This window comes from Neodiprion virginianus, chromosome 5 (assembly GCF_021901495.1).
Source record: "Neodiprion virginianus isolate iyNeoVirg1 chromosome 5, iyNeoVirg1.1, whole genome shotgun sequence".
NCBI lineage: Eukaryota > Metazoa > Arthropoda > Insecta > Hymenoptera > Diprionidae > Neodiprion > Neodiprion virginianus.
The window spans coordinates 28,632,080-28,920,437 of NC_060881.1; the positions used below are offsets into that span (position 1 = coordinate 28,632,080).

General features: G+C 40.3%; 5 protein-coding genes and 7 non-coding genes across 25 annotated transcripts in view; 6 read left to right on the forward strand and 6 right to left on the reverse strand.

Annotated features, from left to right (window-relative positions):
• Positions 1 to 8,652: 8,652 nt before the first annotated feature.
• LOC124305286 (protein stum) lies at positions 8,653 to 25,425 on the forward strand. Of its 3 annotated transcripts, none has more exons than XM_046764539.1 (10): positions 8,653 to 9,063; positions 12,522 to 12,853; positions 14,401 to 14,809; positions 16,109 to 17,335; positions 17,653 to 18,094; positions 22,274 to 22,549; positions 23,390 to 23,606; positions 23,993 to 24,119; positions 24,216 to 24,410; positions 24,722 to 25,425. In XM_046764539.1, exons 3-10 carry the CDS (start codon positions 14,455 to 14,457, stop codon positions 24,850 to 24,852), a joined length of 2,970 nt encoding a protein of 989 aa, XP_046620495.1. In that variant the 5' UTR covers positions 8,653 to 9,063; positions 12,522 to 12,853; positions 14,401 to 14,454; the 3' UTR covers positions 24,853 to 25,425. The 3 variants fall into 3 exon arrangements, with proteins under 3 accessions (XP_046620495.1, XP_046620494.1, XP_046620496.1); XM_046764538.1 differs by lacking the exon at positions 8,653 to 9,063 and adding an exon at positions 11,787 to 11,821; XM_046764540.1 differs by lacking the exon at positions 8,653 to 9,063 and adding an exon at positions 11,787 to 11,821 and having other exon boundaries at positions 14,427 to 14,809.
• A 1,574-nt stretch (positions 25,426 to 26,999) lies between these two features.
• On the forward strand, positions 27,000 to 30,110 carry LOC124304685 (uncharacterized). Of its 2 annotated transcripts, none has more exons than XM_046763216.1 (3): positions 27,000 to 27,156; positions 27,271 to 27,769; positions 27,865 to 30,110. In XM_046763216.1, exons 2-3 carry the CDS (start codon positions 27,452 to 27,454, stop codon positions 28,249 to 28,251), a joined length of 705 nt encoding a protein of 234 aa, XP_046619172.1. In that variant the 5' UTR covers positions 27,000 to 27,156; positions 27,271 to 27,451; the 3' UTR covers positions 28,252 to 30,110. The 2 variants fall into 2 exon arrangements, with proteins under 2 accessions (XP_046619172.1, XP_046619171.1); XM_046763215.1 differs by having other exon boundaries at positions 27,336 to 27,769.
• Positions 30,111 to 31,591: 1,481 nt separating this feature from the next.
• On the reverse strand, positions 31,592 to 162,259 carry LOC124304684 (neuronal PAS domain-containing protein 1). Of its 8 annotated transcripts, XR_006908251.1 has the most exons (11): positions 97,464 to 97,467; positions 93,887 to 93,890; positions 92,879 to 93,069; positions 59,306 to 59,424; positions 52,810 to 52,899; positions 43,497 to 43,706; positions 37,252 to 37,546; positions 36,983 to 37,124; positions 34,916 to 36,334; positions 33,301 to 33,755; positions 31,592 to 32,943 (listed from the first exon to the last, which is right to left on the reverse strand). XR_006908251.1 is itself a non-coding variant. In XM_046763213.1 (9 exons), the coding sequence occupies exons 1-9, from the start codon at positions 160,779 to 160,781 to the stop codon at positions 33,369 to 33,371; spliced, it is 2,832 nt and encodes a 943-aa protein (XP_046619169.1). In that variant the 5' UTR covers positions 160,782 to 162,255; the 3' UTR covers positions 31,592 to 33,368. The 8 variants fall into 8 exon arrangements, 3 of the variants coding, with proteins under 3 accessions (XP_046619169.1, XP_046619168.1, XP_046619170.1); XR_006908247.1 differs by lacking the exons at positions 93,887 to 93,890; positions 97,464 to 97,467 and adding an exon at positions 160,666 to 162,253; XR_006908249.1 differs by lacking the exons at positions 93,887 to 93,890; positions 97,464 to 97,467 and adding an exon at positions 160,666 to 162,252 and having other exon boundaries at positions 35,053 to 36,334.
• On the forward strand, positions 45,099 to 45,170 carry Trnam-cau (transfer RNA methionine (anticodon CAU)). Its single transcript has one exon. It is a non-coding gene; the product is annotated as a tRNA-Met (tRNA).
• Positions 162,260 to 201,776: 39,517 nt separating the features above from the next.
• Positions 201,777 to 201,848, reverse strand: Trnad-guc (transfer RNA aspartic acid (anticodon GUC)). The gene has a single exon. It is a non-coding gene; the product is annotated as a tRNA-Asp (tRNA).
• A 3,860-nt stretch (positions 201,849 to 205,708) lies between these two features.
• On the reverse strand, positions 205,709 to 205,780 carry Trnad-guc (transfer RNA aspartic acid (anticodon GUC)). Its single transcript has one exon. It is a non-coding gene; the product is annotated as a tRNA-Asp (tRNA).
• A 500-nt stretch (positions 205,781 to 206,280) lies between these two features.
• Trnad-guc (transfer RNA aspartic acid (anticodon GUC)) lies at positions 206,281 to 206,352 on the reverse strand. The gene has a single exon. It is a non-coding gene; the product is annotated as a tRNA-Asp (tRNA).
• A 496-nt stretch (positions 206,353 to 206,848) lies between these two features.
• On the reverse strand, positions 206,849 to 206,920 carry Trnad-guc (transfer RNA aspartic acid (anticodon GUC)). Its single transcript has one exon. It is a non-coding gene; the product is annotated as a tRNA-Asp (tRNA).
• A 511-nt stretch (positions 206,921 to 207,431) lies between these two features.
• On the forward strand, positions 207,432 to 207,532 carry Trnay-gua (transfer RNA tyrosine (anticodon GUA)). The gene is made up of 2 exons: positions 207,432 to 207,468; positions 207,497 to 207,532. It is a non-coding gene; the product is annotated as a tRNA-Tyr (tRNA).
• A 1,162-nt stretch (positions 207,533 to 208,694) lies between these two features.
• On the forward strand, positions 208,695 to 208,767 carry Trnaf-gaa (transfer RNA phenylalanine (anticodon GAA)). Its single transcript has one exon. It is a non-coding gene; the product is annotated as a tRNA-Phe (tRNA).
• Positions 208,768 to 209,319: 552 nt separating this feature from the next.
• On the reverse strand, positions 209,320 to 214,072 carry LOC124304440 (uncharacterized). Of its 2 annotated transcripts, XM_046762685.1 has the most exons (7): positions 213,114 to 214,072; positions 212,863 to 212,943; positions 211,705 to 212,302; positions 211,347 to 211,531; positions 210,495 to 210,620; positions 210,189 to 210,371; positions 209,320 to 209,664 (listed from the first exon to the last, which is right to left on the reverse strand). In XM_046762685.1, the coding sequence occupies exons 3-7, from the start codon at positions 211,847 to 211,849 to the stop codon at positions 209,425 to 209,427; spliced, it is 879 nt and encodes a 292-aa protein (XP_046618641.1). In that variant the 5' UTR covers positions 211,850 to 212,302; positions 212,863 to 212,943; positions 213,114 to 214,072; the 3' UTR covers positions 209,320 to 209,424. The 2 variants fall into 2 exon arrangements, with proteins under 2 accessions (XP_046618641.1, XP_046618639.1); XM_046762683.1 differs by lacking the exon at positions 213,114 to 214,072 and having other exon boundaries at positions 211,705 to 211,843; positions 212,863 to 213,095.
• Positions 214,073 to 224,011: 9,939 nt separating this feature from the next.
• Positions 224,012 to 288,358, forward strand: part of LOC124304632 (semaphorin-1A-like) — a 134,022-nt gene continuing 69,675 nt past the window's right edge. For 2 of the 3 annotated variants that reach the window (XM_046763111.1, XM_046763114.1), the window contains exons 1-2: positions 224,012 to 225,029; positions 261,915 to 262,206. In XM_046763111.1, the coding sequence (XP_046619067.1) occupies positions 262,110 to 262,206 (97 nt within the window). In that variant the 5' untranslated portion in view covers positions 224,012 to 225,029; positions 261,915 to 262,109. Of the gene's footprint in view, positions 225,030 to 256,972; positions 257,118 to 261,914; positions 262,207 to 288,358 lie in introns of all 3 variants that reach the window. The other variant, XM_046763112.1, reaches the window with a different exon arrangement.

Sequence of the window (288,358 nt, forward strand, 5' to 3'; positions counted from 1 at the left end):
TTTGCGAGACCGGAAATCATGGCGGAACCCGCAAAAGCCGCGCATATATACACGTTACAATATTATACCTATATAATACAACATATACATATAATAGTAATAACGACGTATTACGTAATAGTGATGATTTCTATTATTATTATTATTATTATTATTATTATTATTATTATTATCGCGCTCGGTGCGTATAAATATTTCGTACCTTGTACTTGGATGTCCACCGCAAAAAGTGAAAACAATATTATAATTAATATTATAATTCTTACTACTATTATTATTATTATTATCATTATTATTAATATTATTGAAAATGCGCGCGAGCGTTGCTGACTATTGTTTCACTTGGCAAGGATGGATACCTATACATATGCTATACATATACCTATAAGATATTTGTATGTAAATGAAAGATAAACAATAATAAAAAAAAAAAAAAATACAAACAATACATGTACAATGTGAATGTAAAACAAATAATCTCAAACACTCCTTGCGATGATTGAAGAAAAAATTTATAGGATTCGTGGAAAAGTTGTCGAAGTTTTCGCTATTTTTCTTCTTTTTTTTTTTTGTTTGTTAATGTATAAAACCAGCAAAAAAAAGGTAAACTGTTCAAAATTTCTATACGCAGTGCTTGTAATCGTTGATGTTTCGAATGAGGAAAATAATGGAAGTTAAATAAATAAAACTGTCCTTTATATAACGCGAGCATGTTTTACGCAATTTTCCATGCGTGATTTCCGTGAACAAAGTATCCGTTTCTGTGACGGTAGAGCGAGACTGCGAATGCGCATGCGCGGAGTGCAGAAAAGATCACTTTCCAGTCCCAGGAGTTGATGCGCATGCGCCGTCGCGAACTAATCTGTCATTACGCGACCCTAACCTCAATTTCGTGCTTAAACAAAGGAGGCGACGATCTTTTCGCCTCGCGTATTTGCAATATTCATCTTCGACTTAACGTACGTTTCGTATCGCAAACTTACGCTCGGGCCGAAAAAACCGAGTTTGCCTTCTTGTTAAAAAATAAACGGTACTGATTATGCCGGATAATCAGAACGAGGATACATTTGTAACGAGTGGATTGTTAATTATGGGTGATTAGCGAGGAAACGGCGGGGTTTCGTGCGGTGGAATAAATTGAGGATAGTATCGAATTGTGTGGTTATAAGAGGAATATCGGTTGATATCACACGGAATGCGGCAAGAAGCGAGGAGAGCCGAGGGCCGAGCCCATCGTACTCCAATCAGGCTAATGTTCCAATAATTCGGAGTCAGCAAACAGCCTTCGAAGGCGTAATGAATGGAGGAATGAATATGGCCTTGCCCTCTTAAGCAGCAGCTAAACCCTGAATCTACTCGTAACTGCGCGTATTTCTTTTATACTCTGCATAAAGTATGCAAAGTACCGATGGAACGGAATAATTCAAGAGGAGAAATGAAAAAGGCTGTCTCTGCCATTTTTGTTTTTTTAAAGTTTTTTAAAAAAAAAAAGAAAAAAGAAAATTGCTCTCTAAACCTTTTTCAATTCATCAGGTTTTTCAACTACCGTCGAACCCCACATTTTTTTTTTTTTTTTTAACAAAAATTATTTCTATATAACCATAAAAATTTCGAATTTGATCGGGACACGATTCGACCGAAATTTCGTAACAAGTTTCGTATTTGCACGCATTACTTTGCCACGTATGTTACAAGAACGTATTTCTGAATCACGAGTTTCAGCAGTGCGATGACTAGACTGTTTTTCTTGGCTTAAATTTGGTGAAAAATCGAGCCCCGTTTTCATTATGACGACGAAACTGTATAAACTTGTAATTTCCGGTACCTAAATTGCCCTTCGCACAGCTCAATAATATAGCTATACGTACAACGTATTTATATATCCAGTACCTTTACAAAATGATTAATATGTTGTACGATTTCGTTATTAATTGTAAGTGTATCCGTATATCTTGCAACTGACTAAGTTTAATACACGCATCAAAATTAATTGAAATAAAAAAAAAAAACATTTCCATGAATGAATAAATTCAAAACTTTCAATCGTATAACCACACGACTCATATTCTACACACCGAGAACAACAAGAAAGCAGACATTCCCACGTGATATGATAAAAAAAAGTTAATTTCACGCTCCTGCAAAATTTTCTTTAGAAATAGCTAAATGAATTAGTTATATTAAGCTTATTAAACGATTGAGAATATATTTAAAAAAAAATGTATATGTCATATCGTATAATAATGAGAGGCATATTCATTGCAGTAATACTACGGGTTAAAAGTTACACCAATTTGAGCTGTTATTTGAGTTGAATCTAAATACCCTTCTCATATTGAAATTACCTTGGATGAAGCGTTAATTACGTGGAAAAATACGTAAATCTTGACAAACGCGAAAAGTATGAAATTTTCTTTACGTTCATTTTAGGTGTGATAAAATTTTTTTTAAAATATCACATCATTCTATAGGTTATAACACGTAACATACATTTTTTTCACCGTACTTTACGAAGCGGTTTGGTAAATAATACACGAGAAAACTGCAATCTTCATTTTAAACAAGATCCTGATTTCAATAATCTGAAACGTTAGAATTTTCTGACATTTCGCGGAATTCGTCGTCACTTCGTAAATGATGGACGAAAATCAACGTCTGAGGCCAATTTCGACGCAGGATGTTTAACTCTACAACTTTTACGGAAAACAGCGCTAAAAATTACTCCGTGTTTTTTTTTTTTGGTTTTTTTTTTTCACCACCCTCACGATTTCCCGGATGTCCTTTTACCCCGAAAATTATTGCACAATATCTTCGTACGTAAAACAAAGATAAAAATCAGTTTCGCAGCCGCTTCTAAATTTTCGAAGCTCGCCGCTCGTGGTTTTCCACCCTTAAGGGTGAACGTGTTGAATAATTATACATTCTCTTGCCTCGTGTTATACCTATGTTGAACCCGAATGTAGGGATTATTCGCGCGGCGTCCGAGGACCTTATCATTTTGGCCTGAATCTAGTTTCGCGTGTTTTCTCCAAGCCGGGCATGAATTTCGCGCGATCCATCCTGCGAACCGAGTTTTAAACCCGAGTAGGGGGGGGGGGGGGGGGGGGGATGAAGGAGAAGGGGTGGAAACCACTAAACGGAACGTCGCGTCGCTAAATACTCACCTGTTTTCTATTTGCGTGTACGTGCGTGCCCTTTGCACATGAAATGATTCTTCCTAACCCGCACGCACTCAAAAATTCAACGGGGTCGCCTTTTAAACCCCCTCCAACAAACCCCGCTCAACTTCTTCAAATAACATCCCTTGAATATATTAGGTATATTATAATTAAACCGAGCTGTCCTACTTTAACCACTGGGAAATAATTTCTTAGTAAATGTTCGGCGCGGGCGTCGATTTTTATAATACTATTGTTTAGATAATTTGGGGCAGGGTTGAAATTTTGAATTTGAAAAGAAGCGAAAAAGTCTAATTTCGAATTTTTTGTGGCGTATCTTGAAATACGGAAATCAGACTTTTACGAAACAACAAAGGTTCAATTGTTCGGAAACACGACGGCTCAGAGTTGAAATGAAAAGTTCAGGGTTCAAATTACGAATTTGAAAAGTTTTGAAAGAGCCTAATTTCGAATTTTTTATTGCGGATCTCGAAGTATGGAAATCAAACATTCATAAAATAACAAAGTTTTAATTGGTCGGAAACACGATGGCTCAAAGTTGAAATGAAAAGCTCAGGGTTCAAATTCCGAATTTGAAAATATCCGAAAGAGCCGAATTGCGAATTTTTTGTGCCGAATCTTGAAGCGCGGAAACCAAACTCTGACGAAACATCCAAGTATTGAATGGTCCGAAACTCGACCCCCAAAGTTTCGAAAGGGCAAAATTCCGAAAAATCAAAGCTCCGAAAGTGCAAAAATGAGAAGATTTAAAAATCTGCAACATCGAAATTCCGGATCAGCGGAGATTTTTGAACTTTTGGCTTGCTGAAATTTCAACACTTTAATCTTTCTTCGTTTTGGAATTCCGACAATTTTATTCTCGGAATCCTGGTCATTCCCGATTTTTGGTTTTCCGGATTTCTTCACTACGCTGTGTGAGTGTATTTTAATTATCGAAGTCTTACTTTATCGAAACTTTATTTTTCGGGAATTTGCACCCTCGGAACGTTACTTTTTAAAACTTTGTTCTATCGCAACTTGATTTTTCCTACCAATTAAAACTTTGTTGTTTCGTAAAAGTTTGACATCCTTGCTTCAAGTTTCGTCACCAAATAACTCAGAATTAGGCGTCTCCAGAATTTCAACCTCGCCCCAAAATTTTGAAGAAAAAAATTGACGTCACTCACGTATGCTCGTTTCATTTTTAGGATATCAGTAACAGTTTTAATCGTCAATCTGTCGCGTCAAATTTCAAACGATTTCATCCAGAATCCGTAATTTTCACATTGCAATAGGTACAACATTTCCATCGGACAATTCTAAATTGCGATAAATTTTTAACGCTAATTTTAAAAATTCTCGTGAAAACAAAAAAACTCATCGCTGTCAACAGAAGTTATTATTCTTTATTCACCGTTATTCCCTGTCTAATAAAGGATCGAATCGACGTTGAACGGTAGCTTTTAAAATCACGAAGAAAAAAAGCAAAAAAAAAGCAAAAAAAAAACTCGAGCAGTGAGAATTTGAGCTCGGAAATTGGAAAACTAAAACGCGAAAAGTGTTGAAAGCACTTATACTTATGGCTGGCCGAATGAGATATTCTACGAGGATAAGGGGTGCAGGTGTAGGTCAAAGTCCTTCAGCGGTCACCCCAATTTTCGCAAAGCTCCGATCTGCACGCATCAAGGATACTATAGTGAATATTATTCGGGTACGTAAAGACGGCGAAAGTAAAACGATAGGATTGTAGTAACGTGAAAAAGATTTCGAGGTCATAAATGTCGGGAGAAAAGTTGAGAAGATCAGTTCAATTCGAAAATTTCGTCATTATCGATACGATTTTGACAAATCTGAGGAGATTGTTTGGACAAGAATCAACGTTTGCTATCAATTTTACTGTGAGAAAGTCGATCGTTCGGTACTTGGCCAATTATTACATTCGCAAGCTTTACGAATATCTCATTGAAAATACAAAGATCAAAGGTACCGGAATTATAAAATAAACGATTATATATCGACACTTTGTTCCAAATCGTTTCCAAATAGTTTTTAAAATCTATTAAATTCGTAAGCTAAAAATAATCGATCCATCGATTGATCGAGTCCAAAAAATAATCGAACACGACTCGATTGAATCGTTAAAAATTAGCCGATTGATCGAATACTTCGCAATTTTTTAAAACGTTGCATACGAAACAAAAATTTCGTAAATTTCACTATACAGTCTTAATCGCGGAAATTTTTTTTGACAATTAATAATTTCATTTAAAAATATTGTTCAATTTCAGATGAAAAAAATTCATTCGTCTTTCACTTATTGTATCAAACAGGTGCTTAGTAAGTAAAACAATGATAATAATTAATAATAATCCAATCGCGTAAATTGATATTTTATCGCATCGTTCATGGAAGTAAAAAGGAAAGATCGATTGCGGTGAAATACAATCGATTTCACTCGATAAATCGTGAAAAATTGATCAACCATTTCTGGTACATCTTACACTGCGTTTCTCGTCTTCTTTATTTCGCTTCTTCTGCTATAAAAACCGGACGCGAGTGTGAGAGAGGCAGAAAAAAAGGGGCGCGATCGGGGGCTGCAGATACGCAAACCGCCTTCTTTTCCGCGACCTACATCCCTTGTCCTCTTTCGAAGGACCTTCGTTATTTTCTCGCCCCTCGCTCCCCCCTCGCAACCAGTCGCCAATTATTTACGCAAACAGCCCGTTACCGCCGATTACTATATCGGATAGAAACCGTTAATAATTCAGCTTGATTCTCTCCCTTAAGGGGTTAGGTGGGTTTCAAAAGCTCAAAATAGGTACATTTTTATGAATTTTTTTTCATTCAATCAACAGAATATTTCATTCCATCAATTTAACACATAAAAGATACATATTTTATGAGTAGTTTGTGAAATTTTCGTTGAAAAATATTGAAAATTAAGGCGTGGACACGTCGTCTGCTATGAACCCTCAAAAAAAAGTTCTCTCGGCGTAGTCAGGATAACTCATGACAGATTCATCTGAAATGCAAAAACCAAAAATTTTCTGTTAGTAGATGTTTAAAACTCGTGCTTGGACGAAGGAAAAAAAAAAAAAACAAAAATTACATTTTTGGCGACGTTGAAAACAAAAAACCCTTATTTTGAGTAAAATTTTCACCCTTCATGGCCTTGAAAAATTACTCGGAATAGAAAAAAAAAAATTCCTTCGTTCAAGCACGAGATAATGTTATTTTGAAGAAGTGTGCAAAATTTGAAAGAGATCGGTTCATAAGTTTTCGAGAAATCGTGACTACCGATTTCAAAAATGTAGTTTCGAGAAAAACGCGATTGAAGATTTCCAGAATAGTAGCCAATAATCGTACTTACACCGTATAATGATGCAAACCCACGTTTTTTCCACGTGCCATCACCTGACACGGTAACATCTGTCGTATCTTCAACATTATTTTCATCACACGTTAATTTTTTTTTCTTGATTTGCAGCAGACAACCTCCATATACCTGCGTCACGCTTGGTTATAGCCTGATGGGTGAAACATCCAAAGGCTATATCTCTTAGAATATGACTCGGATCGTTTTAAAATTTTAAAGGAATATTCTCAACATATTCAATTATAAGATAGGCAAAAAAAAAAAAAAAATTCGATTTTTTGAAATTTTGAAACCCACCTAACCCCTTAATTCCTATTCCCGCAAAATTTCACCCCCTGATTTTACAAAAATTTACCAAATCGACTTTCTACTTCTCGTCATTTACTTTTGCTGTTTTCCCCGTGCTTTTCATCGCTAGCTTTGTGATTATTACGAACGAGGGGCGGCTGCGACGTCGGTAGATTCGGAAAAGCGGAAGCGCTCGGTTCGGGGAAAAAAGTTGCTTTTAAAAATAACCCAAGTTGCTTTAAATTAAGACTTTAAGGCTGCACGATGGCGCCGAGTGCCGCCGGGGAAGAAAGCTGCATGCTGCATAATATACTCGCATTTCAGTTCTTCGACGAACTCGCCGCGCTGCTTATCCTATGACGAAACGTTCGGGTGTACGAGCGAGCTGTAACCTGACTTCGAAATAAACCCTGATCTTTATCTCACCTACGCGATATATATCGGTGAGTGAATCAATCTTGTGTATATATATATATTAATATGCGAAATAGAGTCTCGGCTATACGGTCTACGCCGTTTCAAGACCTGTTTTACACTGAGAAAATTTTCACTTGGCACAGTAATTGGAAAAATTGAGTAGAACGAGTATCGTTGAAAAAAAAAACTGTTTAGATATCGTTGGAATTACGAAAAACGAGGTACCGCGTAACCGGAACTACAAATTTCTCTCGTTGTATAAAAATTTTGCTAACGATAGAAAAATTAGTTTAAAAGAAATTTCTTGGCAATTTTATTTTTTGTGTGATTTTATTAGGTTCCAAGTCTAGAAGTTCGTCTAACGTCATGTTTTATTACAATTTATACATCTCTGCGATAAAAAAAAAAAGAATAAAAAAAAAACTGAAACATTATTCATCCTGGGATTGGTTGAAATTTTTATGAAAGTTTTACATTCTTTGTCGGCGATAGGATCGAAAAATTAAAAGTGGAACAGTTTTTTTTCTTCTCTGCGGTAGCGACTCTTGTTCCGTAAAGTTAAAGAACCTCTCAACTGAAAATGAGACTGGCTTTATTTTAGTGAATACTGAGAAACAGATTATCGATGAGAATACGTGACTCTAATGATCAATTAATGACCGTGGGTTGTTTGAAAAAAAAATTTTGATCAGACGAAGTACGAAAGAAAAAAGACCAAGAAACATCGAATTGAAAAACGACAAACTAGCCCCGCACCTTACAATTAGTGATAATTTTCACATCCATAACCCTGTAGCGAAAAAATACAATGTCGCCGTTTGATTTGAAGTCGAAGAATCCTAATCGCCGATATTTCAAAAAAGGTAAGATTTCGCGGAGGGTGGTAGAAAAAAACTTGGGTAAAACCGTTTCAAGAACGTGTCGAGCTCTGCTTTTTAACGCGTGACAAAATCTTCACACCAAGTTCAAGAAAATATCTGCACGACAATCCCGAAGCTTGCAATATCGGGAGGCGTGCATAGAGGTTCGCGAATTGATCCCGAGGGTGGGTTTAATTAAGGTATGTGTTGTATCGTGGGCGCGGGGTTAAAGAGGGGTGGTTTTCAGAACTGGACACAAAAGGAAAGGAAATCACTCGACAATATCGCCTCTGTTATACCCGCTTCACTCACGGAGCGTGCAGAAGGTACGCGGCGCTGTCGGCGCGAAAGCTCACGGCTTTCTGGGTGCGGATGAAAAGGGGGAGAAAAGTTTTAACACGGGGTGAAACTCTCAGTAAGACCGGAGACCGCGGACCGAGAAGGCAGTCGCTCGATCATTCTGCCTTTACATTTTCCATCACCTTAGCGCGATCCTCGCCTCGTGAACGAGAGCTTATTTTCGAAAGATCTTTGATTTCCGTCCGCCACTGATCGAGTGACGTGCGAAAGCTTTTTCACGGGGTTGAAACGTCGTTTCGGAAACCGATCGCATGTATGCGATGCTTTCGGGCTTTGAACAGTTCGACTCCGGTGCAGTGAAATTGAAAGCTTTCGTCGCTCGGAGAACTTATTCTTCCAGCTTTCACTGTTTTTTAATTATTCATAACCACGTGATTACGTGGGAAATATTCACGGTACAGATAAAAGTCCAAACCGATTAGTGCAAGGTTAAATATCGTCGGTGTAAATCGTTCGATTATTGACACCGAGTGGTATTAAAATCTAAAATAAAATTGTCTGGACTTCTGTAGAATGTTTTCGGTGTTTGATTCAACACCGCGTTTCTAACAGCGTGCAATCTTCGTTACTTTTGCGATTGAAAGAAGCGAGATTTTTTTTACTGGTAATTATATTTGTACGATCATTTTTAGTATCGTTGTGTTTGAGTGTGGAAATGTTTTTTTATTTTTCATCCCTGGTTCGATGTGTTGTTCGTATGTGGGCAAAAGTGTCGACTGGTTTTGTTTTCGGATTATATGCGTGTGAAAGATATTACACTTTGCAATTCCTGCGGAACTTCGGTGTCGAAAATAATTTTTAACACCACGGGAATCGGACGTTCGATTTACAAATTGGATGATATTTGCTGTATAAATTATTAAAGAACGTACCCGTGAATTTGCAATTCTAAACAAAGAATCGGCTCGCAGTATTTATCGAGTGAATCAATTACTGGAAACGGAAGTGCCGACAGCATTTTCTGTTACATTCGTAACGTACTGAAAATAAAAGTGAAAACTGTAAAAAATTACACGTGGTTTGAGGTTACGGGTAATAAAAGAAGCCGTTAAATGTACTTATTAAGTAAGCATAATTTGTGAAAATTTGCATTAGACGTAGAAGTTATAACGCGTGTGTAAAAGTGGAGCAACTTTATCCCCGCGTGTGTTGCATTATAGCCGAGTGTGAAAAATGAATTTTTCCTTCTACGGCAGGCGTAACGTCTATACGAAGAAAAATGAAATTCAAATCCACGATAAGATCTGCGCGATCCAAGCTAGACACGAAATCCAGTATTTATAAATTGTAATACGCACAATTAGCGTGCGGCTGTAATTTATTCCAGCGATACAGAATTACAAAAGCAAAGGTGGTTTCGTAACGTATAGAAAATAGAAATCGCTGCAGGTACATCCAATTAGGCGATAATTAATGCATCGATTGCATATGCAATTTTCGTTGCGCCGTTTTTTCTTTCTCCTGAATAAACGTACGATTTGCACAATTGTTTGTAAACTGCAACGTGAAGACGATTCCAATAGTCTTAAAATAATGAAAAAAAAAAAAAAAGAAAACAGACGACATGTACAGGAATGCACCCAAAAGCATAGAGACTCCAGTCTGGGAATGACTGAGTGCCGAACAGCTGCACCGATTTTTTATAAAATTAGCTTAAACTTGACTTTAACACAGAAATGTAAACGCCACTTGGACGGAAATAGAGCCGACGATACTACGTCCGGTAAAACGAGGCGGAAATTCTTTCGCCTTTCTTATTTCTTTTCCAGTCCAAACGCATCGAGAAAAATCGATGCTTAATAACGACGGATGGAACGCGGATACGGAGTGAATTTCTAACGAATGCACGCTCCGTCGTCTGCTGAATTTCAATGCGCATGCTCTAAAATCTGAGAGCAACCGTTTACCAGTGTGACCAACCGTCCCTAACCTAAAAATTTTTCTACGTACGCGAATACGCGAGAACTGTGAAAATTTTTGAGGTTAGAGACAGTTGGTCACCCTGGTAAACATTTGCTCTCGAATTTCAGCGCACGCACATTAAATTTCAACAAACGACGGAACGTGCAGTAAGAATTTAAGAATTTACGTTTTCTATTATATAATTATTCAACGAAGAATTTCGACGAGGCTTTTACGCGATTCAAAAAACTTTCAACGAGTTACGAGCTTAAAGAAACTCACTAATTGCCAAATGTTTATCACGGCGATAAGGGGATAAATGCGATAATGCCAATTCCGTGTTTGCGCGTGTATTTACGGTATTATGACAGCTATCACGCAGGCACGTGTATAATTATTCTCTGGTTTTCACCTCCGATACGACACGCGCAAAGCCGCATGACTACGGCGTAACTTACAATTAGCATCCTCACAAAAATCGGACAAAAAACTAATCAGAAGAGCAATATCTCTAATTAATTTGATGCCCGGAATTTAAGCCGTTATCTCAGCGTGAAAAATCCAGCTGACAACCAATCTCAGATCTGATTCCGAGTCTACGTTTTCTTCTCAATCAAAGTATCGAATAAGTAAAATTTTCTCTATCGAATTTCTTGCGCAATGATTTCACCGCTTGACTCTGGTCTTTAACGATATATTTTTGTCTCAAAAACTGTAACCGATTTTTGTGAAAATTTATAGAAAATTTTTACTTACCAAATATTTTTCGGTGACTAATCAATGGCACCGGTATTACAGAAATAAGTGAAATGGCGTTTCGCGGATAAGCATTCCGCATTTTTGGTCTGCGAATAACGGACTCAGACGACTGTTCAATTATTCAATTCTCCGATTTCAATAAAATTATCATCGCTGTAAGGTCGAATGGAAAATGCCCAGAACCCTGTACTTTTTGCCAATAAATCACGCGAGTATCGCGAACGCGTGTAACGTGAATTTGCGATAAACTGACGTCTGTGAAACATACACGCGCTTTGGTAATAATTAAGAACCAAAATGCGGCCGTGAATATACGCAGAACTCCGCGACTATGATAATAATTACCAAATATAATAACGACAACGATAATGACAATGACGAATGACGAAACAAGCATTGCAATGAATTATTAATGAATAATCATTCCGCGTATACGCGCGCAGGATGAGTTTTGTGTTTGTACGTGTGTGTATAAAGAGCTGTGTAAGTGTATTCGGAGTATAACAGGCACTGGGTCCGAATCGTTGTGTGTACCTTAAGTTTTCGTGTCGAAGTTGTTTGTAGCGTTTGATACTTAATTGCGAATAAAAAGTCACGCGAGCTGCACGATTTCCTTGCAAATCTGTTCTAGCTGCTTATAATACTTATAATATAAGACGTCGTTGCAACAACGGTGTAAAACTTTACAAGATTACATATTTGTGCGTGTAAATATTAGAGTGGTTATTATTTCAGATTTTTTCAAATTTTTATTCGACCGCCCCGCAGATCAAATAAATGAAAATCTTCTTCAAACCGCAGATCTCGATTTTTGAAACTCTGAACTCTCGCGCAAGAGCTGTGAAGTTTCCCAATTAAAATACACACGTTTTTACTACAATTTTAGTATATATTTCCTCGCAGGAACAATCGTTTGCAAAAAAAAAACAAAAAAATCTGTCAATCTAAGAAATCATTTAGCATTTATTCTAATATTCGGTAAAAATATTAGCATTCCGTGTCAGCTGTAACGAATTAGAATTCATATTTTTTTACGAGTTTCATATCAGCGGACAATTGACGTAAAACATTGAATCGACGATGCTGATATTTTTATCAACCAGTAGCATCAATGCCGATTGATTTCTCACGCTTATAAGATTCTTCGTAAATAATTAGTCCTACGAAAATTGAGTAAAAATGTGTATACTTTGAACGAGAAACTTCATTAATTTTTCGAGAGTTTTTAGAATTAAAATATGCGTATCCCTTTTATTTCGAGGAGAATTATATTCATTTATTGAAAAATAATTTGGGGGTCGTGTCTCGATGGAATTTCGAAAAAGTTTTCAACAAAAACCACCCTCGTACACACGGCTCGATAGTTTCGCAACATTTGACACTTGGATCGACATTTTTTAGATTGTAAATGAAAAACGAACGAAAGAACGCACCTTTTTGAAAAAGACGCAAAATAAATAAGGTAGGAAGAAATTGAACCGTTAAACTTTCTCTCCACGCACGCGTGCAGGAAGAAGAAGCCTGGCCGAAGGGATAATGAGCTGGTCTTGGTCGGCGGAGTTATTACGGCCTATGAAGGCTGATCCGGAGGCACTCGAGCGTTCATCGTCGCGGCGGTCACCCCGGCTATGAGAGCGTGAATGTCATGCCTTGCGGATCTGTTCTTGTCAGCGTGACGTTGCCTGCAGAAGGATCAGCTCGACTCCTTCCGCGGAAGAGCTACACAGCCTTCGGTAAGTCTGCACCCTCCTCGAACCGCGTTGACGTGGAAATTTTCACAAGTTTTTTCAAATTTCGCATCTCACTAGCTCACGTCGAAATAATAATTTATCGGTTCTCGTCTTCTTTTTCATTTGAAACAAAGTCGGAGCAAATTATCGGCAGATTGTAAAAGGCACGAACATACGCAATATATCTGTATTGTGGAAATTGGAAAGGGTGAAATTCAGTTGGATATTGCACTTTTGCAATTGTAATTATCGTTCGTATGATAAACGGAAATGGAGAAATATGAATTAATTATTTTGAAATGCTGTATTTTTTTTTTTTTTTTTTACACATAGGAAAACATTGCAGGTTTTTTTCCACAAAAATTTTCCGTTGTAAGTATCGTATACGTAAAAGTACGTGAAATTGAAAAACCGATAAAAAAAACTATTGTTCGGGTTTATTTCTTTGACATATTTTTAGTGATAATTTAATCATCGTTCTTAAATGATTATCAATACCTTTTTTTTTGTAAGTTGTTGTATTCGTTTTCGACCACTTTAATAGCACCTCAATTTTTTAAATTATGCATAACAGCAATCACAATAAAATTGAAAGAGAAGAGAAAACGAGGTTTTCAAAATTCACCATTACAATACATACCTAGTCAATTTTTTCAAAAAATGATTACAATCTTTTCATCGATCTAAAATTCATAAAATCTATTATAACATACTGGATTGTTTTTCCTCAATTTTCGACGTTTAAAAAATATACTTTATTATTTTGTCACTTGATTAAGATGAGAGTTCGGTACAATTCAAAGTTATCTCATCTTTTAACGAATATTTCTGTCCGATAAATTTGGTCTATTCGTCAAAACTCCGAAATAGACTTTGATTAAAATTTGAACCCAATAAGTCGAGCGATTTGAAAGTTGCGAATATTTTTTCGAAATTTCTTCAAAACGTTCCTATTATACGTACAATCGCACGATGGATTATCTTACAATTGTAGAAGACTAAATTTTTTTCATCGAGGCACTTGCTACCATGAATTAAAAATTGTTGCAAGAATTCATGGATTCCAGTTTTCTAAGTAAAGTTTCTTTTCACCGCTATATTCGACGTGAACACCAAAATCCCTCGTCAATAATACAGGATATTTTCAAGTAAACTCTGCTATGTTGGGTTGCCTACCACTAAGGAGTAAAAACATCGGTAATACAAACCTACCGAGTTATCGGCAAGTAGCGCGTTTAAATCCCTCGAAATTGAGCCGGAACTGCCCGTGCTGCAAGGTTGTGTGGATTTGGCCAAGCCATTGTTCGTTTGTTTATAACCTATGCCGAAGCGGTTCGCAATCGCGTTCCGTATTAACGTTAAAGTGATTGTACGACTTGACTCGACAAAGGTAATAATGACTCGGTATGTCTGTTTTACCGATATTTTATCCCCTCATTGGTAGGCAATCCAACATACCGCGATGTTTACTTGACATCGCCCTGTAAAACCTCGATAAAATTTCCCCGGCAAATTTTCTTTCCTCGGCAATGTATTTCCTCCTTCGGTAGGTGAGACGGTTTTTCCTGGATACGAGAGGCGAGACGAGATAACAGCGGACAGCGATGAGGCGGACGGAAGGTGATGCCATGCGGGCCGCGCCACCCTTCCGGGTCCTCGGGGACGGGGGCGAAGTCTTCAGGGTAGCCTCACCGCCCCCGGCGCTGGCTCCGGAACCCTACAAGGTCGCGGTATCCTCGATGTCGACGAACAGAGCGCGCAGAAGGTCAAGCTTCGTCATAATCGCCGAGGCCAGACCAGCGACTCCGACCTCCAGGAGCCCTTCGCCCGGTCTCACATCCGGCAGAGCCTCGCCCTTCAGGGGGCGCGGATTTAAGGGCCCGTTACCCCACGCGCAGTCAAGACCGCAGACCCCGGAGGCCAAGGACACGCGGCGTCCTAGTCGGCCGGATCGGAGAAGTGCGTGCAATTCAATTTATCACACCCCTGACGGATTTAAAAATGCAAATTCGCGCCTTAATTACGCTCTAGACCTTGTGACATAAGCGTGTAAATTTTTTTTCTTTTTTCATTCAGTTTTCTGAACGCGCCAAAACCTTCCAGTGAATCGTTGAACTTTTCTCGATATTTTTTAGTAACGCAGCAGGGCTTCCACTCTGTCAGGAAACCTGAAAATCCTGAAATGATCAGGGAATTTAGTCGATTTTTTTTTTGAAAAACCGAAATTTCAGACTCAGGACCTTCTGGAATTGGCGTGTGATTGTTTTTTTTCTGTTTTCTGCTCCGTTTACTTATGAATTTTCTGAATGCATTGAAACTGTCTAGTAAATCGTGAATTTTTTTTTTCTCGCTATATTTTAGTAACTCAGCAGGGATGACACTCTATCTGAAAAACCTGGAAGGATCAGGAAATTTTCGTCATTCTGTTTTAGTGATTTATTTAAATCTAAATATTTTGGAGTGTATAATTTGAAACTTTTGACTAATTTTTTCTGGACGTTGTTGTACGTTTGAAAGAGACAAGACGTATTTGGAAAACTGTAATTTTAGAAGTGGAGTAAAAAATATTCGTTTGAAGCTTTTGACCAGAATACGTTAAAAAAATAAATAGACATTCTGTATAATTATGAGACTTACCGAAAGAGGTTCTTGTAAAACGGCCCAGGTTTTAGCTCCTCGAATTTTCCACGTCAACTGCATTGAGTCGTGAGTCAGAAAAGTTTCAACGAAGGTTCTAAGATTACGGCTGAATAACTGCAGACCACCAAAACCGCGAGTAGTAAAATTAGATATCGCATTAATTTGCGTTCCCTGCTTGCATGCCTCGCTGTTGTACGATACTCTGCTCGTTTTTTCTTTTGTCGAATTCCCGAGGTAGGTATATTAATACTCCGAAGAGACTCCGCGTACGGATTGATTCGGAAACAAGTTTTCACTACCGAAAAATAATTTCAATGCCAAATTCTCAGAATTTGTTTCGATAAAAGTTATAAAAAGAACAATGCGATGTAAGGATAATTGCTTTTATTAATGCTCAAGTAACGCAAACTGTAAAACAACTGGTTTCAAGTATCTTTTGGTATTTCAAGATGTCGGTAAAAACAGAATACTAAATCTTTGTTCGATTTCATCGTCAGTTGGTATTTTGAAAAAAATCATTTGGCCAGCTGGTTATCTTGATTCTTTAATTTAATCGTAAATACGTAAATCTGTCGTCGAATTTACGAACTCGATTAATTTCTGACTGCATATTTCTAGTGTCGGCATCGCAGCAAAATAGCCCGAAACGCAGCCTGATTCCGCAGCCTGCGCGACGCCGTTCCGTGTCGTTGACGAAGACGGAGAACGTTCGAGGGTCTCCGAAGTACGGACGCCGAGTTGGTGCGTCGATGACGGCAAAGAACTACTTGGAAGTGACGCCGGCGGCGGCGGGTCGACGAGGATCACTGAAGGTGCCGGGTCTCTCTCCGATCCAGGGAACGCCGACGAAGCCACCGGAGAGAAGGGGCCAGCAGAACGTCGGCGGGAAGAAACCATCCCCCGTAAAATCGCGGCGGAATTCGGTGGCGCCACCACCGGCCAAAAGTGGCGTCAAGGTAGCGCCAACGACGCGATCGAAGCCGCCGAGCAAACCGACGAAGAGTAAACCGCAACCGGATACTTCGCCGTCAAAGATTCCCGTGAAAAAGAACTCAATATCGGAAGCTAAGAGCCCGAAAAAGGCGCCTCAGATGTCCCAGACCTCGCGGCGTGGCTCGGTGGCCAAACTTGTAGTTACAAAGACCGCCGAAAGGGGGGATAAAACGTCGCGGGAAAAACCGGTGGAGCCAAAACAGGAGGCGGAAAAACCCCAGAAAAAGACTGAAAAGAAGGCGACTTCCGTAGCTGAAAACGCGTCAGGAAACACCGTTGGGAACGTGGAGGATTCTGTGCAACAGTCGGAGGCCAAGGCCGAAGAACCGAGCCTCGTTGAGCTGCTTAAACAGTCCTCGGGGGCCAGTGGAACCTCCAGCGTCGTAAACACGACAACGGTTACCGCTGCTCAGCCTCTCAAAATCGACGCGGCGGCGCTGCTCGACGGTGAGATCGGCAAGGCTTCGGAAAAGGAGTCTGAAGTGAAGCGGCGCAACCCAGATAGCGGGAAAAAAGCTCCTGCCGTTAGGCCCTCCGCCATAAGCGTTCCGCCCCCCACTTTGCCCCCGAAAATCAACGGGGCCCAGAAAACATCCGCTGCGACGACGAAGCCTGAAGTGGCGTCTGATTCTCCCATCCGAGAGCCAAAACATGAGACCCCAAAGAACCTGCATCAGGTTGTCGACAAGCCCAATGGTCACAATGCCGATGGGAATAAAACGCATAATGGACAGGCTGTGAATGCAAGTGGAAAAAATGCCAACGTGGAACACAGCGAGGTGACTTTGACGCCGGATATGAACCGTGGACGACATCCTATGGGCAGTGCTCAGAACCGCGTCATCGCTGATGGTAAGGTTTTTGTTCGTTGCAGAGCTGATTCGTTTTTGGCATTTGAAGAGAGTCTGTTTTATCGAACTTATACATGGTCTTCCAGCTAGTGCTTTACCTTAATCACACCCATAATCAATTTTCTAGTATATGATGTACCCCTTTTTGTTGGCTTCCTATGTTCCCGCATACGCGACAAAATCATCCCGTCACCTTGCCAACATCTTCACCAGAATTCCGATCATCTTCCACGAAGGACATCCTTAGCTGATGTTACTAATCTTAGCTACATCACCTTATAATGCAACTTCTAATGACTGTTAAAAAATTGCCAACAGTGAAAGGGACCAAGGAGAATGCTGACCCGACTGCGGAACCGCCTGCGGGAGAAGATCTCCACGCCGCGTCTAAAACCGGCAGTGTTAAGAGCTCGGACGAAAGTGTAAGAAGTTCGGCGCGGACAGTTAAGAGTGACGGTATAAGAGCAGCGATGGATGTGTCGGGGAGTGTAGGAAGTAACAGTTCAAGTGTGGTGATTAATCATCAGGGTAGTGCGATTAGACGATCGGAGGACATCCACGGAATGATGGGCAGTGCGGTGTCGCTCAGGTCGACCGCGGGTTTGTCGACTGGTTCAACGGACACTGGTGTAAGCGTTAACACGATACGCGGGGTGTCTTCCGCGAGGGAGAAACGTGGCATGCACATGGTAAAGCAGCCCCAAGGCATCGAGACTCTGAGCGGAAACGTGGTTCACCTGGAGCAGAACGGAGAACCCATGTAAGTTTGCTGTTGCCCCGTAAATTTATGCGCGGAACCTAAGGGCCTAGCCGGACCGGAAGTCGGGGTTCCTTAACCCCGGGACAGTGTCTGCCCACTAGGTACACACACTCAGGTGGGGAAAGCATTTCGCTTCCGAGGACGAGCGGGCAAGCTGCTTATCGATCCCTGACCAGATTTGCATCGACGCGGGGAGAGACAGAGAGAGAGAGAGAGAGTGGGGGGGATGAGGATGGGGTCGAGCCGGGGTGTCAAAGGGTTAATAAATTTGATCGCGAGATCGGTTGACCTCGGGATTATTCTTTTTACCTGTGATACATTAGCTGAGCGAAGGTCGTTGCTTTTGGAACGAATCGTTGCCGTCTTTAGCACACGCGGTCGCGAACGCTAATTAGAATCATCACTGTTTAGCTGGAACAGACTCGCGAATCTGCGATATATAAGTTACGAACAAGAAAGGGGAAAGGAAATTTTTTGGTAGAAGTATAAAACGTCTTTTCTTCAAATGCCGACAGGCCACAAACTTGGCTGTGATTTTTTCCAGGGCGAGGTTTCATGAATTTCCCCCCCCAGTATTGCCCACACATACACACAAACGCACGGATGTTATACACTAACACAATGTCGAGTGGAAATATCGTTATGCATAAGGAGCTGAAGTAATAAGTAGCGCGAATTAGCGCCTACCTTATCGCTCGATCTACCGTAGGGATCCCGATTGCTAATCTCCGAGAGACTTGCCTACCTTCAGAAAATGTATACCCTATACCTCGCACTTCTGGCTACCCGCCCTTCTGCATATACATACTTGACTATGTACTCGGTGTCGCAAAAATACTCTATGCCATGATTCTTCTTGGTCGTTTACCAAACCCAGTTGCTTATTTTTTGTCAACTTACGACTAAACAGTTCGGGTGTGTCGTACAGACTTGAATTTTTTACCTGATGTATAAAAAAAAACTTGATAAATACAATTTCGAAAAAGAGCGAACGCTTAGCCGGGAATTAAGTACCGTTGGAAATGAATAGTACGTAACAGACACTTGCGGACAGCGAGGGATCATGGCGTCCATAAATCTTCGCGTTTAGTCCACCTCGCGACTTTGAACCACGCTTTCTCGTCACCAACGTACAAGATATTCAAAACTGAGTTTTAGATCACTTCTTTAGTCCTGATAGAATGAAAAACCGCTCATAATGTCCCATTGAAAAACTTTTCCCAAACATTATTTGCAAATGAAAATTGCTGGCCAGTTTCATCTCGATACCATATCTGCATGTGTGTCGCAATCCACGCCATCTTAGCCTGAAAACCAAAATCTTGGAAAACATCACGATTATAAGTGGTCGAACTATTCCCTGTCCCTTGGATCTTGTAATACCAAAGTCTCGGTCAGTTCCGTGACCTCTGTTCGAACGACACCCTGTACACATCGGGTGTCACGCAGTCCCGCGAACTTAGTTGTGCCCGGCGATCACCTAGAGCCTCGCCACGTGAGTCGATGGTGTGTAAAAGTGTGTTATAGGCACCGAAGTGGATGGCGGTGAGGCACATAGCCGAAAATCGACGCAGTACGTAAGAGAGTGACCCAAGCAAAGTCGCGTGCGGCCAAGGTCGAATATCGCGCTGTATTTTACTGTGTCTTTGAAGGTGTGCCTGGCTTTCCTTCGGCCCGTCGCCTTCCTCCTCTGCAGCTTATGGTTGGCCCCCTGCAGCCTATCGCCATCCCAGAAGCCGCCCTGCCACGTCTGCGGTCCCGTTTTACCTCGGTATCAACATACATCATGTCCTCTCGACACAAACCACCCGCGACTGCGGAGGGTGGGCTTATTAACAATTCACTATAAATTTCACGCGTTGCTGATGTCGGTTAGCTGCGGATCCAACATGCATCCGTTACACACTGCAATTACCGTTAAATACGTTGTTAAAGCTGAAGGTGTTCGCGTTTAACCGGCCTCTCCAATACCCCTGTACATCCAGACCATGGACTGATGAATCGAAGTAAATTCTTGTGCCACGATTTTCACTCGTGATAGAAGATTCGAAATAATCTCAAGGTCCATGTCACCCAATTTTGTTCGCCCAATTGATTGAAGAAAACCTTTGTAGGCCCGCCGTAGAAAGTATCATGTGCGCGAACTTGGCCGTTGATAATCGCGAATCGATAGCGGTGTCAAGTTTAAACATCGGGTGACTTTATTGGTATTTAAAAAACTACGTTAAGGGGAGGTGACCGCCGTTCGTCGTCGCGGGAACGATAATTATCAAGCTGAAAAATCAATCCTCGCGTATTGCGTACTGTGCAAACATATCAACCACAGTCATTCGATTCATCGGAATTGCAAGGTGCAGCGAAGAATGAAGGGTGAAGGGTGAAGGGAGCGAGGATCGAATGGACGTTCCGTCATCGCGAGGGTGTAATTTTTGGCTTGCCTACTCATTCGCGGATTCTCGAGTGGTCAGCGTAGAGCGCAGCGAGTAGTATCGATTGCAAGACGTATGCAAGCAAGAAACCAAGCAAGGAAGGAGTTAGGCACCAGCGAGAAATCTTTGCGTGACTTAAACTTGGGAGGGAAAATGAGCCGGCAGGTTGCGCGCCCACCGACTGACCAACCGCTGACCACGGCGACCTGCAATCCCTGACTCGCAATCAATCCAAACTCGCTTATCGTCGCACTCGGACGAAACCGAGAGAGTCGAAATACGCGCTCAGATACTGATTTTTCTGCATTCGTACTATATTCCAACGTCATTTTTCGCGGCACGGCATGACGTAGCCGAACCTCCAAAGAGCAAAGACGCTTCTTTTAGAGACGGCGAAGGCGCGGGGCGGAGGAAAGGGGTGGAAAAATTAGGAGGATCATCGTCCTTTCGCCGCGCTGCATTAATATTCAGGAATTAAACTTGTTCGTCATGACTGCATGAATTACTTTTTAAAGAGTGTCGAAAATCGTCCGGCGATTTTAGCGGTCTGCGTCTGAGAAGAGGTAAATTTTTGACAATTTTTTACCTTGATCTTACTAATTCCTGCAATTTCACGCTTCTACAAATATCGTGCACAACGTTATCCATTATTACAGTACATCTTTTTCGTTTGCCAGACTAAATGCTGCGGAATAAATGTTTTTCTTTCAAATTACTCGCCGTTTTACCCAGATCACGATTTAAAAACAAAAATCTCTTCGACGCTTTTGTTCACAGTATTATGGATATGCGAAGACTGAATCAATCAGCCTTTACGTTGATAATTACACAACTTTATTCAAGATTTAAATATATTATAACTTACCCGCTGATTACCGTAATCGACGTATGATAACATGCTGCAATGCGCACGATTTAGCGCAGTGTAGCGTATACGCAACGCAAGACTGCATGAAATGAATTTTCAAATCCGCATTCTTTGTTTGAAAATAAGCTGTTACGCGTCGCGTAGGAAAATTATACAAGAATGCTCATACCCGGCCATTTTACGCTTTCGATTAGGAAAATATACCTACGTGCATATTTATTATACGCGACGTGGGCAAAACTGGGACGTAATAATTGGCGAAAGTGCAAAGTGTGCATAAGACGCGGACAATACGTGATGCGATATTATTTCATTCCCTCTATATTATTACACGCTTTCCCAAAATTATCTTCAATCAGTTTTTACTCGTTAGTCAACAGTCGTGATTTACACTGGGGGTGAAAAATATTGATCCGTCCGTTGAACGACGCTGCGTTACAGCATTATAATTTCCATGATATGTATACACATATTCAGAAACGTGTATTCCTGAAAGGTTTACATATATATACATAAAACCGTTGTAACAATCCCTATACCGCTAATCGTTATTATAACGACGACGAGGAAAATCAAATCAATAGGGAATTAGCTTGATGGTTGAAAGAAAATTGACTGCCAAGAATTTCAGGTGATCGTTCGCAACGTTGCTTTAACTTACACGATTTACACAAAATTTTCGAAAAATGCAAATAGTTTCAAAATGACGGTGATAAATTTTTCGCGGTAACACGCCGAGCCGCACAATCGATAAAAAAGGGTTGCAGGTGAATTGAGGAACGTGAACGGAAGTTCAGGGTGTCATGTATACGTCTGTATCGACGAGCACAACTCGAGGAGCTTAATAACGCTAACAGGTTTACAGACACGCCTTGCTTTCAGGCTGCCAGGTGCCAGGACATCAGATCCTCACAGAAAGGACCAGGATCAAGACTTGCGCGGTGTTCCCGACGAACCCGAGAGCCGTTTTAAAAGGATATTTGACCGCTGCTGCGGGTGCTGCAAGTGCAAGTGCAACTGTTTCGATCTTGGAAAAAGCATGAGGTGTCTCGCCTGCCGAAGAGGCTTCAAGCCTCAAATGAACCAACCCTCGATGTTCCCGGGGACCAATACCAACCCACCGACGGGCTGTTTGTCCAAGATGAAAGCTTCGAGCAGGTAAAATGCCCTTGTCTTCTTTTGTCTTTATTTGAACCTTACGCTGCACACCTCCTGGGTATAACACTTAGGGCGATCCTTGAAAAGGTCATTTTTGAATTTCTAATGTCTCACCCCCGTGATCGAATCCAGATAATTAAAAAAATAGTCTGTTCGAAACCAGTCTGAAGTCGACATTTTGAAATTCAAAATAACTGATTCAATATAGCAGTAGGTACCAAGTGATTTTTGGTATGTTTGTCCGCCATATTGGAGCGGCCATATTGAATTTCAAAATTTCGAGTTCAGATTCGTAATTAATAACCCAAGGAAATCCCCTAGATGAACTTTTATCGAAATCCGTTTGATAGATTTACTGTCTCCTTGAAAAGGGTTAAATGGAGAAATCAACCCTCTGACAGCACGAGTTTGAGTTGAGATAAAATTCTAAAAAAACATTAAGGAATTATTTTTTAATTATTTGTATTTCCTTATAAAAAAAAATGATTTTTTAGAAACGTACTGAATTTTGTATAGAATTTTATTGCATCTTTAATTAATAACTCAGAAAGGCTAGTTCGGACATGAACAATTTTAATTTTTTCAAAAACGTGGCTTCAGAATAGAATGTCTATCAAATTTCATCGAAATCGTACGAAAAGGTTCGAAACCATATCGTACAAAAAATTTTGAATCACGTCGATTCGAATAAATCGAATGCAGTTGAAGAACAAGGGATGATTTTTCAAATTTCAGAGCTTGGAACTATTCAAAGTGAACTCAAAATTAAAACGTGTAAGGTTGAACTGACACGGTTAATTTTTACTGCTGTCTACCTGAAAAATTTATACTCGTGTACAGGTGTTGCCGTCTGCCGAAATGGAAGGGATGTTCTCGAGGAAGTCGCGTCGCTCCTGCAGAGGATGCTGGCTGTTGCCCGCCGGAAAGAAGGTGCGGAGCAGTATTCAGGAGGCTCTGCAACCGCTGTTCCTGCAAGCGTCAAGACTCTACCCAACAGACGAGGAGCCTTCAGGCCAAGCAGAGCCTTACCAGCGTCACCGCCCCGGTTCTTCCGGAGGTAAACTTGGGGGATAAATTCGTCACGGAATTCGGTTGCGTTTATTAATCTGCGATTCCGATCCGCGTTTTGGTCACGCGTAACGACAGCTTGACCGGTCGCAACCCCGATTTTGACCTTTTCGCAAACCTCACCGAGACCTTTGATAAGAAATCTCGGAGTATGTATTTAAGTTGCGATCTCGTGAGATATAAAATTTTCGATAGTTTTCTGGTTCAACTCTTTAAAAAAAAAAATAACTTTCTGACTCCTGTTAAAAGACTTTTTCCATGATTATATCAGGGATTTTATCAAGGAATTGAAAACGAAGGGGAATAATTGGAAGTGAAAATAATCCGTTTACCAATTGAGAATTGTTGGAAAAATTAATCGAGGTATTTTTTCAGGAACCGAAGAGTAAGATACCGGAAGTGTTGGTCGAACACAACGCGATAATGCGAGGAGCGATTCCCTGTCTTCCAATACCATTGGCCTGGTTTTGCCTCGTGTGCAATGTTCTGATACCGGGAACAGGTGCGAATTACTGATCCCACGTTTCCGAATTTACAAAAACTACGACCACGTACGTGTCTGCGGAAATATCCAGATGAATCTTCTGGCTCATTTCAGGCACATTTTGGAGTGGATTGTTCAATCTGTGCGTGGGACAGCCGAGGTTCTCCACTGTGGCCAGTCCGAGAGCAAGATTCGGTGCATTCTTGGTGAATACGGTAGTCGGTGTGGGACAATTGTTCACTGTGTTATTCTGCCTCGTTGGATGGGGATGGAGCATCTGGTGGGGAGTCATGATGGTGCGATTGGCCAGTAAGTATCGAGCCTTGATCGATCATGTCGGGAACAATTGAGGAAACGGAATAAAAATGATGGTGGACCGTTCTTGTATCGACAGGAAGCGCGTGTAAAAGTGGGAAAAAATCATTCAAAGTCGATGAAATTTCATCGAGTGCTTTAATTCGAACGATATTCAAACTTGTGAGAAAAGCAGATCGGAGTTATCGTTCGAAATGCAGTTGATGTAGAAAACGAGCTTTTCCGATAAATTTACCGAGTTTTTCTACATGCATACTGTGGGTGAAACTGACGCGCATATTAATTGGCATTCGAATTTTCATCAGGAAAGTACAAGCGGTACCGAGATTCGGAAGCAGCTAACAACGACGTCGAAGCTCAGGGTGGTAACGACGTGTCGACGCTTCCTCCAGGAGTTCCAAGTCAGGCACTACGGGGTATAGAGAGGGCGCGTTGAATCGATATTTTGGTAGTAATATTTTTTACCGCCTGTAACAATTACTTCGTACTTTGTATCATAATAAACATAAAGAAACACATGTCAAACGAGTACATAAGCTGTATGCATTATTATTATGCTATGAAATTTGTTACTATTTCTTAGACATGTAACAATATAAATTACAAATGGAAGGATTTTCTCAAAATGACTATACAGTGGAAGCTACCTGGCCCCTGTCTGTAAAAAGTTTCTGGATTTGTTTTTTCTTTCGTTTTTTTAAAACTATTTTAGAAAATACATTAAGTTGTATACTGACCATGTATTTGTAAATATACCTGTGTAATCAGTGATACTCCATATATACATAATCCACATTCTGAATTAGCATGTCATGTAGTTATACATACGGAGACACATTTTTTTATACGTTTATTATACATAGTTATAATAATCACAATAACAGTAAGAATAAAAGTATTTCTGTAAACTAAAAGTATAATATACATATCCCATTGTTATACAGAAGCAATTGCAATTTACGATATATTGATTAAACTTTGCTTATGTAAGATATGAAAAATAAAAACATATACGGATATAAATGTACGAATTTGTAACGTCATTCATCAATCTGAACATACGTATTCACGATCATACATGTATTTTCTTTTAAATTTGTACATAATTTTCGCAACGTTTGGTCCGGGAAGGTTTGCATGTCACACAGATTCGAACGTCCGAAGATCTCCGAACGCAGCCGAAGGCGTTCGACGGCGTCTTGTGACCATTTGTGACCACCAGACGAGTGATGGCCAATCAGGAGTCATGATCGGGAGAATTCGGCGTCCGTCAAGCTATCAAGACGTGCGCGTTCCGCGGATGAGTCTAGTTAGTCAATATTCGAGGAGTTGTGATCGTTGTTGCGTTGCTGAAGATATACCTACAGTTTCAACGACGTTCTATACAAGTATGTAGATCTATTTCACCTCTCACTAATACTTTTATTCAATAAGCCAATTTAGAATTCATTCGCCATCAAGTTCAACTCCTATTATTTTCTGTGCTAATTGGTCTGGAAGTATCGGTTCCGACAGTCATCAAACCTCAGAAACAATTTTCTACGAATAACAATTTCACACTCAACAGTGTTTTCTTGAACGTTAAAGGCAGATCACTGATATCAATTTTAACTAATATTTCCCTTTGATACTAGTACTTTTTCCGACCTTCCATTCCCTGCGTAGAGTATTGTAAACTAAAAACCTTTTGTTCAAAAAAGTAAAGCTAAGCCCTTTGGATTCTTTCAGTCAAAATTTGGCTAATTTTCAAAAATAGCCGTATGAATTCTCTGTTATATACATATATAAATTTCTGAACAGAAACGAGATCCTTTGCCGTATGGAAATACTGATCAATACAGAAAAATGAATAATTTCATCACTGTTTTCCTCCGGGGTAAGATTGCTATCTTCGCTTCTTAATCATGTATTCACGACGGCCTAATCGATGAGAAAAATTCCTCGACTAATATGCCACTTAAAAAGTAGTACAAATACGAAAAATTGCGACAAGTTTGGGTTAAAAATGCGAAACCTTAAAATATTCTCTATCCTTGCACAATATGAAAACTAAAACGCATCCGGAAGAAGTTTTTGTTTTAAAAATCGTTGATATGTTGCATTCCAGCTTTCCGAAGTCGTTTTTGCAAACTATAAATTTTTGGCCATTCGGGGCGTCTCTTCGTCATTTTTGAGACGGCTTTCGTTTCGATTTTCTTCAATTGTGTTTCATATTGAGATTAACCGTGCTATGCGAGCTAGGACTTGATACTTTGCTGTTCTTTGCTATGAAAGAAAGCAGCACACTTGACTTGCGCACGCGTCCTTGAAACCTAACACACTCGGCGATTGCGATATTAGACGTATATTTCCCTGAATCGCAACAATGCGTTTCGTGCTTTTCGGCGATCATTGCCAAAGGCTGCCGCCGGTTTTCCGTCAACACATCAACACCGATTTTGAATTTTTTTATCGAGATCACGAGTAATTTTCAAGTGTGAAGTGTTACGCTCGAAGCGCTGCAAGCGGCTGCAGTTAATAGTTCGTTTTTACGGTCTTACCGTTCGAGCAAGGCTCGGCCGTCTCTCTCAGCTGTAATCAATGGCGAATAAGTTAAATGTAGATACATATTCCACCAAATTAAGTCACTCCGAACGCAAGTCAGCTGTTAACTTGGACGTAAATTAGAAGCCTGGTTAATCGAGATTTTGAGAAAATAAAAGGCTGATAGAGTAGCGTTATGCTATAAAAAGTACAGAAGGTAAGAACAGACGACGTTATTGCTCAATCCGAATGTTAGCATCATATTATTTTCACCCTTTTACGATATTCAACAATACATACGAGTTCTTGTTCAACTTCCTTACAATGACAGATAACAACACAACGTACCATTCGCGGATCTTTGATCCGATAATACCATCAACATATAACTTTTAGCACTGAACGAGCTCGCGGCAGTAAATTCGAATCGAATCAACGTAACAACGAAAAATTGAGGAGATCAAAATACTGTGACACATCAGATCAGCCTGTCGACAATTACTTGCCCAAACATGCCGAGAGTTGAAAGAGTCAATTGCGGCTCTAAGGTGAGACTTAAACTCGAGAAGAAAAAGTCTGCCTCTGTGGTCGAAAGTACCGATTCACATCCATCCTGCTCCGATGTAGTGCCTAAGACAGACGACTGCGTCATTCATGACGAAGACAACACCCTGTTCGAGAGGATCTACTCGGACTTGATAGTTCCAAAAATGCCAAACTGCTCGTGGGCCATTCACCGCAGCCCGCTGCCCAATAAAACCATCGTTGCCAGTGAGCTCACCGCCTGGACTGAGCATAACGTCGAAGTTGCGCCGCTGTACATCAAACAGGTAACTTGGGTGAACTCGAGGAGAAAGAAGCCACACGCATCAAGCTTGAAGAATCTTTCGTATCGTTCTATACAAATTTAATTATTCTGTTGCAGATCGTATTTGACCAGAAGTTGAATTTTGAAGTGTTTTTTGTGAACACTAAAATGGTCTTGAAGGACAAGCCGAGTGCTCCTCAAACTGTGGAAGAGTTTGAGCATATACTGGCTTATATTGACAATATTAAATTGTGTCCGGGAGGACCTGCAGTCACGGAATTCAGCAACGTTAGTATAGAATGCGCTTATAAAGACCCGACGGAAAGGTGGCGGCATAATTTGTGCTCCCTTGAAGCTGTCGGCGAATTGGTGTGCAAATCCTGCTTCTCGCTGCAGGAAATACTTCAGAGGCATGTACAACGAAACAAAGTGAACGGCAGATCTTTACCATATTCCAGAACGGAGAAGAGAAAAGTTCCGTACCGGAGAGCTAAGCGTATTTGAAAAATAAACTTGAAAAATTTGTCTTTCAACGCATCAGGCGGTATCGTTTTGTTGAATAGTGAGGTAACTTGCGTTACTGGAGTGCTACGGTGACTTACTGATTTATGGATTGTATCGTGTCACGATACGTCCAAACCTTTTGCAATTTGGATCTATATAAATTATATGCCAATAACTGGTCTTAGAGCCAAGAGAGGAACAAACTTGTTGCAAAAATTGTTTGCAAACCTTAAGTTTGAAATTAAAACATTCTATTCGTCATTAAGTCGAATCCAAAAATAGTAAATTATCGTTCAGTTTTCGTGGTATTTAGCTTTTCCGATTTTATTGTTTAGACAACACGGTTTTATCTTATTTCGCTCGAGTCGAAAAAATGCTGGGATAAAAGAGTAGATTTGAAAGGAACAGAAGTAAAATAAAACGTAATTTACCTACAAACTTTGGAATTGAACAATGTTATCCTATCAATTGGTCAAAATGCTCCTCTAATCAATAACTTTACGCAGAATCTTTGTACGTATGTAAAAAAAGTGTTTTTTTTTTTTTTAATTTTTTTATTATTTTTGTCAGCGATGTATTTTTGAAAAACGTACTGTTTAAAGAAAATTTTCGAATTGTTAACTACAGCGTGTAAGAACTACCTCAGTATAATCGTCGATAATTTTAGTTCTTAAATAATTTGTATATGTGCGTATGTGTATTTTATTTTTTCTTTTGATTAACGATGAGTTTGTTTGTTTTTTTTTTTTTTTTTTCAACTGTTGACGTCATAATAACCACGCATATAAATGTATATTATCAGATATAATGACGAACTATGATGCCACTATAAACTGAACAGTGAAATATTTTACTGTTTGATGATTTAATTCTTGAATAATTGTCCTCACCAAAATAATATCCCATATTCGACCTGGCCAAGGTTGAAAGCAAAAGAATAAGGAAAAATCATACGTGCATCGACATTGTTCTTACATTTCGAAGTAATTTTAAATCTGGAGATACTTTCAGTGATCAGTTAGGTAAAAGTATGAACGGTTGGAAACATCACCGATGTTATATATTCTATTATAATTTATTTTATATATAAACATTTGATACAATTTTAAATTTTATTCGTACAATTCAGTGTTTCAGCATTTATAGATAGTTAATTAGATTTGTATATAACTATAGATTTTTAAAAATTTTATTTAATATAGAACAAAATAGTTTTCCGAGTGATGATAAGACAGACGATCGGATCGAGTGACCAAGATTTATGTATTATTTTTGGCATGATGTACAGTAAATTTATTCTAATAATCATTCAACCTTTTCTCGTGTGCTGTCATGTACCAATTATTGCTTTAATAATTGCAGCTAAAAAGTTTGAAAGAATCGGATGTTGACTCAAGCTAAGTATTCATTTCCGAATCTTGTGCCGTGAATTTACAAGATGAAAAAACACGGAAAATCTTACGAAATTAGTATTTGATTTGAAGCGGTTTGAAAATTCATTGCACGAGTTAATTGTTCGAATTTCGTTTCTAAAAAAAAAAAAAAAAGGAAAAAAAAACAGAGAAAAAAACTGCGCGTTGACAGATTGCGGATTCAGTAACTGTATGTTATAAATTTGTCGTCGTGAATCTGATTGTTTTAATTAGGAAATGCATACATATACGTGTGTATGATGTGATCGTGTGTGTGAAAGGGAAATAGAAAGACAGAGGGAGAGAGAGAGAGAGAGAGAGAGGGAGAGAGAAGTACAGATAAATTTTGATCACTTACATAGTATTGTACTTAGAAGGTAACGATACAAAAACGTACGTCGTACTTCCGCTCGGATTATTTTTAAAAATAACTATTTTCAAACTATACCCCTATATAGTTAATATTTTCTTACTCCTTCGTCTTCTTCCTCTCCTTTTCCTTCAATTACTGGGTTGTCCTAGTTTAATTTACGTACGCAGTTGCGTATATATGATACCGTCGTGATAACTTCCGATGAAAAAAAAAAAAAAAAAAACTTGCAAAAATCTATCGCGTACATACAGGGATCCGATAATAACGAATTATTTTTTATTTCTCAAAGTAACTATCAATAAACTGAAATAAATAAAGGAAAAAACAAAGCTTTTCTCTAAAAATCAAACTATTCGAACGATGTTCGTTTTGTTTGCGTCGATATTCTTTTTCTTTTTTTTTTTTTTTTTCTCCTTTCACTCTTCAACAAGGTTGTTATCACGAAAGTTAAATTTTTTTGCACATACTACTAATTCGCATCATACGTGGACTAGACTTGATTACTTATCATTAATAGTAGGGTTCTTAATGCGATATTGCGATAACACAAGCGAATTAACTAAAGGTTCAACAGCAGACACAAACATCTACCGCCTTAACCTGCAATGCCAACAGTTTTCTCATTTCACCAGTGTTTCGTATGTTTAGTAATAAACGTGACAATTTTGATCGACTCCAGAAGATCAGGTCCTTTTATCCTTGCATAAAGATGGCGTCATGGGCCGCCAAGAATGCTGAAGTTTTATTTGCTTTTCACGATCGAGTTACTATTTCGAAATAGAAACTGTCGGTTTTATTCGAGTATGCAGGTGACGGATAAATACTACAAGTTGAAATTGTTGTCATATTAACAACTGGTAAGTCAAATTTACGGGCTAAAATCGTGAGACGGACCGTGGCTTGAATCATGGCGACCGTGCGAGGATTCTGCTATTGGTAATATAGTAATAAATTCTGGATAAGATTCAACGATTGCATTGCAGGTGAAAGCGTTACAAATTGCCTAAACTTATGGAAGGCTCATCTAGCTTTGCTAAACACCGATTATTTACGTGTACATAAATAGTGTATAAATTAATTAAGTACAAAAATTACAAACTTATTAACAAAATGTTGGCAAGACTGGGTTTCGGCCGAATTAACAGGCTAAATATTTTTAATTAATTTTTTCATCTCTTTTCGCGCCATTCATTTGTCCCCTTATTACGTTTCTCGGTACATAAGCAGTTGCGCCGATTATGTATAACGATTAAAGTATTGTGTGACGATAACGACTGCGGATAATTACATCTAGAATCATTCATTGCGAATTGAGAAAACGATAGTTTTCCTTATTTCCCTTTTACTTCAGTAGTCTGAATTCTTATATGAGTAATCGATTTTGCGGTTTATTTTCAATAGATACGTAAATACAATAATTATTATATTAAAAAAAAAAAAAAAAAAAACTGAATAAAAACTTGTAAATGAATAACCGAGGGAATCACCCCATAGTCCCCGCAGTATACAGCTCTAATTTTTTTTCTTTTCATTTTAGTTTTACTATGTACCAATTCAATTAATGTTCCAGGCGATTAATTATTATTGCTTGTATTAGTTTTATTTTTCATTTCCCTTTCTTTTTTTTTTTCTCTCTCTCTTTCTTTGCCGTAATTCTCGCTATATCATCCTGCAACCAAGTACGTCTCTGACGATTTTCGTGTCGAAATAATCATCTAACACTTATCACAGAATACGTATTTCATTTCGTAATTATACAAGCACGATATCTATTATTGATATTATTGTTATAATCATTATTTATTACCTATTTACTGCAGTATTATTTATTCATCTATTACCATTATTATAATTATTATTATCTTTATTTCTATTTTTTATTATTTATTATAATTATTATACAGAATCGTTGTACACTTTTGTGTATATTGGATATAATTATTTACGATATTAAATTTATATATAATATATAGTTTTCTTATTCTCTTACACGTACAGTATATGTATATAAATTATCATATATATATATATACCTATATATGTAGGTCAAATAGGAATTAATTCATGTTACGTTTCCAAACGTAATACAGATCTGTGTTGCGTTTATTTTGAGTTAGGTACAGTAAGTTTGTGCTTCTACTGGAATTCATGGCGGTTGTCTCAATTGGTTCGATCTGATTTTATCAATTTTGAATATCTGACGTCTGATTTACAATCTGCACGGCTTCCACCAAAGAAATTAAGAGGATAAAATCAATAATCCACGAGCCTGTTTCGGGGTGAATTAAAAATTTTCTTCCATTTCTACCTCATTTTTGTAGTGTAATTGAGTGGAATCGATCTCTTCTTTCAGATGACATACGTCGATACTCCAATAAGGCATGTTACGTATTCATGCATAACGATCAGTAAATGGGTATGTACAGAGTTAATTTATACCGACTGCGCGGTCTATCGGCTACTAAAATTTAATGCGCATGCGCTCGATCCGAGAGCGGCTCTAAGTCAAGGCAACTAACTCTCACAAATTTAGTCGACAGCGCGCAGCCATGTAAGTAACTTCAAAATTTTTGACAGCTAGAGACAGTTGGTCACCCTGGCAAACAGTCGTTCTCGGATTGTAGCTCGCATGCATTAAATTTTAGCAAACGACGGTCCATGCAGTCGTTAGGAATTCACTCTGTGTATGTGTATATTTATATTACAGGATATATCATACTATACATTATACACGTGTATAGAATTTATAATTCTCGATTAATTGAACTGATAATTTTTTCATCTTGTATGGTACAATTTGCGCACTTATAAATTCCATGATCGGTCGATTTAACAGACAGCCTGCAACGCAGGGCAATATAATACGGTGATAATTCGCCTGGAGAGGCCCTTACTTTCATACAAGTCCTGAAACAAATCGAAATTCAGGTGTTTAAGTTGACCATTTCTCAAAGTTACATTTTTCAACTAGTACTTCCGACGGCAGGTTATTTCGAGAAAATTTGTTAAAAAGTTATCATATAGATTGCTTGTAGATCGCATGCACCGATATTACCAACCATACCGCAAGTTTTTTTTGAAACCGCCTATCTACAGGCGTTGAGCGGCGAGTTTCGCAGAAAACAACCGGTAAAAATATATCCAAGTACTCGAGTAAAAAATATCCAATATTGATTACTTTCGATACGTACGAAGAAATCAAAATCAATCTAATTGTCATGGTTTTTCTTTTTCATCTGCCGTAGCAACACTCGACCGGCTTACCTTCATCGTTCTAGTCGCGAAGAATTGTCGACTACAACGAATAGATACGTTGGATCTTTTATCGATGGCTACTGGTTGAGCAGGGTGTTTGTCACCTCAGAGATGGACAGCAAAGGACTCCCGGTGTCCGGCTTTGGATCTGCGAGCCCACTATTGGGACCACACCGTGATGGTTGTGATGGGCCAGATGGTACGATACGCTGTTGCTGTTGCTGATGTTGGTGTTGCTGCTGTTGCTGATGGTTGTGATGCTGCTGCTGGTGGTGGTGGTGGTGGTGGTGCTGGTGCTGCGGCTGCTGTTGTTGATGGTGTTGCTGTTGCTGGTGCTGTTGCTGGTGTTGGTGGTGTTGCTGTTGCTGGTGCTGTTGCTGGTGTTGCCGTTGCCCGTTTCCATCGACAGTCTCGTCCCCATTACCCCGGCAATTCCTCCCCCCGACAACGATCCCGGTGACGTGCTGCAACCAAAATTAGGGTCCCCCTAGTCAGCTCGCTCCTCAACGTCGATTAAACCCACTTCCATTTTCTTTCTTTTTCTACAACCATGACCTTTCACGATTTGCCTCGTACAGGAATCTTATCAAATATCCTAGCTGGGGTAATTGCTCTGATATTTGGAAGTAAATTCGGCATAGGTACTTATAATAGGTTTTTTTTTTCTGAACTATTGTAGACAGATAACATCGCGATAGACAGATGGAATTTCATTTCATAAAAAAACGCCTTCGACAATATTACATCCAAGGAAAGACTTCCGAATAGAAAATTTCAGAGGCGTGTTGACAAATTTTTAGTAGAGATTTTTCTCGTGACTCAATCGCATGGCGGTAACTCACGACAATGAGCTGGTTAAAACTGTATCAACTGTCTTGTCGATGGCACTGACATAATGATTAACTAACAACACTGACTGTTTCGTTTCGATCTTTGCATTTTGAATATATTTGTGTTGACAGAAATTTTTTATCGCTTCTCGTTTTCAAGGAAATTGGATTTGAATGATGCGAAGAGTGCACGGTCTAAGCCATTTTTTGAATGTATGACTGTAAAAGAGCTGTCTGTAATGTTTGAAAGTAAAAATTTAAAAAGAATTGCCGTGTTTCTGAGACAGGAAGGAAGGAAGGAAGGATGGCGGAGGAGGCGGATCACAACAACCATAATGCATCAGCTAATCTCTGTCGACTCAATTATCATTTCGAACATTGCAAACTGTTTCGTACTATCGGCGAGAGCCAAGTTTCATTAAATCTTGTCGAACAACTTGTAAATGTGTTGTTCGGAATACGACAAAAACTTGTTATTCTCTTTCTACGTACGCTTCATCCAAATCCAATTTTCTCGAAAATGCGTCACGACACAAGGTGTCCGTAAAATCGAAGAAATCATCATCGTCATGATAAAGAAAATCTCGAACACAACAGTATCATAACGTTTCGTAATGTGTAGTTTTAACAATGATTAACGAAAACTCTGTTCGAATGCGAAAACGTCGTGCGATAACAAAAAAAAAAAGATAAGAAAAAAAAACGGAACCAAACAGGAAGAAGCAAAAGTATAAGAAGAAAAACGGCAAAACAACAAACGAAAAGAGGATCAGCCTGGGAATGGCGACACTCACTGGGGCGCACATTGCAGTGTCCCGTGCCTTTGCGGCGGTGCGGGGTGATTCTGGTGGTGCTGGTGGTGCTGGTGATGGTGATGGTGGTAAGGATAGTACTGGTAGTGGTGATGGTGGTGCTGGACTCCTTGCCATACCTCCGAACCGCCCTCGGAGTGACCGTGTCCCGAATGAGGGTGCGGGTATCCAGCAGGAGTGGCGTAATGGGCGGCAGTCACAGCGTACTGCTGATGGTGCTGCTGACCCTGATGCTGAGCCTGCTGCTGCTGCTGCTGCTGCTGCTGCTGTTGTTGCTGAGCCTTGCTCCTCGTCGGACTAGTCGATGAGGCGACACTGGTGGTTTGCCCGTTGGGCGAGTTCTGCTTCCACTTGCAATCACCGTTTACAGAGTTCATCTCCGCAAGCGATTTCAAGGGGTCGTTTGGGGTCGTCTGGGAATGTGATATCGGGGGACTGTAGGCGCCGTTGTTCCGTGGCGGTGACCTGGACGGTGGTGCACCCCACATGAGCACCGTCTGTCTGGGTGCCTCGCCGCCGTAAATTACGTCCGGCTTGACGTCCTCCATCTTCGGTGTAAGGACGCCTGTCCCAGCACTCGTCACCGGCGAACTGCCTGCCGAATTACTGGACGAAGCACCACCCTCCAGAGAGTGACGACTTCCCGGACCATGGACCACCGGCACCGTGGCCACCGGACTGGCCGCGTAGGGGGAACCAACGCTGCCCGGATGCCGAGCCTCGACGTACCCGTACTTCGGGGAGTCGGCCAGTTGTTGGCAGTAAAGCTTATCGTCCCCTTTGCCCGACGACGAACTCGTCAGTTGGTGGGGGTCGTAGGTGGGCAGCGAGACGTCGAGGAAACCGTTGTAGGCACCGGTTGTCGCGTGGTACTCGGGGTAGTAGGAACCCAACGGACGGTACTGGAAGAGGTTCTCCGTTGCCGTTAGGTAGCGGTTGTCCAGGGCACCAGCAGGGTACAAGGTCTGATGGTAGTTGCCCGTGTGTCCGATGTACGTCGTCAACGACGGATCGCTCGTCGCGGCGACCGCCGTCGGCGCGTATGCGGTTGGGTACATGTTGTTGAGGTTGCTGTATGCCGCGGCCACTGCCGCTGCCGCGCTCGTGTCAGCAGTCAGGTAATCGACAGATGCCACACTCGGCGTCGCTGGCGGTGATGAGGAGGACTGACTCGTCAACTTGGTTCTCTTCCCTCTGCATGTCGAGAGGAAATCTCGAAGCTGCGTCTTGTAGCGACGGTTCACTCGCTGTGGCGTCGGCTGAGCCGGGAGCGTTGGTGTTATTCCTGAACCCGTGAGGCTATCGCTGTCCGAAAAATAACTGTTCGTCAGACCCGCGTCCAGGTAGCTGACCTTGAAATCCATCGTTCGCTTGCCTAGCAGGTCTCGACCCTCTTCTTCCCTGATGACAAACAAATCACTTATATGTTAACATGTGACGCGACAATGCCAATCGGATGTCGAACAAACTCTTTTTGTCGATCTGAGTCTTGGGTTCAAGGCAGGAAACGGTAACTTCCGAAAAGATGATAGTGACACGTAGTTTATAGATTCTTTTTAACCACCGGAGTTCTTGGACAAGGTATGAGTCGATATCTTTTTCGGAAACCAAATCCGTATGTCGAACATGCTTCGAAGTTGCGCCAAACCACAAGTACTCTGACATAAAATTGTTAATATTATTTTAAGGTAGATATTATTATGATTGCCGGGTAATTTGATTCGGTTAGCAATGAGTCGTTGATCGGCCCTGATCGTAATTGACCGTACACAGGCAGTGGTAGTTACCTACGTAACTTTAATTCCCAGTATATATATATACCGAATATTCAATTTCACATCGCATAAGCCCGTGAAATTATTAACATCAAATTTATTCTATACGTTACACATGTGCGTATATTATACGTGAAACCCGTTGCGGGTATAAAAGAAAAAACCAAAGTTATAGCTCGTCTATCGTACAATTACACAGTACTGCAGGTATACCAGTTACCACCGAACGAAATGGCGTATTATGGTATTCATTTTATGGGAAATATATACTAACATTAATGGACGGTGTGTGCTGATTACGAAATCCGGCTTTGAGTTCTTGTAGACGAGCCTTGAACTCGTCTGAAGCCACTGCCAACCACCGTCCTTGGTCTGATACCTGTAGGCTATCATGCCGGATGCTCCAGTCTTTAGAACTGCACACAGAGGGAAGAAAGAAAGAGTCAAACCAATGGTCACAAGTATATGTACCATGAACCGATACCGTCGAATAGCGACTTTGTTTGAGGAAGTAAGGAACCAAGGATCGTATTTAGCACTTACGTTCTTGGTGCGCACTCGCCACGTAGGCGAGATCGTCGTAGTGCACAAGGTCGTAGCCACCCAGGTTCGCCAGCTCGGCGTCCGAGTAACCCAGCAGCATTTTACCCCGCTGATCCATGGAGACGAGGGCGAGGTCCAGTTTGTGCTTGCTCTTGAACATCACCTCCTTCTGTGGCACCTCGAGCAACGAGGGTGGACCGAAGGGGGTGCAGAGGGCGAACAGCGCCAAGGGCGGATCTTCCGTCTTCCGGTTTTGCCCGTGGAGGACCTTAACTCTACCCCTGATGTCGAGGCGCTGGAGGAAAAATGGCCGTTCAAAAATCGGTAAGAGATAAATATTGCACGTATTAAAAATCGAAGGTACACTTGGGACCACGAATCTGAGACGGCTAATTTTTTACACTAGACAGTTATGTTGGCAACACAGCGAAACCTACAGCGCCACAGTCGGCCGAACGTGAAACTAACTCAATCTCAATAAACATAACATAACCCATGAACGTCGAATCTAACCTTAGTATTGACGTGTCAATCCAACAAGTCATCATCGCCTCGGTATTCTAAAGTTAGATTCGACGGTCATGGGTTATGTTTTGTTTATTGAGATTGAACTAGTTTCGCGTTCGGCCGACTGGGGCGCTGCAGGTTTCTCTGTGTTGCCAACGTAACTGTCTAGTGTAAAAAATTAGCGGTCTCAGATTCATTGTCTCCAGGTGTACGTATAACGAATGTTTCCATTTCATCCGCCTCCACCACGAAGATCGGGTGAATCGATATTTAATTATTACATTATGCGTACGAGGGTAAATGCATGATCTTGTACGGCACGTGCGTTTCTGTTGGTACACATATTGTTGTACACCTGTATTAACATGTACGTTATTATACATGGCGAGTTAAGCTACGCGGGTTAAAACTACTTATCAAAGACTAACAGTGACTAATAGCCTCGAAAATGATATTTACGCTCTGCTGGTATAATACACGCGACCCCCCAAGACCTTTATTTATTACACGATGATTTACACACGCATTATTATCACCGATACACGAATATATGCCGTGTGTATTTGACGTATCGTAAATGTATATTATACAACCTACTGCACAAATATTAGAGTGGGTGTTCTAATCAGATTCAACAATGTGGAGAAAAAAAGAAATATTACCTCCACCCCCGTCATACGCGGTAAAATGTTTAATTTTGAGGGTTAAAATTGCGTCACCTTCGGCAAATTTATTCTCCCCCGTTCCTAAAAAATAACGATTGATTTTGTATAAAAACTAAGAAATTCTCTCCGAACGAAACTCGTTTCGAGTTTCGTTCGTTTTTTGGTTTCAAAGTGAAAGTGGTTATTGAAAATCGGAAAACTACGTGTTGAACCAGAATATATTTACCGTGAACCGAAATTACAAAAAAAAAATAAAAAATTTCCAAGCAGTAATTACTTTCAGTTTTTCTTTTTTATTATCAGCGTATATCACATATCCTTGAATATCATTTCAGTTTTGAATATATAATTTATTAAAATTGGGGGGTAGCCGTGTGAAACGAAGATGAATGAAGAAAATAAGCCTCGGTGTATCCCTGTAATTTTGCGATTTATTTATTTATTATTATTACGGTTTGCTTTTTTTTTTTTTGTTTTTTTTTTTATTCCTCGACTCTTTTGTTGCGATTTACATGAATTTTCTTTCATTCAAATCGCGTGTTTTTTACTCTGTAATTGGCGAATCGCGGGGTTACCACGTATAATGATAAAAATTTATACATACACAACAGCTCGAGTCGGACAGCGGGTTTGAGGCTTCGTTCGCCGACTCTGATACTGACTCATTTTAATGTTTATTATCGCGGTTGCGGTGTACACACAGTATTATCCCTATACGCGCGGGAAAAAGTTGCGCTCATTTGAATACTTATCGCCCGATTCGATCTTACGATATTACTGTATACATGTGTATAAGGCATGTCTACGTATTCGTATACCATACGTGTATGCATACGTATACAAGGATTGCCAAGAATTCATTATATCCGTACAACGTCTGATATACAAATTACAGTGAATACATTATCGGACCTTATAAATAATTATTAATGAATAATCGATAATGTATTTAAGGGATACAAAGTATAATCAATTATGCAATCAATTAAGAATCGAATCGATATTTTTTTTTCTTTTTCTTTTGTCTCCCTTTTCACATGTCATGATTTTTTAGGTTTACCGAATTATCGAATACATCGTTATTTGACACAATAAATATCCGGGCAACGATGTTGAGGTCGAAAGGAATTTTCATTTTTTATTTCAATAGAAAGAAAAATCGTTACAGTTATCCGCGTTTTTGCAAAAATATCGATGTATTATTTTTTTATCCTCGATTGTTTGCCGATTTTTATTTATTACTCTTTCCTTCACTTTTTGCAACGAAAATCCCGTCGTTTCGTGCAATGAAGTTGTTAATCACGAATCGCACCGTTCACATACGCCTGCGATGAGCTTTCAACGGCTTCGACGCCGAATTATTTTCGCTGGTCCTGCGCAGATGCAGGGATGCTGGGAACGGTATCGCATCTTCGCACCCCGCGATGTTACTCAAGGTTATATTCTACCTCACGGTTTAAACGAGCGTTACATTCGTACAAGCCGTAGCTTCTCTCTTTCGATATATAATACCGATACAGAATACGACGGACGGATATTTATACACGAGATATATCGCCAGCCTAGAATTACAAGCTCATTCGCAATGAATCACGAATCTCAAAACCATTCGTTTGCCGCTCGTCTTGTGCAATTTATTTCAATACCTCTATGTACGAACAATCAAGGATCTCAAATTCAGTTTGATACGAGTATCCTAATCGATAAATGAGTTTTTCCATCAATCCTTTTTTCGATTAATCGATTAATCGATGGTTTCGATTAATCCTTTTTTCGATTAATCGACGGTTTCGATTAATTTTTCTTCCGATTAATCGATCAATTGACGGTTTCGATTAATCTTTTTTCCGATTAATCGATCAATCGACAGTTTCGATTAATCTTTTTTTCCAATTAATCGATGAATCGACCGTTTCGATCAATTCATTTTCCGATTAATCCATCAATCGACGATTTCGATCAGTCGTTTTTACGATGAATTGATCGATCGAGTTTTTCGACTTATCGTTTTCCCGTATAATTCATCAATCGACGGTTTCGATTAATCGTTTTTACGATTAATCAATTAATCGAAGCTGCCTCATAAGAATTCTGTAGGTATAATAATAAAATAATAATTCAGAGAGGAGTATAGTTGAAAAATGTTAAACGAGTCGCGAGTTCTATACCGATTGATCCCCAGAATTATTACGAGACAACATTCGATCAAAAAAAAAAAAAACGATTGATCGATTAATCGCACATCACTGGTATTATACTAATCAGACGAAAGTTTTAGTCACTGGAATAAAATTGAAATTCAATATCAATGTTAAAAAATAGATTCTAAACAGAATTTTATCGTCATATTGAATCAGCTAATTAATTCCGATAAATTATGTAAAATCTCAAATCGATATTATTGATTATAAAAATCAGCTGATCCGGTACGGATAAACGATTTTAAACAATTCGCAAATCATTCGACGCATGATTGATCCATCTTTTTTTCTATCTTTTTCTTCACTGCACATGACGCCGTACTTTCTATCATATGAGGATAATAAATGCAGGATGAGGGGAAGAAGGGGGGGGGGGGGATATTTCCGGTGAGGGATATTCAAGGATCAGCGAATAGTTTGCGGCGGCAGTTTGAAGCCTCGGCGGTTTCTGACCAACACTGCCGTAAAGCTTTTACGATTACAGTTTCATTTTCATAAACGTCAAAGCGACCGCGTTTTTGCCGTGACCGCGGTATACTCAGCAAAATCTTTTTATCTCTGTCTCTCTTTCTCTCTCTCTCTCTCTCTCTCGCTTCCTTCCTTCCTTTTTCTCTTTTTCTCCACGTCTCCTTGGAGAGTGTGACTATAAGACGCCGACGTCGAACTTTTTTTTCTCTACTCTACTCTATTCTTCTCTTCTCTTCTCTTCTCTTCTCTTCTCATCTCTCTGCTCTTCTTGACTGTTTGCTGTAAGATAATTAGTGTTTTGCTTCTGGTCTCGACGCCCCTTATTTTCCCTTCCTGCCGCTCTTTTACTTCACCTCTTCAGGCCTGAATGTTCAATGTATAATCAACCAACCTACTGTGTGTGTGTGTGTGTGTATATATATATATTCTCCGATACTGCGCAGATTTTACTTGGTTGTAAGTTTTTCTCGGCATTTGATTTATCGTACCTCTATACGTGTATATACTATCTGTACTTTTTTTCGATACGGTATCTACGCAGCGAATGAAAATTTATTTTGTACGAAAAGTACTATCAATATTCCGTACAAGTTGTTCGGAGAAAAAATTCATTCACAACCCGTTTTTTTTTTTTCAATTTTCAGGATATATATTGTATAAAGATTACATTACGGATGTGAAATTAAAATGAACATTACAGAATTAATATATATTTTATCGAGTGTCTGTTTTTTTTTTTTTTTTTTGTCTCTTACAATTTATACAGTATTTTTAAAATCTTAACAGGATCATTTTATACTATGAGAAAATGTTTGAATCAGGAATCTTAATTCCATAAAAAAAAAATACATGCATTTTTCTCGCGTCCTTCAAACCATCGAATAATTATAATAATTTTATAGTTTTTTTTTTTCAATAATCTTCAATGACTCGTAGCAATGTTAAATTAGATTGTTTAATTGCGAATTGATATTTTCAGATCACGCAATTTGTGAAAATAACCGTTGAATCCCCGAGACCGTGATTTTTTTGTTTTTTTTCACTTCCATCAATTTTTTGTCCATCGTAAAACGAAAAATGTTATAAATAAACGCACTAAAATCACTAGATGTGAAAAAAGTTCATCTATACGTAAAAAATGTGTCGTAATGTTTTCTTTTTCCTCTTTACAATGTTCGCACAATTGCGATACGAATGCGTTTGAACATCTCGTCTATACGATGTAAAATGTAAAATATATCTATCGAACGAGATCGCGAGGCAGAGTTTTAGTTTCGAAATATCTCGTCCACGGGGATGAGATTTTAACGGCTGAATCGTGCGGAAAGAAACTTGAGGCGTAGGGAAAAAGCAATTACCTTAACGGTTTTACGGGATGTGTACGGGAGGGTGGAAGACACACGGGACTCTCTTCTTTAATGACAGTGAAATTATTAATTACTGTTTTGTATACCGACGGCACATCTCTCAGAGACGAACGTACCGTGGATAACCGGCCACAGGCTTTAATACCGCCGGGTGTTTCCTTTCAATTTACAAGGTCGATCGCGGCTCGAGATGAGATATGTCGAAAAGTCGGGAAAATCGTTGGTACGAGAAATCGATCGAGTCTATGATTAAAGAATTCAAATTTATGGCGATGTGATCGTTCGTAGATCAATTTTTCATCGATCGTCAGTCGACGGTCGCTTGATTTTTGTTTTTTTTTTCAGATAATCACATCACCTTTTCTTACCTTCTTCATCAAAATTATTCGCTCATTTCCTTCACTTTTGTAAAACTTTAACTTTTTTTCTAAAAAATCTTTGAGTTGAATAGTTGAATATTGAAAAAAAAAGAAAAAAAAAAGACGGAATGCCTTGAGCACTGGTGAATGCGAAGTTTAGGCGTTGAGCGTATGTATTCACATCGTTGTTAGTATCATTGTTATCATCTTCGCGAATCGATGAGCGAGTAAAAAAAAAGCTAATAGTAACGGTTTAAAAATTTACAAATCGCATATTTCACAGAATTTCCACGAAATAATAACAACGTTTGTAAGTATTGGTCACAGATCCCCGTTGAAATGAATTTGAACGTTTTTTTTTTCCAACTCTTGGAATTTAGTTTCCTTCGAAAATATTTAATTCCGAAACGGTAATCTTCGAGAATTGATGATCGAGGGAAAAAAATCACGAACATTAAGGTTTAAACTACTGATGACGGTTTAAAAATTTACAAATCGCATATTTCACAGAATTTCCGTGAAATAATAATAACATTGGCCAAAATTCCCCATTGAAATGAATTCCAACCATATTTTTCCGAGCCTTAAAATTTGGTTACTTTCGAAAATACTCGATTCTGAAAAGGTAATCCCCAGGTTTTTGGGGATTTTTGAACATTGATGGAGAGGGACGCTCACCAGGAAGCCGGAAGTGTTGTCCAGGAGGCACCGGAAGCGGACGGTAAAGCTGCGCTCGAGGAGATGTCCGTGCTGAGGCGCCAGAGCGTCGTTAAGCGGAAGACCGGCGCTTTCTGCGGGTAGGAAGGAGTTCCACATCAATTGCCTTTGGAGTTCCTCACGGTCCTCGCTGTGCACCAACTCGTACACGCTTTGGTGAACGATGTCGGACTGTGGAATTGAGCAGGTAAAGATATTTTTTTTGAGAAAACTGATAGACATAGAAAGAAGAAAAAAAAAAAAAACTGAAGCAACAAAAAAGTAAAAACAGACGATGTTTTATTTTATTTTACCCTTTACACCTCCCTGTGCAGTAAGTAAGGTGGTCCACTGTTGAGAATTTTTCGAAATTTGACCATGACAGTCTAGGCTGTTCGTCAATTTCCGACATATACTTGCCCCTCTTGGATTCGATGGAAAGTGACGAAAAAACGGTGTCTGAATTATTTCAGATTTTTAGGAGGATTGGAAAGGGTGTCGAAATAAATTTGACGAATGAAAAGCGTTTTGAAACCCTCCGTGCTGCATTTTTGATATTTTCTTTTTTCACTAGCGAGCAGTTTGCGGGAAGCAAGTATACCCTGTGTAACTTTTTAATGTGATGAGAACACTGTGAAATATAATTGTCTGCTGAATGTATCTCGTTTTTATTTATTTCATTTTTTTTTTTTGGATATTCCGGAAATTTTCCCTTTTTTTCTGACCGAGTTTCAATCTTTCACTTTTCGTCACCTTTGGCGATACATGAGAAAACTATCGGTTTCGGTCGGAAATCACTTTATCTAATTTGAACGAATCTTTGTGTTTTCGAACCTCTAGAATCCGAAAAATATATTTTACAGAAAATGTCGGTCTGTCGGTTTGTTCGACAAACTTTAGCGACGATCTTTCGTAAACGGCTAGATTAAAAAATTTGTAACTTGCAGGATTTCAGTGTAAATTGATAAGCGTGAAAAATTGCCACGTCCCGATTAATTAAAACTTCCGATTCCACCGGAAATAAAACGATTTTCAATGGTTTTTCCTCTTTATTACTTTTTCTGAAGAAGCAATTATGTTTTTTCCAGTTTATGTGTTGATTTTTTTTTCAAAACGTATGAATTTTTGGTTACTCCGACATTTTTTTCTCTACTTTTTCCTTAAAAACTTTATCATCCGGCTGCCAAGTCTTATCAGTTCCAGACTTTTCACTCTCCCGTTCCCTTTCCATTGCGATGAAATCTATCGCGAAAAAATTATCTTTCCGGCTTGTTCTTTTTTTTAGATTTCAAATTCGTTTCGGCACTCTTTCCAATCGAGCTAAAAATCTGACATAATTCAGGCAGAATATATGTCGGGCATTAACGACCACCCTAACGGAGCACCCTAAGTGAAAATTCGAAAATGTCCAAAATCAAAAGCACCCTAACATTTAATCGAAATTGAAATATTCGCCATTTGTTGCTGAAGGAATTTTTCACGCTATCCGATGTTGAGAAAATAATTGAACTTCTACACTGCGGGGAAAATGCAGTAAAAATTTTACGATTTGTCTGCAAAAATAAAAGCTCATGTCACAAGAAGAGCAGAGTGGCGCAGTGGAAGCGTGCTGGGCCCATAACCCAGAGGTCCGTGGATCGAAACCACGCTCTGCTATGTAAATTATTTTTTGCTGCCCGTTTTTGATCCTGTTTATGATCAAAATTGCCAACAATCAACTCGAGAAATAATTATCCGCAATTTTAAAGCTTTCAATTCTAGGTCGTAAACGTATTAGATCTCACTTATCATCCTTCGTTTGCGAGCAAGATTTCTTTTTGTTCAAATTCACGTATCATAAAATACATTTATTTTCTCTCTCGTCCAAACACTCAGCCCGCAAGTACTTAATTGCAACAAATTTTTCACTACACCGAAGTGAAATAACAATTCGCTCGAATCTACCTGACATATAAAATATATTTTTTTGCCTTACATACTGTTTAAAGTAATTATTGACCTTTGCGTCGTTCAGAAAAATATCCCGTCGTAGATAATAACAATTTTTTTTTAAAATACATTAAAAAATACAAGTCAAATCTTTTCCGATCGGTATTCTGTTTGATTAATTTATACGTTGCGATATTTATGAGAATGATCAATCCGTACAATCCATATTCACACCGAGAAATTAAATTCCTGTGTTCTTTATAAACATATTCTGTGCGTAAAACGCATATTACAAGTTACGCAGTGCTTAACGACAAAATTTGTATAATATATGTTTTATCAGCGATATTCTGTGGCCTGTAGGCGTACGTGATTACCGAGCTATAACCAATTGAGCAATTAAATTCACACCTATTACACACCTTCGACGGTGTCGGATAATATCTCTGGATCGGTTGTAACCTGTTCGTCTGTATACGTAATATTATCGCAAACATGTGTGCATCATACACGCGAGTCTCTTGGGCCAATTAGCTGTGTAATCTGGACCGAGGAGGAGAGCGAGCGAGATGATTGAACGGCGAATAATTGGAGCACGAATTAATAATGCGCGCGTTTAACCGCGTATAATGTGCGAAATGATTATTCCGTGCAACTTATTTAGTTGCCACATGTACGCGTTACTACGTACGTAAATTATTCGATTCTGTATCAGTAACGGAATCAAAGTGTCATCGTAACAAAAAAAAAAATCATTCAACATTGACGGATTAGATTGAGATTAATTGTCAACTCACTGAAAAATTCCAACTTTATTTTTTTCACCGTGAAAAATCATTATACACGGATCACATTTCTTCCATATCCTTTTTCTCCCGCAAGAAGAACAATTTTTCTGAACCGATTTGTTGAATATTGTATTCGACTCTGACTCAAGCGACTCTGAATGATTTTCATTCAAGTTTCAATAATGCTGAGCGGAATAAAAAAACAAAATTCACTAAAAACATGCCGACAATATAATCGTTGAATCGAATAAATTTCATCAATTCATTAAACCTTCGCTCTAGGCATTGCGTATCTGAAACAAAACGATCATCGAATTATAATTTATTATTCCGTGTGTACAAAAAAAAAAAAAACATAACAATCATCTCATCCTCGGTGTGATTTTTTCCCAAATTTATACCCGGGAGCGGATCCAACGAGTAAGATAAGCAGCTGACCGGTCGAATCTGTATATTATAATATAATAATAAGAAGGGTGGCGATCAGGGTGGCTCAAAGTCGCTTGTTATTGGCCGTATGAATGATAGCGTCCTTATAAATGCATAAAGGCCCCATAAAGCATCGGGAACGGGGGGGATGTGTATGGGAAAGAGCGATGAACGAAGCGCAGGGGGGAGAGGGGGCGGGTCGGGGGAGGGAAGGGGGAGGAATTGGGCCCCCTCGTGGGATCCCGGAGGGGCCGCACGTGATTCCATCCGGGCTTCATTCGCCCCCCCGCCGAGACTCGCGAGGATCCCCGGCGAGGTGGGTTTGTTTGTTCTTGTTTTAATTATACCCGATGCCCGAGGTCTCAAACAGAGCCGCGAGTCAGCCCCCCATCCCCTCCGATCCGTCGAACCACCCCGTTCGTTATATTACCCTGTATCCGTGAAACCTGCGAGACGGTCATTTGTCGGAAAACGCGTCCCACGGTGTCGTTGTTTTTTTTTTCTTTTTTTTTTTTCTCTTTCCTTACCTCTCTTTCCATCTATCGTGACCGACTCTCCGTATTATCTCTGTGAATTCTCCGACTGTGAGAGAAGGGGCATTTACACCCTTTAAGGTAATACCGACATACCTTATATCGAATCGACGCTTTACAACCGTGCGGTAAGGACCCCACGTATGGTCATTGTAATTATAGTAAAAAAGTCATTCGTTTTTTTTTTTTTTTTACGAAGATATTCGAGATACGCGGGGAGATCAACCAATTCATTCGAAGTCGGGATAACTTTTTGTTCGTTATTTTTATCACTTATAAGTAATACTCGCGTACTCGGTTAGTTCACTCGTTCGTTTCGTTCGAACGATCGATTGGCGTAGTTACTTGGCTGAATCTAACCTAACCTAACCACCCGTGTTGACTACTTTTTATTCATCGATACTAAATTTATCCTGAAATAATTTATTCGTCACAATTTAGATACCGTTGATAAAGAGAGTGTTTTCTTTTTCTTTTTTTTCTCCATCATACGAATTTATCCACTCATTCAAAGATATATCCGCTGAGTACTCCATTCAATCATTAATCCACTACTAATCTTAATTCGTCAATTCCTCGATTCATCAATATATACTGGACATAATTAACGTATTGATTCACTCGATAATCGTTTAATCGTATCATTTATACTCGATGATTGTGAGTCAATAATTAATCTACGTATCGTTAAAGTACACTCGGCGTAACGGTATCTGTCATTCCGGAAGAGATAACTCAAGTGACGCGTTCGATATTTAGGTTGGCACTACGTCGCGCTGTGTAGAGATCCGCTAACTCGAGTGTTGGCAAAATTTGAGGTTAGCGAACGAACTAAGCTCGTAGATAGCAGATCCCTACATTACCCAGCTATTGCCAACCCAAGTTGGCCGTGTCACTTCGGTTGCCTATTTCAGGGGTGACAGATACCGTGACGGTTGGTGTACTACGAGCAGATTTGTTTACAAAATCTCACCTCAACTCGTTACACCTTGTTCATTAATTTTTCGATGTGTAATAAACTAATAAATTGATATACATTCGTTCGTTCGTTCGTCCGTTTCAGGTACTTGTTTGGTTTGATTTCGGTGCAAGGTATTTTGAGGTTGATGGGGTTTGTGGCGAGGCAATTACACCGAGACGTGTAGAGATACCTACCTGAAAGACACCCTGTATACCGGTACTTGTATACCTATAAGGTTGTAAATCCCGACGGCACTATTCACGGATGGTTTTAAATATTGTCGGTGGAACGGTATATCAAACGACCCTAACGAATAGGTTATTTGTTATTCGTACGTTGTATATGAATAACTCGTCAATAATTCATCGACCTTTTCCTGTGTAGATATACGTACATTTATATCTACGCCATGCACGGTATATACGTATAAAGCCTGGCGCACGACCAAACTCATCGTCTATATACGCGTATTGAATGCGACGTGTAGTAGTATTAATGACGTTGATAAAAAAAAAGGAAAAAACGAAAAAAAAAAAAAAAGAACAATCGTGTTTCGTCGGTGTGAAAAACATTCGTAAATATGCCGCTTTTTTTTTTTTTTTTTTATTGTTAAAAAAATTTTTTAGTAACCTCTACACTACTATTCACTGCGAAGAGAAAAATTGGTGCACGACGAAGAAATATTGATTTAGAAGTTGTACCGGTTAATAATTTGTATAAAAAATACGTCTCGATAAATGAAGAAAAGAAGAAAAAGAAAAAAAAAAACAACAACAAAAATACATGGTAATTCCGTTTTCCGATCGACAATCGGCGAGGATTTCCGAGTTCGCCGAGAAGAAATTGCTCGATCGTTTGAATACGGGGTTATGTACCTAATACATTATGAAATATCGAAGGTGGCTTAAAGAATGGCAGAGGCGAGCCGCGGATGGGTTTACGATCATCTCTCGTCGTTAATTAAGAGGTTGTAATTATTTAGGTGATACGCTTGCGCACCCCCGTCGGCACCGCGCTCCATCTCTCGATCCTGTTAACTCTTCTTCATCTTGTTATATTTATCCGCCTCCTTCTCCTTTTATTCTTCTCATCCTTTTTCTCGCATATATCATATTATTAACTAGCGGGCCCGTTGCGACTCCGCCCGCGAATATTTTCGAATGCTTCTTGTGGCAAAACTGTCAGACTGCGTAGCCACGCATGCTCTCGCTTACGTTTTTGTCCGGCTCGTCGAGAGCCTGAAAACTCTTTGCAACGTAACTTTCCTCTATCTGTAAAACTTTAGGCATGCGGTGTTCGCATAAGTGTCCCTCATCCCCTTCCGCCCTGACTTTAAAATGTCGTCACATCTCCGAAACCGTGGATCTGGTTTTAACGAAGTATAGTTTAAAACATGGCCGGACTTCTTAGCTATCCGCAGAAAAAGAAAAAACAAAAATCATCGAAATCCGTTCGGTAGTTTTGGAATTATAAACGAATCGACGTACGGTACGCAGAAAAGAGAAGATATTCATCTTTCTCTTTGCGCTAAAATTTAGTAGGTATAGCGATTTTCATCGATGTTACATTTCATTCGCAAATCGCAATCCCGTGACGCGAAAAAAGTTGGCTAATTTTTATGCAAAGGTTTTTGTTGTTGTTTTTTTTTTTTTTTTTTTCGCACAACTGTTCTCAAATAAATCGCGTTTCAAATTCTGTAATTAGGCGAAGAGAAAAAAGCGTTTGGTAGCTTGTAAACTTTCTTACGTGCACACGTAGAAGATTAATTCGTTTCACTAACCATTGAATTTTTTTTTTTTTCAAGCCATCACCTGAAATTATAAATGATTTTTTTTTTTTTTTTTTTTTTCATGTACAGTCCATTATTTCAACAATACAACGACAATTGTATTCGTAATCGATCTTGCTATATTCGAACAGTACAGTCTGGTATAAAAACAAGCCTACTCCAGATAACAATCAAAATAGTTTGAACCCCATCTCAGGTGATTTTTATTTTCACCTTCCTTCCTCTTCACTGACATTTTTCTTGCAACCTTGTAGCGACATTTACTGTTACGATGATTATTATTACTGTTGTTATTATTATTATTATTGGTGAATAATTGATATTAATAGTACATAACTGCATTGCGGCGCATGGTATGGATATTATAGGTGTTGACGACACACGCCCGAGTGCAGATAGCGGGTTAAATGGCCCGAAGCTATGGCGAACAAGTTCGTTCGGCGTGATCAAAGCGAGATCACAAATTGAAACAAATCAGTCCTGTAATAATAATGAATTCGTACGGAGCATTAATAACTCGTGGCTCGCTCGACGTCGCGCCTTTCTCTGTGTTACACTCGCGTAGATACATAAAAATATATGTATATATAATATTTTATATATGTATGCGTATGCACACACCGGTTAGGCATATTTACACATGTGAACTTATGATCGTGACTAAGACGTGTAACGCGTGTATTACATCTTTCATACACGCTCGTATTATATACGCGTGCATCTAAATCACATCGTTTGTCTACTCGGTGTTCTATTCGAAAACCGTAACGATTCAGTGATGGAAATTTGATTTTCGCAAGAAGGAAGAAAATGATAAAAGCATCGGACGTGTAATTTTCAAATTTTCTACCACGTGCGACAAAAATTCCTGATAATCTGTGCAATTTTCTTCTTGTTAATTTAATATTCAAAAGTTTATCAGTACGAGAACATTTTATGAGAATTTCAATGAAAATTACTGGTCTTTAGGCGATTAAAATAAACTCAGTTAAATTGATTCGAAACTGCAAGCTCTATAAATTCTAATCCTTGTAAAATTGACGTTTTCTTTAATTTCTCTGCTTTTGAATAAATTTTTGAAATCATCATCTCGACACTGTTGAAACTGCCATTACAATTAACCCTGTCATCGTTTTTGAACAGAGATCACGATATGAATTGTTTGTTTTTTTTTTCGCGACTCAAAATCGGTATCAGTCTACTTTGTACACCTGGTATGGACAATAAAAAATACAAAATATGAGCGTGAACTGTAAGGCAGTACATATATAGGCATGCAGGAAGGTGTATATTGTCGTATTTACATTTATTTACATTTATTTATATACGTTATGCAGTGATCGAGTTCCCCCCGTTATTTCACTCCTTTTCTTGTACGTATATTCTTCCCCCTTACATCCCTCTCTCTCTCTCTCTCTCTCTCGTTATCTTTCTCTCAGTCTCTCGAAGCATGCTTTGAGCTCTCAATTACTGCGAAGAATTATGAAGCCAAGATGCCCGGAGCGTAAGAAAAGGGTCGTCGGTATGTTACCGTGCACGCGTACGTGTTATACCATACATGGACATGTTTATTTGTATAGCCACGTGTTATTTAAAGGTGCGTACCTGTGTCTATAATTCTATACATATAATACACACCGCGCGATTCCACTCGCGTCTTTATTAGCCTCTTTCCTCTCACCCTCACCCCCTTACTTCTCCCCATTTATTAATAGTTCAACCGATACGATCATTAGTCAATGGGGCACCATTAGTTCTCAATCCGCGTCGTTCACCCTTACCCCCTACACCATCCATCTAGATAACTTCTATTTCTTTGCAAACTTCAAGCAGACGTATCCCCGAGGTATTCAGTGCTAGGCGTAATAGTTTATAGACAAATACGCGCAAATTATCAGACCTTTGTCTTTTGCGACAGTCACTCATGCTTGACTGGACATTAATTATTCTCTCTTCACAGAAATCTGAGCGTAGTTTCTGGCAAGAGTGACATTTGGTGATGCCGAAATCTGATTCCAGACTGAGTATCGGTGGAAATAAATCTCGAAATGACAGAGTCAGTTCAGAGCCCGGTTCACCGTAACCGTGTCTCATTCGCAAAATAATTGTAGACGAGTAGAAAGGTTGAAAATTGAAAAAAGAATGGTGGAAAATCTGGGATAATACGCTCTATTCCTAACCCAAGGTAATCGAGGTGGTGTTACGGTTTATTACCATGTATTATCGCGACGAGCTGGAAAATGACTGGCTTCGTGTTCTCGCCTTTTGGAAGCTGTGTAGTCGTGCATCGTGTGCAGTGCGTAGGTACATCGACGTCACGGATACGTGCGTGGGTGTAACATATCAGAACGTGAAAGTCAGTCATTTGGATACACGTGTGTACACAACCTGCCAACGGGCGGCTCTGTAAACACGAATGTACGGAGGAGAGAGAGTGAGGGAGTAGCGTGACTCGGGCTCTTCGGCACGGCTGCAGGGATTTGCGTTTCTACTATGTAAACTTTGCTAAACGCGACCAACGAGCCGCCCTACAAACCGTGCACCGGCTTTCCGGCAGGATTTTAGACAATGCGCGTGTCTGGTGAGTGGGAACTAATTTTGATATGTTTATCTGTGAACGAGCCGCGCTGATTGGATTCGGTATTGTAGCCTGACGATCAAGGATCGATTAATTGATTTGTCGGAATCGTCGATAAATGGAAAGCTCGATCGGTAACCTGTCGATAAACGGAAAGCTCGATCGGTAACCCGTCGGTAATCAGAAAACTGCATCGGTAACCAATTGATCCTCTACCTTTGATTTGACAGTCCGATTTTTACTCGCGGATCATGAAAACGATTGATTTTCAACTCCTTTCAAACTCACCTGATGGAAGCCCAGGTAACTCTCGATACTGTGAGTTGCGAAGAAGACTTCACCGTCGCACGTGAGGATCAGCAGGAATCCGTTCAACGCCTGAAAGAGAGATCGATTAGTGACTGAATGATCAGTGCTGATCCTGAAAGATGTACAATATTTTTTCTCGGTCGATACTATCAGGAGAAAAAAGCATTCGTTGAAGCCAAGATTTTTCGTAGTAATTTTTTGCTCAAACCAATCAATCGGGTATTAATTGTTCATCTGCCATTTACAAAGCGACGCCGAATACTCAGGGGCTGGAAATATCCGCGTTCCAGTTTACGAATGGTTCGAATGTTATATCGACTCAAGGGGGTGGTGCAAGCGGAGGGAAGAAGTTGGAGCTGAGGCTCCCGAGGGTTGTGTAGCTCCGTTTAAGGCCAAATATATTATTTTGTTTTATTTCGGCGCAGTTCCGTGCCAGGCACAGCCACCCCGGCGAACCACCGCCGAGGGTATAAGAGGGTAGGTGGATACCCACAAACGCCCAACCTTCCGAAATACGACGGGGAACCTCGGCCGATACAGAGTTGGCTGTAAAAAAAAGTTTGATAACTTTTTGCCTCGGTGTGATATCGACGCAGAGTTTCTACGGAGGTTGGGTTGGCTTTACTTCCGAACGGAAATTGATGTCGAATGGCTGGAAAATTCGTTTAAGGTTAACCTCCAATTCGGGTTCTTTACCTTATTATTAATGCTATCAATAGAAATTGGTAATCCGAAGTCGAGTCTTCGACGGTCACTGCTAATGGGCCCGTTTGATTTGCTTTAGGGGTGGATGAGGAATCGATGAACAGCTGCAGCGATTCGCGTAGCTTCTGTGATTACTTCGAGTATCCAGCCAATTCGGACGAGGAAAAGGGCTGCAAGGATGGTTCTATTGTCGTTGGAAAGATTCTTCTTTCTTCAATAAATTCACTGATTTTCGTTTTTTTATGTTGGGCAATTAATGGGATCGCTGCTAGCTCGGATCGAGGCTCGTAAATCCGGTTTTACGCAGAAGCTAGCATGTGGGGAATCGTATCGTACAAGGGGATGTTTGGCAGTGGTAGGTATTGTTTTATAACTTGACTGGAAAGGCCATTTGTCTTTACTGCGCGTCGCCGGTGGCTGACGGTGTCCGTCACTTTTCTTGAAAAATGTTATCCCTGCTGGTCTGTATGCGTGTGTTTGGGGGCTGGATGGAATGGATATAAGTTACCCGTCTGTTTTACCGTTTCACGTGCGACTCGAGTGCCATGGCACTGCCGCCACTACGCGTTGTTTATACAGGCACACGAGGCAGACATACCTGTATTAGCATAAATCACGTATTCAGGGAATTTTAACGAGTTCCAGGTGGTATTAAAATAATAACAAAATAAGACGCCCGCGCCCTCGCCACACAGTCCCTATATAATAGGCACACTCCGTCGAGGAGAACACTTTTCACGGTAATGACCCGGCCTTTTTTACGCCGTTGCTTCAACCTGCACAGCGTAGTGCCACGGTGAAATATCCGAGTAATTACACCACACGGTTACTATTTTATCAAGATTCAAATGATCTACAGTATGGACTACTAGGCGCTACGGTAGCTGTTGGATACCTTGGTGTAGGTATGGTTTAACCCCTCGTTGACACCCCGGGTCATTTTGACCCGTACGAATGCACTTTTTCATAACTAAGAATTTGCGATAATTTTTTTTAAACCATTCAATTTTATACTTTCCAAATTTCAACTTTGCAGACATAGTAAAAAATGTTTAAAGTATAGTCCTAAATTTTTAAAGTAAAACCCGACTAATGGGTTCTAAATGTGCGGGTGGATGAAGCACCATCCGGGTCGAATTGACCCCATGTGTCAAAATCGTGGCCAGCAGTAAGTGTGTTCAAGAAGTGTTGACTGGCTTTTCCCATTGTTTCGATACACGATAGCCTAAACTGTAGTTTATAATATATACAGTCTGGGATTTGTCAATCTGAGAAAAATGATATGTTTATACTTTATAGTTGATCCGTGGGTCCTGAATGTAAGAAGATACCAGAGTTTTCGTTACGGCCACTTCGAAGGCGGATCACGTATTCCGGATCACTCTTCGTGTATCCTTGAACTAGCAATTAAGTGTTTAGCCTTCGATACGGGGATCCTCCCCGTCGAATCGCAGGTTGAATCGTGAACTCAATCCAGTCTCAAAGCCGGCCAGCACTCTGCAGTTAAGATAACTCGAGGAGAATTCCCCACCCGCCCAGTTTATCCAATGATCGAAACATCCATATCAACACGGGGTTGACACAAAATGGAATCCCAGGGATAGCGAGATCCGCATGCGCGGATGCTGCTCTCCCTTCATTGGTTATAACGCCTTGGAAGCGAGGGTGATGAGGAAGGAGGAGAGAATCAGGGGCGAGCTGAGGGAGTATAGTCAGCCATGGTTCGAGGCAGGGAAAGCGGGGAGAAGATATAGGTTTCGTCGATAGAGATCTGCGCGTAGAACGCGGACGGGGTGCACACACCCCTAAGCCCGGCTTGCTCCCCAACCTGAGCCGTTCACGACCCAATCCAAGAACCCGATTCCCCCGGGATACGACGTAATAGGATTTCACCTCGATATCTGATGCAGCTCGGAGCCGTGAATCCAACCCTCTGAATGTACCGGGCGTGTATAGGTGTATATTTCTACGTGGAGGGTGAAGCAGAAATGGCAACTTCCTTTCGCCATCGCCCTAGCTGGTTTCAACTTCGGGATACTTTCTGATCTGTACAACATTTTTCATCGTCACTATACTGCGGGATTTTATTTAGTTTCTTATCACTTGGATTTATAACTGATGGAAATATCCCACCGTATTAATCAAAAGCTTATGGGGAGGAAAAGAAATTGTTTGAAATATCTTGACTCGTGTTATTTTTACCAGTGATAGAAGATACAAAAGGGACTACTGCCCTGCTGTGTGATAGAAATGGATCTGCAAAAATTTTAAAAACGTAACTCAAGGTATCAACGTTGATATGAGATAAAGTTTTATCATCAAAACGATCAAAATGATTGAACTCTGGTGTTTTACATCAGATTATAATATTTTTGTGCTCATTTTGTTCGATAACCAGAAACCTACAAATTGACCATAAAATTATTAAAAAATCATACATTACAGAAAATTTATAACGTGCAAATGTAATTCTTGACAAACATCTGTTGTATCATGCTTAGAAAAATCTACATCTATTTACGCTGGAGATATCTACTTGTGAGGTTATTTTTCGGCAGATTTCTGAATATCTCAATGGCGAACAAAATATGCTAAAAGACATGCGGATTGAATCAAAGTAATCAGAGTTTAAGTATTTTTAGTGCTCAATTATGAAATCCTATTCTCAAATTGTTGGTATCTTGGCTTGCGTCATTCAAATTTGATCATAGTCATTTCGATCACATAGTACAGGGATGTTGTTTCATTCGCGTTGACCAACATTGGCACGAACGACATTGCTGTATGGTTTTTAAACGGTTGCTTTACTCTGTTTCCTAACTTTTCATTCAGACGGTACGGCCAATTCATACTTAAGATGAGTCGCGCTTTTACTTCGATCCCGTGTCATGCGTGTTTCTGCAACAACGTTGTAGGGGCAGGCCTAGGCGTAGCCGGTGGTCAGCGTTGAGTCTAGGTAAAGTGGGTCTCGCGTGCAGAACAGTCAAGTTTGTTTTCGCGTGTCTCAACAAAGCGCGAACTCCTGACGGGCTTTAACACCCCGCATTTGCACCGCCAGATCATACAACCGTCATTGCAACCCTCCTGGTATTTCATTCCGTAATTCGAATTTTGAATTTTCGTGACCACCTTCGCGTCCAAATGTCCCAAATCTCGCACACATTCAGCCATTTTGCAAAAAATATTATGTAGTTGCAATTCTGACCCCATCAAAAATACTCCTGTTTCCCCGAGTTACCGTTGCAGTATCCGTTGATTTTTCAGACGACACGTAATACCCGGCATTCTTCTATTTGCAGCAGAATTTTCGCTCTGTATTATTTTTTTTCCCCCATTTTCTTTCAGTAATTTCAAGACTATGGAAATCGTTCCCGGAACGAGTCACCGCAATGCTTTTGCGAATAACTGTTACACAATGTATTCCTGGAATTGGTACCCTTGTACTATACGCGAAAGTGAACCACAAAGTAACTTGCTGCTTGCAAATATACTTACAGTTCAGACATGTGATTCTTTGTTGAAGAAAATAGCCACGTTTCTTTTATGTGTACGCTAGACGCGTGCAATTTCCGCATGCGTAGTGCAGGCCGACGTTTAGACACCCATACGAACCCCTCGTTCTGTTCCAAGAACATGAAAGTTTTTTTATTTCAAAGATTCTACCCATTTCACCACTCAAATGACTCGAGCTACTTACAAGAGGGTCGAAAGTTTTTGTCAGTTTTCTTTTTTCTCTTTCATTCTCATCCTTTACTTCCGGTGGGTCATTACCTTCACTTTTATCCCGAATGAATCTTGACGGAGCTCGCTAATGATCTCGGTTTTCAAAATTGTACGATAACGGGGCTTCTCCTTTCATTTTCTCTGTGATTGTATTACAAGAAGAGGCAAAAACCCGGGCAAGCTTGTTTTCTGCGAGAAGACACAGAAGGCGGAAACGGGAGGGTCGGTGGGCTCAAGGAGTCCCCGATCAATACGGCAAGGACTAGCCGTGCCAGACGAAGGCGCGCGAACCTCGCCAGCTTGCCTAACCTGAACTGACTCGGGTCGACCCAATCCAATCCCATCCACCTTCTTCCCTCGTTCAGTTTATATTGCAGGCGCTGCACTCTGCGGCTCCATTGCTCTGGTCGCAGGACTGTGGATATTTTTTAACGAAATGAATTACACGAGTGTCTGCAAGCCGTTGGTCATAACTGAAAATTTAACCTACAATTCAGTCCAACTGATCGATACGTCCATTCGGTTCGTGCGATGGAAAGAAGAATGGAAAGGGAGGAAGCTGGGCATACCTGATGAAAATCGAACTTTGAATTCAAGTTCGAATTAACTGTCGCACGCGACCTTCGCACGAGGTCTTACTTGTTGCTGACGAGCCTCGCATGTCTTTGGACTCTCTAGCCTAGCGACTAAACGTAAATATGGCGGACACGCGTCAGCTGATCCATCGAGAGCCCCAGCTGCGGCACGCCAACGATAAATTATCGCGTCAAGTTGTATAATTGCAATTTTCAACTTGCACGATGTGAATAACGTGACTGATAACGGACTTTGAAACGTTTTTGAAAAGTCAACGCGGCCGATGTATCGGACTAACCTCTTTTGTCGATAATCAATTTCCGCCTTCCGTTTTTTACACGTACGAGGAAAACTTTATTCGAGTTTGTATAATTCAAGAGAAGCGCGTACAGGCTGAAACGTAAGAAGATGCCGGAGCGAAAGGCACGAAGGTAATGCTTTCTAGCGTGGAAACCGAACCTTATACTGGTTACGCAATAATCTTTCTCTCGAGCCGGCATTAATAACAATGAAAACCTTTACGACGCGGCCTTTGGAAGGAGGAAGAGGAGGGCGAGGAGGATGGGTGGATGCTCGGCTCTTACCTTCAGGACTCCGCGAGCTAATGGCTAAGGAACTCGGTAAAAAAGAAGCGTCAAAAAAATAAGTAAATAGATGAGCTTATTATAAAATCATTAGGGTCAGCCAAGCCCTTAAGGACGATTCACCAACGGCGTCAGACTTCAGGGATTGAAATCTATGAATTTTATTCATACCGTTGTAAATAGTACAGTGTATGATACATCGTGGACGTATTACAGGTTTATCGCTTTTGATGGAAATATTTAACGTGCATTGTCAAAAATACGAAAAGAAAGAATTATCCCGTTGAAGTAAAAATCTGAAACCGGCCATTCGGAGCAGGAATCTTTTTTCGAACGGTATATTTCATTCTTAACAAGATATAAATTGAATTATAGATCTCGTTCCGATTGAGCGTGTAATACCTGCGGGTAAATATGCTTATATCGATAATTTGAGAAACACCCGAGGTGAATTTATTTCACGCCTGTCGGCCAATCGGATCATCGACACGAAACATACGGGCGAGGGTCGATTATTGGCCATCGTTAGTATCGCATTGACAGCTCGCGGGGAACTCATTGACTTCAGAGCCGCACACGAGCGAAATATAAGCTTGAACGACTAGACACAATTCATCAAATTCATTCCCCGGTTACACGGCGCACGGTCTGACCATCCATTAATTTTTCTTCTTCTACCTTCGATCGTGTTGCCTACTTATTTTCTTGCACCACTCGCTTTTGCCACGTTTCATTACGTCTTTTGACACCGCAGTGTCACAATCCCATCTCACGGACCTGCGTTTTATATACCGAGTTGCACATGCACTTGTGCAGCAGTGTAAGTACTATGAGCGATTGGAGATAAGGGGTCGAGGACGAACGACACCAAGTCGTGACTTACTCACCTGTAGGAACATTTCCCCGTCTAGGTGATGGTGGTCGTACGCCGCAAGAGCAGCAAGCTCGCGTGCTCGGTAATGCGAATCGTGGTGAGCACTCTCGTCCTTGTCCTTGTGCATCACAACTGTAACAGAGATTCGAATTAATAGATTCATCCCATTCTCTACATCTCAACGTTCATTCGTATCGGTAATTTCAATTTTCCCTTCTTGTCGATTCGCATTGGTTCTGGTTATCTCGTGAGAGAAAAGAACTTGGACTACTGATCACGGTAAACACGTTTCGATTCTTTTACTTTCTTCAATTCCCCTTCTTTCTGTTTAAATCATTCCACTTACAATATACCGGATCTTTCCGAGTAAACGCCGTAGTATGTTAAATTGCCTACCACTGAGGGGTGAAAATATTGGTAAAACAGATCTACCGAGTTATCGGTAGCTAGCCCGTTACCTACCGGTAATTAGGTAAGTCTCTCTTAACGATATTTGTACCCCTCAGTGGTTGGCAACCCATCGTAATCTGGCGTTTACCCGGAAACACCCTGTATATACCCTACGTCTACTGTTCTTTTCACTATATCGTTTGGACGAGTATAGAGGTAGAGGTGGGCACTGGGAACCGTGTGAAACGAAGCGTACAGGTTAAACGAGACCGCAGGCGATCACCGGGATACGACAAGGTCGACTAACGGCGCCTAGCGTGTCACAGGACAATGCTGTACGATTTCGAACGTATCCTGAACACATCCTGAACACGCTTGCCACTCCCTACTTGTGTTTCTTTCTCACCTTCGTCGCACCTTGTCTTGCTCTCTCTGCGGCTTTTAACTATCCTCGCTGGACGATTCCATGTCTCGAATCCCGTTACTGCAGCTTTTTATTTCAGCTTTTTTCGCAATTTCGATCTGAACCTTCCGTGTCATTTTTACACCCAGGTAATACTTTGAGCGATAGATGGTTGACGGGAAGATTCTTGAGGAATGGAAGGTTGAGAGAATTTAGAGGTTATTTGAGCTGTTTGAATTTTTTTAACCTCAGTCTTAGACAAAACCTCGAAGAAAAAAATGAAAATTCTGTCGATAAGGATGGAAGAGGATTTTTTTAACGAATCGGATGCTGTTCTCTCGCTCGGATCACGCGGAGAAATTTAAGTATACAGACATTGTTTCACGGTTTTTGCTTGAGATGAGTCGAGGATATCGCTGTCCGATGTGGGATGTAGGATGTGAATTATTTGTCGATTAAATTAGTAACGCGTGCATTAACGAAAGACGAATTGTGCACACAGTTTATGGAGTCGTCAAAGCTGAGGGCAAACAATGACCGACACATTTATCCCTGTTATAGGCTGCAGTTGCATCAACGCTGTTGGTTGCGTAGCTATAAAGGCAGGGATGACTTGCAGGAAGGAACGAAGAAGGATGAACGGCCCTAAGTGAACGCTTAACAAAATTATTATCCAAGGGTTACACAATCGATCGGTGATTAATGACCCGTCACTCGGACGTCAAATTAACCAGGGATCTCCATCGTACGTCATACTATATATAATATACTCAACAAACCTTCTAGCCCTGTATCTCTTCTCCCTCATGCACTAGATTCCTCAAACTGGTCTCTCATTTTCTTTATAACTGATAATTTTCTCTCGTTTGTCTACTTCTTCTTCCACACTCTACCCATTTGATCACTTCTTTAAAATAGTTTTGTTTGTACCGATATTTGGATCAAGTTATTCTCAAATTTTTCACATCAAAACTGACCGGTAGCTTCAAGTAAAAAGTATAAAAGCTACGCGAGTGCAGCTTTATATCTCGCTGAGTGCTCAACGCCACGTTACAAGGTATGGACTCTGATATAACTGGACTCTCAAGTGTCTTTATCCCTTGTATATTACTAGTGCAAATTACGTGAAATTACAGTAACGGTGATCTCAGACGGCGGAATTCCGATGCTCGAGTCCTGAACGCGCTGCTAGATATTTTGATTTTTTCCTTCCTCATTCACGCAATTGCTCCGTCTTTTGATACAATTCCGTCCGAATTCACCGTCGCCGATAGTCGGAGGGGGTGAAAAAATACACCCGTTCGGTGTGAAATATATTACACCAACGAGAAAATGGGCGAGGAATACAGACGAGGGGTTGAAATGGGAAAAAAGAACAGAGGGGGGAGGGAGGTGTGGGGGGAGGCACGCCCTATCGCTGTAACTCAGCGATAAGATCTCACCCTGCTGCTATCCCGACTGAGGACCCCCTCTGCCCCCTCGTATTAACACCGCAAGAGCTCTTTGGGTCGTTTTCGGGTCGCCGGGGCGGGTTTTCACTTTCAATGATAGATTTTAGACTCCCAACATGGCGGTCGACGTTGTCGATAAATCGACGCTGCGCGAGTTCTCTTCCACCCCTGACAGTGTCGTCATTTTTTTTTTGTTTCATCCCGCGTTTCTTTGGAAAATGACAAAAATTCTGATTTACTTTTACTTCCGCACGAACGTCAGTTGTGTCGTGTAATACGATCGGTTGCATTTATTTTATTTTATTTATTTTTTTTTTCACGAAAAGAATCTTCCACCACACGCGTTTCTTTTTGATACTGGCAATGTTTCGGTTTTGTGACAGACCGCTGCGGAGACCGGAAGTAATTCCGTCTGACTCAGTAACATCAGATAAAATTTTTTCTCTCTCTCTCTCTCTCTCTCTCTCTCTTTCTCTCTCTCTCTCCTTCTATCTGCAACGTTTCTCGCAGCTGACGCTTATTGCTCGAGTCCCTCCGTGGCGTTGTAAGCATAAACATATATATATATATATGTATATATATATGGGTAATATCGTGTACGCCTGTACGAATGCTCGACGAAATATTCGCGTATCAGATTAACTGCAGCTTGTATAATATTATTATACGATCCACGAGGCATAATGATCAATGCAATTTGCTTGTTTACCGCAACGGAATTGGATCGCGATCCTCCCTCCCCCCCCCCCCCCCCCTCTCCTTTTCTAAAAAGTTATACACATATACCACAGTCGTATAAGTTAATGGGTTTATGACCCGAAATTGGTCCTTCTTTACTACAGCGTGCAGTTATCGCCGTAAGCTTGACGTAAGCTCGCAGCGCCGAATGATTTGATGAGCTTGTTATTATAATCCTCTCGGAGCAGTTCGTCGAAGCTGTCTCTATTAAGATCCTCCAATTATGAATTTTAGTCTTGTGAAAATGGTACGAAACTGACGGAACCAGAGCTTTGTTGTAAGGTTGTTCGGACAGTATTCCGTAAATCGTAATAAAAGCTAGATTTTTTTTTTTGTGACTAAAGTAAAAAATGTGAACATTTATAATTAAGGACTTGAATTCAAATGTTATGTGAGATCACTTCTGGTCGGATTAGTTTAGTTGTTTATTTACTAATATTAATAAACCAAGGTCTTTTGACTCAAGTATTTTTTCGTATAATATAGATCTGGCAACAGCGTATTTAACAGCTGTACGTTTTTGTTGCTAGTGTTTAGTTGAATATCGTTTCTAAACTTACAAAATGAGGAATGAATCAATTCAGTTTCGACACAACGGACGATTTGTGAAGAAAAAAAAAATTATAAAACGGAAAATAACATGATTGAATGAGTGAATTTAAATATTGGCGCGTTTTTTTGTTTTTTTTACCAAACGTTGCCACACTTTTACGTTTTTCGATCATTTAGATCAAAATATCGACAAAACTACACATCGGAACAAGTTTTTTATAATTCTTTCGTAATCTACAAGAATCGATTAACACAAATCACAGTTTTTTGTATTCTCAACTTCAGCAGTTGTGGTTAAATTGTATTCTCTATCGACCACGCGTTGAATATCCAATTCTTACAAACGCAATTACTCAAAAAATTATCTTATACCCATTTATTTGCGAATAATAACAAATAAATAATGTAACTTTTTTTTCTTTACGCTGCTCTAACGTCCGAGCAACCTTGACTTGAAAATACTTGAAATCAGGAAAGTCCGATGATGACGATAATCGCCGAATCCTGTTTTTAAATTAGTTCTTATTTTTCCACATCCCCGTCAAGGCTTCTTTCTGTCCTGCGTAGCCGAATCGCCCAGCGATATTTCCGGTCCTACGCACCCTCGGGGTGGGAATGGAGGAGTAGAAAGCACCGCAAACCACGGACTGTACCTTGGCGCATGAGCCAAACTGCTCTTTGTCACGATATAATACCCGCGGCTTGAGAGCTTTGTCTGTCCCTGATGCCTAATGAACTTCATAACTAAATTACATTTTTAAACAACCTTACGGAGGCTCCACTCCCTCTGCGTTACTATTTTTGCTCGTCTGTATTTCGCCTTGATGTGCAAAAGTTTGCTGCCAAAAAACTGTGCGACACGTATTTTTGGCCGATTTATCGAATCCACAAACGCGATTCAATCTATACCGGTGTAATTTTTAATCAAACAATTTTTTCTGCAATTCATTAACCATCCTGGTCACTAGAGATATTTTAAAAAATTCATTGACTCTTTCATGACTTTTCATGACCAGATTTAGATTTTTTTCCGCGACTAAAATGCTAAATCGTAGTGCCAATAAGAGTAATTATTTTGTTACTAGTAACATTTTATAACTTGTTTTTTTCTGACCAATTCAAGAATTCTCTGATTTCCAAGTTTTCCGTGACGAATCACCACCGTGTGATAACGGTTTTTTAAATGATTCGACTTTTGTCAAAAGATTAACAAGAGCCTTGTCTAATACTCGTTAAAAAAAATCCTCCCAGTCATTTCTACGACGATTTTCTCAGCGATCGGCTTGAACAATATTTTCTGATACACAATTCTGCAAAGAATTTACGGCACAATTTATACTGACCTAGTTTTTGAATTATTCTCTGATAAATCTCGCAACTATTATCACGAATCGATGATCTTTCGATTTCAAATTCTCGTACTTAGCTTACATGGTTTTATTCTTCCGTGAATAAAAAAAAAAAACCGAGTACGTACTAATTTAGATTGTAAAATTTTACCGATCACTGTCTAAAAATGTTTTTTCTGCACTTCCGTTACTTAGATGCCTGGATTGGACTTTACAAAAATGCGATGTAAAGCAGTAATGAAACAAAAAAAAAAATAAGTAAGACAGCTGCTAATTCTTGGCGCGATCAGCGGCTGTACGTCGTCAATCTCAGCTTTGATTTCTGCCTCCATCGGATTGGATACTTTTACTGCGTGCCTCGTAAATTGTAATTACGCCCCCGATTGTAGATTGCGATAGCCAACCGACCAACCAACCGAGCGGCCGACCGCGTTGGTAGATTTGTCGAGTAACCACAGCGAGGAATTTCATTGATTTTTATTATACCTCCAGCTTTTACCTTTCCAGTTACATGTACGTAAAATCCGAGGAAACGATTTTGGAAAAAATTCATCGATTTTATAAAACAAGAATAATTCAGTCGTACAATAATCGAGCAGCTAGAGAATCGGTGAAAGAAATAAAGATCGAATTTTCCAAAATTATTCAACGCTTATCGATTATTGGCATTATAAACTCTTGTCGCAACAAATGGACGAGGCAATTTTTCGGTCAACAGTTAAGCGGAAAACGATATTCCAGTTTGTAGATAACTTTTTTATCGCGAATCTGTACATCCTGTAACATTGAAAAATATAAAATCAACATACGAGTCGATATTTAAAGCGTATTACTTTTAAATACCTCGAAATATTCCGAGGACATTTAAAAATAAAAAATCAATAAACGCTCTACTTTAAATTATCGGAAGCTATTTTAAAACTTTCTTTTTAAAATCGTTGAGATCCATTGTTTCAAACATTTGTCGCTTACCCTGTAAAATAAATCGGTATATGAACGGCTGCTAAACAAAATTAAATTCCAAAACTGGAATATTTCGTAGACAGAAAGTTAAGAAATGGATCCGAGGAGGTGGAGAATTGGGGTGGAGGGGGACTTACGTGTGACCATCGACGACCCTTCGGAGACCGTGACGTCACTCCGTGCGTGACCTTACAATTATAGGAATAGCATCGAGTACCCTCTTCTCTGAGGAATGGTCTGCATAGCTGAGTTCGAACATCGTATCCGGATTGAATGCGTTTTCGCATAGCTAAATAATTGCGGATAGATCTTACGGAAGGCCATTTTTCATCGAGTCAATTCTAACGGTGATAAATTTTCGCAAATTCAATTACCGAAGTATCAGAATTTTTGCGAAAAACAATTATTCATTTTCGATTCTGAGCTCTACGCTGAATTATCGATATTTCTTTTTTTTTTACACTACACATTTCTGTCCGAATTTCTCTCGTCAAAGGTTTGCCAAAATATTTACAATTTTCTGTTTTTCATTCCAACGTGACAGGTTGTTAGGTTAGACTTTTACCGATCATCGCGTATAATTTCTACATTTTTTCACCCTCTTTGTAAAAACTCTAAAACTAATGTTTTTCCCCCCGAGTTTAATCTCAAGCACACTAATTTCCATCCAGAAGAACCTATTTCTATCAGTTTGTCACGTTCTTTCAATTTTTAATCTTCGAATTACGCCGGCTCCATATCCGAGACCGCAAGTCTTGAGAACGCAAAAAAAAAAAAGAAACAATCACATTCTGCGTTAAATTTTTAATAAAAAACAAGCAAAAAAAATTCCATTTTCAATCAAAAATATAAAAACGGCATGAGATCTCCGAAATTACAGTAGTCGTAACAATATTCGATGTCATTTCCCTACTTTCCAGTGAACAAAAAAAAAACAAAAATCTTTCGGCATGTTTTCAGCCAGAATCCCATACCGTAATTCCCTTTTCACATTTGATATCCATGGACTTGGATATTTCGAGTTACCCAAATGCACGTTAAAACTCGAGTACGTATAATCCTCTCTTTTTTTTTTTTTTTTTTTTTTTTTTTTTTTATTCACTTCCTTCGCTACTGCGGATATTTACGAAGCCTAATACCCCCCCCCCCCCCTTATTTTCACACAAATTGTCGTTTATTCCCCCTCAAATTGCCAGGATTATAAAGGCCGCGAAGCCTACCGCACGTCGGTATATCAACGCAACCGAGTTTTAAACGCTCCAGGTTCTCCTCTCAATCAAGCCGCTGCACAGGATACGACTCAATCTCGCGGTGATTTCTTCATTATACCTGTACTATCCCGTTTGTATTTAAGCGGTTTTTATTGGTCTTTGATACCGGTGTGATTAGGTATGCCATCATTCCCCCCTCCTCCTTCACCGCGTGTTATATATATATAAATATATGTATATACATATAAATACATACATACATACATATATATGTATATGCTAGGGACACGTTTCCACCGCTGCAGGTCTCGGATCCGCCCCTGGCAACGGGATAACTAGAATGAATCGACGTAATATTTCATCCTATACGCAGAGAGTCGTGACATCGCGGCAAATGAGCTTGACAAAATACGCAAAGTTCTGATAATCATCATCATCATCGCAAGCGTATTATACACCAACTGCGGGGGGTTGTTTGCATTATTTATGTGTGTAATGATACGGGTATGTGTACGCAGTTTTGAACGATATTATTACAGTTGGTGAAGTTTCTCGCGTGGATTCTAATAAGAGAATGAATTTTTTAGGTAAATGAAGATGTAAGAAAATTGATCGTTACAGAAACAGATCGTACCAATGAATGATTATTTTTTAACCGTTATCGGCGATTTTGTTATTTGGAAAAATTTAAATCCTTGATACTCGTTCGTCTTTGAGACTGATTCATACTTTTAGGTTCTATCTAAACCGCAGTTTTGAAAAGAAGTCTTTTCGTTCTAAAGAGCATAATATTTATCGACTCGGGATTTCGGCGAAACTTTCGTCAAGTATGAAATAAAAGAAGGAATAAAAAGAACAAAATTCGCTCAATTCATACGGTAAATTATATGACTTGGAAAACTGGGATTGAAAAATCTTTCCAGCAATTTTTTGTAACAAATGATAGTCAAGTACGACGACAAGAAAATTTTATCGTTCTATATAAAAATTGAAGCAATTATCAGGAACGTTTCGAAGAAATCTTACAAAAATATTTACAATGAGATCAAATTTGCATAAAATTCTTATAAACTCATGGCTTTAAACAAATTCATGTGAAAAAAAATTCGGGAATATTCATCTAAAAAATGTGTTAAATTTTAGTTCAATTTCACCGAAGTCTCTCCTCGGATAAAATACATCACATTTCTCTGCGTTTGTATACCTACTGAAAATGTCGATGTGTCAAATCGCATGGTGTTTCGAAATAATTCAGCGTTTAACTCACTGAATGATTTATTTCGTAAATTCGGTAGGATATATAAGAAATCACACAATAAATTACAAAAGCAGACATCATCAGATATACTAGATTAAAAATCATGTAAACAACTATACGGTGAACTAGATGATTTTTGATCCAGTATATCCAACGATGTGTGCATCTGTAATTTATTGTGTAATTTCTTGTATATTTTATCTAATTTACGAGATAAATTTTATAGTAAATTACACATTGAAGACTTTCAAAATATTTTATGATCCAGCCATTTTGAGTTCAGGTAAGGATCGAGCGATCAGGACGAGAGGCGAAACAAACTTAAAAAATAAAAGAAGAGGCAGAAATAGCAACAACAGCCCTATGAAAGCTGTAATCACTAATCGTTACTTTACGCGTTTGCGTTTATACAGAGCGGCAGAAGCAGAAGCAGGAGCAAAAGCAGAAGCAGCAACGCCAGAACCGTCCGTCCGTCCCGAGCCATTAATCTCGCAGTTAGTTTGTTAGTTACCGGCGCCGTTGACTGCGGCGATAAATACCCTATACCTACCCATCTTTACCGTGGATATACGTTAATTGTTATTTACGAGGGAGTATAAACTATATCACGGCTTTATTAAACTCGACTTGTAGGTGTGCAGGTATAGAGAGACGACTCTCCGTCTGTGAGATGCCAAAATACCGTCGCTAGTCACCGTGTACACTTTGGGACGATGAATCCGAGGCGTCTAATTTTTTACACTAGACAGTTACGTTGGCAACGCTGAGAAACCTGCAGCGCCACAGTCGGCCGAACGCGAGACTAACTCAATCTCGATAAACGTAATATAACCCATGACCCACGAATCTAACCTAAGAATTGACGTGTCGGTTCAACAATACAACAGATTTCTCCGAGCCAGCGATTCGGTAAGAAACAAAATAACTCGAGGCAAATAAAATCGATTAAGACTCGATTCAACGAAATTCAGTTTAATTGCCAAGTATGCAAATGATTTGACGTATCATTACGAGTATTTTGTTGTGGTATGAAATTTATCGCGATGAATTTAAAGCGTATTGATACCGAAATCACTAATTTGTTTAAATTTCAAGTTTCAAGAAACTTTCCGAAACTAACTCAGTCTAACTTTGTTGATTAATGTGTAAATTTGATTTGTCGAGATATTTGGATTGATCCTTCATCAAGAATCAACAATTGCATTACATACGAAAACGATTACTAAAAAATCAGACGGGAAGTAAAGTTGAACAAGATATTCGCTGTGTTTGTTGACTTTCATCGTTGAAACGAATGCCAATAAAAACGTTTCGCTAACGTGTATCGTAATCAAAGTCGAGCGTATGACGACAAAAAATCGTACTAGAAAAGATAGTCGGGTGTAATATCTTCGGGTCAATCGAGGTTAGAGTTAAGGGAGAGGAGGAGGGGGAGGGTTGAAGGCTGGGAGGGTCGACAACTGGTGGAAGCAGGAAGGGATGAAAGGGGCTTCGGCTATCTCTGGCATAAATCAGACCGTAATTAGCCGGCTAGGGTGGAACCAGACAACGCGTGACGTCACTACAATTAAAAATACCGTTAATTAATGCGGCATACGGAGCTATACGGCGTTTCGCCAATTTCCGGCTATCTGTAAAGGCACGGTGGCTCGATCCTTTTTACGGTCATTTGTAGAAAATTTCAGTGAATAAAAGAATAACAATTTGTTCCAGTCTAATTATATAACGAGCTGGTAAATCGCAATTCAGGTATGTCGAGAAAAAAGTGACCGACAATTTTCAATGTCTTTATGCTACTGTCAGAACTTATTCGTCAATCAATATATATTTCATACAACGCGGGCACTTTTTACGCTGTTTTTAACAAGTCACCCGTGTTATTATCGATTAGTATAATTGAAATATCTATAAAATTATTTACCTTCACGTATTTGTTATACCTGTATGATGAAAATTATAATACTGGAGGGTTATTATTCAGACTGATATACCAATGTATAATTTATACATATACGGATCCGTGTATACACACCCCTTTTTATGCAAGGTTGCCTATATGTATATACATATATTGCAGTAATAGGAACAGGCGCGTAAATAATCCACTTATCGTATCCGGTGTCGCGTCTGTTGTGGTGTTCGGTTTCGCTAAGTATCGCTAAGACGGTTAATTTGCAAATCTTTTCAAAACTCCGAAACCCGAGGCGAAAGTCACGCCGTTATAAATGCAGCGGATTGTAGGTATACCTCATTCCTTACAAACATTTCATCCAGATTTTACATAATAAACAATACCGTAGGTCAGAATCGATTCGCGATTAGTTTTTTTTTCTCACAAAACGAGTATTTTGAAAAAAAATATGATCGTTTCTTCACCTAATTTCTTATCATGTAAAATGAATTGAAAAAAGAAAAAAAAAATAGTAGTCATGAATTTGGACAAAAAAAAAAAAAATAACAAAGTATGCAAACGAAGAATGTTAAAAACGATTTCGTCCAATGAGTTGCAAAAAATCTAGTTATATTATGTTCATGTGTTTCTTTTTTATCGAAAAGAAAAAATAAAAAAAAAATAAATAAACTTCGTTCGTTTCGTGATATTTTTTAATCACTGTATCATTCGCTTTTGTTGAATCTTCAATATTTTCATCGCATTTCGGCTGTTTATTTATTTATTTGTTAACTTGTTTATTTTGTTGAGGCCGTTCACCGGCGAGGCGATTGAATTCGAATATCATCACGGGAATTATAATTTGCGGGCCTGACTCATTAGGGATTGGACGATTATAAGCATCCCCCGTTTCTCGCAGCTCTGAGCTCCGAGATCGGTATTTACGATCTTTCGTTCCTGGTTGATGCGCGTTGGCGTTGCGTATATCGTCGCGTCCCTCGAGGTGTAAGGTAACATCTCGTCCCGTGCCGGACCACCTTGGAGCCATCGCCGTCGAGGAGGACGATGAAGACGAGGAAGACCGAGACCAGGACGAGATCGAGCCTGCGCTACCCTACTCGGGGATTAACGGTGTTGGATTCGCGATATTGCTCGCGAATTACACTCTTGCTGCTCCTTCTTTACACCTATTTTTTTCATTATTCATGCTCTGTCCGATACGTTCAACCTGCGAGAAATCAACCGGTAGTCTAAAAAAATATCCTAATCAAACTGGTGAAACTAGTTCAATCCACGTCGAACTTTCACCAAGTCGTTTTTTAAGTCTCACTCAAGCAGTGATATCTTTTACGTATTTTCAGCGAGTTTTGTATCTTCTGTTTTGTACGGAGTTTCTTTTTCTTTTTCTTTTTTTTTTTTCCATCTTTTTTGGTGGTGAATTTTGACTGTCAACTGGCGTTTATGAGCGAGTTTCGTTGGTAAATCGTACTTATATAAAATTACCAGTGAAATTACATTTCTGGGAAATATTGAGGTTTCGGTAAATGATGGAAATTTATTACCAATCATACTGTGTCAGGAGTTTTTCTTTACGGTGTTGTACGCAGTCTGGATTTTTCGAAAATCGATTTTTTTTTTTGTTTAATTCTTATCACGCACGTGTATTCAAGCATGTACACAAATAATTTCATGCTGATCCGATGAGTGTACTCGGAGTTACGCGTTTGAAATTGCATTTGAAACTTTGAACGCGCTTTTATCAAAACTATGTTTACAGAGTCGGTGAGCAAGATTTTTCGAAAACGGCTGAACCGATCGGTCTTAAATTTTTACACAAACTTTATGAATGTATTTTTCAGTCCTTTTTTCGACCTCCCGACTGCGTATAATCCCTTAGTGAGAATTTTTTCCCCCCAAGCCTCGTAAAATCTGATACTTGTATCATTTATTTGCAAAATAAATGTCAACGATAATCACGGAGTTCGTAAACAATAATTCCCACCACTTTTACTGCTTTTACTTCCAGTTTGGTTCCTCCGTAAAATTGATTCTGTTAAATTCCGCGATCGTGGTATAACAATAACGATAACAATAACTTTTCCCGAATGAAGAATCGAGTGAGGATAGTCGGTCCCAAGAAGCGGTTTTCCGCCGTACAGATCGATAACCACGAAGAGAGAAAGAGAGATAGGAGAGCGGGAAGAAGATAGCAAGACGAAGGGAAGTTCGGATGGAAAAATAGAGAGCGAGCGAGAGAGGGCGAAGGCGATAGAGGGTAGGAACGATTACGCGAGTGACTCAGGCGGTTTCCGGTCGGCGCCATGATGGATTTAAATACTTCCGGTCAGTGGCGCGTGCGCCTTCAAGTCGGAGAAGGTAACGGAGAGAAATAAGAGAAGGAAAGAGCTAGGGTGGAGGGTCGTTTATTGAGGTTATTCGACCCCGAAATATACCTGATCCTCGATATTCCCGCGGTACTTTCGAATATCTGCATAATGACAGGGCTGCCAACCGACCCCCTAATGCCCTCATTTGTTTACAATAATTACATCGCATTCGCGGTTTCTAATACCGCATGTTCTGTATATGTACAGAGTTTGAGGATTTATACACTTTGGATTACTGTGGTGGCATTTTAATATTCAACTGCAATCACGACACTAGGTAGTTGAATGAGGATTAATAACTGCAAAGTTAATGAAACCTTGCAGAATTTTTCCTTACGGAGTCTGGACGTTCAAACTGAACTCAAGGCGTGTTAAACTCTTAAGTAATATAATTTACTGAGAAACATGTGCTGATTTTTATCGAGAATTAGGAGGATCGATCACGGAAATCATTATTAGCTCGTTAGTCTCCAAAATTGAAATGTGGAAAGAGATGCTTCTCAATCCATTTTGGAGAATTAGGCTAAAGTTAGAAAATTGTTGGACAAAATGTCCTGATTTAGCAGTCTTTTGAAATTTTCCGAAATTCATTGAATCATAGTGAACCACTAGGTGCTAATATTTCGAGAACTTTACTCCTTCAAATACGTTCCAAAATTGCAAGTTTCTTACTTTTGATTCAACGTTTCGTTACGTTGATGTCACCAGCTTAAACCTCATTTCAGAAACGTCTATGAACGAGAATTCTTCGACAAATGGTAACGACATCTTCAAACAACAGTGACTGCAATGTTGGTTTTCCAATTGAATGGAATAAGGTAACAATTCACTTGACCAAAAACTTCTGGCAAAGAAGTTTGAGCGCTTCGTGCCATTGTCGAGTGACCAATGTTCACATGCAAAGAGAGAGTGTAGCTGGACTAGCACATAACGTGGTTGAAGCACGCGGCGCCACGTGCAAGCCTCGCTAGGTGAAAGCCACTGGGAGGGTGTCGGTCAGAGCGTGGAAATATATGGGGCCAATGACAGGGGTCGAACGGTTTTCGTGTTTTTATGGGCTGACGAAATCCATAAATCCCTTGACTTGTATTACGGATAAGTATAAGGGAGGTTCGGGATCAAAGAGGACGGAGAAAGAAGACTCCTCGCCAGTGGGAGGAGGAAGAGCTGGCCTGATTCCTATTGAAATTAATGACACATCGACCAACCTATAGACGCTCTCTTTTTCCGACACGTGACGTTGCCTCGACTTTGATTAGTCACCGCCCGCACCTTGGCAGGCACCTTTTTTCCATAAGGATTTTTACACGGAAGTTCGTTTCTGATGACCGCAACCTCGGATCGATGGTTCGTCGTTCGGATTTCGTGCCAACTTCTATTCTAATTGTCTAGGACCTCCAAAAACTAGGTTTAGTCGAAAGTTTGTAACGCTGTGTATGCAACGATGCGTTATTAGAAAAAATCGCGACATCACAACCTTGGGATTGTCCGAAACTCGGTAACCAAGCAAATGATGCTACTCAGCTTTGGTCACCTCAACCAATTCGAAATAATTACATGGTTGTGTACTAGTACATTCATTCGCAACGCTTCGTTGGTTTGATGTCACTGATTTCAAACTGGTTAAACCAGAACCTTGAATCACCGAATAAGCGCCATCAAACTTTTGAACCCATCCTTCAGGAACATGAAGGACTTTCGAACTTTGTTGCGGTTTTGACTTCTTCGTTTCGTTTTCTTTTTTTTTTTCTGAGCAACACCAGCTCCGATCGAAACATGGATTCTAATGTTCAAAAAAGTGTTTTTATCATTCATTGTATCGAAAACCTCGCGAATGGTTGCAACAACGAATCGGTGGTCGCCGGTTGGTCTCCGATCGATATTCAAGATCGTGCTTCGTGCTGTCCGGATTCGAAGAGGTGACTCGGGATCTCTTGGCTTCTTCCGACGCGCTTTTGACGAGCAGTCTCGTTTCCCCGGTTGGGGGCGGCACGCAACTGCATTTTGCATGTATCGAGCGCACCGGTAACAAACTCGGAATCTCAAGTTTCGTTGCTGTCGCTGTTGCCCCTGCATGTAACTAGACGTCAGTCACGTGGCGCAAGCTGCCACCAGCACTATCACCATCACCAGCATCGTTCCTCACCCTTTCGGAGTAATTACTTTGTTTATCGTATCCAATCACTGGCGGACACTCACATTTGCATAAGTAAGGTCGCCAGCAGTTAAGCGCGTTTGTAGTTGTGAGGCTACACCATGCGGAGGATTACGTTGTACCCACCCTACACCCGGTACCAAGGAATGATGATTGTAAATCCAAAGCCTTGTCGGGATTTTTATTTCCATAGACAGGTCGATGGAAGTCTTGGGGAGGGAAATGAGGTAGCAATAAAAGGTGAAAAATAAAACGAGAATCAACCGAGAAGGGAATGAAAAAAATGGCGGCATTCTTTTCCCAGATAAGTAAAACCTTGCAAGGTATATAAAACTACCAACGTACCAACAATCGTGCAGCGGGAGAAGGGCTATTAAGCCATTTTATCATATCCTGAGGTGGAAGTGAGTGTGTAAGGTCTTTCCTCTCCCTCTGCCTTTGCTTACTCATGTTTACTCCTCGAATCTCTCTCACTCACTCTCTCTCTCTCTCTCTCTCTCTCTCTCTCTCTCTCTCTCTCTCTCTCTCTCTCTCTCTCTCTCTCTCTCTCTCTCTCTCTCTCTCTCTCTCTCTCTCTCTCTCTCTCTCTCTCTCTCTCTCTCTCTCTCTCTCTCTCTCTCTCTCTCTCTCTCTCTCTCTCTCTCTCTCTCTCTCTCTCTCTCTCTCTATCCCTCGCTCCGTTCCTTTTTCTCGCGCTCTCTTTCTCCTCGGCTACCTATCGCGATGTATGTACCAACGCGTGGCTCATGCATATGCATGAACACAGTGAGTAGCGCCGGCGGTGATCCTCCCTCGGCACTCGGCTCTAGGGTTGAGTACAAGGTACTCTCAAGACAAGTAGATTCTGCTTGTTACGAAGGATGAAGTAGGAAAATTTTCACACCAATGTGCGTGAAATCCTGCATGTCTGTAGAGTCGTAAAATTACCATTCCTCTTCGTTCCTTACTCCACTCCTCGTTGCACGGTATAACAATCGTGCTTCATCTTTCGATATAACGACTCAACTTCAAATCGATGAGACGTTTAATCAGAGAATTACATTCGAGATAGACCAGGTGTCCTAAACAAATTTTTACAACTGTTTGGACCATCACCGTGGCTGGTGAATCACCTCCATCATCTTCCAATCACCCTGGAATCACCAACCGCAAGATTGGCTGGTACTTACTTGTGTTTTGTGTCTTATGAACTGGGTAGTGTTACGATTTGGTATCGAGGAGGAAACAGCTTAACGCCTTGGATTGAAAAGACTTGGTAACAATGCCCGGAAACGCGTTTCTGTCCTTACCATGGAAATTAAACGGGGATCAAACACTCTGCGAAGACAACTACCAGGCATCGATTTACCAATAGCGACACTTTCCTTTTCCATTCTTCTCTTTCCTTCCGATCAAGAATAATTTCAAGAGCGAGTGTTTCGGTTGTGGATACATCGCAGGCATATCCTTATGGCGCTGTTTTTAAATGACAATGATAAACTCGAACGGCTGGGCTAGTCATCGTTTCTCGTTGGAATACAGAAACGCAGCTGCCGGTTAGGATGCCATTTGCACCGATTGACACCGATCCTTCGCTCGTTAACGATTCAGCCATCGTTCCAGGTGCGGCATCGGTTTAAGGTATCCATCCGTCTACACATGCGTCGAACATCATCGCACGTGCGTTATATTCATACACGAGGAAGACGTGAATCATCACCGTATAACGAAGAATAAAGTGCGCTCTATCATCCTACTTAATCTTTTTTCGTTGTACAGACTTTTCCGAATGGTTTCAACCGTCGTCAGCGCGTCAACTTCGAATCGTTCTCTGTGATCATTGTCAAACGTCACATTAATTTGCCTCGAAGTTACTTGTCTATACACCAATATCCAAGAAAAAGAAAGGAATAATTTGATATTGTATCTAGAAAAAAAAAGTAAATCAAAAAAAAAAAAAAAAAATACTTGATGAAAATTAGAAAAATCATCACAACAGGGAATTACGGACTACTCATGCAGCAGGGATATTATTTGATGTAGACACTGGGTATAGGTTTCACCCCTTAATTGTTACAACTTCGGGCTGCAGGGCGCGGTGAGATACTCCAGGTGGAGGAGGCGGTGACCCTGACCCGCTAGCTGATTTACTGCTAATCATTTTACACGGTTATCGCGCCGCCTCGTTACCCACGAATCACCGCGTTTGTCTGCGTGATGAGTTGGTATTTTTTTGTCCCTCTCTCTTATCCTCCACAGCTTTCAATTTGCAATTTTCTTGCGTTCGATAATTACGAGTTAAGGTGTTCGACGTGAAAATCGAGGAAAATTTTGCGTGAGCTTTACAAATGCTGTACATACTGTACTTTTACAGGAATCGTTCTTTATATTCTTTTTTTTTTTTACTTTTGTCATCTTGTTTCGTCGACCGCGAATATTTTCGCACTCGCGGTGCTTGACAAATTAAAAACTAGGAAAGAAACGAATCGTCGTTGAAATTTCGAATCGATTTGACCGCTTCAACGGCCTTGCGTTACGCTACGCTGGATGAAGAGAGCTAAAAAACAGGGTTTTTCTCCGCCTCGTTTCCTTCTCGTTTTTACTACCTTTATTTTTTCTTCTTTTCACCACTCTTTTTCGTCATCTCGTGTTTACCGGGCCGGCTTGATTTCGGCTGGTCAACCTTATACTGTCGACCACTTCACCAAGCGGTCGTCTCACCGATGGCGTCAGATTCCACACTTTGGTCGTGATCGACGATTTCTCAACGCTGCCCCCCCTCTTCCTTCTCTCGCTATCCCCAATCGATATTCGACACTTCGTTGTTGCTCTTGTTTCACCGATTTTAGCACAGCTTCTGTTGCCAATTTGATAATTTCAACTACAATGACAGTTACTTTCCTCTTAATTAACGTCTATCTATTTAATATCTATCTATTTATCATTCTAAACGAAAAGAATTGTCGTCCCTTTCATTTCACCGATTTTTTTTAATACTTCTGCTACCGATTCGACAATTATAACCAGAACGAGAGTTTTTGTTTTTTTTTTTTTATTCACGAACGTCTATCTATTTTACATCTATCTATTCATCATTCCACCGGAACACGTATGAAAAATTTTTCATCCGCTTCGACTACTTTAAAAACTTTCTTCACAATTATTCGAGATCAAAGTGTGTTAATTTCATTGAACAATACATAAATCCCACGAGTGTCCGAACCTGCTACGAACGGAATCAACAAGTCGGGATCTTCGGTCATAAGTTGAGGTGCCTGAACGGGAATCTGGTATTGCGCAATTCGCCGGGTGCATGAAATTTTCATTGTCCATGGTGGTTCGTTTTGGCAAAGAGCCGTCGCACCCGAATGCAACGAGTCGGTGCCGGGTTTTCGTGGTCACCGCATGAAAGGTGAGATATCTCGTGATATCCATCTCATGCACTGCATACCTCCATGTACCCGACTGACGACTGCCGAGTTACACGCGAGAAGCGTCGACGCGGTTACTCAAAATCTTGGAATATACCTCCTCGCTGCGTACATGTCATCATTACGTGTATGTATACATGTATATATAGACATATATGTATACGCATATATATGTATGTGTATATAAGTACGAGGCCGTCATGTACCTGCACCTGCTTTCGTACATATGCCGACACTCGAGACAAGAGTCTCGATCTCATCCCTTCCTTTCCCATATTCCATTTTTATTTTTAGTTGTATTATTATTATAATTTGTTTTTTTCAATTTTTTACTCTGTTTCTTTATTTTTATTTTTTTTTTTTTTTTTTTCTACCGCTTTCTCACAAGTCTCGCATACTTTTTTTTCACCCACCGGCATCGCGTCTCTGTGACTTTTTGTTTTTTTTTTAGTCGAGGGTTAAATCATTATGGAAAAAGGGGCAACGGATAACTCGGACGATCTTTCGATGATTAACAAGTCTGAGATTTGTAGTTTATGTGAAATTGATGTCGCGCAGGTACTATTTGAAGTCTTTAACCATGATTGAAAAACTACGATCGTGGGTACAAGATCAAAACGGAGTTTGGTAACTGTGACTTAATGTCCTGGTACCTACGTGTTACTTTTCTATCTTCAATTATACGATCGCTCGTACTGTGTTTTCTTGTATTTATTTGACGCTGGTGCTTCGATAAATAGACGCTGAGACTTTGTTCTACCAAATGGAAGGAAAAAAAAAAAAAAAATCAATAAACGTATTTGGTAAATTAAAGAAACGGATCTTAACGTTACAAAAACCGGAGAATGTAACACATACAACTACAATCACACTAAATAGTTACTTGTAATTGTTATTTTATATCGATATCCATGTTACTAGAATCTTCTAGTACCTAACCGTAACAAATAAGATCTTCCTAACCTGCGAACAGGTTAAAAAGTTACGACAATACCGCAAATTCTTTTAAATCTTGAGTCTTGTAATATTTAGCTTTGCAATACCGTAGATGTGGAAAGAAAACGGAGCGACAGAGAGAGAGAGAGACAGAGAGACAGATGAATAGATGGATCAGTGGGTAATGTACCAACGGGTATAAAGGGTGAGAAGAGTAACGTAGGAAGTACAGTAACTTGGAATGAAGTAAAATAAAAATGAAATAAAATAAAATAAAAGATAGAGAGAGAGAGAGAGAGAGAGAGAGAGAGAGAGAGAGACAGAGAGAGAGAGAGAGAGAGAAGGAAAGGGAGAAAAAGGTAAAAAGTACGGGGAGGGGGTAAAAAGCAAACGACCCGAGGGCTCATCTGCTCGCCTCGTGAGATTAATTCCCGTTATTTGTCACGAGGATCTGCTGCACTCCGGGCGGGAGACATTAGCGGTGGCTTGTTGCACTCGCGTATCAACTATCATCATACTTTAACTTGATATCCACCATTTGCTTCCTCGTGATACGCCTCGTAAATCGATACGGCGTTTCGCCGTTTTCACTTACGATGTTGGTGTATACGCATGTGTGTGTGTATATATATATGTATGTATATATATATATATATATATATATACATACGTGCACGTAACATGTGTCTATTTATATGTGCACGCTTTACCTGGCTGCTTGCCTGACTACCTGCTGCACCAGCTACCGTCAACCTCCGGCAACCTGCTGCCGAGGCTAACGTCAACTCGGTATAAATCGGGTCCCGTATATTTTTTGCTCTCAGACCCATGTCACGTCGTTCCTATGCACGTATATCGTTATATATGCGTAATTCACACGCACTTGCGCTTCTAAAGTTTGCCAATTTATATCCACGTTATGAATCTTGGTCATAGGTATTCTATGTACCGGGACAATCTTTTGAAAGTTGAAAATCGACCGCGCATGCGCGAGTTTTATCGGCTCTTCGCGCAGGCTGGCCAACCCGAGTTTTCAGCCGTCAAACTGTTTCTGACGGCGATGTAGTCGGTACGAATTTTCGGGGTTAGAATCTCGAATAATTGAGGTAGCGACTCGGAAAGGTTTGGGAAGCATTTGTTGTCGGGTCGGAAAGTTGATTCTTCGAAGAACGCTCGAAATTCAATGCTTACGCTCTTTGAAAACTCAAGAGTACACATTTTGCGTACGTTGGCTCGCCTGCGTCGCAGACAAGAATATCGCTGCGGGAAAATTTCGCCGACCAATGAGATTTAAGTACTTGGCGCATGCGCGGTTTATTTACAAGTTTTAAGAGATTGTTCCGGTGTAACACGATTTAATTGAAAATAGTTTGAAAAACAATTTCTTTCATCAGCTTGCAAGCTCTGATAATAATACAATTGATAATTAGCATTATTTAAAAGTTTATTAATCGTCATAATCAATGTCAATTCAAAGTACCTGATAGTGGTGGTCATGAATTTTTATTTCAAATCACTTGTTTTCTATTTTCCCGAATGTTGCTACCGAGAGTAAAAATAATAAGATATTTATCCGTTTGCGTACGGTTATGAAAGCGCGGAAAGTTTACACAATCTTCTTACGTATTACACAAGAGTAAATAATATTATATTTATACGTAATCGCAAGACATGAATCTTGTTGGTGTATATAATTATCAAATGAGAATCTAGAATGAAATTATTATTCGCTTTGGAAAGTATGCTGCAGCCAGTTTTTTCACCCAAACTTGCTGAACTTCAGTTCGAATTATTTATTAATTAATCAATCGCGATTCTGAACTGTTCTTACTCAGTATTGACTCTGGCTAACGAATAAAAATCAGAAAACTAATTTACTAAAAAAAAAAAAAAAAACAACACGCGGTTCTAAAGTATTTGTTAAATTTCCAAATTATCCGGTGTTCAAAAAACACATCGACAGAAGACTGTCCTTTTTTTTTTATAATTTATTTCTCGTGTATGATTTTTTTTTTTTGTTCCAAGAAATATCGTTTGACAGTAGAAGAACCTCAATAAAAACCAATGAATCGATTTCAACCGAACGAAGGGATCCGAACAAAACATTTTTCATTCGCCGCTATCAGCTGACCGACAGATTCGGTAAATTCGAATATTATTTTTTACTTTCATACATACCGTACTGTAAAAAATATACCGCGTTGATAACGGTGAAAATAATTCATTATTAATACCGTGTTGTAAAAGTGGTCGATGGGGGAGGTGGTGAGGGGGTGGGGGAGGGGGAGGGAGGTGCGCCTGCAGGGAGGAATGAGTCGCCAGGCATACGCAGAGCCGCACACGGGGCAACGTAATATCTAATTTACCGATCGAGGAGATTGACCCGAAACTCGGGGTCTCCACGGCTCGTGAGCATCATCTGCGGGGGTCGAAATCCCCTCCTCACCCCCGCCCCCCCCCCCTCTTCCACCACGCCCCCGTCCCCCTCCGGACCTTCGGCCCTTCAGCCCTTCAGCCAGCTCGTGGTCAGCGCAGAAGGGAGGGCCAGGTGGCTGAGAGGGCGACTACCGTCGTTCCTCTCCCTCTCCTTCTTCCTCTTCCTCCCTTACACTCCCCCCCACCCCCCCAACCCCCACCCCACCCCCTCTCGCTCATTCTCTATTTCTCCGGCAACGCGATGATGTGATCGTGCCATATGCCGCCGGCGCCCTTTTCTCTCCCTCTCTCTCTCTCATTTTATTTCCCGCGACGTCGGCGTCGGCGGTGAAATTCCGGCCCTATACCCTACAGACCAGGTATATATATATGTATGTATATATATGCCTAGGTATAATGTATAATCGTCGGACGTTGTCCGCGCCCCCGAAACGCCGCAGAGATAGACGCGGGAGGTAAGGGCCCTCCTTCTCCTTCTGCCTAATTAATTCTCGGCCCTTTGTTCCAACGGAAATTCACCCCGAAACTGTTTCTGCCTGTTGCCCTTGTATACTCGTAAAGTTTTATCTCTCGGCCACGTTCGCCATGCATGGGTTCAATCGATGTGCTGTATTGCATGGATTCGATAAGTTTCCAACTTCTCGTTTGTAAGTTTTCAGGGTGAGAAGGATGGTTGTCGCAAGCACCACGATAGTGAAGAGTTGAGTTTTCCATACATCTACACGTTTTTTATGCCCAGAGAATCACCTCCGATCATTTTCGACGACGATATCTCGAGAACGAGTTGACGGATTTCAATGATTTTCATCTCAATCAACGCGGCTTTTCCAAACTTAGGAATGGTTAAATTTTTGCTTCGATCGGTTGGCCGCTTTTTTAGTTATTCAGATTTGGATGAAAATTGGTACCTACTCGTCGGTTTGTTGAACGGCTGATAACGAATCTGAAATCATATTGCGATATCCAAAACGGCGGTTCAATTTGGTGAAAAAAACAATCTACAAATGTTCCGATTCTGGTAGAAATTGGTAGGAGGAAATTTTTTCGGTCACCGATAACGGATTACAAAATTGTTAAAAATTATGTAAAATGACGTGGGTATAATTTTATGCAATTTTGTCGGGTCAAGTTCTAATTATAATTTCACACAAATTTAGCGTACAGAAACCTCTTTTCTCCTGGTCTTCAATAGTATAGGTACGAATTCGACGGCATCGTTGAAAATTTTTACAAAATATCGTACTGTACAAATTCCATAAATTATTTTTCTTTCACAATACAATATTGAACGCCTAAGCTTGCTCAAGTATTTAAACACGGAGAATAAAAAAAAAAAAAAGAAATGTAGCCTGAAACGTTATAAGTCGAAAAAAATGCACTCGCTATAAATTTTCACGAAAATTATGTTCATTTTCTTTCTCCCTCTCTTGTCTGCATATTTGTCCATCTATACAGATGCACTTACTATATCTACGCATCGTGGCTCGGGGGGTTCAGGGAACCCTCGGGAAACCCTCGGGTATCCTGGAAGGCACCCCGTGAAGCATAACCGAGGGCTGAAAGCGATACGTTTGTATTTGCCATTGGCCGGATGTGTCTTACCATTATTGCCGGTTAATCGGTCGCGTTATTTCGGTCTATTCAATCCTCGAGACTTTTGACCTTGCTCGTTTCGCTTGTCAATGTTCAATTTTGTTCGGTTTTTATCCTCATTCGGAAATTAACACGCGATTTCTCCAATCCACGTTATTAAAAGCCCCAAATTAACCCCGGAATGATACACTGAAGTGAGTTTGTACCCCACGGTGATTTCAAATCTCCCGCCAAAACAGGTATTCTTAGAATCAAGCCGGAAATCGAAACATTTTTCACACACTTTTTGGAATTATCAAAAATTTTCAAATGGTACCAAAACGAAGAAAATGTTTTATTCAAAAATCTCCCCGTTTGTTGCAATGACGATACATTTGTGTCTCGGTGTATAGTTGGGTGGTAAAAAAAGAAGATATATGTACCATTCCAGGGTTAACTGTCGTCTCAAGGCACAATGCCAGGCGAATTACTCACAATTTCATAATCCTCTCAAATTCTCTGTCGAATTATGCTTATCGACTTTTTCCCTCTAGCAGGTGTTCGTCACTTTCCTTTATTTCCATTTCAATTGTAATTTCGCAGACTTTCTTTTCATCTAGTTTAGAAAATGATTTATTGTTTGTTGCTAAAAGTTGAGTGAAAAAATTCACAAAGCAAGAGCCAATTAACGTTGAACTTGTATGGAGTAAACAGGTTGAAAAGTGTAAATATTTCGAGAATTAAGTTTTTGTTTCGTTTCAGGGAAAGATAAGGGTCGTATTCTATACGACCGTCTGCCCAAATACTGTGAGGGGCTGGTTTGAGCGGTCGAGACAATAGTGATTATCCATCGATCAAACATCAATTAAACCAAGCCTTATTATACGCTATTTGTGCATACGTACGATACACGTATATATACTTATACTCATGTAAATATTTACTGTTATACGTATTAACATGCTTCAGTTAAACATCAGTAGTTTATCGGAAGAAGGATATTTCATTCCGTAGTAGGTCACCGATTTTTATCGTCCGCTGTGAAACTTTTCGTTTTCCTCGAAACAGCGAACGTGTCGCGAATTGTAATTTCGATCAGCGAGAGAAATTTTTTTTTTTTTCCCATTTCGAGCCAAAATTTTGCGAGTAACGAAAAGAGAGGATAAGAGAGAGAGAGAGAGAGAAAAAGAAACAAACAAATTCTCCATTTTGATAATAATATACGGATTACTTGTGCAATTATTACCTACAGGGAAAAAGTTTCAGAATCAACGGAATTACGTTGCACATTTCGCGTTGCGTAATAATTTTTATTTCATTTCACATTTTTTTCGAAATACCAATTAACCAACGCGTACAACGTATACGTCGATTAAATGCAAGAGAAGAAAAGAAAAAAAAAAAAAAAATATGCACAAATTGCATGCTGACAGAGAATAACCGTGCGATAAAAATATCATTCCCCTCGGTATGAAGTATTATTTGCAATATCAATAACTTTGTACAGGCAATAATTACCAAGTGTATAATAAGAAATTTTTTATAATAATGTCAAACATTAACACGTCTCAATCGTAACGACGAACAGAAGAACCAGACGGTACTCGGTAGAATTAAATTAAAGGGGATATTAATTCGTATTAAACTTTTTTCTCGGTACTTGTAATTTATACAACATTTTTATATATTACAACAATATCAAGAGGGGGAAATCGAATATACGTATATGGTGCGATATATGCGTAATGTTGCAACGCAACATATGTATATATGTATATATTAATTATATGCGTGCATGTAATGTGTATATATGTATGTATTTAACCCCGCGCGGTGTCTCGCGGAGTTAACTAATGACGTCATCAGTCACCTGGTGACTCTCCCCGAGGCAACTCGACGTTCGAAGAACAACCCCGTCGACTCTGTTACGGTGAGAACGCTTACAATTCGTTCCGCAGCGAGGGAATGGAGCGGAATTATTCACGCGATGAATCGGAGCACCGCGACTCGACATTTCCTATTTTTATTTCCCTCCTTTCCTCAACTTTCTCGTCCGTATAACACTGCCGCGACCGACTCGCTTCTTCATTTTTTAAAACCCAATTCTTTGACAAATATTACACTTAGAAGAATGAAAAGTAAGTGAAAAAGCTGAGTAATTCGTGTGATGTGAGAATTTGAATTTTATCTTATATTTTTTCTTTGAACGATATCGATGAAAAACGAATCATAGGTAAGAAAAATTAAGGAAGCATGTACAAATTTTGGTAATTTATCACTCTTAAATCAATAATTATACTCGATCGGGGTTTGTTTTGTTAAAGAAATACGTTGATCGAACTTCGTTTCGATATTTTTATCATCGGAATCAATTATTTGAAAGTATCGTTGTCGGCAATGACGTTGTTAGTATCGTTCGGTGACATGTTTTTCTTTGTGGTACCGTCGATATTTCAAAAACGTTTCAAAACGATTTAGATATTTCAAATTTGGAGACTCCTTGTTATTTTCCCCCACTTCTTCTTCGATCAATGAATTTTTTTCTCAGTCGAATCAAAGTGTCGTAAATTTTCGAAATTGATTAATTGAAATCAACTTCCAGCACTCGATCGTTATCCAGTGAAAAGTGAGCAGGAAAAATAGTTTTTCACTACACGTTTTATCATCGTGGAAAGGAAAAAATCTGTCGGTTGGTCCGACAAACTTCCGAAACGATTTCGAAAACAACCGAGTGAAAAATCTGAAAATGATAAAACTTGTCAGCTGAATGAAAAATATTTGAAAGAAGAATCGGAACGAAAGAGAAATTTCTGTAAGAAAAAAAAAAAAAAAAAAAATAGAAGATAATACTTTCTCCAAATTTCAAGTAAACCGTACGATCCGATTTTGAGATATCGTGAACGCTGCAAAACTTTTTATCGATCTAAACGGCCGACGTTTATAGTCAATAACACTGCAATGTTTCTCATCAATTGATTATATTGAAAAAAAAAAAAAAGAAAAAATCTCTCGAGTGGGTCAGAAGTGGCAAGTAAAGGTTGTTCCGGAGCACGTCTCACTCAGCTGATCGCGTCTTTATCGGTGCATGGTGTGTGTATGGTGGCGTGCAGCGGACCAAAGACCCGTGCGAAGCCTTATGGCAGGCTTTGAAGTTGTCCTGCTTGAGCGAAAACCGACTCACGCAACCTCACACCCCCGCACTAACCGATTTCTGTGTCTTCCCGCTTAAAATGCGGATCTCAGCTTCGAGCTGCCCCGAGCACAATTGCTATAGAGGGGTGAGAAATTGTTCGTCCATATTATTTATCGCAAAAAGCAGCAGAAAGCCACGGAGTGAGAGAAAATAAACGCCTTTCATTGTTTTTCACGATTTATACGATCGCTGTGATAACAGGGGGTCGATGATTCGTGCCTCTGGAGTTTTTCTTGTCGCTTATTTTCACCCTCTTAATCATCCGCTAATTACAAACTCTCCGCAATGATGTTACCCTACAGATGCTGAATTGCAGAAATGATATTCATCGTCTCGGTGCAACGGGCTTGTGTATCGCTGTTGGTGTACTCGCTGCGAAAAACAAGAAAAATTTATGCAAAGTGCTACTTGTCACCCGGCAATTCCTCGAATAACCCCTTTTCCATCCCCTCGATACAAGCCGTATTATTCACGCGCGCAAAATATTGTGTTCCATTTCAGTGTCCAGACGAGATATCGTTGGTGTTGCCGTATCGATTTTCAAACGGTACAGATTTTATTCACTCTACGGTTTTACGAAAAAGAAATTCAATCACTAAACTATCGATTAACATCAGCGAAATAAAATTGTGCAAACAGATGTGGAACAGAGGGAATATTTAGTTCATTTTGTCTACTGAAATCGGTAAGAAATCGCGTCCTGTTCACTGGATTATTCAAAGATGATTGTAAGATTTTCCAATAATCTTCAGTCAGAATCGCAATTGCAAAATTCCCGCGTCTCTGCTTCACTAGCAACGGCGCGTGGGCGTCCTGCCGATTTTTTGCGATCGGTGATCTGCGGCGGATGATAATGAGCCGAGCTATTTGGGTCGATCGTCGCTGTTCTCGGATCTCTGCGGTAGTTGGGATTGTGCTCAATTCGCGCTTACAGATTGCGGCAATTATAAATACACGGGATTGAATCTAGTCCGTCAGTCAGCTGCGAGTTTATATAATACAGAGAGATCGGCAGATCGATCCCGCCCACTGCATAAAACAAATTGCGAAATAAATCGGTTGCGAAATTATCCCGGCTTCGTTCAACTCGCTAATCGCCCGAGACAAAGGGCTGCTTGGCTATTCAATCCGGTCTGTTTCACCGATTTCCGCAGATCCAAGATCTTTAGAAACTCTTCACTTATTATTTTTCGAACCGGTATTGATCTGCAGTTTTCACTCGAGACTAGCTGCTCAAACGCCACTTCGTGAACTTATAGATTGTTTGATAAATTGCTGGAAAAAATTTATCGCTTAACCGATTTTTCAGCGTGATCTGATTTACCGATTTCGGTAGAACTGCGATCTGTAGAAACTTTTCTTATCGACCGAGTGTCTAATCCGAAACTGTACAAGCTCTGTTTCACGAATTTATATACTTTGATAAATTGTTGGTGAAAATTTATCGCTGAAACATGATGTATTTTTCTTTCTGTTGTACTTGTATTGTGTGGGTACGTGTAAATACAGGCGATAAGGAATTGATATTTGTCAAGTGGAGTGTATTTTTTTCTTTTTAATTTTTTCACGTCCAAGCGATTCATTAATTCCGCAAAATCGCAGGTAGCCGGTCACCCGTGCAATTACAGTAGGTACAACACACCCGGATTGTGGGGGGTGGCTTATATTTATATGCATAGAAATCTGATATATGTATGATGTGCCAACCTCGTGCCGTACTTTTTTATCGGTCTAATATGCATATATTCAACCAGCGGCAAAGGTCCACTTAGACAAATTAAGTACACGTTATTAGACGCAGTTAATGCAGCACGAGCCGAGGTGGGATAACGGATATAATTCTTATCGCCCTTGTACGGAGAGTATAAAACAAGAAACGTAAAAATGTTATCGCGGATAAAAAAGTGAAACAGGAATCCGCCGAGTTCGGCAACTCAGGCCTGCAATTTTTGAATTTTTCAATATGTCTGCAAAATCGACGAACTGATTATTCTTGTAAAAGTTCATACGGTGTGAAGAAATATTCAAGTGATTATTATACGGATAGGAATTGATTGAACAATGTATTTAAGTGTTGTGTAAAAATTGAATATTTCATTCTTTTTTCTATCTCTTAATTTTTTTCTAAGAAAGTCGTGATTTCTGCGCAGAGCTGGGAGCGAAAAAATAACAGTCCGTGTCGCATGTGGGTAGCATAAATGAGATAAAGCTGATTGCACAAGCCCGTGCAGTAAAATACGAAACGTGCCAATTACGGCGTATATACCTCAAACGGGTAATAAGGTAGGGCCTTGAGTAAGAAGGGTTCCTTTTTAATTAAGATAATTGCTCCCGTCGAAGCGATTATACCGCTAAACTTGGTCGATAATCATTCGTATTTCATTGATCAGAAACTGTTGTTATAACACGAAGTTTTCAAGGCTTCCGAATCATCGAGGGAGACATTTTTTTCCTCGATTTATCGATGACGGAACGATCGGATTACGTTTTGAATTCGAAACGCACAGCTGCTGCATCGTGCGGTAAATATTTTTCCATCGAAAATTTGAAGAACAAGAAAACACACTTCACGATGTCGTTGTGGCACAAATAACGAGGGGATCGTGTATTTTTTAATGGCGAAAACTATCCGCCTGATTTGCATTTAATCGGTTCCCGCTGGACGATGTTACCGGTATAACCACTTGATAAATATCGCTCATTAACGATACTATTTAAGAAAAAAACGTGCAATTAGTTCACCCGCTGCACCCTGCACATTATTACTCATACCACATGTAAGTATATTATGTACGTTATACGCCATGGTTAACGATTTTCTGGTTGAAGGTTTTTCACCTTTTTGATTTTTCAAAAATTATCGACACGATATAAGAATGATTTTATGGCGAAACTTGGATAATTTGATAACGATAACGAGCCTAGGAATCGTCATTTCGGTGCAGTGGTCAGGTGCACTTCCGGTTCGCGAGCAACCCTGTGAGTGATGTATTCAATTTATTAATTTAATCAGGTGAAGCAGCTGCAGAACGAAATGAATAATGGCGATAGATAGATTACGGTCGAGCGGCATGAGCAGGGGCTCCGGCTCATAATACATACTTAAAGATATAGAGATATAATATGCAGGAGCCGAGTGTGTTGCTCATATCGTAGGAACGTGTGCTGTAGACATTAAACGAGAACGGTGGATCCGAACCCCGCTGCTCGACGTTGGATTGCGCAACTCGAATATCATCCACGTCCTAATTGAGACGCTCTGACGATGAGGATCGAAAATTAACCAAACGATTTTTATAATTTTATCTAAATCGGTTATCGCCCAACCGATCGGGATCAGCCGAGTCTCTCATGTCGAATCGATTTATCCCCCCCCCCCCCCCAGTTGGAAATGAACCTTGGACGGTATAAAACTAGTCGCAGACCATTTTTCCGATCAACCGATACCTACAACGTTTTTTTTTTTTTTTTTTCTCTCTCTTTCAAAGATAGTAAACGAGATAAGAAAAATTTGGTCTCTCTTTCGACTTCGGTTCTTCGAAAATTTCCTTAGACGCGGTGACGAGATTTCGGGGCAAAAAGCTCCGGGTCACGTGCACCTACCGTGATGAATTTCAGGTCCATGGTTACCATAACCAAGTTGAGGAAGAAGATGAAGCGAAGATACGCGGGGCTGCGGTTTAGTTTCCCAGTCAATCTCGGCCGGTCCCGCAGTGTGTGAATTCATTAGTCGACGAGTTGCGCGGGCTTTCGATTAAAACATCGGAAGAGTGACGAATTGTCTAATGAGGATTTGATGCGCATGCGCGGTAGGTAATTAGTCCGCCCGTCGTTATTAATGGTCCGACCGGGACCGCGACGGTCCTCTTTGCCCGGGAATTTCATCCCGCTCCGGGAGTCTAGGCCCGAGTCTAGTCCATGAGGCCTGGACCATTAGACCAACGTCCTCATCTCCTTCGTCTCTCCCTCGCTTCCCCTCCGTTCCTGCGACCGGGACAGATTACACCCGCACCATTTACTGCCTAATGGTACGCGCCCGATAACCTTTTCCGCAATTCTTCCGCTGCAGCTTGGATTTGACAATAACTTAAACCCAGACTTGCCGTTGTATCGACACTTGAAGTCGGGCTAGAGAAGCTCATCTTAAATGGATTCGAGTCACTTGCTCAGTGTGCACCTGGATTGTTTTAACCGAGAAAAATTCCAATAATGTACCAGTGCTAATTGAGTCATAATCTTTTCATGTCTCCTCGTCAAATACCTTTCGCAGTTTTAATCACTCTTCGAATCTTACAGTATTGGCAGCAGATGAGTTTCGAATATCGGATTTGCCAACAACTTCAATCCAGACTTGAAGTCGGTCTAAAGAGTTTTTCGTTAAACCAATTGAAGTCACTTGCTCAGTGAGTACTTAAATTTTTTTGGTTAAAAAGAGGTTCAATAATGTACCAATGCAAATCCAGTCAAATAGCTGTCCAAGTTTTACTCGCTCTTCGAATCTTACACTATTGGCAGCATCAACTTGTGTACACGATCAAACCTGATCTATTAGACCAGTTGAGGTGTACGTAATCCACTGATGCTAAATACGAAGGAAAGTCATTCTCGTGACGATTGTAGTTTGATACATCCGTGAGACGGAAATCGCGAGGTGGTGAGGAACAAGAACAAGAAAAAATCAAGATAAAAAAAGTAAAAAAAAATACCATCAGCTTGTGGGATTGCACAGATGTCGGCGCACGAGAGACTTCAAAGTGCCGTGACCTCGCGGTGAACCGGATAGGATCTTTTGTCGTCCTGGGATCGGTACCGCACACACCAGTGTCTTTCTACGTCTCGGGCGCATTGTTCGATCTGCAGATCCCTCTCTTATTCCATGGTGAGGCGAGAAAAACCACCCGAAGGAGACAAAGAAGAGCGAGAAAGAGGAGCAAGAAGAAGCAGCAAGCAGCAGCAGCAGAAACGGTGCCAATAATAAGACTAAGTGGCGTCGCTCGGTTAATTGCGGGGAGTTGCGCACCTTGGTTCGAAGATCGAGTGTGTGGGACGCGCTAAGCGCTACCCGAGATCTCTTATCATCCGGGACCCGGGTGCTCGCGACGGTGTGCGCCGATTTCCCACCTACTACCGAGCCGACGGCACCGTTCCCAGATCCCGTCTCGCGACGTCCACCACCTCCACCTCCTCCTCTTCCTTCTTCTTCTTCTTCTTCTTCTTCTTCTTCTTCTTCGACTTCTGCTTCTGCTCCTCGGCGAAAAATTACCCCGACGTTGCGTCCCCTGGTTTTAACGGGAAGAGCGAGAAAGGAGGCTAATTAATTCAACCACAAGATCCTGGAGGAACTGCAGTGCAGCAAGTTGACCATCGGAACTTTGAAAAGAATGGAAACCGACCCAACCCGACTGTTAAACACATTCCTAGATCTGGTTCTCGAGTCACATTTTCTCACCGTACCAACTTGTGTTACTATAGTGTCAATATCTTTTTGCTCCGCTGCGAGAAACCCTCCTGCAATAATCTGTTCGGAGATCTTATTACTAGACCGATGGTCTCAAGACACTGTGTATGGTTTGGAGTGAATTGTAATTCATTGTCAGTGGCACGGTCAGTCACTTCCGCGTTTTCGGTGGTTCCGATTTTACACCAGCGGAGCGGAGCAAGCTCTGCGATTTCGCCGATTTCGGATCGACGGAGGGCTGCGCAGGGAGAGACGAACTACTTAGCGATGTTCTTAAAAGCGGCACCGAGAGATTGCGTCCGAAGATATCCACGGGGGGCTGGCCGCTAGTGTATGCAAGTCGTTCCGATCAGGCCGAGGGTTACACGGCGAGGAACTGCATGGTGTTAGGTGTTCCCTGGAGTTGCGATCGCGGGCTGGAAGTTGCCTGCAGGGTGAGAGTCGAGAGGAGAGAAGCAGAAGAAGAAGAAGAAGAAGAAGAAGAAGAAGAAGCGTGCAAGGACCGGCGTATAATCGAGGATCTGGCAATATATCACCCGGGTACGAGAGAGCCGGCAGTCGGGCTGACCGGGTGGACGTCCTGCAGGCCGGCGAGTAAGCGAACAGTGCGGGTGATCGAAGGAGGGAAGGAAGCTGGAGGACGCGACGATTCGACGGTGCGCCTGCACGCCGAGAAATACGGTAGCGCCCCGTACTGCTGCAGCATTGTTCACACCGTTTTAATAGCTATTCATTGTCAGCATCCCGGGATCTTTTTGGTCGCCAACCGAGTGTCGCCCGATCCTCTGATACCCGGGACCTGCATCCTTCGACTCGAGCACCAGCCACCCGCTTCCTCCGATCAGCTTCGTTACCCATAATGCTCCGATTGAGCTGGGATTACCGTCTTGCTGGGATAAGATTCCTAAGAATCCTTGGAACAGAGTTCAGGAAAACATGTCCTTTGAATCGTACGGATGTATACTTGTACGCTCTGATGGACCTGAAGTTGCGATCAATCAAGGTTGATTCAAGTCTTGAATAGACAAACATACACGAACACAGAGGTTAGCGAAAACCTCTGGATGGTCTTCATGCTGACTGATGATGGACCTTAAGTTGTGATCGATCAAGTTTGACGGAAGACACAAACAGTCACCGATAGTGTCCGATAATGTATAAATAGGTCATTGGAGGAAGTTGAATGTTCCAAGCTGACCAGGTTTTAAAGATCCTTCAAGAACTAGGGATCGAAACTCAGCATCAGTGATAATTTTGGGTTTCGATCGTATCATCCGGTATAAGTATCTCTCCGAGAGCGAATGGGATGTATTTGCAAGGCCGAGTTTCATCGCCGATTATTATTTCTAACCGCGCGTGGGGTGAATTAAGCGGAATGAAAGGATGCGGGAGAGGATTATCGAAGAAGAAGGGGCAGGTTGGCAGGAGTTCGACAAGAATGGTAAGGGGCGTTGCACACGGCACCCGCTGGAGCAGCTTTTCTCGCAGTTCTTCTCTATGCCAGCCACGGTATTCCCGCCTTATCCCCTCGAACCCCCGGACATTGTTTTGCTTCGAGTATTGTTTCCACAAGAAGACTAAACGACTCGTTCGCGTGGAACATCGTTCTTGGAAGCCGTACCAAAATTCTGTGATAATTACCGTATATATGTGCTCGATTCAGATTAGACTCTGGTACAAAGCATTAAAGAGGTACCCGATTCTATACAACCTCGGGTTGAACTCGGTCTGGACTGGAAGCAGAAGGACGAAGAGAGGAAAGCCATAGAGGGGGGAATCCAAATCTCCTCGTCCAGGCGATGAGACACTCCATAAAATCAACATTCGACTCACCTTGGAAGTAGCTCTTGGTTCGCAAGTAGCTCACGCTTAGCCTGAGGATGCTTAGCCGGTCGAGTTTGCTCAGTATATTCTGCTCGAAGGGTAGCAAGGACGCGAGAGTGTCCAGCTCGGCGTTTAGTCGTTCGCGGTGCCGTTTGCTTGGGTTCGATTTAGTCACCCCATCCTTCTGCGGTGGCTTCAAACTGCAAAAGAACAAGAAACGTGGTCAGCGAGTGAGATCGTCTCACGATACTCCGGGTAACAACCGGCGCCTGTCGCACCTGCCCCGAAATCCCCGAGGATGCTTGGATCCTAGGGATTACCTTGTTTCGTTCCTTCAATTTCAGGGGGTTTGGCGTTAATGACGAGTGTCGGATCGTGGGTAACGATCCGAGTCTCGGAAGGTCGTGATGGTTGCTGGCTGTACATGCGCACCGTTGATATTAGTTTTTAATTATGGAAATCTTCGGTCTCTTCTCTCTCTTTCTCTCTCTCTCTTCCTCTTCTTTGATGGAATCGTTACTAATATCCTCGTCCCGTTCCGGAGGGGCACCGCTGCGTTTACTGCGCCGCCGTTCGCCCGTCGGATTCCCTCCGTGATATCACAGGACAATTAAAAGGTCGTAATTAACCCGCGGAGGCCGGACTCTCGGTGCCTGATTGACACGATGAGACGCGACGGTGCATCCTACTATATATGAAAATAAGCCCCGTGCGTTCAACTCGGTGACGGGGAACCGTCGTAAGATTCCGGGTTTACGACTTTTCTTCGTAAGAGGTTTTGCCCACGAAACTCGAACGGAAAATATCCATATATGTGGATAGGAGCCGAAAGGGTGGAGGGACTATACCAAACAGGGCGGCGATTCATTTCACCTATAAAATCTCTGAGTTACGAAACTTTGGCTCACCGCTCATGACTGACGGCTGCAGTTACATCGTGCCGCGGTTCTCGGTCTATACCCATCAGCGGAGTCAGGGTAGCCCTTTCACCCTACCTCCATCATATCCATGTATAACCGCGCTGGGAGATTCAGAGGGAAATAAGTTGAAGAAGAAAAGAAGAGGAAAGTGGAATTGAGGAAATGGTGACATCCAATAATGACACGAGGACATGACCACTTTACAAATCCTTCCATTCATCATATTTTTTTGTTAGATCGAATTGTCTATGCGTCTATACACCCCCAATGAACATCCCATCCAAGGTTCAGGTGATGCGAAACTATAAGAGGAAGTGTATTCCGCTTCCCGAAGAGTTCTGACAAACCCAGATGGAAAATGAAATTGTTGGTATTGATAAAAATTTGAATACTACTAGGAGTATGTAACGGGAAAATAGTGTAGTCGTGGATCATTAGTTGCCAGAGCGGTGCGTCCATTACCGGAGCAATGCAGCGGCCGTGGCGAATCTGTCGAAATGTTATTTTTATTTTTTTTTTTTTTCTACTCCAATCCCTGTGAAGCTGGAGCGTCCTAAGAGAGGGCCAGAGCTCTTCACTGTTCCTAACTATTAGATTCTTCGCGGTAATCAACCGGCTCCAACACCAAAGCGTGTAATGCAGCGTTATAGGTAATAATTACAACGCAGTGAGGTTATAGGACGTTGCTCATGTCCGTGTGAATGTGTCCGCGTATAGGAGTTTGAAAATTAGTTAAAACAGACGTCGAATGTCTCGAATAGGCTTCAACTACGGCAAATAAAAATTCGTTGATAGAGATTGAGAGGGGGAGGAGCACCGTTGCCTCTTTAATCCGGTACCACGTAATCGCTCTGGGACCATAGCAGTGCTCGAGTACTTACCAAATTAATATGCAGAATCAAATTTTACGGATTTACTCTCCTCGGGACTGTTTGTTTAATTGAAGGAGGCGGTCCCGTGGGAAACACTCGGGAGGTGGTTCGGGGCGGAGGGGGGGGGGGGGGAGACGAGAAAAAGGATGGGAACTCAAAGACACCGGCTCGGGCTGTCAAACGAAGGCGTATACTTAACCACTATACGAATAATTATTATTCTTACAGCGTGTACAATTAAAGAGCGAGGAGATGCTTCCCCGACGTACATCCAGCTCTGTATAACCTGTATTAATATCCTCTCCGTTTGTTCACGTAACTCCACATCCGAGACAGGAATACCTCGCACAACTGAGGCGTTCAGAGAACGGGCTCCAGTTCTTATCGTCGGTTATTACGAAAACAGTGTTAATGAGATATTGCCGGTCGGACGGAGGAACTCTGAAACCGCCACTTTGAACGTACAGTGGACCGTTTTGTAATCCAATTTTCTTTCACGCTGACAAATCTTTTTCGAAATCTGTGCAGTCAGCGAGGTTAAAAATGACCTCGAATCCACCCCCTTTCGTGTTCACATCACCGACTGACATTGACGTCTAGGATTCGGCGTATCATACCTAGCCTAGGAGGAGACCCTTGCCTTGGTCAAAAACCAGTTTTATCCGGTTCACCGAACTTTCGGGAAACGGAACCTTTCAACTTTTGATCTGAACCCCAATGTCGGGTCAGAGCGAGATGTTCAACTCTGGGCGTCGAAGCTTAATTGAAGTAAAGTGGGCAAAAGTCGTTCAGGTACCTCAATTTTTGAGTTTCGTTGATAAACGAGTAGGTTAGGTTACATCAAACCACCCTGACGACCTTACTGTCGTAGAGTTGAACGACAGCTAAGACTTGACGTCACTGTTAAGTCCGATCAATCTAATCTTCGGATATGACGTGATTGATAAACAATGTACAGTCATCAAGATTGAAACGAGTTTTCTTTCTATGTGAACTTTATATATCTATGGTTAACGTATCGTTTGTATCACCTGTCACTTGCGTGTCACCAGTCATTGGCACATAAAACTTTATCAGAAAGGAAACTCGTTCCAGTTTTGATTCCAAAGAAATAGTGAGACACCGTGAACCCATTGATGAACATTACCGTACAATAATATTCACGAATGCCTTAACCTTTCTGCCAACTTGTTTTCGGTCTGAAACAAAATGAGAATTCGACACCAGTCATTGTCACATAATTCGTATAGAATCGAAACTCGGATTTCGTTTCGCACCGATAAAAGAAGTTAGCCGAAAGGTTGAGGCATTTAATCATTTTACCGTAGATACAAGGGTTTTCTCTTCCGTTCCTGAAGTGTGTCAGGTGTTGTTCGGCGAGTTTAGTCTATAGGCGAAGAGGAAATTCATGCATAGACGGGTTGGCAGTGCGAAGTTGGCGCTGTTGGTCGTGCGCCCAGGACTATCTTGAGCTGTGTGGTGCAGCAGGCGGAGGGGAATAGTAATTAGCTTTGTTTTGCACGTCGAGAGGAGGAACAAAAGGCGAGTGCCGCTCGCTCCGGTCTACAGCTAATGGCGAGCTAGCTCCGAGAGCTCCATGGCATGGCGTCCGCTCGCCGCTGCAGAGCGGTAATGGATTTTGTGTCATCCAATAATTAATAGAGTCGCTCGGCTGAAGGCAAAGGCAAAGGCAAAGGTAAAAGGCAAGGGCGCCGGGGAATAGACGGACAAGAAATTTTGAGGACGCAGATGGCGCTGCTGAGGAGGAAGACCGGATAACGGCCCCGTCGTGTCTCTCCTCTTCTCGGCTTTCCTTATTACACACCGCTGCTGGACGCGCGGTGAGGCTATAAGGTCCGAACCCCGTTCGACACGCTTTCTACCATCTAAACATTTTAATTTTATTTATAACCGCGTTATTGTCCCCGCTCTATTACCCCACCATTCACCGCGTTCCGCTGCACAATTTTCACGTCTATGCCATGTAAACGGGCTCAATAATCTCACGTATCTTTCTCATCCTCGTGCGCTTATCACGGCTATGTTTGTCCATTCGCCCTTTATTCTTGTCACCGTCGTACGGGCAAAGTTGTTTCGTTATTATCTGCGGATAATAATTATAAAAGGTCATTCTTATTCTACGGTGATTTCTATAAGAATGTACCGAGGGAAAATAAATTGAGTAATTTATTTTATACTCATCTGAAATTTTATTTATTGCCGGATCAATTTGATTCTAATCATATTGTAATCTCGCTTATGCTACAGTGTCAAATAAATGACCCGCGTATAACAGCGAGCTGTGAAAAAATGTCGTACACTTTACATATATTATCAAAACAAGTTTCAAAGAATGAAACAAATTTTTAGGCAGAGAATTTATGCGTCAACGGTGATCTACATAATGGCTTCTTTCTTTATTTTATTTTATTTTATTTTTTTTTTTTTTACCAACGCAATTAATTTGCTCAATCCGTATTGTAAGACGTGCTGCCGCATTATGTATGAGGAATTAGTTTCTTTTTTTCACTTCTTCTTCTTCATCATCTTCTTGTTTTCTCGATTTTTTTGTTTAATTTTTTTTCTTCTTCCACCTTCTTCTTTTACTGTTGAAATTATTTTCTTATCGGCGAACATCGCTATTCCGAACGACGAAGCTTTCGAATAAATTGCATCGAAGGCGCTGCGCGAGTGGTTTATGTACAGTTTATACCAGAGAACAGCAATTCACGTTCTAATTTCGTTATAACGTTGCTTGCGGATAATTTATGGATCGCATTTTCCTATCTTGGAATGGTGCACATGTATACGTACGGATATGTAATATTTACAAATATACATACACAGACTAGCTCGGTGTTGCTCGTGGTCTAAAATTTGCACCGTAATATACTTACTGGCGGCAGATCAAATCGACGGAAGTGTTCCACTCCCTCCAAGGGTTTCAAATCCGGCCGCCACACCGCTGCAAACGGTGAGAGAAAACCATACGAGAGGTGCTTCTGAAAGCTCCGTGAGCGAAAACTTTTCTCTCATACATCATGTATTTAGATATAGATATATACGCCCTTTGATACTCCAGACTAATTGATCACCGTCATACTTTTTCTCCCCGACGTTGTGCGCAAAATTTAACAACAAACAGAACAGCAGCTTGCAATCTTCCTTAATTATCATCGTGAATTGTTTCCCGCCATAAACGATTATCTTTGCACATTTTTTTATCCCGCGAGAAAGTTAGTTTACTTCCATGATCGCGATTAAAAGTCTTCTCGCAAAACTGCTCATGTTACGACTGACAAAATGTTTGAGGTTAGAGACAGTTGGCAAAATTATCGCGCGTGCGCGTTAAATTTCAGCAGACGACGGATCATGCAGCTGTTAGAAATTCACTCTGTATGTACGTATATACGTGTGGCGAGAGAGTTAGAAAGGGTGAAAAGGACAGTAGCCAATAAATAATAATGAGGAGACACAATGCTTGTTCGATCGATCCATTCCACGTGGCCAAAGGCCAGACGAAATCGATTTCATTCCACGCCTCCTTCAGACCGTTGGATTATCCTTAAAAACGAAAAATACTTGTCGTGATTCTACAACCTAAACTGTACCTAAGTACATATAATTTTCAATTATGAACTGACATACGCGAAATACATAAATCGGTCGTAATTGTTTCTGCAAAAGACTTTTTTAGTTATACATTTTTAGTTTTTTTGCTATAATTAATATTCCTTATTACGTTCATTGAAATCATCATGATTGCGAGATTAATGGATAGTCGACGAAATGAAACGTGAAATGTTTCGCAGGGACAAAAGGATAAACGAAAAACAATTGTAACGGGAACATTTTACCGCGGTTGACTGTTCGATGATTTTTTTTCTCGGCCAATAAAGCGAACGATGGTAGACGCTTGACTATAATTGGGGACTTCTTCTTCTCGCGGATTGTGAAAATAAATCGATCGTTTTACTCGCTAATATAAAAATCGATTCCCATGCACACGTACCGTCACGAGGCGACGCAATTCGTCTAGTATTCGTCGTTACTAGTTGCCGCATTTAACAACGGCATTCACCATCCGTCGTGTAAAATAATTTCCACGCGAAGTTTTGAAATAAAGCGAAGAATAGAAACAGAATAAAACCGCAGTTCTAAGGGTACGTGCGATTTTTAGAATCATCGTCAATGAACGAAAAAAAAATCACTGCGAAACGGTATCGATTCAACATTTTGCCATATTGTGGGTGAAACTTCGCCATTTATTAAACGGAATTATTGTAATTAACAATAATGACGATGATAGTTACACAGAAGATGGGACTTTTAAGGCAAAAAAAAAAAAAAACACAAAAATGGAAATAATGGATGGCTTCGTAATTTTGCTGTCATTCTGGACACAATTCAATCTCTAAAAAAAAAAAAAAAAAAAAAAAATACTCGCACTATATATTAATTAGCTTGTCTTACCAAATATCAAGCTGCTTTGTCTTTTACTACATATTTCTTAAAATGTATTTATATTCACCATCGTATTTAAATACCGTTAATTTCGTCAACTTGTATACGTATAACGTTAAACATTGAACACGATCACGTATCGTAAATACTCGGGTAGAAAGTGTTTGTCCACGAGCTTTTGCGAAAAAAATATCTTTAGAAAAATAATTTAAAAAAAAGATACTGTTTTTTTTTTTTTTTTTTTTTTTTTTTACAAAAGTCGGAAGGTAAAATCAACGAACAAACAGATCGACTATCGGATATAAAGTATTACATCGTGCAAGCATTTAACCCGCGCAGCCTGTGCGTGTACAATAAAGTGCGTATACGCAGGTATTTACACATTATGTATGTGTGTTCATAAATAAATATAATGATTAACCCTACAATTCTTTCGGTGAGATAAGTACTTGCGTATGTATATACATACATACATATATATGTGTGTGTATATATATATCCATACCTACCCCGATTAACCGTAGCGTCAAATAAAACTGAATCTAAAAATCTAACCAGCCATTCGTAAATCGTGTCCCACGCGACTTCCCCCAAATAATAACAACAGTGATAACAATTCGAACGTTCAAACCTTCAATGGTCCGCACATTTTTACCCGCGAACCGTATCATGCCTACATAAAAACCTCATTATCGCATCACGCGGCGTTACATGTCAGCGTGTTTGTTAATCACGGTTGTGTATTTTTTTTTTTTTTTTTTTTTTTTATTTCACTTCTTTTTCCTTCCTCCTCTTTCCTCGTTACTCGTTGTATTTATATTTTACCTTGTATGTACGTGGTTTTGGTGTTCCTTTTTTTTTTCACCCATTCGTTGGCACCACCCCTGTTCAGTTTTCGCCCCCGCGCCTAATCTCGGTATTTAAATTGCCAACAGGGGCGGCGGGATCGGGGGTGGAAAGGGGGGGGCTGCATTAGCCGTTGTTATGCCAGGCGCTACCGTTGCCAGACATAAAAAACCCTCCTCCCCCTCTTCGTTCCCTAACCCCCCCCCCCCCCCCCCCCCCCGAAACTAAAGCCCACCTCTCTATACCCGCTGGTCTACACGAAATATCAGATCAGGTCAAACCTCGGAGCTATAAATTAACAAGAAAAAAGGAAAACGAACGATACGTACAGAGAGAGAGAGAGAGAGAGAGAGAGAGAGAGAGAGAGAGAGAGAGAGAGAGAAGGAGAGAGAGAAAGTTCTGCAAAAAAAAATACAAAAATAAGTAAAAACAGTCGGAGAGAAAGAGAGAGATGGAAAATATTCCGACTCTTTGTAATCGTATCTGATTTAAATAAAAAGGACGGTGATAAGCTCGTTCGATTTTTCCGTTTCTCGTGCGCTGTGTTGTATTCATTTATTTATTTTTTTGTTTTTTTTTTTTCTCTCCAGATACTCTGTTTCGTTTTATTTTGGACTTACTTTATTACTCTAGCCGCGACCTTATTACCGGACACAAAAGCCGGTCGTCGTTACTTAATTACGCAATTTTTGCACGTGGCCCAGTCGTGGATCTAATCCTCGTTTCGTATTTTTTTTTTTTTTTTTTTTTCACCTTCTTCTTTTTATTTTTTATAACCACCGACTTGATACTTGAAAATTTACTGAAATACATTTACGAGCGTGAGATATAAACGGCGTATTATTCATCGATAAAACGAAACGTAGAAGTTTTTAATTAGAGAAGTAGAGAAAATAATTATCTGCAGTGTAATAGAAAAATAATTGATAAATGTCTGAAAAAAAATACGTTTTTTTTTTTTTTTTTTCTGTCGGCTTAAATTTATTCGCGTTTCTTCTCGGGTTAATTCGAACGAATCAAAAACCAAAAAAAAAAAAACGTAAAATTTAACTTTACGTACTTTACCCACACGATCTGTTACAAAATCGAGATGAAAAAAAGAACCGCCTTCCAACCACGGTAAGAATAAAATTACGCTGAACTCGGAGGAGAGAATTATAAATCACACATCCAATTGCTACGAATATAATACAACAAATAAAGTGTGTCTCGATCGTTTTACGACAGTCGTGATGATCGATTAAACGAATCTCATTTCGTACCATAAATGCACATATTTTATTTCATAAACACGCGTAATAATTCGTATAAAGTTCACACACATGGCCTGTGAGCTCTGGACGTTGCCGGCTATGATATTATCTGACCGGAAGTCGAATGAGGGAGGGAGGTTCTCGGTTGCCTGTTGCTAGACACCCGACGCAGGGTGTGAACCGCGAAACAGTGGAGTTCCTACGCCGGTGGTGGAAAATAAGCACCAAAGTGCATCAAAGTATGTTGAATATACAAGCCTCGCATTTTATTCGACGCCTAATTTCGTACAATATATTTATCGCTTCGTGACAATCCCAAGAATATTACTTGAAATTTTTCTCGACTTTTCCAGCATAGATCACTGTCCTATCATATCTCAGAGAGCCGTAAACTTTAATTAATAGCTTTTCTGCAAATAATTTTATCTATTATGCAACAATTAACAGGCTAACAAGGCTCTGGAATAACAATCCGTGTAATTTATAAAGCTATTCAAGCCAGTCGATGTTTAAACGTTTATTCAAGTGAACAACTGCAAATTTTTTATTATTAATCATTGTTTTCGGATATAAATGTGTAAATAAATAAATGAATAAATGAATAAATGAATTAATGAACGAACGAATGAATGAATGAATAGAGGAACGAATGAATAAATAAATAATCGAATCAGTAAATAAATGAATGAATAAATGAATGAATGAATGAATGAATGAAAAAATGAACGAATGAATGAGTGAATACATAAATGGACGGATAAATGAATGAATAAATGAAGGAATCAATGGATAAACGAACGAACGAATGAAAGAATGAATGAATGAATGAATGAATGAATGAATGAAGGAAGGAACGAACGAATGAACAAACAAAAGAACGAACGAACAAACGAATAAATAAATAAATGAATAAGTAATTATGTAAATGAGTGAATGAATGAATGAATGAATGAATGAATGAATTAACGAATGAACGAATGAATGAGTGAATAAATAAATGGACGGATAAATGAATGAATAAATGAAAGAATCAATGGATAAACGAACGAACGAACGAATGAATAAATGAATGAATGAATGAATGAATAAATAAATGAATGAATGAATGAATGAAGAATGAAGGAACGAACGAATGAACAAACAAAAGAACGAACGAACAAACGAATAAATAAATAAATGAAAAAGTAATTATGTAAATGAGTGAATGAATGAATAAACGAATGAATGAATGAATGAATGAATGAATGAACGAATGAACGAATGAACGAATCAATAGAGGAACGAAAAAGCGAACGAAGAACGAAAGAACGAACGAATGAACGAACGAAGAAACGAATGAATGAATGATGAATGAATGAATGAATGAATGAATAATTACGAAACGCGTCCGTCAATGCAGTGCAGACTTATTGTCCGTTCATCCTGCACCAGGGCTCTCGACCTGAACGTCGACCACACGCCAAGCGTAGATCGATCAGCTGGGCAAATTACTTTCAAGGTTGCCGCTGCTTCGAGCCTCGAATTTTTTCAGATCCTTAATCAACCCTCAGTGTTTTGTGCCTGTTCGTCGATATCAGCAGCTCGCGAGTGCTGCTGATTAATTACTAAAATTTTTCGGGAATCTTATGAAAATATATGTACAAACTTCTTAAACATATGTCTATTTATGTTAGAATTGACGTTATAATTTTCACTTCAAGGATCTAGAAACGTCAAGTAACGTTTAAGGAATTTTACGAATATCGTTTCCATATGCAAGCCACTAATTTCCAATTATTAGCTGCTAGAAGAATTTTTTATTTTTTTTTTTTTTGCCATCGATAATTCTGCAACGAGTACAAAAATCTTACACGAGAAGCTAGAGAATTATTTCCAATGTTTTTGGATATGCTTTGTGTTTGATTTGAGAATTTTTTTGTCAGAATTTCAACGAAAAGTGTTATTCCTGTTTATCCACACAAAAAGAATAACAATACGTGTTTTTCTAATCTAGATTTTTTTCTGTGAAATGGATTCTCTTGCAATTAGATTCCATCGGTATTTAATCGTTTTAAAAATATATTGAAACCTGAAAATCGGTAATAAAATTCTTTTTTCTTTAATTTTGTCTCATATATGCATTAGACTGTTTCAGGAAAAGATATTTGCAATTTTCCACCATGGTCGAAATAAAGATTCCGTGGAAGGATGAGCATTCTACGTTACGTGGAAAATCACGCTTAGTTGATTTTCAACTTTTTATTGAATTCTCGAAGTACAGTGAATGAAAAAAAAATCTTTTATTGTTGGTTACATCGATCGTAACATCAATTTAGGTCACAAAAAACATCCACACTTGTGATATCAAGTCTCCTGTCGATGTTCTGACAAGTATATCCGACGACTTTTTTCATTACTAATTCAATCTAATAAAATAGTTATAATGTAATATGAACTTTGAATTTAGGACAATAAGAATCCCGGTTGATATATCGTTGTGTTATGTATCGTGATCTTTGTATGGAATACAAATGTCAGGAAAGAAATAATGATTAAAGTGCTACAACGTGTTTATTCACAAATTCTGAAAAATTTTAATAAAAGTGAAAAATCAAACGAGCACGATCTTCCCCGTAACGTAGAACGCTCATCTTTTCTCATAATCTTTCTTTCCACATAAACAAACCTTTCAGGGGTTGCCACGGCGAAAAATCGCTAATTATTTTTTCCGAAACACCCTAATATATGTACCGGGACAATCTCTTGAAAGTTGAAAATCAACCGCGCATGCGCGAGTTTTATCGGCTGTTCGCGCAGGCTGGCCAACCCGAGTTTTCAGCCGTCAAACTGTTTCTGACGGCGATGTAGTTGATACGAATTCTCGAGGTTAGAATCTCGAATAATTGAGATAGCGACTCGGAAAGGTTTGGGAAGCATTTGTTGCCGGGTCGGAAAGTTGATTCTTCGAAGAACGCTCGGAATTCAATGCTTACGCTCTTTGAAAATTCAAACGTACACATTTTGCGTAGGTTGGTCCGCCTGCGTCGCAGACAAGAATATCGCTGCGGGAAGATTTCGCCGACCAATGAGATACAATCATTTAGCGCATGCGCGGTTGATTTACAAGTTTCAAGAGATTGTCCCAGCATACAAAGCCGTGTCACGAGCCGTCGGCCATCTTGCGAGTGATATTTGCCACCCAGGGTTGCGCCGCTGCAGGATCACAGGGACGAACAGAAGCGTACAAGGGTTGCCTCTTGCCTTGGTGTGAGATAACGCCCGTCTTCCCCCCCCCCCCCCTCTCTCTTTCTCTCTTTCTCTCTCTCTCTCTCTCTGCGTGTGCCTGTATAAACCGAGAGACGCTTTCGCAGGTTGATATGCACGTATATTCGGCAAGGGGCGCCTGCGCCTGATAAGGGTGGGTCCGCTATGGATTTTCGAAGGTAAGCGACCCGCCGCGCAGGTTCCGGGGTGGCTTCTTTCGGGGGACAATTTAGGGGTGGGGATAAAACGGGGGGAGGTTGAGGAACTGGGGGATAGAGAGAAAGAGAGAGAGAGAGAGAGGATAAGGGATGAGGGGGAGTGGCTCCGGGATAAACCAAAAACGCGTTGTTGTTTCTTCTTCGTTATTTCGATGAAAGTAGAAAGTTTTCACTTTGACCTTCCGCCAATCAACATGGACGATATCGTCCACCCTGATTTTTTCACTTGTCGTTGTATTGGAAATTTTTCATTGCTTAACCGTTTCGAATAATTAACCAATTGAAAATTTGGTAACGCAAACTATTAGAATAGCAAAAAGCCACCTGAAATTGATTACCTGAGATTTTTGAAAAGCACTAAGTGGAAAAAAAACGAGCCCCGAAGAGAAACGTCCATGTTGGCCGTTAATGATAGTAAAAAACCACATTGCCGATGATAGTTTAATTTTCAACGATAATTGTTTTTGAATAATCTCTTATTTTACTCTTCGTAGAATGACGCTAAATACTTTACACATCATTCGGTGTCGAAAGATCGAAACGTATGTATTGGAAAGCTTTAGAGAATTGTTCTTCATTTTAAAACACCTCAAGCATAAAAACATCATTTTTTTTTTCATTATTGAAATACGACTACAAATTCCTTGTCGTGCAGCACCCGAAATTAGAAACGTTGTTCTTTTTTCGTTTTTTAACCGAAAACTTGATGATTTTTACTATCCATGAAAAAAATTGTCTTTTTCAAAATTTCTGTACGTCAAAATATATTTCTTGCATTAAAATTATGTTTCGTATGAATTTGAGGATTCTTTTCAACGCTCACTTCGTTGCTCTTGATCGTTCTCCTTTTGTCTCCGTTTCGTCGCGTTTTTGATTTATCCGTTAAGAGGCGAACGATACAGAACATGTATTATAAATATCCTCGTAACAATCGTACGACGCGGAGTTATACAGTAATTACTCAACGGAATTGAATTACGAACAACAAGCTATCACGTCCGATCTAACGAGTTAATGCGAGCTGGTCACGTGCCCCTTGGATTATGATCAATTCACAATAATATTCACCCATTGTTTCGATGTGGTGAAATAGCACTGTTTATTTTGGGTGTTTCGAATAAAAAAAATATCCGATTTTCCAACGAGTTGATAAGGAAAACGCTTGTTCCTGGACTAAAAAAAAAAACCTTGAAAAAACTGGACGCTGTAGCTCAGGTGGAAGGCTGATCCGTTTTGATTTTTGTAATAAAAAAATTGACAAGTCGATCTTCGCACCCATAATTTTTTTTTTATTTTTTTTTTTTTTTTGGATTCATCGTAGCAAATAAATTAAATTAATTATCGCTGTTCTTTCGAAGACAGCGAGTTCAACTCTTGCTTTCGGCAATCGGGATACAGTTTCCGGTGTTGCCGAACTAGTTGCAAAACGTATCGCGCTCGGTCTTCGTTCTTCGTCAATAAAGAATTAAATTCTTCGACCAACGCTGCTGCTCGTTCAGCAACATCGTTGACGACTTTTAAGTCCATAACGACTTCCGGACACTTTTTGAAAAGTCTCATCCGCCTTCCGCAATTCTAGACTTTTGTCGAGAAAATCGTACGGCAAATCGAATTGAACGAACAGAAATAGCGATTTTTTTTTTGCTAATAAAGTCACTTGAAGCTTTTTTTTAGCAGTGACTAAATTTCCATTGAAAACAGTTGCTCTCGGATTGTGGCGCGTGCGTATTAAATTTTAGCTGACGACGGACCGTGCAGTCGTTAGGAATTCGCACTCTGTACGACGTTGACATCAACACTGCTAGAAGAGAAAATATTGTTTTTCTTTAAAACTAAAAAAAAAAAAAAAAAAAAAAACATGTCCCGCTCTTAACAATTGTTTTTTCATGGACTCTTTGATCGAAATCTTTCCAGCGTAATTTTTACAATTTATAAATTAACATTTTACACGCTCCAAGATTGAAAAAAAATCTCCCGCTTACTTGTACCTCTCAGCTGTGCAGACGCACGAATATTACGGCGTAAGTACGAAAGCTTTTCGTTGTAATGGAAAATAAAAATATGTTCAGCACTCCATCAAACGGCTGCCGGATGTGGAAGGGAAGGGCCGAAAGTCGCCGCAGGTTTCTTGGCGAAGTTACAAGGCGGCAGAGCCACCCCTTAAAGAACTAAAGGCGAGGGCTGAGTGCTGTTCAATCAAAGCTCGATTTACTTTTCACAACCACGGCCGCGATCTCAAAGAACAAAGAAAATTATAAAAATAATATCTCTCCATTTTTTACCTTTCCCACTTTTTTTTTTTTTTCTTTCTTTTCGTTTCGACAAATTGCTTCCGAAATTCGTTCGATTTTGTCGCAGACAGCTCGCGCAAAATTCTACTTCCTCGATTTCTTTTTTGTTCCCAAAATTTCATTTGTTACAGTGACTAGAAAAATTCAGTAAAACAGGTATCGTTCAAAAAACCGTTCGAATATTGTTGGAATTACGAAAAACGAGGCACGCCTAAACATTTTCCGCTATCGTCGATCCTTTTTTGTTTATCGCATCGCAAAATCAGTTTCCGAGCTTTACTCTACTTTTTTAATTGAACAAGGCTTTAACGTCAATTTATCGTTGCACGAGCATTAAATTTTCGCAACGGTTGCAAAAAAATATAGCAACAGTGATCGTAACGAGAAAGAATAGCAACGGATACCAGACTCACCGACAACAGCTAGAAAACTAATTTTCACTTTCTACCCAGAACAATATTCTCCGATTGTGGTAAAAAAATGAAAACAGTCAAGTACTGAGCGGTAACCGGAACAAAAAATTTCTCTCGGTTTAAGACCAAACTTGTCTCAAATTCCTGCATCGCGTTTTCAGGTTGTGCGTAAGTTCATCCCTCGTTGAAAAATCTGATCGACGAACGGATGTAAATGTCTGATTCAAAAAAAAAAAAATGGAAAAAAAATTTCAAATCAAAATGTCTGATTTTTCTTTCCTGCATTGTTACAACTTATCGGTTGAATTCGTCTTTGAAGGAACGAAATAAGAAAAGTGGGGGGATAAAAAGCAAAAAAAAAAAAAAAAAACGGCACCTACAGCCTTTTCTAATTCTCCTCTTCAATTAGTTGTAGTCGCGTTGCGTCGCGTCATTATCAAGTAATAACGTAATTTCGTATACAAGATTATATATAATACTAGGCGAGCACACATCATATCCGTATCGCGCGTGCCTTTCTTCCGTAATATTTATAGTCTCGTATAGACGGTGTTTTTATTATTATTATTATTATTATTATTATTATATATATACACATATACCTAGGAGCTAGACGTGGTTCCACAACTACGTGTATAATAATAATGGTAAAAACAACAACAATGATACATGTATACCTAAGTTGGTATGCAGAGCTGCCGCGGAATAAGTTACGACCGTTGAGATTAAAGTTCCGTTTATTGTTTAATTAGTTAATTGTTTAATTACATAAGTAGATTCCCGGCCGCAACACGTTCATATAATGCCCTTTCTCTCATGATCTACGCGAGTTCGTATCGCCATTGCGGACGCTGGATTCGCTAATTGTTACGCGGCCCGGCAGAGCTCGGCCCTTAATTAACTAGATTCTAGAACAACGGCGTGTCTTTTTTTTTTTTTTTTACGCGTGACAGCGGCGGTTTCGTTGAGTAAAATAACTCTGCAGCGAAACAAAAAAAAAAAAACACAACAAAACGAAACAAAACTTGACAAACCGCGAAAATTTTTTTACGAAGGAAGAAACAAACAACGAAATTTGTTGAAAAATTATGATCGTGGTTTGAAAAAATTCTCCACCCTTACCCGACGCGAGAAAAGTTTCCGATGGTGTTGCAAGTGTGAGGTCGAAGAAATTTTGAAAAAATTACGCGGGAAATATCGGAAAACGGATCGGCGATCTTGTTTCTTGGCTATATGTTTATATATATATATATATATATTATATGCGCTTTTAATGCGCATCTCTGTACAAATGCACCTCGCTTATATTGTGATATTTTACGTACACGAAGACGTGACGCTCTGCTTCGAAAGCTATTTCTTCGCTAATAGGCGAGGAACTGCAGCGAACGCAACCCGGAGTTTTATGCTCCAATTAACGCGCCTATCACGCCCTGACAGGTTACCATATATAAGTTATATACGCATATTTTCGTTTACGTACGTGTCTTTATGGGGTATCGACTCGTCTTGGAGGTGGGAAAAAATTTCTAAGATAAGGTACTTCGCGGTTTTTTTTTTTTTTTTTAAACCTGAGTATAAGAAAAGTGAAAAATAAATTAATCAAATTTTTATGATAAATTGCGTTAGGGATGCGATGATAAATTGTCGACAATTTTACGACAGGTCTACACTATTGTCGTAATTTTTTCTTACCAACCGTTGAATTATTATACTTTTCTTTTTGTTTTTTGTTTTTTTTTTTTTTTGTTTTCGTTCTCGTCTTTCTACTCGTCGTACTTTGTTCGCCGATGCATAATGTTTTAGGATAAATTGCAAAGTTCTAATGTATTCTGCTGAAATTGTCCGAACAACGATAAGATTGACGATCACATCCAGACTACAGACAATTTTTACTCGTTTTATTTATTTCTTCATCATTTTTTTTTTTTTTTCTCCCGCTGCAGCTATTCTCCGAGCGAAGAATCGAAGTTGATAGCTTTTTGCACGGATACTTTGAGAATATATTCTTGTTTGTATAGAAATAAAACGAAGATTCGTAAGCGATTAATTAATAATTGATACGCTGTCTGTTGGACGAGAAACGAGAAGGTGGGAAAAAAAATTAACAGCGACAAAAAACTCAAGTTTTTACTAGCGACGTGAAAAAAAAAAAAAAAATAAATAAGTAAAATTCGGCTGTAAAAATTATACGCAACTACATTGTTCGATTTACTCATTTTAATGACATCGTGTTCTTTCACCCTGAACTTATTCTCGAACTGTCATTTTTAAATTGCATCGTTTACAACTGACAATTGTGAATCTAGTCACCCTCCTTTATTTCCTTGTTCAATACATACGCACATTGTGCAATAGAAACTTTCGCGTTTATAAATCGTGCAAGAATAACTTTCGTGAATCGGAATGTTTTGAAATTGAAAAAGAAAAGAAAGGAAAACAAAAATTGATAAATTTCCAACATTGATTGAAGTTTTCTTTTTCTTTTTTCTTTTTATTTTTTTCTTTCATTTTTCCACAAGACTTGGAACTATTTCTCGAAGCTGTTTGCGCGTTTCCAAATCACTGTTTTCAAAATGGAAAAGAAAATGTCGATCGATTAACATCGATTCAGTTTTTTTCAACCTTTTAGAAAAATATCGCAGGAAGTTGGATCATTTTTTTTTTCAAATTACTCTTCTCCAAATGGAAAATAAGATCTAGATCGATTGGATATCGTCAACCTTCGAGCTCGAAGTTATTTCTTGAAGCTAATTTTCTTATTTTCTAATTACTCTTCTCCAAATGGAAGATAAGATGTCGATCGATTGATCGATTGAATATTGTTAACCTTTCGGCAAATCTCAGCAATATGACAGGAAATTGGAATTTTTGTTTTTTCCTTCTTATTCTCTTTTGTCACATAAATATGCGAACAACGCGCCAAGAATTATCCAACGGCACAATTTCCGCGTATCGATAACGAGAGTGATTATTTTTTCCGCCTCTAGAAACTTGAAATTATTGCATAAAGCTGGTTCTCTTTTTGTTTTCTAACGGAAAAGAAAACGTCGGATCGATTGATCGGTTGAATATTGTTAACCTTTTAGAAAAATATCGCAGGATATTGGAATTTCATTTAATTTTTTTGCTCTTTATCCAACGAAATAATTTCCGCGTATCGATAACGAGAGTGATTATTTTTTCCGCCTCTAGAAACTTGAGATTATTGCATAAAGCTGGCTCTTTTTTTGTTTTCTAACGAAAAAGAAAACGTCGGATCGATTGATCGGTTGAATATCGTTAACCTTTTAGAAAAATATCGCAGGATATTGGAATTTCATTTAATTTTTTTGCTCTTTATCCAACGAAATAATTTCCGCGTATCGATAACGAGAGTGATTATTTTTTCCGCCTCTAGAAACTTGAGATTATTGCATAAAGCTGGCTCTTTTTTTGTTTTCTAACGAAAAAGAAAACGTCGGATCGATTGATCGGTTGAATATCGTTAACCTTTCAGAAAAATATCGCAGGATATTGGAATTTCATTTAATTTTTTTGTTCCTTATCCAACGAAATAATTTCCGCGTATCGATAACGAGAGTGATTATTTTTTCCGCCTCTAGAAACTTGAGATTATTGCATAAAGCTGGCTCTTTTTTTGTTTTCTAACGAAAAAGAAAATGTCGGATCGATTGATCGGTTGAATATCGTTAACCTTTCAGAAAAATATCGCAGGATATTGGAATTTCATTTAATTTTTTTGTTCCTTATCCAACGAAATAATTTCCGCGTATCGATAACGAGAGTGATTATTTTTTCCGCCTCTAGAAACTTGAAATTATTGCATAAAGGTGGTTCTCTTTTGGTTTTCTAACGGAAAAGAAAATGTCGGAATATTGTTAACCTTTTAGAAAAATATCGCAGGATATTGGAATTTTATTTAACTTTTTTGCTTCTCATCCAACGAAATAATTTCCGCGTATCAACGATTCGAGCGATTACGTTTTTCCTCCTCAAGACTCCAGACACCCGTGTATAAGTAGGCAAACGCGTAGGCAGGCCGTGGAGCTTTGGATATAATGCCTCCGGGGTAGGAGAGCTGCCAGATATATCCCTCCGATAAAATATAACGATGAGATCGTTACCGGGATATCATCCTCCGCGGTTCAAGGAAGTTGTGCGTTGTACTTTGTTCAACGGCGAACATAGCTAAATAGGATATTCCTTGCGTACCTGAGGCCAATGCAACGTGTAGATGTGATCCACGTACATCCATACGTGCGGTGTACGATAGAAATTTATAGGATAAAACCGTGCGCGTTTATAGACGAAAATACACGCGTGCTTGTGCACAAATGTACGGGCGTCTGTTGTAAGTGGAAAAGCCGGCGCTGCTAATTGTTAGAAAATTATTCCTCGATCGTAAACACGCTTTTCTTTATCACGATCTTGTCTCATCATTATTCATAACTTTTTTTTCCTTTTTCTTTTCTTCTCCGCTTGTTACAGCGCCTTAAATTACCCTTGAATATATCCATCGCACGGTAATAATTGCGGGAATTATTCACTAGGTACGCGTTTGTGTTTATAGTGTGAATAAAAAAAATAAAAAAATATGTATATGTTAATAATAATAATCAGACGAGGAGAAGAAATTTTTCAAAATTTGACAATTCTTACGGAATTCCGCGGTTTATCAAAGATTGACGGTTGCTTTTTTTTTATTTTGGTTTTATTTTCAGACACGGATGCGTTTCGTAATGTTTTGTCGGTTATACTGTCAATACTTTTATATTATGTATATTGCGATTGTTTAATTGATTGTTAGCTGCGATTTGGAGTTTAACATGATTCGACGATCTTTGAAATTAATGTGTTACAATTCTTCGTTCCAGTTGTTAAATTAGTTAATATTTTTTTCAACGCTGTGAATTTTCAGGCGAACAAAAGCAAACAATCAAAGAGACGTTTCGCCCGATTCTGATTGAAGAGGGGAATTTAAATAGACTTGTGAGAGCCACTTTTTTTTCGAAGAAATTTTTTTTTTTTTTTTCCGCACAAAGTAAGCCAGTGTTTCAAAAAATGGCACTTACAGCACTTTTCAATTCCCCTCCTCAAATTATCTAGTTTCAACAGGACGGCGACAATTTCTCGTTCGAATAAAATTCCCTGACTTTTCCCGTCGTAAAAATTCCGTAATCCCGGACATTTTCTCCTACAAAACTTAGATCAAGTTGGGCAGCTTTTACGACCAAAAGCTCCGAAAGTTATAGACCGTGAACGGATAAATTTGGATGATAAAAAAAAAAAAAAAAACACAGCATTGCTTCGTTTCGTAGAAAAATAATTAGAAGTTGAACTAGATAAAATTTCGAAAAGTTAGTTTAGTCGAATTTACGAAGCTTATTATCCGAAGTTTGAAAAGGATTTATAAGAGAAAGTACGTCCGTCATAAATCCCCGACTTTTCCCGGTTTTCACGGTTTTCACGGTCTGTTCAAGAATCCAAATCCAACCGGATTAAATGGTCGACGATTCCGTTGAATCCGGATTTCACATTCGGTAAGGTGAATCTTATCCCGAGATGGATCTCGGAGCCACGCGGCGAGGTCATAGCAGTACCAATTTATCGGCGCCTCCCGGCATAACGGTAACCCGTATTAAAGTCAGATTAGGATATCTGGGAATTAGTTGGCGTATTGAGGTCCCGTCGCACTTGGAAGTACACTTAAAAACGCATTAGGAGATATATCGAGGCCCTCGCGGCAGCAAAACAGCGCCTTCGAGATGAGACGCGATGGTTGTGAGAATCGAGCTGCCGAAAAACCGCGAATTTTCTATCGCAAATTTCGGTCAAATTTTGCAAATTTTTATACAGGGTTCGAATTTTAATTTCTGTTTTTTTTTTCGATGTTTTTTTCTCAAACTCTTGACAAATAGAAAAGAAATGCAACATTTCTACACCAGGCAATCGTGAAGACGAAGTTCGTTGGTTGGCGTAAAAAAAAAAAAAAAAAAAAAAAAACAGCTACTTGAAAAATTTTGTATTAAATTTTTTTTTTTTTTTCTTTTTTTCTTTCCACTATCTTGTCGGATATCTCGACGTTTGTTGGACGTAAACAGTGTTGCAAGTGTCGTGCAGAATTGCGGGGCGATAGTTTAACAGATCGAGGGGATTATTCCGTAACTACGATACGTTTTGTGCCAATACCCGTTTCGATAAGAGTATGAGTTATCGCCGCGGGACGATATTCCGATAAAGGATCGGTAAAAAGTAAGAGGCTGACGGAAAAAAAAAAAAAAAAAAAAAAAGAAAGACGATAGGAGAAAGCATTGATGGAGATACGTTGATTACTGTACCTACAACCAACTTCACAACAACAAATGTGCTCAATGTCCATTAACATAGACACTGTATTTTCTAGGTATATATACCGCTGCTCCAAGGCAATTAACTCATTTTTTTTTTTTTTTCATCGTAGGTTTAATAGTTCGAACGACTGCTAGGGATGTTTGTTTTATAGAAATGTCAGAAAACTGACGCTCGACTCTTTAAGTCACACATTATTGTGCCGAAGTCAAGTTTTAGGGCAAGATAGTATTCTGTGGTTCCTGGACTCGCTGATTACGAATCTGAAGTAAGATTTAAAAAATTCAAGACGGCGGATTCAACATGGCGAATGAAAATTTCAAACTTCATCGAATCTAGTGAAAAAAAACTCTACGCAGCGGTTTTTGGGATCGCTAATTAGATTCGCCATACTGAATTTTGAAAATCTGATTCCAGATTCGTAATCAGCGACCCCTGAAAAGTTCGATCGAAGTTGAAATTTTCGTCCGCCATATTGGATCCGTCATCTTGAATTTTTTAAATCTTACAATCCGATTTCAGATTCGGAATCGGCGACTCCAAGAACTTATAATTTCTGTAAAACAACTATGTATTTGTAGAGGGGTAACTTTCTCGGAAATTAATTATTCCTTCAAATTTCACGGTTTTTTCAATCAACTTCCTTCTAAGAATAACAATTTACGTTATATCGCAACAGTCACTCCCGAGTATTGAAAACCTATTATTATACTATCAGAAATAGCTAAGAGCCGCAAAAAATTATGTTGAAAAATTCTTTATATACATGCAAAAAATGGATATAAAATATGTGGTAAAAATAGTTACCGCTGTGACGCGAAGGGTTAAATTTCTGTTAAAATAATGGTGTCGAAACGAATAAACGCCCAGCTCTTACTACCGTAAGTAGAAATAAGTAATTTCCTCGAAAGTTCATTTAATTCAATCACTCAAGGAGGAAAAGTAACGATATGACAAATTTTGAACGCTTTTTTTTCACCTGTGAAGCGAGCGACGGATTCATGGAATTAAAGATCTGCAGGCCGAGAATTGAAAAATTGTAATTCCTCATTTCGGCCACAATACAAAATTCGCGATAGAAAATAACGTTGGGATCCGGGGATAAACTATCATCCGAATAATGCTGTGGCTAATTTCATCTGCTACCGTTAGGCGGTAACCGCAGGCACAATAAATAACGTTAATACATGTACTTACGATTATTAATACGGCGATATGTAAAGTGTCGTAATATTTCGACGGGCAGCGGCAGAAGCTAAATCCTATTTATAAATATTACCAAGCGTTCATGATTTGATTGGTCGTAATCCGCGAATTACAGCGTGTAATTAAACCCGACGATTATCGTTGTTTTCTTTCTTGTTTTCGTTAAATTTATCGTTGATGATATTTATTTTTCTTTCTTCCTTTTTTTTTTTTTTTTTTTTGCTTTTCGTTTTCTCTTTTCTCTTATTCCATTTTTTTTTTCCCACCATTGGCTAATTTTCTGCCGTTAACAGCCGGAATCATCATTTCTAATCAACGAATCTATACCCGCTCCCGGAATCCGTCTAACGGGTTTCTAGCATGGGTAATAGATGTTCGGTAATTTAATTGTCCATCGAATAATATTATTTCGAGTTTTATTTTTTTTTTTTTTTTTTTATCCCGTTTATCCTCAAAATGTTTTATCCCTGGGAACCTATTAGAAAATATAATCTCTTTTATAGATTGAACGTGGGGAAGGAAGGAGGGTGGGGGGAGGGGAGGAGGCTTAAACAGCCGCGTGGCTTATTGTACGCGTGTAATTAACCGCAATCAATTTTATTCACCGAACAATCTGTAGATGATCGGTACATAAAAATTGAGAAAAAGATGAAAATACACACGTTATATTATCCCATAAAATTGACAAAATACAATTTCATACTTTAATGGCTGCAGTAATACGTATTTGAGGTTATTGAGCCGTATGTACATGTATCGTGGGAATTCGTCTTCCTTCTCATCCTCGAAACCAAAGAGAATATCCACATACAAATTGGAAAGACTAAGAATAGAAAAGAGAAAGAAATCGACGAATCGGTCGGCAACAAAATCTTGTACCTAAATTGACTTCACACTTTGGATCTGTTTTAATGTTTCCGGGGTAACGTGATTGACGTTGGACAACCCTTGATTCCCACGTTTATTAACAGGCTAGATGAAGTTTCCGATTTCCTCTCCTAGGTTTTTAGCTGACAATAGAACTCACTCCCAACTACTAGACGACCTGGCGTAACGAAACAGCTTCGTCGACATTCGATCAGCCGAGTCGAACGGAGCTAGGAACCCACGGGGATCATTGCCACTCGATAGATTAGCTCTCCCTGAACTGAGAAACATTTCATTTGTTACAGTAACTAGAAATATTCAGTAAAACAGGTATCGTTGAAAAAAAAACTGTTTTAATATTGTTGGAATTACGAAAAACGAGGTACGCGTAAACATTTTGCGCTATCGTCGATCCTTTTTTGTTTATTGCAACGCTGAATCAGTTTCTGAGGTTTTCTCTACTTTTTTAGTTGAACAAGGCTTTGACGTCAATTTATTCTTGCGCGAGCGTTAAATTTTCGCAGCAGTTTCATGAAAATATAGCAACAGTGATCGTAATGAGAAAGAATAGCAACGGATACTGAACTTTCCGGTAACAGCTGGAAAACTAATTTTCATTTTCTACCTAGAACTATATTCTCCGATTGTGGTAAAAAATTAAAATATGTTAGGACTGAGCGGTAACCGAAACTAAAAATTTCTCTCAGTGTATTATTTTTAATTCTACCACTCGATTTTCACTTCTTCGTATTTTGTCGACTCTTCCAAGATTCGTTGCGTTACCAAGATTTGATTTTCACCGGAATTATTGAAGGAATTTGCAATTCTTAAGAAAGATTTATTCAATCATCGAATTGTGTTTCACACCTTTTCTGGAGTCTCTTTACTGTTGTTTTTTTTTTCTTTTTTTTTCTTTTTTTTTCTCACATCCCCCTTAAATTCCTTCGGTTCGATTAAATCGAGGATCGGATTTTGCGATTTGTATCCTTTTTTTTCCCTCCTCTCTCTTCCTCTCCTTTACGCCGTTTAATCGGTCGTATTCAATTTCTCTTCTTTTTTCTCCCCTTTTTCACTTCACCTTCCATTTTTTTTTTGTTTTTTTTTTTTTGTTCTTTTCGCGCCGATTTCTTTACTCAACACCGTCGTCGCCGTTTAAAACCGGTAGCATAGTGCTCGTCAATCTTGATCGTCGATAGTCAATGCTTCTCGAATCAGCTCGCGATCTTTCGCAATTAAAGGAGGGGCGCGTCGCACGCGAGATTCTTCTCCTTTTTCCTCAGTCTTGAGAGAGGGAGAGAAGAAGCAAAAAAAAAAAAAAAAAAGAAAAACCAAACGAGTAAAAAAAACGTATCGAAGCCGCCCAATCTGTAGCGCTAAATTGCAATCACTGAAATTCTACATCGTTACAAAAGTGTCGCAAAACAATTTCCGCCGTTATAAAGTAGGTACATTGTAATTATAGTTTGAGAAGCCGTTGATACTATTTTGTTTTCCTATTATTTTTGTTTTTTTTTTTTGCTGTTTCCGGCTTTTTCGTCCAACAAAATTCAGTTTTCGCTGAACAAATTGGCTTTGCATTCATCACATATCTCTGTAGAGATACCAACACGTAGGCGCTAAATCGTTCGGCACTTATGTTGGTCGTAGTTTTGTTATTGCGTAATTGTAATACACGATGCGGCCGAGGCAATGTCCAATCCAACAAACAATGTACAGGCGTAATTTGGCACCCGGCACACTCTCACTCTATATCCTATCATTTGCCCTCCCTCGTATAAATATATTCACATACGTGTGGCCGCGTATATATTTAACGCTCAGTGAGTGCAAATCATACGTACGAGAGGCTCTAAGTACCAGTTACGGGTTTCAGCTTTTTTGCCGCAATTATAAAATCCCCGTTGACTACGGACAACGGTATAAAAGTGACAAAAAAAAAAAAAAAAACGGGCGAAAGAAGAGAAAAGAAGAGGAAAGAAGAAAAGAAATAAGCAATGTCAAGGAAGCCAGCGGATTAGACGAAGCAACAGTTAGTTAGACACTAGTTTTCTAACATTTTGTTTCTCGGTTATTCGAGCTGCGGAAAAAACTCGGGACGTATTTTCCGTTCCCAGGTAATTTTCGGGACGCATTTACCGAGGAGGGAAAATTCACCGGTCCCTTTGCCGCAACAGAAATTTATACCTCGTTTATCGGGATTTTGAGCAGCTCGCGAGAGGCTTGTTCGAAACGGAGAACCGTTGACGTCGGGCTGCTGAATTAAACGAACATCTAAATCGAGGAGCAGAGTCCACAAATCTTCGCTTTGGAAAGACACGAAAGTGAGGCAGGTCTGCCGGCTTCTGTCCTTAACCGCCCATAAATTTCGAACCATCCGCGCAGGTTTGAATTTCGAACGAAAACCGGCGTGTCACGCTCGCCTCGAGACTAAAAAGTCTTCCCCGCCTCGACGTATCCGTGTGTGTATATTGCTTATATGCTTATTCTTCTGCCGTCCGAACCTCTCGATCGCCCCGCCCCGTCATCTCATTCTTTTTGCAATCGAAGATCGCGTGGGCGGAATGCCAGGTGATCCATGATTTACGCGCTCACCGTTCGTTCCTCAATGCGAAATCAAACCGCAAATTGCACTTCTGATCGTGTAGTCTTCCCTCGCTGTGTAACAAATCACGCTCGTTGTGTATTCGTTGAAAAAAATGTTATCAACCAAACCGTGAAACCGGAACCAGTTTCCCAGATGTCAAATGTTATTCCTACGGTCAATTTCGTGGCTAATTATGATCGTGATTTACTAAGCGTGAAACGTTCGTCTTCGTTCTCCCGAAAGCCACTGAATCGGCTGAAAAGAGCGAACGATTTTATTTATAGTAAAGATAAATGATCGACGAACGTTGATCACGACGCTCGGAATCGGAGCCGAAACACGTGTTTTCAAAGTCTATGAATAATTCAACCCGTTCGAAATTGATCGGGCCCAAAGCGAACGGATGGAACGAAAAATCGGAGCCCCGTAAAGGTGACGACAAATTCCGTGATAATCGCTACCGCATCGAGCTTCCGGACGGTCTTGACCTCCTGATCTCTTTGGCGTCGCGGCGCACGCACCTCGAGCAGTGATTTTCATGCGCGACTTGACCGGCGTCGCCTCAAGAAGCCCGGCCGTGCGTCGTTAATCAAGGCAGCCGACGAACCCGGCGAAGTCAACAGGTGTCGGGACCGAGAGAGTCGCGGGTCAACTCACGAGAGGCACGCATGTGCCTGACCCTCGACACGAGAACCTGAACCTCCGCGATTCCAGGGCGAAGAGAGGAGGGACGCAACTCTCGGCTCGTCGAGGCCCGAGGGAACCGGAGATGAACGTCCGATCCGAAAACCATTTAGCGGCTCTTGGCCCTGAGGAATTCGCTCTAGGGTCGGTCTCTGCCCTTCGTGTGAATGTACACGGTGTGCCTGGAACTTCCGCGACACGCCCCTTTATAAATTTTGTTCCAACTGTCTAAAGAAATCACTATATTGCTAGGGAATTGTTTTTTCCCTACGCAGGTTCGACCTCGCAACGATCAATCACCACCGATCTAGGGTATTTTGGCGTGGTTGGTACCGAAGTTAGTTATGGCAAGTCCAGTCCACCGCGAGAGGGAAACTTTTTTAGAGAAAGAAGCTGCACTCCTAGGACTACGGTATCTGCCCTTAGTGTGAATATAGACGGTGTGCCTGGAACTCCAGCGACACGCCCCTTTCTAATTTTTGTGCCAACTGTCTAAAGAAATCACTATATTGCTAGGGAATTATTTTCATGGCGATCACCGCCCTGCTCGGTAACGCCATAGCGTAGACCCACTCATTTTTTCCCCACGCAGATTCGACGTCGCAACGATTAATCACCACCGATCTAGGGTATTTTTGCGTGGCTGGTACCGAAGTTACCAATCGACCAATCCAATCCACAGCGATAGAGAAACTTTTTTAGAGAAAGAAGCTGCACTCCTAGGCACACCGTGTATATTCACACCACGGTCTCTGCCCTTAGTGTGAAGCAGGTCCGAGTCGAGTGTTGTTCCCAATTTTATCTCGATTGCGAGGTCCATCTCCGTGTGGGTGACTGTCGGTTTTAACCCAGGCTACCGAACTGTAGGATACCTCGCATTAACATATGTCCCCCGACTCATTAGACCGCAAATTAATTATCTAATGGAGTCGTCGCTTTCGAGGTGAATGCGGTTGGAGCTGCATCCGCACCGACCAAGGAAGTCGAGTTATTGCGAGACCATCCGGTCGGCTCTGTTCCGAAGAGAAGGCTCCGGGTATTTGGCGCGTCGTTCATCAGCCACCCTGAGAGCTCCTGCTTCTCCTTTTCACCTTTCGTTGCTAATGGCGACCGAGGAGACAATCGTGCAGGAGAAGGAATCATGCGGATCGTTTAAGTGGCGGTGATCGGTGATTTGGGGTAATTATTCGAGCCAGGTGACAAAGCAATCTCACCGCCGAGAGCGGATATTCAGCACCTTCTCGCTGGGCAGGGGAACCAAGCTGCGCCAAGTGTTGTGATGCACGAAAATATACCACGCAGCGACTTGTGAGAGGAGGAAAAAGAGCGAGTGAGAACCGCGATGCCCAACACCGGGAGAAGCAATTAACCTAATGGATGCAAAGTCGCGCCCTGCACCCGGGATGGTAATGAGTCGATATCGCCGCATACCGAGGTCTTGTAGCGCGTTCTACCCGCCTGTCTGGCTTCTCCGAGAATCGGCGTCTTCGATCCCATTTCCATTTCACCACCACCTTATGAACATCCTTTATTCTCAACATCTCACTCGCCGAAGAAGTGTATCCACGACTATAACCTCGAGGAACTCATCCTCCACGAATGATATCCTCACTCATCAGCTCTCCTTTCGAGGATTCGTGAACATGCTCACGAAGATCTGTCCCGAAACCAAAATATTTTCGACGATTACGAGTATTTTTGAAGATCCTGGAGGCTCTTGATGTTCTCTTGAAAGTATCCAAATCATCACCAAGAGTTTGCTCATGAAGTTCAAATAGTCTCTGACTGTAATTTCTGACTAGCTTCGAGAATGACGTCTTAGGCAAACTTGCGCGAAGACTCAATTGCGGCAAGAGTGCGGAGCAAAAAGAGTTTTTCCACATCTGAACTCTGAACGCGCGTCGTCGTTCGTGTCGCGTCGTTCCAGGAACGGATCATGGATACCACAGCTCGGAGTTCCACCTGTGGTGAACACCTATGCTCGCTCACGATCCTCGCCGAGTGGCTCACGATTCGAGGAAACCTAGGCCTCACGTGGTTTATGGTTTATGTAAGCCCGGGATACCGATTGCTCGATACCTTCTTGGCTGCACTGACGACTCGACACTGACCGCCGCCGCAACGTTGGTGTGCCGCGTTATTATCCATAGAACAGGACGTATTTAATTCTGGTTACGGACATTGGCGACGAGCTGAATTAGAACCTTGGCACGAGCTTCGGTATGCACTGCCAAACACAAGTCAGAGAACGAGAAGCCGTTCGGATGGTGTCATCGATTTACACAGTTATTTTCAAACATGAGATGACTCTCATCTTCACCAGGAAGATGATGATGACGAAGAAGAAGAAGAAGACGACAAAGTTGTCGGGTACATTGAGCATCAGAAATACGTTCACAATCCTGCAACTAATTGACTATTCGACGTTACGAACGACAGCCACGATGATCGGTAACAATCTTCATCGCATACTCACATCCATCCATCCATCCATCCATCCTTCCATTTGTCCGTCCGGGATTGACCGCAGAGGACCTGCAGGGCGCAGCATGAAATAGAATTCACTCGATACACCGCGAGTGATATCTGGTAGCAATTGAAACGGAATACCCGCTCGCCGATGGTAGGTACCTGCCTAGATAAAGTGTGGTGGGTAGGTACCGACGCGTAACCGTATATCAATAAACATGGGTCCCGGGACGACGAGCTTCGTGAGGTGAGAATCGCTTGCCCCTTGCGGTCGAGAATGGGGGTCACTCAACACCCCGTTTTAGGCGAATTCAGTGGACATGGATGACCGCTCCAAGGGGGCCGAAATTCTCACGGATTCAAATTTCTACCGACAATTAAAGAGCTGATTCGAGTTTTCGAATTTTGTTTCATTCGAGCAGGGTCTGGACATTTCGAATTAACAAAATCACTGGATTCAAAGTCACACCGAGTTTCGAAGCAAGAAACTTACTGTTACTGGTTGGGCTAGAATTTAGCAAAGACAGTGAATTATGTCTTGAGTTCGTTTATTTGTAACAGGAATAATGGAGAACGATAAAGAACTCAACCCTAGTAGTAGGTCGGACCTGAGTAGAATCGCATAACGGTCACACTGGGTGGAATTAAACTCAAACGTGATATTTTGCTTCAAAAATGAGTTCTAAAAATCTAAAAAAAATATCTGGATATTGTTTAAGAATCGCAGAAAAAGGTCCCTCAGTTTTTGTAACCAAAATCGATTGTTTAAATATCGTAAAACGTCGGCCAAGTTAAAGAATGTGACAAGAATGTCAAAAAAAAGGTCTTTATTTGCATGAATAATAGCGCCAGGAGGCCCATTTCCACGACTAAGGTCTACGAGGAGTTTAACAAATGTTTGGGGTGAAGTTCACCCCAAGTGACTTATCAGGGTTAAGCAATGAATTCTAATCTACCAAGAACAGGTATAATAGAAATAAGAGCGCAGGAACTGTGAATCTAGGAAATTTTCTACAACCGTGGAATGGACAAAAGAAGAAAAACGGAAAATCGGCAATGTCTACACTCCCATTACCATTCCGGACAAACGTACATACCTGTAGAGTTCGATACAGCCCGGATATAGTGCGAGGCATGCAATTTCGTCGATTTCTTACGAACGTTCGTGACGGGAAATTGTTCGGTGCAGTTGATATTAGGTGCTACGCGATATACCGTCGGTGTATCAGGAGTGATCGAGTGGCAAAGCAGCATGTCCGTGAAGCACTCTCTCGAACGACACCAGATAGACTGCTAAAACGGCGTTGGACCCGAACCCTTTTGTACCTTTCCGCAAGCCCGGATCGGGGGGCTTGCAGCGCGGCATTACGTGCACCGGCATTGATTGAAACGTGAACCAAGAGAAAGGGGTGCAGTGCAACCTTATCTCTAAGCTAACAAAACGACCGCTGACACAGTCACGGCTTTTATGCACGCACCCCATCACGCCATCCGAGTGCTGCCAGTGCTTTCACTGGTCAGAAAATCCTCGAAACCCACTTTCTTGCCTCAGCTGTAATCTATTAAACGCCAATTCCACCTTCCGTCAGACCCAAATTGCGTCTGTTGATCGTTCGAACGTCGATCACGGAACGGAATTCTGCTCTCCTAGCTGAACGGTACTTGAAAAACTTGGATCTACGTAAATGATTTTACTCGATCTTGGGTGATGACACATGATCTGCACCTTCGGCTGGTCCGTTAAACAGAAAAGTGGAAACGGAGAGGATCAAGAACAATTTATGGCGAGTTAATGCTCAGTTGATGACACTGCTCAAGGTACTCTGCAGGTCATTATCGTGGTCGGTGTCACGAATACTCGGTATCATATCACGTTGAGTTTGAGGCTGACGATGATGTCCCGGTTTACGCGGATTCCTAAGCGGATAACCGTCGTCCTTCTGGGGTCTCCGTCATCGAGGTTGTCCATTCGTTAGATAACCTGGCTGAGCTTATTCCGTTTCTGTAGCCTGTAGGTGTTGGTTACCGTGTATCGAATGCTTGAGCCTCGTCGTAGACGCGGATTCGAATACAGTGCGCGATCCGCGCCCTGCGCTTATGTATATCATGTTGAGATCCGCTTGTGTTGGGGCAACTATTGGATTATTAACGCTGACAACTCCGGAACGGACTGCAAGCCTGCGGTTAGCAGGTATCCGCGGCCTGAGTTTGTCGGATTCGGGATCAGAGCGGGTAATCTCATTTGCCACCCCCGATCAGCCTATCCTTGTCAACCAGGGGTGGCAAAACCACGCCCAATAAAATTCTCGGCATGGCCTGAAAAACTGTTGGAAAATGAATTGTAATAAAAATTGTGTCAAACTTTCCCACCATTTGATCGAGAAAAATCACAGAGTTCGTTGGGAATATTCGGATGACGTCGATCCCTCGTCCAGACCTTCGAATCTCTTCACGATATTTATTTTCAACGTTAAATTGGTCGTTTTTTAAAGCTAAAAAACTGACAGAATAATTATTCACCGTGTTTTAGATCGTGCCGATAAGAGTGTCAGCCGAAGGGGTTCGATTTGCGAAAGACGGTGAATTTAAGAAAAAAAATTTCACCCAAAAGCGTTAAAAAAATTTCTTTCACTTCTCGGTGTGAATTGTTCGAGAAAGTTGGACAGCCCTGGGAGCAGCTGATGCGTGTAATCCAATTTGCAAGCTCTAGGGTGGATTTTGCCACGGTTCGGCTACCGCAATCCCGTATGCGCTGTCTTTACAGACGGATTAAACGTCGAATTCGCTTCAAATAACGTGCAAAAATTCAACCGATCATTCCAGAGGATGGTTCGTCTTCTTCTCGTATTTTTTCCATCCAATTTTCATCGCGCCAACTTCTTGTCCCGTCCCGTTTTCTTCAAGGTAAAAGAAATACCGCACCAACCCTAAATTTCCGTCGAATAAATCGTCGAGTAACTCAATGCTCGTTTGACGAGCCCCGATCAAGGACACGCCGACAAAACTTGCGGAAATTCTTGGAGAACAGCTCGAGCAAAAAACTGGATCCAAATTGACGATATTTCAAAAACAAGGGTTGAACTACTCGAGGGAAGTCTGAAGCCGCTGCATTTCTCCCTACGATTCGCCGATCTTCCTCAATCTGGATACGCGGCCAGCTACCCCGAAGATATTCGTGCCTGACATCAGGCGATCGGGCTGCCACGTGGCGAACGAACCCATCGCGTGGTCCATCGTCTGTAGCAGTTGAGGCACGCGCGATGACGTGCTCACGTGACCCTTAGAAACCTGACCTAGCCCACACCCACGCGTCCCAGGAACGTCAGAACCGGCACGCCATCAACCAGCCTCTACCCACTGTGCACATCGACCATGAATGGAGAGTCCCCGAGTCCTTCTGTCCCCAACGAGTCCAAGTCAGGCCCCGAAGGATCGGCGACTCGGCGTCGATGTGAAAAACTTTTTTATTAATTTTTTTCCCCGAGAGTTTTTTCTAATTTCTGAAATTATTTCTCGATTTTAAATGAAATCCTTCGAACTTCACCTCACGATTATCTTCGAACATGAATTGAGCAATATTTATACACCTGGCAGATAAACTGATTCAATTCAGCTTCTTTGGTTCACTGGACATATGAATTTACGAATGTTATTTGCTGGTTATTGCAAATATGTACATTGCAATTTTTTATACTCTCGATATATTGTGTCTAGTAAATTTGAACGAACTACATGAAAGCCGGAAGAAGAAAATTATACGTACGAGAGAGATTTGTGAAATTCTAAATATTTAACGATAATTGCATCTTTTCACTCTGCAAACGATTATCTCTGCACAATGTCATCAAATTCCTGATAACTGCAACGTAATTTTACGCACGAATGTTTTCGCTGATGGGAAATATCGTTCGATATTAACGCTACCGAATCGTCTGCAATTTCTTTAACACTCCTGTGATTATAGGGTAGGAAGATTATTTTTCCTCCTCAGACAATATGCTGTTCCAATATCCGAACCAGCCTGATTTCCTGTAAGCAAGGTACTAGGAAATGTTTTCTATAATCGTTCCAGTAATTCACCAACATATACAACTTTGTTTATTTCACTTTTGCCGATGATTGAATCGAGTCCGCGTTGAAGTTTCAACGTGAAAGTGTTACAGACGCAGAAAACTGAAAGTAGGCGCAAGGTAAAAATCTACAGAATGTATAATTAAAACCCGGAAAAAGACGGAAGGGATGTAATTTAATTGTATTCCCAATAATTCGAAGCTACAACTGTATAAACGAACATGTTTATACAAAATTGGCGTGGAATTGTTCGGCAATTCGAAGTGTTCTACGAGTAAATTTTTCGACTCGTAACACAGAGATTAAGCTTAATTGACGTGTGTCGGAGAAACTCAACGATCTATCGAAACAGTCGATTGGTTACGTATCGTACAGCTCCAGTATACACTTGGAGTCAGTGATTCCGAGACGGCTAGTTTCTTTAGGCTGGTTCCTTTCTTTAGTTTCTTTGCACAAGTCGGTTACGTTGGCAACGCAGAATCAACCCGCAGCGCCACCACCGGCCGGCCGTGAAACAAGATCAACCTCTGTAAACATAACATAATCCATGACCGACGAATTTTGTAGTTTTGGGTTAGATTCGACGGTCATGGATTATATTATGTTCTGAAAGATTGAGCCTATTTTGTGAACTTTGTATTTTTTGGTTAGATTTGAGAGTTGACGGTCACGGGTTGCGTAGTGTTGGAAAGATCGATCTCGTTTCTAGACCGGCCGTCGGTGGCGCTGCGGTCTGATTCCGGATTACCAACGTAACCGACTTGTCCAAGAAATGAGCCGTCTCAGAATCACTAATCCAAAGTATACATTGGTTATAAATTGTTGTAAGTTGGCTTGTTCGAGCCCGCGGAATTCGTGCTCTTCTCCACTCGTCTGTACCGCGTAAGCCTGAGTTATAATTACAAACTGGTTAAATTACCGCGGGAGCATTTCAGCCCGTCGAGCTGTGGAAGGAATAATATCATACCGATCCGATGATTAACTTGCGCGGGGGTCAGCAGCCAAGTCTCATCCTCTTTGGTCAGCAGCGGCGGGAATTGGCGTAAGAAAATATCCGGTAACGATATCCTCGAAGATGCCCTGAAATGCAGCGAAATCCGAAGGAACGCTCGCTTCGAGGCGTTATTAAATATAGCGAAAAAGCGGAAACCACTCGACCGTGCTATTCGCGTGGCGAAACCACCCATCCAACCTCTTCCAGCCGTCTGTGCCCTCGGGAAGTTTTCCAGTTTCTTGCCGACGATTCTCCGCGGGCAGTGCTGCCGTTAACCCGGCGGGTAAAGTAGAAAAACAATACGAGAACCTGTAAATACTAAGAGAATCGTTTGGGCCAAGCAATGATCATTTCTCAATTCAGGCTCGCAGAAGGCGTCGCCGTTTTCTACAGGATATTGTTTTGTTTATTGACCTGACATTCTGCCGTTACAACAATAAATTTTTACCGTTTCACATCGGAAGGTTCAGGCCCAATTAAAGGCCCTGCGGGTACTTGATCGAAAATTTCACTCGTTACTCATTTTATTACCATACAGTCGTGCTTCGAGTATTTATTGAGTTATTATACTGGAAAGTTGCATGCGAAGATCTCGTTAAAACATAAAATTAGAAAATACTGGTATTGTAAAGAAAAGCTTGACCGGCATCGATTTTTCGTCTCGAATTACTTTGAGATCGTTGAAAATCTAGTAGATTCGTTCGATCTTTCATTTTATTAAGAAAACTGTTATCGACAAACTCACGGGACCATTTTTTTTTCCATCACGTTGGTATCTTTTGGTATTCAATTTTACGACATTGCACCGATATTGATTATGTTCAGAATATTGCAACGCCGAATTGATTACTGAAATAAAAATCTTTGAATACAACGATCCGAGTGTCCAACGTAGCGTGCGATCGACAGAATCTGCTGCATCAAAGTTTCCAGATCTACAATCTCAGTCTTCACATTAACGAAAAACGAGAAGAAGCGAATGATTTAAAAATTGCGCGACGACGCCGAATTTTCTTTGAAAAAACGGCGATGAAAAAATGAGCTACTCTGAGTATCAGAGCTCAGATCAAGTTCCATACAATAACAATTTGTCAATCTCATCAGAGTTCGACCATCGTAAAATTTGAAAGCTTGGTTTCTGTAACATAATTCCGTACCCCAAGATAACGAGACAAGTTTTTCTACCACATCGAACCTTTGAAAAAGGATTTCCCCGATGCGAATCAAACCATTCGCGTTATCCGTTCCGCGCCGATATGTTTCAGGTTAGATAATTTACGGTCGAGAGGATGTTGCGCAGATTGTTTCTGCATTGTTAACGAGACGAGTGGTGATTATAATTATTAGAATAACAGCCTTTCGAAGTAGTGATAGTGGCTCCGGGAGTGCGGATGTTTTTGCTAAAAGTACCGATCGTTTCGTGCAAGAATCCCTAAGAGCGAAGAGCCGCTCATCATCGACGCGTTCGAAAATCTTCGAGCAAGCCTCGCGGCCTCTAACCGCCTTCAGGCTTTACTACCGAATGCGCCAAGCTGACCGGATAATTATCGCCGAGGTTTACTATCAGCGTACATAACGAGAAGATGGGGAAAAACGGCGAATGAAACCATGGTGAGCGAGAGATGAGGATTGAAAATAGTAAAAAAAGAACCTTTTCAAACAATAATAATAATAATAACAAAAAGCGGTGAAAAACCGCACGAGGAAACAACGCCAACGCTTTCCCACCGCTTCACCCTCTCCCTGTATACATAATCCTTCTTCTTCTGCTCCTCCTCCTCCTCCTCCTCCTCCAGCTGTTCTCCGATATTTCTTGCCCTGAAACTCCTCGTTCCGAGGACTCGATGACGTTTCTCCATTTTCAACACCTGCTGATAAACGGCCGTCGCGCAGCGAGTGTGTGAAAATAACCGAGGGATGAAAGGATCGATCGCGTTGACGATGAGATTAAGGATCGATAAATTCGTACGACGTTTCACCGTTGATCAGGTTTCGATTTTCTGTTAATTTAATTTCCGCCGATTTCAATCGGCTGCTAAACTCTCCCCGCAGGTGCTGAACCCCGTCTCTTCGTCCTGATCTTCCACGGGGAACTACTCCGAGTATCCTTTTAATGGGGTTCACCTCCGGAGCCGACCCTGTGAAGGTAATTAAGTGAAAAAATGATCCGAAGCCGATCGGAATTATAGATCTTCACCTCTGTATTATATCTTCTCACGGTTCGATTTCATTCCTCGACGATGCCGATGCATTGATGGAAAGGACGCGAAAATTTCGTTTCGCGAATTTCTTTTTTCCCCTTTTTCGTTCACTTTGAAAAGCAACAGCTGTTCTTCGGGAATTTCAATTGCGCGGTTGATGCTTCAATTTACATATTCGTGTTTGATTTTTCATCGATCTTTGTAGGCTGATTTTTGAATTGAAGAGCAGGCAATGTTTTCTTTATTTTTTTTTTTTATTTAATCCTTTGAGACTGTTTCGACTAGTTACCGCTGTAAGCGATAAATAATCGTGCTTCGAACAGCGACGATAATAACAATGAGAGAACATTGGGTCGTGGAAACTGAATCGAACCGAATAATTTGGCGAGTAACGCGTAACATTGGGACTCGAGGATCGTAAATGCAGGAGGGGCCTTGTTGAAAGCGATAAAAAAAGAAGAAGGATATGACGAAAAGCAGATTTAACGATTCAGCTAAATAACGATAGAGGGGTGAAATTCGGGGGTGACTTCGTTTCACTTTCGGCGATAAATAACTGTAAGAGTTTAAGTTTGTCAGATACACTGAGAGATATTTTTATATCCGGTTACCGCTCAGTCCTTAACTATTTTCATTTTTTACCACAATCGAAAAATATTGTTCTAGGTAGAAAATGAAAATTAGTTTTCTAGAGTGGATAATTTAACCTATGAATTTCATTTATTTCTGCAGGAATAACGTTAACATTTATCTACGATAAAAAATTTTATTCCCCAAAGAACGAAACGCGACAGGAGTTTGAAAATTAATCCTGGACACACAAAATGAAGTGTTTGTTCGATTGTGGGATTAAAATTTTTTTTTTAACGATAGTCAATTTCGTTTAATTGTTGATTCGAATTCAAAGCACAGGAATTCGATTCAAATAAATTTTGTACGCGAATAGAAAAACTGAGTTTCATCTCATCCGTAATCATGTTCATAATACGATATTATTTCTAATCGAATAATTCGTGGTTTTTCAATTCACTAAACCTTCCAATTAAATGTACAATTAACAACAAAGTTCGTTGAATTCGACAAATTTATACTTCTTGATAATCGAATCTTCGGAATGCAACAAGTTGTAATTCGAAGCCATGAAAATTTCGAACTATCCAAAACACGAAATTCAGTCTCTCTGTGAAAATCAATAGTTAAAACATTATGCATAGTTTTCGAATTCACTAAACTGTCTTTTTCAACTGGTTGAACAATGATTGACCCGATCAAATGTTCGTTTGGAAAAAATTTAATTTTCTCATATCGGACTGGATTGTTGTTTTGTTCTTTTTTTTTTATTTCTAATTTTCTTAGACACTTCTCTTTTTCGCGCTTAATTTTACGCGAGCTATAAATAAGTCGAGGCGGCGATCGGACCAGTCCGGTGGTCCAGTTTTGATCTCTGGCTAAGTGGAAGCGAGCCTTTGGCTCGTCAGTGGTGTAACAAAGGCATTAACCTCTCGGAGGCTATTTAATTACAGAGGGTTTTAAAGCCTCGTTGATCCCTCGGCGCGAGCTCGCTTTTCGTTTGACGCTGGATTAAGAAATAGTTATGATTTTCAAACGGACATCGTGTTATTACGCCTTCGCCGAATCTGGAACTTCGAACATTATACGTATTAAGTAACGATTGCCAGTTTGTTTATTTCTCTACCGCCATTTCTTATTTTTCATTACAGTCTTAGCCTATAATAACAGATTCTTTTTTCCATCTCGTTTTCTCTGAAATCTGTCGTCAAGTTTCCGTCTAAAGTAGATAAAATGAAAATATATAATAAACGATAATAATGGAAGCAACTTTTTGGTTTATAACAGATTAGACGTAATTTTTTTCTTGCGGCCCGTCGTTGTTATTTTTTGCAGTGTTGAATTTAGTCGAAACTTCAATTCTGAATCAGCAAACTTTTGCTCGTGTTAAACGAGATGTTAGTTAAACGCGTCAATTTCGCACCGAGAGTTAACGTATCTTGTTAATATCGCCATTTCCTTGCTTTTCAATTTTTTTTATAAAAATTTCAGATGCATTCTCAACGTCGACGTTAAATTTGATGTCAATTTCTTTGCTTTCGGTTTCCTCCGTCTCCGCAGCCTTTCGTTCTTCTTTTTTTTTTTCGTTACTCAACTATGGAATATTATACGTTACTTTCTTCGCCACGTCCCGAGAACAGAATTTTAATTTTTTCGCGCGCGTTTCGATTCTAATTTGGCAAAGAAAATCGTGGAGAATTTTAAAAAAATTGCAAAATTAATCCTCGAATAACAATTTCAGAAGTAAATCGAGTCGAACAAATTTTGATGTCAATTTTTTTCACTCTCTCATCGACTTTTTCAAGTGCTTGTATTTATTTAATTTCAAGAAAAATAAAGTTCTCGTAAATCGGCCAACGCGTTCGGATTTTATTCACATTTCAAATCGGTCCCATTTTTCTTTTTTTTTCTCATTCTTTCTGTTCTTACTTCATAATTTCGTTAACTAAAATTTCCATTATTAACCGCCGGTAAAAAAAGAGAGAAAAAAAGAAAAAAAAACATATAATAAAAATATGTGAGCTCCTCTCGATTTCTTTCGTCCATATTTTCGTCCCTACCATAAAAACGGGAAACTTTAACCCGTGTGTGTATTGAGTTTACAAAATTAAACACACACACACACACATACTCGCACGCGCATTTTACCAACAAAATAATGACTGCCTTGCGGCAACTGTGGCATCGATACCATTTCATACAAAAACCGGCGGCTACGCCGACGGTTAAAAGGAGTCGATAAATAATCCTTACGTCAATTCCAACTCGATTTCATTGGATTGGATTGGATAGGTGCGACCTGTTACTCGTCCTGTGTTCACCCATCTACGCGCCTTTGTTAAACACGAACATTAATTAAGAACGGAATTGTTTTCCACGGATTAGTTGATTCGGCTTTACATATTCGAACGGCATAATCGCCCTGTTAAATCTGATTGCTTTTCCTCTAGAAACACAATAATCGTATCACCGCTGCTATTTTCTCAAGAGTCAAGCTATTAGAATGAAATGAATTCTTTCCAGCATTTTTTTTTTTTAGTCACGTATTTCACCATTTCCAATAATAACATCTTCATCGCATTTTCAATGGTAAGAATTACTTTTAGGGAACTTGTCGAGTGTTCTCAACTTTTTACATTTACATATTATTCGTATACACAGCGTCTGATAATTTTTAGTCATTTGTTTTTTCATCGAAATTCGCATTATAAATTATAATATTGTCGCTCTATAAATGTGTGAAACTAATCTTCCGGTGAAAAATAAAATGAAATAAAAATAAAAACGAAACGTATAGTTATATGGTCAGCGATTTTATCGAATTAATTGTGAATATTTGTACCCTAAATTTGTATGTTTATTTGCTGGTTTTCATGAAATTTTTATTGATTTTTACAAAGTTCGAAAAATTACGGAACATTGTATTTTCTCACATTTCAATTTCCCGAAAACGAATCTTTCGGTCGATTTGAAATTTCAAGAGTATCTTCATCGGTAAACTTTACTTTCTTAATTATTAATCGACACAGAGCTTCGAATCCTAGAAAAAAAAAAAAAAAAATCGATGTTTTCACGAAAATGGTCGAATTTTATTAATTTCCTTTTTATTGTTTATTATTTTCTCCGAGCATGGCCTGAAAACTACAAGTCCTAGAATCATTACGGTAAAACTTGACTGAAATCGGCCAAGTCGAACTCAAGTATTTAATCTCTGCAAAACGAATCATGTGTGGAAAAAAAAAGTTACCCAACCTTCGACCCCACATTCCGCCAATATTGTTAAATTTATGTGACTGGAAAAATTTGCTCAACACTGTTCAAACCATTGATAAACATCGCGCAAAAGAGTAAAATTTTTTACCGCCATCCCCATTCGTTCGTAATTAATTCCCGAAGAAAAGTGCATTTTCGGTTCCTTCAAATATTCTTCCAGCTATCAAAACGGCAATAATCCTCACCGTGAAACGTATCTTCGTGAATTTCGAGCACAGCCGTCATCCCGGTGACGGTATAATAATTTATCGTCACACGAGTCGACGCCGGCATTCCGGTTTGATCAGCTGCGTTTCGAGCGGCGAGATCAAAGTGTTTCATGGTAGGAATTGGGAGAAGAAGGGACCCCGATCTCAATTAACTTCTCTACGCGCCCAAATACTTAGAAGAACTAATTTAATTCTACCGAGAGGTTAATTGCCCTTACATTTCTACAATTGCAGCCAGATACAAACTTACATCTATTTTTGTCCTACAAAAATAAATTTTCAACACAATTTCATGAAATTTCCGACCAAGGGGATAAATTTTAAGCGCGACGTCGCAGCTGCAAATCTCATTTCGTTTTCAATTGGTAGCTTAAGGTCATGCGGCATTCCTACCTTTACCGACCGAGCAAGCTCGCCGTTTTTATTCTTTTATTAAATAAACAAACGGAAATTTGAACCCATTCCGTTTGTTCGTTTGTTTGTTTATTTATTATTTGAAGAAAAATTGCGAGTTTGCTCGGTCGGTAAGGGTAGGACTACTACATGACCCTGATAGATGTTATTGTGTTCAAGCTCCCATCGGCCAGCAGAGGATTCATAAAAACCGTGCTGTCGTCTGGTACGAATATTAATTGCTTATAGTACAGTAATTAACAAGATATTTACAGACTGACGCATAATTACGTTGCACATTGCATGTTTTCGATAACAGAGTTAAAAAAATATGTCAAGGTAGGTTGTACAATAATTTTTTTCCGATATCAATTTACCAGCATCAGATTTCTTTACAGTTTTCTCCTGTATCCAAATTCTCAACATACATCGAAGAGAGAGGAATTATAATAAAAAAATTTGATTATCGATTTTTAACCGTCCGATTGATACGTAATATTATTAATTATCCGGAATTACGTATCGTATCAGAATTCCTACGATAATTATTATTGTATAAATTTTTCTTTTCTTTCGTTTGACAGGATTTGTTTTTTTTTTTTTTTTTTTTTTTTTTTTTTATCGAAAAAGATATATAATAAACCCTACATTGTATACGCAAGAGATTAGAGCTTTGCCGAGACGGGGGAAAGCGTTCAAAGCTCGACGGTCGAATAGGTAATTCGATAATTATGCATGTAATAGACGTATAAGGATGCCGAGCGGCGTAACATCGGCTGCAACTCGGTAATGATTACTTTCCTAATTAGCGGCAATTAAATCGGTTAATTGATATCCTTGCTATTTTTTAAAATGCGCGCGCTGCAGTCTCGGGGCTTCTCGTATTATAATACTTGTTAATACCATCGGTGCAGAGGTTTTAATGTCACAGTCGTTAAACTGTTATAAAATTGAAATATTTTATGGCCATTGAGCACAGGCTTAACCACAAACTTACACGATTAGCGGGGCCGCCGAATGATCGGTTACGTAACCGCCGTCGACATCACTTTGTGTTTATTTATCACGGAAAAATACAGATTTCGCCATGACGTCATTTTTTTTAACAATAATTTGGATTTTTTTTTTTTTTTTTAACTCGTCAAGATCATACTCCGGATTTATATTCGATCAAGTAAGCGAATTGGTAAAATTGAAAATACGAATTCAAAATCGCTACGAATTCCTTTGAACGAATGATTGAAAATAAAAAAAAATAAAAAAATTTCACTCGAAGCTTTTTTCAATTCTTTTATTCAATTCTTAATCCACTGGTGTTATCATTTTCAAATTTGATGCAAAAGTCAGGTGATTTTCGTGAAATTTTTACCTTCCGTAACGGAACTTTCACTTCATATAGACGAAAAATTCGATCGATTTTCTTTGACAAAATATTTGCCGACATACTGGGATTACGATTATTTTATAGCAACAGTCTATTTATAAACTGTGTTTATTTTCGCTATCGAAGTTGTCACGAACAGACCATTTTACAATTTTTCAGTGGGTGAAATTGTATCGATATTTTTTTTTTTTTTTTTTTACCAGCATCAATAACCAAATTCAAAAATTCACCCGAATCAGGTGAAAATGATGCAAAAAAATTAATCTAACCTGCAAAAAGCAAATTTCTATTTATATTTTCATTTGAATCAATCTTTCATTCACTTGGAGCAAGTTCTTTTTTTCCTACCCCGTTTCTTTTCTGTAATGTTTTTTTTTCTTTTTTCTTCAAGTTTAGGTTAAATAAAAATTATTATTTGCAACGAATGAATGGTTTTTTCCCACTATCTGTTTTGAGAAAATTATGTCTTTCATTTTCGAAACCAATGGTTCAGTCATTTTGTCCGAAAAAAAAATATCAAAGTTATACTAACGACGGCACTGTGCCAATTTTCACGTAATCGCGCAGAGAGAGCAGAGAAAAGTCTGACCTCGAAATTTCGACAAGATTTTTTCTGCGTATTTTCCGCCATCTCGAATAAAAAGATAAATTTCATTAATTTTTTTTTTTTTTTTTTTTTTTTTTTCGTGCGACAAATCGACTCACCGTCGCGACACAAAAATTTGTACGAGAAACTTTTTCGCGGCCTTGACTCTACGTTCTACAATTTGGGTTTTTACAAATTTTTTCACCAATCACCGACCGTTGTCGATTTATCGCGCCGAATATACGAAACTGATTGAATTTAAACCGTATTTTCGCTGTTTTCTCCTTTGCGGTGATAAATGTCGAAAATGAAAAAAAAATGGGTGCGTGTACTTATGTACGCGCGTGAGAAGTTATACTTCTTTGGCATCATTAAATAATAAATATTCAACATTGATAATTTAATAATATTTAGTATTAATTATATTAAATAATGATATTTTAATTCATATCAATAAATAATACATACAGATAACTGACCTTAATTATATTGGAGCACTTGAAAAAGTATTTTAGCACAATTTTTTCACTAATATTCACAAATAGTAAATAATATTAATCCAAATATTAAATTTAAATCACTACTGAATATATTTTATTGCCACATATATAATTCGCACTTGTATGAAAATAAAACACGTGTTGTGACTGTAAAAGCTAAAACCATGTGGATAAATATTATAAATAAATATGAAAACAGTGATCAGAGGCGACAAGCGTACCAACATTAGCTTTTTTTCGAGACTCAATGAATTCGGTTGAGTGGGCAACTTCATCCTGTTAATTTTGTGTTACAGTGATGCGCGCGCATCTTGAAATTTCACTCTCATCAGTTTTTCACAACGCGCCTAAAGAAGTATAACTTCGAAAAAAAAAAAAAAAAAAAAAATATACATATTTAAGAAAATTGCAGGAAAATAATATTTCACCGTTCTCTTCGGTCTCGCGAGTTAAACGTTTCCGAGAAATATCGCGGACGAATTAATTTCGCCAGGCTGAGACCGCGTGTAATATCTCGCCGCGGATGAAGTCATTCCAAAGCCAGAGAGATAAGTGAAGAACAAAAAAAAAAAAATAAACCGAAAGTACGTTACGAGCAACGAGAGCGAGAGATCAGCCGAAGAAACTCCGTGTCGGAAAGAATCGCTCCGGATTGCCTAATTATAACCAGTTACAGAATAAACTTATGCTTGATGACTCAAAATTACATCTTGTTGAGCAGGGGTGCGTCAGGCATTCGGTATAATACGTAAGGCCGAGATGTTTACGTACCCTAAATGCGCACTGGTTTCGACATTTATTTCAGGCCTCGCAGTCGAATAATTTCAACGTTTAACCAAAGACCCATTGATATATACCTATATGTATCCAACTTGTACCGTTTCGCAATTGCTCCGGATGTACCTTCGCATCGCCATATTTATTTTTGTACTTTTACACTCGGACTTCGGTACGAACCGCGCAAAAACGAAAAATTTTAGCGACTCTCTCGATACGGAAACGAAAAAGCTCACTTGATGCACTTAGCGCAGTTCGGCAGATCGGCTACGCGAATAGATTCTCAATTTTTGTTCGTACCCTCGAATTTTTTTCATTTTTCATCGTTCTTCGATTCGCAGAATTTTTATTCATCGGGTTGTTGGGTTATTTATACAAAGTTTAGAAATTTTAAAGCTTACAAGGTAGATTATTTGCAATGTTCAGAAATTTGAAGGGTTATAAGGTTATTTGTAACGTTGTTTGTAAGGTTCAGACATTTTTTCGAAAGAAGAACCGGCAACGAATTAAAAACCCATGAAAAATCAATTATTCGTATTCAATCCAAAGGCAAGATAATGGATTTAAAGAATCCGTTACTCGTTATAAAACTAATTTTCATTTTCTACTTGCAAGTATATTTTGTCGATTGTGGTAAAAAATGAAAATAGTCCAGGACCGAGCGGTAACTAGAACGAAAAATCCCTCTCAGTGTACAGAGGTTAAGAGGACATCGCGTCAGGTTAAAAGGACGTTTGATGCACGACGTTGCATCCTGACGTACGTGCGTTTTCAGGGGCGGAAAATCGCAGCCCGACTAAAACCGCAGCAGTCGGCTTACCGAGTTTGTACCAGTCGGTGCTACGCAACCCCTTTCCATACTCCGTAATACATCACGTAGATACCATGATTGCCGTATAAGCTGGCAGTGTTTTCACCCCACCTCGTAGTTTCGAAGATATACGGAGCGTTCCAGGTAAATTCGACCCAGGATCGAGCCCCGTGTGTTCAGATTCAGTTTCGACAATAAAGATTGGGGGTAAATCGATCGCGAAGTGCTTGACGAGAAAAACGATTTTTGAAGTTATACTTCTTTAGGCGCGTTGTGAAAAACTGATGAGAGTGAAATTTCAAGATGCGCGCGCATCACTGTAACACAAAATTAACAGGATGAAGTTGCCCACTCAACCGAATTCGAGAGTGAAATTTCAAGATGCGCGCGCATCACTGTAACACAAAATTAACAGGATGAAGTTGCCCACTCAACCGAATTCGAGAGTGAAATTTCAAGATGCGCGCGCATCACTGTAACACAAAATTAACAGGATGAAGTTGCCCACTCAACCGAATTCATTAAGTCTCGAAAAAAAGCTAATGTTGGTACGATTGTCGCCTCTGATCACTGTTTTCATATTTATTTATAATATTTATCCACATGGTTTTAGTTTTTACAGTCACGACACGTGTTTTATTTTCATACAAGTGCGAATTATATATGTGGCAATAAAATATATTCAGTAGTGATTTAAATTTAATATTTGGATTAATATTATTTACTATTTGTGAATATTAGTGAAAGAATTGTGCTAAAATACTTTTTCAAGTGCTCCAATATAATTTAGGTTAGTTATCCGTATGTATTATTTATTGATATGAATTAAAATATCATTATTTAACATAATTAATACTAAATATTATTAAATTATCAATGTTGAATATTTATTATTTAATGATGCCAAAGAAGTATAACTTCTCACGCGCGTACACAAGTACACGCACCCATTTTTTTATTATTTTGTTTCGTTTCAGGAGGAAAGAAAATCACCCTTGGGGAAGGTCGCAGCTTTTTTCAAAATTTTAAAACTACCCGTATCTCTTCTTTTTAAATTATCGGTATTACAGTTTTCTCCATTATCGACAACCGTGGCCCGACCGCTTCGTAGAAACATTGAACAAAGTCGACGGATTCCCGAAGCCGAGAAACTCGCCTCGCCTAGACAGTTCCAAATTCAGTCTTGATTTCGAGGCGGCGGTGATCGGATGTCGCTAATTTCTATCTCGCGATTTCTAACGAACAATGGAATATCGAGTGACGTTTGAACCGGTTACGCAGTGTCTCAAGCCTTCGAAACTGTGCGCAATCGGCGGTGTTCGTGTCCCGTTGCTTGTGCGTCTTGCACCGTGTTTACTCTCTCTCTCTCTCTCCTGATACTCTGTTGTTCCTGATCACTGTTTACCAATAATCATCCGGAGACAATTGGCGATGGGATTAGGAAAGGATGCTCCGAGGTGATATTAGGTATGTGTTCAACTTCCAATTGGATTACCAAACGTGCAAATCGTAGTGACAAATGCATTCGAATATGGTACCTGCCGTGTGATCGAATCGCAACGTTGAATAAAGTGGGACGATAAGGAAACGGTGTCGAAATCAGTCCATTCAAAGCTCTGCGTTGATTTTTTTTTTGTCGATCTTGAATGATGTGAAATCATCGCAATTCAACCCGTCAGTTGTTTTGTGACAAGTTGACATGTTTCTAATTTGTCGTTTCTCTGTTTTCACGGAAAAACAAAATGTTGTTGCAATCACTCCGAAAATCGAAAGATGAATTTCTAATCACCTCAGATCATTTTCGGATGGATCTTTGTGTGTGTGGATGTGTGTTTCTACGTATGTGATCAATTTTTTTCGTCCGTTGATATGTGGAGAACGAGTTGCTGGATTTCAGTGATTTTGGTGTCAATCGACCCAGATTTTTCAAACTTAGAACTGGTTAAATTTTGGCTTTGATTGGTTCGGCACTTTTTCAATTATCTAAATAACAAAATTCCAAAAAATCAAATAAAAACTATGATATATTGACAATGGATAAATGGATTTGAATGGAAATTGGTAACGTGGAGTTTTTTTGGTCGCTAATCACGAATCTAAAATCAGATTCGCAAAATTTTAATTTCGCGTATTCGATAAGCTGGGGAAAAAAAAAAACTAAAAACATTTCGATTTTGATGATAATTGGTACTCGTCGGTTTATCGGGCGATGACGATCCAACACGGTGTAAAAAAATCTACAAATCTTTCAATTTTGATAGAAATTGTTAGGCGGAATTTTTTTCGGTTACGGATAACGAATCCAAGGTCAGACTTCAAAAATTTGTAAGAGCGGATCCGTTGTAGTGGTTCAAAATAAAAAAGAATCGTCACATTTTCATGTAATACGGTATCCGAGAGTTTAAAATCGTTAGTCACAAATCTGAATTTTTAGTATTAGAAATTCAAATTGGACATTTGTCTTTTTCTCTCTCTATGAACTTGGAACCTACAGTGTGAGAACAAGAAGTTCGGCTGGCTCATGGTTTAGTCGAACTTCGAACCGAACTAAGTATTTCAATTCAATGAAATTTTACCGTCAGAACTCACATTCTTGCGCTACGTCCTTGTAGAAAATGTGAATTAATAAAAAAGGGCGATTTAAAAATAAAAAATCGTAGATAAAGTAATTCAGAATCTTCTTGAGAGTTGATGGAATTTGGGAAAAAAAAAAAAAAAAAACAAATTGAGAGCTGAACCTAAACACGTGAAGTCGAGCGAAGGTCGAGTTCGGTTGGAATGCTCCATACATAAATTAACAACGGCTCAAAGCAATCATGATACATATATATATGTATAATAAACATACCCGAGGAGACCTGAAGTTTCTTATTGGTCGCTTGTACGAATGACTTGCAGTTTCCTTCGCGCTCCCCATTGGCTTCCAAGACTGCAGGGGTTACCCCGAATAAATACATACATACATATATATATATACATATATATATATTCGACCAATCCGAACATCCCCGATTTTCCGACCCCCGGGACGTACGTATAACCCGACAAAAAAAAAAAAAAAACAACACATTCCCTACTTCTTCTATTGTCTGCATTTTCACGACCATTTTATTCCCGATCACGGTTTTTGGCAGCGGTTGTACGATTTGGAGATTCAAATTTTCTCCCCCAGTTTCGATTAGTTCTATAAGGGATTGAAATTTCATTTCAATTTTAAAAAAAATATCATTACAATTTTCACTTTGTGTGCCCGCTACCATAATTTTTTTTTTTTTTTTATTTTACCAAAATACGTTTGATTTACAAATCAGAAGTAAGAGGGATAAAAAGAAAAGTTTGGTTTCTGCAACTAACCGTAACGAAAAATTTCTCTCACTGTTGAAAAAATAATTACGGACACAAGTATCTGCAAGGTTGAAATGAAAGAGAGAGAGAAAGAGAGAAAAAAAAAGAATAAAACAAAATTGTTCTCTTTGAGGTTGGTTAAATTATTATTATTGTTGTTGTTGTTGTTGTTGTTATTATTATTATACAATGTCGTGTACCGTGTAATAAAATTGCAATAAATTAACGTTTGCGTGATAAAACGAGAAAATCGAAGCGTTTACCTGTAATAAGGAAGAGAAATTAGGGAGGAGGAGGATAATGGAGGAGAGGGGAAAAACTAACGAGCAAACGAAATGTTATTAAAATTAATATCGAATTGAACGCGATGAGGCAATACGAGATTGGCTTCCACCGTTCTCCGCATTATACCGATTCAATGTATTATACTTGATATACATGTATTTATTCGTATGTATATATATATATACACACATATATATACACGTACCTAAAAGCATATGTGTGGATAATAATTAATAATATAATATTGCCGCAATGCGTCGTCGATCCAGGTGCACGCGGTAAATATATATTTACGACCTGCATTACGCTTGTAAATTATATCCGCCCGACTGTAATGCTTGTATAATAATATCGTCTCTCTACGTCCGATACACACTCGCGCAAAATCAAACAAAACACACACACACACAATCATACAGGCGGTGATGCCCGTCTGCGTGTAAAATTTTTTTTTTTTTTTTCATAGCGATCGCGTAGTCAAGTTTAGAACTATGTGTACACGCACGTATTACGTTATACGTAAGTACGAATTTATACGAAGTTGAAATTTACGTGCGACAATCGAAAATGAAAAAAAAAAACAAAAGTGATGAGAATGTTCCGCGTGTGCGTATAATGCGTACACAGTATACAATTGATTGTGATCGTGTTGTTTTTTTTTTTTTTCTTTTTTTTGTCAAATTTTTGACAATATTCGACTGACCGTATACAGAGAATCTTACGATCTGTCGACTTTTTTGCAGAATAATACCTCAACTTTACTCGGCTTGGTTAATTTATCGCTTTACACGGATGCGGAAATTTGTTTCAAAAACGAGATACAAAAAAAAAAAAAAGTTAAAGCGAAAAAATAAAATTATGAGTTTCGCAAATCAATCGGAGACAGATTCAATTTTTATCGATTGTATTTGAATATTACTCTGCGTCGCGATCCATACATTCTGGAGAAAATCGATGAGAAACGATGAATAAATGAATTTAAAAGAAAAAAAAAAAAAAACTCTTACCGAATTATTTAGAAGTTTAAAATTTATCCGATAATTTCGAGAGATCCCCAAAATGAAAAAAAAGAATCCTAACCTAACCAGACCCAACCCGACCTAACCTAACCTAAGCCTTTTTTTCATTTTGGGGATCTCTCGAAATTATCAGATAAATTTTAAGCTCCTAAATAATTCGGTAAGAGTTTTTTTTTTTTTTTGTTTTTTTTTAATTCATCATTATATACATGTGCAATTGCACAATTATAAATTTGGCAAGATGACGAGAAGAAAAAAAAAACAGGAAGATGTTTGTATCGTACGCAGCAAAAAGGTCTCAAACTTGCAATATATTCTCAATATCAAGGCATCGAGTGTGTGTAAGCATAATGTATAATGTTATCCTGAGTACATCCAGGCCAAGTTTCCGTTGTAATTCACTGCTCAATTCTCACTCGCGTTAAATACGTACCATAAAATACGTCGGTTGTTTGCTTTTTGTTTTCTTTTTTTTTTTTTTTTTTTCTCTTCTCTTCTCTTCTTTTTTCTCTACTTTTTTGGAATTATTTTTTTACCCTTCATCTCTCATCGCCGGAGAGGAGCGAACTAGCTTTCTACTCTTAATACGAGAATAATAGTCGCCATGCATCAAACAGCTATCTCTTACGTGTTATTATAGTTACCTATGCTCAGTTTATTATGGCCTGAGTACCTAGACGGGCAGATCGTGTTTCGAAAACGGTAACAACGGTTGGTGTACGTTTTTTTTTTTTTTTTCTAAATCTTTCTTAACCTCCCGCAGGCACCGCGATATATGCACAAGGTATCCGCGATTTATCCAATTAATTTTCAGCCCTTCTTTATCACTTGACGTTTATTTTTAGGTTAAAATTATTTTGTTTTTTATTATCCTTATTTCTTATTCGTAATTCCAACAATATTCAAACAGTTTTTTTTCTAACGATACCTGTTTTACTGAATTTCTCTAGTTACAAATGAAATTTTTCTCATCGCATCTGTTCTCGATTTCCAATGTATAATTTTGTTCTATCACGAATCGTTCTTTGGGATGATGCGGTTTTTTTTTTTTTTTTCTTATCGCGATATTGAATAAACGAAAATCAGAAATATTGGGTGAAAAATAAAGACCAGATTTTGATGTTACAATTAAAAATCTAGATAACTGGTAACATGTCAGAAATATCTTCATTTCTCCGTTCGACGAGCTATGTTGAGGATTTTTATCGTCAAGATGACAATCTTGACTGATTTTAAGCCAGGAAAAGGTTTATTAAATAAGAAAAAGAAACCGAGAGTAAGAATTTTCCCTGACGCAGTCAGGGATTACACCGCTCACTTCTGTACCAAGTTCAACCGAGATAAGTTCGGATTTGTTTTCCCAAAAATCCTAATTCAATCCTCACCAAGCTCGGTACGCAAACCAACCCTCGACGCGTATAATTGCAATAGGGTGAAAATATGGTTGCGGCCGAGAACGAGCAAAAAATTCGCTACGAAACTTGAACTTCCATCTTACGGAATCGACGATATTTTTTCCGTGTATCGTGGCGTTATCTATTTTTGTCGTAATTTTTCTTTCCCCAAAGTAAGCGTCCTAAAGCAAGAAATTTTCAGTACAATATCGAATTCGAGAATCGAACGAAAATGGTTCGGAAGAAAATAGTGATGGAACTTCGATTCTGGCGAACTCGAGGAAGATTGAAAACTCGAAATTTCAAATTTTTTTCCTCTCACCCTCGCCTTTCACCTTTTGATATATGATTCTTCTGAAAGGGCTGTAATTACATGGGATTCTACGCGTTTTTGGCCCTCAGCCTAGTCACGCAGTTGTTTGTCAGTGTACTCTATGAGACTCTATGAATACCCATACACCGCACGGTTCTTATATGGCTGTATAAAGGTGTCGCGGCAACGCAACTTCGTCCAGAGGCTTATACTATAAACGTGACTAATGAGAATGGGGCAGCTGTCAAGCGGCACACCCTGAGTAACAACCGGCAACAGAGGCGCCGCGATCCGAGTCCCATAAATGAATATTTTGTCTCATTCTTCTTTTTTTTTATCCAACAATTTTATCCTTATTTATTTATTTATTCATTCAATTTTTCTACAAAGAGTAAAAAGATGACAGGAAAAATGCATGATTTTGTACGGAGTGAATTCCTAACGACTGCATGATCCGTCGTCTGCTAGGATATAAGGCGCACGCGTCAAAATCCCAGAGCAATTGTTTTCCAGGTTGACCAACCGTTTCCAACTTTAAAAATAGCGCCGGTTCCGAATTAAGCACAACTTGTACCGACGGTTGTAAAAATTTTTGAGGTTAGAGACGGTCGGTAACCCTGAAAAACAATTGTTATCGGATATGGCGGTTCTTACGCGTTCAATTTTAACAGACCACGGAACTTGCAGTCGCAAGGAGTTCGCTCTTTACAGTTTTAAGTAATTCGTTTGCCGTTTATCGCTATTCGAATCTATCAATAACAAACAATGACCGCTGATCATTACCCAACCATTTCTCTGAAGAAAAAAAAATAAACAAACAATCTAGGCAGTATTTTATTATTCCATAAATACGTACAATTCGAACGATAGCTTTAAAGAAACCATAAATCAATCCAGTGATAAAAATCTTTGAAACGAATCGCACAATGGATGATATAAAATCCTCGGCCTAATATCCGTTACGACCATAAACTACTTGATCGAACATTTTCGATCGTGAGAACAACGCTGTTAAATATCCAAGCGTCGTTTGCAACAAAAAAAAAAAAAAAAAAACCAATTACATCGCTGCAAACCAGATTGCATATAAAAATGTCATGCACTTCTGTCAGATATTACGCAACGCGTCATTTTTCTCGAATGGAAAAAATATCCCGAGGCTGGACTGGGATCGGATGTTCGGGCAGATGTGAACGCGTGATACGTGAATAAATAAGGGCCGTGAAAATGACGATGAAAAATGAGGGAGAAAAAAAAAAAAAACAAAACAAAAAGAAGCGCAACAGAAAAAGAAAAAGAGCGTGGACATCGGCCCCTGTGTTTAATTACAGTAACGTTACATACGCGATCGGAAACGGATTATACGAACATTTTCACATAATATATCCAACTATACCAGCAGATACATGTAATCTGATAATAATTTTTATACTTGCACCTTGCGCCGCTGCTGCCATACAGAGGCTGCACATCGCATTGCTGTCGCGGATTGTCACGCCCCTCGGAAATACACGCGGACACGGCTTGACGGCTCGTATAATGCGGCCATTTTTCTTTTTCTTTTTCTTTTTTTCTTTTTTCACCGCTCCTTTTTTTCTCTCTCTTCTCTCGGCCGTTCTTCCCTTTCGTCGATTTATTTTATTGTTGTTAATATTTGTGCGTACTTTTCCTTTTTTTTTTTTTTTGTTTTCTCCGATTCTTTTTCTCTTACATTTATTTCGTTGTTATTATCTAGCTTCGTCCGCTTATCGCAACCGTTGCGTAAGCTTCTCTCTCTCTCTCTCTCTCTCTCTCTCTCTCTCTCTCTTTCTGTCTCTCTTTATTTTTCATTGCAACTCCGACGCATCGTGCATAATAATTGTCGCTGCACGGGGCGGGGGGGGGAGGGGGGGGGGGGGGGGGGGGGGAACGATATTATATGGACAACAGACGCTGTGTAATTAATACGAATTAAAATACACAGAGGCGGAATATAGATCCTAAGATATATTGTATAATTGCGACTCGCGGTTCTCTTGTCGTTAGTCGTAACAACGTCCATTAAAATCAGATTACTTCCCGTATACCTAAATGTGTACAAAATATTATACACGTACGACGTGTAATACAACTACACGTGTATTATATGTATATACACAGTATGAATATGCGTTTTTGCTTTATCGGTATTATTTCTATGATAGCTTTATTCTTTTTTTTCTTTTGTTTCGCAACGGACGCGAACGCAAAAATTTTGTGGCGATTGCTCGGTGCGAATGACCGATCGTTGACTGAGGCTGGAGGTAAAAAAGAATTAGAAAAAAAAAAAAAAAAGAAAAACAACGATCCGTCTATTGCAAAAAAAAAATAAAATAAAAATTTCCCGCGTTTAGCCGCGGGAATGAATATGTAATTAGAATTCGAGAAATTTACACAGTTTCTGCGTCAGCGATTTTAACGGTTATTAAAAATTAGCCTGAAATCTTTTTTAATTCGTATTAACAAATTGCTTTTGATGATTATTGAATAACCTTTGGTAACAGCTGCGCGTGTGTGTGTGTGCGTAATGTAAAACGTACGTTAGAACTGTTGGATCTCGGTAGTTACGCCAATTTATGTAATTTCACACTGTAATTTCTAGACATCAAACGTCGAGCGATAAAATATATGTGTACAATTCTTCCCTCGGAAGTATCATGTGTTCGTGTTATTATTAAACAGTAGCTGTCGTCTCAATTACGTCAGCGGCAACAAGCAGCAGCTGCTTTTTCAAAATTATCCTTATCGATTGACCAGAATGTTTTATACAATAATATTCAGTCAATTTTCTTTATACAATTCTCGAAATTCGTTGCGAAATTTCGATTTTTCAAGTTCAACTTATTAGACAATTTCAAAATCCTCACTCCAGAATGATTGATCGTAACGTTTAATCGATTTTATTCGTACAATTCTCCAAATTTTTGACGAAATTAAAATTTTTCAACACTCAACAATTGGACAATTTTCAAATTCTCAGTGCAGAAGCTTTGATAGTAATATTTAATCAGCTTTGTTTGTGCAATTCTCCAAATTTGTGATGAAATTAGAATGTTTCAACCCTTACTCATTAGACAAATTTAAAATCCTTACTGCAGAATGGTTTGTCTTAATATTAAATCAATTTTCTTCATAATATTCTCCAAACTTGCTAAAAAATTTGAATTTTTCGTCTCTCACTCAGCGAATTTCAAGCCATCGATTCCGTTACGATTCCATAATTTTACTATCAATCAATAACGGTTCGATTTCCGGTTACCAAAGTTCAAGACAACAATAGTCAGAAATTATTCATATTGGATTTAAATTCCTACAGCACCTTGGGTCGATTAAAAATCGTTCACTTCTCTTCCCCTCGATTCGTTTCAGGGTTTTAAATTAACCGCGAATAGTTTGAGGCGTCGGTTTACAGGCGTAACATTAGTCGTGTGCCTGAACCAAAGGCAGGTGGTAAAACTGGCAGGCCTTGCAACGGTTTGCATATTCATCGGGCACCGCGAGCTTATCGGGCTTATATTATCACCGCGAGCTTAATTGACTTCAGATTCCCTCATTAGCGCTAATGGGTTAATTCTTAAACTGTTCGCCTGCAGCGCCACCAGAAAACCGCAAACTCCGAAGTCGGTCTAACGCAATTCAAGCTGCATACGCAGATATGGGGCATTCCGGTCTTAATTTACCCTTCGCTGTTGTTTTTTTTTATTTTATTTTTTTTTCTCTTTTTTCTTCCTCTTTCTTTTCACCCGTAAAAATCTTTGTTCCCAGAAAGCGGGAATTTTATAATTCGCGCTGTTTTTCAAAATGCGAATAAACAATACCTCTGCATCAAGAATTTCATTATTCTTACACCGAGAGATATTTTTTAGTTCCGGTTGCCGCTCGGTCCTTAACTATTTTCATTTTTCACCACAATAGAAAAATACAGTTCTAGGTGGAAAATGAAAATTAGTTTTCTAGCTGTTGCCGGAAAGTCTGGTATCCGTTGCTATTCTTTATCATTACGATCGCTGTTGCTATATTTTCTCGCAACTCTTGAGAAAATTTAATGCTCGCGCAACAATAAATTGACGTTAAAAATGACGAATTGTTCCAGTTATTGTAACAAATGAAATTTTTCTCAGTGTACGTTTCTGGTCCGAAGAATCGGAGATGTGCGTATATATATATATATATATATATATATGTACGTTATGTACCAGAGTTATGTATTGTTGCTGAAGGGGAATTACTGACAATAAGATGGAACGGAAACGACTATCGCTAATTCAATGCCAGGACATACAGTCGGCAAATAACGTAGGACGTACGGCTAACTTTTATAATACGCAAGGTTTTACGGAGCTTGTTAGGAGTTGGTAAATTATATACTTATATGGAAATAGGCTGGGAATTATATCTCAAGAAGTTTACTTTACCCAGGCGTGTGTGTAAGAAATAACCTTAAGAAATACAACTGTCCTAAGTACAAATATTAGCGATGCTTAGCCGTAATCAAAGTTCATTTTTTCTGCTATTCTCAGCCCATCGAAGTTTCGCATTTGTTCATTTATTTATTCATCCATTTCGTATATTAAACTCCGGAATTAAGATAAAATTAATTAATATCGATCCTTGAATCAATTTTATCGTTATTCCATCTAACGTGAAAAAGGGGCAGAACCGAACTACGATGAATAATTAACAGCAATATTGTGCAAATTCTGTTTATATCCTTAATTAAACCGCGGCGTTCCGCTGTTGTAAACTTATTACCGTATTGTAAGATCTAAGTAACTCTCGATCGATCGCGAAAATTTTACAACAATAATTACACACATATATATATATATATATATACATACATATTGTGCAAGAATTTGTTGACTTCATTGGGATTGAAAAACAATTAGCGTTATAAAATAGAAAAAAAAAAAAAAAAATAGGCTCGCTCTTGTCATCGATATGAAATTCCGTAAAACAAATCGCGACGAAGTTTAGAAACAAATATTCTCGAGGAAGAAAATGAGAAGTTCGTTTCGAGATACGCGTTAATCGTTCGCGACGTTCGCTAATTTGCAAACCGCTGAGCGATCGATCGATCCGAGAGATAATCCTTGAGTGATCGGCTCAGGGATTCACGATTAGGAGAGCACGTTGCTGCAGCCCGCAGGTCCTTCGATGCAGGACGGTATTTATGACCGAAAGCCCCCAGCGCGTCTCTTTCTCTATTCTAGAGCCGGCTGCGCGGTACGGGGATCATAAATTTTCACATAGCCGTTAATAACGGAAAATCGCCAGGTAAGGTACGAACGAACGGCGCGAACCGAGTGCCATTAATTATTAATAATTGCGTTCGCCGGCCGTTCTAATACTCATCGCTTAACATATCGTCTCTGTTGTATGCAAGTATTTCTGTTCCGTGCACCCGCGCGGAAAGGCGAAGAAGAGAGAGAGAGAGAGAGAGAGAGAGAGAGAGAAAAAAACAATCGACCAAAATAGGAACTGTACTATTCGCATTTTTGCTCGTGCAACAATAAATTGACGTTAAAGCCTTGTTTGGCTAAAAAAAAGTAGAGTAAACCGAAGAAAATGATTTTGCGTTACAATCACCAAAAAAGGATCGACGATAGCGCAAACAGTTTTTTTTTTTTTTAACGATAACCGTTTTGCTAAATTTTTCCAGCTGCTACTAAGAAATGAAATTTTTCTCAGTGTGTGAACAAATTTGAGAAACAATCGTAACGACGAATTTTCGTTATTTTTTATACAGTATTCAATAATCGATTTTGTAAGTCTGTTTTCACATTTGATCACACATTTTTTTAACCGAGTCGTAAAACTTGACGTGTACACCAATTATTGTACGCCTAAACGAGAATCGTTAGGCCTGAGAAACGCTGTAAGAATACGATCGACAGCTGTAATTATTATTGGTTTATTGTTATATACAATCGAAAATAAACGAATCCCCGAAACGAAGAAATCCTCGTTCGAACGAGTTTAACACGCTCAAATGAGGAAACGTAATGTCTGTAATTTGTGTCCACGATTTACGTGGGTAAATTGATGTATTGGCCATATAAAATGGTATGGAAGCAATTCGTTTCTACGCTCGGTTCGAAGACGGAGAAAAAAGAATCACACGTGATTTTTCCCCATTTGAAATAAACTATCGGGGATTAGGAATGTTGAACGTATTTAAATATCGTCGGGTATTAAAATACGCGCACAATCGTTTCGCCAATTGGAGAAAAATTAAGTTACAACGGGATAATGAAAAAACAACAACAACAAAAAAAAAGGGGGTTGGGGGTGAGGGGGAGGCAATATTTACACGGGGTAAAAGTCCGATAACGAAACAAGGCAATTAATTCAACTTACCGTTTGATGTTCGCCTCAAATGTAATAAAATTTGAAGATCTCTTCACGATCTTGAGACGTCAATTTCTCCCGGTGGTGACAGAAGTGAAAATATTCGTGGTTAGCTAATCGTGTGGGAATGGTTTAATCTATCACCTGCCCAGCCCTATTTTTTTTCATGGGATTCAGGGATCGTCGGGGTAACTTTTAACGGATGAAATTTGACGCAATTACGAGCCGAGTGTCGAGCAATTAAACTTTGAGCTTCGACGAGCTTCCGGCAAGTTTTTCGTTTCTTCTTACAAACGAGGAGTTTAGATTTTAGGCCAGTTAAATGTTTGGGGAAAAAATATCGCGTGGCTTTGAGCACTGCGCTGTTACCGGAGGCATGCTGGAAGGGATGCCGGAGAAAGAAAGAAAGAAAGAAATATAGAAAAAAAACTAATCACGGAGGCATAATTTATGCATCCGGTAATGAGTGAAACATTATTTATAATGTATATAAATTTTTTCGTCAGTTATAAGAGGGAAATTGTCAGTCTGATTTAAATCGTGTATGTATGTATATATATATATATATACATTCCCTAAGCTCGTTACAAAATAATGGTTGACTTTTTATACCTAATAGATCGTTAAATTGATAGAAAAGTAGAAGAAGAAAAAAAATCACTAAATTGATCTCGGTTGAAAATTTATCGCCGCAGCTGTTGCCGCATAATTTCAACTTTGCCTTGCTATTGGATCATTTCTAACGTCTCTAGTGGCACGCACCTGTGAATGTGCGAATTAAGCTCAATACTAGGTACAACATTCGAAGTGCTGTTGAACGCTCGCGATTGGCGAACGCACCAATTTTACTTACATTGCCTAACAACTCGGTGCAATTCGCCCCTCACCAATTTTCTCACAGCCGGTTATTTCAAGGGTCGAACTTACGTACCGGTCAATTTTTACACTGTTGAAAATTTTTAACTATATGCAATGTCCCGACAGATCCACTTTGCATTTGTGTTGTTTGTTATATTTCTGTTATTAAATGCGACACAAAATTTTCTAATTTTAACATTTGGACTGTCGCGTCAACATTTAATTTGCAATTCATACTTTTTTCTTCGGTAAATAATATGTTGAAAATAGTTAAATCGATCGAAAACTTTTGGTGGATTTACTGGGACATGTTTTTTTTTTTTTTTTTCTAACCGTGTACGGTTAATTAATATCACGCACTGACTGGCTCGACTGCGGCAACGAGTTTCAAAAATAGTGCCCAAGAGATGAAGTAATTTTTGGCAGCACGGAAGGATTACTTATAAACAGGAAATTCCATGCGAATTCAAACAAAGTTTGACCCGAACCGTTATTTTTGATTTTTTTTTCCAAATTTTTCCTCTAATTGTCCCAATTCTTTAATCTAAGTGAAAAATAACAGTTTTGAGAATTTTTTGGGAACTTTCATACCGTGCAAACAATGTTTTTTTAGCTGACTAAAAAAATTGAAGGCGCTGAAAAATTTGGAATAGAAAATGCAGCTTCTGAAAATTTGTTGAGAATTTCAATAAAGGTCCTTTTTAAAATCACTTTAAATATTAACAAATAATTGAGCAGTTGAATAAAAAATCTGAAAAAATTTTTGGTAATTTTTAAAAGGTGGGACAATGGCAGAAAGTTTTTTAAACAATATCAGAAACGGTGAGGGTCAGACGTTGGTCGGATTCGCACGGAATTCCTCCAACAACGTTGATAATCATCGGTGTTCGAATAGTTGGATGCTGATTCATTGGATGGTATTTATTTTCATGAAACTATTACAACTTTTCACAACCATGGTTTTCAGTCGTTTTCAGTGATTGAATTGGACTTTGTGATTACTGTTCAAAAATATAAGCAAGCCTGTTATTGTTCCCAGACTTGTTCTCTCTCTCTCTCTCTCTCTCATCTTACTTAGCTTTAAGTTCTTTCAGTACCTAGGTTCTAAGTTTCTTCAATATTGTTATGGATAATAATAAACCCTATTCCATTCTATTCTATTCTCTGTCTTTTTCGCAGATCCTCTGTATTATTCCAGTGAAAACTGAACCTGCATTTTAGGATTTTTCATTCCTTTTTGAGCCGATATGCAACAAGCTTGGCTTGTTTGCTCCGGCACCGCGCCGTCCCGCGACTAAAACACTTTTATTCGGTTAGAGCGTATCGGAGTATCCCGTTCCCGTATTCGATCAATCCTCTCGGATCCCCAGGTAATGCGAAATGAACAGAGTTGCGCGGCGTACATGCCTCGCTCTGCCTACACACACCGACCTCTCCTCCTCTCCTCCTCTCCTCCTCACCCTCTCCCTATCTCTGTTTTTCGCACAGACGTGTAATCTTCGGAGCTAGCCACTGGGCGTGGTAATCACATACGCCAGGCTGACGATGCGTGGCGTACAGGGAGCAAAGAGGAAAGAGGAAAGAGGAAAGAGGAAAGAGGCAAGGAGAGTCGCCACGGTACTCATTGTACCAAGTCGACTTCGGTATGTCCGTCTAGGCGCCTTCCATACCTCAAACTCCCTCTTTCACTTCGCAGTGACCGAGTGTAACCGAGGAAAAGAATCCGCGATGAACTTATCACGGAATGTAAAAGTGTTGCAGATCTTTTCCATCCCATGCGGCGAATACATGCAAAGCACTTTCTTGGAGTTAAACTTACAGCAATTGTGGCAAGATTTACAAATCCGATAGTAAGATTTACAATATGCTCAGATAGATCTACCACAATTGATGTAGATGTGACGTCGAAGAAGTGATATCCATATATTCACCACATGGGATGTAAAGTCCACAATCCATTTTCATACCCTCATCTTTTTCTGCGGCATGCAGTTTCTTTCATGTGCCCAACACAGTTCGGCGAACAGGGTACCAGTGACTCCTATAAGCACCCATCGAGCCATTCCAATTAACTTTCGTTCAGTTCAAAAGATGACTGTTCACTGTACTGTTAGATTCAACGAAGCCCCGAGGTCATGTTTGAGGACGTAAAGATTTGGAGAATTTTTATCGGAGGAATCAGAATGGGACCACACAATGCCCGCGATTCGAATTGAACGTTGAACTCCGGGAATCGCGGTTAGGGGTGATGCTCGGGGTTCGGTGAACCTTGGTACTCGGTGTGAGCCTCGCGGATGGCGCTGCTGGAGGTTCGGCCCCGAATGTTGAGAAACGAAGAAGCAGGAAACCCTGTATTTACTAGCCTCGAACCGCTCCGCCCCTAGCAAACTGCCCGCTCTGTGCCTGCAACAGCATTTCTTTTCCACGATGCGTGCAACGCCTAATCCTACATTTTTGAAATGCAAATCCCGCAAAATTAACTGATACCTTCACTCCCATCGCAACCCTGCGTCGGCTTAGCTACTTTGAGTTCAGAACGTTACTTGGTATCTTGGTATGAAAAGTCTTTATTTTTTACCGCGGAAATCATGACGAACTTCATTTGGTCTTCTTACAGATGTTGATGAGTTCCCTCAAAGGCTCGAAATTAGGGTCAAGGCTTAAACAATACTGTGATTTCCGCACGATGTGTTTGGCACTCTTGGTTCCTAAACCATTATACCTCATCCAAACTACGCTTAAGAGTAGATTTCACCTTCTGAAACTCAGTTGTCTGGAAACTGAGCCCGCCAGAAACTTTGTACGGTCCAGAAATCCGTGGGAACCAATATCCAGTCTCTTTTCTAGTATTATAGAATGACATTTGTCCGTTGAATCGTGCACGTTTCACGTTTCCAATATTTTCAAATATCACATGAAACGTCCGGTGACTTACGTCAAATCCGAGAGATCTTGAAGCTGCAGCCGAGTTATTACACGTATCGCAGTACAATATGCGTGCGAACGGTCAAGGTACCTACTTCATACCTTCACAGTTTCTCGGTCTAGCGCTGCTACTTGTGAGTCTCGCTCGGGGCGCAGTACAAGACATACATAAAGCCAAGTTGAGTAAACACGCTATTAATATTAATCTAACCATTAATTAATCGGCTTATTGTTACCTGTCACTTGTATTAACTAACAATTACGCGCGTACGCATGACAAGCGGTTGACGTATGTGGAACACGTCGGTTTTGACGACTTGTCTTGCGATAAATAGAAATCTATCATACCTACTCATCGCGTCCGCTTTCTCATCAATACGTTATCCACGGCTGCTGGCTATAGCAGTGGCCATGATAGGACTCGACGAGGCATTACTCCAAATTCGCGTCTTCTTTAATATGCTATACCTCTTCTCCATAAATCCTCTTCACTTAAGAATTACCCACGATCTGCGTGAGAACAGCAAGAGCGAAATATCATTTTCTCATTCGAGTTTGAATGGAATACGAAATCTGACGAGGAACTCTGGTTCACCGTGTAACTTATGCCAAGTTTTCACTCGTATCAACCGTCAAGAGCTCATCCAACTCTCTTATATCGTACGTATGGGATTTTTCATTTCGCAACGCAACCGCGTCGAAACATTTTACGGTTTAATCAACGCGTGGTGGGGGTTCGCTCCGTTCGGTAGCTGATTGCCATAAAACTGCAGGTACCTAGTCTGCCCAAGCGTACGCTCATAATCTTTACCCAACCACCGACCAGCCCACGTACTACCTGAAGGCACACTTAGCCGGTATAGACTTTGCCGTATCTTCTATAGTTTACGAGCAATTCCTGTGACAGATAGCGTGAACGGTATTTCCTACCTTATGGAGAGCGAGCTTTCTGTCAACTCGTCGTTTGACGCTAACTTTATTCCCTAATCAATTAGCGGGCGTGCATGTCCGATGATGTGTCCTTTGTACACATGAGCACGAAAAACATCGCATCGCGTACCGGTACGTGCCCAACGTACAATGTATGGAGTTCCTATTTTGAAACAGACCTTTACCATTAGGAATCACCTTTAATTCAGTACCAGAGAATGTTTTTTTAGTTTCTTAGTGTTAGCGCCGATATTGCGACGAACTCAACGAGTCCTCTTTCATCAAATTTGGACAACCTGGACCCGAGATAATTGAATTTGAAGTGGGAGGAATAGCGCGACTAGACGCTACTCGCTCATTCGCGTCGCAACGCCAATTGCGCGACTCGCGCTAATTTTAAACTCAAAGCGGCATATCTCCGGATCTGGTTGACCGAAATCGACGATCAAACGTTCGTTGGACTCGATTCCGTGACAGCTGTGATGTAAGGGATGGAAGAATCTTGTATTTTATACCATTACTTTTCATCCAAATGCGTGATGCGAGAAAGTTTTTTTGAACGTGATGAAAGTGGGCTGTGGAAATTGGAGAAAATTTATTTCTCTTATCAAACTTCGATACCATCTTTAACAAAAACGAGGTGTAAACACGTAGCATGTACTTACGCGTACCTATATCATGGTACCGCAACTATCATCGCGAGGGAAACATCGCCGTAATGTGTATGAGGAATAATCTACGGCGTTGCTACAGCGAAACGAGAACAGGCAATTAATAAAACGCGTAAGTAAATCACCGTACTCTTATACAAATATAGGTATATGATACACTTACTCATGAATTATTCATCAGCGAGTATATATAATATCCTCGAGATAAGAATTTTCATTATTACCCTGTTCCTTTTACCTCTGTCTCATTCCCATTTTACACACTGGCACTTAGGTATAATGTGGCTAAATGAGAACGATTCTCAACGAATCGATAGAAATTGAAGAATGATACCGTTGATATTAATCCTTACTATTAAGTTGGACTATAATTTTTAACGAACAAAAAACAAAAAGGTATACTGCGAGAGAGATGGATGTATATGGGAGAAAAGGTGAAAGGAATTAGGGACAGCACGGTGTGACGTAGGATACAATACCTAATGACAGTGAAAGAGAAAAACTCTGGGAATAAACCGGAAGTGAGGTCTGCGGCTAAAGTTTCCTGATCAAGGGACCGAGGACTCGACTTCGTCAGTCCGCACCAAATGCCGTAGCTGCTGCTGCTGCTGCTGCTACACTCTGTTCTGCAACGGCGTTGAATTCACTGTGAAGTACATGCAATGGATATAACTTACATAAGTGTAGGTGCCGGGTTATAGAGAGCTGGTAGGTAGGTAGGTACGTACCGCTTTATGCGTTTATGCGTTTATGACTGCGGTCTCATGCGGGGAATACAAGGGTAACGGATGTTTATTACACTGCCCACCATATCGCGTCCACACAAGCTAGCCTCTAACAAAGCCCCAATTTAAGCCGGAGCGTGGCCACACGCGCGCACGATCCCTCCACCAATTTAACCGACGATACTAATCTTGCCGAGAAATTATTCTACACATTTTGGTGCACGAGGATAGGTTCGTTTAGAAATGTGATCTTTGACCAAGTTTCCACGTCCAATGATGTTTGGCCAGGTTGATATTGGAGGATTTCACGATTTCGTAACTTTACGCTTACCGTCATTTTTTTGATCCACAAATTCGCCTGACTTCTGTCTTCCCATCTTTGAATCCCCGGGAGAAATAAACGTACAAATCCAATGAGAAAAAAACGACAAAAAGGAGAAGGATTTCAGGACTAAACAAACTGTGGTAATAAGGGAATGATGCATGGACGTTGCGGTGGTGGGAGGTGGTTGGGGGCGGGGGAAACCCCCGCGTTAACCAATACATAAAAATAAGATAAATTTCACGCTCGACTCGTGATGAATGGCGGGATGAATTATTGAATGGTTAAACACACACGGAGCTCGCTTCCATAGCTGCTTGTAAAGTCCGAGAGGAGATTCAGAAAAGGAGAGCTGCGACTGCCGGAGACTCGGAAAAAAGATAGAAAAAGTGAGGGACATTCGGTATGTGCGACTCGACTCGTTCAAGTACAAAGCGAACTTGAACGACGATTCGAGTAGACGATTGCGGGAAAACTTGCGAGGAAATCCCTGATACTAAGGGATTTAATTTCCTAATTTTCTTGCCTGAGGAAATCTGGTTTCATGACTGACGTCGACTGGGATTGATAAACGCATAACGGAATAGATGACAGTTGGATCGCTGTAAGATAGGAAATCGGTGTTTGAGATGACGGACGCGTTGACGCGTAGCTGTCCAAGTTAGAGTGAAGGTTCGGGATGACGAGTGAGATGCGAGTAGACATTTTTCGAGTCTAAATCCCGAAGTGGAAAGTCAGAAGAGAGTCTAAGGTCTGAAGTATAATCAGCTTCGACTGACTATACGGGGATCTGGTAATAACAGTGATTCCTCCCCTCACCGGCATGGCAATTTGGCTGTTCGCTCAAAAACTCCCAAATTATAGAAGCTGGTGTCATTAGCCGAGCGGTGCAAGCAGCGCCTCAACGGCCTTCTACGAAACTTCGTAAAATTTAGGGAAACGACCAGCCGCATCTTACTCGATGGACTCGGACTTGGTGTGAGTATTTGCGTTGCGCGAATTTTCCTCGAGTAATCCAGGGGAGGTTATATTTTGCTAGTATAGTAATAAAATCCACGAATTGAACCCGAACGTAATACGAGTCATCTTCTTCTCCGCGTGGTCAAAACATTTTGGCGATTCACCTTAATTCCCTGCGATCATTACTGACGGATTTTTCCGGTAGGCATGCCGCCTGCACTCCGTCAATGGAATCCCTAACCTGAACCAGCCGGTCGACGACGCTCGCCCTAAGGGCAAAACACTTTGGCTCATACGTATATAATAGACGCGAAAAAATATGCCTAGCTATATACCCGCTTAAACATGTTCTTAGACGGTGCTTAAAGAGCCTCTTGTATATTATTCTCGGCACCGAAGAATCGCCGCGTAAAAACATCCATTAGGATTACTATTTTTTGGATAGGTGTTTTCAACTCTATTCATTTTACGAACACACCCTTTTCGGTTTTCTCTTGTTGCAATCTTCAGCTCAACAATCTCTCGGCATACTTTTGGGACAGTCGGGCGAAGAAGATGAATTTCGTAAAGCACCTCGCAAAATAATCTTACGTTGCTTTCAAACCTTACAAGCTGACACTGCGGTCAAGGAGGTTAAACCACCTGGTAAAGATTCGGTTATATCTTGAAGCACTTTATTGATTTTCTAAAAAATGACCCAAGTGCTAACCGTGTTCTGTCAACTTATCAAAAAGTCATAACATCATTTTCTCGACATCAGAATCATGCCTGATATACTCGGCATCTGATCGTGATGGGTCTGATTGCCATGGAATGGTCTGTGCTGAACGAATAATGGTGCCTTACGTAGCCGTGTATACAGTGGGAACTGCGTTTGAATTTCAGCCTATTCTGTGAGCACGGTCGTTACGTGATCAAACTCTCTTAAAGAGATTCAATCTTCAGGTGTAATACCTACCGCGAGTATACGTGCAGCTCTTATTTTTCCACGTCTCGGCAATGAAGCCGCCGCTTCGTCACTGCCAGCTCACGTCAGTTACTCTCCAGCTGCGTGCGCTGCACGTAACAACCCTCAATGATAATTCCATCGTCCACTGATTACTGGTGAAAAAATATTACACCGCTATCAAAAATCTGCCATGCTCTACACGTCCACGAATCTATTTCACCATTAGCTTTCCTTATCGACTAATTACTAAATGTTCAACCTAGTGAGCGAGTTGAAGTTGTTGGCTAAGTATTTTAGAGCCAGGAGTCATTTTGCCAAACTCACTGGTTCCAGAAGATTTTTCATTTCTACAAAGACTCTTATTTTACTGATACGACTGCTAATGAAATTGTTTTACATTGTCTCGACAGGTTCTGAAGTTCGCACCGCCGGAACGAATACAGAGTCATCCAACTTCTGTTGGATCCTATGCAGGAAGGGTGAGTGAGGTTTTTGATTTTCGTAGTCTTAACGCGTTAATACCCTGAAAATATGTGGTCACATTTCTCCGAATCTTGAGCTGAGCATTGCGTCTGATGAATAAATTGGAGTCAATCAAATGCGGTCATCGAAAAGATAGTGGAGTTAGATTATGCGTGTGGAAGTTTGTGTATCAAATTCGATATGGAAGTCATAGTCATGCATATTAATACATCCAGCACATGCAAACTGCTCGTGACTCCACCGTTAAACGAGCAACACCTTTTGGTGACAGATGGACTAGCGTCGGTGTACATTAACGGCGGTAAACGCGAGTATGAATAAGTAACGAACCCTCCCTGATCAAGTGGTTAAGTCCGTCAAGCCAGGGGTCTCAAGTCAACTCTATTTAAACGTACCCAGCTGATTGCAGTGCAGCAGTTTAACCGGCCTCGAGTACCAGTGCAAATATTCTTCTTCATGTTAAATAAGTAATAATGTTTACGAGGGTAGAATGGTGGCTCAAAAACGGGGCTGGGACTCCGTCTGTAGAGATTTTATTTGCCGTAGCCACTTTAAAGCGCCGTAGCGCCCGGGGCCCTTCAAGGTGTTTAGCCGACCAGCCGGCCGCGAAGCCTCGACTTGCTCGTCGGATCTCTGAATTATTTACGTGAAAACGAGTCGCTGAACTGAACTCGACATTTTCTGCGACTGGGTATTTCACCTCGCGCAACTCGCCGAGGTAACGACTAGTCAACTGCTCAATATTTAACACGCGTATTACCGTTGTTTTACTCCATTCTCGTAGGTACGGTTCACCCATGATCATATGACGTCGTTACTGTTCATCGGTTGTGAATGGAGTAGCGTTGCAGTGTGTACATGGCATATACATATGGCTGTCCGAGTCGAACTTGATCTTCACGGTTCTTCCATCGCTATTTCATACATCCTGAATCATAATTTAATCAACGTTTCGATCAGTTTTCAATGTGTTACCCTCACTTTCTATATCTTCTACAATATGGAACAGATCGCAAGTTACTCTGCTGTCATGTGAGTACCTGGCTATTTGTTTTACGGTTAGGAGTACTAGCCAACAATTACTGAGTTTGGTGTTACGACTGTACCTCATATTCATATCTTGATGGGATCTACACTATACCTTTGGGAGTGAATCAGAGTAGCGATGAATTGTTAATACCTCTGACTCTGGACTTATGACGCTAAAAGAGACGTTAAAACCCAGTGTTTCGTAGGTGGTGTATCAAAGTACTTCGTTATCACTGGACCTGATATCTCTTAATTAGAATTATTGCATGCCAAAGAACTATAACGAAGACGCTTTGAAAAGTATCAACGATCATTGGCAGCCACTATATCAGAGTTGCGGATGTTCAAGATAAGAGAAACGTCGAAGCTTAACAGAAATCGCCAAAATACTCGAGAGAAAGAGTCCGACGTTCATCGCCAGTGGTTAGAAGTCCGATTTTGAACTGCTCGCCGACACAACCCAATGTAATTCGGAATACCACAAAAATTATCAGAGAATTCGGATTCGTTTCTCATTTCAGCTTCTGTGCAGTAACATGAATTGAAGCGGTACGTTCAATCGTTTCACCATGGAAAAGACGATCTCTCTAAAATCTTGGCAGCCGTCCCCATACCTCGAAGAGTAAGTTTGGGGACTATCGATGGCGGATAACAGTTCAAAACTCTCCAGAGTCAGGTATTCCCAGCGATAAAAGTTTCGGGTACCGAATTCGGAGGCTGACCACTACACGCAGACGCTCAATAATTACGAATCAGATGGCCTTCTTACCTTTTTCCGTTTCTCCGGCGGCGTTTGGTCGCGTAAACCGTCCCCAGCTGGCTCATGGCGACGGGGTTGTTCGGCCCCGCGACCGAGGTTGGTGCCGGCGCCGATGTGGGCGTCATCGCTTGGTCAACGACGACGGTGGAGGGCTGGGGGTGCACGGCGCTCAAGGAAAGCGTCGAGCCCGGTGGTGGGTAGCATCCCGCGGTGACGTAGTCCGTCGGCGTGATCGTTCCGGATCCCGGGCCGCAGATGCCGACCACCCCGGGGCCGATCCCGACTCCACCGACTCCACCGACCACCCCCAGCCCTGCCGCGCTTCTGTCCAGCGCGTACAGGGTGCGGACCGGGGTCGCACTGTTTCCCTGGCTCGGCCACCCCCGGGCTACGTCATCCTCGACGGCCCCGACCTGCACCTCCTGACGATGACGGCGCTGTGGGGATCGCTGCAATTTTCTGCCGGTTCCCGTTTCCGATTCACCACTTCGTACCGTCGCTTGACGACCGTTCTTCCTTCGACAATTTCAACCTAGCTTCGCTCTCCTCTTGTCAAGGCTTCCCGAACGAACAGGTTCCTTCACCCTCTCAAGGGGTGCATCGTGACTTATACCACCTCGGACGGACTCGCTCCCTGCAGTTTTGTTGTTGTATATTTCACTTAACGACACTGTCTACTACGCTGTCACTGGTAATCGCACAGTTCTTCTTACTTATCACCTTACGTATGCGAAAGTTTTTGTCTGAAAATCCTCAAATCATACACCGCGTATCCATTTTAGTACGGTCTCATTTCACGATGGAAGAACAAAACCATCACAGTCCTTACTTCGGTTATTCACTGTCATGAACTGCCACTAAACTGCAACCACCTCGTTGAAAACTTGTCTATTCCATTTGATCATTAGCTTAATCACTATCCTGAAAATTTGCACATGACTTCGTTCAACGCCTGACCATTGATCAAGGATAGTTTTACTTGGTGATTTTTGACACGGTCCACCGTGTTCACAAGCCCTGAGTAACTGGAGCACTTGTTCACCGTCGTCGACACTGGTCGATGTTCGAAACCCGAGGATCACGATTACGACAAAACGTTTCAAAATCTCTCCACGTGCACTAAAAAGTTCATCACCGTGAACGCTGGGTAAAATCACTAACGTCGAACCGTCCTGCGGTGAACATACAACGTCTCACTGGTCACTCTCACAAAAAACTGATAACCCGTATCACTGTTCGTCACTTCCACGGTCCACCACAGTCTGCAAAGTAAGGTAGCGGTAAGATGCCTTTCGATTAGTCACTTGACACGTTGCTCGTCGAACATGACCACCGCGAATTTCGGACCGAAATGGTCGGAGACCCATTAATGGATAGTTGGAAAGAAGTGGTAGTGTCACTGTCTGCACGGCAATAATTCACGGCAGCGGATCGGAGAACCGAAACCATGCGGCGGCCGGCAGCTGCGAACGTGGGCTCGTCGCGGTCGGACGCAACTGCAGCGGTGTATCCAGTCCGGTCAAGACCTCGACTCCAGGAGTCTGTCTGGCTGCCGAGGCACGAGCACCGGCACGAAAGCGCCGCGCGCGCTGAAGGATGCGGCGGTAGCGGTGGAACCGGCGGTGCTGGTGGTGGTGGCGGTGGCCGTGGTAGTGGTGGAGGGTCTTAATAATCGAGCTCGGGCCGAACGACGAGCGCCGCTCCAGGAGGCGCCCTTCCGACGTAGCGCCCCGCGATCGACACGCCCCGGTCGACGCCGACCCGGCCAATCACGAAACCAGCATGGCGCTTTCTCTGTGTACCTTTACTGCCGGCTATAACCGACTCGCTATGAGAAGGCCAAGCGCCACACTCCCTCAACGCGATTGCTATCGCCGAACCGCGTTGCGTCGCAACTACGACTAGAACCCTCGGTGTCAACCCTCGATTATTCTTTCATTTTTGTTTAACCAACCTCCCACTTTCTTCGGGGCATCTCTTTTTCCGCATCACATTTGTCGGATGGTTTTCTTTCGACTGATATGTATACGGGCACTGTGCGGAAGCTGCAGAGTTGTCGTGCTATCGATCTGTCTTGCCATGTCTTGGGGCTATTTTTACCGCATCATTTTTGGTCATATCCTTCCATCTTCCGCTAAGTACAAACGTCACAGTTCAACACCACCATCAATGACACCGGATTTCATCGAACCTTCATTCCATCGTCTCCTTAGCAATTTCTATCTAGTTTCATCAGTCGCAACCATGTTACCCTGGATCATAGATGTCCTGCTCGACTCAATCTTCTTTAAATGATCAGATTCATTGAAAAAAAACACGGACATAATTCGCCAATGCAGAAACGAACAATTTTCTAGTTCAAGAGGATGGAGGACTCGTTGGAACATCCATTGATCAATAAAGGAGGATTCTAATTGTTTCTCTGAATGAGACAAAGCTGAGCTTCGAGATGTGTGCATTTTGCATCGGTTCCATCATTTTACCATGCAAATAGTTTAAACGACTCGAGATTTAGTTTGGCTGAAGTGGAGAGTTTGTTTCTCGATGTTGTAAAAAAATCCTTGAATGAATTAGTTTCTTATCTAAACGTCCTCCTCCTGTTGAAGTGCCTTCAGGTTTCTGTTGGAGTCAACGGTTTCTGTAACTTTAACGCTATGCAGTTTTCATGCGGCACACGCATATTACCGTCCGGGTTAAACAATTTTCTTCTGGCACTTAATGATATGCGTGAGGTAAAAGAGATTTCGTACGGCGGTGCCACTTTGCAGTCAACTTAACACTTGGCTGGTCACAAAAACACCAGCTGGTAGTTCGAATCGATATGGAGGGTAGACCACGAGTAAGCGCAGACTATGCCGGGCGAATTATTTTTGAAAAAAAAAGTTTATTGCTGGGTATACGTTTGTTGTCCAGGTTATTATTAAAGGTGAATATACAGCTCCGTTTATTCCTTCATTGATATCACATACATGGTATACAGGTAATTGAATGAGATCGAACGAATTGAATATCACTTTGTCCCGAAACTCAGAGGGTGCAGGTTTGGCTTCCTGAAGTTCATGCATTCAGACACGAATACTGTGCTTTTCGTATACGTGTGACGTTTCTACCGATGTGTGGGTCACTTATATCCGCTCAACTACTTTCGTTGCTTACTTATCTTCATAGATCACAATTCTCTTATCGCCATTTGCGCCTCGCGTGGTATTTATCAGATATACGATTATACCAGTACAAGCAATAGCGACTATACAGCGATAGCACTTATATAAATATAGATTATCCGGCACCGTAGTACATAGAACCCAACATGCAGCACGGATTATCTCGAACGCTACTAGTGTACAGTAGGTATATATATACGTATAGGTACAGTACCTACCATTGGGTATTACCGATGTGTTTACGGCACTGCAGATAAATCAAAAATGGTAGAAATTATTGGTTTTCTTCACCTTTGGTTAACTTCTTTTCTCTCTTTTTTTCTTGCCATTTCGTTCACACTTGTATAAAGTAGAACAATTTTTCTAACACTTGGCAAGCAAGCTATACTTGACTATTTGTACTCGAAGAATGTCAAATTTTGAACGATTTTCAAACAGTTCATCCCCACTGAATAAGATTCAAGTTTTTCTTATTACATAATATTTCAAAGTCTAAGCATGCTGTTGTTGGAGATTAATATCAATAGAAACTACAAAACTGAAAAAGAATCTTTGTGCAATGAAATGAAGAAAATCAAATATTAGCAATCATTCTTTAAAAACTTAGAGCCTAGTGCTTGTTAACGTCTCAGCAATTGAAAAAAAGACGTGCAGTTTTTACCAAAATTCATCGCTGGATCCATGATACGTGAGTTGAAAAATCTTACAATATTGAAAGCTATTCAACAGAGTCGTAGGGTAGGAATTATACACAATGCATAAGTATACATGCATGTATATTTATTTATTTGGTTACTCACACTCAAATGCATAGTATACGTTACACATTCTATTTATTATTTCATACGATGGTAACGCCTCGGAAGCATGCGAGGTCCAGGCGTTTTATCGGCAATACAGGATATTGGGGATTCTCCCCCTCTTCGATTTATATGTATATACAGGGACCTTATATACAGCATGGTAATGGATTATTGAACAGTGTGGCATTGGTCAGGGAATTGCATCAGGTACCACGGAATGTTGCATGCCACCCAGTGTCTCATTCTCATCTGTCCCTTTCTCTCTTCGTGGGTGTAACGTATACACCTATGTACACATAGTTTTTATTTCTTAATTGATTGCTATATATTTCATCAATGACTCGGATCTCCAAAACTCACATATGCGTGATTTGAAATCGAATAAAAAATTGACAAAAAAAAGCCGATGTTTTTCGACAACCATAGTTCAAAAAAGTCTATTCTGCACCTTTAGACTCCGCGATTGTGCATCGAGTCTCTTGAATATAGGGGAGATGAGAGGAAAGGCAAGGGAAATGGTATCTGGATGTACCTACATTAGTATAGCGAGGCGTGCAGCAACCGCGCGAAACGTATTAAGAAAGCGAAAGGGGTCTTGGGAGGAGTCGGGTAGCGGACTGCACGCATCGTGAACTCACTGATTCACGCACGCGACCGAAAACAACGATTGTATATCCAACGTTAACCAGTTGAGCTGGTCAGTGTCGCTCGATGTCATCACGCATCCACGCACGCACGCATCATTCACTCACGCACCGTATCCTTACACTATTTATTGGCAAAACCTACCCCTACACGAATCACATACGCCGATTGACCGCTAACACGATATCCGATATCGACGATGGTCGATGATGGTCACAACGCGAATTGCAGGGAAGGAATTAAACAAACTGAAATTCCGCGCTTGAACAAACATATTATTCATTTAACGAGTGAATGTTTTACCCGTTTTTTCATGAGTGTTTTCGGTACACAAAGTACCAGTTTCTGTGTAGATTGAGTAAGTCTGCGAATGCGCGTGCGCGGAGTGCAGAAAAGATCACTTACAAGTCCTGGGAGTCAATGCGCATGCGCTGCCGTAAACTAATCTGACATTACGCGACCCTAACCTCAATTTCGTACTTTGCGAAAAAACGCGCAACATAATCTTGTTATGTGAAGAATCCTGTGCAACAAGCAGGAAACGGTCTTTTCGCCTCACGTATATACAATATTCGGCTTCGACTTCACCTACGATTCGTATTGCAAACTTACGCTCAGTCCGAAAAGACCAAGTTTGCCTCCTTCTTATACAATAATACTATTATACAGCAACGACGACGGGAACGGAAAATTTCTCAGCAGTCAATTTTTGTATTATATATAATTTTCGTTTTTTTTTTTTTTTTCTATCAATGTAGTAGGAAATTTTTCGCCCACTCTGTCGAAGACACAAAGTAACCAAAAACAATTAATATCACTGATCTAATCCTGTTTAGTTAGTAATTTCCGAATCAGTCTTCCTATGAAATAAACATTAATGCTTTCTTCGGAACATTTGTCGTTAGAATTTCTTCTCTTATCGTTCATACAACTTTCACTTTATCCAAACTATTTCACTAAATATAAACAGTCGCCTGATCCAATACCAAATACTAATATAATTTTTCTATCGTGCATTTGCTGTTGAAATTTATATTTCTCAAAGTAAAATTCATTCTTCTCTATTTTTATTTACGTTTTTTTTTTTTTTTTTTTTATCGTTTTTCATAATTCAAATTCATTTTCAATGCAAAATTTTTAATCGTTCAGCGGTTCGTGCCGGAGTAAATTTCGCACGGTTGTGTTACACTGTTAGGGAATATACGGATTCCCCAGCAGAGGCTAGCCTCGAGGGAGATACTCGTTCGGTATATACCTGGTTTTGCCATCTAACGGAGCTACTGCCAACTGAACGGACTTTTACCTGGACAGGTGAAACACAAAATTACCGATAGAAGGAGCACCTGGGAATTCAGGAACAAGCAGATTACTATATAAAAGTTTAAAAGTCTTCTCGGATTATCATTAGAATAATTGTTATATCTGCGTGAATAAGTTTTTGACACAATTTATTCATTCTTTATACGTCACTATCGGTAAATACAAACATTGAAAATACTCAAACGTAACCAAATTTGCGATTTTTTAGGATTTGCGCGTAACTTTTTTTTTTTTTTTTTTATTTTGAAATTTTTAATCCATCAGTTTTCGTTTGACTCTGCGCAAATTATGTTACACATTATGCAATTCACTGTTAATTTGAAATCGAAAGTCTTGCCGAGAATGAAAACCATGCCGCAAAATTGACAAGTACTTTTTCTCTCCGCGAGTCTCTCTCTCTCTCTTTCCCGACGGAATTATAATTACCAAATAACGAGCATTACATTCGGTATGAATAATGGATAATTAATTATCCGTGCATATTACGTATAATGTAAATAAAAATTCTTGACAGGATCATTTTCTTTATCTCGGCGGCTTTTGTTCGCCGATCTGATTTCTCGATTCCGAACTAACTCGCACATCCGCAGTTGTATATTATACATAATTTACAATACATGAAAAAAATATCTGCAGTTTTCTACACACGTTCGAAGAACGAAACAAAAGCTTTGTTAAAAAAAAAAAAAAAAAAAAAAAAAACCGCATCTCCGCATACATATGCGGAATATCACATGAGTCTACTTATTGTTAATTAGATAAATCATTGTTTTGAAATGTAAACCCGCAATCAAATATACCAGCTGCAGCAACTAGTGGAGGCAACTGATGCAACGATATCCCAGCGTGCAGTCCATATATGTGTACAGCTACTACATTATATACGATATACTTACCATTGTATATATACCCGCTTCTCCAAGCTCTTGTACCTGTATATTATAGATGTGCACCGCGTCTATAAGAGCTGCAATGCTGTTGAACAAGCGACACAACGCGCTACGCGCTTATAATTGCGTGCTAGAAATAATTACCACCATGGGTATGTAGCAGAAATATCAACATGGTTCTCAAATTTCATCGCGCTAAATCACAGGTTCTTAAATCCGGCGTGCAAAAGTGCAGGAAATTTTCACATTTGTCCAAAATCTTTTCAAGGACATTGAAACTCAATCAAAACGATTGCGTCACGTTTTTTTCTTTTTTTTACAATTTATTTATTCTACTTTTCTTCTTCTTTCAATTGCTGATCTACCGTACAGCCTCAGTTGTTTCGATGCATGCGATTACTGAGACAACGATAATTATGGGCTGAAAAACAGAGCAAATATTACGGCAGCTTCTTTTCTCCTTCTTTAGCAATTTGCATGGATTGAGCATCACTGGCATGTGAATGTTTAAAAAAAAAATGAGGAGGAGAAAGATGGAAACAGAAAAAGGGAGAGAGCGAAAACAGAAAAATATGTTAGCGCAGCCGTCAGCCCGGAACTACGTCCTATGCATTCCCATGCCATTATTTATTGTTCATTTTAGTTCGTATTGCAGTATGGGTATTCACCTACCTGCAGTGTTCTGAACACATGCCCAATGGCGTTACATTTTAAGGCCGGAGTGCGCAAAACGAGCTCATTTGATTCTCTCTTCACATCTCTCTCTCCCCATTCCTTGCTTCCAATTTTTCATCTCTTATTTGTCATATAAAATCGTATCAGCGCAGACTTTCGGGTACACGATTGACTCGTCTCTCTATATTCACGCATCAGACACGTAACTGGCAATTTGTTACGTCTCGCGAATCGGCAGGAACGATTTACGTACAACCAGACAGACAAACTTTGCACTTTCAGCATGGACCGATTGCATTATTCAGGACCGTATGCACTTCATACGCCCTGTAAGCATTTCTAGAACAATTTCCACGTCGTCTAATGTCTGTGAAAGCGAACGAAGATCTGTCACGACTTGAGTCGTAACGCGCTAAAAGCTTTTTTTCCTCTCGAAATTGGTGTACCAAGAAGTAGAAGATTTGAGAAGTGATTGCCAAGCGCAGTTCCAACGGTATTTTAGGACCTTTTTTTCCAATGGCAATCAATTGTTCCAAATGAGCGACAAGTCATTGGTTCACCGGTCCGAATTCGAGATTGATTTTAGAATAATACATCGCTATTGGAAGAAATTTTTTCTTTTATCGGATGCATAGTAGATTTGTGGAGTAAAACAGAAGCGAAGAAGAGAAAATAAAGGAACAAAATGTTGTATACAGCGATTACGGCAAGATAAGAATGGGGTTGGGTGATCGGCGTGGTGCGGCTGCAGTAGCAACATGCGGAGCACTTTGAGTCAGCGGAGTGGTAATGATGATGGAACGAGTTGCGTGTCGCTTGTAAGCTCTGTAAGAGAATCCACGTCTTATATACACCGGAGGAACGGTAGTAGTCTGCGCTAAAATTGTTAACCACCACCACCACCACCATCACCATCGCAACCCTCCGTGGTAGGAAATTCGCCGGTCATTTGCTGATATCGTTCGCGTTCGACCAGCAACACGACAAGAACTGTTACCATACTTATACTTATAACTATTATACTTTACCTACCACTTCAACGACCATTTATACACATTGATCGCTCTCTCTTGGAGTTGGTAACGTTGACACAAACGAATAAGGAAACGGGGAAATGTGGCTCAGTAGTAAAAGAAAACTCGTAGAGTCCTACCCGAAATACGATTGAGTAAAAGTTATTTGTCAGGTGGATTTTCGATCTTACGAAAAATCGATCATCTCAAGAAAGTTAGAAATTGATCTGAAGGCTGCAGATCGATCAGAGTCTGCGGTTAATTTCAATTACTGTAAACATTCTCTGAAACTGTGTGATGGAGAATCCGAAACCTGATTCGTGTACTGTCTAAATACTCGTACGTCGTATCTCAATCGACTTTCCTGGACGTTATAAGCGTCTCTGAAACGCGGTGCGAAAGGGTTCGGATCCCAGCTGGCGACACGTGCGAGTCCGGAAGAAACGATCGGCATTCCGAGTATCATCAGCGTAATGAAGTCCATAAATCTTTGAGAGGATCGAGAAACCGGAGCGGGGATCTGGCCTTTTCTGAATCATGCAATCACTTTGCGTCCAGTTTCCCGGTGGTCGGAAACATATTGACGGTTTATTGGATGAAACGAAGTCTGATCCCCCTGGGATTGCGAAGCTGTACGGAAGGAAGAAGGGAGGATAAGGAACCCGTGGTTAGGACCGTGTTCAACGCCCCGTGAAGGCCTCAATCTCCCATTCCGGACAATGGACAGTGGTCACTCGGTCCGGTCCATTGTACAGGTCCGAAATTTTCGTCAAGGGATAAACACCGCCTCATGTCACAACAACCCGATGAAAGCATCGCCTAGATTTCATGGCTGGTACCCCGTCACGTTCGATCACGTTTCAATTCGCAGGATTGGCGGAACCTGAACGGAAGCCTCGACTTTTCGGCTCGGACTTGATCGCTGTTTATGGTTCCTTTGTTCGTAGTTGGAGATGGATTGCGGTCAACGCATTGAAGGTGAATTATAAGGAAATATCGTCGGATGTACCCATGGTCTGTACTGGGTACCGCAGTTGCAGTGGACGATTACAATTTTGTGGTACGCCATTACAATTGTGGTATCGCAGACTAAGATGCGTGATTATGGTACTCCCAAGAATTCTTTGTCCTTTTCACGGATGTATGAATTATCGTACAATGGAAAGATTGCGAAGAAAAAAAGATTCAGAAAGCACGTTCATCGTCCGGCTGGAAAGAAGCCCCAAGTTTCGAGGTAGTTCCGTGGGTGAAATACGTGTTATAAATTCACAGATCAGGTTCATGGATTGTGAATTCATTTTTTATTCGAGTGTAAAGTATCAAAGTCGTTGAATATGCAAACAGGCACGTATACGCATAAAATGTCGAATAATTTGAGTCCAAAAAAAGCTGTTATTCCCAGAAGTGGTCGGTCAGATGTTGCGGGTAAGAGGATCGCTTCTGATCTGTAAAAGTTAATTAGATAAATAGATAATTAGACAAAGGATATCTGGCGTGGCATCGGATAGGATACAACTTCTGACGGTCTCTATACGCATGTATAATGGAGGAAAGGGGGAGCCCATGATTACACGGGGTGTTCTCTACGCACCCACACACACAACCGCATATTGTTATTACTGTATAGCAGATTGTTATTATGTAACCGTTGATACATGCCCAGAACTATAATGAGGCGAATAATACATAGAAAAGCCGCGATCCGTGATCGGTGCAATTACCTTTTCGTAATGATTCCGGCTGCGGTTCATATGAGGCTGCGCCATGCCGCGCCGTTTCACCTGAGGAATTCTTACAAATTATGAGAGAAGAAATTGGTAGTCTAGCCCTCGGTTGATTGACAGCTGCCCGCCGCGAGATCTGTTGCCCTTCTCATCTCAGTCTTCGTCCCCCGGATTACAGCCGCCACCGTCGCCCCGCCGGTAAGGTAGACGCGGTGCAAAACTAATCGCGAGGATAATCCGATGATTAGCCGCGTCCGGGTTTTCGTACCGATAATTGTCAGATGCGAAAACAAAAGCGGGAAGAAGAGGGAAAAAAGAGAGGTGTAAAAAAAATTCAAACGGATCTTTACCTCTATTCCTGTAATTTTAAACCGAATTTTTAAATAATTATCGTACTTATTATAATGGTCGGTATGTAAGCGCAAATGGTGAAGAATGATAACCAGCATTTTTCACTCCAAGATCACAGTCGTTTTTTGCTTTGTACCGCTTCCCTTTTTTATTTACTGTTATTATTTCAAACATTTATTCACCTGGGTTTCTAAGTTCATGTTGATTTTACACGTACAGTTTTGACTGATTTTTATTCAGTTTCATTATCAACATTTTGTTGGGCAGATTATGTCTGATACTTCTCAATCATCCTTCCGAGGACGAAAATACGTTTTTCCTAATTTTGCCATTGCGCATTGTGACATACGTGTTACGTTCAGGAAAAGTTGACGCGATGTAATTTTCCATAGTGAAAAGTCAGGTTTCCAAACTATGCGTGAAAATAATACAAAACATTGTCAGCAGAAATGTCGGAAAGTTTCATTTATTTATTCGAAAGGTAGCTACACAACAATTTAATGCCATGAGTACAAATATAAAAATTGTCGAACCGTGTTTGCGAGAAATGAAACGAAAGATAGTAAAAAAGAAAAAGAAAAAGATGTAAATTAAAATAGAAACGTATAGCATAAGAACGATTCTGTTAAAAAAATTAATAGCATGGAATTTGCCGGGTGAATGTTTAATTTTTTTCCATTCTCATCGGTAATTCTTTTTTCCAATTCTATTCTACGGCCAGCCACAGATCGTCATGGCGACGGTGTTCGAACTCGCATCGTGAAACCTCATCGTGTATATATAAGACGCGTTCGCATCTCGACTGTAGAATTGGAATAATTTTTTAACAGCCCAATTTAGCGGTATAAAAGCCTGATCTTTTTCACGTATTATATAGTATATTCGAAGTTGAGAGTGAGGAAGAGAGGGGATGGCGGTGATGATGATGATGATGATTATGATAATTGTGCAGACAAGAGGCCGCAGGAGCATTTTGCACGCGCCTCAGAAGTCGAGTCCTGCCGAATGTATCGGGGCCCAATAAAGATCCAGGCCGACAACATAGTCCGGACGGTCCTTGACCAAGAAGCTGAATTTATCTCGAAGCTTTTTAGACACCGTCTCTTCGGAGGCTTGCCGAGAGCATCGCGATTGACAGGGAAATAACCACCGACCATTTTGCCGATGGTTAGTCAGTTACCTCCATTAACGGTGCAGATTACAGGAGTCGTCTCGTCCTCCAGTCCGATCGACGCGTCGAAGATTTTAACCAATTTTCGCAACAGCGACCGTCTGTGTACAGGAACTTGGTTTAAATGTTTCGAAATCGCTTCGACATCTTTTTCTTCATTCGTTTTTCATTTCCGTTCTGGGAATGAAATTTTCTGCTCTCTACATCCTTCTTGCGCCGCTTACATTTCCTCTAAATCAATGTGTAGAGTTGGAGTAAGACTCTGATCCCGAGATCGATCGGATTTTTCCTTCGTCCCACCGCTGACACCAAAGTTCGATTTTAATGCAAGACACTCGATATTTTTCGTATCAAGGTTGAAAGGTACCCGTTAAAAGAGGAAAAATCTTTTGAATCAGATACAGTTTTAGACTTTCATCGACGAAACGTCGTAGGTACGACGCTAATTGTACACTGTATGCGTGTAATTGTAAACGCCTGTGAAAGAGATAATGCGAGTTATTTTGCAATGATAATATTCCGTGCGAATATGTGACGCAAGAAAAGGTTGACATGACCGTTGACCTACACCCTGAGAAACTTGAGTGGCTGCAACAACGGCAGAAGCAGCAACAGCACGCGCTAATAATTATTATTAACCTGCCAATTATCAGACGACGGTCTCTTTAATGCCGCGGAAAAATGGTGTCGCAATACGCGCGACAAACTATTGTAGCGTAATTTGCCTTCCTCGATTATCGCCGCCATTCTTTAGTCCTAATTCCCAGGCTTACAGGCAGTTGTTTCTTTCTTCGTTACCGTGTTTTGTTAAGGATAGATATGAAAAAAAAATTATAGTAGGAGGGACAGCGTGACTATACAATTCGGTATTAATCCAGCTCTGAGAGTTGAAACAATACAATATTTCAAGTCTGTGATAATTATGCGACTTCTAAGTTTCAAAGGTCGGATGGAAGAAAATTTAACCCTTTGCGACAGGGCGTCTCATGTATTAAACACCTTTTTTGAATCGGTTGTTCAAGATTTACATTCAATCTTTGAGATGTTGCTGTAATTTGTTTTTTTTTTTTTTTTCTTTTTGCACTATTACACCTCTGTAATATCAATATGGGTTTTTTAAGAAGAGTTATGACGATTCCGAGAATATAGTGAGCCTTATAAATAAACAAAGTGTTGAAAATGCCTGTTTTTACAGGATAAATGTAATTGTGGGACGGTTATGGGAACTAGAAAAGTGGAACTCGGTAATATTGGATAATTATGGTCGTTGAAACGTATCAGACTTCAGAATTTCAAAATTCAAGATGGCGGATCCAATATGGCGGACTGAGAATACACAAATCGTTCCTAATCGTTTGAAATTTGCTACCCGGATGTTTTCGTAGTCGCTGAAAATGAATCTGACGTCAGAAATTGAAAATTCAAAATGGTGGATCCAATATAATGAACTGAATAAAAAAAATTCATCCTATACGCTTGAAATTTGTTACTCAAGACGACTGACGACTGAATTCTTGTGACCAGTCTTTGTGATATCCTGTTGGATAATTATATCACAGCTGTAGTAGAAAGAAAGACTACAGTAGCGGTTTGATTGACGACGAATTTAGCGGCGCGGTCACGCCATGAGGATCGTGATAAATTACGGATAAAGATGAAGATGGAAAAATCGGCCATCGAGGTTTTTGGTTCGAGGCTGCCCTCGCAGGAAATACTCCGGGAGCCTTGAGTCTCGGAGCCTCCTGGAAGGCAGGGATAAACAATTACCTGGAAATAGGCCCGGCAAACTATCCGACGATTATGTCCTCTGAGCCACGAAACTGAATTGGCCTCTGTTTCGACATCACGCGAGATGAAACACCCGGCTCCTCTGTATTTATACCATGGCAGCTAAAACAAGTTCAACAGTCCCAAAAAAGGCCGCCATTGATTGCCGAATTACCCAGACCATGTGTGCAGCTTCTCGCGTTGCTATCCAATTTCTTCCAAATTTTGTCGCGAGTGCATCGATTTGACGAAATTGTTTGATCCTGATAAATCTTTTGAATCTGAATTTAAAACTGATCGTGAATTTTCAATACACTAGTTTCAAAAAAAAAGTTCACAGAAACAGGTCAAATATTTCAAAGCTTACCGAGCGTTGAATTAAAAATATTTTGAAAGTGAGATGAAAATAATGTCGAGAAATTGATGGGGAAAATCACAGAGATTTTCAAGCATCGAAAATTCTTATACAGCTTCTCAAGAGATACCAAAAATTTTCAAAAATCTTTAGTCTATCCAGAGTTTCATTTTGTTCCGGGTTGCGGAGAGATTAATATTATACTTGATAGAATCGAAGACGGTGGAGGGCTTTAGAATCATTTTTCTCGATCAATAATTTTGAAGTGCCTCAGTTGTCATCCGATTTCAAAATTTCGGTCCCAATCATTTGTTTCCGATTTCGAGAACAACTTCAAGAAAAGACACAGAAGCTTTCGATGATAATATAGTTTAAAAAAAAAAAAACCTGAAACGTTAAAGAATGATTTTCGGGTGCCTCAGTCTTCATTCGATTTCGAAATATCGGTCTCACACATTTGTTTCCAATTTCGCGAAGATCAAGTTCAAAGCAAGAGAATCAGAGCTTTCAATGATAAAATATTTGAAAATTTTTGAAACGTTGACGACTGTTTCTCCATTCTTACGTATTATTTTCACCCCTTCTCCCTTCCTCCGATCTCCGTCATTATCGAACACAGAATCGACGATACGAAGCGAACAGTTTTAGGGTGCCTGAATCTTTGATCCATTTCAAAATTTTGACCCCACACATTTGTTTCCAATTTCGCGAAGATCAAGTTCAAAGCAAGAGAATCAGAGCTTTCGATGATAAAGTATTTGCAAATTCTTCAAACGTTGACGAATGTTTCTCCATTCTTACGTATTATATTCACCCCATTTTCCTTTCCCCGATCTCCGTCATTATCGAACACAGAATCGACGATACGAAGCGAAGAGCAGTCGTGCCTCCAGTAGAGGCGTAATGGGATACGGAGGGCTCGGTTGTAAAAATTCGGAGAAACAAACGGACGCAAGCACACGCGACCAAGATGGCGGAGGTGCAGCGGGGAACCTGCCGGACGAGAGGGCTGGAACCGAGCCCGGAATGAGCTGGGGGTAATTGCGCGTTAGTATTCCGGACGCCCCTCCCCCAGGAGGCGACACCGCGACGGCTACGACGGCTACCGAGACCCGGACTTTGCTGCCTCCGCAATCCTCCGCAGGCAACGCGCCAAACACGCTGACCCGCAAAATCTCGCCAGATACTCCAATTTTCACACCATTTTTTCCACCACTCATCGCCGAGCAATTGTGCAGAGGAGAATCGAAGCAGACTGTCGGTGCCGTTTCTTTTCAAAAAGAATTTTTTCATTCATAAAGTACGTATGTACCAAGGCCAATGTTTTCTGGATCGAATTTTTAGTTTATGAAAATTGGCACTTTCAAGTCTTCTCTTCGATTTCCGACCACTCCATATCACTTCGTACGGTAAATAACGACGTCCTTTCAGAGATGCAGCATTTTATTTGTAACGATTTGAACAATTTTTGACTGTTTATGGAGACGGGTTTTCAGTGCAGATCAACGTAGAGAGGCTTGCAATATGCTGCGTTTGAATTATGATAATTGATAATTAGATGCTGTATGTTTTGGTATTTTTTGGTATACCATTCGTTGAATGTTTTGTTATTTTACCTGAAAAAAGAAATCGAAATTGAAAGGATAAGAACCGAGATTTTTAGATGATTCGTTTGAGCTGTAACTTCATCTGACATCGGGAGTCCAACGGTTTCCTAAAACCGATTTTCGAAAAGAATTAATTTGACACAGAAAACTGGAATTAATAAAAATTCTCGATTCGTTGATCGGAGGAAAAATGAAATTTCTCTTTTTTTCTATCGAGTGATTTTATTGCGAGTGAAAACGCGAGTAATCTGTACCTAACATCAAAACTCCATGTTCAGATATCCCAAATGTCGATGATCTTTATGGAATCGTTCAAACTGAGGCAATGTAAAAGAATTCAAATGTGAAAAAGTTACTGATTTCAGAAAAACTCCAATTTTCGCTCAGCTCTTTTCAGTCTGACTGGATTTTTCCGTTTCTCGAACAATCCCACGGCTACAGTGTTGAGTTAATTCTTCGTTCGAATTCACATATCTTTCAAATACAAATATCACTTTCTTTTTTCCGAACAATTGGGTCGGCAATATTAGATTATTGCACTTTTTTGAATACGTTGAAACAATTTTTTCAACCAATAACAGAAGTGCGTTATACATACAGGTGTGTTAATTGTTATCGCATGATTCAAACGCGATTTGATTTATCAAAATAGATAATCCTCATTATGCAAATCTTCTTTCTACTTCTCGACGATAATTTTGATCCTTTCTTTGTCCGTGAATGTTTTCCAACCTCACGGATGTTCGACTTCGACAATTAGTAGGAAGAGTAAAACGTTGCAACAATTACAACGATAATTGTTTCCCTCGGTGTGTAAGAAGGGGAATGAAATGAATCCTGAGAAGAAAAAGGCAGGAAAAGGTGAGGAATTAACACAGCACGAAATACATTTTAAATTTATTTACTCGCGTTGAATGTTAATTTAATTTCATAATTGTCGAATAACAATTATGCAAAAGCGTGCAATTATTCGCTGTGATTTACGGGGCGAAACAGTTGTTCGCAAACCTTGGCTCGTTGTTTAAATTACGTGTAATTAGTAAGTACGCAATCGTTATTACATGCCCGTTACCGAGTGCATTTAAACACGTATTTCAGCATTTAACCATACAAGTGTTTTCGATTTTTAAAATCAAACACTCATTCATAAATTATCGAGCTCCGTACGATCTAAAAATATAATATACAAAACATGGAAAGAATGACAATATGTATTATTCATCGTACGTCGAGACGCCAAAAGTGCAGAGGAAGAACGACGCTCTCAATATTTTATCGTAAGATTGAGGTTATTTATTTATCAATGCCGTCTAGACTGCAGTTTGATACGTCTCGTCTTTTTTCCAGCGCAATTTCTTTTCTACATTCTTTTTCAAATGTTTGTTCTTTAACTTTTTCGACGAGAGTTCTTTGCCATGACAGAATCGTTTCATCCGTGGAAAAACAGGAGAGTATTCGAAATTTTAGAAAAGAGAATCGTCGCGTGAAAGTTCTGAAATTTTTGTAACTTAATTTCGGGTAATTTGATCAGAATTTAATAGTAGACATGTTCAAGGTTTTGAAAATTAATCAAAATCTCAGACTTGAAATTTTGAAACAATCTTCGGTCACGGTTCAAACAGCGATGAATGAACACGAGCAGAGCTTTTTCTATCGTGTTTAATTATAATCTTAAAGTTCGTTTAGCCCCTCTAACATCTGTACAAAAATCTGCGACACACGCACCTTTTTATAATACACCGCAGGCTACTTATCGGCAAAGCCAAAGGCGAGGGAAACCTAGAGGCTTAGGTGACGGGAGAAGGCTCTGCGAAATGCAAATTGATTTACTACATGAATGTTACTGCCTCGTTTGAATGATTGATCTCCCGCAATCACGCCACACATTTTCTTATACACGGTAGACTTCGGTAGAGAGTCTGATGAATCGACGCGCACGCCGCGTCTTGCTTTTCATTAGCGCGTGCGATACTGTGGCTTAATTAGTTTTGTGCCAATGTTACTTTTTCACTTTTGGAAATGTTGCAATAGTTCGACGATGTCACAAAAGCGTCTAAATTATTCGGCATTCGAAGTTAACCGGAGAGGTTAAAGAATATCTTATACACTTGACCTGGAATTAAAATAGACGACCGGATTTCGGTTAGTTGTTTTTCAAAATTGGGAAAAGAGAAATTTAATCGCGAAGGACAGAATGATAAAAATCATCGATTCGGAAGAGAAAAACTTCGTTTCACGCTGCTTTCGTGCTCAAAGTTAAAAAACAGATGTTCAGTGTACACGGAGTGAATTCCTAACGACTGCATGCTCCGTCGTCTGCTAGAATTCAAAGCGCACGCGTCACAATCCGAGAGCAACCGTTTGTCAGGGTGACCAACTGCTTCTAACCTCAAAAATTTTTACGGCTGTGAATTTTCTCACAACTGCCATCGACAACTGTCAAAATTTTTGAGGTTAGAAACAGTTGGTCACCCTGACAAACAGTTGCTCACGGACTGTAGCGCATGCGCATTAAATCTTAGCAGACGACGAAACGTGCAGTAGTTAAGAATTCATAATAACGGAGGGCGGCGTTTTTAGAGTATCTAAATTCTAAGATCTTGATCGAATGACCTTTCATTTCTATCGTTTCGTTGCGTCAACCGTTCGGCCGAATAATGTGTCGAGTAATTTTCTGACGCAAGATTTTTCAAAGCTTCAGCGAATGAACGAACGATTTTTGACGCCGTTCAATTCCTCGAGGAGTCTTTCTCGAATCCAAAGGCCTCGTCGGTTTTCCGTGGGAGTCTTGGAGCAAAGAGTTCGAAACTCGAGGCGGCTTCTGATGTTACCTCAAAGTACAACGAAGCGGAATTAGTCAAACGAAGACCTAGCTCGCACCATATATCATGTATAGACGTGAACGTCGCCGTAGTTGACTCGAGCCTCGGGTTTCGTATGATTTCCCGGCTATTTCTGTCACTGATAATTGCTCAACACCGACCGACAAAGCACACGCCTCTCCTAATTCGCTTCCGTGAGTCATCCTTAGTGCGCCGTGTCGAAAAGTGACTCGAACCCTCGGATTCGGTTCGTTCTAAATCAGCGGTTTTCCCAGTTTTTCACCTCGCAAATCGATACACTCGTAGGGAATGTGATTACAGGTAATCGCAAGAGCGAAGCCCGATTGACGTGTATGGAAATTCGGCTGTCGTGATTACCGAAATAATTGTACGCGGTAACGAGAAACTGAGCAGCTGACGCCCGCAGCTCCGTTCTTCAAGGTGTTTCGATTCGACGTAACCGACCGACGACCCTGCAGGCAATTAATGCGACCGCTTACGAGGCCCATTAATCGAATTTTTACAGACGGTGCGGAATATCTTGCGATTTATTTCTTGCCGGCTCAAAATTGCCCGGATAATTTTTTTTCGACCTCGGTCTCGAACGGCAATAGAGAAAAGTTTTTCTAGCCTAGTAGCGATATTCGTTACCTACAGCTTCGAGCAGCGTGATAAATAATAGTAAAGGCGAATGGGTTTGTGAGGCGTATATTTGTATTATACCGATGAGTAACGAGGCGTATTTCGACGCCTGGGATATATTTGAGGCTGATAAATTTTGGGCACAACGCTTCTGACGGCTCGGGGATTCGTAACCCCCACTTTGCGAGGCATTATCATTCGTCTTCTGGCTCGTTAACGAGAGTTTAGCCGCCTGTACTTGCATACATTATTTTCGTCTACCGGGGTTGACACAACCCTGTTATTTTCAACCTCGAAATCTTGTTTAAAGGCATTCTAAATACGTCTCGACGCTTTTTTAGAATATCACGTCTTACCCGGTTCCTCCCCTCGGGCAACTTGATTGATAATTACGAGTAATACGTAATTTTATGCGTGTTGAACAATCGAACGATTCATTTCACGCCGTGTGAAACTGTCCTTTTTTTTTCATGTTTCATTATGGAATTTCATTCGTTCGAGCAATTATTTTCGCCACATGTTTTCGTTTGATTTTTTAAAGTAGTTTCAATCATTTGAAAGTGTTTGACTTTCGCTTTCCTATACAATTTGTTCAAATTTCTCGCTCCACAACTTTCAATGTTGAGCTATATGCAGCAGCTGCTGACACGTCGAGTTAAATTACTTCTGCGCAGTTGACCGTAACGTGGTATTATTCGTACGAGTCTAAGACTGTATAAAACATGTAACGGATATTGTATGTAGGTAAAATTCTCCCTACATTATATACGCAAATTACCATATTCACGTATAATACGCGTGGAACTAGTGTTCCCAGGTATCAAATTTCATCAACTTTGCAGGTGATTCATACGCTGCGGGTAATAACCCCGACTGTCAGTTAACGAGAAATTCAAAATCGAACGTCAAAAATTCACGCATTCTATCCAACTAACTACATTCGTGCATGAGAATACAAAAATTAACGAATCAAGAGTTTCAATTTTTCTTTATTCCCATAAAACGCTGTTCTCAGATGCGTCCGACGTCGAGACGAATCCAACGAGCCCTCGTTTGTCAAATTCGGACCAAGGACACCAGAGATATTGTAATTTAAAGGGCGAAGCAGCGCGAGGCGCGCGATTAGCCTACTCAAGTCACCGTGCTAGTTGCGCAGCTCGCGCTACCGTCACGCTTCAAATGACGATATCTCGGGACTCATTAGTCCAAATTTGACGAACGAGGGCTCGTTGGATTCGTCTTGACTTCGGCTACAACGCTTACTGATGAGTTCGATTGTTAACGCGAAGAGAGGTTACGTCGCTTGTTGCATCTCGCGAGCCACTCGATCGATTCTGATTGTACCAACAGTATCTAAAAAAGAAGTGAAAATCGAAGAATTTGGTGCCGATGATACCGCGAAAAGAACACCTTGCATTTCACTACAAGCGCATCAATTTCGCGAAGTAGGGCTTGCGGAAAACGTACGGCGCATCTAGATCAAGGGTAGACCAGCGATCAGCTCGGTGGTTTGAGTGCAGGCTGCAGGCTGATTATAGGCGCATTTGCGTACCTGCATCATTCCGCAAGGCTGCGTCGCAGGGTTCGAGGGTATTAATAAACCGATTGAATTTATTACCCCGCGACTAACTTCCGACGGATTCCAACGACCGCACGCCGGCTCGTTTGTGCCTCGCAATTCGCTTTCCGTTACAAGAGCGCTGCATGATCTTTTTAATTATCGAACGACGTCGACAGCGACGCGCGGTGCGTGCCAAAATTTACACCGACCGCTTCGCCATTCGGTTTCGAGCTTGTTTAACGTCTTCCAATGACCATAAAACGAGCATCCACTGCATATGTTCAGGGCACAATTTATCCTCGTGTCAACCGTGTAATCGAGAAAGTTGAAAATCCACCGTGCCTAAGAAGAACAAAAAGTTTCTTCGGTCTGTGCGATTTTTTGCGACGGGAATATTTCCCGCATCATACTTGGGACCATTGGTGTAAGCTTTATCGGCGCTTTTCTATCGTCAGCTTACACCTAATTGCACTGAGGGCGATATCGCGAAGCAGACGAAAAAAAAAAAATGCCCACCGTGTGTCATCCGTTCGTGACAAGTGAAGTACAAAACGCGCTTATAGCAGCTTTGCGCACCACCCTTGCTAATTGCTCAAATAATCCAATATGGATTCACCCCAAGCCGCAATGGCTGTCCATGAAAAAACCAACGCGAGAGAGAAAACTCGCAATTTTTTGACATTAGACCTATAATTTTCAGCATCGAAATAAGGATAAACTGGATGAATTGGTACTTTTGTACCTAATTGAATTAGTCAGCTATCTCGATCGATGTTGTCGAATCACAGGCACGTTTCGGGACTGCGGTGAAAAAAGTTCACAACAGATTATCATCATCTGCCCTATGCGAAGGTCCGCCTTTATGGTGTTCAGGTTACTAGACGGCCGTGCCGGAGAAAAGAGAGGACCGGGATTTTAGGGTCGACAGAGGCGCGACTAAGATCCTTAATCATGAATGCCTCGTTAAGGTGCTAAACTAAAACCAACAGCTGCCGTGGCGGACTTGGTCTTCAACCCGCTTCACGAGTGAGTTGAAAACTATGTAAAAGCGTGAAGAGGTGACAGGGATCATATAGTAATCCAAGAGTCGGACCAGCTGGAATAAACAGCCAATGATCTACTGATCTGAAAGAAACTGGAGAACATCCCGATTATCGTTGCTGGGTCGATGGGTGTTCGATCAACCGCATCCTACACCAGGCAAAAATAGCCATGCGCAAACGCATGCGTCGCATCGCAACGACTTGCGGCCGGTGATTTGTTGCTTGGAAAATTTAGCATTAAGGAGCATTAAGATCGAGCCTGAAGAGCTGCGCTCATCAGAAGCGCGGCCTCGAGCGAATGGCACAAAGCTGACGATGATCATTACGCGGAAGGGAACGGAGCCGGTCGGACAGGAAAGGACGGTGGTTGATGGGCGGTGGATAAGAAGCATGCAAATAACTGCAGGTCGAGCGACGCTGCGTTATTTAAGTGGAGGACGTGGTGTGTATGAACGACGGAAAGGGCGCCATATTGACGGACAAATGATTGTTGACTCAGCGATAGGATCTCGGCTACAAGCCTGCAGCGGACTCTCCGAGAGACGTATCAAGGAAGAGAGAGTCTCTCCGGCGGTCGCAGGAAGAAGCGCATCTGCGGACCGCAAATCGCACTCGGAAATCACCGGGTGAACAACACTAGCTCGGTGAGAAGTGTACCGGTGACTGTGGATACGGCCGCTCGGAAGTCCTTCTCATGCTTCTTCTCATCCCTCCTATTCTCGATTCGCAAAATTACACCGGAGTTAAAGGATGCATGATAAAACTGCGGAGGCTAAGTCGCCGCCAAACCGTTTCACCAGAAAGGTGGCTATTGGACCTGATGGGAGTCTCTGAACTTTTTATTCTTCCAAGCTGGACTGTCCGATTGTTGTACTGGTACAAGTAAGTGAGTTCATTTGTTAAATTCATCATAAGATAAGTGTACCAGTTACTGAGCCTGTCCCAATTATTGACCTTTTTTCATCGCATCTGTTTCATCCTTAGTCCTAAAATTGGCAAAAAATAAATTTGTAGTGTCTAAATCTCTAGCTATTAGTTTTAGTCAACGAAAAATCAACAATTTATGCCGTAGATTTACAATTTTAGAAAATAAAAGATTCAATAATTGAGTCTACAGGTGTCAATAACTGGTGCACTTACCTTACATGGAATTCTACAAAAGAGTGTATGTCCTCATCAGTTTGTTCAGCATACATGGTTGTATCTTGGAGATTGTTTAGTACAGAGAAAGTAATATAAATGTAAAACAGAGATATTGTGTTTCCTACCGCTAAGCAACAAGGTTTATGAATTGAGCAAACCTAACGCTTTATGATGTTTTGATAATGGTTACGAAGGTGAGAAAATTTAGGTTATGATCAACTAGATCAGGTACATATTTTGTTCTTTGTTCGCTGTAACAAAGGCAGGTTATTGATTTATGAAACAGAGTATCAGGGTAAGACCAACATTCACAAAAAACATTAGCATCGAATCGGTGTCTTCCTTTCTTAGTCACAAATCTGGTATTAACGTTGCTGTATAATCCAATTCGCGTAATGATCCTTTTTTCCCAAAGAGGTACTCTGAGATTAAGGTAACTGTTGCTCCTTTCTTTATCGAAGATAAGAGGGTATATTGTTAGTGAAGTTGCATTTCCACAGTGTAATTAATCGCTGTCTTCAACATATTTGTTAAATCTTCCAGTAATATCAGTTTCTTCGTTTTTGAAAGTATCAATCTTGATGTTGCACTACGTACAGTACTACGGTAAAGGAAACTTAGAAGGCGAGAGTGATCTTCATGCTCGATTATACTTCGAGCACGTGGCAACACGCGACTGCGAATCAAACGTTAGGCAAATCTAACAGTTAATTTCATCTGACCCTTGACTTATATACCCTGACTCGAGTGCTCGTATATTGTTAGAAATTTTAGGTGGCGTGGCCTAAAAGCTCCTGGTGACGTCCACCGTTTAAAAAGCTCGAATAAATTGGTATCTTCATTCAATGGAACATCGTGCTTGAGGACACGAGGAAAACGTCAGTTGGATCTACTTCAACTGAACACTAAATACTGCCACTTGACAGAAAAATCATTTGACGGTAGATTACTGCACGAACTTGCCATCTCACGATCAGTGAGCTTTCGGTACTCAACGAAAGAAACAATCATCACCAGGCTCCGTAACCTGCACTCTGGTTTCTCCATAATCAGGAGATCCTCACCGATCGAATCCCAAATAATCCATCTTCTTGTTCACAGTGGAAAAACTCAGCGCAGATTCTTTCTCACCCTTTTCGCCCGGCATCTTTAATCTGTCTCCTTTACGGTCCTCGGTTTACTCTCTTTTTCGCTACCTTCCCGGCTCCTCGTCACTCGCGCCATAAAAGTTAGTCGGTATATTCCGCGTTTGATTACTGGAGGGGTGGGCGTGCCTCGCGCACACGCATGCAGGCACAATAACTTCGGAAGTCGCATAAACTAGCCAGGGCTCTTGCAACGTCTCACTTAATGAGCGGCTTGATTATCCCCACCGCCACACGGCCTGACCCGCAAACGCGTTATTTAACCGATAGATTTACGAGCCAAGATTGCGTCCGGACGACGCCAAATGACGCGGTCAGCTGCACTGCCTTCGCTACCGGAATTCATCCACCGATCATTCCGCCTCTTCGGAAATCCGAGACCCGTCAAACCAAGGAATCACGACTCTGCCTCATGAGAAGATTCGTCAAAGTTACCTCGAGATCAAACAAAAGCGACTTCCGTTTTCCCACAACGCGATTATTCTCGCGACACTTCAGATGCCTTCCATGAGAACACTTCGGTAACTAAACCCCGATTAAAGGGTGAAATCATCTGCGGGTTTCGACGAGACGGGCAGATGCACTTTGCACGTATGGTCAACTACGGTACACGCACGCAAAACTCCGTAAGTGCGATTAATTGGATCATTACAGTTTACATCGAAGCTCCGAGGTATCGTTTAGCATTCTTTATCGGCGGACGACTTGCAGCCCGCATATTATTTCAAAGAGTAATTCGTATAATTTTATGTCTTTTCGTATATTTGAGGCATGAAGATACGTGCGGGATTCTTTAAATCCATGCTGCTTCACCCACTCCTTTGATTTCGAATCCCGAAACTCTGGAATCCACGAGTGCGTTTCAGGCTTAACGAGACGCTTCGCATCGAGCGATTTTGAAGGGCCGTGGATATCTTTGATAGTAATTAATGTACCGAGTATCGGAACGGTTGATCTCGTAATTGCAGGTTTTCGGATTACATCGAAGAACAGCGTACGCCGCCAAAACGAGACCAGCAGATGCCTCATATTCCTCCGGGACACGTGTAAGTAGGCGCCTCGACTCTTCGGTTCGATTTCCAAGGTTCATGATGGGAATTAGTGATAATTTTGTCGCAAGTTACTCGAAATTTTTCTCGCTAAAAAAAAATTTGTTTCAACGTAACGTACGCATTAATTCCATTTCACGAAATATCAAAGTACTCTTCATACATGGTTTGAAAACACGGTGCAAGAACACGAGAGAGAGCTTGTGCGTAATTGACCATTGGATAATTGGCAGCGTTCGTTGGGCGGAGATACTCTGGCAGTACGTACGGTTTGCGAATGGTATGAGGCAGAAGGTATGGGCAATTGTCATCGGGGCGACAGGTGATCGGAGAACTGGTCGTATCTTTTGGATTATTTATCTTTCAACGGGTTCTTTTTAAACTTCTCGAGCCGCGTATAAACAAGCACTTAATTTTATCGATGCAACATTGCAGCGGGAACCGCGAGCCTTGCATACGATCCTAATTGTTACTGCTTCTGTCTCGCGCGGTGAAAAATAGCCAAGATCAAAACCACACTTCTTATAAGAAGAGTCAAGCGCTAAGAATCAACGTCAATTCGCGATCTGGAAAAAAAATTTTAAATTAAAATAGAATCAATAAAATGAATCTGTTATTCAACTGCCTCTGAAATCGTTCACAGTTTTTTACTGCGTGCACTGAGAGAAATCTTTAGTTCCGTTCACCGGTCAGTCCTCAACTATTTTCATTTTTTACCACAATCGAAAAATATAGTTCTAGGTAGAAAATGAAAATTAGTCTTCTAGCTGTTACCGGGAAGTCTATTATCCGTTAGATGACAAGGTTAGATTCGACGGTCATGGGTTATGTTACGTTTATTGAGATTGAATTAGTTTCGCGCTCGGCCGAGTGTGGCGCTGTAGGTTTCTCTGTGTTGCCAACATAACTGTCCGGTGTAAAAAATTAACCGCAACACATTCATTGTCCCCAAGTGTACGTACGTTATATTGTCAAGCTGATGTGAGACGCTTACTTAATGCTTGAATTACCTTGCATTTATTTGATTGCTGTTTTTTTTTTTTTTTTTTTTTTTTTTTTTTGCGCTTTATTCCTTTTGCTCATATTTCGCCAATAATATTCGAACCGCTCTTTCAATCATCGTAATTACGACGGGTTTTCGAGCATAATGAGTACATAATGTAATTCGTACTTACGTATCTCCTCCTCTTCGGTAATGCGCCGGTGCCTCGAGTAATGCTGGCGCTCCGCCGGTTCCGAGGTATTTATAATAAACGTAGGTACGTGTGCAGCGCAGCAGCTTCCTGGCGACAAAACGAGATCAAAAAGTTGAGGACGAAAGCGTGCGGGCTGCAGGTTGGATCGACCAGGTGATCCGGCAAACGGGGAAAGGCTGCTGGGTAGTGAAACGTAATGACGTCTGCCGCACGCGGATGAAGCCATTGACCGGTTCAAAACCGTACACGATTCTCCTTACGTATTCAATGCCAATTTTCTTTGCCTAATTGCAATTCGAGAAATAAACATGCACCTGCGCTTAATCGATTATCGGAATCAATTCGCTCGCGGCTGCTGTTGTTCGATTTTCGAACACAGACGTTAATCTTGAGTACGGTGATTATTTTTTATCGCTCATTAGGCTCCTCCGGTTGTTGCAATCTACTGTTTAAAGTCATGAACATTTTTTAAGTCGAGAGATCGGGGAGTTCAAAACGAGTCACATTGAACGGTGGACCTAAAATCTACCAAAATATACAGTGCAATGTATTATTATATCCTTTTTCTAGAGAATCGTTGAAATTTTATCAGTTTTTGCGCATCTCCGATCGATCTCGAGACTTGTCAGAAGTTTTTGATGCATTTCGAATTCTGTATGAGTTTTAAACATTTCTGTTTGCCATTTGGAATTTGCGAATTTTGCACTTGGTCTTAAAATCCAGCAATCCGAAGAACCCCTGAATGTTATGAAATAGGTTTCTGACTAAATTGGCTGAAATGCTTTTTCAATTCTTCGACTTTGATGAGATCCCGTTATCTGATTATGTTCACAATGAAAAAATCGTAACGTTTGGCCGATTTTATTGAATTAGTGCTCATTTTGTTCGTAAAAGAATTCTCTACATATTTACAAAAACTAATTTTGGATAACGGTTGAATATTTTTTATTGAGACATTGGTTTACTGTTTACGACTCGTAATGATTTCACTGTTGATCTATTTTCAATCAACTGAGAAGTGAAATAGAAAACACGACTTATTGTTAGCATATTTGTAAAGAATTCATTTACGATCAAAATGAGCTGTATTTCATCAAAATCGTTGGAACGATTTGATTTTTTCTGGGATCTCTTCAATAAATGATCGACAATTTTGCTATTCTAGCTGAAATTAATGGTTTCATGAAATCATTTCCGTCCCAAGAGAATGTTGTTTCAACTAAATTCAGCTCTATAAATTTCAGTTTCACACTGAGAAAAATTTAATTTGTAACAGTTGGAAAACTAATTTTCATTTTCTATCTAGAACTATATTTTTCGATTGTGGTAAAAAATGAATAAATTAAGAACTGAGCGGTAACCTGAACTAAAAATTTCACTCAGTGTGCACACTTCCGAACCTTCGTTAAATAATATTCTTGCCTCACCAGCTCCTCGTCTGGTCTGAACGTTTAATTACATCCTTAACCACCTGTGACTTACGTACGTTTGATTGATTGCTAGAAAGATTTAGTAAAAAAAATCTCAACCAAAGTGACATCAGATTTATCATCCGTCAATATCGATAATAAAATGAGCGATAATTTATTTCGCGAACGATCTTACTCCCGATTTCGCGACGTAGTCGGGACGGGAATCGAACGGCGTTCCCGATTCCAGGACTCATCCCGGGGAGTCCCCGCAGGCAGGGGGGCGGCGGATTCTCGCAGTGGGTGACCCGGCGGGACGGATCGGAGCTAGGTGTGCAGGATGTAAGAGACGCGGTCGCGCGCGAGTCGAGAACCCCTATCCGTTACGAGTGACGACGTTTTTACGATCGACGAGGATTGTAATTCAAATATTTATCCGGCGCGGTTCTTTTGGGCCTGGTTTACGCCCTGTACACCTACATTTACCCGACGCATGGTACACAGGAGTGGGACTCGGCCCCCCGTCGGCTCAGACCCGTACGTCATCCCCGGGGTGCGAACCCCGGACTCATCCTCTTATAACGGAAATTAGCCTCCTCAACATCGACCATAACTCGGGGTAAGCACCCAGCAAGGATACACGCTCTAATCGATGGATCCTGCTACGTCGATTCGTAATCAATCCGTGATCGTCTCACGGTTACCACTAACGTAGGGGCAGGACATAAAAAATCTTAGCCATCTGTATTCTGACATCGTAAACAACGGAAATTCACTCAAATCGTAATCTCAAATCTCCAGCAAACTTCAATTTAAATTTCGCACACTTATCGTATCGACTCTGCAATTCGCCTCTATGACTAACGAGTACGTTACGAGACGTTGTCTGTAGAGCGCAGTGAAAATTTTCCAGCATAACTTGTCTCCCGGAACGTTATTAGTTAATGACTTTCTCGGGTTATTAACCATCCGGTTTGAAAAAATGTAAAAAGAATTCGCAACACGAGACACGGCGAGGATAGTTTGTATCGGACGCCGAAACCTGTCAGGGAGGCCGAGGAGGTCACCCGAGGAAGATGCCGTAAGTTGACACATACGTGCTTTACACGACTTCCAGGACCAAAGAGCCAAGTACGACACGTCGTAAAGTCGGCCCAAACTCCGGGGTATAATATGATACGTGTTTATTTATGGATGCGCGTATGAATGTGGGCACTGATTGGCTGAAAACGATTCGCGAGTTTGACCACCGCCACCACTTGGGATTTATTGCTAATTTTCAGCTTCTCGATATTTGAAACAATCTATATTCAATTCGGAATTTCTGAGCGACTAACAATCAGATCAACAATTTTCAATGCTTGTTTTCCTGGCAACAACATGTTTTTTTTTCACAATTTAATTGTAACAGCGTTTCTCGATTCATTCGACACATTCAGGAACTCGAGAAAACACAGCTAGAAAATCGCACGATCAAGCACCGAAGAAATGAAAATTATTGGAAGTATCATTTTGTTTTACAATCGTAACAGAAACCTTTCGAACTGTGGTGCCAAACTTTTTTTTAAAGAGTACTAAAATATGCTGTAGTTTTTTGAGTCAAATGATTCGAGTCATTTTTTGTTATTGCGTCGACAAAGCGTGTAGCGAGTCTTGCATCGACTCAAAAATTTACCTCCGGGCAATATTTTCTCCGAAAAGTAACATTTTTTCAATGTAGACTTGAAAATACTTTTAAATCATGATTGAGAAACATTCGAGAACCTGAAAAATATCTCTATATTTAATTTTTAACAAAAAAAAAATTAATTCACTGCTCGACCGGGGTTGTTTACATTCGATATATCAAGAAGCACTATCACGATCAGAGGTTATTAGGTGTACAGAGAGACCTGTAAACGTGTCGCACAGCGTGCTCAAGGGGTTATCTGGAATACAGTCCCTTGAAAGAGTGTAAAGATGCTTCAGGCCAGATCCCATCTGGTTTATGTTCGCCTCTAGCCGCAGGTCGTTCTCCAGGCGCAGCTTAGACCCGGTGGTCTCTCTCTCTCTCTCTCTATCTCTCTCTCTCTCTCAGGAACTCTCAGAATTCGCGCTGTGTATGTCGAGTAGGTAACGCAGGCGTAAGGAATACCCTTCGCAGGGTAGCCCGAGAGTTAAATCAAAAAGCAATTAAAAGTAACTCAGAGAGTCTTATGTGAATAGGTCGTCTCGTAACTCCCGTCGACGCTAACATAAACTTTTCGATTCTGGGGAACTCCTTTGGTGCTCATCTCTCTCTCTCTCTCTCTCTCTTTCTCTCGCTACGTTTACGTTTACCGTGATCCTGCACTGCCGTATATTCGTATTCATGTACAGTAGAACCGTCCCAGCAACGTCCGACTGTCGCACGCCCCCCACTCCGATCTCAGATTTGCGCATTCTGGATGCGCGCGCGCACAAAAGCATCTCTTGAGTCAGCCGAACGTCAGTCGCGCTGGAGACTTTGTTGGACTGATTTCGCTTTCGCTCTCTATTTCTGTTTCATTTACACAAGTCATATTTTGTTTGAATAAATTCAGTCAAGTTGTAATTGTTTTTTGAAAAAGTGAATTTCTCACGATTACTTGGGTCTCGTAAGATTCCAAGTTGCTGATCTATCACCTTAATTCCTAGACTCTCTTGTTCTCTTGACAAAATTCTTTTATCGTATGAAAATACGAAATTGTGATTAGGTCTCTTTTGACGGAGTCATTTCTGGAAAAAAAAAAAAAACGATCGATATGTCATTTTATAGATGCTCTTTTATCTGAATTAATTATCTGTTTGTGAAATATGAAAATTCTCTCGCCGACGAAAAAATTATGTTAAAAATTAAAATCTTCAACTAAAAGAGGCCCAGTTTTTTTTTCTTCTAGACTACATTTTACCGATTTCCCTACCTCATTTAGGACCGCAAAGAATGCCGGAATCCTTTTGCGTCTGTGGTTGTGATCGAGGCGTCCGAGTGTAGTAAGCGTCGATAATTAATGCGACGAAGGAAAAAAAGAGATGAGAGAGAAAAATTCAAGCTGCATCGTGGCTGCGTTCATAACCGCCACGTAGGATCATCAATATTCGTAGGAGGTGAATCGAGCACGAGAGCACAGGACTCGGAACACCTAGATCCCAGCGGGTGACACGGCCGACCAGGTCCCACCTCCGACAGCCACCCTCTCTCGCCTACGTCGACTTGTTACAAACATCGAACTTACTAATTCCACCGACTAGAATTAGCTGTTACCGGTTGCCCTAGACATACCGAAGTAAACGGACCCTAATGCCTTGTAAATCCAATATCATCTCCTTCCTCGAACCGGGTTCAAACAGCCTCGACGACCGGCTTTCAAACGATCGGACACGTGACTCTGTATCTATTTCTTGGAATCGGATCCGCTGTGTTGCATCAGTTTTCATTAAGTCAAGATTAACTGCAATTTACGATGATAAATATACGACGGCTCTGATTAAAAATCGGTATCGAATCGTAACGATCCGTGGTGAAAAATCATTGACCACAAATTGCATTCGGACATGATGGAACGGATTTGAGAATGAAAATTCAATGATAAAGTTCATTTTCTATTAACCGATTTATCTGTACCGATCGATCGTTTCTTCACCAAGTTTTACTTCAAAATTTTTACTTATTCGCTAACTTATAAACTTTTCGCAATTTCATAGAGAATTAGTTCAAGAAATCGGCAATCTCTTTAGCCGATCGCAGCCTCTCATTTACCCCATATATCGATTATAGCGACAGAAAATTAACGTATGTCCGAATTATATCTGGGCAGTTGTCCAGTGATCGTTGGACATCGCAAACGCACCGGTCATTTAATCAGGCTATTTAGCTAGCGCCGATGTCGTCGCGAATTAGCCCTGCGAAGAAAAATGCTCATTGATCGGTATCGATAAGCCGATCGAGGCTGCAGGCTGCGCGAGCCTTTTCGCCCTTCCGTTGCTCTCTCGAACTCCTTCCTCTTCCGTCCTTCGAGGAAGAAGCGAGACGGGCGCAGTGCCATCGGTCCGTTATTACGATGCCCAATTTGTGCGCCGATCCTATAACGATATACGTCCTTCGACTTGAGATCCGCCGCATATCATTATAAACGCCGCGACTTCCCCGCAACCGTCAGCGCGTGCCGATTCGCCGCCGCTGGCAAAAATTTCGCGACTCGTTACTTACACGGCGTTCGATCGATGATCGGGGCCCCGCAGCGTCGTCGGTCCCAAAAATTCCTGGCCCATCATTCCCTGGAGGAGATTTTTCGACGATTTCTTCGTAACCTATAATTATCGGTGAATTCTGATCTGATTCAACCTTTGTGTGCGAGTTTGCCTGTGTTTTGCGGATAAAAAATATTTCAAAAAACAAAAAAAAAAAAAAACAGAAATGAAAAATACAAACTAACAAATGAAAAATTATTCTACTTAATTCGAACGTAACTTTGATACGAAGTGTTTTTCATGCTCGAATGGTGCGAGGGGCGAGAATAACAGGAAGAAAGGCACGCCGCGTACACGGGTATAAACAACGGGGGCCCATTAGGCGTCGGTTTTATCGTACGATCAGGTGAAATTGCTTCCAAGTGAAAAAGCAGTCGATAAAGAGCGACACACCGCAGTCGGGAATCGGGCCGGCCTGAAGACTTGGCTCTGGATACCCCCTTGATAAGACTTGATACTTTTATTTGAGGGATCTACCGAGGCACCGCAGACGACTATAACGAGAAGAGAGGAGAAGAAGCCGCCCCTCTCCCGAAGTGCTGCACCTGCCACGAAACAGGCCCGTATGTTCCATTCCCTCCTTTTTCGTTATTTATACATTTAGCCTTTTTGTCTCTCTTTTGTATCTCCGTCGCTCGTGTCGAGTCTACTGCGCGTATCGTGTATACGCAGGTATATTCTTGTATGTTAACGCGAGTACACCTCGAGCTAGAACTGCAATTTTTAACGACTTTGGACAAATCGTCAGGGGGATAAGCGATGCAATAGCGACACAGGGATCGCTGAATTTTGACCAAGGTGTTTGTTTCGATGGTTCTTTTCTCGTAACGTGTGTTATGCGGATTCATTCGCACTGCATGCTGTTTCGCGCTATAACTCTTGATGAAAAATAGCGACGAGTGGTGGATTTTGATAACGTTGATGAGGCCGGTCGAAAAACTTTAAGCCGAGATGCGTTTCGAGTCTATAAAACATTGAATAACGATTTTTTTTTAATTTGTTTATCAAATAACTCAAAAACTACACGACCGATGAAATCTAGAATTTAGTCAGTTCTGAGAAAAACTGCTTTGATTGAAACTGATCCGTTAATCCAATTTCGAGATATAATAGTTATTTATTTTATTGTTGTTTTTTTCAAAGATTTCAATCGAATAAGTTGTGAAATATTTCTCCGATCATACCCAAAAGCGAATGAATTCTGAGTTCAGAAAATCTCCGTCGATTGAAATAAAAATCATCCAAATCCGTTGATCCGTTCTACGGATATGGTCGAACAAAAATTTCATCACACAAGCACACATTCCGACGTCCGTTCGAAAATGGTCGGAGGTAATTTTCTAGAATAGTAAAACTTGAAGATCTAGTGAATACTCAATTTGATATTTTTAGGGTGATTGTAGTAACTTCCCTTGATCTTTTTCTTTTTTTGAAACAAGTAAAAGAAGCAAGTAGTCGAAAAAAATTCAAAGTGTTTACGGTATGAACATGGTAAATTTCGAAGATTGGTACGAACAATTATAACGATATAAATAGTAATACAGATGATCAATTATTATAATTACCATCGAATAACAATTGTAATGAGACAAGTTCGTTGAGTGTACGAGTATATGTATAAATTGAGCATGCGGATGACTGTGACCAATGAATGAATTTGGAAACCCGTTTCTTTCAGTTTCTTTATTTTCATTTTCTTCCGCCATTGTATTTGGGAACCACTCATTAATTCGTACACATAGTGAATTCCTAACGACTGCACGTTCCGTCGTCTGCTAAAATTTTATGCGCACGCTCTCCAATACAAGAGCAACTGTTTGCCAGGGAAACCAACCGTCAAAAATTTAGATGACAGTCCGCCGGGATGCAAATAACCTGAAATATTTTTCTGTCAATATTTTTGAGGCTAGAGACGGTTGGTCACCCTGGCAAACAGTCGTTATTGAAATGTAGCGCATGCGCACTAAATTTCAACAGACGACGGGCCATGCAGCCGTTAGAAATTCACTCTGCGTACACCTATCAAACCACAAGCCTCGGGTCTTCTTGCATGCGTTTCTATTCGTTTATTTACGGACGTTTAATGATTATTCATCGCGGCAGATGCGGTATAGCTATACCTTTCCATGTTTCATCCCCGACGGAGGCATTATGCTAGGATGCACCCTGAACGGTGAGACGGCGTTACCCAGGATTTAACGGGCGCGCGTTACGTCGAATAACAACGAAAATTATAGAATTCGTTTTTTTCTACATACCATTATACTAAACTCTTCTGGTTTTATACCGTTCTGTTCGATTCTTTACGTCATATCACACAATTGTACAAGCATATATCTAAAAGCAAACCGGTTAACAAACACGAACGTGTGTTTCGACTCGGTGTTACGCCGGGTTGTAGTCTGTATTAATCACCCACGAATTCTTTTTTTTTCCATATACAATGTAGACGTTGAAACTAACGATAAAACATCTAATTTTTGATTCCCTCTTGTCGATAGGTGTGTGAATATAAATATGTATCCATGTTCAGAATTTGTATGAAAAATAATTGTCGAGTACTGTTTTCAACAGGGTAAGATGTTCTTCAGCTGATAAAAAATTATCATAAATTATAAACCGTCACTTTTTCTTCTTAGATTCTTGTTTTATTTTCAAAAACCAAACAATGAATAACGTATATTGCGATGAATTCAAGCTGAAACAAGGGTTAAAATTTTTTTTGCATAGTTCTTCCGAAGGGTAACGGGATTTGGAATAAATCTTTGAGGGATGTTTCAAAAATTTTCTACGTTTCACAATTTTTTTGTATGAATATAAATTTTATACAAATATGAATAAGCAATACGAACAATCTTTCTCTAAAAATGAAAAATACGTTTATTATTTTACACATGCATAAAACGTGGATATTTCTTACAGTCAAATGAAAAATAAATCCAACTTTTCGAACAATAAATTGCAAAACGCATCAATCTGTTCCTTGAACAATTATTTTCCGCGCACAGTCACGAATGAAATGTTTCTTTTATGTCGGTAAGAAGAAGAAAAAAAAAAGTTCAAAAAATAACGTCCCTTTTTCTTCTGGTTTCTTTGTGCCTCTTTCGCTCTAATCCGGACCTAGACGTAAGAATACTTAATTGGAATCCGGTCAGTGGAGCAGGTTTCGCAAGTATCGTGCAAGCGTCAGGAGTCAGGAGACTCGAATAACGGACACACGTTCATATTATAAGGGCGTGCACTTATGCCCACGAAGAAGAGAGCAGTGGTGCGAAGACGTCCTTGCTCATCGGCGTGCGTGCGGTTGGACAGTCAAGAACCTCCGTGTCCTGGCGATGAGGAACGACACGCACTGGAACATTTCACCTGATCCTCATCTGCCGGGACAGGGATTCGGATATTGAACAGTCGCGCCTCTGTATTCGATTTGAAACTGATGAATAACCGAAAAATCGAATCCGCAGAGCAATGTTACTGCAATCTACTGATTCACGGTTTGAACTCCGCTTTGAACAAAAGCTCGTCAACTCTTCCGAGCGTCTCGATTTTTCAAAAACTTTAATTGAAGAAGAGAATTAAAAAAGTGTATTCTCGCCCTTATTTTTTTTTTTTTTTATTTTTGGCAAAGAAATTTTCTCCACTAAATATATTCTGTGCCACAGTGCGTTAAATTTTATTTTCGTCCAATCTTGAGGCTATCGATTCAATTAGATTCCATGACTTTGAATACATTAACACAGAACTGAATAATTTGTTTTTTTTTTTTTTCTTGTGTTAAATTGCGTTGCATTCCACGAGCTTCTTCGGCATCCGTAAATCTGACCAATATTTCAAAGTCATCTTACAAGGGTACGAGAAAAGATCAGGCAACACTGTAGTTTCAAAAAAAGGTAGGAAAAAAAACACAGAATCGCTCGGGTGATTTTTTCCCGCCTCCGTTTCGATGCTCTAACTTTTTCACTTTTCATCCCTGATATTTTGAGGATTCGTGAATTTTTATTTTTTTCATTCCCGGCGCAGATGGAAGAAGTTAGACGAACGGTCGGCTGGATCGGTTGGCCGGATTTAATATAATTGCGTTTTTACAATCGCGTCAAATAAATCCAAACTTGAATCACGAGACGTGGCTCACGCCATCTACATAAATTCTAAGTCCATATCGGCCACTTTGATTTTGATGTAGTGTATCTGATGGTGTGTGAGTGATATTCATTAATGCCTCAACCTTACAGCTAACTTGTTTTCGTTCCGAAACAAAATGCTGCTTCGATTCTATACGAATTATGTGACTAGCGATGCAGCCGGCGTGAGAGATTGGGAGTCATTGTCACATAATTCGTATAGAATCGAACTCGCATTTTGTTTCGGAACAAATCGAAAACAAGTTAGGCGAAAGGTTGAGGCGTTAACTCGTTAAAGCTCAGGAAAAAAACTGGGTTAGAGAGAATCAAACTAACTATTCCATTCATGGTGAAGTGAAAAAATAAAATATACGTATTTTTTCTTGTGCCATTTGCAATTGTTTATAAAAAATTATGGAAGCAAATTATACTCCGATGAAGAAATGTCGCACAGGCTTAGTTCATCGTTTTGTCCCATAGAATCGATTGGTGCAGTCAGTTTTTCAACTTCCACTTTTCCACTCTCATATGAATAGAATAGTTTGATGCCATTCAACCCAGTTTTGTCCTGGGCTTTAATGGGTTAATAAATATTACTGTAAATATAATACACAGGTAAATCGACGAATTGTTTGAAGATCTTTGATACAGGCGCTTTCGCGACTATTGTACTTAGTTCAAATCTCTCACCGATCGATTTGTGATTTCTTCACCAACAGATAAAATGAAAAATTGAAATGAAAACAGGGCACAAATAAGAATACTAATAATCGTTAGAAAACCGAAGCGTCAGAATCGCTTCTTTGTTTGATAGAAGTTGACGGTAACCTGCAGAATTTTATTATTTCTCTAAATTACGTATCGTGCAAAATACATGCGCAAAACTGATCGAAGAGTTTTGAAAAAGAATCGCACATATACTTTTCGACATAAGTGAGATAATTACCGGAATATCCTACACGGCAAAAAAAGTAAAACTGCAGCCATCGTAATTGCATATTGCATCGGAACATTTCTGCAATCTATATTAGCGCCATTAGCAATACGTACTTCGGTTTACTTTTTGCACACCATTTCCTGCATACAGTTATACCTACTATCTATACCTCTTTCGATGTACATGCAATAAATAATACCGTCATCCGAGTGTACGGCTACAGCCGATGTCAAGTTGTCTATTCAACACTCTGTAATAAACCCAGGCTAATTACCCATGAAGTGTCAGCATGTGAACACCCAGTCGATGCAAAGTTACATTTCGTTATTTATCATTCCCATTTTTTAGACGCTGGATAGAAAACTTATAAAACCATTGACCCGTTACCTTTGTTCTTTGCTCCTTCCATTTCTTTTTTTTGTTTATTATTATTTTTAAATAAAAATTCAATCAATTCAACGGAAGCTTTCTGTTCTTTTTATGTTTCAATGTCGTTGCAAAATATTTCATCATCTTTCTTTTTTTTTTTATACATGCGTAATTTAGCAAAATTATAAAACTCGAACACGATGGAAGATCGATGATTTTCTCTCGCTCTCCGACCGCGGGCAATAACTGAAGGTAGTTTCACACAACAATGATGCACACGTACGTAACACATTGATGCAAAGCTATGCGGAGGGTTTTAACGTAGTTTCGTGCGTGCTGCACTTTCTGCAGGCGTTTCTCATCCATAATTTAGTTGTGGAAAATATGAAATATTTTCTAGCAATGCCAGATAACACGGTTTGAAAAACTAATGATCCCAGTGATGGATCGCCCGTTAAACGTAGTATCGTCCACCCTGGTTGCACCCTATCCGTATACCTACACGTATTCGAGTATCGTCACATGCACCGTACCATCCTTGTACGAATCGCGTTACAAGCCTGCGATGGATCGAGTTCGCTATATTTGCATTCCGAATGAGAAAAAAAAATAAATAAATAAATCACATGTATTAACAACGGCGCGCAAAGCTGACGTTTGCATTCGTCAAAAAAAAAAAAAAAAAAATTCCAAAACCGTCGAAGAAGAGAGGTTCTTCTTATTTCAACGGACAGACATATTATATACGAATAGAAAATTCGTTCAATTCCCGCGACCGAATATAGAAACGTTATCGAGTTCGAGGCGAGTGCCGGGCAGCCTAGCGACAGGCGCAGCCCCGGAAACCCCCGCCACTCGAGGTAGGCGCAAATTTACCCGGAAGTGGGGGTAAAGGAGGGAATTACTGTGGTACCTCCCACGCCACCTACGCCCTCGCGTACTGCAGGTCGACTAGGACTGCAAACGCCTCGCGACGAGTCGGTAAACGATGAGGCAAAAAAAAAAAAAAAAAATGTTTTTTATTCGCACACGAGCACATCCCGACCGCCTTGGCAGTTTTTCATAACCTCTTATTTTTCCTTGTTTTCAATTCGCCAAGTCGATCGGGGCGATCGCTGTTTGAAAATTGGACGGCACGTCCAACCGGATATCGGGATCAGGTTGTTTGCTTGGTATACGCCAATACGCCTCCGTATTAAATATTGAACAATAAAACATCGTCGGGTCGACACTGCGATGATCGTATCGTTTGTACCGGTGCTTTTAATAACCGGGTGTCCGCCCACGGTGCAATGCACTTCGGGAATAAACGCTCCTGTACGTCATGTCATCGGGCAGATAGGAAAGTGCAGATAGCCGTCTCGTTCGGTGTACCTGGGTACTAACATCCACTCCGGCATTGCCAATGAACTATTCTATCTCACACCAATCGTGTGTCGCAGGATCTGCAGGAACATGGCGCTGAGTGTAAAGAGGAGAAATCGATCGAAGATAACCTCGCGCGATTTACGTAATTCATGGAAATGAAACTTATGGCCGCTGATTCGTTTCGTAATCATTTGCTGCACTCTTGCGGAGTCTTAATTTCATCGCGAATCACTTCGAATCACTTGAAGTTTGATATCGAGTGCGGTATTTTTAAGGGGTTACTGGCATATTGCAACGAATAATATTTTTTAATGCGTAATAGGCTTTTACATTTTTTCACATTACGCGTCTCACCACGAACGACGTCGGCCATAGAAGGTTGGTGACACAGAGAGGGCGTCTCGTACACAAATGTGTCTAACTTGTCTGTCGGACCTTGGTCTAACTATTTTGCGTCTTGACCACGAAGCAGTCAGTCGGCAAGTAACGGAGTCACTTTTCGGTCCGTAGAGTAAATCGGTTCGTTGATCAGTGGATCTAAGCGAAATATCGGTAACCCTGAAGTTCGGTTATTCAGAATAAACTTAATAAGGTATCGAGGTACTTCAAGCTGATTTGAAATCCTTTGGAATCCCAAGCAGCTCCGAGTTTCTTTCATGTCTCGGCAAAGTATTTGACCCTGGGTTGAACCCGATAGTAGAAAACACGGTTCTGTAGCTGCAGTTACATACCGGTATGATATGTAATAAATACCCGCGGTGAATAGTGTGAGCTCCTTTTCATTCCACGTTTGGACTGACGTCGAAACGACGCCTTTATGTGCCGTTAATTAGTTCCTGTACTCGTACCGATCGTTCGGCTCTTGTAAGTAGGTTGTAATAGTAGGAAACTAGTCTGCGGAGCCGATCGAGTTAGAACTATGCGTTGCGATATTCGTACAATGCGGATACTTGTGTATTTATAGCACGTGTGTTTGTGCATCTGCGTGTGTCGAGTACAAACCTTGACGGTAATTTACGCACCAAGGGGTAATTACCGCGCAATCAAACTGTCAAAAGGTGAACTCTGACCCGTAACGAATTGACGGTTGTGCAGCGGGGCCTTGTGCAGCCGTCTTATAACACACTCCGAACTGCTCTCCTGGCGTAGCTTTGCCATATTATAACTACGTATGCCTCTGTGAGATGGTGCGCGAGTGTGACACGTATTGTACCTTGTACGTCTAGCTAGGCTTACAATTATTTATTTATTTATTTATTATTGATCATGGAGATAATTCCCCTTTTGATCACAAATCCCGAAAATTTTTTATTTATAACATAATACAAGTAATAGTAATAATAAAAATAATAATAACCATAAACATAATGCTAATTAAAATGTAATAGCTATAATTATGACTATAACTATAATCTCAAACATTAAGCAATCTCAGACATTTTTTTTTTTTTGCAATTAATATCTTATCATAATCAAACACTTAAATCGTACTGACTTTTTCGATTTCTAATAAATGCAGAGAGGAACGTCACTGAGTTTTTACAAGTGCGGAATTTTGTTATACTGTATATGTTTAGTCTGTGACCTTTTTCGTCGGGAAATGACGAATTATTACTCAAGAATCAAAATTTAACAATTGCCATTTTTGCCAATGTTTTACTTCAGGTACTTGATGTGCGTACCTTGGATCGCGATGTCTAATTCGTTTGGTTTGACTTCACCGAGCTTGATTCAATCAGCGCTCAGGTTATAAATGATAGTAATTTCAATTTTGTCGTGAATTTTCATTAGTTTCATTCGATATCTCATTCCAGCAATAATAATTTAACGGTTCATACTCGTAATAATAAAAGTTAAATCTTGAAATATGGGACATTGGCTTTGGTCTATAAAGATAAATTCAATTAGTACCAAAAATTTGAAAGATTTTCAACGTGGATTAATCCACTTACATGCTTTTATCAGCACAACGGCATATACTTGAGTAACGTATTGAGAAAATTATAAACATTTATTTCATGCTGTATAATGATACGCCCTTTGGTGGTGACGCAGTGTGGGGGTTGAGTAATGTGCGATACCACGTTTAGATGACGTATGGATGCAGACGGTGAGATTTATTCTAAGACGATTGTTAGAATTGGAAAACATGGTACAGATTAGAAAAAAGTTGGTACATTTTTTATTCCGTAATCAGGTCAGACGCTTGGTAATACAACTTAGAAGAAGTAGAAATAATTTTTTATTTCACATTACTCTAAACTATTGTTGTAATATTATTATACGTCTATTTCTTAAAAAAAAAAAAAATACAACAAGGAAAAGAATCAATATAACAGCTATTTTGCAATTGCAAATGTCATTGTCAGTTTACTTAATGTATTGTTTATTTTGTGTTACTCCGTTGAATATGTACTTGAAAAAAGAAATTACATGACGTATCGATATCTGTTTTAAAAGGGACGAACTGAACGATACATGCAAAATAATTTGATTACAAGATTCTCTGTCTTGCAATGTCATGTTTGATACTGTACAAATAATCAGATCATTCTGATTGTAAAAAAAATTTAAAAATTAATCTCCCCGGCGGGGAATCGAACCCCGGTCTCCCGCGTGACAGGCGGGGATACTGACCACTATACTACCGAGGACATGTCAAACATGTAATTAAAGACTTTTTTCCCCACTTCTAACCTATCAGGGCAGAGCGCATTCAAGTGCTATAGAGGTAAAATGAATATTACCTAACTTCAAATCAATATCTGTTTACAGAGGTTGATGCATAGAGACAAATCATGGGTCTCTGTGTATATAACGCACCAGAGGAAGATGAACCGACGATGAGTTACGTGTATGAAATAATCACTCGATGAAATCTCGATTTTTTGTCACGTTTTTTTCTAATGCGATCATTTCGAGTACGGAAAAAACATTAAAAAAACTATTCTCCCCGGCGGAGTTGTAGGTTAGGTTAGACATTTTTATTCCCAGACCTATTTTCCGAAGCTTTCGGTCATTTTTCTGGGTATCGTCGTCTGATCGGTAAATCAAAACGAGCAGTTTTTGCGAGATAAAGTGTAAAAAAAAAGACAAATACTCCGGCCACGAATCAACGCGTATATTTTTTTCGAAAAATTAAAAAAATATCCTTCCCGGCGGGGAATCGAACCCCGGTCTCCCGCGTGACAGGCGGCGATACCACTATACTACCTGTTCGACCACCGTAGAGGACGGACGCATTTTTCCCCGCGGCCAAACGGAACAATCGGTTACGCGTTTTTTTTCAATTTGTGTTGGGAAAAAAATACGGAAGGTGACTTGGAACGAGTACAAGTGTCGACGGGATAAAAAACCAGTGCGAGACGTGAAGTACCCGGGTGCATTAAGGCGCACGAAAGATCACAATTTGATCTACAGTGATCGTAGAAATGAGTTTGTGGAAGCGGGACGAGTTGAAGGTGCTGGAGGTCTACCTAGGGGAACGTCAAGGTGTAGTAACGGCAGAGGACCATCAGAAAATGGCCGAAATGATCCTCGCAAGAACGGGAAAAGTGAGGACAGCTCTGGCTGTGAAAGTCAAGGTGGGCAAGCTGAAACGAGACCAGAGGGACGTAAGGCAACTGACATCAGCCCCGCAACCCTGGACCCAGGAGGAGGTTAGAAGGCTAGTTACTAGCTTCGTGGAAGTGGAGGGGACCACGAAAATCCAGAAAATCCGGAATATTATAGGGCAATTCACAAGAACCGAAAAAGCCATTGCCACCAAACTTCGAGAGGAATTTCCGTTAATCTATCACGAAAGAGAATCCCCGAAGAATGGATCAACGACATGGGTGAGAGAGAGCTAGAACATGAGCAAAACGATGAGGGAGAGCTCCCAAATCAAATTCATATTCATAATGAATAAATGCATCATATAAGCAGCGAAGGCGACGGCGAAGATTATACTAGGAAGGCTCAACACCAGGACGGAACCTTAAGATACACACCAAAGAAGAGAAGAAATGTGATACGAATGCCAAAAAGAAGATTATTGTACTATTAAATGTTATGTTTTGCAGAGTCTGAACAAATGGATATGTATAAATGTTACTAGGTACAATAAATAAGAATATACTACCAAAAACTGAACAATCAAGTGAATAGCATTTCTGTTCGTGAAAAACGGCGATCTGGACCCAACGAGAACTAGACATCGTTCGAGAATACCTCCAAGAACATTCAGAGGCCATCAGAAGTGAGGATGTTACCAGGGTGCAGGTGAGAATCCGCAGTCAGTTCGGCAAAATTAGATCTGAAGCCGGAGTGAAGAAGAAGATGGGTGAAGTGCGACGTTTAGGACGCAACCTGCAGCGAGCGGCGAACGCAGTCACCGAGAAGTGGACTGACGAGGAAACCGCGACGCGGTAAGATTCCGGGACAGCCGGGGGGCGACAAAGAAAGCGAGAATTCTCTGGCTCATCGACGAGTTCTCCGGACGATCCGAAAAGGCAATCGCCACGAAACTCCGGATCGAATTCCCAAACATCTACCATCAAACAGAGCCCCGGCGCGAACAACCAGAAGGCGCGGACCAAACACCACCGATGACACGCGACGAGATCGCACAAGAACTGCCTGACCTGCCCCCCCCCCTCCCCCCCAGGGCCTGTTGATATTCCCCCCTGTTGATATACCGGACAAATTGCGAAAACAGTTTGCCCTCTTATACATCAGAGCGAGGAGTCACAACAAGCCCCGAGGGAAAATCAAGAAGATCCCGACGCACACAAGCACAGAGCTCATTAAGCAAGACGATGCCCTACTCGCTGATACCACCGAGCGGATCACAGCAGATGAGCGTTCGCCGGTGAGAGTGAAAATATTTTGCTCCACCGCGGCTGTGTACTCTGCCGGCCTTCTGCTGTCGCAGGTCACGAATCGCAGAATGACAACAACACCGCCGAGCTATGTATATAACGAAAAGAAGGTAAATAGACTCGAAAAGCGTCTGAAAGCGGCAGAAGAAGATGATATCCAAGGAAATCAAGCGGAACAAAATGACCCCTCGCAATATATTAGCGTCGGAGAGGAGGGGTTGGAATTCCTGCGAGCCAAAGCCGAGATACTGAAAGCGCGTGCGGAAGTGTTTGGGGTGAGGGAGAACTTTAACAAAAAACCCTCTGCTAATGTCATCCAAAGAAAGGGGAAGGGTTTGACCGGATCCTAAGCGTGCCGAAGAACTGTACCGCAAGATATGTGCAGAGAATCCGGACACCCGAACCCCGGTATTCGACGCATGGCTAGATAAAGTAAGGGAGTACAGGGATGCGAACGCCCGTGAATCGGTGGACCAGCGCGAGATCGAGAGATTGACGATGGTAGCGCTGACAGCTGCTGCACCGTGGAAATCACCAGGAGTGGATGGGGTTCCTACGGGCGTTTACAAAATCTTGCCCACCGCGAAGAAGATCTTGGGCAAGCATGTGTCCCAGCTTGTGTGCGGCGAGGTGCCGATTAACGAACAGGACGTGAGGGGCAGAATTATCCTTATATATAAAACAGGTGATCCCGAAGATTCTGGACATGGCAGACCAACGGCTATCTGAAAATTTAGTCAATTCAAATTTAGTCGATCACCAAGCAATCGACGCAAATCGAAACAGTGAGCGCACACCACCACAAGCACACTATACATACACAACAACAGCAGAGGACACAAGCACCGTGCAAATACCAACAGAAACACACAACACAGCAGAAGACAATATAAGTGTGGAAGATCACCTGCCTCTGATCCCGAATACGCTATATACTAAGTACCGGAAAATAATGCAAAGCGCGAAGCATACCCGAAAAAGAATTAAGAGGATAAAACCCCAGATCCCACCTGCCATTACCTGCAACGTGGATAACATCCTAAAAAATGAGAGAGAGCGCATAACATCGCAAAACATCACGGACGGGTATAAATATAAAAACTGAAGGTGGCTTCGGAAAGTGGAAAAACTAACAACACGAAACCACCTAACTATGTGTACACCCAAAGGAAGATCACAAGAATAGAAAGGCAGTTAGAGAGAACGATGGAACTGAGAGCGAGGAAAGCAAACAACCAGCTAAGCAAAAAACTTAAGCACCAGTCCAGGGAAAGAAGACTAAAAATGACACCATCACAATTCATTAAGTTCAACGGAGAGAGATTAATATCCCTGAGACACAAGAAAGAGGTTCAGAAGGCACGCGCGGAGGCACTAAGAATCCGCGAGAAGTTTAAAGACCAGCCAGCAATTAAAGTAGCGATTCCAAACAAGGAGAGAGTAGCACCAGAGCTCATTGCTACAGAGCAATACTTCCGGTAGCAGTACGCGTCTGAAAGAAAAGGGACGAGAGTAGAAACACCTGTGCCAAATAAATGAATAGCGAGAATGATGACTTACCGTTAGTCGATAAACATGAACACTCAGTTGAAAGAAAAACACTCCGGCCACGAATCAACGCATTTATTCCTTTCGAAAAATAAAAAAAAATCCTCCCCGGCGGGGAATCGAACCCCGGTCTCCCGCGTGACAGGCGGGGATACTTACCACTATACTACCGAGGACATGTCGAACATGTAATTAAAGACTTTTTTCCCCACTTCTAACCTATTAGGGCAGAGCGCATTCAAGTGCTATAGAGGTAAAATGAATATTACCTAACTTCAAATCAATATCTGTTTACAGAGGTTGATGCACAGAGACAAATCATGGGTCTCTGTGTATATAACGCACTAGAGGAAGATGAACCGACGATGAGTTACGTGTATAAAATAATCACTCGATGAAATCTCGATTTTTTGTCACGTTTTTTTCTAATGCAATCATTTCGAGTACGGAAAAAACATTAAAAAAACTATTCTCCCCGGCGGAGTTGTAGGTTAGGTTAGACATTTTTATTCCCAGACCTATTTTCCGAAGCGGTCATTTTTCTGGGTATCGTCGTCTGATCGGTAAATCAAAACGAGCAGTTTTTGCGAGATAAACTGTAAAATAAAAATTAAAAAAAAAAACACTTCGACTGCGAATCAACGAGTTTATCCTTTTGAAAAACGAAAAAAATATCCTCCCCGGCGGGGAATCGAACCCCGGTCTCCCGCGTGACAGGCGGGGATACTGACCACTATACTACCGAGGACATGTCAAACATGTAATTAAAGACTTTTTTCCCCACTTCTAACCTATTAGGGCAGAGCACATTCAAGTGCTATAGAGGTAAAATAAATATTACCTAACTTCAAATCAATATCTGTTTACAGAGGTTGATGCATAGAGACAAATCATGGGTCTCTGTGTATATAACGCACTAGAGGAAGATGAACCGACGATGAGTTACGTGTATAAAATAATCACTCGATGAAATCTCGATTTTTTGTCACGTTTTTTTCTAATGCGATCATTTCGAGTACGGAAAAAACATTAAAAAAACTATTCTCCCCGGCGGAGTTGTAGGTTAGGTTAGACATTTTTATTCCCAGACCTATTTTCCGAAGCTTTCGGTCATTTTTCTGGGTATCGTCGTCTGATCGGTAAATCAAAACGAGCAGTTTTTGCGAGATAAAGTGTAAAAAAAAAGACAAATACTCCGGCCACGAATCAACGCGTATATTCCTTTCGAAAAATAGAAAAAAATCCTCCCCGGCGGGGAATCGAACCCCGGTCTCCCGCGTGACAGGCGGGGATACTTACCACTATACTACCGAGGACATGCATAGGCAGCACTTACGTTGGTACATGAGCTCTAATACTCATATATTGATTGAAGTAGCTGAGCCAGTGTATCGAAAGTAGACACTATTAGTCGCAGACGATAAACTTATTTATACACGGTACGGAAGTACGACGCAGGCGTTGAAACAGTCTGGACAATAAGTCTGTAGTAAGTTCGAATTCTCGAAATAAACACGGCGGAACAACCAGCTGCATACAACATTTATTTATTTTCAATTCATGTAGTCACCAAATAATTATCTCTTTCATTTCATGGTGATTACAGTAATAAATATAGTAATCAATTACGCCGCATTAGTAAAAATAAGAAAATTGTGGAAGTATATAATACAAGCTTTTCGCTTTTCTTCTTCTTACCTTAATCTTACGGTTTCATTTTAATCGAACTACGTGCTCCAGCAATGTCTTATGACAAGATACAGTGACCTTAGAAATTTGGAGTACGTATTATGGTTATAAAATTTTTTAAACACCCACGTTCTCATACCTTCGATAGCTCAGTTGGTAGAGCGGTGGACTGTAGTTGGTGCGACAGAATCCGAATAAGAGACATCCATAGGTCGCTGGTTCAAATCCGGCTCGAAGGAGTTTTTTTAGAAATTTTTTTTTTTTTTTATTTCTTCTTTTTCATACCGTTTTGTGTACATTTTCTCCTTCAATTTCGAGCTTTAAATTGAGAAGACCTTAACTCTAATCAAGCAAAAACTGCGAAACCACGTAAATTCAAGTTCAACGTCTTTTTATAAAATCAGCAGTTACAGTTTACGAAACTATATAGTTACAAGCATTTCGCAGTGGTTTCATCGATCGAAAATACTTTGTTTTTTTTTCTTTTTCCACGAGGAAGGATCGCGGTTGAAATTTTTCACACGTTGGAGAAGAAACAAATCGATAAATAAAATAACAACTGTACATTTATTATTCGAGGGTTAAATTTTCAGCGTTCGAAGCGGCGCGGATTGTTTCGTCGTACATTATTACACATACCCATGCATAAATACACTTACTCGGAGGGAATGGTAAGATTAAAAAAGACGGGGGGAGGGGGAAGGGGCGAGGGGGGGAGGAGGCGCAGATATTAGCCTGGGAAAAGACAAACGAGAATAAAAGAGAAGCGAAAGAGTCGAGGGATAGCCGTGTACGCCTTTTGCCTTTTGAATATCCGGAGGATAGGAGGCGAGCCCGCGTTTTACCCGTCGCGCCAGAGGAGCATAAAGGCTTTCACGCATGTGTGTCGTACATGAGTATGTTCCTCTTTCGAACCCGGCTTCCCCGCAGCGCCATAACGCGGCCCCATTCACTACGGGGTATTTCAACGCGAACGGCAGACACACAGACAGCACAATGAGCCCAATTACTTTAATTGTAGTCTCAGTCTGCTGGATGCGAATATAACGCCCACCTTTATACCGGAAGAGACGAGGGGCGAAACCAAATCCCCCCCCCCTTCCTCCCCCCGGTACCCTAAACAATTTGCGCAACATTCATTTGTTTCTTTTTTTTTTTTAAATCTTTTTATTCAACCCCTAAATGTCTTCTTCCCGATTATTCCCGCACAAAGCATCCGTCTGAGCAGTTTTTCAACTTTTTCGATTCCTCGTTCGTTTGATCGTTGGTTCGAAGTCATCGCTGAAATTCTCTTGTCACATTTTATATCGATGGAGAAATTTTTTATTTCCCAGTCATTTTCAACAACGGAGAAAACGTCGACGGTCACGGTTCACGTTGCCGAAACGCCCACTGACATCAGCCGAAATAGCTCAGTTGGGAGAGCGTTAGACTGAAGATCTAAATGTCCCCGGTTCAATCCCGGGTTTCGGCAAGTGCTTTTTTTTTTTATATTTTGGTTTTTTGATTTTTTTTCCATCACAATTTGACGCCCTTTTTTTCTTGCTTTATTCCGAAATTCTTACAACGATTTAAAACGCAGAATGAAGGGATAGTTAGAAGTTTTGTTGAAAAGAATTTAGAGAAATGATTTTTATAGACAAATTGGATTTTGAACGTATTTTTCAATTTTTCATATTTTTCATTCGTTTCAACGAATTATATAACTACAATGTTACATTGAGATTTGAATAATAGTTCTCATAACGTTATCTTATGTACTCTGAAACAGTGAAAATTTGACAAACAAGTAGATTAGATTGAAAATAGTTTTATTGCTGATTATTGATACACCCGGTTAATTTGAACGATTTTAAAAATTCAGTTTCCTAAATAACGTTAACGGTTAGTAGATAATTAAAAATCAACGTTCGATATTCGCGTACTCAAATTATCCGACTTATTGATCTAGCTCAATAAAACTAAGGTTGAAACCAATAATGTAATCGGTGGATAAATTTCTTTTATTAATTTTTTATCACTCGCAAGACAGCTTGTTATAAATAATAATATAAATAATTGATATCATCATTTCCCAGTCTGTCGTGTATAAATAATAAAATAACAATGAGACGAGCCGGTTGACGCAGCTTCAGTGTCGCACAAGACTATGGGTGTGACAAGACGTATCGGAGCAGGTTTTCCTGCCGAGTCGTTTGTACGGTCGATCGTAAAAACAGCTACCTTCAGACCTGGTTGAACTCGGAGCACAGGATGTGGTCACGGGCCGATTTCCGCAGTCGGAGTTTTCCCCGGAAGAAGATTGCCTCCGCATAACGTAAGCCGTCGCGCAGCAGAAGAGAACCACGAGAATCCCGAGTAGAGCTGCAATCTGGCGAAAGGCGTTCAGGAATTTCCGTCAAAGGACGCGCTGAGAAAAATTTCATTTGTCATAGTAACTAGAAAAATTAAGTAGAACAGGTATCGTTAAAAAAACTGTTTCAATATTGTTGGAATTACGAAAAACGAGGTACGCCTAAACATTTTGCGCTATTGTCGATCCTTTTTTCGTTATTGCAACGCAAAATCAGTTTACTCTACTTTTTTAAGTTAAACAAGGCTTTAACGTCAATTTATCGTTGCACGAGCATTAAATTTTCGCAACAGTTGCGAGAAAATATAACAACAGTGATCGTAATGAGAAAGAATATTAACGGATACCAGACTTTCCGGTATCAGCTAGAAAACTAATTTTCATTCTGTACCTAGACGTATATTTTTCGATTTTGGTAAAATATGAAAATAGTTAACGACTGAGCGGTAATCGGAACTAAAAATTTCTCTCAGTTCAATAAGGCTAAGCGCAACTCCGAAACCGAGTCAAGAAAATTGACTTGTTTTTCTGGAAAAGGATACGACCGTCAGGATGATTTTAAGTCTGTTCGCTCTCAAACGCGGCCACGGAAGCATCTGAACGTTGCAGAGATGGATCAGCTCGGTGCTCGGCTCCAGGTTGTCCACCGATTTTGAGGTCCATCCTTCATGGCAGATACAGAAACCCGTAGAATTGTCGGTCTTGCCGTGATGGCAGTATATTTTCTGGGAAAAGATTCGATTGGTGAAGCTTGAGGCATGGGAACCCATTGACGATAAGTGGTAGAGTATTTCTCATGAAATTTAATTTCGAAATTTCAGTTAGGATTTTGAGAAAATTTTTTGTACCGATAAGTATGGCCGCGGTTCCGACCTCCAAGCCGTCTCCGCTGTTCCTCGACTCAGGGCGCGAACTTCAACTTCGTTCACCGCGTTCTCCAAATCTCGACAGGTGTTGCTAGCCGGCACGTAGGCCTGCAGCCAGGATGAAAGAAGAGAGACTTTTGGAGAATAAGTTATACTTCAACAGTATGAGGAATGTAGGGAGTGGAATGAACGTGTGGTATTCTTTTTGCTCGAAGCCAATCGTGACCGCGACTGTGGGGTGAGTTATAGACACACGCTCTTGTATCAGGCCTATACAGGGTATATGATAGTCGTGGAAGTGCAAAACCATCAAAAGTAAGAGTTATAAATTCCTGTCAAATTAAGCGGTAGCAGGGCGTCAGTTACACGCTACATCGCATGCTGTTTATAGTAGCCGGGTATAAATCTCTGGATCGCAAGAAAAATTCACCCGCGCCGCGTTTTGTTGGGCCTATATAACTTTTATAATGCAACCAGCTTATCAAAGACTTACGTGATTTACGTATAACGTGAGAAACACAGAAGGAAGAAAGAGTATATCTGTTCGAAAGGTTTTTTCGCAATATTTTTGAATCATATCACAGAACGTACCGGTTTAAAAATGTCGGAAATTTCGGTCTAATGGAGGCCCAAAGCGACTACCGAACTTCAAGTTTCGGTCTGACGAATTCTTCAAAACTGAATCCAACTGGATAAAGGAATCCGTTCCAGTTGGTGAAAACCGAAATCGCGTAATCGACGTGTCTTTTATGTACTACATGTGAAGATAGTCCACGGAATGCGAAGGATGGGAAAAAAAGTTGTGTTAAATTCTTGGTGAATATTCAAACCCACAACGTCAGGCAGTTCTTTATTCGTATCAGCGATACAAACTGGAACTGGCTGGCACCGCCGGTGCCGACGGTTAAAGAAGTTTCTCTTCCCGTGGTACTTTATGTGACAATTAACCGGACGACAGTCATCCAGAGTGTCTAGATCGACGGTAGGACACTTCCTGGCTTCACCTCTGTCGTAGTATCCTGATTGCAAGTAGATAAAATGAGCCAGAGAAATGGTTTAAGAGAGCTTGGCGGTATTGAATATTTCATCTCAAATAAGATGTCTACTTTCTTCTATACTGGATCCCTTAGAACCGAGTGAGATTCATGAAAAAATTAACGAAATCATGAGAAAATCAGCGACCAAAACTTACCTTGAAGAACGGGACGTACGTTTGATCTCGATGATACGCCGGTGTCGAATTTAACCTTCTGACGTATCTCGCCAGTCTGATTGTCCTTAGTTGCGTAACCGATCGCGATCATGCATTCCCCGACACGGTCATGAAGGTACTGCATAATAAATCAGCCAAGTCTCACGATCGTCTGACGGACGATAACTTACCATGCATGGTGGCAACAAGTTAAACAATTTCTGAGCATTGATTCAACGTCGGAAATGAAAGAGAAGGATCGGTAATAGTAAAAAGCTTCCACGTCACCAGGAAAAACGGTTTTCAAAAAATTGCTACGCCAGCAACTCGTACAACCCATGATGGCGTCGAGGATCGCGATCATGCGACCACGTGCGATGATGGCTGTGTGGGTCGTCGTCTTCCTTCCGTTCGAATTCCCCCAGGGTTTTTATTCGCTCGGTGTAGGTGGTGTTTAGTGATAATATGTTTGGCCATGGTGGTGGCAGAAGCACACAAACTGGTGTGCTGGTTGGTGCGAGACGGCTCCGCCCAGTCCGCAGGATCAAGATAACTACCGGTATTACGTCACCGCGGTACACCAGGGCGACACCCCCGCCTTCTCATTATTTCCCTTATTTCCCACCGTTTCGAAAGCGGACGAAAAATAATCCATCCCCGACTGTACCTGCCCACCCCCTGCAACCATCACCACCCCGTACACCTACCCACCAGAGCTCATGTCAAGGTAATCAGGAACCGTTTATGAATATTTCAACATTTTCACCAGAGTCTTACACCCTCCTCAGGCAATTACATAATTATTCGTGATAATACTGACGAATCGTGACGAATAATACAGCGATGTGTTATAGTAGTATTTTCTGGGAATGATGTAGCGTTTTGGTCAATTCGTCAGTTGCCATTTTGAGAAATGGTACACCCTTTAGAATTTCCTGGGATTTTCGAATGGAATGGAACAGGTACATACAGACCACTGAGTAAATCCTGAGCAACATTAGTTCGGAAGTAGTTTTGCATTTTTTTATTTGTTTGTTTATTTTTTTTGATCATTTGCAACCGTTATCCAATTACCGAAGCAAATCTCTATCTGTAACTCTAACTGAAACCAAGCTCATCTTTTAGGTCTAGATCGTAAAATGCTGGTGGTAAACTTACAAGAGTCGGCCAAACAAGAGTCACGTTTCTGGAAGCATTTGGAATCAGGACGCCCATGTCACCTCCGACGAGTTGAATGTGCTGGGGGTGATAAGATCGGGAGGTTTAGAACACTGGTCAGAATCGTTGATCTTTGAGCGTTTCGGTATTGGTACTGAGCTGTGAGGTGCACAGCCCTTCCAGCTTCGAGGTATACAAGACGACGCGCATAAAGTACACAACTACACGTTATATTCACGTGTCACATTTACCTCGCACTCGACGTCATTCGGGCAGATGGTCTCGCAGCACTTGATCATCCGCGCATTTATCGCACACCACTCGTTCCCCTCGTTCTTGATATCAACGTCTGAAAGACGCGATGGACTATGAACGCGGTACACTCTCTATTTCTACGACTGCGCAAGAACTGGCTACGCGTTATTGCACCCTGGTGAAAACATTCGTCGTAATATCAAGACCAAGGTACTTCTCAGGCCTGAGTTTCACCAGCAGTAACCCTGGATCGTGATTTTTCGTAGCGCCGAAAACGTCCCACGAGTGACATGAACCAAGGCTTGACAAAAGCACTAAAATTTCAACTCATTCCAGCTACAGACAGCAGTCTGCGACTTGTGAGTTCTGGTAACTAATTCGAGGAGCAAACCTTTCCGTTTGATGGCCAGAAAGAAACTAATCCGCGCCCCTGCAGGTGGACTTCGTTAAGTTTCTTGCCGATGAAGTTTCCGTGCAAAGAGGCCAGAGCCAGCCTTCCTCTTCGTGTGTCGGATGTGTCCTGCTGTCAGTGTGCCGTCACTCAGCCGCAGACCGTGCGTAATAATTATTCCCTGACGCACCCGACGATCTTTCGAGTGGCTTAAGTCACCCGAAACCGAACCGTCGTTGCAGGCCGTTAAACGGTCGGATCGAGATACGGGTATCCTTTTCCTCCTCCTCCTCTTCCTCAAGCATCGGATGATCTTATCCACGAGTTGGAAGTGATGCGGCGAGATTGAATCGATCCTCGTCATCAGGCATGTCATTCGTTATCACCTTGGTTGGGTGGATCTGAATTTCTGGGCTCTCGTGGCTTGTTCTTGATTTGAAAAAGGGGCTGACGCAGGTTTTCGGTAGCCATTTTCAGCAACCGAGACGGTATGAAGGTGACCATCATTCGGATCAGATCAGTGCGACGGTACGCGCGCGGCAAGAGCAGCTCGACAAAACTGAACTACACTCCACAGTTTCAGACTTTCAGCTGGTCACGTTGCGTTTCCGAGACTCTCTTTCTGCATCAGGAGAAGAGTGCGGGAAACGCAACGTTGCGTGTAGAATTGCAACGATGTAGTCAGCCGCTCGACCAGCTGGGCTGTTCAGTATGTTCCAGATATTCCCTACCCTCACACGTCGCGATCGAAACATCGATCATCGTTTACCCCTCAAAACTACATCTTCCGGAAATAGCAAGGCTCCGGAATACCAGTTGCGAATATTGGTTGCAAATATTGGCAAGGAATTAGAGATTGAGATGTACCGAGCACCTTGGACAATTGTTCATGTTGACGAGCAATTGAGTGTTGGAATACAGTGTTCAATGTCTCGCCTAATCCTGTACTTTGTACTGATGGTGAACAGAGGTCTGTAGTTCTTACAGCGATGAAGATGCATGGTTCACTTACCGATGCGGTAGTGTCTCGGGTTATTTTACATCATGGTTAATGAGTTTCAAGTGTGAATAAGTGTGACAGTTCTATAAAGGATACCGTAATGATATTTATAACCATAGTAACCAAGTTTGAGCCGTACATTCGCAACCATTAAATCTTGAGAGTGAGTACTGTGATCGAAATTTCAGAACGTCTTCACCAGGGTTACGTACTTTGATAATTTGGCAGTGATTTCAGATGATGATGAATATTTCTTCGTCGAACAGGGTGAAACGAGGGATGGAGAGAAATAATTTTTGGATCGTTACCAAGTCGGCTACTCACAGAAAACCATGCCGACGTCCTTACGTTCGATGTGGCGAATCCCGCAGTTCTGAAATAAAATGAGGAACAGTCAGAGGGGTGGTTGGGCGGGTAACGGAGCGACGGCGGTGATTGTGGCAAAGAGCCGATTCGAACGGAGCCTTGAAGGAATTAAGAGAAGAGGGCAGGATGCACGGAGCTCGGTCTGCATGGTCTCGAGGGATTAAAGAACCGGTGAAGCTGGGGGACGCGCATAAGTGGTCTCCGTAGGTACCATTTTCCCACCGGTACCAAGGCTAGGTTGGGATCGTCCGCAGTCTGGTCTTTGTTGTAACGACCTATCGGCTGTATCGGCATTATACAGAACGCGGAGCAGCCTGGCGCAGGGCATCGTGGCAGCGATCGCCCATCCTTGGCCAATTTACATGTCAGTCTGTCAGGGTGTAATTTGACCGCAGTTGATTCCTCGCCCTCCGTCTTCCTCTTCGTTCTCCTCCTCTTCCTCTCCTACCCCGGGACGAGACACAAAAACAGCCACGATCATCCTCTGACGGAACGACGCGAGGATAATTGCGACCAGAAACTCGCGTCGATTTCAAAATATCGGAATTCTTAAGGCTCGTTCTCATACCTACCCTACCCCCAGACCTCCGGGCCATAGTCATGTTCATTTCTAAACACGGTATTGTTACTCTTTCGGCGATCATGGCCGATACGAGTCCCTGGACAAAGATGCCAGAACGTCACAACCTTTTTGTTACACAGTAAAATTGCCTTCCAATGACCTCACGAGATCGAACAAGATCTCACCGAGTCTCGTCTCTCACGTTTGTCAAGTATCAAATTACCAACCCTCGGTCTATCTGTTCGAAACTCATTCGCCGTGTCATTTTCTCTTCAACGAACTTGTACTTGCCAAATCCATGTACCCAACGAAATGCTTTCTTCGAAAGTTCCGCCATTGAACGCCTGCTGATCCCAGTGCGAAAGGTAGCAGGAAGAAAACCCCATTCCGTGCTGGTCCCAAAAAACGATGAGAGTAATTTAAAAATAATCGTGCGCACTGCGCTGGTGAGTGGTTCAGTATTTTTGGACCGCGAGCGAGCATGAAAAAGCGGACTAAAAGATCGCGTGCGCGGACGACAGTTGCAGGTAACATCAGCTATTCCCCAAACTCCAAGAGCCGGGAAGGTGCGGAGCGTTGGTTCCATGAGCAGGACTGAAAGTACGCAGGGAGAGGAGCAAGCGGACGTTAACCGGTGCCAGAGAAGCGGTTTACGGGATGCTTTTTTTTTCATTTCGGTTTAATTACTCCAATAGGACGTCGAGGTCCGAGTGATACCCATATGTATGTATACACATGTATACGTATATACTTTCTGTTTATGAAAATAACTCTAGACCGACAAACGGCGATCTTATCTACTTGAATGACGTCCCCGAGACCTGCACCGCTCCGCCAACTTCAAGGCAGTTTTATTTTAACCCCCACCATACGTCTGGGGTGTCACGATGCACGACGTACTTTGCTCCTTTGTAATTTTTTATTTGGACCCCATATTTTCGTTCTTTTTTTCGCAGACGCGTGAAAATTTTTCACTTACCCTCGCTACCAGCTCTCCGAATGCGGTGGCAGAGTTCGCCAGCAACCAAATACACGCCAAGATATGTTGACGTGACATGTTTGCAGGGATGGTAACGGTGACTATCTGAAATAACTAATTTCATATTGATGTCAATGTCATGTTCGTTACGTCGATTGGACAGTTGTCACTCGAAATAACAGAACGTCGGGCATTCGTACATATCCGGGTATCCAAACAGCGTGGATAAAATTTTCTGGATTTTCTCAATGTGTCGAATCTAAGAAGATACCGTGAATATTCTTGATTTTTGAGACTACAGTTTCAAATTTAGGTATATTTTAACCAGTTTGATTTTGAAATTCATTTATTTCCTGTCTGTGGTAGAAATTAAAAAAAAAACTCTTCAACCACGTTCACATTTTTCCGAACTAAGGTATCAAAATCTATGTTCGTCCAAGATTATCGTGATTTGCTACTTTCGCGCTTTCAGCTCTTCAGGACATGATACCGGATACAATACATCGTATCGTGAACCCAGTGCTTGAACATATTATTGAAAAGGGCGCCACTGACTGGTAGCGACCTTAACGCTACTTTGCGGCGATGGTGCGAACTAGTTTCCCTGCAAGCCGGTAAGCCACGGCCAGTACGAAACTTCTATACCCTCAAACGTGAACAAATTCCTTATCCTGTTATACGTACCTTCGTTCAGTCGTGATCTGAGCAAAATAAAATCGTTGCGTCTGATTGAAAATACGTGAAAAGTAATAAATCGTTGCCACAGCTAGGTGACTATAATCCTTGTCAATTTTGAAAATGTTTTTAATCAACATTAACATCCTTTAGTACTTACCGATCGAGTCCGCGATCATTCGAACCGTTCACTAGCGTCATCCTTCGCGGAATTTAGAAATATCCCTGAAGAACAAGTTGCCTAAAACAAGGCGTACGGAACCACATTTTTGTCACTGTAATAATATCAAGACTCAAAAGCTATCTGGGAGAACTGTGAATTCTAAATTTGAAAGTTTTAGTCATTGATAACACAGGTCTGTAAAGAAATTTTCTTTAAAAAAACAAAAAATTATAGCTATGAAGGTTTTAATGTGCATCAAACCTATTATAATTACACATATTAATTAAGAAGGAAAAAATAAGTTGCTTTCTTTGCAGACCAGTGTAATAAGTCGATTCCTTCGTATGTTTTTCAAACCCCTTGGGTAATTTGAAGAGATAAGAAATATCCCTGTTGTATGGCTGTGGCATTGAATAGCGAGTAGAGGCGAGAGAGAAAAGAGAAAAGGGCGAGCGAGAAGGAGATAGAGCGAGGGGGGGGGAGGGGAAGATTTAAAAAGTCATCAAAAAAATCCGGAGAACAGTCGAGTCTTGGGGCAAACACAGCTGCTGCAAGGCCAGCTACTACCTACAGTCGGGTTCCAGCTCTCCTTCGAATCTATAATCCCTGGAGTCAGCCATCGAGCGTGCCACAGGATTTTTATTACATACACACGCAGGAACGGAGGCCGATAGCCTGGCGTCTGCAGCTACCGGATGGGGTAAAAAGTTGCTCGATCCGACCGCAGGCCTGCTCTCGCTTCGGTAAGAAGGAGAAAATTCTTGCCAGAAATTTTAGAATTCAACAACACGACAAATGTTGAAATAAATTATGTTGTCTTTTAGAATTTATAAGCTAATGAAGTGTCAATCATTCGCTTCAAATATTTGACGAAGATTTTCGTTTGTTTTACGGACACTCTTTATTAACTTGGTGAACTTGTACACTAGATATTGTAAATTCGTTCAATTCGTTGAAAAATATCCTTCACAGACGATTCTCATGTACCGGAAATTTGTAAGAAGACTAAGAACTGCTGTAGCAATAACGTAAATCGATATGGAAGAAAGGCGTGAAGTATAACATGAATCGGGTACCAATTTTATTGCATAACATACTGCTGACGTTATAGCGCCATCTGATTGTGCTGATACTTGCAGGGCGTGCCTTGTGGTTCGCCTCGAACGGATCATTGACACGAGTAAAACCGGGCCGAGATCCTTTTTGTACCATGAACTGCACATGTGCGGCGCTTCCAAGCTTGCGGAGCGAAGATCCACTCGTGTGAACGGACTTTTGCACTACTCGTGATAGCTTTGCTTCCAACTATATAAAATCAGAGATTTTTGCAGACCACTCGGAGAGAAACTAGGTAATCGACGATCCCTCTTCATTCGCACATTCAACAAGTGATTGATGCACAAAGATGTTGTACAATTCCAACAGTCCGGTTAAATTTGATGGAGAGATTAAGAGGCGCTCGAACAGCCAAAAAATCCACCGGTGAAATTCTCCTCGCAAATCATTTCTACTGCGGTATAACTCAATCGCTGTGTAAGTGTGTATGTAAGAGATTCACACACACACACACCGCGCTTTGCGGTTAAGTGAAACCATTTTGCAGAAGTACATACATAAGCCACCTAGTTTTAAACATCGCGAATGTAGCGGCAGCTACGAGAGAAACCGTTTAAAAAACTATCGATTCTGCAAAGTGTTTGATCCGTGCCGTTTTCACTAAAGGCTACTATTCGCAACATATGCGCATAAGGTATAACATCGACGTCCGTAATCAAGACAGGAAGACTCGCCTGCAATATGTTACCCACCTCCGAAGTTTAGCGAACTTTTTGACGGTCTTCTTTCCCCCGCAGGCCATACGGTGAAAGTTTGATCAGTATAATATAAATACACAGGTACGCGCATCCTTCAAATGCGTGGGTATAACAATGACTTTGCAAATATCTGTATACTTAAGTATTAACGATAAGTATGAGTCGCTGGAAGTTGGATCAATTCCAAAGTATAACGATATTCCGGGTAATTGCAGGAAGCTCATAATTGAACGGCTCCAACATGAAGCTCTTGAAATTTCGCATTAGTCGGTTCGATTCGATCTTACGCTAATTGGTGGAGGATATCAGCACTCCACTCGATCAGATCGCTGATTCCACGCCGATGATGCGGTCTCGTTTGGTGTAGCTCTTGTTGAATTCGACATTCGGTTAACGCGTAAAATCCGCGATTCAGTGGAGTGGGCGAACCTCGATGAATCAAAAAATTTGTGGGAAGCTTTTACACGCGCGCGAAAGCTTTTTTCTGAAAACGTTGGTAAGGGATAAAAACAAGCTTGCAGTCCGTGATGGAACATAAATTACGACAGGGACTGTACCGGTTTCGTGAGCGTCCATTTTGTTCTCTGAAGCAGCCCCGGGACCGGGTAACGGATCGTGTTGCCTCGTCAGGGTTATACAGTGTGTGTTTTAGAGTATGCAGATACTCGTTAGGGTTCGGCGTCGTCGACTATAAAATCGTCTCAAGTCCGAGACGTCGCTTCCGGTGAACGCAATTACGGCTTGTTTTCAAGCATAGCGCCGCTCCTTGACTTCGGGCAAGGATTTTCTCGATCGTTCCTCATCGGACTCGGTCGGTAACGAATTGCTCCCGAGGTAAAGTAGAGCCCGGGAGGCGACACACGCGTTGCACTCGCCGAACGTGGTGCGGATAGGGAAGGAGAAACGCGGAGACTTGGCTTCGGCTCACCTGCACTGAAACCTGATGCGCCCAATAAAAATGAGAACAGGTTAGCCGCGCCAGCCGCCTTCCTGTCCCTCTAGTCCCGGCTCTCTAGGACAGTCTTGACAAACAACGAGCTCAGAGCCGAGTTCCTCGGTCTGCATTCGAGTCCCTGTCCCTTCTTTCCTTGCCGGTTTGCCTGCTTCGTCGTTCATTCATCCGTTCGCTCGATCACCGCCTGCATCTACCTGCGCTTGCATACTAAAGCTGCAAGCCCCCGTCTGCACGTGCACTCGACTCTCTTATACCTTATGCCTATGTAGATGCAGCGTATATAAATGTACTTTCAACCGTGCGGTGCAATGTCTCTCTATATACCAGGTGGCTCCGCTAACAAAGATAAGCGACATACAGGGTACTCCGTGTATTTGTATACGTCTAGGAGTCGAACGGAAGTTCCGTCACGAATTCTTACCCTAACGGTGGAAATGTCGTGACATCATGGCCGGTACTCTCTGGAGTCGTAATGTTCTTTTCTGACAATTTCCTTATTTTTTCCACCCTGATAAGCAAGTGGCTTCGCTATTTGCACATTTTTGTGTAAAACACCTTTCCTTTCCATTATTTTAAGTTTATCAGAATCGTCCTGCGATGGTCATAAAGTTTAAGTCAAACTATGCTGGAATTGGCGACTGTGAATAGCGATAGTTGTAATGCTAAAGTTATAGTCCGAACTATTCGAGGCTCTTTAACCATCGCTAAGAGTGTGTCTATCATCGTCGTTCATGAAAAGACAGAAGATCGTTACGAGGCATGTGGTTTTTATTATTAACAACTTCCTAAACTGGATGTCGGTATTACACAACCACCTCGTATCACATCCACGTTTAGGTATGATTACACCAGTTCACTAATGCGGGGAAAAACCGATTAAATATAAATGGTTGGATGACTGTTTACTCGGGAAACGGGCAAGAGATTTATTTCAATTCTCATCTCAAGTGATTTCCGCATTACAGTTCTGTTCCAGGATCTACCAAATTGCTTGCTTCATATCGTTCTCGTGTTAGCTTGACTTCCAACGGTTGGGCTGCAGAAGACTTGGAATGATGATTTCAAAGAACAGCACTTGACGAGCGAGAAGTTTATACAAATCTAGAAGGTTATCTCGCATGTGATGAATTTCATCGTCTGTTTTCAATCTCGTTATTACCGTTGCAATGTAGTATACACGTCGATTGAACAGGCCTGAAACAACATCGAAAGTTCCGTGAATAGAACACTTCATGAATTCCTACTGAAGTCTGGTGCCATTTGAAGTAACTTTTGAATCTGGAGCATGCCCTGTTAGTTGTTACCCACCATCAGCTGTATCGTGGTTTCATGGTCTGGTTGAAGTTCTCATTAATGGCGGTACAGATTAGAAAATGCAAAATAAATGGCGTTCCGTGATTTGGACAGAACGTTGACCACGTTTCACCATGACCACGTTAAGCGCGGAATGTGACCTTTTCAGAAAAGACTTCCTCGAGTAGGCATCCATACATACGTACCACCTTCCGTCCAACTACCTATTTTCGCAATGTCTTCCATTCAAACTCTACGGTCAGGGAGTGCGGACGGCTGTAGTCACTACCTCCATTGTCTAGTCAGCGCCCACGTGCTCGGGTGCATTCCGAAATGCGATATCTCACGACTGCAGCGGACCGTTGGTTATATCATATTGGCTGAAAAGATACGGTATACGTTGGGTATGCTCATGTGCGCTCCGCGGAAATGCTTATCTAATTTTTGCCTTACCATTGTCTCTTTGTAACGTATGTCATGTGTGCACCACACATGCAGCCCATTCTCGAATTAGTCGTACAGGAAATTGATAAATAGTGAAATTTCATCAGTCTGTCATCGAGTTCATCGCTTACCACAAGTTTTTATCAAGTTACAACACTCCTTTCAACTTCCTACGTACAACTCGCGCCAAGTTTTCCCTCCGATTTGTGGAGGCGTATTATGTATATGAATTTTAAACAAGAGATCCGCAGTATACATGCGGTGAAGAATAATATCTGCAGGTTGACGTAGAGTTTGTCATTGGTTTCTGTTTGTCTTTCTTCTCTTGCACGTTTTTTATGCTCCGTTTTTTTTTTCTTCATGTTTTCCAACACGTTCGCACCCACTTAGCGATAAAATATGTCATCATATATCAACCAAAGATCCATTTTGTTGATCCACGTGTATTGAAAATACATCGAAAGAAAGTGATTGTACATATTATACTATCTGTCGAATCCTCAAATTCTTACCCATGTCAGGAAATTATATTCACAGTAATGGACGACACGTTGCGAATCACGCGCATGACGATTTCAAACACCAGGTACGAAAAAAATGCGAAATTTGCAATATACCACATGCAGTACCTAGTGTAAGCGTGCGAGGACTGAGGAGGATACGCAACGTGGCAAATCCATAGTGAATTAATTATTTCTCGTACGGTGCGTCGTCGTATAGAGTTGGAATCGGTTGGGCCGCGTGCCAGCAGCTGAGACAGCAGTTCCCTTCTGCAACCCATCTTCTCCTCCCGCAGTTAAGGTTGTACGTATTCTATATGTGACACACACACTCGCTCGCACGTACGTACATATAAGGTATACGTATAGGCGCATTAACCAATCTCCTGAGCAGTGGCGGGCCTTGCCGAGGCACCAGAGAGTTTCTAAACGTAGAATCACGGCGGGCACATACCACGTACAGCTTGTGTATGGCATCAATGACCGAGAGTGAAACCTTCGTTTCTCCTTCCGCACGACAAGTACTTCACGGTTGTATAATGGTGCGTAATTTTATGCGAAACGAAGAATCGTCGCGAGGCGACATTTCGAGAGAATCTGCACATTCACTTCCGTTTAGATATAGTTTGATAGAACGGTGAATAATCGATCGTACCAATAATTTGTGTATTTAATTAACGTATCGAGTTAACGTGTAGAATAATTTTTACTGAAACGATACGAACTGCCTTCATATTTTCGAGACATTCGAATCATCGAAATGCTCGTGAATCATAGACGCGATTATTTTTAGAGACTTTTAGGAATATTGTTGAGTCCGCGTGTTATGGCGGTTTAACACTGAAATCCCATTATATGATAGTTTTCTAAGAATTTTAGGTAATTGTTTAAATTTCCATTTTGAAACTCTCTGTTGAAAATGTTTAGACCGATATAACCCAAGGCGCTTAGCTCGGTAATCAAAGTGACTCCGATATCGCAGTTTTGTCATCGGTGAAAATGTTATTATGACTTTGGGGCAGATACGTCCAATATCAGGTTGCCATCATAACGATCTTCTATCGATCACAAAGTCATCCTGATCATTAAAGGATTAAAGTACGGTCGTTAGGAAATCACGATTCGAATTAACAGTGAGCGAGGTAGATAGGTAGGTAGGTAGGAAGGAATAGAAAGAAAGATTTTCAACGGGTTATTGGAGTGATCCAAGGCGATTTGCTTACCGAAAAGAAAACACCTTTAGTCACGGATTTTGGCTACCCCATGAATAAGGAATTTGATTGTTTTTCGAAGAAAGTTGTTCTCTATTTCAGACAAATTGAACATGATCGATTCAAGTAAACATTTGTACACATAACAGTAGACAAACTTTCTATTGGGTTAATTGTTTTATCCACGTATCTGGATATGTAAGATTTACATTTGATAACTTCTGGCAGTTAATTTTTCTGTCACCATTGAAATGGTAAAAATCAGTCACCCACCGGACTGATCATACATTCTAATACAGGCTACCGTACACCTTGGTAGTCTGTGGCCCCATCCATATGGGTATGAAAAAAATCCGACGGGTCGAGAGAGTTGGAAGTGGACATACATAGGTAGGCAGATCCCTTTATGGCGTCCCATACGACCACAATACTACCATGAAATCGAATACACGTTACTACAGGGATGAAGAGTGGGGGAAGCCTAGCGTGGAGTGGGAGGAGAAAAGACGCACCGACGCTAGTCAGTCAGTCGCGAGCCGACATTCGCGCGTGTTGTTCTTGGTTGTTACTGTGCTGTCCGAGCGATTTCGTTCGAACAGTACGTGTCGCGAGTGGGTTTTAAATAAACAAAGTTCTAACCGAGGTTCGTTGATGTCGACATCGAACGATGCGAAGGAGATTTCGAGGGTGAATTAAAAGTGCATCGGACGACGCCCTTCTTGTGTTCCGCGTTACCCGCGGCAGCTGCGGTGCGTTTTAATAATACGAATACACACCGTAGCGTTTCTTCCTTCTCTTCGTGTTGTTATTAATATTATTATTATTATAAATATTTTCCTTCAAGGAGCCTTGAATTAGGGAATACCGAAGGGAATAGAAATACGGTAAGTGGGGTAGGACGCTGTAATATCGCCGGTTCTCTCGACGCGTGCTTACTTACCCCTCTGTTTACCGTATAGTTTCGGGCGCGACAGACGGTCGCAAGTGTATTCGCGGATGTGTTGTGTTTGTGATTTTGTGTGTGCGTGCGTGCATTACTAGCTTTCTAGTAACTGATCCTCGCCCCATTGTTACTGCCAAATTCCCCTACTTGACCCGGTGTTGTACAGTTGATTATAATTATTTGTCATTCCATTAAACCAGCGAGTTGTTTCAAACGCTACCGAAATTAAGTGTCAGATTGTGCGGTTTGTTTATTTTTTCATCGAGTACTGACCCGATGTTTAATGTATTATACTTACGTATATTGTGGATCCAGGAGTTGAAAACAACGTTGAGGAAGTAAAGTGAACGACCGTTTCTCAAAACCTATTTATCGTTCTTCGTTTCTGTGAAAGTTTTTCAAAAATATACTTCGCGCGGTTTTCGGCAGTCATATATCTCATCTGTCAGTGCCGAGTCGAGTGCCTGTGTAAACCGTACGACTGTCGAGTGTGAAACTATGCAGGACGAATAAACAACACAACATCGCCGATGAGGTTGAATCTAGTCTAGATTCGCGGCAACGCCGGCCACGAACTACGCGAATAGGCTAGGCGCTCTACTCGATTCTACGAAGGGTGAGTATCGTTGATAATTTTTGCATTACTCCCTCCACCGCTATTCTCTTTGATTGAAAAGTATTTAAACTCGAGAAGAAGAAGAAAGGAGAAGCATATAGATTACACAGCAATCGAGACGAGTATCAATCGATCATCGTACCTTATGCATGCGATTCGTATTAACCGCAGTGTTTATCGTTCTGTGTAAGATGTTGTTCATGCCTAAAGAATGTTGTTAGATAGTTGGCTGATGAGACTGCCGATTGTGCAGATTGTTACACGGTGTTTTGAAACGTATGGCCTCGATAAATGCGAACTTGATTATCTCAACGCATAACGAACGGCTCTGTTTTACTGTATATAACGATCAATTCAAAGCTCATCCTAGAATTTGAAAACTTGATTCCGTTTTTATAACGGATTTCAAATACACAGATTGCGTCTAGCTTTTTTCATGTGATCGTAAATAATTAGGTTATACATTCATTCCGTTTTATTACTCTCCTCCACTGTTCTCGCCAAAAATTTTCTTCTTTCTCCTTTTCTTTTCTCTCACTTTTCACGACAGTGTTTAAGAAACCGAAACTTTATACAGAGGTATATGCATATCGTATACGTGCGCATATGTTGCATACATGTACACAAGTTGCGACAGGGAGATTATAATATTCGCCGTCTAACAGTCTAGCTGATACATTCACTCCGCTGTACTCTCAGGGACAAATCGAGCATAGTAGTTTGGCCTCTTATATTATTATACATTCCCTGACAAAAGACATGAGAGTAATGTCCCCGCTAATAAATTGGTCAAAGCGAGATTCAAATTTTGCTACGTAGTTTCAATGCCAAAATGAAAGTCAGTACAGGTACGGTAATTATACATTGATTGCCGATGAATGAATAAAAATTTTATCGGTTGTAACAGAAACGAATCGACAATATTTCAGCTGCTTTATCATGCGTATTTTACATCGAGCCACGAACTCTGATATCGAGAGTTAAAAAACAACAAGGGCGAACAAAAAATAAAGAAATGAAAGAAGAAACACTTGTTTTATAACTGCAGTCAGTGTGACTGTGTCGAGTGTGTTGTGCTGTATGGAAATCGAGATTTATCGTATCAATATCGAAGTGTAATACGTGGTTATATTTATAGAATGATACTGCTTGCGCACTGCCATATATACCGTGTAGGCATGCGTGTGTAAAGTATACGTGTATATCTAATCGAGTTGCTGATCGATCGATCGGTCGATTGATTAAAAAAACAAACCGTGTACGAACTGTGCGTTATAGATACAAAACAATCGTTGTGAAAGATACAAAGACAGAGAGAGAGAGAGAGAGAAAAAAACTGTAAACAAAGAAAGAAAGAATCCAAACGAAAACAAAATTGCGTGCCAGTAGTTTAAACGTACATGTATATACATCGTATGTAGTACTTAGTGTCCGTTGTACACACATTATATACATCTACTTGTCGTCGAGGTTATTTCGGTGCGGTTAAAATGGCTACGACGCTTTCAAATTCTCGTCACACACGACGTAGTACGATGTACGTTGCACGTACGGGCGTACATAGATATATCTGTTACGGGTACACGTAAAACCTGCGTGCAACGTTCTCGTGGCGCGTAGCATGACCATAGAGGTAAGTATAAGCATAGAGCGAGGAAAGCGTATGTGCTTGTACTTACACACATACATGTGAAAGTGCACCTATCACTATTGGAAAGAGAAAGAAGGTCGGTTTCGAGCTCTGCTTACTCTCCCTCTCTCTCTCTCTCTCCAACATGTGCCAGTAAAGAAAAAGAAACGTAGTAGTCGTGCTTACATTCTCTCTCTCTCTCTTTCCCTCTCTCTCTCTCAATCTCTCTCTTTTTAGAGGCCGGACACTTTCAGAGTCGCCTGTCATACTCTATCCTTCTTATACCTCTATGAGTATAGCCTATAATGTACAACGTAACAAAACGACGGAGCTAGTTTCTTTGGACAGACAATCGCAGTCGGTAATACAGTACACCCCCCTACCACCGCCAATCTGAATTTATCGTCGTCACGTTCAACATCCCGTTCATACAGCTACAATACGCACCCATCAATTTGACTCGATCTTTTTCGTTGTAAGACTAGTTGGGATCGAGTGTATATTATACGTGATGTTGGATGGTAAGGAGTGAGAGTTGGGATAAAAATGTCGAGAGATGAGAAAATAGAAGGATCATAGTGTCGATTTTTCAGATACCTCAAAGTCTGTTTCATAAGATTTCAAAACGTAGAAGGGTCAAAGAGTACACAAAGTTAAAGTATAGAATCGTTAATGGAACGAATAAGAATCTAGCAGGCCGATACATGGCATCGCCAAAACGTTCTTCTGTCGATTCTCTTGTGTTTCAAGTCTTCCGTGCTGAAACTTATCTACATTTTGCCTTTCCTCTGCATCGCCCTGACACATGTTCAAATTGTGTGAAACAGATTTTCACCCGTTTTTGGAAAAATCAATAATATTATGAACCTTCTATTATAAGGCCATTATACTTTTTGACTTCCTCCATACAGTGGTAACTAATACATATGCTGGTTTTTACTGTCACCTTTACAACTGTGTTCAATTTGTAGGCGGTAGGCATGTAAGATGCGCGCAGTGCGCGTGCGCTACCGGATTTATTACCGGTGCAGTAAAAGAAGAAAGGGGGATTAAGAGAGGGTGCCGTTTGTATAACTTGACTTAACCAGACGCGTATGAACGACGCCAGCGCCGCCTGCGTCCATGCATGAATGCATGTTGCCCTCTTCGTTTCGTTTCGTTTCGTTTCATTTGTCCACGTGTTCTCTCGACGCAATGGAGATAAAAACGTGTTTATAGATGTAACGAACGAACGAGCTGTTGGATAAAAAAAAAAAAAAATGTTTATGTTGTATGTAAGGCTGTGCATCTACATGTTTTACATTATATCATGTTCGCACGTGCTTTGTAGAAATCGTCGAATGAATTATATCCATTATATCCATAGTTTACCAAAAAAAACCCCCGTCTTGACAGAAATGAAATTTATTTTGATGCTCTGATTTTTTCCCGCGAATTTTGGAGTTTGAGAATGTAGAATTTACGAATAAAATCATGATTATGTTAGAAACCATCCTCCCTCCTTGCAATGTTACAATAACATAAAAACTAAGGTCAATCTGATATAATCATGATTTTATTTGTAAATTCTACGTTCTCAAATAACAAAATTCAGGGAAAAACATCAAGGCAAAAAAAAAAAAAAAATAAATAAATACGTTTTCATAATGTCATTTATAGCCAGATACACGTTTTTTTCTTTTCCTTTTGGCAAACTTTTTTATTTTTAGTTTCATTTTTTTATTTCATCATAATGTCCATAATGCATTTTGCCACATGTGTATTATATTTTCGTTTCGATTTTAATCACTCGGAATCTCTCCGATGCCATACTCTGCGAGATTCGATCGCCTCCCCCTCATAATTTCGCTGTTGTCATTTCATTCTCGAATAAATTGCAGCATTGGTGCGCAAGTTTGACGTGTAGTATTGTTATTCAGGATTCCTTCCCCCACCCCCTTTGTCGCTGTCATTTATTTTCTTTTTTCCTCCTATTTTTCACGTTCAATATCTTTTGTTTAATGTGTATAATGTATAATACTGATAACACTTTTATCGTCGGCAATGATTCATTTTCATACGAACTGCGACATCGCCTCATAGTGTAACATGTGTATGCACGAATAATAATTGTGCTTTTCGTGGAGTGGTTTCATTTTTTTTTTCCTGTCATCTAATAATAGAAATAATGCGAAAGGAAGAGTAAAAGTAAAATTAAAAAACAGAAATATGAAACGGTAAAAGGAGACTAGAAAATATACCTACAGCGAAATAAGTTACAAATGTTTCTTGTCATTCAAATTGACGTTTCTAATTTGAATTAACATTTGTGAAAGTAAACAAACCGATAAGGCAGTCAAGAATAAAACCCGAATCATCTTTCACAGATTATATAACAGGTTGACATATACATATATATATATATAATATGTGTGTATGATGTTGATAAATTCATTCAATAATTCACATTGTTTGTTTAGAATTTAAATTGAAAATCCAAGCTCGACGTAGCTTATTAAAACTATTCATTTAACAGTCCTGTAATGTATGAGATGAACATTTTGTAACTGTTAAATACAAGTTGATGTTTTACGTCGATAATCCATGTATACATATATATATTCAATCTATCTGTAAAGAAATGTTAATGATAAGAAAATAATTAGAATTTTCTGCAGTCGCGTGAGCAATAATACACGACAAAATCTTTTTTAATTGCATTATTCAAACATGAAACGAAGTGTATTCTTGATACAACAATATTCCTTGTTATTTTTATTGCACACAACTATTGGTCAGAAAAAATATGCCGGGACAATCTCTTGAAACTTGAAAATCAACCGCGCATGCGTCAAATAATTCACTCTGATTGGTCGGCGAAATCTTCCCGCAGCGATATTCTTGTCTGCGATGCAGGCGAGCCAACCTACGCAAAATGTGTACGTTTGAATTTTGAAAGAGCGTAAGCGTTAAATTCTGACCTTTCTTTGAAGAATCAACTTTCGGACCCGACAACAAATGCTTCCCAAACCTTTCCGAGTCACTACCTCAATTATTCGAGATTCTAACCTCGAAAATTCGTATCAACTACATCGTCTTCAGAAACAGTTTGACGGCTGAAAACTCGGGATGGCCGGCCTGCGCGAAGAGCCGATAAAACTCGCGCATGCGCGGTTGATTTTCAACTCACAACAGATTTTCCCGGTATGTGCGTCGGATAAAAAAAAGAAATAGAGGGGGTGAGAAAAAAAAATTGATTTTGTTTTTCAAGAATAATTAAAATACGCCGTTCGATGAGAAAGGCGAAAAGAAATGAAAAAAATTCGGGTTGAAATCCCGATTCGGAGGAGGGATTGACGTTTCGGTAGGAGGTGACGGGTTCGACGTTTTCACGCGGCGGCGGCGTATCGCCGAGGCTGTCAATAACAGGGCATGACATTAATTGAATGTTATTGACGAAATCGACGAGAGCCCAATTATTGGCTCCACCACCGTTCGTACCATAGAATATACGTATCGTATATGCATTCAAAAGCGTACTCGTGTATTACGTAACGTATATAATGCATAACACAGATGCATCCTTCACGGCATATACATTTTTCCGTTGACGAAAAACCAACGTCGTTGCCTGACCATTACGGAGATGCTCGTCAATTCTGATGTTCGTATACGTTAAATAATGTATGCATGATGGAGAAAGAATGATGAAATATGAAGGAAGAATTTAATTAGAAAAGATAAAAAAGAACAAACAGGGGAATAATGAGAGTAAGAAATATCCAATTAAGAATCCACCTTTTTGGGTTTTAATTCCAGATTTATATGTATACATACACACACACACATATATATATATATATATATATATGCATATAAAAGGTACACTGAGTATATTTCGCCTGGAATTGATCCGCGATTGAAAAATAATAATCCCCGTTTCTTGCTTCTTTATATCGGATTACCGATATATCTATACTTGTGAGATTTTTTTTATCCTTCTCATTTCATTGTCTCATTGTAATAGGATTAAGTACGATAATAATTACGATAATATTTGATATTTAAGTGGATTATTGATTGGAAACTGTATCTATTGAATCGAATGTACGTAGATAACATTGGCAGAGGGGGTTCTGATTAAATGTTGTATTGAAAACCATCGCGCTTGAATTTTTTTCCAAAGTAAAACTGTGTTTGTGTATGTAGTTTGATTTCTTTGTTCAATTGTTGATGAAATTTTTACCCATTTCGAAAAGCTTTAGTGAATTATCTATTGCCTTATACGCTGTGCATCGACGCTTTATAATATGGAAAGAAAATGATTGCGTGTATGTTAGTCTCAAGTAGGTCGGGCAAAGCTATCAAAAGACCCGAATTAAGATTTCTTATATTCTTAATTAAGGCATTTCATTACCATCCGAAGATTACTTAATTAGGTATAAGCTGCACACTTCATGGTTCTGCTGATATTATTATTCACGTCTGAAATACATCCTTGCGAAAAAATTAACTCAAATATTTTGTCACACACGTACGTAAAATAGTCTTCGAAAAAGTAGTCTAAAGGTTCTTAGATATTATTATTTTTTTTTTTTTACTTCTATTCGATTCCATCTGTGTTTAATTGCAATTGGCTTTATTAAAATTGAAGAATAATATATAATCGTAATCATCTTACCGACGATGTTGAATTGGAATATTTTTGTCTACTCTTTTTTTTATTCTTCGCTTAAAATCCTGTCTACGAGTACAAAAAGTTACATAAATATTTATAGATGCATAAGTTGAAGTGACTTTTTTTTTTCTTCATCCGATCGAATAAAATCATGTTCTTGCTTAAGATTCGAGGGGTGGCAGTTCTTGGGGGTGCAGAAAACCTCAGGTAGTGGAATGTCGTGTACGTGACGAAGGAAACTAGAGAGAAATAGAGAAAGTCAGAGGAAGAAATAGAGAGAGAGAGAGAAAGAGAGAGATTTTACTACACGTTACAAGTTATAGATTTTGCTATCGTGTCGACGCATCGTAGAAACGATTTATTGAATGTAGGGAAAAAAATTAGAAGATGGAAATGTTTTTTTGAATGAAAGCAATGTTACATTCTATTCGGCAAATTAGAAGTTATGTAAACAATACAATTTAGGTTAACGATAGAGAGATAAAAAAAAAGGAACACTGAATACTTGAATCAACAAAGCATTTCATTCGCCATACTTAATCATTGATTTGACAGGTCTGTTTTCTCAAGTTCAAAGGGTAAAGATTAAAAGTTTTTCAAGAAAATTGCAAAGGAAACGGGTCTCCAACGATATTTCGATGAATAATACTAAACTGTCATTATTCTGAGATTCTAGCCAGAATTAGTAGACGAACTTTCTGTCTTCGTTAAAACAAGAGATCTGTATTCGTCAAGTGAACAGAATTTCGTTGAACCTGGTAAAAAGATTATCTTGAAGTTAGCAACGTTATCGTACAAGATGCGCGTCGAGTAAAAAAACCATTATATTAATATTTTGGAAACCTGAATCCTTCGGTCATTTTAAATTTGTAAAACAGTGCAATTTTTGCCAATGCTTCGTTACTTCAACGTTTCTAAGTTCAACCTCTCCTATGGAAAGCTAGTATAATATTATCTTCTAGATAATCTCAAATGTCAAACCTCACTGAATTATCCTACTCGTAACAAGTTCATTGCATTTGGCTGATAGCATCAGCTTCACACACACGCACGCATATATGTATATATATATATATATATCTATGTAACACGTATTGTAAAACTAGACCATCGTGGATATTTATCATCTTTAACGAGCCACCCTGTAGAATGTACAACGTATTATAATCTGTGTATCTAGGTGGCGAAGAAGAACGTGCAGAGGCATAACCGTTGTTGCTAAACGTGCAAATACACAGGGGTTGCCGTTTTACCTAATTGTTTGTTTGTGTGTGTATACCTACCTGCATCCATCCTTCTTTTCTCTTCTCTTCCTTAGTTTTCCTGCTCCTTTTCCGCCCCTTCAAATCCCGTAAAAACTAGGTACATGTACCTAGGTAGGTGCTTGGACGATATTGCGCTGAGTTATCGTTGCACTTGAAGTTTCGCCGTTATAAGCTCGGTGAAACTTTTTCCGCACTTCCACTTTTACGGCCGTAATATATGCATGATTTATCCCGCGCATGGATGTGTGGTTTTTTTTTTTTTTTTCTTATTTTGTCGGTTGTCGAGTGTGATAAGATTGTACTTGCAACAACGCATATTACCGCAACTCGGACTTTTGTGGGCATGCAGGAAGAGTGACGAAAGACTGGGAAAACCGGGAACATTCAGGGAATTTTATTTATATAAAGCGAGCATGGTTACGCGGTTTTTTTTTTTTTTATGAGTGTTTTCCGCACGCAAACTATCCGTTTCTATGAAAGTCGAGTCAGTTTGCGAACGCGCGTGCGCAAAGTGCAGAAAAGACCGCTTTTAAGTCCTAGGAGTTGATGCGCATGCGCCGTCGCGGACTAATCTGACATTACGCGACCCTAACCTCAATTTTGTGCTTCGTGAAAACACGCGTAAAAAGGATAATGTTTCGATGATAGGTTGAGAAAGTGTACGAAAGAAATGTGGTTTATCCACTATCTTTTCTTTCATCGCATCAAGTAAGGCACTGGCAGTATTGAGAAAATAATACTGAAGTAAATAGACGAACGAAAAATGTAAAGTTCTGGGTATAGAAATCGATTTATCCTTTCTGATGGATTAATCTTTATACGTGCTGCTAGCAGTGGATATATTTAGAGTTACCCAGTGACACTTCAGCGTCCTGACCTTTACACAACTTTTCGTCGTTTTTATTTAGTTTTTTTTCTTTCTCTCTTCTTTTATCTTTCTTCTGATTGAATTAACGCCGGGGCCGCGGAGTCGGAATCGCTATACCGAGCATTATTATTGGTCTTATCTTGTCGGGTCTTATTCAATACGTGGTATTATATATAGAACTTTCACGTCGATTGCCACCGCGGAAATAATTGGGATTTTCTGTTTCAACCTTTCAATACTTCGCATTCCCGTTTTATAATTTGGGTGTGCCGGTTTTTAGAGTTTCGTGTTCGGCATGCTTAACTTTATAAATATAAAAAAAAAAAATTCTCGCCCTTTCGCACGATTGTTTCTCGATAAATGTAGATAAAATGAAAATATACGTAAACAACGTCCCCGATAGTTTTGAGCCCGAATAAAAACTTTTTGACGAAATAAAAGTCAATATAATTGGATCGTTGACGAGAACATTGTTAATTAGAAACGCCGCATAAATACGCACAGTGCTATCGTGTGTACAAAATATGTGTGTTGGGTGCCCGTATGGTAAAAATAAGCAAGGTAGTAGTGGTAACAATAATGATGTCGTTCGTGGCGAGAGCACGTTTCTCGAAATATCACGCTTCCAGGAACCGTGACGGGTTTAAAACAGGTACAGCCAACGAGAGAAATCTCGAATGGTCAATATTTCCTCAGAATACAAACAGAAGTAAGAAAGAGAGATAAAGACGTATGAAAGCGTTGCGTGCAGCAGTCCTTTAATTTTTCTCCTCGCAATTACCACGCCTCAATTCTGTATTTCAACCCGATTATGAGTCGTCGTGTAGTTATAGTTAGTTAAATTCCGGAACTGACCGGACATTCCGCATGACTGATCCCAGGCTTCCTTGTTCATCATCTTCGGGGAACCCATTCTCCTAATTGTATCCTACTCACGAAATTGCACGTGTTGTATGATTGGTCTCGAAGGTGCCGCCCACGAATTGTTTCCCCGCTCTCACGGTGTCGTAGCTGACCTCGAGCCGAATCCAACGAGCCGTCGCAGGTCGATTTCCGATCAGCCGATCCCGAGATATCGGAGTTTGAAGTTCTCAGCTAGCGCTAGTCGCCGTAAGTGGAGTTGCGTGAGCGGCGCGACTCGCGCTAGCGCGGCGTTTCGAACCGCGATATCTCGGGATTGGGTGATGGGAAACCGGCGTGCGAGGACTCGTTGGATTCGTCTCGAAACCGGCCTTTCGAAGGTAGATCCGAGAACGGCGTATGAAGTAAATTTTGTGAAACGACGCTGTCTCCGAAGCCGCTAAAATCGCCCCGGGCTCGATATTTACGTCAAAAAAATTCTACCGACCGAGCCCGAATATAATATCCCACCGAAGTCGGCAAAAACTGCACCACAATCACCATCATCATTATCATCGACGTCATCGTCGGCGGTCGTGTAGGCATCTCGCAATTAGACACGCAGACTCGCGCGTAGATTATCGATGCTTTTGCCTACGGCGAGTGATTGTTCGAACCGAGTAGTATATGTCCTAGAAGAACGGTGGAAAGGCGGTGAAGTGGGAGGCTGAAAAAAACTCGCCACGTAAACTCGACGACGACTCGTTATACTCGCTGTGCGGGATCCGAGGGACGAACGGTGCGGCGTTTAGCCACGTGCATCAAGAGAGACAGAGAAAGAGAGAGAGAGAGAGAGAGAGAGAGAGAGAGAGAGAGAGAGAGGAAAGGGAGGGGAGAGAACTCGCTTTATACCTGGGCCTAGGGCCCCGGTAGTCGTAGACGCGCGGCTACAGTCGGACCCAGAAAAACTTATACCTACTCGAGTTCCTCGCTGCGACCTGAACGCGTACGCATGGATCCAAGATGGCCGCCGCCTTCTCCGGGAACATAACGGAGCCGGTGCTCACACAATGGTCCACAATGGCCGAGCCATGATGCTCTGTACGAAAGTTCGTAGCCCTCTCTTTCTCTCTCTCTCTCCTCTCCTCTCCTCTTGTCGACGAGTCCGCCCTTTCACGCAAGATATTGCGTAGGGACGACGGACTTGTACTCGCCGCTAATACTACATACGTATAACGAGCGTGATGTTATTATACGTACTATGTCCACGTGTGTAACATACGCTTGATATAGGGTGTACTTTGTGTTGGTCGTTCTGAACTTGACGCTGCTGTACCTACGCCGACACGTCCAAGAATAGCCGGGCTATGTTTCAGATTCTAGATCCTAGATTACTCTTGGATCGATTCGTTTCATTGCCGTATTATAATATGCAGACCGGACGGTGAAAGAATGGATATAGTTGGTTTTTTTTTTTTTTTTTGTTATTTCTTTTTTACATTTTATCGTTTTTCCAAGTATAATCTATTGCGACGAAACTATGTTTTACGTTTTATACGTACAGCCGTCTTTTTCATAATTGAATGATGAAAAACCCGAGTATTCTTTTCACTCGATCGTGAACGAAAATAAAAAAAAAAAAAAACCAAAAAAAAAAAAACACTTTCGTTGCTAATTTTACAATTGCGAAACTTGGTTTAACACGATGTAAAAGAAAAAAATAAACGTACGTTATCAAAGACTGACAATATTTGGATGCGTGGGTAACCGAATGACGGTTCATTTGTTTGGTTTAGCGAGAATAGTTTTACGTTTGTTTTACGTTGAGGAAAAAAAATTAAACAAAATTCCTTCAAAGATTGTGGGAAAGATTTTTTTCCTAGGTATATAGTTGTCTCTTTTTTTCCGGTATTTCTGTGTTAGAAATTGAAGATTGATTCATGTATAGTAGGGACGAGAAGTTTGTGTGTATAATATATTGTATACACACGGCAAGATTCTCTTGGAATCGGATAATTTCAATAAGATGTAAAAGATGAAGTAAAAATTCAAGTTTACAATATTTGAACAGTCGTGCAAACGCTTCAAATTACTGCGAAAAAAAAGACGCAATACGCTCTGTAATGACTTTCTGATCTCGGGTACCGAAGTATTGTTTAACAATAAAGAAGTGGCCAAAATATTATTAATTTGTTGAAAACGCGATTGAAAACATTAATTAATATATAAACGTAATACGACACACCTTCTGCATGATTAATATTAAAATGGATACACGTAGTATTTTTATACACATAGTATATGTATGAATGTGTTTAACTTCTTTTGCAACAGAATATTTATATATGTGATTAAACTTTGGGTATTTTTTATTTAACCTTTTTCCTCTTTCGTTTTTCCTTATGTACTCATGCGGATTAAGAAAAAAGAGGGAGAAAGAACCGTAACAATGTAAAGAAATATTATATTGTGTAACAAGAAGAGAAGATCGGTTTTTTCGGGCCGAACGTAAGTTTGCAAAAACGAGTCGTAGGTGAAGTCGGAGGGGAACGATGCAAATACGAGAAGCGAAATGACCGTCGCCTCCTTGTTGCACACGATTCTTTATATCACAGGAACATGTTACGCGTTTTTTCACGAAGCACGAATTGAGGTTAGGGTCGCGTAATGTAAGATTTGTTCGCGACGGCGCATGCGCATTAACTCCTAGAACTGAAAAGTGGTCCTTTCCTCACTCCGCGCACGCGCATTCGCAGACTCACTCGACCGCCACAGAAACGAGTACTTTGCGTACGGGAAACACGCGTGTTTCTTACTTACTTACTTTATACAGCAGGGCGTGTGATGCATAAGGTACACAGACAATACTCGCATTCACCACGTTACATTCTTTCCCAGCTCCGGTTATCCTCCGTTCTCAGTTCACTTTGATTCTCTCTCTCTCTCTCTCTCTCTCTCTCTCTCTCTCTCTCCCCCCTCTCTCTCTCTCTCTCTCTCTTTCTCTTTTTCCTCGTTTTCTTCCTGTATCCTTTTTGACTCGTCCCGCGGTGAACATCCGCAGAAACGAGCTTGACAAACTCCACATTCCTAACCCTGCAGGTTATATTATGTACTTTACGATATGTACACGCGTACGTAAATTGATGTTTGCAATGGCGCACCTCGCATGCACAATACATCATTGCGTATAATGATTATGCCCGCAGTTCACCTCCTGTTACACTTCCTTTTACCCTTTTGTCCTATTATCAAATTATATACTATTCTTTTCTACTCTGTTACAGTTGTCTTTTTTTCTTTTTTTTTTCCCCCATGTGTGGTCATTCGTGCTGCAGTTTTTGTTTTATTTATTTTATTTTTCGCCTCATTGTTTGCTCCCGTATTCAATTATTTTACATATAAATATCAAGTTCCTGTATGCATCTGCAAACTGCTTCCCCGTAGATGAAAAACTACAATGGGTGAAAGTATTTTTATTCTTATTCTCCTTGTTCGATATTAAACATCCGTAGAAAACAAGACTTTTCAGATAATTTCAATAGCCGGCTAATGATTTATCGTTTCCGATGTTGAAAAAAAGAGAACCAATTCGGAGAAGGGAAAATCGGCACGAATTTAAACGTTGAATAATCGATAAATCATGAAATTAATTACAGTCGATCGGATTAAAGAATAACTATCTAAACTATCGTTTGTCTGTAAATTACATGATTGTATCAAACTAGTATAGAGTTGAATAAAAAAGCACGAGTAAACGTTAAAAAAAAAAAACAAAATATTAATATCTATTTTCCTTTCGACTTCTCTTTTCGCCCCCAATTTTTCGAAAATGTATCTCAATGCAAAGAATTATTAAACCAAATAGCGCGAGAGAATATTGAGAACCCTGGCAGGAGGAGGAGGAAGAGGAGAGAGGAGGAGACCTCTAGAGTTGGTTTCTATGTTGGAAAAGTCTATAACCTTAGAGAGCGAGTTCATTGCCGTTTCTTCACAGTGGGTACAGTAGACTTACTGGCTGGAGAGCGAGCTCGAGGGCAGGTTTGGTAATTTTTCCTTTTTCCTTTTTTTTTTCTTTTTTTTTCCCATCACTTTATATCTTTACATTTTTTAGCTTCGACTAGATGTAAAAATAATAATTTTTTGTCGCATTTTTTTTTTTCTTTTTTCCTCCTCACACAGTACAGCAAACGCAAGCACACGTATGTTTTGTAATAATTACGGTACCGTGAACGGAGAGAGAAAAAAAAGAGAATGTAAAGAAGAGAGGTGAAAATAAAACGAAATTAAGGTAACTTATGTAACCCGTTTTTTATTAATAAGATTTGTCGAGATATCGTTTGAAATAAAATATCTTTCGATTCTCGATTTTAATCACGGTTATATGTGGGGAATTTTATGCGAACCCAACAAACGACTGATCGAACCTCACCTTTTTTTGATTTTGGACAAAATTTTTGCCGCAATTGTTCCAATTTGGAAATTGTGAATACCGAGAATTTTTTCACATTGTTTGTTCAATCGGTTAATTATTTATAGATGTTGAGAGTGATTTTGAAAAAGAACTTTTTTTAAAATGGAAAAAAGGATTTTTGTTTTTTCCAAACATTTTAAGACCGCGTTCATTATTGGATGTCTCGAATGTACGTAGATAGGATGAATTTTGCAAAGATCACATCAGTTTTCGTTGCATTGCTATAACCTGGTGGAAAATGAAAGAGTTAAAAGATGAGTGATTGGAAAAACGAAACTATAAACACGTCGAACGGGGAAATGTTTGGAAAACAATTTCCGCCCTGCGGTTGTCCCAAATTAGTTGCGAAAAGCAATTTGCTATTTCGATGTAAAATTGTGCGAAAGTACGAGTATTAAAACAATTTAGGATTCGTCGATCGGAAAATACAAAAAAACCGTCGTTTATAATCCACATGATGCAGCACACGTGACCGAAATGTCAAAGGTTCTGTGGTATTTCTTCAAAATCACAGTCACAGAGAATCGCATCGTGGGAAAATCAAATCGGTGACAATTTTCTCGAACCCTTTGACAAAGAAACGGTGCAGGCACTGAAATTCGTTAAATCATACCTACAGTGAAAAGAAAAAATATCACAGCCAATTTTTATTCAAAAATGAATTTAAATCAATCCTAGACGATTTTGTAATTTTTTACGTTTACGCGAGTCAATTATCCCAAAATTTGATCAAATTCTTTGCTCCTTATAAAATCGGGGGAAAAAGAATGAAAATTTTCTTCTCTGCTTCCAACTGCTCCGATACCGATCGGATTATCTTTTATTTTTCAAATCAAAGCTCGCCAACTCACGAATCTGAAATCCCACCCGCGATATTTCCTAGATTCTCTCCTGATTTCCTCTTCCGTTCTTTCTATATCTTGTACTTATATTTTCTCTTTCTTTCTCCGTTTTTTTTTTTTTTTGATTTTTTTTTTTTTTCAAGTCCCGCCTCACCCGAAACTGTAAACAGCGATGCACAGCTAGAAATTCAACAACCGCTGATGCATCTCGTATCTTGCGCAACGCCCACGCAATGATGCTGCGGTCCAGCGGTGCGGGAGAAGGAGGAAAAGGCGATAAGCCGACTCCGTTGCACCACTACAATTTCAAGTTTAGCATCGGTTATTGCATCGCCTAAACACGACGCCTACATTCAAACACCGCGCGTATATCTCGCGTCCGTCCATTCGGAGATGAATGAATGAGAATCTCTTTTCTACGCTGAAACGCTAAAGGTCGAACCGAACGGCAACTTCTACTCGTATCGTATCGTGTATATATATATATATATTATACTATTCTTGCATCAGTATCGAAATAATTCAACATTGGTGAGAGAAAATATGGTACTAGTGATGTAATAATAATATGTCATATTGGAAAAAAATAGTAACAGCCAGGACAGGAAGTTAATTTTCATTTTTTAGCCACGAGTGTAATTTTCCTTTATGGTTGCGAATGAAATGAAAATGGTTAGGAACTGTCCAGTGTCAATTAGAAACTACAACTAGAAATTTTTGTCCGTTGTCCAAAAACATATACATGCTTTTTGCGAATAATCGGTTCCTTTAATTCTGTTTTCGATAATCTTACAAGATTGACGAAATGAAAGAGTAAATCAAAATAAGGAAATCGTTTTATCAAAGTACAGAATAATTCATGCTTAAGAAGAAGAGAGTCGAATCGAATTTCGGAAATAGTCGAAAATAACTATCGATAACCAACGTATTTGAATAATAGATTATCACATATATGGTAGTCATTCCAAAAGAATCGTTTGAAACCTCTCGAAATGATCTTTCATAACGGTTTTATACACGTTAACTGATGATCGGAAGAAGAAAAGAGGAGAAAAATACTTTGAAAAAAATCGGTACAGCATCGTTCATAATTTATCTGCAGAAGAGATTATAATATCTAAAAGGTGACTTGAAAGATAAAAAAAAGACGAAGAAGCAGAAGGGGGAAGAAAACGACGTCGTGAGCGTGTAACGGTGTGAGAATAAGGCGCGACAGGAAGAAGAAGAATAAGAATAAGAAGAAGAAGAAGAAAGGGAGTGACCGACCTGCACATATGTGCAACGGTGGTGCACAGTGCGTGAGTACAAAACGGTGACCAGCCAAGTATGTATTCGAAAGGGGAACGAGAGACGCAACGACACCAAAGTACATATTACAAACACATCCCAACCCAGGCGCAATACCGAACCCAAGTATACGATCCACGTATAACATAATCGTCGAAGTGACTGTACACACGACGAAGAGAACGGTTAGCCTTGAAGTTGGCGATAGTCGGGTCGCCCCGTGTTTTCCGTTACGTATATAGTTGGCTGTGGAAGGCGAGCGTGTACTGTAGGCATACTCGAATAGAACTGCGCATGCGCAGCGGCGTGTTTCGGTTGATGGCGCTGCCTGCTTGGACAGCTGTAGCGCCTCCACTTCGGTACGGCTTGACTTCCTCCTCCTCCTCCTCCTTATCCTCCTCCTTCTCCTCGCTCGTCCGGACTGTGGACCAAGAAACCGGTCGAGAGTGTAGATCTACGCTCAGCGTCTCACTCACTTAGTCGTCGGATGAAGAGTCGAGTCGAGACTGACTCTGACGCCGCCGTTGCCCTCCACCCCATCCTCCCATTTTTTCATTTTTTTCTTTTTTTACTCCTAACTTCTTCCCTTCTCTTCCCGCGATCCGGCATCACGGAATACGTCAGCCCGCGCTGCCTTCCCCGGTTTTAAATTGAAGAGGATTGGTGGTGGTGGTTTACTTTCTTTTTTTTTTTTTTTATCTTCTTTCCGAGTTTATCATTCTTCTGTGAACTTTTTTGTTTCTCTATTCTTTTTCTTTTTTCACCCATTTTCATCTTCGACCACCGCAGGGTGGAAGTGAATTTGTTTTTTTCACGACTTGCGGTGAAATATTACACATAAACAGAGTATGTGAACGATTTTATTTCAATTTCATTTCACGCTTCGAGTATCTTAGAAGCTGTATGTACGTGTATTTTACAATGTAATCATGTATCATTCGATGTTGTCTTATTAGCATGGTTGCAATACTCTGACCAAACGACGAGTTTATTGATTGCTTGATTACATGCCGATTTCAAGTAAAAAGAAGCACATATTTTCGTTATAGGATTTCGATGACGATTTTCATGTATAATACAACTTAACCGAAGGCAACATCTGCATCAGAATTTGAAAGTATAGTTACATTTATACACGATTAAGGTATATCTTGTACATAGATTGCTCGGAGATTCAACCACGCGGACTAGGAATTTTTCGAAATTATTTTTTATACACACGATATACCGGCGTGTATAATGAAGAATCGTCGTCTGATTGGACGATGTGGGAATAAATCGTTTTCTCGTCAGTGCATCGAGGGGTCAATAATAACAATCACAGGACCCAAAGAGCAGCGAGGCCGGAATTAAAGGGGTCATAAACCCGAAGAGAGTATCGAGTACTGTATACGTGTGTAACTAGAACGTAAGACGACGACGACTCACGGCTATGGAGGAGGAGGCTCGCAGAGCTTGAACTCCATGTACTATTCGTTGCATATTTAACTGGGTCCACAAAACTGAGAGGCGTTGACGGTGGCGAGGATGGGAAAGGGGGGAGGCCCCGAAACCGTGTCGGAGTAATGGTCCCGCTGAAAAAATGAAGAGCGAAAGAGAAAAAGCATGCAAAAACCTAAAACGGGATAAAACAACAAAAAAAAAAAAAGAAAAGAAAAACGAAAGTCGAGGAGAGGAAAAACTATGAAACGACGCCTCGGTACTCGCTTTTCGCTTTTAGCTTGCGATGTCTTATTGCAAGTACACCTATTACCCGACGAGCTTCATCGAGGCTTGATGACCTCTGTGTAACACCTCGCCTGCGATGATCAACGGGCGAAGAGTTGCAGCATATGTTACTCTCCGCGTTCCTGAACGGCAAGCTCTCGGATCTTCTTCCTTCTTTTCAGCGTTTAATACCTACAGACAGGAAGACATAAAAGACGAGACAGCCTTTGAGAAATAACGAACATCGCAGCCGGAAGAAAAGTCCGGCTGTCTATTGGCGCCTACCGTTTACGTACGTTAGTACAGCAGTCCGCGGTGATTCGGAGACGCCGAATTTTTCGGACAAGTCGGTTACGTTGGTAACGCAGAATCAACCCGCAGCGCCACCCTCGGCCGGATGTGAAACATGACCAATATTTGTAAACATAACCGTTTACCGAAGATTGTTGAATACGGTTAACCTAATGGAGTTTTATATGGTTTATGACATTACGTGTTTACCGGCTCCGTCGGATAAAGAAGCTACCGGATAGCTAACACAGCTTCTCATGACCCACTTAGACTGACTTACCGGCGGAGTATTGTTCACGAAAATTTTTTTAGATACTTACCTTAAAAACCGCTCGAAGAGGATAAAAAAAAGTCTACAAAAACGAATACGAAAAAAGAAAAATCAATCAAGACAAATTTTACAGAAAATAAACGGTAATAAATTAGTAATTCGTTATCGCAATTTAGTTCGACAAGATTTCTGTACAACCATACGGAAAATTATGTTCAAGCTGTTTTTTTTTCCTCTATATATATATATATATATATCTTGTTCTTCAGTCGTTAATCTGGCACTTACTTTCTGCGTTGATAAAATAAACTGGAGTAGAGACTCGTGAAATTTCAAGATATGTATCTTCTCAGATTACAACTGATATTGAAAAAGAAAATCAATTGACGATTATAAACGCGGTATTGTGTTTTACTGGTCGTTACTCTTCTATTCATATTTAAACGACACGAATCGTTAATTATTTACAAATGAAATTGTCGAGTCTTGAAATTTGTTTACGGCAATGTCACGAAGTGCACAAAATATGTCGCAGTATATAGCGGACGTGTTAATTCCGCCCGACCAAGTGCAGAAGCGTTTAATCTTCTCCCTTCCTTTCCTCTCTCCATCTTTCCTCCTCTCTCTCTCTCTCTCTCTCACACCACGTTTCCACCGACTTACCGCCTTTGCGGCCGTGCCTTACGCTCCCTCCCGCATTGTTCTCTGTCGTCTCAATCTCCTCCTCCTCCTCCTCCGCCCCCCTCCCCTCCCTTTGTTTCACCGGTTTTCTCATTTATTTTCGTTTGAAACCTCTTTTTTCAATTTTTTCATCCCTTTAACCCCCCCCCCCCCCCCCCTCCCCGCGGTCCGTCCCTCCTTATCCTCGACAATCTTCTTCGGCTTCTTATATTTTTTCCCAAAGGTTCATTTCCCATTCTTCGTTCATCTATCTCTCTCTCTCTCTGTATTTTCCCGCCACTGAAAAATATCCAGATAATATATGCCAAGACCGTGATGAAAATTTGAAAAGACCACCAGACCAGCAACAGCAGCAACAGCAGCAGCAGCAGTAGCAACAGCAACAGCGCTGTGATTTTACCGGTTATAACTCGCGCCTCTAACGGGTGGTGGTTTTGCGTTAAACCTGCGCAGGGCGGGTAATTGCCACGAAATTGCCAGGGAATAGACCCCTCGCAGCCTCTCGATTCTCTCCCCCCCCCCCCCCCCCCAGCCCCGTGCCCTTACTCTTTTTGCTGTATACAAGGCGAATGAAAGGTAAAAATTGTTTTATATCTATATACATGCGTCAAAGTGGCGGCGAATCCGTTTTATCCTCTATACCTGAGGGTAAAAAGATTCTTTCGTCAGAATTCGCCGTAATTTTCAGTGCCTGCCACAAATTTCTAACCTCGGATCTTTTTGTACATCGGTTTTATCAATTTTTCTTCCCTTTTTTTCGATAACTTGTATATAAATAGCGGGGATTGTACAAACCGTGTACGTAACGTTCGATAATTAATAACCGGGATAAAAAAATGATTAAAACGAAAAAAAAAAACAGTAAAAAAAAATACAAAGGAAAGAAAACGTAAAAAAATCGATCCTCGAGGAGCAGAGAAACCGGATTTTTTTCCCCCATGGGATTTTATACACCTTATCTTAATATATATAAATCTCGTGTCACGATGTTTGTCCTCAATGGACTCCTAAACCACTTAACCGATTATAATAAAATACGCACACCATGTGCAGTTCGATCCAACTTGAGAGATAGGATAGTTTAAATCTCAAATTATAGTCGCAATTTTAATTTATTGCTAATTATTTGTCTGTTATTATTCGACAGTCACAATTATCTGTTAACTCCAAATGATTCTAACAGATGTCGATACCTTTCGACTGGGTTGAGTAAGTAATCAATAGATGGCGCTGCTATGGTAAATCTACGAACGTGTCATATAAGCTACACTAGCAACCCATCCCGGCTTCGCACGGGCATATAATAATATAATAAAAGAAAATACACAATGTTTACAGTGAGTTTCTAGAAAAATAACATTTATATTATTACCTAATATTATTATATGCCCGTGCGAAGCCGGGATGGGCTGCTAGTTTATTATAAGTTTCAAGGGTAGGTACGGTGTTCAATTACATTTGTGATTCCTTGTGGTCGTAACTTTACTCCCTGAGCTCGCTCGCTCACCTTGTCATCGGATTTTGTTCCGTTCTGTTCGGTTCCCTCGAAGCTATGATTTGTTGTTGGCCAGCCTGGCAGGTATAAATTGTCACGATTGTTATAGCTGCCTGCTTGCTTACCTGACTGTCTGCTTGTACCACCATGAAAACCGACTTCAAGGGTTTCGCCCTATAACCTCGTATCTCATACAACTTCTCTTCTCTTCTAGCCTTTAACCGTTTGGTTCCAGAGCACTGGAACATATTTTTGTAAATTCGGTGCTGGAAATCGAACGATTTTTGATGGGCAAGAAATTATTACACGAAATGTTGTTTTTGTAGTGAAAAATTAGCGCGAAGAAATTTGAAAAATTTTTAACAGCAATTTGCAGAACATTTATTATAGTTAGGTCATTTCAGCGTCGATATACAGGGTGGTCGTTTTAATCGCTACAGGTGAATATCTCGGAAGCCAAAAGATACTCGGATACGTATTCAAGGTTTTTGATAAATTTTCAGTATCATGAAATATTTGTAAAAATTTCATCGCGAAATAGTGATGAAATGCTAGTTTTTATCCGGTAGACATTCTTTTGTTTTTTTTTTTTTTTTGGTCTAGTGATTTTATCAAAAGTGATGTAAAGCGAGGAATTCCTGACTTGGGGAAAAGTCAGGGAATTCAATTCCAGATGATTCGTTGCCTCGTTTTATTGCAGGTTCAAAAATTATGTGAAAATTGTTACGCATATTCATAAAAAGTCGAAAATTTATTGTCAATCGTCGACATGAAATCCGAACACTTCGTTTCTACCAAAAGTTACGTAAAAAATATCGCAACAACGAATCGCTTGAAAATCAAACCGTGAAAAATTTTTCAAAATATAAATACACGTTTCAAAATTTATACGAATATTCCAAAATTATAATTTCTGTATCGAAGTACGAGAAGAAAATAATAATAATAATAATAATAATAATAATAATAATAATAATTTTCAACCTAATCGTCAGTTTTCGTCCAACTCAAATACCCGCAAAATTAATCGATAAGAACGGATAAACAAAATCAAACTCCACAGAATAGAATAGAATAGAACAAATTTTATTACACTAGGGTAGCGAACCCAAAAGTATAAATTAACAGCCCAATAACAAAAAAATACAAATTTTAAACTTAAAGAATAAACTTGAATCTAATGTACTTAAAAATTAACTTAAATCTAATGTATAAGCGAGTAAGTTAAGTAAGTAAGTAAAAACAGAGAGAGAGAGAGAGAGAGGAAATATGTGACGCAATGTTCTTTTACCTCACGATTGTGATTGTATAATGATTTTATAAGGTATGCGCCAGCAGCTGCAGACTGCGCGTCGTGCGTTATGCCTGATCAATTATAATTGCTTGAATAATGTACTATACCTATAGCGGAATAGAGCTGCACAGATGTTTCGCTATATCATACGTCGCCTATTCCGTAAGAATTCTGCAGGTATGCGAACACCTGTCGGGAGAGGTCCAAGCGCGGCGGACCTTTTTCTTTCTTTTTTTTTTTTTTTTTTTTTCGTTTTCCATGTTTATTTTTTCACCGCAAGAGAAAATCTTTCCATCTCAAAATTCCGCTTCGCCTCAAAGTATACGATCCTTCTCGTCGTTAATTCTTACACATTTTTGACGAATTTTTCGAAAATCGAAGGGAAGAATCGAAAAAGGGGCGATGAGTGAATTTATTTACTTTTTTTTTTCATATTTTTTTGTTGTTTTTGTTCAAATTTTCATCCTACGTTACACGCACTTTCAGCCGTCTTTGACATTTCCTCGTCAATTTTTCATTTATTACCTTCTTCTTTCATCGTCTCATCTTTTTATAATTTGAGGTGAAATTTGAAAGAAGTGTAAAAATTTTTCCTTTCGTCGGAAAGAAAAAAAAAAATGGAGTATAATTACAAAGAATCGTTGCTTGCCGTTAATTGATTACTCTCGGTTGAACGATTGATGGTCTTTCATATATGATAATTAGACTCACGATCGTTGATAAAAATTTCATTACACACGCATGTATATTATACTCTGATTTTTACTTACAGCTTATTTTTTTTTTTCAATATTCTTTTTTTTTTTTTTTTTCAACAGGTTTCTGTCTCACGTTGCTAATATATATATATTTATATATACTATACGTTTATTTCGATTACGATCGAATGTTTGCGCAATTATATAACAATGAAAGAGCGTTGTCACATCGGTAAATAGCGGTCTCAATAATCTTGCATTGCGTATCTCCGACTCGCGATCGATATACATAATATACGTGTATATATATGTATAATATATATATATATATATATGTGTGTATATGTGTGTATAGTTAATATTTATACAGTTTCGTAACGTTTTGACGACGAGGCATACGTTTAATGCTCCCGAGAGGAGAGGAGATTTCTCTTTCGTATTTCGTCGTCGTTGTTTTTGTTTAGCTCTGGAATAATTCACTCTCTGTCCAAGAAACGGGCAGGTGCGTGTGGGCAGTTAAAAACTATACCGAGAGAGAAAGAGATAGAGAAAGAGAGAGAGAGAGAGAGAGAGAGAGAGAGGGAGAGAGAAGTAACCGACCAACAACGATCGAGCCAACCTGTCTACCTACTTGATTTTCTCAGCCTCGCACACTGCAAGATAATATATGTGTGCATGTGTGTATGTATGTGTGTGTATATATATATATATATATGTACCTATATATGTTCACAAAACCCGTAACCAGTTCTTACATTCACTGACTGCACAGTCAGATATTATTACGCAGCTGAAATTTCTATGAGGAGGATAAATTTGTTCGTAGGTATCGCGTGTGGAATTGCAGAATGGTTACTAAAGGTACTAATTTTTAATTGACCTTTCGATTTTTATTATTCGTGAACATCAAGCGGCGGGCAAAGGAAATTAAAAGTGTAAAATAACGTATTTATTGTAGTGTTTTACTTTTACACATCTTTATCACGCAATATATGTTGTAGGTATTAAGATTTCGATTTTTGTTTTCATACAATATACGTCTATATCATCGAAGCTTTAATTTTGTAATATGTCTACAAATCATGCTTGTCAACGATCAGGCGAATCTGGAATGCTATATTTGATTGATTGTGAATTGTAGATGAGGATTTAAAAAAAGGCTGTGAGTTCCATTAAAAAAAAAAAAAAAAACAAAGAAAAAAGAATGAGAACGAAGAAATCGTTTTGGCATATGTGTTTTTTTTTATTAATAATAATAATGAAACGTAGGGGAAGTAAAGAAAATAAATGACGAGGGAAGAAACAAACGAATCAAATGGATCAAAGATTGTTTGCGATTGATTTGTTCGAGGGTCGAATTTTACGTTTTTTCTTATTTCTTTAACTCCATTTTTTTTTTTTTTTTTTTGGCAATACGTCGAAAAAAATTGACTTGTATCTTACTCGCGTCGAGAATAAAATTTGATAGACAAATAAGAAAATGACGATATTTTTTTTCTTCATAAAAATGGAATTTGAATAATGGTTAATTAATTTTCCATTTCTTCGCGTTAAAACACGTTTGATGCAGAAGCGTGTGGCAGTAATTGGAAAATTTTTATAAAAAAAAAAAAATTTCATGACGATGCCAGCGTAACGATTCCGACACACAATCGTGGCGTTTCAGAGAGCATCGGCGTCTAGATGGAATGGAATGCGATGCAATGCGATGCTATTCGAGCGTAGTCGAGGAGCGGAGGGAAAAGTTGATAGAAATGAAGAGAGGTTGCGAGGGCGAGAGAAGTACGATGAAAATAGAGAAAATAGAGGAAATCGGTGTTGTATGAAAGGAATAGGTAGCTAGCGGCAGTGGAAAATGCGGCTTTTGCCGAGGAGATGAGGGAGAAGGAAAAGAGCGAGCAAAGTGAAAATGGCGAACGGGTAGTCGAGCATAAACTCTGTAAGTCTTCTATGCATTCCATGTACCTTATACGTCTCGATTTACGTCTGTAAGCATCGATCGCAAAATTGTTTATTATATAACAACACTGTTTAACTTGTTATAAAATAACACACCGGTCGAAATTTTTTGTCGCATTAAAAGTCAGATGCTTGTGCTGTTTGAAAATTCAAACGTACACATTTTGCGTAGGTTGGCTCGCCTGCGTCGCAGACAAGAATATCGTTGCGGGAAGATTTCGCCGACCAATGAGATTTAATTATTTTGGCGCATGCGCGGTTGATTTTCACGTTTCAAGAGATTGTCCCGGTATGATTGGCTACGTTTACTTTTTTTAACTTTTGTGAAAAGATGAAGAAGAAGAAGAAGAAGAACATTGAGAAAAATTTCATTTGCTACAGTAACTAGAAAAATTGAGTAAAACATGTATCGTTTTTGGTTATTGCAACGCAAAATCAGTTCCTTCGGTCTACTCTACTTGTGCGGTAACTGGAAATAAAAATTTCTCCCAGTGAAGAAAAATTGGAAAAAGGCATAAAGGATGTGAAGAAAGGCGGGTTTGGAATAGAGAAGTGTTCGATAGATGCGAAAACGTCACGCCCTGGCCGTACGTCATTCCTCGAGATTGAATTAACTCTTCTCTTTCTCCTTCCTCTTCTCCTTCTCTCTTTCCCCCTCGATGGAAACGCAAGCTTTACGCTTTCTATAGGTAGGCAAAGCCATGAGATATATGACCACGTGTCTCTGTGTGGAGTTTATAACCGCGTTTCGTTGAGTCCGTGTGTTTGTGAGTCGTGAAACCCTCGAACCCTTCCACCTCCTCTTCTCACCATTCCATCGGCGCTTCCTCTTCTTCACCTATTCCTATTTTAACCCTCCGTCAACTCCTTCTTTCGGACCCGACGAATTTCTCGCCTCGCTTCGCTCGCGGGTTTCCCTCCCTCTTCTCATCCTCTTCGTCACCCTGATGAATTTCCAATACATTCACACTCGGTGCACAGTCCACGCATTATCGAATCCTCATAGTTGAAACGAAACTAACCGATTGGTATTGACGCCGGTAAAGTGTAAGTAATTCTCGATGCGTTATACTTTGTGAGAGAATTTTGGCATATGAATTTGGAAATTCTCACTTCGCAGCTTTTCGAGGATAGTCTGAAATTTTGTAAACCACGATGTAGAAAAACATACTCACATGTTGTAAATACGTGTTCAAATTTTCAAACAGAAACTTCGAACGAAACAGATTTTATTCTGTAGAATTTGAGAATTGTAAAGATTCATTTGTTTTTGTACTTTAAATTTACAGCAAAATAGCCGTAAAACTTATTATTTGTTGATTCTTTCATCCGTTCAATCATTCGATAATGCAATACATAAATTATCGGTCAAACGGTGTATGAATTAAAATTATAAATGTAAATCGTTTCTTTGTCATTAAAAATTTTATAAATCGATCGTTTTTCTTAGTTTAACCCATCTGTGTAAATTGTCTCTCTTTAATCTGAATTGTTGAATACTCTCTCGCTTTAAATTTTATATGATCCGATGAGGTTTTATCATTTCAAACGTTTGAATGGTTTCACTAATAATCACTCATATTTTGGTCACGATTAGCGCCAATCAGTCGATGTTATTAATGGCGACACGTTCGTTGAAATCTCAAATTAATGTAATTTCCTATCCGAAGATATTTCAAAAGGTTTAATATAGAAATTCATACTGATTTAGTAATTGTTTAACTTAAGTCTTCGTTTAAATGTGTTTTGTGAGTTTTTGTTTTTTATTCGAGGCACGGATATTTGACGCGTTGTAATGTATTTTCAAAAGCCAACTCCTCGAAAGTCATTCGATAATTTTCTTCTCCCGTGGCAGTAGTGAGAAAAATTGAACACGTATTTGAAGAAATTTTAACAACATCGATCATCTTTGTCTTAATCCCTTCAATGACAAGTAAAGTGTCCGTCGATCGATCACGACAGTAATCCTCTGAAACTATAACTTCACATGTCCAGCGCTATCAGAGGTTTTTATATTTATAAAATATTTTCAATTCGAAGCGTTCACCCAAACCATCTCTGCGCTGGATTGAGATCTTCCATCTTTTTGGCTTTTCAATTTACCGCATCATCGCGCGGCTGTTTATACAAAAACGGAAATTCAATTTGCTGAAGAAAATAACACGTTTTAAAGTTTGCGTGGCTGAAATGGCTTTTGAAAATTGTCCACGCAGACTAAATTTCGGCAGATGATCGGTATACGATATATACGTCAAGAATTACTTGCAAATTTATTTTTAAAAATTTTCTGCATTTTTCTCAAATCTGAAACAGTACCCTGAATTTTTTTCAGATTTCTTATTCAACTGCTCAATTATTTATAAATAATTAAAATAATTTTCAAAATTACCTTTTCTATTCCTGACATTTTAAGACCGGACCCATGATTGGACATCCATTTTTGTTTTCACCACTTTCAATTTTTTTTTTTTTTATTTTGTCAGATAAAACACTGTTTGAACAGTATAAAAGTTTCTGAAAAATTCTCAAAACTTTTATTTTTCACTCGAAAAATTTCCAGACCGGTTCCATTATGGAGCAATTTTTGTCTGTTTTTTCTTTGGCACGTTAAACTTTTTTCATCAACTTCATCATGAAACCGGCCTAAAAATGTCTTGAGTGAAGAATAGAAGTTTTGAGAATTTTTTTGTGATTTATAAACCGTTTAAACAATGTTTTGGTTGATCAAAAAAATCAAAAGTGCTAAAAAAGTTGTTAAAAAATCGGCCCAGCATGGGGCCTGGTTTTGAAATGTCTGGAAAAGAAACTACAGTTTTTTATCATTTTAAAATCGCTGCTATTCAATATATTTTAAACAAAATCAAAAATCCTGAGGGTCAAACATTGGTTGGGTTTTGCATGGAATTTCCCCTCATACGGTACAAACAAAGACGAGGACGAAGATTTGCAACGATTGGTTCTTCAGGGTATATTGATATTTCTTTTTTAGGGTGTCGGATGATTGAATAGCTTTCGCAAGAATTCTGTGCATACGTATGATTCGAAGCTGCGAAGTTGCGAAGTTGCGACACTTAAAGAGACGAAGGTAGACGATGGGCTTGTTGAGTTTTGAATACACGGGTTCGACGAATTTGATTGAACCCTCGATTGCGTGCCTCGATCAATTTCCTTTTCCTTTTCCTTTTCTCGAATAGAGAGAGAGAGAGAGAGAGAGAGAGGGAAAGGGAGCCGAGCGGTGCCTTTGGGAGTGACACTTTTATCCCGAAATCCATACGAATTTTTTTTTTTTTATCTTATTTTCATTTCTTTTTCCCAACATATCCGTCGAATATATTCCATCTCTGCTCCCCGAGACTTTGAAAATAATATTCTATACAACCAGTCGCGAATCTCGTTATTCTCAAACTATGTACGGAGACCCGAGATCAGTGACACCTATCGGATGGAATAATTTCTATGGTTACAGTGCTCCGGATCCCGTTGACCAGACTAAGTTGAGACTTTGGAATCCCCAAGATTCTCGGATAGGTGGGATTATCCCGGAGGGGGAAAAAAAAAAACTTCTTCTTTTTCTTCTTCGTCTTCAGCTTGAGCTTGAGCTTTATACAAGCCGCGAGGTTCAACGACGAAAAGAATTTCTGTTTAAGGACGAGAGTCGAGATATTATAAGGCGTAAGGTATCAAGGGAGTTGTAATAAAAACAGGGTGAAAAAGAAACGAACGGTCATTTATTATAATCGTACCGTGATACGGAGTAAGTTCTGTCAGGATGAAACACCGAACTGTATGATGGATATGAAGTTACGGCTTCAAATCCCGAGTGGCTGAAGAAGAGATGGAGCATGGCGTGAGGAAAGATGATGAAAAAGAAGCGGAAGAGGAATCCACGCTGGTTTGCCGAGTCGTCGGTGAATTTGTGGATGTGGAATGAGTGTTTGTTGATCAGGATTTATGGACTTCCATGTAACGTTCATGGATGACGGTAACCACACGGAGAGAACGAAGTCTTTGCAGTACGGTCACCATCCATTGAGCATCTTACGTCGTGAGATGTTGATCCAATGTTCTCCGTTCTTCTTCACGCTTTTGGACGCTTCCAAATCTCTTCGCATATTCGCATTCCGGGTATTTTCCCCATGAAATTTGGCAACCGCATTTGTGGAACGGACGCGAGTACCGAAAGACGACATCATCCATCTTAAGAGTGTTTAACCGAACCCCGCCACAAGTGTAATTCGAAGACCCGGGTCGACGTTGCAATATCGCGAAATTATACGACCCTGGATCGCATTGACCTTTTCGCCGGTCGAAGCTAACTGTCCGAAGGTTAGACACGTACGCGTTTATCGCGTTATATAATATTTTATCGTTCTCGTAGGGGGAAATACCGCGGAAGGATTTCTTCTCCCTCGTTTCGGTCTCGGGCTCCTTTTTATCACTGATCAACCTCGCGATTCCTCGATTTCAAATTATTTCTTTACGATTATTAATCCAGGAGGTGGAATAACGCGTTGATCACGCGATGCACCTTCGGTTCCAACCTGCCTTCGAAGCCATTTGAATATACATACTCACATACTTGCATGCATACCTTGACCCTGCAGCTTGTACCGTTGCTTGCAGTATCATCGCCTATTCCGTACGGAATCCCGTATATTCGCGACTTTAACGGTCGTTAACTCCGCTCCTGCTGCTGTTGCTGTTGTTGTTGTCCTCAGTGACCGCTTAAGCATTGCAGATCTGCTTTTCCTCTACCCGTTGGAATGCTTGATACACACCCCAGCGTTATCCTTACGAAATCCTGTCACTCGTGTATCTTGGAAACTACAGATGTCATTTCTATGCATTTCTCATATCTACAGGTCACTACGGTTTTAATTGGATTGGAATGGGATTGGTGCGTAGTGCCAGTTCCGTAGGTTAACGGTAACCGAAGTTTCGATCTGGAACTTTCATCCTCGTATCATATGTGTACAAAATATATGACTCACGGTGTTCTTTATGTGTAACGAAAAGTTTGTGCTTACGAAGTATGAGGTTCGTTTCATTTTCAGATAAATTTTCAGAAAATCAACATCAATGTCTGGAATTACGAGACTTTCTGTTTCACATGAAATCGCTTGGTCTTATTTTTGCTACACCGTCTGACATGGTGAAGCCAGATCCGATACGTTGGGCACTTTGTCGCTTACCTTCAAACGGAAGAACTGCTCGTGCACATCGTCCGCGGATTAAAAGCAAATTTGAAAATAAAGATGAGACCGAGACGATAAAGAAAGGAATAAAGTCTCCACGCTATGAGGAGAAATAATTACTCCCAAGCTAACACTGAATAATTTATACCAAATCTCTGAAGACTGGACGTCTACCCTCGTTTCAATTTTACAGTCTCTCCCTTTCCTCTTTCTTCCTCTTCTTCTTCTTCTTCTTCTTCTCCTCAATCTTCTTATTCCTCCTGTATTCTTCGTCTCAAGGTTCAAAAATCTTTCGTAATTTGACGCGGGGCTGAAAGCCAAGTGAAACTTGTTAAAAATGAAGGACCTCGGGATCCATTTCAATTGGTGTTACGACCTGGAATTGCAGAGAGAAGCGAGCGGAGTGACGTTGCTTTGAGGCTACTGAATCAAACTTTTTTATTCCATTCAACATTTCTCTCTGTCTTTCGGTCGTTTACTCTGACCGATGAATTTTTTCCCTCCATTTAATTCCGCGGTTATAATACCGTGTATCGTTCACAAAATTTTCGGTCACGACCATTGCTGCAGAGAACATCTTACGGTGCCTCCGGATACCCGCTTACGAATCCGGTCAGCATTCTCAGCCGACTTTACGGTATCAGATGTGAAATATTTGTCCAGCTGGGCATGGGGCGAAGGGTTCATTCCTATCACGTTGTCGTTGAAACTCGGGTTGATTGGTGTTTGCGCACCGTGGAGTCAGAGTCGAGTCATTGTACTACAATTGGTTCGGAATATCTATCGTCCTTCTCACGGTCTAAAGAGGAGCAGGAGGAAGCAAACGGCCTGAATGGTCAAGCAGGAAATTTAGCAACCAGGAAGATTCAGGCCTGGAATTGCGCGTATCAGTTCCAAGCTTTCAGTCCTAAAACACTGCCTCGGTACGGTACGTGATTCCGATACCTTAAGAGCCCGACTCTCTCTCATCCAGGTCCGTGAATCGCGCAGGGTTCAAATTAATCCGCCGACGCTTTCAGACTCCGGAAGATATTCGTCCCCGTGATTAGTAATCCGGGTTAAAAGCCGTTTTTTTTTTTTTTTGATTTTTTTTTACGCCGATGTTCTTCCAAATTAGTTTGAAGGAGTTCAAAGTGGTTCGTGACTCTTTTACCGCGTTACGTCGTGTCGACGAGACACTCTAACTAGACTTTTTTAAAGTCAATTTTAGTCTAGGTCGGTACTATGACGTACCTTATTATGCACTTGAATTATTATACACGTAACAAGTTTTGTAAATATTTCATCACACGCTTCTTTTAATGTAATTTGATGATCGCGAAGCGATGTGATGTGGTGTGAAGTGGAAAGGAAAGAGAAAAGACAAGTCGTTATACTCTAATTGGTGACGATTCAAGATCCAGTTTCGACTATGATTCTTCTTCTGAAAAAGAGAGACTGTACTTTAATCCATGTTGTTTTTTATTTCACTCGGCTTGTTATATTTTACATCGTAGATTCGGTTCTCGTGCCGATAATTGCGAAAGATCTAACGATCCATGGAAAAACTTCATGCTCTCGATACCACCGCGCATTCATTCTCCTTCTCACTCGGGATAATCGGATTCAAACTTTCTCTGGCTATTCCACCGCTATGCATGTGTATGTATATGAACAATTAACAATCAACATTTGTCAGCAAAGATAACAGCGCGATTTATGAATAATTTACTATTTCCCATTTATTGATTTAACAGTTTTATCAACTGTCGAAGTAACTTTGAAAAACAAAACTGTACAAATAAAGAAAATCGCTATCGTCGATCCTTTTTTGGTAATTGCGACGCAAAATCAGTTTGTGAGGTTTACTCTACTTTTTTAGTTGAAAAAGGCTTTAACGTCAATTTATCGTTGCACAAGAATTAAATTTTCGCAACAGTTGCCAAGAAAATATAGCAACAGTGATCGTAATGAAAAAGAACAGCAACGGATACCAGACTTTCCGGTATAACAGCTAGAAAACTAATTTCCATTTTCCATCTAGAACTATATTTTTTGATTGTGGTAAAAAAAGAAAAAGAGTTAAAGACTGAGCGGTAACTGAAAGAAAAAATTTCTAACGAATTATTGGTGAAAAATCATTGGGGATTAAGTTTATATCTGGTTCTTATAATGGTTCGTTGAAAAGATAGAAACAAATTCGCAACAAGTTACAACTTTATAGATTCGTGACTATTTTATAGATCACGCTATTTGTGACGAACTTTCCCGCAGGGGTAAAATCATCGATGTTAAGTCACGGATTTAAAAATACTGCAAAGATTCTCATTAATTTTCACAATATCAAAATAATACCAGTAAATTATTACGATTCCACGATTCGGACATATTCCTGGCATGAAAATCTCGCAAAGTACTTACATACCTACCGCACATAATGTGTAATACGGTCGTATTTCTGTATATATATATATATATATATATGATGATCGAATAATTTTCTCTGGCATCAGATGGATCGAGGACCTGAATAACTCAAGTGCAGTTGCAGACGTCAGAGTTCTGTTTGATATTTCAATATGAATGGAATAATGCATTTTGACGGTGGTTGGCTGGATCTGGTGGACGACGCCGGGCGTCGCTACGACGTCCTGTAACGTACAGTATAATATATATAGTGGACGGTGTTCGTCGGGGGGTTCATTTGAATTCAGCGCTTGAACTGAATTTTAAATTAACCCGAATTATCTTAATAAGGATCCGTCGCCGCGACGCCGTCATGCCGCTTCCTCCCACCTTCGTCGTTCTATCGCTGCACTCGCTCTCTTCCTTCCTACCTCAATTTGTATACATTGAATTTAAAGCAATGCGCATTTCCAGCCAATCAATTACACCACCTGCCCTCCTCCGCCCCTCTTATTCACGCCTTTACCAGACGTTCAGACAGTATAAAACGATGAAACGACCGCGAGACAGCCGTGCGGGAAAAAAATTTTTATTATCCGCAAATTTCAACGCCACTGCTGGATGATGAAAAATTATTTCAAATTGCTTTTTCATCGCTCTTGCCATGTCGTGTATGGGAAAATCGTGGACGTCTGTACGAAAATGAATCTCTCTAATTTAAATCAATCTCTAAGGTTTTAAATTTCAATTTGTCGACAAAACACTCGCGATCATATTTGAAACGATTTAATGATAAAACGAATAAGTATAATCCAATAGGAAACAATTTTGTGAAGAGACAAGCAATTATTTTTGTAAATGAATAAAATAAAGAATAATACTGACGTACGTTTAGTAATTATATTGGTTCGTAACGTGATAAAATGTCTACCAAAAAAATAGTATTTTTACAGATTGTCTGTTTTTTCGTTTTCATTATTCTTTCTTCTGGCAAAAAATCCGTAATTTCTGTTTTCCCAGACTTAGCATAACGTATTTTTTCCAAACCTGACCCCCCCCCTTCTCCTCCTCCACCTCTCGACCTTCTGAATTAATCCAGCTGCTTGTATAATCTTGTGTGTTTTTTACACGATCGTTATTCGCCGAGTGCGGCTCACGCCGTGGATTCGTTGGCTAGCTTTCAAATCACGTCGAGATCTCTTCCACCCCCGGGCGGCTCATCAACGTGTACATCAGGCATTGAAATTTAGCCTCCGGTACGACGAAAATAATTTTTCCGATGTCGCCGCGGTGTATTTGCTTCTTTGATTGGCAATTTTTTTTTTCTCTCCCTCTTTCTTTTCTTCAAACGAAAGGAAACAAACTGACGGACCTTCCTTATCTAATTTACAAAAACACGAATTGTCAAGGACGAATGGGTCGCAGCGTCTGACAATGAGGCAAAAGTTAAAGAAAGCGAAAAATGTCCATCGATGTTAATTTTATACACAAATTACAGTGAACGCGAATTAAAGAAAATTCCTACTTATTAGTAATGATAGTAATGGATACGAGGAAATTCAAATTACACGAACAGTTCAAAATCATTCCTCCCACGTATTAACAATGCCATTTCATTTTGTATTGTTTTATTTTTTCTCTCTTACGTAGCTTATTCCTCCTTAAATATAAGGCATACTTTACTCGGTGAAATTACAGTGCCTCAATTCTCTGACCGACGTATGTTCGATGGTATTTATTTGGGAAATTCGAAAGATACGAAGGATGAACAGATCACGGATTGACGCGGAAATAAATCAGCTGAAACACCTCGAAGGGTACGAATGTCTGTTCCATTTATTCCAGAGTCTGACTTAGGCCGAGGGTCGATGATCAATGACCGTTGATCACTTCTCGGATGGTTTCTTCTTCGTAAGCAGGATCGTATAGCGATACTCGAAGCAAACTTGTGCGGATTATGGCGAAACGGAAATGGCAACTGGGACGGTGATTACTACACACATTAACTTATTACTAACTGCAGTAGCAGCAGCAGACGGCCGTAAGTCGAAGTTCTGGAACTTGTAAGCGAGTGAGATTTGTTCGGCTGTCAAGCCTCGAGCGATTCCCGACCTTTCCGACGTCCATTTACCCCACGCTTGGTTCACTCCACTTTGGACTCGATGGATTCTCGTTTTCTTTTTTTTTTCTTTTTCCTTATTCTCCTCTGCCAAGAACTGTTCGGAAGGGAGTCGGTAAGTCGGATCACAAATCAAAATCCCGGAAGTCGAGGGACGTGTGTTTCATATTCGCGCTTGATCCCATTTTCGAAGGTGTAAGGATACGCTATACCTTCCTATTTGAAAAGGACCCGACCTCGTTCTACTTACATCATCATTCTTATCAAATGTCCTACGATTAACTTGACTCCATTGATAAATCATTCAACTAATCTTGCACCGTTACAAGTCTCTCTTCGCAGAACTTGATGTACCAATTATGGATAAAAATTTCTCTAGGTTGAATTTAGTACCACATTAGTAACCTTCCCAGGAGAATGTAGTCGGATTCAGATCGTCCCACGTTCATCAACGTTCCGAAACCAATGGACATATCACCGTGCCATGCAAGAATAGTTTTCGGAGTTACAAAGGATTATAGGAGGTGGTGGTTACGGATGGTATGCAGTGATGGTTTAAATACGTACCTATACCCAACTACGGACCGCATTATAGATGGTTTGCAGCTGCGACGACTGAGGTAGAAATCAAAATTGTAGAAAGTTATTTTCGGGAACCGTACCCAACAACTAATGACACGAATAATATTCCACGTCACACTCTCACCGGGGCCTTAATGGCGACCTTTTCTCCACGTCTACACCACCATGATGACGTGTACATACCTCCGTGTCCATCAACCTGCCTACGACTATCCATCCGCTCGTGAAAGTCACCTTGCAGGCAAATCGCGTGTGCGTTTCACCGATTCTTTCGACTTGACCAACCGAATCTAGTGTTCGATGGTGTAACTTGTGCTCGTAGACGATATTAGCGCGTTCCACGAGCAAAGAATAACAACGAGTGTTTTGAAACTACCCCTCGAAACCGTTGCAGGGATGATGAAGGTCTGTTTTAAAAGTCACTCGCAGCAGTCTCGTGCAATGCTGCTTGGAGCGTATGAGGATCATGCATTGAAACTGACCGACGACCCGAGAGAGGCAAATGCCACGGGCATCTTTAATGATCCTGCACGTTCTCTTATAATCGATTGTTATTCCATCGGCAAACGCGCAGTACCAACCCGATGAAATACCTTCAAACGGTCGAACATGTATTCAGTATTCATTGCCGGTTGGGTCGAAACGTGCTCATCGAATTTTTTTAAGACATTTGTGCTTTAGGAGAGAAGAAGAGAGAGAGAGAGAGAGAGAAACCCAACGGTGAGCGTTCCCAGTGCTTGAGAATGGCTGCTGGCTCGTTTCTCGGAAATATGGTTGAGGTTATGTGGTGCAAAGAGGGCAACACACCGGGTTGAGATAACATACCTCGATGGGCACGATGATGTTTTTCCTCTCGTTTCGCGGCTTGCTGGTGCTGGATGAAGACAATCGACGTGTTGACTTACCGTTGGGTTGAATCGTCCTCTTCATCCTCCTTCTCTTCGGGCTGTAATATGCTTGGTAAATACCCATCCGGTATTCCGTTTCAGACCACCAGATACACGCTATACGTTTCGGTGGAAACGATGATCCGGAGACGTCGTTGTAGATCAAGCACAAGGAAAACGAGAGGAGACTGCGAGAATGTTCTTAAGGAGGCTTCTCCTTGATCCTTGGAGCGTCAAGCAATGCCTTTGAGCCACCACAAAATCTCTTTTTTATTCATGACGCATTGTAATTTGGGTGAAATAGTAGGTGTATATTGTACCTATATCAGCAGTGTCTTCTCGCTACCTAGCTTTAAAGTATACCTGCCGAATTATACCTATTACTCCTTGATTACCTGGGTGGTTGGATTCACACATTCGTGTCGACATTACTTGGAGTACTTTACTTCTTTCACCACACCGGCGGCTTGGTGCGGACCGAAACTTGAACAGATTAATTGTTTGCCAAAGTGAAGAGGGAAGAAATTTTACGTACAAGGTACACTGTTTTTAAAAGTTGGAAATGAATGTGACTCCTTGTCCAGATCCTTTCGTCATACTGTTCCAACGGAGAGCAACACCTCTAACATCTTTCATCGGATCGAGTTCATCTCACTTGACTTTGAATTTGGATCAAGTTGGGGAAAAGGAACTTTTTCATTTTTCCTTTCCTTCTTTCCATCTTTTTTCTGCTTCGTACTCCCAAGTTTCTCGATTCATCACGCGGTTCGCGGTGAAATTGAAATTCTACTCCAGCGTCGCCCTGCACCCATATCAACCGTATATTCACCTGCCCACCTTTCCACCTACTAGTCGCGTGACAAGCTGTTCCAGCGAAAAGCATCGAACGTTTGTATAGCATAGGAGCTGCGAGTAAATAACGTTGTTATATCGACGGTTGCGGTGGTTTACAGACGCGTTGCTGGTTTGCAATGGAAGCAGTGAACAAGCGATAAATAACCCGAGGCAACGCACAGACCTTTCACAGTAAAAAAAAAAAAAAAAAGGACAGCTTGCGCGAAAAGAACAAAAAAATACATAAACAGAGGCCCAAATTTATTGCGAATCGAAACGTCCATAATAATAATCACTGATGAATAGTATTTTCTTGACCACAGAGTGTTGAATTGAAATGGTAATCTTGGATATGGAGGTCATTAAAGCAGAACAACCGAAAGATTGTTGACGTTTCGGTTGTTCTGTTTTAATGACCTCCATATCCAAGATTACCATTTCAATAACAATCACTTCCAACAGGCGTCATATCAGATAGGGGGGGGGGTATGTCCATCACCAGAACAATCACTAACCATCTTTACGACGAGGAAAAGGCACAATGGGAATTACATGATGTCACACGACGACACGGAACAGTATAAATGATGTGCTAATTTTTTTCTCTTCCATATTTTCGTATTCCAGGTAGAGAGGGAGGGAAGGAAGCAGGGAACTACGCCTGCATCAGAGGCTTCCGGTGTACTGCGGAAACGGAAAGGGAATCGAAGAGAAGCCCTATGATGACGCTTTCGGCCATCAACGACAGTTAATCCCGGAGCTCGTCTTCGCCCGCTCGCTTCTTCCAATCCTCCTCTTCTCCATCCTCTCCAACCTTCCAGGATGTACATCTTCGCAGTCTTCTTCATGGCCGTGGCTCTAGTCGCCGTGACATTTGCCTGGCCCCAGGAATCGGTGCCGCGGATCCACATCAAACACCGTAAGTCCATTTCAAAATCATAACCTCAAAATTGGATCGTTTACACGCGTTTCCCATCGATTATCTCAAACACCGATTGACCGATTTTCACAAAATTTCAACAGACGCTTCTGTACTGTCTCCGAAGCGACGCATTAGGTGTAATTTGATGTATTTATATACGGAAGTGAGAGAAACTCGCATACGAAAATATCGACGAATTTTACTGTGGTGAAAAATTTCTTTCACCGCATTGCCTGCTCTCTTTTATTCAATTTAAATTCATAACTCTTGCGTTTCTCTTCGCGACCTCAGACTTCTCGCTCATAATATAACTTATACCTTATTATATCCCGTTCGTTCGTTCGTTAGTTCGTTCGTTGGCCGCTATTCCTCCGGGATAGGAGGAGGGGGGTTAATAATGTGCTTTATACATACTCGGCTATTACTATATATCGTTCTATTCACATAACGCCACCAACCCTCGCTTACGTATAGCTCTACTTGCTTGCTGTAGGAAATCGCGAGCTATGCAAGAAATAAACGAGGATCCTAATTATCTCCTCTAATCGAACAGGCTACTCTTCGAATTCCTAATTGATCCAATAACTTGCTGACCTTATATACGAGTACATATATATCATTCTAATCTTTGTTTCTCTCATATTTTCTCTTTTTTTTTTTTTGTTTTTTATAAATGCATTTTTACGTTTAGTTACTGCAGGTATCGTCATTATTGTTATCACTATCGTCGTTAGTACAATCATTCAACGTAATTTAGTTGAATTGTGAAAAAACAAAAAAAAAAAAATAGAAAAAGTGTTACATACAACGGAAATGAACTTTTATTTCACATTTTAAAGTTTAAAATTGAGGTAAAAAAAATTACCGTCTAAAATGGAATTTTTTTTTTACCCTCTCGTTCTTTCATAGGTATTCATTCCATATCTGCTATGAAAATTTCAATACCCGCCATGCTGCGTTTGTTATTCCGGGATGTGTGTACATGGTATATACATATAAAATGGTACGGCATAAAAAAAAAAAAAAGACAAGCCTTTTGCTCCAGCTTCTCTCCGGTTGCATAATAATAAAGGTAATATAAATTGCTACCCCCACCTATACGTGCTATGATGCAGGGAGAGGATTACTCGCTCGCACAGGCTTACCTTCGCCGAGGTTGGTTGGTCGGGTAGGTTAGAGAGACGGAATTGAGTGGCGTTATCGTTAAACGCTAACGAAACGCGGTGACGGGATAGAAGGGTGAAACCATTTCCATCCTATATGGTATACAATTTTATATACCTGTATGAAACGAACTATCGGCGATATTCCAAGTGATAAATTTCAAACGCGCCTCGTCGTTAACTAACCCTCGATCACGAATGTGAAGTTTTGTTTTTCTTCTTCGTTAAATAAAATAAGAAAAGAACGAAAACGCGACATTTTTCAGTAGACGAAATGTTTTCACGTACCCGCAATACGTGCAGTTTGTCAAATTTTCCAAGTTTCATTTTTAGTTTCGGATTGTAATATAACTGTATACGTATTACAATTTTGAAATAACTTTTCTAATTTCAATCGATGCAACGAAAATTTTATACGATTCCTTTATTTATTTATTTTTCTACTCTGAATCGCTGCCGAAGAAACGAGAGATTTTGCAAAATTAAAATTCCTGAGAATTCGTTCACATGCAACTCAAGTATACGGAAACTAGGAGAAAAAAGAAGAAGCCTGTCATCTCGGGAGTAATTTTTTTTACAATTTCTATGTAATTCCACATTAAAGCACCTTTCTTTTTTCTTTTTTTTTTTTTTAGCAAAAAATGAATTCAATCAAGTCGAAAATCAATCGAACGACATGATTTTACAGCGTTTAAAATGCTTTGAATAATTGAATTTTCAATAAATTTCGAATAACTTTTGCAAGAGAGTCGAGTCATCAAAAACTTATAAAGAGACTTCTTTCTTTTTCACAGAGCGTGGAATATCCCCACAAAAATATGTATCGGGCATTCATGTAGATTGCCTCGTTAACGAGCTACAAAATTCGTAAAACTATTTTCGCGCGTTAGTCAAATTGGCAAAACGAAAAATAGCGTTCAGTAATCGCTAAGCGTAAACGTTAAGGGGTTCAAACTTTCACAGGCGACTTATTTCCTCTTCCCACAACTATTGACCCTGTGACTTTGAAATAAAAGAAAATATATATTTTTTTTTTCTCTCTATTTTTCAACCGGTCTCTCGTACTATCCCTCCCTCTATTACGTTGTAATAGAAACAACGCGCCCCGTGTATGCGGAAGTCGAGGGGCAGCTGAGCTGGGAAATGACTCACTCGCTGCAGACTTTCAACCCTCTTCTTTACCCCGAGGCAGGAAGCGATGAGTCCGCGAAAAGTAGGCGCACGCCCTGAGGTTAGGCCGAATTGCTGACCGATGTGACCCGCCTCTGCCCTCTGGGCTTCTTCGCTCGGAAACCGAACCTCTAAATTGGCCTAACCAATTGCGATGTAATTTCCTTACTCCCTCTCATTGGTCACTTTTCGCTTTACGTGAGATTTTTCGATTTTTGATTTTTTTTTTTTCTTTTCATACAAGTGTATGATATCTAGATTTGTCATCGAGAAAGAGAGAAAAACAAACAACGACAAATTGGACATTTATGTGATTTTTAATTCTTTTGCGCGGAATAATACGCGATATGAAAAAAAAAAGGTGAGAAGTGAAACGGAAAGGTCCTAAGAATATATATTGCATTGTATGGTATACGGGAATCGTTTACGTTCTATTCGGTGACTTGTACTAATCATCGTATTATATTGTTCATCGTACCGTCCCTTACGGTTTTGAAGTGAAAGAAATCATTCCTGAACAAAGAAATTATATTACAAAAGAGGATGGATACGTACGTATAATAAAGAAAGGAGAAGTGAAATGAAATAAAAAAAATTTCACTTCTCAAAGCTTATTGTTGTATTGGCATTGTACATGTATATATATACCCTCGAGTTAGTTCTCATCTCGCTTTATTTGCCGCGCATATCTTATTATCGTACAGTTTCTATATTTATCCTCATTCATACGCTTTGTTTGCGAGAATTTCCTCCAGCGGTGTGATTACCCCGGAAGAAACGTTGAGACGTACGAAGTTCAACATCGACCTTCGAATTCCGTGTCGCTGATGAAAAATACTTTTTCATTTTTCACAGTTATTATCATTATTAAAATTTTTACAACCGTATTTTTGTAGACCTTAAAAGTTTCTTTCCGTTTATAGAAACAGGTTTTTCGTCATCGTAACCGCATACAGTTTGAAACAATGAAATTCTTCGAAAGGAAGCACGAATATTTTTGTTCACCGGAAAAGTATACGAATAATGTAGAGAAGAAATTTTTTGTCGATGTAACAGAATTTTTATTTAACAGGCAAGGCAATAATGGCTGATGGAAAATACATAGTTGAGAAAAAAAAAAAGTATCAGGGCTTAATGACAACTCGTTTGGGAGGATTTTATACGGTGGGAAATGAAATTTAATAGAGGAAAAGAGTTTTGCTGAAAATTGCGTATGTATGCATATTATACGTATACCTATGTACGCATATGGACATTAATTCAGAGACGGCTAGTTTTTGTTTTTTTTTTTTTTTTTTTTTTTATTTCGGCCGAGTCGATTACGTTGGTAACACAGGTTCAGACCGTAACTGCAGGCTGAACCTGCGTTACCAACATAATCGACGAGAATGAAGTTAGTACAGTTATCGTAATGAAGTATTGGGAGAAGAATACGAATTTTTTTTTTTCAAATTTACAATAATTTTGAAGGAATACTAAGTTTTCTGAATACGATTGTGTTTTGTTTTATCACGGTTTACTGGATTTCAAACAATTCCAAAATGGCGATATCACAGTTTTTGGTCAGTATGAATCTTTACGATAACGTAACTAACTTCAATATCATTGTAATCGACTCGGCCGAGAAATGTGTAACCACCTCTACATCGATCTTGCCTCTCAATTATACAACACATAAGTACATATTGGGCAGCACCAGCGGCTATATTTTCAAATAATTTGATTTTTCCTCCCCCTCATTTTCCATACATACTCGTTCTTTCTGTTCTTTACTTGCGAAACTCGGCACGCACCCGTCGATCCGATTACTTAATATGTTACACGTACACAAGTAAAAAAATGCAAAATCCTTGAATGGTAAAAGAACATGTTCCAAATCATGGTAAATTTATCAAAAAGATTGAAAACAACCAATTGAGATCCAATCCGAGGAATTATCGATACGTTGATAAAGATTGGCGCGAGGGAGGGAGAATTACTGGCCGGAAATACGTCGAAGCCTTGTATACATGTAGAGAAAAGTGTGTGCGCAGGATTCTTGGAGAAGGTTTCGACCCTTGAACTATCACAGATACTCGATGCTGCTGCTTCTGCCGTCCGAGTTGACTTACACCCTTGCCTATCCGAACCTGCAACGGTTGGTTTAACGGCTGATTCATCCGGCTAATAAGCGGACAATCTACCGCAAATCTTCGTCACGCAGTTGGGTCATAACAGAGGAGAGAACAGCTCAGTCAGAACTCGCATATCGATCTCAGACATGACTTTATGTCGAGCCTCGTCGTGACCGGGAAGTCGTGACTCCGCGAGACTGACTCCTGACTCGTGACTAATTTTCATTACGTGGCACCGTGGTTCGGAGTATTTCAACCCTCCCCCGCCCCTCACTTATCGTGTATTCATAATTTACGCCAACCTCCTGGTAATGTAGGTGGTCGGTATGGTTCCGTTTCAACCGTGCATGAATTGCGATTAGAATGATTATAAGAACGACGACGATGATGAAGGAGTATAACGTCGTGTGATGCGAGATGTGTAGGTACTCGAGAGCAAGCCTGCAATTAGCGAAGAGATGAAAACGCTCTTGTCACCATTTTATTCATACCGGTGGTACGGTTTGTCCTCTGCGTAAATTCCAGCCCGAATTAAGAGGAGAGACGAGACAAGAAGAGAAGAGGAAGTTGGAGGTAGAGATAGTGGAGTTGGAATCACCGCGTTCCTTTGCTGGGTAGTTACATAAACCTTCCTGCTCAAGTAGGGAACACCTTAGCGCTCTCTCTCTCTCTCTCTCGCTCTCGCTCTCTCCCCTTTTTGTTATCGCGATCGGTATACACGTCGCTGATGCAGCCCTCGCACTGTATGTGAATCGAGGTGTAGCTGGTCGTCTTCCCAAGGGACTTTATGACTAAGGACGTCTTCGTCGCCTGCACGGTCATCTATGTTGGGTATACATGATTTTAGGCACGAGATAATATACCAGTCTCTGCTGTCTGCCCCTGGGCGTGTTGGTAGTTGATTTGAAACGGCAAAAGTAGGTCGTCGTGTTGTTAGACAACCAAACTAGACCTCAACCTTTTTTAATAACGCGTACGGCAATCGAGAGCTTCATCTTCTTGGTCTTCTTCACTCACTCATAAAACGTCCGTGTCAAATATACACTAACACTGCTGACCAAGTGTCTCTGTTTATCCTGGAAATGAGATTCGCATAGACGAAAATACGATAATCGTCAAACGAGGTCTAGACCATTCGTGCAAACGTTGAATTGTTCAAGGATGGAGCCATTCCGGATGCTCATTGTCTTGGATAGTCTGGAATTACAAGAATGTCGTTTCTGGATGGTACATATAACCATTCGTCACGAATGTCTCTAATTTCTAATGGTATGGTTCGAGTTCCTGCAATTGATGATCAGGTCTGAAGTTATGCGCTGACCAGAAAGACACCGGCTGCCCTAATATTTGGACCAAGATGCGTTACCGCGGGTTTAACCATCGGGTAATCCACTTGACCGTAACCCGTGTAATTTCAACTACACACACGTAAACCTATATGTAAGCTCGACTGGCTTGCAGAGTGAATAAGTGTCGTAATTATTATTACTATACCGGAGTTAGAATTTGTGATGTTCTGCTTATCCTTCCGCGGGATGGAGAACGGCGAGTGACGTTCTCGCGTCGTCAGACGTGTGTGTGTGTGCATGCGTGTAATGACGGTCTCGACGCCACTCCAGAAGCACACACTCCATACCACGCATGGCTAACGAATTCCACCTGCACGAGTTATGCGGTACACTGGGGGACCAGCTCGGCGAGATATTCGCGACAAGCTGAGGACAGCTGACTGATGTCCTGGTATGTGACATCCTTCCTACTACAAACACGTGTCGTCAGTCCAGCCCCACCGCAATTCGGGTTGCATGACGCCTCAGGCGGGAGCAACGTTTCGTTGTTCTTCTCGTTGCCCTTTTTTACTTTTCATTTCATTTTCATTCGCAACCTAATGACAGCTCCGACCTCTTGGCTCACTCGTGTTGACGATTGAAAAAAGTTGACGGAGATCATTTATACTTGGAATACATCAATTACAGTGACGTACGGAGATGAGAAGATCACTTAGCGTGTCGCAATGACTCACCGAACTGTGTCGGTGAAAAATCAATACCGCATAAAATTGATCCCGCAATTGGCACAAGTCATATTCAAGCATCATGCTTGCGCAAATGACGTGTGTGAAAGAATTCCTTTGCGAATTAGCACGTCATTCGGTACGTGCAACGGGTAATACTCTATGCTTTGTTGTAAATGGCGTCAACGTTCATGAACGTAATACAAATTGCGGCCTGATTACATTTCGACGTCTGGTAAAGACCAGTAATTCTTGCACGATTGACCTAAACTCACTATTCGTTACGCATTCGGTATGATCTAAGCGTCTTTGCAATTATGACTTAAGTCACGCTGTCGATTAGATTATTGAACATTGGAATTGAGCGAACCTGCAGAAATCATTTATCGATCTGTCGCTAGATCCGTGTGACACATCGCTTCACGGTCATGAGTCAGAGTCAATTCTGAAGTTAGTAACAGCGAATTCCGTATTAACGATAGTAATTGCCGCTCTATTACATTCTTTCCATTCGCGAGCCGCTGAGCAGAACTCGAGGAATTATTTGATCGATAGCACGCTGAATGGTGGAAGACAAATTATCGTTCGCCTCCTACGTCTGGTGTCCTTTTTGCTGGCTCTGTGACACCACATTCTCCACGGTCACATATCTGCGAGTCTCTGGCACAAAGCTCAAGCATCGTACGTCGACGGACCTCCTGGTATTCTCTTCATTGGGTGCTGGTGGCATCTCTCAGGAATTGCGTGACGCTGGTAGTGGGAGAATGTCGAGCGCAAGAATTCGTGGTTTCATACGGCGTTAACGCAACGCCTGCCAGCAAGCAACGCTCAGGTCGTAGGTCAGAATTGCTTTTGTAAAGGCGGTCGGTCAGTCCGGTGGGTCCGTATTCATCGACCGCAGTTTCACGACTAGGTTCTTATTGAGGCCGTCTCTACAGTACCACAAAGAGAGACGGAGGTGTATAGAAAGAGAGAGAATTTCAGATTAGATTAGATTAGATTAGATCAGAGATCGAGTTGGATTGGATCCGACCCGATATTCCGGGAATTGATTCCTCACTGCGCAGATAGTAAATCGATGATAATTTCAATCCATGCGTATTGTACACATGACATAAGTTGAAAAATTCTTTGCTTCCAGCACCGCAGTCCGGAAGAATAATAATAGGATATAACGCATTGCAAACACCTGAAGATAAGCAAGATACGCGATTGCGATAAGAGAGAGATATCCGAAGGTCGAGAAACGTGTGGCATCTGTGTCGTCGCTGAATCGTCTATGCCAGACATCGCAGAGTATGCGATATGAAAGACGGCGACCAAACGTAGCCTTTGCCCTGCTGGTTGTTGTGAATTCGTTGAAAAGAAAGTTTAGAAGAAATTCTTCTATCCTAGAAATTTGAGGTTCCTATGATAATCAGATGGCGGACGCACTGTGTCGTCCAATCATGTTAGTGCCGTAGTTACCAGACGCCACCGACAGATGGCGCGTGGTTCGTTGAAAATCGGAATCGTTCCTGGTTCGAAAGAAGTCGTAGATTTGACGTTTTTGCTCGTGCGATGTTGAGCCATTTTTATTTATTTGTTTTTTTTTTTTTTTTGCCCCGCTCATCGTGCGTCTACCGGAAGAGTACAGAGCAATTGTAATTTTTTATAGAAAAAGCTACAACCGAATCAGCGTCTAAAATTCGTGTTTATCTGACGAATATACGGGTGCAGTGCCACCGACTTGTGGCTGCTGGAGGAGTTAAAAATATACCGCTGTAAGCGCAATTGATCCTAATTGAGACTATTCTCGTATAATTTAATATTCACCCCTCTCACTCGCTCTCATTTGTCGCGCACAGACTACTGCAGCGCTTAGCCTGCATGCCGACGAAATTAGCAACGAGTTGAAATAAATGTCCCGACATCCACCGCACACGCTTCACATAAATAGAGTATTATGCCCCCTCTGACAATGAGTGTACGTATCCTCTTTTCTACGGTCAGGGGTTGGCAACTTCTCGCATTCTCAACTTGTTACCTGGGTAAAGTCAAGGAGCACCAAACGCACAAGTTGCCAACCCCTGATTCTACAGCCACAAGTTACACGTCATTCGTCATACGTCACGAGATGTTAGACTTATCGTGGTACAGGTCAAAACGAATTTTGCATCTAATGTCGTCTAATTCTTACAGCGACAATTTCTCACGTGCTGGGCGCAGGTATTTTACAGTCGTAATGTACAACACGTCCATCACTATTTCACTCGTAGTCATCAGTCACACTCTCGGTGCAATCATCTGCCTACCTACCTACTCACCTTATATCTAACGTTATTTCACTCAATTTCAACCAATTTCGCGATGATGTAAGTGTAATTGGAACGTGCGAGCGCGTCTACCCGCCGCCATATTTGTAGGGTCGTTAATTTGAATTATTTTTAAACTTTTGTCAAGAGATTTTTGTTGGTAACGTTGAATTGAAAGTTGATTTATTTCTTTCTTACTCTGGATATATAAAATTTATCGCGGTTCACCCGTGATGATGGATGTAAAAAGAATGGAGGGTGAGAAAAATTGGTGCAATTTACGTAATTTCAAATGCGATGCATTTTATTTCTTCATTACAGGTAGTGTTCTGCGTCGGCGAAGCGCGCTGCGCAATTTACTCATTAGATTCTATTGTGGTCGTCCCGTAGGATGGTAGACGTAGGTATATCGCAGTGTCTACCTACTGCTGCTGCGGACACGTAATACATATTTGCAGTCCCGAATACATAAACGGCAATGCGTCGGCGTTAAATTTGTGGTTAGCAATTCAATTTTCCACACCACCACAGGGATTTTCGATATTTTAACCGTCCACTTCGTTAATACGTTCATCGATTCGTTATCCAATTTTCACATTGCCTGTAAATAGCTAACGCTGCTGCTGACATGAATTTTCTCACGTCGGGTTCTAAAGATTGAATCATCGAACACTAGCTCGGAAGCTATGCACGGACGAAATCATCTTCTTTTACAGTCTATGTTTTATCCGACGATAGGACGAATCCAACGAGCCCTCGTGGATGAATTTCGAACAATCCAACCTTGAGATATCGAACTTTGAAGTGCGGAACTCGCGCGAATCACGGCTAGTTTGACAGCGCGATTCGCGTCGCTCGCGCTAGTCCTTACTTTCAAACTACGATATCTCGCTAACGCCCTGACCGATTTTAGACTGCGAAGACTTGTTGAATTCACCGCGACGTAAGCTGCGATGCGAACAACGAGACGTCTGTTTCACGTGGTATGAAAAAAAAAAAAAACAACAACGAACAAAAATCGCCTGTGCGATGAAAAACCACGTTGCGTTGAGAACATCTGTGTGTATCCCTTCGGAGAGACGGAGAAGACTTGCGGGTACGGTTTTGAAAGCATCCGGTGACCTTTTACGCGATGAAGCCTCGATTGCATGGGAAAAACGTGCGTATGTACATTAACCAGATTAAAAACAACAAAAAAGAAAGAAAAAAAAAAAAAAAAAACAACAACTTCGTTATTTACATGCGTGTATACCGCAGACGCGGCTTTTGTCGCTAACTCGCGACAACCAACGGCACGACACTTCGGGCGAACGATGATCCCTCGGGATTTGACAACTGTGACAGCGCAACGCTGACACTTTCCTAACCGTGAATTCAGCCTCGACGTAATCGTCGTGGATGTCACTAACTCCCGAGGCTGCCGCTTCCTTGCCCGAAGCTTTGTCTCCGTACCGCCGAGATTCTCGTTCTAATTGAATCGCTGATTGGTTCGAGGAGACTCAAACATCCTCCGCAATTAAGCCACCGGATTCAACCCCCTTACCTTCTCCCTCCTCTTCCCTACTGCGACCGGAGGATCGCAAATAATTGGAACCCGGTCGTAATATAGGTACCCTGCCAATTCGATAAACATTCTCCGCTGTCTGACCGAAATCGTCACCGCGTGACACGTTATTAATCGTCACGCTTAGTTACCTGCGACACGTATTGTTTATTACCGACACTAAAATTTTATCATATTCATTGCTCGGTGATAATTTTTTTAACTCACGTTCCTTTCAAGACGATTATATATATATATATATAAAAAGTTTCATTTATTCATCACCTCGACCTTTTCTTCTATATGTTTTCAACTTTTTTCTCTTCTTCTTTTTTTTTTCTTCTTGTCATGTCTCTTCCTTGTAAAAAAATAATTCTTCACATCAGGGCGATGTTGAAGTTGGACTGCAAATGCGACTTCACTGCGACGGCTTTGATAACTCAGTAGTTAGTTACATCAGCTTTAATCGTGCCTCGTCAACGAAATGATTCTGAAATTACGGTATCTCATCGTTTGAAAGCTCATATAACTCGCGAATGACGTACAAAGGTGTCGTCAAAAAGGAACGCTGTTCTTGTTGTTTGAGCAGAGTCTTCAACTCTAGGTACTCGATAAATTTTCACGTACGAAATTGAGAGGAAAAAGTAAGCGAGTAACAGAAATATCGAATAAAATTGCAACCAGAATTTTAATTGCAACAATTTTGATCTTATTACGGTTTTGTTTACGTGGAATGCGAATTTGATGACGATTATGGATGATGGATAGGATTATTTGAGGTCGAAAATTATTCAAGGACCTTAAATAACTTTTGAAAGAGTAGATTTATCATAAAATAATAAAGAGACCTTTTTTGCAGAGCGTTAAATTCCCTACAAAAATACATCCGCGAATTTTCCGTACGACGCATCGTTAGCTAGTTATAAAAATCAATAGGAACGAAAACCATTTTTCCCGTATTATTCTTACAGAAAATAGAAAAGTGCGATGCGCAAGCTCTTCATTTTAATATTAAGAGCTAAAATTTTAACAGGCGTATTGTTATTTCTAAATGAAACTTTTGAACCTGTTTCCAAGGGGTAAAATAATATTTTTAGACACACCCTGATATATATATATATCAAATCAGCACGTATTGGTGTTCATTCTCATCCAATCCCAATTAATGTCGGAACAGTTGAAAAATAACAAGGGTTGAAAAAGTAAAAGAAATAACCGGCTCGTTCCGTTCGTTCCGCAAATATAAAACACAATGCTTTGATCGTGTATTGTATAAACATATATATTTTGTATATCTATGGGTATAACCTTTGGTATATTATATATATATATATATTATATATATATTATACACATTCATCTGTACACATACGGATGCATACTTTGGAAGAACGGCAGCAATAATTACCGCGAAAATACGACGAAGAACAAATATAATAAATAAAACAATTAAACTGTTTGAATAAAATTTCAATTGGTTCGTTTTGGGAAAATATTTATCTTTATTCGGTAAAAATTTTCGCTCAAAATCGCCTGAACAAAAACAAAAAAAAAAGAAAAAGAAAAAGAGAAAGAAAAAGAAAGGAACAATCAACGATCGAAAATGGAAACTTTTTTCCACCGTAATTTGGAACATTGGAATTATTATCGACATCGAGTCGGTCGTTTTTGGCGTGGCATGGTTCCATGGTTCCATGGTTACATGGTTACCTACTCAATAATATCTTCTCTCGGGTTTCGTGCAGGTCTCCGGGCACGTATCATCGAAATGATAGCTACGTGTTTGCCTTGTGTTTGCCATTTGTGCGTGTCGATGTAGCATTTCCTGCAGCGAATGTTCCGAACCGGATATGTGTTACAGAGTGCCCTGCAACTCGGGGGGTGATGGTGGTGGTGCTCGGGTAATGCGAAGCAAAAGCCATTAACGGCTTTCGCTTAACTACAAAAGGTTCTATGGTGCAGGGTGCACTTTCCACCCGCCTCTCCGGTGCATCTCGAACCCATTTCCATCCCCCGTCCCGCGACTTTTCTTCCTTCCCTTCCCTTTCTCAGTCGTCTTTAATCCCAACCTATACACCGCGCAACACTTCGCCTCGTCTCTGTTTCTGTTCATCGGACGTTTTACATTCCATTCAGCAACTTATTTGCCCCTGGAATTCCCTTTCTAGCTATGTATATTATAACGCTCTTTTCTCTGAACAGAGAAATTTCATCCGTTGCTGTATCATTTTGCCGGTTATACTACAAGTTGGAATTCTTGCCAAGCGGTAATCGAATATTGAGGACATTTTTATACGAAGTTGACCTTCTTTACTTCGTTCATTTATTCCGTATCATTATTTTTTTTTTTTTTTCTTGACAACGAACTTCTTTGCTTACATTGAAATTATAATTCCAACCTGTGAATTAAATCTTTATAATGGTCTATTGTTCCTACTTTTCGTATCTTCTGTTTATCCGTATACAAAAAATGTAACAAACTGATGTTAATTTTTAATTATTTTCTCATGGTCTCCACCTATATTATTCTTATCGGTTTACGAACGTATCGACAATCTTCGTTCAATATCCTTACGATTTAGATAATTATTACCTACTTTATACAAAAAAAAAAAAAAAAAAAAAAGAAAAAGAAAGATGTAACTGCGTGTATATAAATATGTTCCGCACGATGTATTACAATTAGTAGTATTTTTAAAAGGATGTTTTTTTTTTCATTTTATTTTCTTCCTTTTCTTGTTCTTAAACGCGTACAAACGAATGGATGAAAAAGAAACGAATGTGGTTAAAGGGTGAAGGGGGGGGGGGGGGGGAGGGTGCTTAGCTCATGTCCGCAGAGTGAAAACACCGCTCGTTAAAATCATGAACATATTATATGCGAACGTGGCACACACACACACACACATAGACACGCATACGTTTATAGTCCGTGCATTGCCTTGTACACTGCTTATAATTATAGAGGTATCGCACTGTATAGCGCCTGCTAATATATCATCTTGTGTAAAGTGGCCCGGAGTAGCTTACTGCATAAAACACTAGGTGGGGTGGTGCTGTGCTATTTGCGGAGTTGCCCTTCGCCTACGAGATCTCAGCTATGCCTATGTATCGGTGAGTGTTTGCTGCGCATGGGGTAAACGGGTGGAATAAAAAGAAGGGAACTAGGGGGGAGAGGAATAAAAATGAGAAGGATGAAGGTTGAAAGTAAGGAGGGAAAATAAAAATTGGAATAAAAAAGGAAAAGAAAAAGAAAAATAAAAAAAAGAAAGGAAAACACACACATACACACCTTCTGTACTCTTGATCAGGGCTGGATATCGCTGCATTCGTCGTCTTCTTCTTCTTCTTCCTTACTCTAGGATTCTGTATACCTGTAGCCACTTGCACCTTGCTTCCTAGCTAGCAACCAGCTCGAAGAAAGATATACTAGGGTGATAGGAGGTGATGGAACGTAGGTAGAAGAGGTACCTGGCTTTGAGATATATCCAACCGACACTTTCCTCTCTCTCTCTCCCTCTCTCTCTCTTTCTCTCAGCACACCCGGGTACGTTTATAACGTAAGTGTACGTACACAGGGCAATGTTTTATTTCCGCTCATTTATATCCTACCTTTTCCACTTGGTTGAGGAAAAAGTAAAATGGAAGGGTGTAGGTATACGTGTGTGAAAACGTGCTGCAGGAAAAAGGGAAATTACAGGGTAAAGAATCGGCGAGGAAACGAACGGTGTGTAATTGTATTATGGATACATTGTTTGTGAATATATTTTACAAATTCAATGATCGGAGTGGATGAAGAAAATTGCGAATTTCCGGAGTGAAAAGTTGATTCAATTACATCGGGGAAAATTTACCTCTTGTAGATGTAACTGGGAAACTTTCAACTCCGCAGCGATACACTGTACCGAGTTTCTTTTCATTCTCGTTTTTTACGTTTGGAATCTCGCCGAGATCGAACATAACTAAATAAAATTCTGAAGTATCATCTTATCCACGCGTAATTGTTATAATTTTTAAGATTGATTTCAAATCATCTCCGTGACGAAAAATACTTGGGGATAAATATTTCAGTTCTTAATAACAACGGTTCGACTAATTCCGGTCAAAAGAGTTACCATACAAATATGTAATATGCATATACCACAAAAAGTTAAAGGAGAGGGAAAAAAATTAACAAATACAAACACAGAGTGTTACGGGTTTATTTCATCGAAAGTGACGACGAAATTTCGAAAAGGCGATTAATTAATAGAGGATCAGGAAGGATCAAAACTCGGCATCGGGGATATAAAAATTCCGGTCGTACGTGGAGATGAATCGGTGCTCAAATTTCCCCAATTTCCCGTATCTGCCGCAGGTGCGGCGGTTTCACCTTATAGAACATCTCGATAGTTCCGAAGTCGAACGAAACGACACATGGCGAAAGACGTCGTCAGACTCCGAGCACCACCATCCGGTATCGGTTTTGATCGAGGTTAAAGCCGATCACCCGCAAGTTCCGTATTCGCAATCCGCGCGTATTTCTTCGATCCAGTAGTAGAAGAGAACAGTTCTGCTGAAAAAACGTCGCATCTGTTTATTCGATATCGCTCTACGAAGGAAGGAGAAAAATTCTCTCGTCGTGAATCATGAATGAAGTTGTAAATAAAAAAGTACGGCTCGTTTCTCTCGTTTCCTAGATCGCGGGGTCAACTGGCGCCAGTTGACACTGTTAATTTCGCAGAATCAGCGACGATCGAGGGACTCTGCTGAGGCCAAAGATCGAAAGGAGGTTTGAAGGGTGGTGGGGGACGATGAACAAACAACCGTGGTAGGGAGGTAGGTGAATCCCCCCCGTCCCCCACCACTCTGCGCCGCTCGTCGGCCCGTTAGCGAGTGTGCTGCCCTCTAGAGACGCCACACAGAGTCACGTGACACCGGCGAGACCGAATAACCGCTGCAGCGACCTCCAACAACGACGACGACGACGCGCGCCTCAAATTAGCCGAACAATTTTGCTACTCGGTCCTCTTTCTTGCCCGTTATCCCCCACCCTTAAACCTCTCGCCCTACGCCGTCATAAAAATAATTCGCAAAGCTCTGAGGACCCCGGGGATAACTGCTTGCCACTCTTTCCACTCTCTCGCTGTAACAGCCCGTAATGGGTCTCTTTCACTTCTGCCCGCCTGTAGTATATATACAATATCTACTGTTATAATTCGCAGATGCGTGCGTGTGTGTGTGTGTGTGTGTGTGTGTACAGCAGTGCTTCGTATAATAGCGATACGAAAATCTGAAAACATATGCAAATTAGAGGGGATTTTAATTCGGTCGGGATTTTTTTTTGTGTGATTTTTATATGAATCTTCTTTTTTTTATATGTATATATATATATATATACATTTTATCTCGCTTACCATTGGTTGTTTTTTTCTCTCCCTCTCTTTTCTTTGTTTTTCTTTTTTTCACTTTTTTTTCTCTCTCTCTCTTTCTCTCTCTCTCTAAATTCTTTTACTTTTCTTCGTTACATGTTACGGGATAAAGGCGGGTTGATTCAACGAACGGTTGTCGAACCACCTCTATTTCCATCCAAAGATGTTATTTGGGTAAATTTGGATTCGTTCTCGTCCCATGGCCTCGATCCGAGAATGAGGCAACGAATGGTAAATGCGATGAGGAAGGTTTTTTCACTTGTATCCACAGACGATTTATTAATGTGGTAAATAGTGTAAACGGTGTTGACGAGGTAAATTTTGGAGTAACATATAGAAATGGATTTGAAAATTTCGAAATCGAACGGATCAATGAACGTTGAAATATGAATTGCTTCAGAGATGGAAGATGGAATGAAAGTACGAAAGGTGCGAGAATCCAAAAATTTTAGAATAGGGGAGAATAGAATTGGCAGATTAAGGGTGACGACGAGTCTGGCGTGTGGCTGGATAGAAATAAGTAGAAAACGATATAGAAGCTAGTTTAACGCGAGAAATGTGGAAAAGTTAGCAGGTAGGATAGAAAAAGATGTATAACGTACAGATTATACGAGTTAAAAAAAAAAAAAATAGCTGTATTGGTTTCTGTCGAAAATGAAGTTTTTTCATGTGTTTCACGAAATTTTCTCAAGTTTTCGGACCTGTGTATACGAAAAACAAACTTTCAGAAATGTCTCGGTCACATACGAAGAAAAAGTCTGAAATTCGATTTAAAAGACTTTATAAACAAATTATAGATGTAACGAAAAATCGTCATATCGAAGTTTCTTTTTTCTTTCAATGGTTTTATCTTCTACTGCAAAAGAAAAAAATAAAATATTCAACATTTGCATCTACCAACAATTGTAACGTTCGCGATAATACATCATTGTTATACAAAATTTCAGAGAACAACTCATAGAATGTTATTATTGCTACCGTGATTTTTATAGCGATTTTTGAAATTAATAAACATAATTCTGACACGTTATCCAGAATAAGTGGGCACAAAACTTTTTACATTCAGTAGACGGATAAAAAGTTTTTCAGAAAATTTTTATAACGAGACAATATTTTGATTATGTACATTGTACTTGATGATGTACACTTTCAGCAGTCGAATTGACCTGTGAGATATGATGAAAAATACCGTTTTTACAGCTCGTTAATTTTATTATATTTCATGCCATATCATCCGCATTTTATCTCTCGATTTTTCACCTTCAATTTTTCATCCAATTATCCTGAAATAAAAACATGCGTATATGAACAAAAAAATATAAGAAAAAATACCGCTACGAATTATTTAAATCAAGGCCGATTTTCACGCTCTTTTATTATCATTAATGAGATCGTCAAAATTCATAGGCGCGCATTGTGGAATTCTCGGTGTTATAACCTAGCTTATAATATAATATAACTGTGTAACTCGAGTTTCCAGCTTTTGTGTGTTTTCGGAGAGTATAATAATTCATCCAGGTATGAATATACGTGCATTTACAGTAAGAGACAAACGCCCAGACACGTAGAAAATCGCGAGTATCCTCAGCAGCTCTATTTTATCTCATTTCGGTAGTTTGGGTTCAGTTTACTTTCCTTCATTCCGTTTCATTTCGTTTCATTTCGCTTCATTTCATTTCATTTTTACTGCGACTAATTTTCTTTTATTACATTACCCTACTTGTTTTCCGTCCCTCTCTCTTTCTCTTTATTCACTTTCCTCATCCGCGTCCCGTATTTTTAATATTTTTCATTTCTCTTTATTTTTCCTTTCTATCCTCGTTTTACATTCGTCGAAATTAAGTAGCTGCTAATAAAATGTATACACGTGTAGAATGAAAATTGAAAAGAAAAATACAATCTAGTTATAACGATTCAACTCGTTAACGTATTTATGAATATATAATTATAAATTATAACCAAGCCGCCGGGGGGCTCTTTTAATTGAAAACATTACGTCAACAATGCCGCTTCTAATCATCTTATTGTTAAACACCACTAAATACCGTATTAAATCTTCTTCTTCCGTGCACAAAGTCAACTAAAATTTGTTCCGTTTTGTCGACACGTTCATTCAATCTTATCTATACGTATACGTATATTTTCTTTTCCCGATTCCTCGGTAATCTCCAATCTCCTTGTATCAATCCCGTTTAACCGAGTCGTTTCCGTTGGCAATAACGAGGTCTTATCTCTATTGCCGGGGCCAGTTTAAGCTCCACGATCGAATCTTGACTGTTAACTCGCGCTTCAATGTATACGTGAAGTTAGTCATACCGTACGGATAGATGACCGGTAAGTAAATTTCATGTACATATCACACACCTAGAGTTTTAAGGTTCGCACGGACGCTGGGTAACCTTACAAGCACTCAAATAAAATCTATACTTACCTAGATAAATGCTTGCTGCTGGGTGGCGTTGGTGTATGGAGGCCAACGAAGTGCGCCTCTTCAACCTATATTATCAGCTCTTCCGTACCGTGTATCTACAATGTACACTTGTACGCGATGATTACGAGGCGAATCATTTTTTGGACAAGTCGTTTAGGTTGGCAATAAAGAACCAGACGCCAGCGCCACCGCCGACAGGATGCGAAACGTTTGACTCAAGTCTCTTCAAGAACGTCGCTCTAATAAAGTTTTGTATGCTTTATGGACATTGGGTTTTTACCGGCTCCGCCGATAAAGAAACTACCGGATCGGTAACACAGCTTCTCACGGCCCCAGATCCGCCCGTACTGACTTACCGGCGGAGTATTGGTCACGAAAATTTGTCCAGCGGTAACGGTCATTAAATTCTTCCGTCAACCGTATTACGTAACTGAACGTAACCTATGGTCGTCGAATCTGACTAAAAAATACAAAATTCGACGTTCACGGGTAATACGTTATGTTATGATTCTGCACTGCCGATGTAACCGACTTGTCAAAGAATTTAGCCGTCTCATTATTACTGTGAACAAGTGTACGTACCGCGTATGCATACGTCTACTTACGTGCACACGTATCGCTCCGTACCGACCGAGTTTACGTTTTATCCGCCATACCAGCTTCTATACTCACGTTTCGCTATCGCATAAATCTACACACACAATATTTTTCAGCAACTCGATGTGCGTGTATCCGTCTTTTACACAGCTCCGTTACTTGTCTGCGGCTCATCCGGGTCACTGTTTTACGTATACGTAATATACGCGCGCGCATATGCGATAGCCCGTTTTTGCGTTATACGCTTTTATTTTTTCACCGATACCGGATAATAAGAAGGGAGAAAGAGGAAAGAAAACAAAAAATAAACACGTGGGTAGCTCCAAGTGGAAAATAAAGGAAAGCGGAAGAAAAATATCTCGGGGAATTCACCGAATGTACTAAAACGAAGGATGCTGGTTGTTTGCATATATACGTGTACGTAGTTACGTATAACCTGTGTGGGTGGGTGTGCAATATCAAAAGCAATTCCCAGATCTCGTTTTTTTTTTATATATACCTGTTCTACCAATTCGATTAATCGGAACATGAAAAAAATTTATTCAACTTCAGGTTCTTGCAATAGATTATATTCTACGTCGTTTGAGATGGTATGTATGTGCATATATCACATACATACATGCAATATGAAAGAAAGTCGTTTACAAAAAAAAAAAAAAGATTTACACAAACAATATGAACGATGTGATCTTGCGGGATTTTCGTATACTGCAAATAAAAGGGATAAACTAATTTTTCTTTTCGGTAGTTCGCAAAAACATTCCATGCAAGTTTCCTTTCACTTCTTCTTTTCCCGCCTCGATGGAAAAAAAAAATTGAAATTTTCATTCTTTTCCCGTTTGTTCAGCTCGTGAAAGAAAAACTATCAAAGCGATCATGATTACACTTTTCTTTTTACATACGTTCCTACCGAGCTGTATAAATTAAGCTGTACACAATATTTCGTATCGAAAAGAATTTACAAAGTTTCTTCAAACGTCAATAAATGTAATTTAAAATTCTGCGAAACTTCATTCCAATGGTTGTTTTAAAAAAAAAGTATCCAAAAAAAAAAAAAAAAAAACTTTAAATAAAACAGCGATGGATTAGAGTTGAAGTAAAAATTAAGAAAAAAAAAAAAATTAGACAATTGTTTTCGAATTATTCGAAGTTGACTCGGCGATTGATCGGGAAAAAAATTCGTCTTCACATGTACCCGAATTTGAATTTAAGAATTTTTCGAGTCGAGTGTATTACGTAAGAACGGATTTTACCCGGAGGGGTGGGAGAAAAAGGGTTGAAATTGTAGAATCAAGGGCTTTACGCGGCGAATGGCTCGGTTTAAGGAGGCGAGCTTTATCTCGGCATACCCAGTTCTTGGCTGCTGGCTGGTTATAACTTCACCGCTAATTGAGCGTCTCGGCGCCGTTTATTTCGGGTTATCGCGTTACTCTCGGCGTCTATCCCTGTTCGCGAGTTCCTGCTTCCCAGCTAAACGCGATCAGCCGTAACGCACCGGCACCCTACCTCGTTATAAGGGGTTGAACCTTCCCGCCTACCGGAAGGAAAAAAGAGGGTGTAATCAATGTAAAATAAAAATAAAATCAGAAAAAGAAGAAGAAAAAGAAAGAAACGCGGAAAAACGGAAAAACTCGTCCCATATTTCCATCGTTTTTTTTTTTTTTTTTTTATTACTCCGGCGATTTTTTTTCCATTCCCTGCCGTATAAATATATATATATATATATTTGCACGTGAAAATCTGTGACCTTTGGTTGCAGCTGCCGCCGTCATACTTGTCGCCTCCGAATTACGGTCACCCGTTTTCTTTCCGTATCTCACTTTCTCCGAAACTGCTTCCTCTTCCCGTTCTCGTATATTATCAAAATTCTTTTACACGGCAGCGCAATTTTATTGCGATGCGAGTTATTTCATCGCGTTTATAATGCTCCACGTCGGTGTGTAGAATCGTTATGGCCTTTTAACTACCAAACTGTTAGTTAAACATTTTTAAAACGAAAAAGTAAATGGCACGAGTTAAAAAAAAAAAAAAAAATATGGTCTCTGCTCTGTAATTTCTTGCGTTCAAAATATCCTTTCGTTACGATTTTTAGATTGTAATAATAAAATATTATTCTATACTTGTGTGATTAGATTATTTGCTGTCCGTATTTATCGTACCGTACGAAAATTGTTCGTTTTTTTTTTCTTTTTTTTTTTTTTTGTTTTACTTTTGGTATAATTGTTTATCTATTTATATATTTATTTCGTTATTGCCAGCAAAACATTTAACCGACTGACGTTGAATCTTGTGGCACAATGTCTAATCGAATCTGCGGAAATCGATGCGAAACGAAGGAACTCGGTGTAAAAAAATGGTCAAATTAGTGTGTACCAAGAAAAAAAAAACTGGTAAAAAGAAAAACAAGGGAAAAGAAGGAGACAGGAAGTTGCGGGCTAAGCGGCAATATGTCTCCCTTGTTATACGCATATATATATATGTATATATGTGTGTGTATGTACACCCTATCACACTTCACCAACTTGTGTCACAAGCCGCTTCGTATAAAGCATCGCTGACGTTGCCGTAGAATAATGCGTAGATCAAAAGATCAGAGCCGAAGCGCTTGTTCTTATATATTTCGTTTGTTTTTTTTTTCATTTTTTTTTCTTTTTTCTCATTTCTTCATTCAGTTTAAAATTCAGTTTCGTTCAATACTACGTACACATATATATGATACAGAGAAATTTAAAGATTTCGTTTAAAATTTGGTCCGCGGAGAAATGAATACAGCAATCGATCCACGATTTTCAATGTTTCTTCAATTCTTCTTAGTTTATTAGCTTACAATGTCTTACACTTGTCTCCGCGTTAATTTCTACCCTAGAAGATGCAAAAAAGTGTGCAGAAAATAGTTGCACGCAGGCTACTAAATTGAGGAAAGTGTGGAGATTCTCATTCTATTTTATTTATTTATTTATTTATTTTTAATTCAATCTACGGGTTCATACAAATTTGTATAATCATTCTCACTGCATACGTGGCATTTTTTTTTTTTTTTTTTTTTTTTTTTTTTATAAAGATAGGCTTCGCCCTGCACTCAATGTGACGGCCTGTGCAGTGTCATTTAGGTGTATATAACATTGAGCGTGGGTGAAGTAACTTGACGTTGGGTTCTGTTGGTTGCTTCTGTAGGCCGCATGGAACGACCCACAATCAGTGGAATTAGTTTTAAACCTGCACGAGAGAGAGAGAGAGAGAGAGAGAGAGAGTGAATTAGATAAAGTATGACGTCATACGTCAACTTGGTTTGTAATTTCATCACTTGGTATTTTTAAATTGTTGAACAAAACATAGTGGCTTGGAAATATGTAGATTAATTTGTTGCAGTGAGAGAAATTTTTAGTTCCGGTTAACGCTCAGTCCTTGACCATTTTCATTTTTTACCACAATCGAAAAATATAGTTCCAGGTAGAAAATGAAAATTAGTTTTCTAGCTGTTGTCAGTAAGTCTAGTATCCGTTACTATTCTTTGCGAACCGTTGCGAAAATTTAATGCTCGTGCAATGATAAATTGACGTTGAAGCCTTGTTCAATTAAAAAAGTAGAATGAATCGGAGAAACTGATTTTGCGTTGCAATAACCAAAAAAGGATCGACGATAGCGCAAAATGTTTAGGCGTACCTCGTTCTTCGTAATTCCAACAATATTCAAACAGTTTTTTTAACGATACCTGTTTTACTCAATTTTTCTAGTTGCTATAACAAATGAAATTTTTCTCAGTGTGATAAATGCTCAACGTGCGCAAACGAATGGATAAAAAGTATGGATTTTTGGTCAACGATATCCTTGATCAAAAGAGTATGTATATATGTATATACGCAGAAAAAGTATTGCTGACATTTGGGATCGAGTTAAAAAAGGAAAAAATTAGGGTGATTTATGTTGTCGGATTGGTTGAATTGGGTGGGTAATCATTCGAGTATTTCCAATTTGTCCGGCATCTCTCGATGACCGGGAATCGGAAGTCCGTGGTTCGGTTGACCCGTGTCATAAGAGGGCGAGGAGAGTGGAGAAAAGAGGCGGGCTCGACTCGAGGAGCCAATCTGCTAATCTGGTAAATAGGTTAACCACCGACGTACAATTGGACGTTGCGGAGAAGAACCGGCGATTGTTTTAACGTTCGAGCCCTTAACTGGTATATAGAGATTTTTCAATCACTAGTTCCGCTCCCGATTTTACGTTATCACGTACCTATTATAACGTTTATCCACGAGTTACGCTAATGAATTCAGAGACGACGTAAGACACCCTCGAGCTTAAGGATCTGTCGTAGGTATAGTCGGGTCGTAAAACATCCCCTAAATATAGGGTTGAAAATTCTCGCTGAAACCGATGAACTTGAATTCAGTGAATACGATCGAATCCAGCTCTATTCTGGGTAAGGGAAATAGTCTCTCAATTATTTATTACACAATCGTATCGAGTTAAATTGAATTGTTTTTTTTTTTTTTTTGTCTATAAGTCTTTAACGAATATTTATCCCCAACCACAGAAACGAATAATACCTATACACGCATGCTTCATCGCCAACGTTTCTAAGTTCTAATTAAAAGATTATTAATTCAAGTATTCCGACGTGGAAAAGGCGACCAATTTTGTCAATTAGTATACCGATTAAATTATACTAATACAGATTAGACACGGATTTATTTCATCGAGTAAGGTATATTATAACCTTCTTCTACCGCTGGATCGTGAAACTTGTGTTATTACATGAATATTCATTGAAGAAAAGTTTGTCAATTAATAAAGGCTTAATTGATTCCGTTATGTACATCCATTTCCGCGTACGCGATTCACCAGACGACATGCCTCGGTTGGGGGGGGGACTGATGGTTTTAGAAACTCCGTTATTCAAACATCGTCGCGGTGTGTGAAGGTATCACCGTATGTACTTGCACAGCTGTGCGGTGTATCTTACCTCGGTAAATATATGCACAAAACTAGACCCAACGCGTATCAATTACCTTAATAAACCCAAACATTTGGAAAAGCAGAAACGCAAACTCACTCTCTCTCTCTCTATCTCTCTATCTCTCTATCTCTCTATCTCTATCTCGTTTGGATAAAACATTATTAGTCAACATGCGCTGGGTGATATTTTGTTCACCGAACTCTACTTTCGATCATTCGACTTTAACTTACATCAGGCTTATGAAAGGAATCTCTTTACACCACCATATCATCCAGACTCCCAATGGTGAACCGGAATTCTGACATTGGTGTTGAGCTTTAATCTTTACCGGCTCAAAACAGACAGACAGACTGACAGACGGACAGTCTGGTTTTTGTTGCAGGACGCTTCGTACATCACGGCTGAGTGGTGTCGTCGGCGATGAGAATGAGGGGCTCGGAAAGCCTTTTTCGTAATTAAAACAGGCTGGTGGTCATTCTCAGGACAGACGCTGCAGAAACACGCGTAATAATAACGATACGGTTCAATGTCCATGGTCAGTTTCCCGGCTACATCCCCCTTTCACTCGCCACTCATCCATCCATCCATGCGTCGATCCATCTTATTCCCGCTTATAGTTATTGAGCATACAGAACGCGCCTAATTCCGACTGGACGCGTGCCAAGAGTAATCCAAACGGGCATTCCTCCCTCTTCGTTTGCTCCACGTTTCGCTCAGTGCTCAGAGGCTCCCCCAAGTCGATATGTTATGGGCATGAGCAATGCGGGTGGGTGACGTAAGGTCGTTTGTGCACGCGCGTTACGCGGTGTGCGGAAAAGCCAGACACGTATCAGGTAGTATATGTATACATATACAATATCGGGAGAATCTCTTGAAACTGAAAATGAACCGCGCATGCGCCAAATAATTCAATCTTATTGGTCGGCGAAATCTTCCCGCAGCGATATTCTTGTCTGCGACGCAGGCGGGCCAACGTACGCGAAACGTTTACGTTTGAATTTTCAAAGAGCGTAAGCATTAAATTCCGGTCGTTCTTTGAAGAATCAACTTTCCGACCCGATAACAAATGCTTCCCAAACCTTTCCGAGTCGCTACCTCAATTATTCGAGACTCTAACCTCGAAAATTCGTATCAACTACGTCGCTGGCAGAAACAGTTTGACGGCTGAAAACTCGGGATGGCCAGCCTGCCTGTGTGAACAGCCGATAAAACTCGCGCATGCGCGGTTGATTTTCAAGTTTCAACAGATTGTCCCGGTATACTCGGATGTGTGTACAATATGTACAACTGTAATACCTGCGAAGCTCGCATATCTTCTCCGCGTATACGGGGTGAATTTCTAACGACCGAATGTTACGTCGAATGTTAAACTTTAACGGGCACGATCTTAAATTCGAGACCAGTTGTTCTCCAGGGTGATCAGCAGTCATAAATTCAGATGAAGGTTCTCCTTGATAAATGTAACATTAAAAATTTCTACAGTTGTCTGCGTTGAGCACAACTGTCAAAATTTTTTAGGTTATGTTCGTGACGGTTCGTCACCCTGTAAAACAATCGCTCCTGGATTTTAGCGCACGCGTATTGAACTGTAGCAGACGACGGAACATAAAACTCGACGTCTCTCAGTCTGTCTGTTCCTATGTTCCCTTATAACTTCAGAACTGGTGAACCGATTTTGATTGGTTTTTTTATTCTGTGGATATCTGCAACGTTTGGTCATATTTTGGCCCATATTTCTCCACAGTCAGATCAAGAATTTTGGAGATATAACGATTTTTGTAAGACAAGTTGAAACTGGATCACACACTCAATGCGAACGCTGAGACTAAACTCTTACGGATAGAGAAAAGTTATGCTCAAGAGTTTTTAAAGTCTAGACGAGCACTACGAAAAAAAAAAACGTACGCGAGAGCATATGGCTGCTATGTATAATAGTTTTAAACCGAACAAGCATTTGAAGATATTTGCGTACCAAGCCGTGACTGACTGCTTGTTTAATATAATCTAGTATACATGTTATATCTCGCGAGATGGCGTGTCTGTTCAATTTATCGAATGAGATCGACAGAAACGTGTACGAATTTTGTATATTCAACTACCGGACACTGTCGGTGTGTTTGTCAAGGATTCGCAAATTATGTATATACATATACAGTGAATAAAAAAATAAGTACACAAAACGGTAGAAAAAGAAGCAAAGTGAGCCAAAAAAAAAAAAGAAGAAAAAACAAGAAATAACAGAAATGAAAAACAAAAAGCCGGATTGCGCAGGATTCAATTAGGACTGCAAAAAATAGCGTGCCTGTAACAATGTGCATTGGTGCATATCCGGTATAGTGTTTGTATCCGCGTGAAATTTTTATCCGGATTGTTTGATCGTGAATGATTGAGAAACGTATACATGCATACCTCTCGAATCCACAAATCGTTCAGTTATATACACAGCAGCGCGGCAAGC

Bases quoted from the DNA above. Each gene is read 5' to 3' on its own strand.
- LOC124305286 (XM_046764539.1), top strand. From the start codon at position 14,455: ATGAGGCGGACGGAAGGTGATGCCATGCGGGCCGCGCCACCCTTCCGG. The intron at 23,607-23,992 runs GTAAACTTGGGG...GTATTTTTTCAG, and splicing joins CCGCCCCGGTTCTTCCGGAG to GAACCGAAGAGTAAGATACC. The intron at 24,120-24,215 runs GTGCGAATTACT...GGCTCATTTCAG, and splicing joins TGTTCTGATACCGGGAACAG to GCACATTTTGGAGTGGATTG.
- LOC124304685 (XM_046763216.1), top strand. From the start codon at position 27,452: ATGCCGAGAGTTGAAAGAGTCAATTGCGGCTCTAAGGTGAGACTTAAA. The intron at 27,770-27,864 runs GTAACTTGGGTG...ATTCTGTTGCAG, and splicing joins CGCCGCTGTACATCAAACAG to ATCGTATTTGACCAGAAGTT.
- LOC124304684 (XM_046763212.1), bottom strand. From the start codon at position 160,781: ATGACGCCCACATCGGCGCCGGCACCAACCTCGGTCGCGGGGCCGAAC. The intron at 59,425-92,878 runs GTGAGTCGAATG...TCTCTGTTACAG, and splicing joins AACCAAGAGCTACTTCCAAG to TTGTGATGCACAAGGACAAG. The intron at 33,756-34,915 runs GTGAGTGTCGCC...TTTTGGTTGCAG, and splicing joins ACACTGCAATGTGCGCCCCA to CACGTCACCGGGATCGTTGT.
- LOC124304440 (XM_046762683.1), bottom strand. From the start codon at position 212,919: ATGGGCGTCCTGATTCCAAATGCTTCCAGAAACGTGACTCTTGTTTGG. The intron at 211,844-212,862 runs GTAAGTTTACCA...TTTATTATGCAG, and splicing joins CTCTTGTTTGGCCGACTCTT to TACCTTCATGACCGTGTCGG. The intron at 210,372-210,494 runs GTACAAAAAATT...ATCTTTTCCCAG, and splicing joins AACCGCGGCCATACTTATCG to AAAATATACTGCCATCACGG.